Genomic DNA, 288,358 nt, shown 5'->3' with positions numbered 1-288,358 from the left:
CCTCCCCGTCTGCGTTTTTTCCAGCACCTTCCTTTGAACTCATTATGGTCCTCTCCCTTCACCTAGCAGTCTCTCTTCACAATTACGGTGCCTCAAGACATTTGAGGGGGAGCCAGTCTCCCTTTAGAATACATGAGTGCCTTTTTAAAGTGAATAAATATAATTGTTTACTTTGTCAAACAATTAAGGAAAAAGAGCAGGCAAAGTAGGTGAAAGAGCCATGGAAAGAAAGAATAAAGAGCTGTTTTAGGGAAAATCCCGTTGAAAACTTTAGTTGGACAGTGACATTCTTTCATTCATCCATTTTTATGCTGAAAACAGACTTAAGGCATTTTACAATCAAGGATATATGAGGCCGGGTGCGGTGGCTCACGCCTGTAATCCTAGCACTCTGGGAGGCCGAGGCGGGTGGATCGCTCGAGGTCAGGAGTTCGAGACCAGCCTGAGCAAGAGTGAGATCCCGTCTCTACTAAAAATAGAAAGAAATTATATGGACAACTAAAATATATATATATACAAAAAATTAGCTGGGCATGGTGGTGCATGCCTGTAGTCCCAGCTACTCGGGAGGCTGAGGCAGTAGGATTGCTTAAGCCCAGGAGTTTGAGGTTGCTGTGAGCTAGACTGACGCCACGGCACTCACTCTAGCCCAGGCAACAGAGTGAGACTCTGTCTCAAAAAAAAAAAAAAAGGATATATGAACCCTAAAATGTTAAAAGATGGTAAATAAAAGGACAAGAGACAAGATACAAAAGGGGAGCAAACATCCTACCAGAAAGCGTAGGTGAAAGGAAGCTCTAACGAGCAGGAATCCGAGCTCCATGACGCCCCAGTTGGGTGCACAGGGAAAGCTCACAAAGCCACCTGGGGGTCCCAGCCCTGCACGTGCCTCAGGGGCGCAGGGAGGGGCATTTTAAGCACACAGTGAACTGACCCTACTCGGATGTCCCGGATCAGGATCTCTAGGCGTTAGACCCACACAGCCGTCTAATAAAAGGAAACAAAAAATCATCAGGAGAGACAACCTTTTTCTTGGCTCTGAGAGGAATTTATGGCATATGCTTTTTATAAAGGCCACGAGGCAATGAAATGCACCGTATTCAGTAACAGCTAAAGAACATCTTCAGAGACATTTGTCACATGGCTGCTTCTCACACCGACCTTCAGTAAAGGTTGAGGACACGAGGCTACCCTGACAGCCTGTGAAAGAGCGTCCTGCTCTGCAGCCAACGTGTGTTGGCCTGGCATGTGCCCCGGGCCTCTCCTCCCAGGCTTGCGGGAGGAGCAAACGAGTAAGGCCCTGCACACAATGGGTGCCCAGTGAGTGTTAGCAATTGTTACTGTCATCGTTTTCAAAGATCATTAGGATCACTAACAAGAAGCAAACCAAAAACAACCCCTGCGTCTGCCGGGCCTCCCTTGTACCACCTGCCAGCACAAAGTGAGATCCCAGGTGCTCAACATACCTTATTTTACTGTTCTTCCCAACCAGCCTATGAGTAGGTACCATTATTATACCCATTTCACAGATGGGAAAACAGAGGAACAAACATGTTAAATGTTGTCAATGATACATAGCAGAACTGAGCGTCTAACTCTAGGTTGTATGACTCTGAATTACGTGTTCTTAACCACCAGGTTTTATACCTCTGTCAGAAAAGACTTGTTAGTTGGGAGGAGATCCCTATGCTCCAGGCACTCAGAGGAGAAAGATATCCAAGTTACAGTTTTGTTATAAAAAATTAAAGCCTGAGCCACATGGTATCTCATCCCAGAAGGTGCCCGCCATATTCAAAGCAACTTTGAATGGGGTCAAATGCCCAGCATGTGCACTTGTTTTACTCTGACCTTGGCCTAGATTTTGGGAACAGAGTTTTTCACCCACCCACATCCGTGGTGACCCATCAGCTCAGCTAATCTAAAGTCTAAGGGCCATTAAGAGAGAAAGGGAGAGAGAGAATGAAGGAAAGAAAGAGAGAGAAAGCTCAGCTAATTCCTCAGAATCTACCATCAGTAATCTCATCAGCGTTCCCCTGTGTTCAGAACGCGGCCTCTGACATCCTTTGTTGAAATTTGCTCAACTCCTTTGGAAGGGACGTCTCCCCAGGAAGGCATCTCTTTTCAAGTTTCATATCCGAGTGGGGGTGAAGGTTGAGACTGAAGTGCAATGTAGACGCTGAACTCGGCCCAGAGACTGTGGGCCCGCTGCTGTAGCGGCGCGGGGACACGCCGGCCACCAGAGCGGCAGCCCCGGGCCGCGCTGTGGTGCCAGGAGTTGGCTTCTGCGGCTTTTACTCACACTCCCCGCTACCAGTCGGCAGCACGGAGCGTGGAGGTGGCACCGGCGCTCCGGAGACGGCTTCCTGGCGGAGACAGCCTTAAGACCTTAGCAAGGTGAGGTCGGACAGCGTTTGAAACTGCGGGCCTCTGGGCGCCACCGGACACCCTTGGCAGAAACGAGCTGCCTGGGGACGCAGGAAGCTGCCGCTCAAGCAGCTGTTGACGCCAAAGCCAGCTGTCCCCACCCCTCCCCGCTCGAGGGAACCGGGACTCCGGGAAGAAAGGGGCGGCGGGAAAACGCGGAGAGGTGGAATTTAGGAAGGGAGCTTAGGCTAGACCCCGGATGGGCCAGAAAGGGAGAGAAGGGTTAACACGGAGTGTGGCATCGGTTTTAGAAATAACTTTAGGAATTACTGAAAAGCAAAGCTTGAATGCCATCGTGGGTGTGAGGGAACAGCCACAGTCCCTTTCTAATGTCCACTTACAAATATGTTTACTTGAAATGGCTTTACAGCAATAATGTCCTCAGTAGGTCGTAGGTCATGGCTGGAAAGGCTAGCAGGGAAATCTTTCTTTTAAAGTCAACACATTTTCTCTAATCCTAAAATGTTTTGCCTGTCGGGCCCAGGGTCGCCCCAAGGAAGACACCTCCTACACGGGACCCACATGCAAATTCTGCGGTGCAAGTGGTTCCTTGGTGCTTACAGAAAGGCCAGAACTAGAGACCTGGGGGGCCAATGTCAACCGCGAGGACGATCTCAGAGCACGTGGGAAGAAATGACCCCAAGGAGCCGTCCTGGAGCAAGTCTTGTCAAATTATTTTGATAAGACGGTGATTTCAGGAAGGCTTATTTTTCACATGATTATTTATAAATTATACTCTTTTTTCAGATAATAAAAGTACTATCTGCTCTTTGTTTTTTTTAAAAAAAATCACCAAAAGCAATAAATAAAGTAGAAGATCCATCCCCTGATCAATGGAAAACAAAGCCAAACTTTGTAAAATAATTTTAAAGAGATTTACTCTGAGCCAAATTTGAGGACCATGACCCGGAGCCACGCCTAAGAGGCCTTGAGTAAGTGGACTCGCTGTGGCTGGGTTACAGTTTGGTTTTCTACATTTCGGGGAGACAGGGATTACAGGTAAAGTCATAAATCAATACGTGGGAATCATACATTGGTTTGGCCCGAAAAGGTGGGCCATCTCGAAGTTGGGGCGGGGGGGGGAGTAGTGTTTACAGGTTACAGGTGGGTTTTAAGATTCTTTGGCTTGTAATTGGTTAAAGACATGAAGCTTTCTCTCAAGGCTTGGAATGTTTTAACACAGTTGCTGTTTATCAGAGATAAGCCACCAGACATAGATTTGTTGTGTAAATTGGGACCTGTAGGTTTGTCTTGCATAGCTTTAGGCCTGTTAATGGGTTACAAACGATGTCCCCAAGAAGGGAGGGGGGCATGATAAGGCTTGTCTAACCTCTTTTCTACTGGCAGGCAATTTAGTTTTAGGATATTCCTTTGGCCACGAGGGGGTCATTTAGTCAGCCGGTGGGGGTGGGAGCTGTGCCTTAAAATTTTATTTTAGTTCACACCCCCAACCGTGGTCCCAACCCTCAGAGCTGACACCGATAACTGGTGTCTATTCATCCGCATTTTTCTCTGCATATATACTATTTTACGAAAGCAGGATTTATACATAAGTAGCCCAATTCTTAGTGATTCACGTTACTAGAAAGGTGATCTTCAAAACTAAATGAATTTCTGAAGTAATTCCAATTTAACTTTGATGTTCACATATGAATGCCTCATTTTTTTTAAAACTGAGCATTTCACTAGGAGAACTCAATATCGTCATTTTGACAGTCAATATTGCTGTTCTCGTATACCAAAAAATAGCAAGCATGTATTATTAAATAATCTCACAGTTATTTGTATAGTTAACAAAAGTGATCATAATATCAAGCAATGATTGAGTCTACACTAATATCTAGGTACTGTCATAAACATTTTACATCTGTTAACTCTTAAGAACACCCCTGTGAGAAGGGTAGTGATACCCTGTTCCAGGTGGAGAAAAAGAGGCTCAGATAAATTAAGTGATGTTCCCAAGGTCATGCAGCAAGTAACTGTAGCAAGGTCTACATTAAAATCCATTCAAAGCAAAGTTTCATTCTGCTACCAAACATTCAAGTAATCGGGTTATAGCTATGAAAATGTGCAGATAAATAAATCAACATGTTTAAAATTGTTTTGTGATTTGACTATGTATATTACGGAGTTATTACTGGAAGCAATGAGTTTGGAGTCCACCCCCAGGCTCTTACCAACAGTGTGACCTTGAGCAAATCTTTTAACTGAAACACAGCTACAAAGTGAAGATACTATCTATAATAATACTGGGCTTGCAGGGCTAAAGTGAGGATTAAATAAGGCAACGCCTATGAAAATTCTCCTTGTAAGCTGTAAAGAGCTATCTACTCTGATGTTAAGGACATACTTACGTGGCAATTCCAAGTTCTATCACAACAGGTTTTATGACTTCACCTTTATAATTTCATCAGAATAAAACAAATGCAGGATTTTTTTAACTAAATGAAAATAAAAGGCAGCTTTGAGCAGTGTTCAAAGTCAGGGCACACCTCTTGAGATGGTGTCTGCACCTCTCCCTGCTGCCTTCCTAGACTCATTTGCTCTGTTTTCTCCTTGACCCAGGGCACCAGCGTCAAGGGCAGTAGCCTCTCCAATCCGTTATTTTCCAACTATGCTTTTTCCTATTTGATATGAAGTGTTAAATTAATTTTTATTTTATCAACATAATATATGCATATTTTTTAAGTCCAATACTCAATACAAAAAAATGATAATGAACAATAAGCCTCCCACCTAACTCCCACCTATTTGCTGAATATTACCGTTTTCAACTGCTTCAGCGCTTTCTTCCAGTGTTTGATTTCACATTTCAAAATATGTTTATTCTTCAATTTGTTGATTAAGCTATTTTAGTATATTACTGATTTCCTATTATGATGATAAGGATATAGTTTTCATAAACGACTTCTCCTCCTCCACTTTCCTCCACTTATCCTCCAAATAGGGTTACATAATAATTCTTAGTTGTGTGTTCTTGAGCCAGTGTTAACATTAGTATGACTATTGATTATTGCTCACCACTGAGGCAAAGGGCAAACTATCACTACTATTTCCTTTCTTATGAAAAGAAAAAGAAAAAGAAAACAGCAAACGATAGATAAAACCAATGAAACCAAAAACTGGTTCTTTGAGATTAATAAAATCACTATGACTCTAACTAAACTGACCAAGAAGACACAAATTACCAATATCAGAAATGAAAGAGGAAACATCACCACAGATCCTACAAGTAGTAAAAGAACAATAAGGGAGAATATGAACAACTATTAGATAAATTAGATAAGTAGTCACATTCCTTAAAAAATACAGATTACTAAAACTGGTACAAGAAAAATATAAAATATGAATAAGTGTAAATCTATTAAAGAAATTCAATTGTAATTTAAAACCTTTTCACAAATAAAAATCCAGGTCTAGATGGCTTCTCTTGTGAATTCTACGAGATATTTAAGACAGAATTAATACCAATCCTACACAAACATTTTTATAAAATAGTGGTCAAGGAACACTTCCCATCCCATTTTATGGGGCCAGTATTGCCCTGATATTGAAAACGAAGACACTATATAAGAAAATAAAACTATAGCTAATATTCTTCGTGAACATAAAGGCAAAAAGCCTTAACAGAATATTAGTAAAACAAATCAAACAATATTTTTAAAGGATAATGTATCCTGATAAAGTGGGATTTATCACAGGAATTCAAGGTTAGTTTATCATTTGAAGATTAATCAGTATAAATCACCATATTAACAGAATAAAAGAGAAAAACCGTGTGATCATCTCAGTAGATGCAGAAAAGTATTTGGCAAAATTTAATACTCATTCATGATAAAAACTCTTAGCAAAAGTGAACTTTCTCAATATAATAAAAAGAAATCTTAGCCAAGTGGCTAGTGTAGTGGCTCATACCTATAGTCCCAGCTATTTGGGAAGCTAAGACAGGAGGATCACATGAGCCCACAAGTTTGAGGTTTCAATGAGCTAAGATCACACCACTGCACTCTAGTCTGGGCAACAGAGTGAGACTCTGTCTTAAAAAAAAAATCTACAAAAAACCTACAGCTAACATTATTACACTTAATGGTAAAAGACTGAGAACATTTTCCCTAAGATCAGGAACAGGACAAGAATATCCACTCTCAACTACTCCTTATTCAATGTTGTACTGAAAGTCATGGCCAGTCCAATAAAAGTCATACAAATTGGAAAAAAAGGAAAACTGTGTTTATTTATAGACATGATTGTCTATATAAGAAATCATAGGGAAAAATGTTAAAAAGCTACTAGAATTACTACAACTAATAAATTAATTTAGCAAAATTGCAAAATACAGAGTCAATATTTAAAGATTGATAGTATTCACATACAACGGCAACAAACAATTGGAAAATAAATTTTTTAACTTTACATTTATAATATAAAAAACATTAAATACCTGAAATATTTAGGGATAAGCATAACAAAATATAATCAAGATATGTGTGCTGTGGAAACTACAAAACATAGTAGAGAGAAATAAAAAGACAAATAACTAAATGGAGAAATAAACCATATTCATGGATAAGAAGACTTAATAGTGATAGAATGTGAATTGTCTCCAAATTGATCTATAGACTTAACACAGGAATTTTTTGTAGGAATTGACAAACTGACTCTAAAATTCTAAAATTTATATGGAAATTCAAAGCACCTAGAATAGTCCAAACAATTTTGTAAAATAAGAAAAAGTTTGAAGATTTAACATGACTTACTTTTAAATTTTACTAAACTACTACAGTAATCAAGATAATGAGCTAGTGACATAAGGATAGATGGATCACCAGAACAGATTAGGGAGTCTAGAAATAGACTCATTTATAAATGCTCAATTAATTTTCAACAAAAGTAACAAGGTGATTCAATGGCACAAGGGTAGTCTTTTCAAATAAATGATGCTGGAACAATCAGATATTCCTATGGTCCTTATCTCAAACTATATACAAATGTTAACCCACAGGCCTAAATGCAAAAAGGTAAAACTATAAAATGTCTAGGAGAAAATATATGCCACTGTTGTGTAGCAAAGAAATCATATACACAATATAACAAACACTAATGATAAAAAAAGACATTAATAAATGGAATTATATGAAAATTAAAACCACTGTTTTTCTGAAGACAAAGTTTAAAAAAAATAAAGCAAGCCAAAGACTGGGAGAAAATATTTGTAATATGTACATCTGAGAGAAAATCTGTGCCCAGAATATGTAAGAACTGTTAAAATTCAATAATATAAACAATCTAATTTTTAATGGGGAAAGGATTTGAACATATATTCAAAAAACAAGATATAAAAAGTTTACAAGCAAATGAAAAGATGCTCAACAAATTATTCACAGAAATATAAATAAAAACTACAATGAGACATCACAACACACACATTAAATTGACTAAAATTAAAAAGACTGACAGTACCAAGTGTTGTTAAGCAATGGAGCAACTGGAACTCATATGTATTTTGATGGACATGTAAAATGGCACAAATATTTTGAAGAACAGTCTAGTAGTTTCTTTTTTTTTTTTTTTTTTTTTTTTGAGACAGAGTCTCACTCTGTTGCCCAGGCTAGCGTGAGTGCCGTGGCGTCAGCCTAGCTCACAGCAACCTCAAACTCCTGGGCTCAAGGGATCCTCCTGCCTCAGCCTCCCGAGTAGCTGGGACTACAGGCATGCGCCACCATGCCCAGCTAATTTTTTCTATATATATATTTAGCTGTCTGTATAATTTCTTTCTATTTTTAGTAGAGACGGGGTCTCGCTCTTGCTCAGGCTGGTCTCAAACTCCTGAGCTCAAACGATCCGCCCACCTCGGCCTCCCAGAGTGCTAGGATTACAGGCGTGAGCCACCGCGCCCGGCCTTGGCAGTTTCTTATAAAATTAAACATATAGTTATCATATTACCCAGCAATTCCACTCCTATGCATTTACCCAAAGGGAATGAAAACATATGTTCACATAAAGTCATATTCATGAATGTTCATAGCAGCTTTATCCTTAACTGTCCCAAACTGGAAACAATCCACCCAAATTTCCTTCAGCAGATGAATAGATAAACAAACTATGATGCAGTCATACAATAGAACAATACAAAGCAATAAAAAGAAGGAATTGCTGATATATGCACCAAAAGGGATGAATCTCAAGAACTTTATGCTTGAATAAAAGGGGCCAGAAACAAAAGACTACAGTTGTCCCTCAGTTTCCATGGGGGTTGGTTCCAGGACCTCCCTTGGGCAGTAACTTGAGCTAATGCTCAAGTCCCTGATATAAGATGGCATAAGTATGTGTATATTCTCCTATGCACATCCTCCTGTATACTTTAAATCATCTCTAGTTTATAATATCTAGTACAATTGAATGCTATGTAAACAGTGGTTATACTGTATGGTTTAGGGAATGATGAAAGAAAAAAAAGTCTGTACCTGTTCAGTACAAATGCATTCTGTTCCCAGATATTTTCAATCCTGTTGGTAGAATTCACGAATGCAGAACCCATGGATACAGAGGGCTGACTGTATATACTGTATGATTGCATTTATATGAAATTCTAGAAGAAGTAAAACTAATAGTGGTAGAAAGCAGTGGTTTCCAGAGTCTAAGAAGTAAAGGAAGAGGATAATTAATCCTCTTGAAAAGGGATAAAAGAAACTTTCTCAGGTAATTATAAGTATCCTGTATCATAATTGTGGTGGTGGTTACATGACTGTATATTTTCAAAACTAGGTTTTCTCAACCTCGACACTACTGACATTCTGGGCAGGACAGTTCATTCTTGTGAGGAACTATCATGTATGCACACATAGGATGTTCAACAATGTTCCTGGCTTCTACCCACTGATGCCAGGATCACATCCACCCGGCGCCCAAGATGTGACCAACAAAATTATCTCCAGACATTGCCAAATATCTCTAGGAGGAGCGAAATCACTTCTGATTAAGAACCACTAGTTAAAGCTCATTAAATAGGAGACTTGTACAATAGAAATTAGTGAATTTTATCGTACATAAATTATACCTCAATAAAGCCTATTTAAAAATATAAAAAGGCCAGGTGCCATGGCCCCATAATCCCAGCATTTTGGAAGACTAAGGTGGGAGGATCCCTTGAGGCCAGGAGTTCAAGACCAGCCTGGGCAATATAGTAAGACCTAATCTATACAAGAAATTTAAAAATTAGCCAGGTCTGGTGGCATGTGCCTGTAGTCCCACCTATTCAGGAAGCTGAGGCAGGAGGATCGCTTGAGCCAAAGAGTTCGAGGATGCAGTGAACTATGATTGTGCCACTGCACTCCAGCCTGAGGAACAGAGCAAGACCCCATCTCTAAAACAAAATAAAAGTAAAGAAAAGAAAAAGAAATTACAAATAAATAAAATAAAATAAAAATAGAAAACAGTCTGGAACTACATCTCTTATACCCAGGAGACAGGAGTTCACATCTACCCATTAGGCATGACCTCCAGTGTAATCATTTGAGAAGCCCTAGATTTACTGAAATAATTTTTCTGCAGATTTTTAGAAATATTATTCTATTCTTGAATGTCAATTCAGCATTGCTACTGAAAAATCTGATGTGATCTTAATTCTTGATTCTTTGTGACCATTTTTATTCCTCTGAAAATTTTTACCCTTTTTTTTTTTTTTTAGTCATTAAGTTAGGCTCTTATGGGCCCATTCAAACTGGAAAATTAAGTCCTTCCATTCTAGGAAATTTTTATGCATGCTTTAGTTAAAAATATCTCTTGTCTATGTCCTCTATTCTCTTTTCCTAGAACTCCAGAAAAAACACCGGGCCTCCAGAAAACGCCCTCTGACTTTCATCTTATCTTAAAGTTGTCTGTCTTTTTGTCTTTTTGTTCTAAGAGATTGTCTTTATCTTCCAAGTCTTTCTGAAGATTTTATTTCACCTTTCATATCTTTCATTCCAAAGAGTTCTTTCTTGTTCTCAGATTGTTCCTTTTCTCTAAAGACATTATTATAATTCAAATTTTTTTCCTATGATCCCTGCAGGTGTGTCTATTCTAGAGATAGTGCTAGTTTCAGCCTCTCATGTTGAAAGCTGTCCTCAAAGGTGTAGTGATCACCTTCGCTGTTGGTCCATATTTAACTAACTAATAGGAAGGTCTTAAAATTGACTGGTTGTCCTGTAAGCACGAGTAGAACGTTATGAGCGGTGAGCTTCCAAAAATGATAAAGCAGCAGAAAGTTGATTTTTCCTTTAGGAAAATGCCAGTGTCTGAAGGTGTTTTCTCTGGGGACTTACAGTTCCCTAAGGATAAATTTTCCATCCCCTTGAGTAGGAGGAACGTGCCTGACTTCCAGTGCTGTAGGAAGAGGGCAAGGCAAACAGGTTGGTGGGGTCTCGTCATTAATCTTCCAAGCATTCACTTGCTGTAGCTCCTATTCTAAACCCAAATCTCATGTTTGCCTTCCACTGTGTCCTGTGTCCCTGACTCTGAAGCTTCTCAAATCTAGATTTTGAAGAAAATGGTTCTTCCCCTGAAACAGAGCACTGGAGATAAGGCTGTCACCAGTGTGGAAGGGGGCTGCCGTCAAACGCCACGCCCAAATTCGTCATTCCATGGCCCTCTCCCCTTTAGCTCTGTCCCTGGTTTCTACAGAGCAAAAATCTGGGTGAGAGCAGAACATACTGGATCAAGAGTTGCTGTGATTTGGGAAGAACTGTGTAGGGTAATTTATGAGTTGAGTAGAATGTGGTTTTGCAGAATCAAGGGAAAGCTAAGAAGAGAAAAACAAGGGGAGCAATGAGGACAGCCCAAAGAGCCCTGGCACAACGGTGTAGGCAGAGCTCCTTGGGGAGGCCAAGGTGGCTGGAATAAAAGCGGTCACGGAAAGAAAGGAGAATTCCACACCAAGAAAGTGGATTGGCGGATTTGTTTCAAGAGGCTACCAATCTCCAGCACAAGCTCTTTCCTGGAGGTAACCCAGGAACTGAGAAGATGTGCACTGACACTTCGAGAAACCCTTAAGCGAAAGGCGTCACTTTTACGGACATGCGTGTCCGTAGGAGAAGGCTTTGGCTTGGAGCAAGAGCGGCTGTAGCTCAGCACCCGAGGGCCATTCATTCACTGCCCCCCCACCCACCTGAGCTCTTTGGAACCCTCCGGTGCAGAGCTTCAGGAAAAACCAACACCCTTGAAGAAAAGAAGCTTGGGGGCTGACTCAACAAGACAACTGAAGAACACGACCCTCGACCTCTTCAAAAGAGGCCAAGGATAGGCAGGATTGGTAAACTTAAGTTTTCTTATTGGAAGGGATGTTGATAATCCATTTTTTCAAAAGCAAGAAAAGATTAAAAAGAAACAGAAAAATTGAGATAGAGAAGATAGAATCAGGTCAAAATATAAAAATAATTAAATAAATGTATTTGGAAGAAACACACCACTCAAATAATTAACAGATTGAACTTTTTTTTTTTTTTTTTTTTTTTTTGAGACAGAGTCTCACTCTGTTGCCCAGGCTAGAGTGCCGTTGGTGTCAGCCTAGCTCACAGCAACCTCCAACTCCTGGGCTCAAGCGATCCTCATGCCTCAGCCTCCTGAGTAGCTGGGACTACAGGCATGTGCCACCATGCCTGGCTAATTTTTTATATATATTTTTTTAGTTGTCCATATAATTTCTTTCTATTTTTAGTAGAGACGGGGGTCTCGCTTTTGCTCAGGCTGGTCTCAAACTCCTGAGCTCAAACGATCCACCCTCCTCGGCCTCCCAGAGTGCTAGGATTACAGGCATGAGGCACCTCGCCCGGCCTGAACTTTTTTTTTTAAAAAGACAGGTTCTGGCTCTGTCTCCCAGGCTAAAGTGCAGTGACGTCAATGTTCACTGCAACCTCAAACTCCTGGACTCAAGTGAGTCTCCCACCTCAGCCTCCTGAGTAGCTGGGACTGCAGGCATGCACCACCATGTCTGGCTCATTTATTTTAAGAGATGGGGTCTCACTATCATGTCCAAGCTGGTCTCGAACTCCTGGCCTCAAGGGATCCTCCTGCCTCAGCCTCCCAAAGTGCTAGGAGCCACTGCACCTGGCCACACTGAATTTTTTAAGTCCAGGTATGCACTATTTATAGGACACACTCATTAAGCATATAACAACATACAAAGGTTGAAATCAAAAGGATGGAAAATAACATGTTAAGCAAATATGAATCAAAAGATAGCCATGTAGAATATTGGTGTATTAAATGACTAGACTCTAAGACAAACAGCATTGTTAGGGATCCAGAGGTTCATGACAAAATAACAAGTTTTAATTCATCAAGAAGAGAACAACTTTAAACATAACTACATACAATAAAATAGCCTTGAGTATACGAGATAATTTTTTTTTTTTTTTTTTTGGAGACAGAGTCTTGCTTTGTTGCCCGGGCTAGAGTGAGTGCCGTGGCATCAGCCTAGCTCACAGCAACCTCAAACTCCTGGGCTTAAGCAATCCTACTGCCTCAGCCTCCCAAGTAGCTGGGACTACAGGCATGCGCCACCATGCCCAGCTAATTTTTTCTATATATAATTTAGTTTTCCATATAATTTCTTTCTATTTTTAGTAGAGACAGGGTCTCGCTCTTGCTCAGGCTGGTCTCAAACTCCTGATCTCGAGCGATCCACCTGCCTCGGCCTCCCAAAGTGCTAGGATTACAGGTGTGAGCCACCGTGCCCAGCCTATGAGATAAAATTTTTTAGAACTAGGTGAATTTAGCATGGCTTTCTCAGTTACTGCTAGATCAAGACGACAAAAAAAAAAAAAAAAAAAAAAAAATCAGCAAGAATGTTAAAAATATGGGCCGGGCGCGGTGGCTCACGCCTGTAATCCTAGCACTCTGGGAGGCCAAGGTGGGCGGATCGTTTGAGCTCAGGAGTTCGAGACCAGCCTGAGCAAGAGCGAGACCCCATCTCTACTAAAAATAGAAAGAAATTATATGGACAGCTAAAAAATATATATATATAGAAAAAATTAGCCGGGCATGGTGGCGCATGCCTGTAGTCCCAGCTACTTGGGAGGCTGAGGCAGGAGGATTGCTTGAGCCCAGGAGTTTGAGGTTGCTGTGAGCTAGGCTGACGCCACGGCACTCACTCTAGCCTGGGCAACAGAGTGAGACTCTGTCTCAAAAAAAAAAAAAAAAAAAGAATGTTAAAAATATGAACTGCTCAATTTCAGGTTACAACCCATTCAACTAACAGCTAATGGATATATTTAGAGTTCTTCCAAGTATTAGAAAATACACAGCTTTCTCAAGCATACATGGAAAATATGCAAAAATTTGGCCAGGTCCTAGGCCATATAAAAAGTCTCAACAAATTCAAATTTAGGTATACAACAGACTGGGAACTCTGATCACAATGAAAGTAAATTCAAAATTTAAAATATAAATTTGTAAATGGCCATATATTTAGCAAGACTGCTAAATAACACATAGGTTAGAGGGAAAATATCAAAATGAAAGCTTTTTTGTTTGTTTCTTATTTCAGCAAATATTGCCTGACAACAAAATGAAAGTGTTAACATATCTAAAACTGAATTATAATAAAAAACACCATATATCAAAACTTCTGGGATGCAGCCAATGTGGACTTTGAGGGAAATTTATAGCTTAATACTTACATCAGAATAGAATAAAAATCTGAAAATTACTGAGCTAAGTGTTATTCTTAAAATGTGAGGTAAAAACACAATAAACTCAAGGAAATTAGAAGAACTCAGAATGTAAAAATAGAAGCAGAAATCAACAAAGTAGAAAAGAGAAATACAATAGAGAAAAAGCAAATGGCTAAGAGTTGGTTCTTTGCTAAAACTAACAATACAAATAAACTTTTCAATATTTATCAAGATAAGAAGATAAAAGTTACAATAAACACTATTATTAAGGAAGGGGTATATACATGTGAAGTACACATAATAAATAATAAGAGAATATGATCAAAAATAATATGCCACAAATTTTGAAAACTTAGACACATACCTACCAGAAAAATAACTTACTAAAACTGACTCAAGCGACAGCAAAAAGAAATTAAAACTTGAATAGTGCTATAATTGTTAAAGAAACTAGCACAGCAGTTAAAAGTATTCCCACATACACACAAAAGTATCAGGCCCACATGGGTTTACAGGTGAGGTGAAACTCTCAAGGAACAGATCATCCCAAATTGATACAAATTGTTTCGGACAAAAGAAAAAGTGGGATTACTCTCCAACCCATTTTACAAGGGGAGGTGTTGACAGAGAATGGACCGTGAGCAAAAGGAAGAAAAATCCCTGCCCATGGAACTTCCATTCTAAGGTGGGTACAAGAGGGACCCACAATAAATAAGTAAAATGTACAGTATGCTAGATGGTGGTGACTGTTATGGGGAAAAATAAAACAGGGAAGACAGACAGGAAGGTGGTCAAGTAGGCTGGTCAGGGGAGGATGACTTGAGGGAGGTGAGGGGAAGAGACCCAGGCTGCCAGGGGAAAAACAGCGCAGTCAGAGGGAACAGGACTGCCCAAGGCCTGAGGCGGGAGCACGACTGCCATGTTCAGGGGTGAGCTGGAGATCTGTGTGGCTGGGGAGGGCAGGCAACGGGGAGGAGAGTAGAAAATCAGGGGCCAGACCTTGACTTTGACTCCGAAGGCGTCACAGGAGTGGCATGATCTGGCTTCCATTTTCACAGGATCACCCTGGCTATTGTGTTGAAAATACGCTCAAGGGACAAGAGGGAAACAGGTCCCCTAGGAGGCAATTGCAGTGATCTGGGCACGGGACGGTAGTGGTGGCGCCGAACAGGTGGCACAGTGGAGGTGGACAGAGGGGTGGATTCTGGCAAACCTGGAAGATGCTTGTGAATTGGACTGGGGAGAGAAAGACAGAAGGAGTTTTGGGTGATGCCAGGGCTTTGGGCTTGAGCAACTGAAAGGGTGGAGTTTCTGTTGATATGATCCTGCAAACCACAGAAAGAGAGAGAGAGAGAGAGAGAGGGAGGGAGGGTGTGGGAAGAGGGAGAGAGAGACAGAGGCAGGCAGAGAGGCAGGAACTCTCACACACTCCTCTGAGAGAAGCAGGTTCCCCACCACCAGCCCGAAGTCACCATGACACAAGCCCAAATGGCAGTTTGCGGAGACACAGAAGCAGCATCATACGGATGGGCGTGGCATAGAAGCAGGCTCCCAACTTGCAGAAAGTGGAGCAGGGATTGTGCACAATAGCCAGAAAGAAAGGGAGTGGATTTTAATAAAATCCACATTTTAATATTGCTTACCAAGATAGACTTACGGCACCTCAGTGAGGCTGGCAGTGCAGAGGTGATTAGGCTAACCGGCAGGTGGAAAGATTGAGGCTCAGAGAGGTTAAGTGACTGCCCTAAAGTCACACAGCTAGTAAGTGATAGAGCTGGGACTAAGCCCAGGTCTTCTGACCCGCCGTCCAGCGCTCTGCCCATCCTACCGTGTTTCCTGGCTACCTCGTTTCTTCCTCCAAGGTCATTACAGTCTTCTCTCTTATTTGTTTCTTTTTTCAGTTTGTTTTCATAAGCCACTTAATTTAGGGTTGCTTTTATGAGCTGCTGAGTTAACCTCAATAGCTATGATTTCATTGTCAATAAAACAGCTTTATTTCACTCTCAACTCTCTGAACATATTTTGTTCAAAATAATGACCTGAGCAAATGGGAATAAAGAGAACTCCACTTCCGCCCCTGCCCGCCCCCATGTCCTAACATAAATAAGCCCCAGCCACAGAGAGCTGCGGCGTCCCAGAGCCCGTGCATGAGACCGCGCGTCTCTCGACCAGGGGCCGGAACGCCAGGCTCGCCTTTGAGCCGTCCCTGCTCTCTGGAGCTCTGGGTCCCACCACGCCCCGGGGGCAGGGAACCCCCACGAAGCCGAACTTGCGGTGCCCGACTTTATAAAAATAGCCCTTCAGAGGAACGGCTCTCCCATGAAGCTCCTGCCAACTCCCTTCTGGTGGCCTTTTTCCCCCATGCAACGGCCACCTTTTACTGACCGCACCCTGCACAACAGCCGCCCGCCCTGTGCGGGAGCCTCTGCCCTGCAGCCCGCCCAGCCCTCGCGCGTGGCCCGCATTTATACTCAGGCCAGAGCCGGGCGAAAGGCCGCAGCACCTCCGGGAGGGCGCGGGGGCACCGAGTCAACAAGCGTCTCGGGAAGCCGCACCCCGGGGACCCGCTGCTGGTCCCGTCCTCCCTGCGGCTCAGTCCGGCAGGCAACACCCAGCACCTGTTCTCAACAGGGGAGGAGGCCGTGGCTTCTACCACTGCAAAGAATCCCTGCATTGCAGTCACATTGCCATTTCTGTACCGCCGTACGACGTACTAATGCAACCACGCCTTCCAGCGGCGCTGGGGGACAGGCCAGGCGGCATGACTGTGCTCTCCGGCCCTCCGGGGTGGTCCTGCTGCGTCTCAGTCTTCCTCCCAACCCCTGGCCAGTGACGGGCAGCTCACCACCTCCTCAGGCCCCGTTTCCCCGTGGACAGCTCTCCCGGCCAGAGATGCTTCTCTATGAGGCTGCATCCCACCTCCTCAGGCCTCGGCCCGGGCCCCATGAGGGGCTTCTGCCCGCGCATGTCATTCGGACTCAGAAGCTCTCCCCTCCCGCAGCAGCACCTCCGGGTATCAGAAGAGGGGCAGCCGCAGCCCAGCCCCGGGTGCCCCCTGAACCCGGCCACTCCTGATGCCTCCCGGTCCTGAGCTCTGCCCCGCCCGCCCCCTCCTCTCTCATCACCTTTGCGCACTGAGTCATCTCTTCCCCCGAGTTCTGATCCGAGCCCCCAGCCAGTGACTGCCTGCACGTGCCAGGCCCCGAGCTCTTCTGCGGTTTACCTGCATAGACCCCCAGCAGCCCCAGGAGGTGGGGGCTACCCATCTTCCCATTTGACAGCTGACGTCATGGAAAGCTTAAGGCATTCAGGGCAGTTTGGGGATCGAGCAGGGTCAGACAGGTTGAGGGGAGGAGAGGCACCCCAGAGAGAGGGACAAGAACACAGGGCGGTGTCTCAGAATAGCTGCCCTTTGGACAGAAATGTAGGAAAAGGGAAAATGTAGGGGTGGGCTGGATGGAGGGTCTTTTGACAAATCCCCACTGAACCCTTACCAGGCCTTCTGGGGCTCCGGAGAAGGAAGAACAGCCAGCAGGCAACGGGCTGTTTCCACACTGACTCATCCAGCCTTTAACCACACTTCCTTGCAGACCGGCTGGGGGAGAGGGACCACCTGCTGGCAGCCCGGGGAGGTGGTCTCCACCCCAGACAGACAGCCCACCCTGGACACCACCGTGCCAGCCCTCTCTTCTCAGAGGCCAAATTCAGCTCAACCAATTTATTTGCTCCTTCTTGTTTCAAATCTGATGAATGTCAATAAAATCTCAGCCATGAATGGAACAGATGCACACAGACAGTTTTATTATTAAAAGAATGCCTTCCTTGTATTAACATCTCATAATCGAGGGTCAAATATAAGCAATGAGCAGACTCAGAGCCAGCCATCCCTGGCTGACTTGTTGACAAAATAATTCACAGGCAGTTCCCAGGCCCTCCGCCACAGAGCTGTAAACAAGCTCACAGTTGCTGAATGAACCATAACAGACACCAAATAAAACCATTCGTCTTAAAAATCATCTCAGAACCGGGGAGTGCCATCTACAGCAGTCAAATTCAAATGGTCACATAGGAGCACAAAATGCCAAGCATGAAACATCATGTTTCTGTTTTATTTGATTTTCGTCCCTTTTCAGTGAAGTGTCTGGGCATTTCAGTTTGGCCAAGAAGTCTTGGGATGTCAGGAATTGAGCCAGGTAAACCAGTGCCCCAGGAAATGTCTCAAGCCAGCTCTGCTAACATTTGAAAAGTCCCTATAAGTTACTCTCTCTTGCTTTGTATATTACTAAGTGACGACTTTAATTCAATTGTACTCCAGACCACAATATTCACGGAGTTCCATTCACGTCTCCAGGATTCTGTTCCAGGATATTCCTCAAGACACCCGGTATTTTGCCCACTTGATCTCGGTGCATGTACAGGGAAGACTTCTCAGACCACAGGTCCTGATTTGGGATGGTAGAACCTATAGTTAGCATAATTACAGAGTGAGCAAAAATAACTATTGCTTAACCCTGCCCTGAACGAGAGTGCAGTCTGCATCTACAGGACAGGGGAACATGCACAGCTGTTACAACTACAACACAAGAGGAGGTAAGGAGTGATCAGGTCTGGAGAAACAAGTTGCAAAAGGAAGGAAATAATTGCAACTCACAGAAAGCTTCTGTGGAAGAGGTGGCATGTCCCTGGTTAGCTTATAGCACAAGAGGGGTTTCACCAAGTAGGTAGGGGTTGGGAGAAGAAATATCCTTGATGGAGGGGGAAATGGGGACTTGCCTGGTCTATGTGAGCAACAGTTAAGCAGTGCTCTCCTGTGCCTTGGAGCAAGGTCAGACTCCAGGAAGACGGGACTGGGAAAGTGGGCTGGGTCTGATTTTGCAAGACCTGGAAGACCATGAGGCCCAGAGCTAGCTGTGTTTTTCCTCCCCGCTGTGACTCAGCGGACTGCATTCCCCAGCTTCTCCTGCAGTCAAGCTGGCCACGTGACTCAGGGCTGGCCAACAGAATGTAGGAGAAGTGATGTAATGTGCACCACGTCCAGGCATGGCCTGAATTCCACCTCCTCTGGCCACAGCTGGGCCTCCATCCAGGGGCTTCTGCCTGGACACACTCTCTTCTCAGCTGGTTTGGATGGAGACAGCCCTGGCAAGCTTGGAGCACAGAGTGGACATGGCAGGACCTCTACTAACCTCACCCTTGATGGATTGTGTGACACGGAGGACAGCGCCACCTCTCACCCGGCTGCTTCCTTAGGGGCTTTTCCTAAGAGATGCTACAGGCCACTGAGATGTCAGGGTCCGTGTGCGTGATCTCCAGTGATCACTTCTGGCTATGATAGTCTGGCTTTGAGAGCCTAATCCTAGGCAATGCTGCCTTTGGTGCCACCTCTCCTTCTGTTCTGCACTAACCTCCACTTCCTCCTGTTCTAACTACCAATTTCTCAGCTCAGGGTGCTTCTTCCCTGGCCTCCCAAATTCCCGGTGACAGCCCCTTACCTAAGAACATCCTTCCCCAAGATCTACTCTCCAAAAAGACTAAAGTCTCTGTGGTCCATCTCAGCTAAGTACTGGGGAGAAGAGCAAACTCATGAGTAATTCACACCCTGAAAGGAATGACAAGTGCCCTCCAGGAGTGTCATTAACCCCACGAAACATCTAATGGGTGGAAGGTTGTTACAGGCTGAACTGTGACTCACCAAGAGCTCACATGTTGAAGTCCTCACACCCAGTACCTCAGAAAATGACTGTGTTTGGAGACAGGGCCTTGACAAAGGTAATTAAGTTAACACAAGGTCATCAGAACGGACCCTCATCCAATCTGACTGGAGCCTCATGAGAAGAGGAGATGAGGACACGGTCCCACACGAAAGAAAGACCACGTGAGGACACAGGGAGAAGACGGCCGTCTACGTGGCACGGCGAGAGGCCTTGGAAAAAAGCAACCCTGCCGGCACCTTGATCTTGGACTTCCAGCCTCCGAGAAAATTGATTCCTGTTGTTTAACAGGCTGCGGTGTTTGTTGCGGCAGCCGGGCGGACTAATCCCACGGTGAAGGAAGTGAAGTTCCATCTGAGAGGCCTTGTGGGCGCCCCCAAGCCCCAGCGCTCTCCCTCCTCTCTCTCCCCACAGGCCTAGAACGGTGCGAATCTGTCTCCCCTCATCAGAAGAGCTGCACTTTCCCCGTCCAGCAAGTCATTCCACAAGTGGACCAGGGCACCCCACTTAGACTTTCAAGCAAACAGGGTGTACAGATAAGAAATGTTAACCGCCATCTCCCGTGGAAGGATCTTTGTAATTTAGAACTGAGGTTAATGTATCCCAAAACAGGTGAACAAAGTTTAAAAATAAACACAGTCAAGGACTTGCCAGGCCTCATGTGCACGTCCTGGGCCTTACTGAATACAAAACACATTGAGAAGCCAGAATCAGGGTGCAATTCAGACACACCAGCATGACTAGAATATCAAGGAGCTGGCCTTTAGGCACTCAGTTGCAAAGACACTCATCTCTGTGCATAGGGAAATATATGGTTCCAATTCAAAATAAATCTTGTGGACAGGTGCAGTGGCTCACGCCTGTCATCCCAGCACTTTGGGAGGCCAAGGCAGGGGGATCACTTGAGGTTAGGAGTTTGAGACCAGCCTGAGCCACACAGCAAGACCCCATCACTTCGGCCAAATTTTTTAAGATTCTTTTAAATAAAAATATATAAATAAAGTTTGTGAAATTCGTAAGCATCTTGGTGAGATTCCCCCAGATGGTTACCGAGCACTACAGCACAGAAGTTCAGATGTTGAAGGCCCAGGTATGAAATCTTTATACTTGTCCTACTGACCAGGCAGCCGGAGGAGAGCAGAGGCCACGAACGCCAGCCAGATAGGGTCAGCCGTGGGCGGGCCAGACTCTTCCTCGATGGAACCAGCTGCTTATTTAACGCAGGCGAGCGCAACGGTTGCTGTTCGTTTTTCTTTTTAAAGAAAACACTAGTAGGCAGTAGAGAAGGCACACAAGTCAGGCTCAGGACAAAACCGCAGGAGACAACCAAGAACTTCATCTGAGCAGGCCCAGGGGACAGGCGTGGGCAGTGAGGTCTCACAGTGTGGAGCCGCGGGATCCCTGAAACGACCTTTCCTTTTTACAGAGGGGCAGACTGAGGTCCTGGGATGTCAGGTGACTTGGGTTGGCTCACCCGGCTGCTAGGAGAAAGACCCAGACATTGGCAGCTCTCAGCATCGTATATTCTCGTTCTCTGCTACTCTTGCTCCTGGAACTCGCCTTATCACCCTTGGGCCAAACACTGGCACCCAGCAGCTGCCCTCTGACCGCCTGTGCCTGCCACTCCGGCAGTCCCTCAGATCCTTTCCTCCTGCCTGGGATTCTCCTTCCTTCCCCAGCTCAACCTGCGCTGAGCTGAATCACTGGCTGTCAGCCAAGCTCTGCTCCTGGACATTGTCGCAGCCTCCTTGCTCCCTGCTTTCTGGGCCAGACTGGCTCTCTCCTGCTCCCAGAGAGCTCCCAGAATCCCCCCTCCATGCTGCCCCAGTGCCCAAGGCGCAGACCTGGGCTTCCAGCTGCCCAGTGCACAGCTCCTCAGCCACCCGCCCGCACACAGCTGTGCTGGGCACGTTGCTCTGTGCAGGGAGGTGATGGAGCCAGATGCAAAGAGGCAGGACTCCGGAATCCAAAGCCCTGGCTCAGGCCTCGGCTCTGTCGTCTCAGGCTGCGTGACTTCGGGCGAATCTCGTTACTTGGTGACGTCTCCAGCACTGTGTACAGATAATCATCTTTACTGTGCATGTAAGAGGCAGTCTAGCTGAGCAGTCAGGGGCATGGCTCAGAGCCAGCCGGTCTGGATGCTAATCCTGACTCTGTCTCTCACTAGCTGTATAACCCTAATCAAGTTCCTTAACCTCTTTGGCCCTCAGGAGTTTTTTTTTCTGTGCAATGGGGATAATCACAGAACCTGGCCTGTAGTTTTCTATGTAACGGATTTATGACAGTACCTGGAACATAGCAAACACCTTAGAATGTTGGTGCTGGCCAGGCGCGGTGTCTCACGCCTGTAGTCCCAGCACTTTGGGAAGCTGAGGCAGGAGGATCACAGGAGCCCAGGAGATCAAGGCTGCAGTGAGCCATGATTGTGCCACTGCACTCCAGCCTGGCATCAGAGTGAGACCCCATCTCTTGAAAAGAAAAGAAAAAAGAAAATTTTGGTGCCATTATTTACAAACTATAATGTACTATGCAAGAGTTACTCATTTAATTTTAAAATATCAGTTGCTCCCCAGTGTTCCATATCACAGTGGACAGGTCTCCTCTGGCTGCACATGAAGGAAACCAACGCCAATGTCATGATAGAAGAAGGACATTTGGGGACCCATACCATTGGGAAGTCTAGGGATGGCCTAGGCCGCAGGCTTTGTAAAACCTTTGCCTGGAATGGGAAGAGGAGCAGAGAGCGGCAGAGACAGGCAGTAATCTACTCACCAGAAATCCAGCTCTCTGCCCATCTCTGTGTTGGTTAAATTCATCAGAAAGGATTGGTTCCTGCCTAAGTTTGCATTCAAATTGCTCAATTTCTCTTCAAGAAAATAAAATAGGGCACGTGGACAGGGCATGCGGTGTTTTGATCAAATGCAAAGGACTGTGCCATCTGCTTTTCATGGACACGTGCGTTCTGTACCTAGCCCAGTCAGGAGGGCCAGCAAAGCCTCTCCCCTCACACGCACACACGCGTGTGTACACACCTGCACGCAGGCACCCCCCGCCGCGTGTCGGGCAGCCCAGAGTGAGGATCACAAGGTCCTCGAGATGGGGACAGTGACCTAGGAAGAGAGGAGAGAGCCATGAGCATGACAGTGGGATCCAAGGAGCTGCCAGAGAGAGGAGACGCTGAACTCCCAGGGACTCCAGGCCCCTCTGATCACTTGGTAAGTCTATTTATTTAAAGCACAGCTGGTACGTTAATTTCAATTTCTCAGAAAATTGCATCTTCTCTACCCTCGCCCGCACCTCCCACCCCAGCCTCATGCATGGAATAGTTGCGGGCTATTAAGCCAGGTCCACCTTGCGTTCCAGAGGGCACACTTCATTTGTTGGCGAATTAATTCTTGCATGTACTGTGCATAGCAAATTTAAGGCTTTCTCCAAGCCAAGGTGTTATGTCACCTTCAGTTATTTTTGCCTGTGCAAAATCGTATACACCCAGCGCTGAGGCACTCTGAGACCTCCGAGCGACTGCACTGGCTAATCTCGATTTAGGAATTGGGGCAAGAGTCCGTGTGCGGTGGAGGAAGGAGTGGGACCTTTCGGACCAGTTCTTGCTTCCCCCCTGACCAGGGTGGGGGTGACCTCGGGCAAGGCTCTTGGCTGCCTGAGCCCCAGTTTCTTTATCTGTGGAATGGGGGTGATCGCATCCTCCGTGCGGGTTACTGTGCGGATTGGAGAGCATGTCTATGAAGTGTCTTCTGCATGTGGATGATGCTGGAAAAGACTGGATCTGCAAGGCAGGGAAGAGCTTGTGCGGGTGACTCTGAATCTCCAACCAGGCCCACTCCAGTGCCCACCTCCGCTATGGCTTCCTGACCTAGAAGGCCACCCCTCTTCCTTTAGAAATAATAACTATAGCAATAATGGTTGACATTTGAGTGTGAGGCAGTTTTATACAAATTCACCCATTAAATCCCTGCTATAGTTCTATGGTACTGCAATCCCCATTTTACAGATGCGGTAACTGAGGCCCAGAGAAGCTAAGGCACTTGCCCGATGTCACACAGCAAGGATGTGGCCCCAGACTCCACACTCCAGACAGGTGCCACCCGGCATCTCTGAGGAGCTCCTGGGCTTTCTGCCCGAAGGCCTGGTGGGTTTGTCCCCTTGATGAGAGAACTCTGTGCCCAACCCCAGGAGCATGTTGCTCTGCCAGCCTGGACGGTGCCTTCCCGAGGGGCCTGTGCACACGACCACGCCGAGGCCGCAGGGGGCTGCTCTGCTCTGGGGCCGACGTTCCTCCCGCAATGAAAACATAGTTCGACTATGACACCACCGCACTCCAGATCAGCCGGGCGCTCCTCGCCACGTGTCAGGGGAAGAAAACCAGCACAGACATACGGCCAGCTGGGGGACCTGGCTCTCCGCGCCTCTTCTCCCAAATTTATTTCTAAGTCAATGACTAATGGGAAAGCTTAAGAACGAGGGACTTTGTTCGGGAGAGAAGAGTTACTAAAATAAGTCACCGTGGGAGGAGGCAACCGTTTCTGAGGGTGGAAAAAAAGAGTGAGAAAAGGAAAGAAATCCTTTGATTGATTAAAAAAATAAAAAAAGTATCTAACCGATGAAAAAGTGGGGAAAAATGAAGAGTTTTCAATATGAATAGAATTCCACCTTAAATTCCCTTTTTGTTTTGTTTCATTCTTTACCTTTTCTTGCTCCAAAAGCTAGTTTTCTTTCTTATCAAGAATTTCCTTGCACCCTGGTCTCTTCCTTCAAAGAGACTCTGTAACTTCAACTTGCACCAAAGGACGTAAAACACTCTCTGCCTAGCCCTCTTGCTTCTGCAGGCGGCTCCGGCCGCGAGCTGCTGTGTTAGACGCCCCGTGTGCAGACACGTTACCAATCCCGGAGCGTAAGCCATCGTGCTCCCCACCGCGGAAACAAAGCTGGGTGAAGAGACGGTACTACGGGGGTGTAAGATCTGTATTTTGTTGGCAGTGGATTCAAGATTCAGTTCCCAGATTGTATTTTAATAGTCTTGAATTAGCAAAAAGGACTTTCCCTGTCTATAGTAAATAATCAAATCAGCCCAATTCTCCCAGTTATATATATATATATATTTTTAATGCAGAAACCACTTGTATCCACTCCAGGCAACACAGAACCCTCAGGGCTATGTGTGTCTTGCAGTTCACATGACCTTCCCTCCATGCGGCATAAACCAGGTATCAGCACGTTTTGGCCCACCCAGTGCCAATGGGGAGCCAGTCCTCTGCAGCACAGAAATGTCCCCTAGAAACCTCAGGGAGAGGAGCCCAGAAGGTTGCCTCTGACTACCAGCCCATTCGTGAGATTTTTATAAGGAAAATGTAAGGGCAGGTTTTGTGTCTCGTTTTATGTTGAGATTTGCACAATGGAAAACGTGCAAGAAAGGAAGCAGAGAGAGAGCAGAGCTGAGAAAGAAGGAAAGAAAGAAGAAGGAAGGGAAGGAAGGAGGCTGGAGGAGAGGGCAGCCTGGGACCCAGCGTGCCTGGCTTCTCCACGGCACTCCGCCCCCGCCACGGGCTTCCTGTGCCTCGGCCAGCAGCCTCGGGAGGCCTGAGGCGGCGCAGGCAGACCTGCCTGCCACTGCTGGCAGCAAGGTGGTGACCTCTCGCCCTCTGGGGCCGGTGCCGTGGCTGGACCCCTGGTTAGGCGCCCATCCCGACGATGCACCACGCGGACAGGGAGGGGGTAAGAGGAGTCTGGCCCTGACGCCAGCCCTAGACCACATTCCGCTTCCTCACAGCCTCAGAGCCCTGCTCAGCCGCCCCAGGCGTCTCACAAACCACACATTCGCCAGCAGCCACCGTAAGTGCCACCTTGCCCAGGGCCGGCAGGAGGCCTGTGGCTACCTGCACTTACCTCCAGCCACCTTCAAATCATTGTTTGAGGTTGTCCATCACCAGCTGCCTGGCTGGGCCCTTTCGCATCCTTTTCAGTTCTGCAACATGAAACAGCAAGTCGTGCTGGTCCAGATCCTCCCAGATCCTCCCTGGTCCAGCCTCCTCCAGTGGGGCGCACGTGAAGCCAGCTCCGCCCTCACGACCCCACAACCGCATGAGTTGTCGTCTCTCCTGGGAAGGAACATGCGAATTCCCATGTGTTTCCAACTCCTTCACAGGAACCCCTGGCCCCAGCAGGGCTCGGACTAGGGTAAGGCAGGACAGTCCCCGAGGGCACAGCACTCAAGGAGCATCGTCTCAGGGTGGCGTGAGTGCGGAGCCTCACTGAGAGCGAGGACCTCCCAATCGCCCCACGGGACTGAAGTCTCCCTACCCTTCAGGGGCTACTCAAGACCTACCCCTCCACGCGGCCTGCCCTGAGGAACCACCAGTCATTCCTCCGAGAGCCGACGGCCCTTCACTTACAGCAGATGCATGGCTTTTTCCCGAGGTACCCTTGCTTTGTCGCTTTTAATGTGGACACCCCTTATCTCTCCCAGCAGACTGCAAACACCTTCCGGACAGACGCTGCCTTCCGATCCTTGCCCCCTTTCGCATCTGCGGCCGAGGCTGTGGAGTGATGGAGGGGCCGGTGTGGTTACGTCTTTGCCTCTCTGGCAAGCTGCCAACACGATGCCTGTGGCTGCAGATGCTGAATTCCACTGTGCTAATGGTTTGCATTACAGGGAGGAGGATGCTATGAACACAGCATGATAAAAGAATGTTGCAGAGTAGAGGTGCAGCGTATGGTGTCCTCTCCTGCTATCAGGACCAAAGCAATCGCACCTGGCCACTTTGTCCCCCAGTGTCCCCTGTGAGAAATCATAAGGAGAGTGCGTGGCCCTCAAAGGCTTTTCACTTACAAATGCTGTACTTAGGGAGAGCTGTCATCTCAACACACAGCTGCAGCAACTGTTGTGCACAAATTCTGCGGGACGTAGTAATGTTAAGGTTAATTTTCCCTTGTCTTGAAGGCCGTGTAATATCAGGCGTGAGTTGACAAAAGTGTCAGAATCAAGGAAAGAAACAATCCCAGTGCTCTGGAAGCCCCTGAAATTCCATAGGAATGACTTTGCACATCCACCAGCACATCGGAAAACGCAGCTCCAGCTAATTCTGCTGTTTCTGTCAGCTGTAAGGAGGGAGAAAATTCTGTCATTCCTTGTCATGCAGGGAGTTGGCTACAACTCTCCCACCTCTGTGGTCACCTCTCCAAGAGTGACCCCTGGGGGAAGGGAGGAGGAGCCTGAGGCAATCAGTCACCCCTTGGGATTCCCTTGGGGTTTGCATTTGTGCCTAAAGCCATGGCTCTCAAGATTTCTTCTGCATTAGAATCATGAGGGGAGTTTGTAACGGCTGCTGGCTCCTGGTCCCCACCTCCAGAGATGCACCTTCAGTGAGTGGGGTGCAAGATCTCAGAGTCTGCATTTTCAGCCAGCTGCCCGGTGGTTCAGGTGCAGGTGGTGCAGGGCCAGGCTCTGGGAAGCACCGCTGTGCAGACTGAAGGTTGGGTGAGTGGATCAGAGGCCAGCCAGAGGGCCCAGGCAGGGCGGGAAGCAGCAAGTGAGGCTGAGCCACCGGAGCTTAAGGCAGCGGATGCCGCCAGGCAGCAGTTACACCGGGACGCCTCCTGCTGCCTCTCAGGGGGCAGGCCCTAGGACACTGTGGCATGGACCCCTCCACCAGCACTACCAGCTGGCTGATCTGTGGCGTGTAGGACTTGGGCTCTGGGCTTGAGTCCCGACTCTACTTCTCACCAGCCCCCTGACCCAGGCAGGGCACTCAACCTCTCTGCACCTTATTTCTAAAATGGGGTTAATAACATACTTACCTTATGCTGTAGAGTTGCTATGAGGATAAAATGAGATCATCCATATAAAATGCTTAGCACAGGGTCTGGGCACAGAGTAAGGGCTCAGTACATGGTAGCTGTTACCATACAACCCGGCAACCCCACTGCTGGGTGTACATCCAAAGGAGGGGAATTCAGTTTATCGAAAACATGCCTGCACTCCCATGTCTGCTGCAGCGCTGTTCACAGTAGCCAAGCTGTGGGATCAACCTAAGTGTCCATCGACCGATGGCTGGATAAAGAAATTGTGGTACACATACACAACGGAATATTACATAGCCACAAAAAAGAATGAAATCCTGCCATTTGCAATGACATGGGTGGAACTAGAGAGCATTATGCTAAGTGAAATAAGCCAAGCACAGAAAGACAAATCTCGCATGTTCTCACTTATATGTGGGAGCTAAATATTGAAAACAATTGATCTCATGGAGACAGAGAGTAGAAAGATGGTTTCCAGAGGCTGAGAAGGGTAGTGAGGAGTGAGGTGTAAAGTGGGGATGGTTAATCGGTACAAATATGTAGTTAGATAATTAGGTAGAATGAACAATATTTGATAGCACAACAAAGTGACGATAATCAATAATAAGTTAGGGTATAATTTAAAATAAGTAAAATAGTGGAACTGGAATGTCGCTAATGCAAACAAATGATAAATGCCTGAGGTGATGATACCCCAGTTACCCTGATTTGATTAATTCACATTGTATGCCTGTGTCAAAACATCACATGTGCCCTATAAAGATATACAGCTATTATGTAGCCATAATAATTAAAAATTTAAAAAATAAAAAATACATGGTAGCTGTTAATTTTATTAATGTCATTATTATCTCTTCCAGTTATGTATTGCTACATAACAAACTATCCCCAAACTAAGTGGCTTAAAACAACAATGGTGTTTATGTTGCTCCCAAATCTGAAATTTGGACAGATCTCAGCAGGAGCAGCTCCTCTTAACTCCACCAGACATCAGCCAGCGCTGCTGGACGGCTGGGGGCCGAGAACACCTGGCAGGTAGTGGGTGTGGCTGTTGGAGGGGACTCAGCCAGGGCCCAAAATGCTTTCCCCGAGACTTTGCGTGGCTGGCTCCTCGTCATGCAGGCCTCTGCTGAATCAGCGCCTCCTTGAAAAGGCTTTCCTGGAGTCACTTAGACTCTATTGCACAGCGTTTTAAACAGTTCTCAGAATACAATGTATTCCTATCTGATATTTCTGTTTCTCTTGGTGTTTGTTTTCTAGACCTGAACAGAAGCTCCTGAGAGAGCAAAAACCCTCTTTCTTGTTTACAGCTGGATCCTTGATACCTAGAAAGCTGCCTGGCACCCAATGAACGTGTGTTGAATGAGAATATGTTGTCTTGTTACACCTACAACAGCCCTGTGATGGAGATATTCGTGACCTTCATTTTTGGGGGGGGGCGGGGAGGGGAACATCATCAAAGAGGCTAGTTTGTGCAAGGCCAAACAGCTAGTAAGAGTATATGTTTTGGGATCAGATTCTGGAGGACTGCCTCCAGAATCCAATCCTCTGGAACTGAGAACTTAGTTTATAGAAGTGGGGAGGGATTCCTAAAATATCTGTAAGCAGATGAGTTAACTTTTTATACCTAGGGAAGCAGATACATGCTGGCAACTAAGGTTACTAAAGGTGTTAAAAACTATTTTTATCAACAGAGCTGATCGGATTTTAAAAAAAGTTTTCTCTTCTTTTAAAGAAAAACAAAACATTATAATTAACTTAGTGTTATTTCTATTAGAGCCTGTAGCTTGAACACAGACCTTAGTCTTCAGCATGCAGAACTCTAGAAGGGAAGTCTGGCAGGCTTGTTCCATTGGGCCCTGCCCCAAAGTCCCAACCTCTCGGTGTCTTCCCTTAACTTCCTCTTGATGACACATGCGTGAATGAGTTTGCTCACACAAAGCCCGCTAAGCTTTTCAGAGCAAGGGAGTCATGTATTTGTACATGGAATAACTAGGTGTGCTCTTCCCCTCACCCTTCAGAACACACGCTGTTCACAGAGCCCACCCTCAGTCTGTTACCAGGTCCTTGTTGCCTGTGGGCCACGTGGAGTTGCAGAGGGCCTGCAAGGGGTGTTGCTGGCTCTCCCATCGAGGTAGGCTTTTTCAACCTTTTGGCCCCACCTGGAATGTGGCCCAAGAAAGGACAATTTTCTGATATGGTACCAATCTCCTGGAGCAGAAGCTGGGGTCGGGACCACGTCCCCCCAAGTTCAACCTGCACAGCTCTAGGACACCTGCTCCACCAGGGCTCTGAATATGGTCCCTGACCCCTGGCTCCGCTCAGGAAATGGCAGTTGAGCAAAGTAGCCAGGAAGGACCGTTCCAGCTGAGAAGACCAAAGGCAGAAAAACCTTTTGTTTCCATACTGTGATTCTCTAGAAGGTCAACACTCCTCTGAGTATCAGCCACCAATTGGAAAAAGGTATTTTTTGAGACGATTGAGGAAAATCTAAAATGGACTGTATATTAGATGACGTTAGTTTTGTTGGGCGGGACGATGGTGGTGTTATGGCTATATTTTAAAAGTCCTGTCTATTAGAGATGCATATTAGTGTACTACAGGTGAAACGATATGGTGGCTGGGATTTGCTTTAGGTGTGTGTATCTATGGAGAGGGGGTTGACACAACCAGTAAGGCAGAAAGTGGATGGTTGTTGAAATTAGATGATGGATGCAGGGAGATTCTTCATACCAGCCTCTCTACTTCTTAATAAGCTTAACATTTCCTCAATAAAATGGCTTTGGAAAGCCATCATTATTATTTATGAGTTTTGCCTGGTGCTGGGTTTACAGACAACCTGCTCTAGTTGCCCTACAGACCCAGTACCGCAGCGGGTCCTGAGGGTTTACACGGAGGGAACATCAACCAAGATCCTGAAGGTTGTGGACTCTTCTGCACAGTGCTCATAATTAAGTGCTTAAAAATCATTTGTTGTAATGACCACAAGTTTTCCATATAGGTAGACTGTATGGGCTATGCTAATTGAGCTGTCTAATCTCGTCAAGTTTCAACTCTTTGCGGCAATTCTCTCTAAAATTATAGCCCCCTTTTTGGTCATAATAAATAGATCCTACTGACCCTAATTAAAAGTTTGTGGGATGATTCATGGAACTGCCAAGACTTGGGGGCCACAGTGAGGGTCTGTGCTGTGGGTGGGACCCGCAGGGGCCCAGGAAGGCGTAAGCCCAAGAGGCAGTAAAGATAAGAGCTTAGCATGTAGCTGGCGACCAGTGGTGTCTGGCAGCTCTACCTGCAGGGTGCCTTACTAGGGATTACACTTCAGGATTGTTTTTTCTTTTCCAAGGAAGGAGTTGGCAACTGCGTCAGGGTACAGGCATGATAGAAGATCACGACTGTCCTTGTTCTGGAAGACCTGCTTACTGGTCTTCCTTACAAAGATGGGGTAGGTAGGCCACATATGCTAGGCGCTGTGACTGCTTATAAAGCTGTTTTGCCTCTGGAGTGGGGTCTCCAGGCAGGAAAAGGAGAAGGGGCTTCCAGGTCTGGGAGATGAATCTGGCTCCTTCTCAGCCTTGGGAGCTTCTGGGTACCTGAGTGGAGAGCTGATAGTGATCTCAACCTGGGCACTATTGACATTTGCGGCCAGATCATTCTTTGTGGTGGGGCCTGTCCTGTGCCTTGTGGGACATTCAGCAGCATCCCCGGCCTCTGCCCAATAGGCACCAGGAGCAACTCCTGCCTAGTTGTGACAACCAAAAATCAAGGGCCAAGGGTGAGTGCCAGTTTGGTGTGTTTGAGAAGCAGAAAGTGAGGAGGAGAAGTGCACAGAATGTGGTCAGTGAGGTAGGCAAGGCCCAAGCATGAGCTTTGCAGGGCTTCAAGAGTTTGGGTTCATGGTGATGGCAATCCACAGCCTTTAGGTTAACCTTTCAGGATGATCACTTTCCACTTTGGAGGGAAATGATTGGAAGGAGTCAGGGGAGTAGTGGTGGGGCCTGTTAGGAGACTTTTAGAGTAGCCCCTATAGCCACTGTAGAAGACAGTGGCTCCGAGAAGAGCTTGAGCCATGCAGATGGGGAGAAGTGGCCAGATTTGGAACATATTTTCAAAACAAATCTGCCAGGATTTGGTGGGTGAATCCAAGGAGTAAAAGAAAGCAAAATATCAAGAATGATTCCTGTGTTTGAAGTCCCAGGGAGTGGGGAGATGGCAATGCCATTTACTGAGGCAGGGAAGACCAGGGGAGAAGTAGCCATGAGCAGGTAGAGAAACTAGAGTTCTGTTTTGGCCCCATACACCTGAGATGATATACCTCTAAGTGGAGATGTCAAATGGGCAGGTGGATTTAGGATTCTGAAAATCCAGGGGGAAGTCAGGCTATCGGAAGTCTTCAGCATAAAAATGGTAGTGAAAGCTGAGTGCAGATGGGGTCCCATAGGGAGAAAACAGGGAAAAGGGAAGGGGATGCAGAGCTGAGTCTTAGAATATTCCAGCATTTAGAGGTCAGACGTAGGTGGGAGATGCTGAGAAGGAGCAGCTGGTGAGGTAGCAGGAAAACCAGAATGGAATGGTGTGACATGGATGGAACGTAAGCTCCAAGAAATGGTTCCAAAAGGAAGGAGTGGTCGACCATGCCACACGTTGCTGAAAGACAATAAAAAGAGCCCAGCGGAAGAACCACGGGACTCGGCAGGGTGGAGGTCTTCCCTGGCCTTGGTGAGGTCAATTTCAGTGGTACAGGTGCGGAGAGCCGCAAGGGACAGGACTCAGAGAGAAGGAAAAGTGGAAAAGCAAACAGACAACACGGCACCATCTCTCTGGGAGAGCGGAGAAATGAAGTGGTACCTAGACAGGCACGAAGGTCCAAGCAGAGCCAAGGACATGGCGGCACACCCTCGGGAAGAACGCAGGAGAGAGGCAGAAATCGATGATGCTGGACAGAAAGGTGGTCTTTGTAAAAGTTCTCATTGTGTTAATCATTCCTGTATACTTCCTGCCTTTATTTATGCCATTTCTCTCATTTAGCGATTCTCTGGCTTAGAGAGTCTTTATTCCTGTGGTACTAATACAAAGTTACACTTTTTAATAGAAAGGATATCTAATCCTCCATTTGTGAGAAAATGCCCCAAAGGAGAGGCTTAATTGGGTATATGAGATCCTTAAACATGCAAATTCTCGCAGCCTTAAAATTCTTCATTTTGAACGTTCTCTGTGTACACCAGATAACACCTGTCACTCCCGTTTATGACCTCAGCTTCTGACAAGCTGAATTACTCACAAGTCCCCAAAGGCCACATTGTTTCAGGCTGCCGTACCTTGTACCCTCTCACCACCCCTGCCTGCTGTGGCTCTCCAGTGCGTCCAAGTAAGGAACACCCTCTTGTGACGTTCTCTTGGAATCCTCCCTCCCTTGGGTCTGCATCAACCTCTGTAGATTTCTTTTCTTTGTTTTCTTTCTCTAATGGTGGCGTGGTACCCCAGAGAGTGTTTACAAACCAAGGATTACAGCTAAGCCAACTCTGTGAAACTGAGCCTTGTTAAAAATAAGCAATAATGATAAAAAATAATGTGCATGTTTGCAGAAAATACAAGCAATACAGAAAGAAATAAAGAAGAGATCAAAATTCAACTAAGACCACACCCTCAGAAACAGGCATTATTAACACTTTGCACAATATCCTACATAGAAAAGACCTGTCCTCGGACAATAGAATCACTCCTCAACAAATCTGTCTTGGGCTCACTGCAGTGACTCCTGCAGGGGACTTGCCTCATCATCTTTTGTATTCTCACTGCCTACCACAAACACAGGCACCGTAGAGGACCCATATATGTTGGTAAAATTGATGAATATGAGCATATGCAGCTGCAAAACTGCAAAACTGCAAGAATAATGCAGTTCCCTGACATCGCTTACGGATGAAGAAGCAGAGACCGGGAAAGAAAGGTGACTCCCCTATTCTTAAGGGGGAGGGTGGAGCACTGCACATTTCATGGTCTTTGCCCTAAAACAGATCCAAATAAAGGTAGCACTGCAAATCAATTTGGAAAATATATCTTAAAGAAATGTTGCCAAGATAATAGGCCAATAACATAAGGAAAAAAAACAAAAAGTAGAGACTTATTTTGTGCCTTTTGAAACCACATAAAAACTAGAAGGCCATGTAGGTAAACATAGTCTTGAGATAAGAACGGAATAACAATGCTACAGATAGAAAAGGAAGAATCAATTGCTTGACGGCACAAAATGTAAAAGAACCATTAAAAATTGAAAGACAAATGGGAAAATATTTTTTTTTTTTTTTTTTTTGAGACAGAGTCTCACTCTGTTGCCCGGGCTAGAGTGAGTGCCGTGGCGTCAGCCTAGCTCACAGCAACCTCAAACTCCTGGGCTTAAGCGATCCTACTGCCTCAGCCTCCCGAGTAGCTGGGATTACAGGCATGCGCCACCATGCCCGGCTAATTTTTTGTATATATATATTTTAGTTGTCCATATAATTTCTTTCTATTTTTAGTAGAGACGGGGTCTCACTCTTGCTCAGGCTGGTCTTGAACTCCTGACCTCGAGCGATCCACCCGCCTCGGCCTCCCAGAGTGCTAGGATTACAGGCGTGAGCCACCGCGCCCGGCCGGGAAAATATTTTTGAAGAATTAAATCATAGCCTTGATATAGAGTTTTTATGAATTAATAAAATAAAAGCACTAATTGAAAATAAGCAAAGGAAATGAAAAAGGTAATACATATTATATATAACTGTATGTGTAAAAGGACTTAAAATCACTAAGATTTAAGAAAGGCAAATTGAAAGAGGATGTCTTTTTTTGATCTGCACAGTTGGAAAAAGTGTAAAAAGGCTGGGCTCAGGCTCACACCTGTAATCCCAATACTTTGGGAGGCCTAGGCAGGAGGATCACTTGAGGCCAGTAGTTTGAGACCAGCCTGGGCAACAGACCCCATCTCTACAAAACATTTAAAAATAATCCAGGCATGGTGGCATGCACTTGTATTTCCAGCTACTCGGGAGGCTGAGACCGGAAACTCACTTGAGCCCAGAAGTTCTAGGCTGCAGTAAGCTACGATCACGCCACTCCCGCCCAGGCAACAGAGGGAGACGCTGCCTCAAAATAAATAAATAAATAAATACTAGCCATTATTGATGACAATACTAAAAAAGGTAGATGTTCTTTACTGCTGGTGGAATTGTATATGGGAACAACTCTTCTGTGGGTCCACTGGGAAGTATATGTCCAAAGCCTTCAAAAGGCTAGGCCTGCTAGTTTACTCACCATTTCCAAAACTAAGAATTTACCACAAAGAAGCATTTAGAGTTATGTGCAAAGATGTTAACCCATCTCTAGTGATGGGTTATGTTTTTTTCCATTGTACTTTTCATTGTTTTCTAAGTGTTCTAAATTAAATTTGTATCTCTTAGAGAATTAAAAATAAATGAGGACTTTCAGGTAAAGATGGCAGATTGAACTTGGATATTTATCTCCATTTCCTCCCAAAACCAAATTAAAGTAACAGTAAAGTAAATTTTAAGACACAGACCCACCAGGACAAAGAGAATGGAAAAAGAACATTTTGGAAGCTGGAAAGTGAAGGAGGAGAAGTAACTGGCTTAAGCAAACCTGAATCAACAGCATGGACAGCCAAGACGCAGCCCGATGCACACTGCAGACCTTCCGGATGCTCAGGAGTTGGCAGCACCATGTTCCTTTGGAAATGGATAAAAGGATAGGGCTGAAAACAGAAGGTCTGATGGAAAGTCCGTCTGAGAAGCAGTTAATCCCACAAGCTTTCCTTCCAAACTCCACAGAAGGCAGAAGCCTGGAAGGTTTTTCCCACTGGAGAGGTCAAACCAAGCCTCTCTGGGCAAGAGAACACCAGGCAGAAGTGAGGGCAAGGGTACTGTACGGAAGAGAGGGCCCAAGCAGAAGCCTACACACTGAGTATCTGGGTCCCCAGCCTTCCCCTCTCTTGGCTTTCAGAAGGCTGACAGCCAGGCTTGCATTCTCCAGTCTGAAGATTCAAAAATTCTTCTCTTGGGAATTCAACAAGCCCAAGAGAAAAGAGTCATCAGAGGGTTCCCTAACAGCCAAGTTGAATCACTTTACTGTTAATCCCACTGTCAATAAAGCCCTCCACCCACCCGCTACCACCACCGCCACACAGAGAGGGCTTCAGACAGATTTTTGGTGTACCACTCTTAAACTATGAGCAGAGAGGCAAGGATCCCCAGATCACTGAAGAAAGCATTTACCTGATTTCATTGATTCTAAGATCCGTATGTCTGAATGAATATCTCTGAGATCCAGATATACCTTGCAAATAAATGGTATTGTAAAATCATGGTCAGCCAAAAGGCAGTCATCACACAGCTGTGCAACGTAATTTCATAGACTCTGTCTTGTGAGATCAAGAGAGCACTAACATGAAAGGATCTCAGAGTCAATAAAATATGGTAATATGAGGCCGGGCGCGGGTGGCTCACGCCTGTAATCCTAGCACTCTGGGAGGCCGAGGCAAGCAGATTGAGCTCAGGAGTTCAAGACCAGCCTGAGCAAGAGCGAGACCCCGTCTCTACTAAAAACAGAAATAAATTATATGGACAGCTAAAATATATATAGAAAAATTAGCCAGGCATGGTGGCGCATGCCTGCAGTCCCAGCTACTCGGGAGGCTGAGGCAGGAGGATTGCTTGAGCCCAGGAGTTCAAGGTTGCTGTGAGCTAGGCTGATGCCATGGCACTCTAGCCCAGGCAACAAAGCGAGACTCTGTCTCAAAAAAAAAAAAAAAAGAGAGAGAGAGAGAAAAGAAAAAAAAATATGGTAATATGAACCCGGAGACCAAAGCAAACTGGAAAAGCAGATAGAAAGGAGAAAACATCCCCCAAACCATTGTTAATATCTTTAAAGAGGTAATGAAAGACAATGTGTTCTTCTTTTTTTTTTTTAATCTAAGAACAAAAAACATTCAAATAATTCTTGGAAATTAAAATAAAATAAATTACAATAAGTTGGGAAGATTTCTCAGAGAAGAGAGCAAAGAGAAAATAGAGAGGAAAAAAATAAGAAAATTAGAGAATTGTCCACAAGGTTCAAAAAGAGAAAACAAAGAAGTCATCAGCAAAATAATTCAAGAAAAGCCTGCCAGAACTGAAAGACATGAGTTTCTGGATTTAAAAAGGGCCACTAAGTCCCAAAAGAGGAACCTAAATTGATCTACAACAAAGCCGTAGATATTTTGGAATACTAGGGACAAAGAACAGATTCTACAAACTTCAAGAGACAGGGAAAAAAAACAAAACACAGGTTTGATAGAACAAGCCAGAATACAACGGAGCAAAGCCTCCAAATTTCTGAAGTAAAATGTTTTAAAACCTGGAATTTTATCCTCAGCCAAATGGTCAATTAAATGAGAGTAGAGAATAAAGACCTTTTCAGACCTGCAGGGAGAGATGAGTGAAGAACTACCCAGGGAAACGGGGGACGGCACAGCACAGGACAGCAGCTGTGTCACTGGTGTGAGGCCCGCAGTACAGTTTGGGGCAGATCAGAAGATCCAGAAGAGATTCCTTCAAGAAAATGAACGTATTGAGAGATATAACCAACTGGAAGAGTTGGCAGTGAATTAGTTACAAGTATATAGAAAATTAAGCCAATAGAACAGGAAGGCAACTATTAACTCAGTGGAAAACAGAAAGGTGCACACACGTAACGATTGCGTGCTGTGTGACTCAGCGTGCACGGTCACAAGAAACACTGAAAAATAAGCCAACCAAAATTAGAATTTAACTACATTAGGAGAATGGAGAAGATGAATTGTGTTGTAGGGGTAGACGGGTAAAAGAGAACAAAATCCTTATATTTCAGCAAACACTTGCTGTCCAATTTTTTTAAATCAAGAACTATGCCAAAATTTTACACATTTACAAATCTACATATTTTGCAAATACGGAAGTGAACGTCCAAAGAAGCAGGTGAAAGTTGCAGGTGGGCATTTCTGGAAAGTGGGACAGGGAGCTGCTATAATGTTTTACAATCTGCCATAGTGAATTATTTTAATATTTTCACTCAATACATATATACCTTTAACAAAAATAAAAGTTAAATTAGGAAAGAAAAATGAATGAGCATGGGCTTTGGAATCAGATACGGTTTTAAGTCGGCCCTCTGTATCTGTGGGTTCTGCCTCTATGGATTGAACCAACTGCAGATTGAAAATAATAATTAAAAAATTGCATCTGTACTAAAGGTGTGCAAACTTTTCGTCCTTGTCATTATTCCCTAATCAATATAACAACTATTTACATAGCATTTACACTGCGCTAGGTATTATAAGTAATCTAGAGATGATTTATGGGAAGATGTGTGTAGGTTATATGCAAATACTATGCCATTTTATATCAGGGACTTGAGCATCCGTGGATTTTGGTATCTGAGAGGATCCTGAAACCAATTCACCTCGGATACCAAGGGATGACTGTATGTCTCTCACTAGCTGTATAACCACAGCCAGTCACTCTCCAGGCCTCAATTTCCTTAGCTGCAAAATGGGAATTAAAATATTCTTAGGTTTATTTTGATAAGCCATGAGACAATACCTGTAGAGTGGCTGGCACCTATTGGCCACTTTGACATCTCTCTACATCCCTTCACCAACTGGGTCTGATCTCTGCCTTCGAAGAGTTTGGAATTTAAGGAAAGCAAATTTGCAATTATTAGGTGCCTTGGAAATAAACTCATGCTTATTGTTTTTCAGTTTTAAAGAAAAATCATGGTTTAATTTCTTTTTCTTTTCTTTTCTTTCTTCCTTTTTTTTTTTTTTTTTTTTGAGACAGGATCTTGCTCTGTCACCCAGGCTGGAGCACAGTGGCATGGTCATAGCTCACTGCAGCCTTAAATTCTTGGGCTCAAGTAATCCTCCCCCCTCAGCCTCCCAGGTACCTAGGACCGCAGGTACACGCCACTATGCCCTCCTAAATTTTTCTTTAATTTCTTGTAGAAACAGGGTCTCACTATGCTGCCTAGGCTGGCCTCAAGCGATCCTACCGCCTTAGCCTCCCAAAGTGCAGAGACTACAAGCTGTGAGCCACTGCACCTGGCCTTGGTTTAATATCTTGATTTCAAATATTGAGTGCCGCCAAACAGACTGTCATAGTTTTAGTAACTTCACTCATTTTTCGATAATTCCCTAGCCCCACCCTGCCCTGACTCCAGCACCAGCAGTGTGAAAGAAACCCCAATCCCCACACATACCCCATTAACAGAATGGGATTCAAAAGCTCTGTTTGGTTGTAGGTAATCAGAGATAACAGGGAAGTAAAGAGAGATTTTAAAAACCAGTTTTTTCCTCACTGAGGATGTTTTCTAATAGAATCATCAGAAAGGGGGAAATGTATAGAAAAGGAGAGGGCTTTGGAAGAAATATGGACAGTACTACAAAGTGTTTCGGGTTGGGAGCAAATATTCAAGAGATTGCAATTCCAAGCTACCACTGGATAGTGACAAATCCACCGCCGCAGTACCTTACTGTGCAGTTACTATGCACAGACCCCAGGCAGACGCCCCCCTCTATCTGAGGTTCTCCGTCATCCCCGTCCTGAGTCCTGAGAGTGTCAAGTAACCACTGAGCTTCATTGCCAAATGGGATGCGCACTGCTCTGTCCTAACCTTCCGTGACCTGTCAGCAGCAGCTGACGTACTGAACCCCTCCCTCCTTGGAACACTGTCCTACCTTTCTGATGCCTTGTTCCCCTGGTGACCATCCCGTACCATTCCCCCGCTGTAACCAGCCACCCTCACCCTTCTCCTGGCTTAAACAGCTGCGACAGACTCCTCGTGCTGTACCGTTGCCATCCTTGCCTGCCTCTGATCATGCTCCCCTCGGCAGCTAGAGTGGATTATTAAAGACGTAAATCAGATCATCACATCCCCCTTAGTAGGCTCCAGTGGCTTCCTGCTGCAGTTACATCAAAGCCAAAGTCCTCACTAAAGGTGCGACACAATCTGACCCTTCCTCCCCTCTAACTGCACCCCCTGACTGTGCTCAGCTTGCTGGCTGCTCCTTCCAGCTCTTCCGGGTGTCAGCTCACCTGTCCCGTTCTGAAAGAGGCCTCCTGTCGCTCACTCACATCACTCTGCTTATTTCCTTCATGACACCACAAACTGAAATTCCTGTTTATCCACTTATTTCCATGATCATTGTGCAAGATCCCGGAGGGTAGGAACCTCGTCTGTCTTGCTCAGTCTCTGGCTCAGAGTAAGAACTAAATAGATATTATTTTTAATCAATTACTTATTGATTAACTAGGCTGGGCACGCTGGCTCACATCTGTAATCCCAGCATTTGAGAGGCTGAGGTGAGAGGGTCGCTTGAGCCCAGGAGTCCATGGCTGCAGTGAGCTATGATCACGCTACTGCACTCCTGGGTGGCAGAGCAAGATCCTGTCTCAAAAAATAATAATAATAATTAATCCGAGAGAAAAATAACAGCCCAAGAGAGACAGAACAAAATAACCAAAAATAAACACCTTAAAGGAAACAGATAATATAGGCAATAAAAGAGAACTTCAAAACTTTCTAATCAGTATCTCAGGGAAAAGTTATAGTTTATCCATTAAAAAAGAAAAAAGAAGAAACAACACAGATGCTCACCAAAAAAATAAATTAATAAATAAGAAAAAATTTAAAATTCTTGAACTTAGGAAATATAATTGACAAAAAAATTTCAATAGAAGGACTAGAAGCTAAACATTGATCTCGCAGATTATAAATTAAAAATGAAGACATTTAGGGAAAATATCACTTAAAAAGTTAAAGAGACTTAAGAAGATCAATTCAAAAAGCCTAATATCCACCTAATAGATGTTCAACAAAGAGAGAGCAGAGCATATGCAAGACAGAAAATTATTAAATTTTTCCAGAACAAAGGAAAGATGTGATCTCCAAACATCACTGAGTCATGAGAAGGATAGATTGAAATGCACACACACATGCGCGCGCGCACACACACACACACACACACACAAAACCCTAGAGCCACCATCATAAAATTTCAGAATGCCAAATACAAAGTTTCCAGGAAGAAAGAATTAGCTACCTACAAAGGAACTAGAATCACACTGGCATCTTTTATCAGCAACATTCCATGCCATAAGACAACAAAGTATTGCCTTTATGTTTTGAGGACAATTTATTTTAAACATAAAATTTTCTATCTTCCTGAGTTATCAATCAAGAATAAGAACAAAATCTAGACATTAATGTATAAGCAGGGACTCTGATATTTATCAGAAGCGATCTTCTTTGAGAGCATTATTCAAGTACGTATCACAGCAAAACAAGAAAGGAGTGCAAGAAAGTGACAGACACAGTGGTCTTAACCCAGCAGAGAATGAAGAGACACCCCACGATGGCAGCTGTGCAGCAGGCCTGGAAAGCAATAGGTCCAAATTAGAACCTAGAAAAATTAGAAAAATTCAACAAGCTCCAAAATAAGTGTGTCCGTAAAGAAAATGGATTCCCTGCAAGAAATGGTTTAATTTAAAAGTTAGATAATTTTAGTTAGAAGATGGATATATAAAATAATAATAAAGGTAAATAGTTATGATATGCTGTCCCTCTTCCCTTCTCCTAGAAATCACTCTTCCTGCTGGTTGTCGAGAGTTTTCTTTTCCCTCAAATACCTGGGTTTCTGAGCATAGGATCTCATTTCCTTCTATAGTTAGGCAGTCACATTGCATGGTTCTTCGTTGAACAAATGTTTATATATTCATTATATTATATATAATCTCATTATATCTCTGGATATTGGCTTTCAGTTTTTAAGAATCAACCTAGAGGCAAACATAAAGGACATACATGGTTACAGAAGAGAATATGTGCTGTAAACCTAGATGTTGAAATGTCCCAGTACAACGACAGCAGACCAAGGACAGACAGAGCTGGTGCAGTGAAAGGAAAAGTGAGGAACCAGTTTTCTCATCTTACAGCGTGAGAATTCAAGGGAAACTCTAATTGCTAGGTCAAGACATACAAGTTCAAAACATATTTTTTAAAGCCACAGTGATAACCAAGAGAGGAACTAAAAATAAAATGTGACAATCTGAAAGGAAAGGGGAAGAAAGGAACGAAAGATGAATTCTTCATTGTTGCGATGGGGAGATAATAGAGACTGTCTAAAAACTTACAAATCAAGGAACACAGGTAAAATCATAACAGTTTGAATTATGGCAGTAACTACCAGAAGGACCAAAGAGAGGAAAGTTAAAAAGTTGCATCTCTAAGGAGAAAAACAGGCTGAGCTGGCTAGAGAAGGAGGAAGACTTGGACTTTTCATTTATATCCCTCACGCCACCTTAAATAACTCTTGTGCCATTGCCATGAGGAGGTATTAGTTCTTGTAAATAAAAACATATACAAAATTTAACACACAGTTTAAAATGAAGATAATAATTCCCCAGATATGTGTTGAATGCTATCATGGCTGAAGTTCTCCATCAACCAGATGATCTGTAAGATCTCAGATCTAGCATCCAGTGATTCAGTGACCTGGAAAGGCTACAAATGTGACTTCAAGCCAGGCACGGTGGCTCATGCCTATAATCCCAGCACTTTGGGAGGCCAACGGGGTTGAATTACTTGAGGCCAGGAGTTCAAGATCAGCCGCCTGGGCAACATAGCAGGACCCCGTCCCTACCAAAAAAAAAAAAAAAAAATTAGCCAGGTGGTGGTGTGCACCTGTAGTCCCAGCTACTAGGCAGGGGCAGGATCACTTGAACCCAGGTGTCCAAGGTTACAGTGAGCTGTGATCACACCACTGCACTCCAGCCTGGGTGACAGAGCAAGACCTTTCTGGGAGAAAAAAAATTGACTTCAGAAAATGCTGATGCCATTTCTTTTGGAAGCACATTGTCAGTGCTTCTGACCCCAGCCTTAAAAGCAGAGGTAGTTCCCAAAACATTTCTGCTCCCTTCATCTGATTTACACTGTCAGGGAGAGAATCTGTTTTAGAAACAATCCACAAGACGATATTCTCCCTAAGGCCAGCGTTAGCAGAGGTTATCTTTTTATAGGATTTATACTACACTTTTACACACAGTAAGGTATTCCATGTGATACAGTAATACAACAACTCTTCAAGGAGGGCACAGTGTGTACTACCACTCCCACTTACCTTACGAAGAAACTGAGTGCCAGAGATGTAAGTTACCAGCCCAAGAATTCTAAACCACTAACTAATAAAGATCAGAGCTCAAACATATCTGCAACCCCAAGTACTAGTCTCTCCACTAAACTGTCTGCCTCTAGTTAAAAAACCCAATAATCCAAAGACATGCAAATGACCAACAAGTAGATGAAAAGGTGCTCAACATCACTAATCATCAGGGAAATGAAAATCAAAACCACAGTGAGAATACCTCTTCGCATCTGTTAGGCTGCTATCAAAAACACAAGAGACAACAAGTGTCAGGGTGTGGAGAAAAGGAACCCTTGTACACTGTTGGTAGGAAGGTAAATTGTTACAGCTATTATGGAAAAAAGTATGGATTTCCCTTAAAAATTAAGAATAGGACCACCACATGATCCAGAAATCCCAATTCTGGGTATACATCCAAAGGAAATGGAATCAGAATCTTGATACCTGCACGCCTATGTTCACCGCAGCATTATTCACAGTAGCAAAGATATGGAAACAACCCGTGTCCCTCAGCAGATGAATGGATACACAAAATGTGTTATATATGTACAATGGAATATTATTCAGGCTTTAAAAAGAAGGAAATTAAGTCACCATAGTGTCTGCAAAATTAAAAATAAACAAACAAACCAACAGAAGGAAATCCTGCCATTTGCGACAACATGGGTGAACCTGGAGGCCGTTGTGCTAAGTGAAATCAGTCAGGCACAGAAAGACAAATACCCCACGATCTCACTTACATGTAGAGTCTAAAATAGTCAAACTCATAGAAGCAAAGAGTAGAACGGTGTTTGCCACAGGCAGGTGGGAGAGGGAAATGGGGAGATGTCGGACAAAGGGCACAAGCTTATAGCATGATGACTACAGTTAACAATACTGCTTTGTATACCTGAAATGTGCTAAAAGGGTAGATCTTAAGTGTTCTCACCAAAGGAAAAAAAAAGCTCTTTAGAGAATAGAAAAAGAAGGAACACTCCACAGAGTCATTTTATGAGCAATTGCAAGCCTAGTATAAAAACTTAAACAAGGTCAGTACTGGAAAGGAAAATTGAAGTTGATTGCATTCATGAACATAGATGCAAAAATCCTGAGCAAAATGTTAGCAAACTGAATCCAGCAATTTAAAAAAAAGTGAAAAAACATCGTGACCAAGTTGAGTTTATTCCAAGAATGAAAGGTTAGTTCAGCATTAGAACATATATTTAGGTATTAATTTATCTCATTAGTAGTAGAAAATTATATTGTGATCTGAATTGATGTGGGAAGGCATTTGATAAAATTCAAAACAACATTCATGAGTCAAAAAGCAAAAAAACATTCACAAACTCGGAAGAGAAAAGAATATTCTTAACAGGATAAACATTAACACATGCTCTTTAAAACAGGGATAACACAAAGATATACACTACCCCCAGTTCTACTCAGCAGTGCACTGGAATTCTAACCTGTGCACTCAGACAAGAATAAGGAAAAAAATAAAGAATTTTTAAAAAACTTTCATTATGTGCAGATATTATATTCTGCACAGAAAACTTCCAATTACCTATATATTATTAGAATTAATGAAAGAATTTAGTAAGTTTCCTGGGCATAAAATCAACATATGAGTCAACTGCATTTCTACATACCAACAAAAAGAAAAAAAAGGAAATTAGAAAATATGATTCTTAAATATATCATTTACAATAGCAACAACAAAATGAGGTACCAAAGAATAAGCCTAACAAAAGATGTGCAAGACCTTTTGGGGGAAAGTTATAAAACTTGGTGAAAATATCAAATAAGACCTTAATAAACAGAATGATATAATTTTTCCATGAAGATTAAATATCTTATAGATATCAATTCTCCTCTAAATTGTTCTATAGATTCAGTGTAATTCTAAATAAAAATCTCAATAAGATGTTTTATAGAATTTGACAAATTAATTCTATAATGTATAAGGAAGAGCCAACGGCCAAAAACCTCGGGCAAGTAAAAATGTTCTGCCAGGGCTGGGCGTGGTGGCTCCTGCCTGTAATCCTAGCACTCTGGGAAGCTGAAGCAGGAGGGTTGCTTGAGGTCAGGAGTTAGAGACCAGCCTAAGCAAGAGCGAGACCCTGACTCTACTAAAAACAGAAAAATTAGCCAAGTGTAGTGGCCCACGCCTGTAGCTACTCACTCAGAAGGCTGAGGCAGAAGGATCACTTGAGCCCAGGAGTTTGAGTTTGCAGTGAGCTATGATGATGCCACTGCACTCTAGCTTGGGAGACAGAGTGAGACCCTGTCTGAAAAAAAAAAAAAGTGTTGTGCCAGGATTGATATGTTACAAGTAGTTAGGATTTTGTGTTCTTAGTAGAAGGCAAGTAAAACAGAACAATGGAACAAAAAGAGAGCCCAGAAACTGGCCCATACTTAAGTCAAAACATGATCTATGATAGATCCAGTATTGCAGATCAAAAGGGTTATCCATACAGGAAAAAGTGAAAATGGATTTCTGCCCCATACATACCATACATCAAAACTAGTCCCAGGTGGATCAGGGACTAAAACAGGACCAGCAAAACTTTAAAACTTTTATTATTATTTTTTTTTTTTTTTTGAGACAGAGTCTCACTCTGTTGCCCAGGCTAGAGTGAGTGCCGTGGCGTCAGCCTAGCTCACAGCAACCTCAAACTCCTGAGCTCAAGCGATCCTCCTGTCTCAGCCTCCCGAGTAGCTGGGACTACAGGCATGCGCCACCATGCCCGGCTAATTTTTTCTATATATATTTTTAGCTGTCCATATAATTTCTTTCTATTTTTGGTAGAGGTGGGGTCTCGCTCTTGCTCAGGCTGGTCTCGAACTCCTGAGCTCAAACGATCCGCCCACCTCGGCCTCCCAGAGTGCTAGGATTACAGGTGTGAGCCACCGCGCCCGGCCTTAAAACTTTTAGAGAAAATAGAAAAGAATATTCTAATGATCTGTGGGTAGGGAAATAGTTTTAAATCAAGCAAGAAAAATACAAACCATAAAGAAAAAAATTAGTAAAATTGACTAGTAAAGAGGACTTCTGTTTAGTAAAATCACCATTAGAAAGTAAAAAGGTAAGCCTCAATCTGAGAAGATATTTGTAACCTATAACCAGCAAAGAATCATTATCCAGAATCTGCAGAGATTCCCAAAGGAAAAGAAAGAAAAAGACCAGGATGTGTAGAGAAGACAGAGGCAGATCTGTGAAAAGGAAACATGAATGGCCAACATATATGCAAAGACACATTCAACCTCATTAATCATGGGACTGCAAGTTAGAATGACAATAAAATAGCTTTTCAAAAACAGAAACTCAACAAAACCAAGCATTGGCAAGGATGCAGAACCACAAATATTCTCATGCACTGCTGGCAGGATTGTAGATTGGTTCAACCACATTAGAAATTGGGCATTATTTCATGCGGCAGATACCGTGAACTGGTTTGCTCAACTTTTATTGTATTCTAACCTCCTTCTAGTATGCCTGCCTATATTTTAAAGGGCAGAAAATGAAAAACTATTTACAAGACACCCCTCTAGCAAGGGTTCCAGGTGTGACTAAGGTTTGACCCATCAGTGCTCTCCCAGTGAGACTTGGCTGAGTGAAATGGGGAGAGACGCAGGGTGGAAGACATTCGTTTTGCTGGCAGGGATTGTAATGGCGGCTTCCCAAGTTTAAAAGGTGGTTTCAGAGGAGAGGCTTGGTTTTGGAGCCAGAAGGTCTAAGAGTGGCTTCCTGATTTAGCTGAGTGCCCCCTAATTGTGCCTGAGGCAGTGCGGCTTTGGAGCCAGAACTGTATTGGCAGCTTTCCAGTTCAAAACATAGCTTCCTGTTGAAGGGAAAAGTGGTAGCTTTCTTGGTGGCCCAGTCCTTTGGTGTGGCTTTGGGAATCATCACTAGATGTTCTGTCTATAGTCTGTTTCTGCAACCCTTCCGACAATTCTGTAAATCATCAATAACCTACGATAAATCCCTTTCTGCTTTAATGAACTAAGACTTATTCTGTTCTTTGCAACTGTGCTTTGATGGATACACCTAGCAAAGCTGTGCTTGCACATACTATCCGGCCCAGCAATCACATTCCTAGGTACCCTAAAGAAACTCTTGGATGTATAAACCACCAACATGTACAAAGATATTTATTGCAGCATTGTTTGTAATAACAAAAAACTGAAAACAACCCAATGTCTATCAAGAGTAGAATGGATAAATAAGTTATGGTATAATGAAGAGAATACTACACAGATATGAAAATAAATGACCTGTAGTTTACATATCAGCATGGATAAACTGCAAAAATAATATTGAATGAAAATTACAACAGAATATATATAGTATGATTTCATTTATATAAGCTTAAAACTAAATAATATATTATTTGGAGATACACAGATATGTCGTAAAATTGTAAAGAAAATACAAGAAGTGGCTAATACAGAATTCAAGATAATTGCTACCCTTGGTGGGAAGAGATAGGTGTATTATCAGAAAAAGACATACGAGAGGATTCGAGGGCACGTAGTATGTTATGCCAAAGTTGGGAATGCGGGGTGGTATTCATTCAGCTTTACATTTGTGTGACATGCTCTTCTGTATATATAATTTATGTGATAGTTTTAAATGTTAAAGAAAAATAAAAAATGAGAAGGCAAGAAAAAAATGAAGGTGTTAACACAACCAACCACACAATTCAATTCTCTCCTAAAGATATACCAGCACAAAAATGAAATGACAGAGTGTACAGTTATCACCGCAGCATTATTTGAAATAATGAAAGATTGGAAACAATACAAATATCCATAAGTTTGGGACAATGGTACATTCAAGATAATGAAGTAGGACGCATTTGTAAAGTATAAGAAAGAATTCTATCTATTGATATGGTGTGATCTCCAGTGTGCGTTCAGTGAAAAATTCTCGGTGAGTAAAAAGTGAGAATAAGAAACTTTTGTGTTAAAAGAAGGGAACTATAAAAAAATGTTATTAATGTAAAATAATATAATAGTAACACACACATAAATGTCCTTTATTTGCAAAAAGGAACATTAAAAGAATAAATTAGAAACTAATAAAAATGATTACCCATGGGAGAGGGGCAGAACTGAAAGGAAAGGATTGGAAACAAACTTCTCTAAGTATACATATTTATATAATTTAACTTTTCAGTCATGCAAATATTTTTACATACTCAAATAATAAATGTAAGTCCTCAAGAAAAAATAAAGCAAGTCCTGGAATTGAAAACAAAGTAAAATAAATAAAACTAGCCATATTGGAAACAACCAAGGGAACGAATTATTTCAAGGGACTTTGAAACCAACACTTTGACTTTGCTTGGTGACGTACTTCTGCAGAGAAATCTTAAATTTTATTCAACGATTCTATTGCTAGTAAAAGTATTGACATGTTGTTTTGAAGTATATATATATAGATAGATAGATAGGATAATGCAAACAACTAATTAAGGTATTATTAGGAACTGAAATAGCAGGATAGAGAGAAAAGAGATATAAGGATAAAATCGAAGAAGTTATGTAAAATAATGCAATGTTTAATCTGAAGGTTAAAAAGCAATGCAAGTTGTTTTGGTGTGTGTGGTGTGTGTGTGTGCTGAAAAAGATGCAGACAAAATTAAATTTATTCAAGGCTGGGAGGGGTGTAATGTGAAAAAAAACATTTGGCAAACTTAGTAAAAACATTCCTTATGAGCTATATGTGCCACTCCTAAAAATATATTCAACTAATTGCCTACATATAAATAAAGACATACACAATGTTGTTCATTCCATCAATTTTTACAGTGGCCCTAAATTGGAACCAAGATATTCATTAAACATAGAATGGCTAAACAAATTGTGCTATATTCATACAAAAAATTCCACGAATCAAAGAAAATGAATAAACTCACTAAATGCAACAATGTCAATGGATGTCACAAACAAGATTAAGCAAAAGAATTGAAAACCACAAATGTTATATCATAGCACTTTATGTATATTGCAAACTCCATGAATTAGTATTAGAAATCAGAATATCAGATAACATTTTAGGAAGGTGAGTGTTAGGACACATCAGGAATAACCAGGATGAGATAAAGAAAACAGTATTGTTGAATTGTAAAATTGCAAAAAATATCAATATAAACTCATAATCTTTTAAATATATATTTCCTCACTCTGCCCACTGAAAGGGCCTAACTTTTGCCATATGAAAACCCAGCAGCCATGAGCACCCACAAAATACAGGTTCTGGCAACTAAATACCATTTTTCCACTGAAAGGACCCCAAACTCCTGAAAGAATTGCTAATCCAGGTTTGGGTCAAGGAATGTAGAAGATGAGTCTGGGACATCTTGTGGCAGAAACTAAGAAAAGTCTCAAAAATTAATAGCATGTCAAAAGGACCCAGATGCTGGCTTGAAAAAGATCCCACCAGACACATTTGGGAAAATTTTGTATAAAAAAGTATAATGACCATAATTGAGTAAAACATAGCAAATGCATTGTTTTAAATCTGTGAGTCCTTAATGACACACCAAAAGAGAATGACTCAGCTTCTGGTTCTAAAAATTGCAATTAAAGGGAAGGAAATAATGATTTATCTTGTATCTATAGGTAACTGCTAGCTAATACTTGTAGGAGGAATGATAAAATTAGAAAATCACCACTTTTAATTTTCTCATGAAATAACTGAGCCAGGCAAAAATAATCAATGGATGCTAAAAGCCTAAACAACAGTTGAAGAGGGTGAACTAGATTTTCACTCGGTAGCTAAGAATCATCCCGCAGATTACTCTCCAGTCCCAAAGGAGAAAATGTAACTTTACGTGGGAGCGTTCTGGCTGTCACCACCTTAGGCCAGTGACTAAGCACGGCGTCCCCAGCAGCAGAACGCTGCCTCCTGATGTGACACCGCATGCATGCACAGCGTGGCCTGTGCAGTTTCTCACCAAACAGGTTTAATTTCAACCTAATTAAGCCTTTGGTTTTTCATGACTCGCAGATGCAGGAAATGCAGAAGACAGAGGACAAGCCAGGCGCTACTACAAGGAACCCATCTGACAAATCCAGAACATGGGACACTCTTGAGAGAAGTGGCCCAATCACCTCAACAAATCTGTATACTTGGGAGGGAGGGAGGAAAGGAATGGCTGTTTTAGAAAAAGAGGAATGCTCTTGACCGGATTCTGTTTGGAACAACCCAGATATACAAGACATCTTGGGGACAATTGAGGAAATTTTCATATATACTGGAGTATTATTGTTATATAGTTAGGTGTGATATTATTGTGGTTTATAGAATGTCATTTTTAGAGGTGTATGCTTAATTATTTAAAGGTGAAGCTTATTGATGTATGTAACTTAATTTTAAGTGGTTTAAAAAAAGTATATATGTGCAAATATGCATAATGTTTACATATGAAGCAAGTATGACAAAATGTTAAAAATTGTTAAATCTATGTGTGCTCATTGTACTCTTCTTTCTACCTTTCTGTATTATTTGGAATATTTCATAATTATTTGAAAACTTGCATAAAAGACAAAATTTAAAATGAAGGATAAGGATACAAAAAATTACAAAAGTGTTAAATAATGCAACCAACAATTGTTCAATTCAACAAATACTTATTGACACATACATATACACAATATTTTCAAAGTAAAAATAGAATTTGTCCTAGAAAGAGGATTCTCAGTATACGTATACGTGCTAAGTAAAGAAAGCAGGAAAGAGACTAAATTATAGTAACATTAGTTAGAAAATGGCATTGACTCCTAAACAGACCTATTTCACATTCCTGTCACAGAACCATCTCACTCTGGACCCACTGTTGGAAGCCTTGCTAGGTTGTCAGGGACGACTAACCAGATTCCAAGCTTCCTGGAGACGCCTCCCCTCTTGCTAGCAAGCATACACCAAAGGAGATGGTGCTCTGAAGATACTTATTGAAAAGTTCAGAAGTAAATTTCTCACAGGAATTTAGCAATGACAGGTTCTGAAACTCAATTGCACGTAAGGGTTTAAAAGGTTAAAGAATCTCTTCTCCAAGGCAAATTTGTTTCCCCACAAATGGAGTTAAATCTGACCTTTGAAAGACCCCAACTTTCAGAATCACAATAATCAGTATTTCTGGGTTTCATCAATCTGTTGGATAATTGGATGCCTTTAAAGATAATATTTTCCTTATAAAGCAAGGGTAAGAATGTGGTTAGGAGGCTTTTCAAATTGAAATGATCTCTATGGCGTCCTGGGAGGGGAAAGGAGACATCTCACCCCCTACTCAGTTCTTAGGCCCATGGAAACCGGTTCTCCGCCCATCCCCAGCGTGCCTATGCCAAGGAAAACTGCAAGGTAATCCTGAATTCCAAAGTCCTGGCCTCTTCTCACCCCTTATCCCCACCAGGAACTACAGTTTAGTAACACTCCCCGTTGGCCACCCACCCGCTCCCTCCTTCTGGAATCCCTCCCCTTCCATGCACTGAAGCTTCTTCTGTCTCCTTTCTGGCCACCTCCCACCTCCCTCTACTCCCTCCACTTTCCTCCTTGGAGACCACACATAGGCATTTCTCAAGACTCACTCTACTCTCCTCCTTAAAATCTCACCCCTTTCATGTCTTCAACTACCTCCTTTCTACAGGTTTCTCTCCAACCAACGTCAGCCTAGCTCTCCCTTCATTCTTGAGTCCCAGACTCAAATTTCCAACTACCTGCTGGAAATCTGCACTTCCTTGGCCAACAGGTTTTTTCAACTCCTTCTGCTCAAAATTGAAAGCAAGACGATCCCCTGAAAACCCATTTCTTCTGTACTTCTAACTCTTCTGTTCCTTCGTATGAGAAAATCTATTGCAAATTATAACATAATGTCCACGTGGAACACAATGCATATCATCATCACTGAATACACCATCCTCCCAGCACCCCTGGACTCAACTTAAAATCTCCATCCTCCCTGTTTCCCAGTGCTCATTTTACTGGTTTGGAACTCAGGGGGTTGTCTGCAAACACAGGTTCCAGAGCCTCACCCCCAGGTGTGGAAACCGCTGTCAGAGTGAGGGAATGCTTGTGCCACGTCAGACAGTCGCCCTGGCAAGCTGTTTTCCCTCGGCTGTGACTCGTGGCGCCCTTGGGTGCTCAAAGGATGCCGTGGGAAGCGCGTGGTCAACACTGTCAACACTGCTCCCTGCAGAGGTGTGGCCCAGCCAGCGACGTTACATCACAGAGGAGCCCTTTTGTGAGGCAAGGGCCCTGCCTGATGAGGAAACAGCGCGGAGAGGCAGACCAGAGAGGCTCAGCGGAGGGAAGCAGGCGTTGGGTTTAGTGACTCCACTGGTTCCTTGAGGAGAACACCTATTCCTACCTAAGAGCACTCCTGGAAGGCGACGGGTGCGAGCAGCGTCGTGAGGAGACTCATCTCAAGGAACTGAGCAGGTAGGGCTGGAAAAGAAGAAATGGAAGGGGAGAGGAAATCAACCCAGGAACCCACCCCCCGCCTTAACCAAAGCTTCCCTCTCGTGTGCTTCATTGACGGTGCTGCCGTGATTTTGAACAAAAGATGCCACTTGAACAAAGGGTTCTGTGGCTTTAAGAGTTGTAAAAACGACTATTAGAGAGGAGCAGAGGATGGCACAGCAGACGGGACACAGACTGTAGAGGGCCTCGAATTCTAAACTAAGGGGTTCAGATTTTCACCTCAGACCAGCGGGAATCACCAAAATCATCCTTCTGTGGAAGGAACAGAATGGCGAAAGTCACGTTTAACTTGGTTAGTGTTCAGGACGGAGCCCAGAGTTGGAAGATAATATTTAGGCACCAACTGTCAGGTGTTTTATAAGATAACAGCTTGAATCAGAATTTTTAAAGATGTAGGGGAAAAGATGTAAGAGATATTTCAAAAGGAGAAAATTCTGGATTTTGCAACTAATTAAATTTGGGGATAGAAGAAAGGTAGAAATCCAAAATCATCTATAGGCAGATGGTGACTCACAAAGCCCTGATCGCTCTTCCAATACATTCGGTTATCTAAGATAAAACAGATATCCGACATTTCTCCACAGAGATGTCTCAAAGCCACCTAGAACTCCAGATGTCCAAGATTGCACTCATCCTCTTCTCCTCGGGGCTGGTCCTCGCCAAGTTTCCCTAAGGCAGTAGACGGCACCCCCATTTATTCAGCACCCCCGCCAGAGCCCTGGGAGTCACCCTTAATAACTCGCACTGATTCACACCATCATTCCCATTCCATCACCAAGGAAACTATCATGTCAGCTTCCCAAAGCTCTCGCATTCGGTTCATTTCCATCTCTAGAGCATCACATGACCAAGCCACCGTCATCTCTCACCTGAACTGGCCCCTAACATACTCTGGCCCTTCTCTAATCTTGTCTTTACATGTGATGTTCAAAATCAAAATGACTTATTTTATCTACTTTAAAAAGGTTTCAATGCCATCCTATTGATCTTCGAATAAAGACGAAGCCATGGTAGCTGCGAGGCCTTAATCCATTCCTTACCTCTCGCTCCCCCTGGTTTTACACAGTGCGAGTTAGGCTTGAGCTGCTCTTGCACCAGCCTGTGTTCATAGGCAGAACACGCTCCGCCCACCCTGCTGTCTCGAACCTGGTGGCTCCTCCTCTAATTACCAGGATACATGACCCAGCAATCTCTTCCCTCTCTGACCTCCTTGCCTAGTTTAATTCCCTCTGTCGTGGCTCTCGTGAGACCGTGTACCTACAGGCAAGAAAAAACAGAGCTATGAAGGCCTGTTGAGGACAAAACAAGATTTTATTATAAAGCCCCCATTTGCCTGCTAGCTAGGGATATTTTTTCCCTCTTTCGAGGCCTGACGACAAGCACCCTCCTGCAGCTACATGACAGTTAGGCAGCGTAAGTCCCTGAGGTGGGATGTTGGCCCGAGGAGGAGGAGCAGGAATCCTGTGCAGCCCCTTCTGGCGGTGGTCACTACAGCTGCGTGGTCCTGCCGGTCAAGCGTTTCATGTTTCATGTTCATTCCTGCTCTCCGTGGGAGTTTGTAAAGTGAGGAGAATGAGGAGAATCGGAACCTGGGTCTAGAGACTTGTACTAAGAACAAGATAGAGACTAGGAGTGGTCCCGGTCCCTCACTGTAGGATCCACAAGGAAAGATGAAAGCCAACAAACCACCCACCCGCCCTCATCCCATTGGAACACTGCGGCCAAGAGCTCTGCACCCCAGAATCAACTGGAAACCCTTCCATGGGTGGGAACCTGCGGCCTTGGGGCCACATGTGGCCTTCTGGGTTCTTGAGTATGGCCTTTTAACTGAATCCAAATTTTATAGAACAAATCCTTTTAATAAAGGGATTTGATAAAGGGATTTGTTCCGTGAAGTTTGGATTGGGCAGTACCAGCACTGAGTCAGCCAGAAGGCAGGAGAGGGCCACAGAAAGCCTTCCAAGTGCAGCGTCTTACGAGTCAAGCCAGGGAAGTGAGGGCCCATTTATCTCTGTATTCAAATACAGGACCTCACTCAAAGTAGGCCTAAATCAATGTTTGCCTATCATGAATAAATGAACATTGATTAAAACCAAGCTCGTCACAGTCCCCCCCAGATCAGATCCTCCGTCTGCTCCCCAGCCCACCCCCGCTCTCGTTGGGACCCCACGTGTGCCACTGCAGGATAACAGTCCCAACATAAGCTCTGACCGGGCATTTCCCTGCCCGGAGCCTGCGTGGCCGCCACTGCCCACGCCAACGGCCTGCAGCACCAGCTTACGTGGGTGCTTTTCGAGTATGCAGAGACTATGGTCCCACCCGTGATGACTCCCGTGAGTAAAATGGAAAGTGAACTCGTACCTCTTGTGTCCCTGTAAGCATTTCGCGTGCAATATTTTACGGATCCCTTCCACATTCCCCAGGGGTTGTATTCCTGTCACCACTGGAGATGAGAAAGTAAGGCCCTGAGACTGAAGTCATTTGTCCAAGATGGAGTAGTGAGCAAATAGCAGAACTGTAATTCAATGCCAAGTCTGCTGCATTTTTGATTCTCTCACATGACCTGGGCCATCAAAGTCCCTTACCTTGGGCATTCAGGATCTTAAAAAATAAAACTTCTAAAATATGTGCATTTTACTGTATGCAAATAATACCTTAATTAAAAAGATAAGCTGGGCACAATGGCATACCTGTAGTCCCAGCTACTCGAGAGGCTGAGGCAGGAGGATCACTTGAGCCCAGGAGTCCAGGTTCAGCCTGTGCAACATAAGGAGATGCTGTTTCTAAAAAAAAAACAAAAATAACAAAAAAATTTTTTTAAATGTTAAGTGGATCCTCCAAACACTTGTTATTCTCTGGTTCTTTGATGGCAGCTGTCCTGACGGGTGGAGGTAGCATCTCATTCTGGCAGCGTGTTTGTTTCTAACCTTTCTTGTTCACTGGTGTATTCAAAGCTATAAATTTGCCTATAAATTCTATCATGTAGTGTTTTACTCTGTTCTGAGTATTTTTTAAACTGAGTGTTTTTAATAACATGCTATCTAGTTTCTAAACAAGTAGGATTTTATTTTAACCATCTTTTTTTAAATGTTATTTTCACAATGGCACTGTAGCTGGAAAACAATGTCTGAACAGATTGACACTTTGGAGTTTATTGAAGCTTCCTTTATGGCCTAATATGTGGCCTATTGTTGTAAATGTTCTAGGTATATTCAAAAAGAATATCTGTTTTCTGTTTATTTTGGGTGTACATATTTCTGAATTGTATTTTCAGCTCATTCATATTCATATTATTTTTATTTCTTAGAGACGCATATTAAAACATTTCCAACTGCAATTGTTAATTCATGTATTTGTTCCCTATTTATTTATTTAATGTATTTCAAGATTGTATTGTTAGGTATGTGTATGTTTATGACAATTATGTCAATTTTCTACTGTTCATTAAACATTTTTAAGCTGTGAAATATGACACATGCAGAAAGTTTATAAAGTTTATATGTATGTTCAAAGAAATACTTACAACGTAAACACCCACATAATCACTATAAAGTAAAAAAAACAAAATATTGTCAATTATTTTAAGTTAACATTTTAAAAATCTGACTTCTAGGCTACAAAAAAAATTCTAGCCTAGAAAGTGATGGAAAGTAACCCACCTTCTCCACCAAGCCTTCTGCCCACCAGCGTCGTGGGGATTAGGCTGCGTCTCAGCCTGTGTTGACGTTGCCACTCGCTGCACTCAGCCATCCCCACCCCCACCCCCACCGGAGGGCCCTTCGCCACCCCCAGCTGCCTGCCGAAACCTCTCCGTGTTCCAACTGCAGCTAAATGGGGCCTCTGTGGAGTTGGCCTTAGTCCCTCCACAGGGAGCCTCGCCTCCACCCTCCACACTTTAAAAAAGTTACCCTTAAGCCAGATTCGATGCTCTCCTCATATTGTAGTTATTTTCCTTGTCGTCTATTAGATATAGGCTCCTTACAGGCAGGATGAGGGTCTTATCCTCTGGATTTCCCATAGCTTGATTAGGTATAAGGCATAAGGTAAGTGCTCAACCAGTATTTTAAAGAAATGAGTAGAATCTCTCTTTAATAAAGCTATGCTTCATTAATCAAGATAGCTGGCGTTTTTTTTCCCTTTAAAAATGTCTCTTTAGCTAGACATGGTGGCTCACACCTGTAATCCCAGTACTTTGGGAGGCCAAGGCAGGAGGACAGCTTGAAGCCAGGAGTTCAAGACCAGCCTGGGCAACATAGTGACACTCCCTTCCCCCATCTCTACAAAAAATTCAAAAATTAGCCGGGTGTTTTGGTGTATACCTGTAGTCCCAGCTACTGGGGAAGCTGAGGCAGGAGGATCACTGGAGCCCAGGAGTTGAAGGCTGCAGTGAGCTATGATCATACCTGTGAATAGTCACTGCATTGGAGCCTGGGCAGCAGAGTGAGACCCTGTCTCTAAAAAAATAATAACATTAAATTTTCTTAAAATGTCTCTTTATGTTAATTTCTTTTCCATTTTGATTGCTGTTATTTTATTTCAGGCCTTTATCACCTCACACTAAAATAGCTGCAGAAAGAAAGAGAGAGAGGAAGGACGGAAGGAAGGAAGGGGGGGAAGGGACTGTATTCAGCCCTCCCCCCTCCCCCGCACCAGTCCAATTAAATCAGAATTTCTGGAGGAGTCAGGCATCCTTAATTTTCCCATGTGACACCAGGATTGAGACTCTCTGCCTATTTGGTTCCTTTTAATTTGATCAATTTTATCTCTAAACCTCTAATGGAAGGAAGGAAGAAGGAGAAAGGGGAAAAGAGATGGAGGGAAGAAGACAGGAACAAAGGAAGGAAAGAAGGGAGCAGGGGAGGGAGGAGTCCAGTGGCTTTCAAGACCTGTGTGATGGGCCCAGCCGATATAGTTCTTCCCGGAGGTTCCTCTGCCCCAGGGTGGCCCCAGGGTGGCCCCAGGGCCCAGAGACACACAGAGCTCCTGCCCCCTGGACGATTCCCTTCCCCCCACCTCCTACTCACATTCTAACCACACTTCCAGGCCCCTCCCAAGTTTCACCTCCTCCTCTAAGCTTCCCAGACCTCCCTCTCTAAATTGCTGTGGTTGAAATAAACACGAGGACAATAGTTAATAATACTGCATTATATGCTGGAAATTTGCTAAGAGAGTACATTTCAGGTGTTCTCACCACAAAAAAAAAAAAGAGTAACTATGTCAGAAGAGAGATGATAGATATGTTAATTTGCTTGGCTGTAGTAATCATTTCACTATTATATGTGTATTAACACATCACGTTATATACACTTTAAATATATACAATAAAAGAAAAACAAGTACTTCGAGTCAGCACAAAATTCCACACACGGGACTTATCACCACTGTCAGTCCGTTCACTTGGCTCCCTAAGGTCACAAATTCTTAGTGATTTTCAGGGACCACAGCTGAGGATTCCGTGCCCTCCTCTGCCTGCCCAGGCACGTGGATAGGAGACACTATGCTAAATCAATCTTTCTCCAGAAGGGCCTTTCACTCAACCCTCTCCTGTTGCAGATGAGGAAATGATGAAACAGAAAGGCTGAGTGATTTACTGCAGGTCGCACAGCAGATGAGGAAATGATGAAACAGAAAGGCTGAGTGACTTACCGGGGTCGCACACCTAGTGACTCAAATCTACTGCCCCCGTAGCAGCTCTCGTTGTCTGGCTGCTTAGTCACGGCTGTCTGCTCTCCTCCACCCAGACCCCTCCTCAGGAGGGGCAGAAGGCCGTCTCTCACCCGTGGCACTTAGCCTTGTGAGCTACGCCCTTCTCATCGCTAGATGACTCGCCGTGGGCGTTTGGTGGCGCAGCCCAGAGAACAGCGCCGGACCACAGCGCTCAGCACAATTCAGACACTGGAGCGTTTTCTGAAAATCTTCCCCTGAAAAGCCGTTCTTTGTGTGTACGTGTGGGGAACACCTCTGGACTTGTCACCGACATACACACTGAAGGCCACGTTCTCTCCTGGGTGGGAGGGAGGAACCATGGATCTAAACTAGGCAGGGAGAGGCTTCAGGCCGCAGGAGGGCACCCACCGGTGCAGCATAAAAGAAAAAAAAATAATCGTTTATTCAAAGCAGACCCTACCACCGCCAGTTTGGAGTAAAAGCAAGCTCCGTGAACTGGTCTGAAGCCAGGACCGGCAGGGGAGGGTGCTCGGGGTAGAGAGGTTAGTGGGGCCCGGGGAGTTCAGGCCAGGAGTGCGTGGCAGAGAGGAATGAGAATTCTGTGCCCCAGCAATAATGACTCTGTCAAGCCAAGTCTGTCGCAGATGTTGAGGTGATTTCCATTCCCACGGGATGTAGCGACACCAGGAATCCCCCCTGGACTTCTTCCTGGTCCCCAGTGAAGGTAGCAGTGGTAGCAACAGCAAGAGGACTACTGGAAAGACGAAAGTGGCCACAGCCACCCTCCCTCGCCAGCACAGCTGCGGACCCGGGTACTCTCCCGTCCTGTGTCCTGCCACACCGGATCCTCCCTCTCATTTACACACCTGGAACCACTCTGCCAGTCCCCAGGAGGGAGAAGATGAGAGTGGTAGAGCCGGGAACGTTAGAGCTGCAGGTGGCTCCCGTCCGCGAGAAATTGGACGATGGAGCCACGAAAGGCACTCACAAGGCGTTCGCTGCAGGTATCCAGGCTCGAGAAGTAAGTGGGAGGCTTCTTTCCAGTCGTAGCTCCGCCATTTACCAAGTGACCCTGGCACTGTGGACGTGGTTCATCATCCCCCTGTCTGTGAAATGGGGGCTTGAGTAAAACGGCCCCTTGAGAATGGCCTTGACCATTCTCTAGTTTCAAACCCTCGTTTTGCAATCGGGAGGTGAGGGCTGAGATCACAGCTGGGGCAGAACAAGACTGGAAACCTCCTCCCCGAATCCGGTGCTGCTTTGCCCTACCGGGCGTCGCATTCCTTGCACTCAGGATTCCCAGCCTTGGTCTCAACGGCAGTGGCCAGAGGAGGATGCCCGAGCCACACGGCTAGAGGAAAGGCCGGCCCCAGGGCACGGGCTGCTGGGGTAACTTCCAGATGCCGGAAGAGGGCCACACTGCCCCTCTGCCAGGCTCCCACAGAACTGACCAGGAGTCAGATTCCCCCGTGGGGTGACTAAGGCCAACTTGACTTTATCTGTATTATTTGAACTTCATACCATTGAGTAGGCATTCCAGTATTACTTACGTAATTAAAAACTGAGTACAGAGCCCTAAGAATTCTACCATTAGATTCATTTCTTTTGGCTTAAGTATAATAATATTTGGTTGGTACATCACAAATATCCCAGCATTGGAACATCGTACATAACTCCTTGGATAACAGTAACAGCTAACATTTATTGAGAGGACACCATGTACAGGGATTTCGTATGTACCATTTCATTCCATGCTTAGGACAACCTATGAGGTATGTGCGACTGTCACCAGCATCTTACAGATGAGAACACCGAAGGTTGAAGAGGCAGGTGGCTAGTCTGGTCACTCGTGAGGCCTGGAGCCAGTTCTAAAACCCGTGTTTGTTTCACCAGACGGACTGGACAGTCCTGTCCCCATCCCCCATTCTGCCTCTCAGTGGGCAGTTATACCCAGCATCCATACGTCTCTAATTCCATTTCAGAAATCAGGTTTTGACAGAGTAAGGAGGATAAGAGAGACCGTCAGAGTGCCTTGGTTCAGGTCCTAGCTCCACCACTTAATTAACCTGGAGAAGTTAACATCACCTCTGTAAACTGCAATGTTTCATATGTGAAATAATTTTTATGGAATATTGCTCACAGGGTGTTGTGATTTACGTTAGAGAATCCATGTGCAATGCTCAGGGCAATGTTTGATATATGACAAGCTCTCAATAAATATAATTATGGTTCAGGTTGCCAAAGACCACCCCAGCCCCTCTAAGCATTGCTGCTGGTCAGCCCGTGATGGAAGCATCATGGGCTGCTGGGCTGGCAGCTTCTCTGAACATTCCCTGCCTTAAAGGCAGATTCCAGGAAAAGCACATTTTATTCCAAATTAAACTGTGATGTAGGAAACCAGCTGCCATTCATATGGTATGGAGGCATGGATAAGTTGGAGGATGAAGCCAGCCCTTCTGGGTTACATCTCGTGTTTTCCAACCGACCTGGGGTGCTGACTATTACAGAAACCCATGAGCGTTCTGACCGGTTTAGAGAGATCTCAGTTACCCCACTGTACTGACAACGGCAATATTGATGTACGTCTGAGTTAGGGTCCTGCTTAGCTGTATACGACATGAGTTAAAATAGTCTGAAAGCTAAGTGACATTTTTCACTTGTGTGTTTTAAAAGTGAAGAGAAATGATCTTTATTGTTTTATTTTGTTTTGTTCAGATGGGCTCTCACTCCATCACCCTGGCTAGAGTACGGTAGCATTATCATAGCTCACTGAGTCCTCAAACTCCTGGGCTCAAGCCATCCTCCTGCCTCAGCCTCCCGAGTATCTGGGACTATAGGCATGCACTACGACACCCGGATAATTTTTTAATTTTTTTGTGGAGACAGGGTTTCACTCTTGCTCAGGCCTCAGCCTCCCAAAGTGCTAGGATTGCAGGCGTGAGCCACCATACCTAGTCAATCATTTTTTATTTATCCAAAATAAATTCCAAAAGGTATAGACTTTCCAGCACCCCCTCTGCGCAGGCGCGCCAAACCAGCCGGCACTCTGAACACACATCACGCTTTCTCACACCCCTGTGCCTCTGCGCTCGCCCCCCCACCTCAGCATGGTCTCCGAGCACCTCATCACTTCTTCATTTCCAAATCTTTTGTAAAGACGTTGGTTATGTGTTTGTCTTCCTACCAGACTGCAGACCACTTGAGGACAACGAGCACCTCCTTGTCATCTTTATGTCCCCGAGTCTGTTAGAGAAGATAAAAAGAGGAATTGAGATGGTCCTTAAGGTGTGACACAGCCACATTTTCATGACTGCAGATGATAGCCTTCCAACCACCATGATAAATACCAGGCCACTTGGCTTACTTACTCTTTAATATATTGTAATACATCATTATAAATTGCAGGTAACCAAGATATTGACATATATTGTGGTGAAGAAGAGCGAGTTTGACAACTTTAAACATTGTTTTTTATTCTTTGTCATTTTAAATGCATTGCTCCTTTGGATGCACTGCTTAATGATATTTATTGCTTCCCCTGCACAAGCACAAAATGCTGGCTTACTCTCAAATTCAATATAGACCTGGGCAAAGTAGTTAAATGCCATGAGCCTTCGTTCTCTCCGTTTACTGCAGTAAATTCCTCTTGTCTGGATTGTAATTACAGGTGGTAATCAGAGAACACAGAGACCCGAGAAGAATTTTATGGCATTCCAGGTGGGCACAGGCCGGCGCGGGGGAAAAGCAGCAGCTCAGGGAGCCCTACCTGAAGGTTATTCCTGAAGAGAACAATGGTAAGACCTTCCAGCAATTGAACTGGCTCTGATGTGGGAAGGTAGAATTTTTAGAGGGACGTTCTTTATTTTAAATAATGATTTTACTGGTATGTACTCAGAAATTGTTCAACATAAACTTTCCGGTATTCCACAGCCATAATACCGTAGCTGTTCTGACTGTGCCTTTTCTTTTGTAATCTCTCTTCTTTTTCTACTTCTTAAATCTTCTCCCATCTGGCTTCTCCAAATTAATTTTTTTGTAGCCAGAGCTTTCATTTTATTGCAGTGGTTACTTTTGTGTCTCCTATTGCTTTCTTTAATAATTTTTAATGACCTAAGAAATAGTTGGCTGGCTTTCATTTTCCACTTCCTCCACGTCAAACTATAGCACATCCTACACCCTGTGTTTACAAGTGTTGGAGAAGGCAACACTAATTCTTTTTGCCTTATCTGCAGTAAGGGATGCCTGGATTCTTGATAGGTCCAGATAGAATACAAAAGTGGAAGTCATCTGTTCATTCATTTATTTGCTGTATATATTTTTAGGGTGTCTCCCATCAGAAAGGCACAGAGCAAGGTGCTTTGGGGTGTATAACAATGAGTAAGACAAAGACACTGTCTCAAGGAGCTTTCATTCTGCAACCAGAATAAGACATGTGCTCAAATCAATATAACGCAGATACCATGAGACAGGTGCCCCAAGAGAGGGACACAGAGCTATGGAAAGTCAAATGAGGGAAAGATGATATCCCATTGTGAAAGATTTGGTGAAGGTCAAGGTCAGTTCTAGAAATGATGAGTTTAAAAGTCAATGGGGCACTCAAGTGCAAGAATGAGCCGGCAGTGGGGACCTGGGACAGAAATCAAGAAGAAAAGGATGAGTCGGGCAGGACGCAGTGGCTCACGCCTATAATCCTAGCACTCTGGGAGGCCCAGGCAGGAGGATAGTTTGAGCTCAGGAGTTCGAGACCAGCCTGAGCAAGAGCAAGACCCCGTCTCTACTAAAAATAGAAAGAAATTAGCTGGATAACTAAAAATATATAGAAAAAATTAGCCGGGCATGGTGGCACATGCCTGTAGTCCCAGCTACTTGGGAGGCTGAGGCAGAAGGATCACTTGAGCCCAGGAGTTTGAGGTTGCTGTGAGCTAGGCTGACAACATGGCACTCTAGCCTGGGCAACACAATAAGACTTTGTCTCAAAAAAATAAAAAAAGAAAAGAAAAGGATGAGTGAGAGGCAAGGAGTGCAAAGTCACATTTGAAAGAAGTTGTGCTGAGCTCACTCCCCTGTTTGGACCCCTGGGATGCTTTCACTGCCTGAGTTTCCAGAGCCCGGTGCACTGGGGAACTTGACTTCTCAGCAGAGAGACTTCCTGCTGCAGCTGAGGCATCCAGGGCCCACTGTAAGGGGCTTCCACTTAGGCAAAGTTGCATTTCAGCTTTTAAAAGGAAAGAGTTTTTGACTATTTTCATTTTCTTTCTCATTTTTAGGGTAGTATCTGTATAGTTGTTTCTAAATCTTTAAAATCTTCTTTAAAAATCCATATTATCATTACCCAGAGGTAATATAGTTTATAGTACTAAACTCTTCTATTTAATTAATGCAAAATAATATTTGCACATTCTATTTTTTACTTGCATTTTTTTACAAACAAAAATTAGATTTCATATGTAACTTTTGGTATTATTTTCTTTCTCTTTAAATAATATATCATGGTGTTTTTTGACATATACATCTGCATCCTCATTTTGGATTCCTGCAGGCTACTCCAACTTCTTATTGGTAGAAATTCAGATTATTTCCACTTTTATACTACTTTTAGGTAATACTGTGATAAACTTCCTTGTATGTACACTATTATGCATGGATCTGGGTGTTTTTCCTCATTACAAATTTGTAAAAGTGGGATTACAGGGCAGAAGATGTGTTTAACTGTATGAACACATATCGTACTGAGAAAAAAAACTTAATATCAAGTGGTTGAAACTGCGGCCTCATCTCACCCCCCTTTAAGTACTTCTCACCCATCATGTCAGACCTCTTTCCCAGTCATACGTCTATCTGAATCCCCATTCTTGCAAGGCCTGAGCTGCCTATTAGCTAATCACTTTAATCAATAGAATATTCATTCTTTACAGCTTTTAAAGTTATGACTTATTTTTATGAAGAATAAGATGACTTCTAGAACTAAAGGAATGAAACTCTAATGAAGACAACAGACACAAAAGAACTATTGTGGGGTGATCCTTGACTGATAAACTTGAACATAGACTATTGTTAGCCAGGATGCATCATCCTGAGTTAAGATCAGATAATCCACCCATCTGAGATGTGAGATCTTGATCTCTTATGAGCACAATCTCTTCACGGAAATAGTCACCAGGATTTTCATTTCCAAGATCTCTTGCCACTTTCCCCAAAATACTTTCTATTGCCAATACACAGAAAGAAAGTTTTCTCTGCTACCAAAGAAAACTCAGATTTGGACCAAATTCTCCCTACTGTGTTCAACAAAGTCACGAACCCTCGGCTTCTGTGTTCTTTCTGCAGTCCATTTCAATGGGTATAGCAGCTCGGGGTTATGACTCAATAATCATTATTACTAAGTCCATTAAGCTTAACCTCTACTGCGTTATCCACCACAAACATCACAAACCAACCTTGCAAAGAACACATGTGGCCCAGGCACAAAAGCTGGGGAGAGTTTACTGTGGGACTCTGGGACCTTACTTCATGTCTTCACATTTATTGAAGAAAAAAATTTGTTACTTGTAAACATTGAGTCAAATTCTTACAAGTTTCACAAGGTTACAAAACAAAAGAATACAGTCTTGAAAATACAGTCTAGAAATATCTATGAATATACCTAATGTAACTTTTAAAACATAACCAAAATGAATGACTCTTGATTATTTTCTTTCCAATAGTTTGATGTTTGGATTAGCACACTCCCAGTGTGAAATCTGATTTTATCCTCTTATACCTAGGAGGCATTCAATAAATGTTTAATAAAATGAACTAAATTTAATACACTTGGGTCAATATCTTTCATACATTCTTTATGGTATCTTATATTTGGAAAATAATATTAACAACAACCATTTCCATGAATAACATTTTCTTTGTCCATGGAAAATGTAAAGATAATACCAAAGGGAGCTATCTTGAGGTACCTGAGATGAGTTATTAAATTCTAACTTAACCACAACCAACACTACTAATTTGTTTTAAATAACTTGTCCAACTCCTAGAAGAGAAAATGATTTGGGAAGCAGAAGTAGATCAAGAAAATTGATATTAAATGGCAGGGGTAAAAGGATAAACATTTGAAATTCTGGCTTCCTGGAGTGGATAGTCAAAAGCTCTCCTACTGGAAAATAATATCTTGAATTGAAAAGCATTTAGATCATTGTAGATTTCCAACCCAATTAAATTTCTTTCTCCTAGGTCGTCTATTTACTAAAAAGTATGACAGCTGCTAATATTGTCATTTAGGGCCAGGCACAGTGGCTCACACCTGTAATTCTAGCACTTTGGGAGGTCAAGGCAGGAGGATCATTTGAAGCCAGGAGTTCCAGACCAGCCTGAGCAAGAGCGAGACCCTGTGTCAACTAAAAATAGAAAAATTAGCTGCTGCATGCCTGGTAGTCCCAGCTACTTGGGAGGCTGAGACAGGATGATCGCTCAAGCCAACGAGTTTGAGGTTGCTGTGAGCTATGATGATACCACTACACTCTATTTGGGGTGACAGAGGACTCTGTCTCAAAAAAACAAATTTAATTAATTAAAAAATAAGAATATTGTCACTTAATAAACATATTTCTAAAAAAATAAACTATATTTCAACTATTACCCCAGTGTAAATAGAGATTTCTTCTCAAAATGTTAGCTTTGTTTGGGATCTCTGGTTTTCCTTTCCAATTGGTCTGCCTCTTAGGAATTAAAATATACTAATAAGTGGAGGTAGTAACACAAGCTAATAAAGTATGTTCTTCATAATATGTAAATATCTTCTGATGCTGTCAGGATAACAGTACGCAGGAAGAACGGGGAAATGAGAAACCATCATTTCAAATGCCTACAAGTGCTTTTTCAATTAGGAACCATATTCAAGCAGCTACGTTTTTCACCTGGACGCGCTTTGCCACTCTTGTCATTCAAAACTTCCTAACAGGCACTTACATATCACTGCTTTCTGTCTTGCCTGTTCCCTCGGTGACTTTCAAACAGCCACAACACAGCGATGCACGCCCTGTCCTCTTCGCAGCAATTTATTTTAAGAGTTTCAGACACAGATTTTGTCATAAATGGAAAATATTCTATTATTGTTTAATAAAGCAACTTTAGTTTAAAAATGATCATAGACAATGTTCTTCAAACACCAATTAACAATTTAAAAAAAAAAAAACACGTGCTATGGTGACCAACTCATTCTGTTTTACCCAGGACTGTCCCAATCTTAAAACTAAAAGCCCAGAGTCCTGGGAACCCCAGACCCAAACGGAGACAATTGGTCACCATTGCATAAGCAATCTTTGAATGAAAATATCAGAATAGTCTCACCACTTCATTTAATTGAATTAAACAGGCCTTTACTGAACGCCTGCTGTGGTGAGTATAAAGTAGGGTCAGCCCTCAGTGGCCACAGGTTTCATATCCGTGGATTCAACCAACGGGGGATCTAAAATATTTGGGGGAAAAAAACAATAAAAGGCCGGTCCAAGTGCAATGGTGTTTATAACTAATCACAACCAGTTACAGATTCCTTTGTTCCTTCTCCACTCCCACTGCTTCACTTGAATAGCCTGGGAAAAAAACCACAATAAAAAATAATACCACAATAAAAATAATACAAATTAAAAAACAGCACAATATAACAACTATTTACATAGCATTTACATCATATTGGGTATTCTAAGTAATCTAGAGATGATTTAGGATGCGGTGATATGCAAAACTACTCCATTTCATATCAGGGACTTAAACGTTCGCAGATGTATGGCCAATCTGGGCAATTTGAGGAGAGTTTATAAAGAGGCTATTTATGGAGGTGTGGGCTCAGCTAGGGAAGCCAACCAGAGCAGAGAAGTGCCCTGGGCTCGGAGCACCTGAAGAGGCCGGGAGGCTGCCCAACCCCAGTGCACAGCCCAGCAGGAGGAGGCCACCCCTGCTGCCCGCCGCAAACCTGCGCAGTGCCTTCTGCTGGCCCAATCCAAGTGGAAGGCAGAGGAAGGGGACCTACTGATGGAGCCCTCATCTGTCAGCACCCCAAGCCACACAGCAGGGCAGAGAGTGGGTCTGGAGGTTCCCAAGGAAGATGGATGTCTGGCCCCTGCTCTTAGCAATTTAAAATCCAAGGGAGGCCAGGTTCTGTGGCTCACACCTGTAGTCTCAGCACTTTAGGAGGCGGAGGCAGGAGGATCGCTTGAGCCCATCAAGAGTTTGAGGTTGCTGTGAGCTATGATGACGCCACTGCACTCTAGCCTGGGTGACAGAATGAGACCCTGTCTCAAAAAAAAAAAAAAAGGATTTTGAATGAGTTACTCTAAGACTCTGTTCCTTGTAAAATAAAGGAAATAATGGATAACTCATTGATTGTTATAAGGATTAAGTGATATAATTTCCAAAAAATATCTGACACTACGCAGGCTCTAAAATCACAGCCTCCCACTTTCAAACTCTCTACCTTACCCTAAATGTATGCGTACATTTAAATGCATAGTTTTAGCCATGTTATGTTTAATAACTTTACATTTCAGTAACTTAAGAAAAGTATTTTCCATCAAATGTCCTAGAACCTCCAGATGTATCCGCTCGTCTCCACTTCCTGGACAGGGAGCAGCCCCTGGCCAGTGCACAGGACGAGCGCGACAAATGCGACATTCCTGAGCCCGGGGTTTCCCGACACAGGAGTTTTCTCCGTTTCACCCTAGTTGATGTAATCCAAAGCATTAAGTAAGGACGTTCATCCAGAAGGGAGGAGCATTCAGGTGAGGGAGAAGAGTAGGAATCTCACGTATTTACGGAGAGGAAACACAAGGGCTCCTCTTAGACACCATAAGAAGAACTGCTTGTCCCTACGTGGAGCAGATTTGCAGTCCACAGCCCTCCGTGGGCTCCAGCCCGGCTGTTGTGAGGGAAATGTGTTAGCACAGAACACGGAAGAAAACGACCAAATCATCTCTCCTTGCACAATCCTAACGATGTGTTATTTGCTTTTCCAGAGCCTCATGTTTCTCTTCTCCCCACCTCTTTCCAATCCAATCCTACCCCTGCCCCACATTCACCCCCTCCCCCCACCAAAAGAAATTAAGTTTTGCAAGTAGCTCCATTTGCTTCTGTGTCTAGCATAAGCCCTGAGTAGGAGTGGATTCTCTTTCTTGAATTTTCACTGACAAACTGCTTCCAGCTGCCCTCTAGGGTGGGACCCGCCACCACAGTGAAATACTGTGCAATGTTTGCTGAGTGTTCCAGCCGCCACCTGGGGGCTCAATGTACTCAATGAATGCCATTTAGCCAGGCTGGTGGTGAAATGGTGACAAATGGTATGTTGACTTTTTTCCCTGTGTCTGTGGTTTAGGACCAGAGGGTTTCCAGTCTTGCTGGCTCTTTCTTCTGTGTTACCAACCTTTTCCACGTTTAAAGTCTGCCACGGCGCCTCCCCTGGCTATGGCAGCAAGCATGGAGCCATCCACAGGAGCCCTTTGTTGGTTAGATGGGTCACAGTTGGGATTCCATAGTTTGTCCAGGCTTCAGCACTTGCTAATTTTTTTTAAAGGAGTATTTCTTCAACTAAAACAGTTTTTCTTGTTTAGAGTGTTATCACTCCACTCACATGGAATGACCCGGACTGTTACTTCTTTTATCTCTGGTCACACCCAGTAAAATTAGGCTTATTTGAGTATGATTAGCCACAGACTGGTGGCCTCTGAGCCAAACATCCCGCTGGCTCCTGGCTCCGCTGCTCAGGTGGACTTTGCCTCAGGCTCAGCTCCCAGGGCAACTGCCTGTCACCTTCACCATCCTAGAGCCCCTTCCCTGGCCTTGCATGTGTTTCTGAGCCTCAGCTTCCTCCTCTTCACTTCCCTCTCCTTGCACAGACTTCCTCCTCCAACGTGCTTGGTTCTAGAACATTTACAGTTATTACTGCTTCAAAGTCCCGAGCAGACTATTGGATGAAATGGAAAAGACAACAACAGCTGGGCCTGTGAAACCAACTAATTAAACCGTTCAAAGTTACCCACAAAGGACAGTTTTCCCTCCACTCCTGACAAGGAGTCTTGGACTCTAGCTTATTAAAGGGAAACGATCCCAGCTACTCAGAAAACCAAGGCAGGAGGATTACTTGAGCCCAGGCATTCGAGACCAGCCTGGGCAACACAGTGAGAACCCATCTGAAAAAAAGTTGGGGAGAGGAAATCAATGTAATGTCACTAAAGACTTGTGGAGGAATTCTAGCAAGCCCTTGGACAGAAGGCATCGGTGGCCAGGGTAGTTTTCTGTTCCTGGTTGTAAAGAAATCTGAGAGTATTCTCCCTCCAAAAGATGTCACGGGTCCAGGCCCTTTCTGTGCACGCCTCTATATCTGGCTGCTTCAGGACTCAAGGTCAAGTGGCCATTTGAAGTGGAAAAATGATTTTTCTACAATTCAAAGCAAGCTCGGGGTCCATCTTTAGGCAACTTCAACTGTTTGCACAGTTCCGTGCTATTCTACTAATTTAGTACACACTCGCTCATACCCAAGCTGCAGCCTGGTCTCAGTTCTGCTCACCAAGTTCAGTCCTGGTCACACACGTTCCCAAAGCTCTTCCCTCCCTCCCAGGCCCAAGTCTCCCTCTTAGGGTCCAACCAATTCCAGTTAACTTTATTCAATGCCTTCTCTCTGCCTATTCAGTATGGTAGTCAGGTTCATAAGCTCACAAATGACAACACAGAGTTAGCAGGAGGACGACAGAATGGTATAAAATTCCCTCTTCTCCAAACAAAAACCCACCTCTGTAGCATCTCTGTTTCCACCCCTGAAACTCCCCCAAACCAGACTCTCCCTCGTGCTGGCTCATGCCTAGAGCAAAAGGTCCAAAAGAGGCCTTATGGCCTGTTTTTGCTCAGGTCTTCCTCAAGCCTCGTTTGAATCTACTTTCTCTGAAACCTCACTTCGCAAGCATACACACGCATGTACACACATGTGCACACCCCACCCCCAGAATCACCAAGTTGTGCCGGGGGTACAAAACCCACACCCATGTTTCTAGACCTTGTTACCTTCTCAGGCCTATGGCACATCTAAAGTCCAGCCCTCCTGGGATTATCCCCAGCTATTCACTGTTTCAGAGGCGGGATCCTTGTCACAACTAGACACAGATCTGACAAGTCTCCTCACGTGTCCACATTGAAAGGCCAATTCCTTAAGTAATTAGAAATCCACCATCTACCAAAAAAAAGAGTGACCTAATCATATTTTGACTATTAGGATTAAAAGGTAGAGAGAGCAGTGCGGGTCACCTGAAATGTCCCAAAATCCAAAAGCTTTTCTATTCTGAAACCATCAGGAGATTTCCTTCCAGCAAATATATTAAATACATTTTTCTGGGATGATGCTTTGATTGAGATATTACTAGAACAAGTGCCTACAACCACTGGTCGTCCGGGAAATGATAAACGTGAGTGCTGGGTGGTGCAGTGAAACCAACCAGAGGTTAAAAGCCTTTGCTAAAGGTAAACTACAGAATTGATCATAAAGACTTCATTCTGCGTTTTTCTGAGACTCTATAACTAGATAATAGAATTTACATGCTTCCAAGTGAGGAAAGGAAATTCTTTGGGAGACAAAGCTTAACAACTTCAGTACTGGCACCAAATGTCTTCTTGCTCAACAAATCCATTTTAAAATCTTGGTCGTGGGCTAAGCTGGATTCTACTACAGAGGCAAAAAGTGAAACATCAAGGAAACGTGTGCATTACATGTTTCTCCGTAACTGGCAGTCAAATCAGCCAGTGTATTTACAGTGTGTCTGTTCTGGGATGGGGGACAGGGGTTACCCTGCCCCCTCTGCAGCCTCCCCCTCCCTCCGTGATTTCGACAGTATTCTCTGAAACTAGACCCCAAAGTTGGACTTCCTCCCTAACCTGACACAGCTCTTCATGTGGGTAAGGTTAAACACCCCGTTCCCCACCCAACGCTGGTTGCCTTCCTCTGTGCACACTCTGCATCACCATCCCTCTTAATTTTTAGCTCCTAAAAATTTAAATTTGGGGGGAAGGATATTTCCCCCCAAATTGAAATATGGTTATTTGGAGTGATGTGATTACTGGTAACATTGTTATTTTCTTCTTCATTGTGCATTATCAACATTTGGGCATGGAACAAGTACAGGTATTACTTTGCTCATTTCATCACGATGTTCAACATTGAGTATGCTATTCTGGCTGGAGTGTGAATATTCCATTGCTGCTATCTCTTGTGTTTGGAATATGACTGTATTTGTCTTTTTCAGAACCACTTAACACTTTTAACTTCTATAAATCTTGTAGTTAACTAAAGCCTCTAGGTCTTTTTCACATGAAGTGTTCACATAAATCATGGATCTGCCATCCTATTTTCATTTTTACGTGTAGTTAACATACAAATCCTTCTTACAGTATTAAAGGGTGCTAGTGTATTAAACTGCAGCGGCCCCAACCTTTTTGGCACCAGGGACTGGTTTCATGGAAGACAATTTTTCCATGGACAGGGTGGGGAGGAGGTGGAGCTCAGGCGGTGGTGCGAGCTTTGGGGAGCGGCTGTAAACACAGATGAAGCTTCTGAAGCTTCTCTCTGCTCACTGGCCCCTCCCCTCCTGCTGTGCACTTCCCCTTTCCTAAGTTTCATGGAAGGCAATTATTCCAGGGTGGGGTGGGGGTGGAGCTCTGTGGCCCAGGGCTGGGGAACATAGTATTAAAGTACCTAAATAACCCATTGTGCCTTCTGAAGGGGGCCGTCATGGTCTTATTCAAATGCTGAGAATTCCAGGGACTATGTCAGGTGTCCCTGGCTCCCTCTACCTACCATCCTTCCATCCTGACTCCACAAAATATTTTTTGAAATATTACCTCCTGCAAAAATTAATATGTAAGAAAATTCAAGGTACCAGTTAATGTGTGGAAATGGGAGGAAGATGGTAATGTTGTTTTTTGTTTGTTTTTTTGTGTAGAGACAGGAGTCTCACTTGTTGCCCAGACTGGTCTTGAACTCCTGGCCTCAAGTGATTCTCCCACCTTGGCCTCCCAAAGTGCTGGGATTACAGGTGTGTGCCACAGCACCCAACCCAGTGGTAATTTTTTATTTCTTTTGAGTATCAATTACATAGGATTGTTTTATTTATTTATTTATTTATTATTTTATTTATTTATTTTGAGACACAGTCTCACTCTGTTACCCTGGCTACAGTGTAGTGGCATTATCATAGCTCACTACAACCTCAAACTCCTGTGCTTAAACAATCCTCCTGCCTCAGCCTCCGGGGCAGCTGGGCCCCAGGTGCATGCCAGCATGCCCGGACAATTTTTCTATTTTTTGTAGAGATGGGGCCTCATACTTCTTCAGGCTGGTCTCAAACTCCTGGCCTCAGGAAATCCTCCCTCCTCGGCCCCCCAGAGTGCTAGGATTATAGGCATGAACCATGCCTGGCCCATTTTATTTTATATCTTTTTGTATATATGAAGTGTTCCATGATAAAACATTTAAATATCTAGGGTTGATTTAAAGTGGGAAGAGAATTCTCAGTATCCCTTGAATTTTGAGTAAAAAAAAAAAAAAAAAAAAAGGTAATGGGCATTAAGTAAGCAAAATTAACAGGATAAAAAATAGATTTAAGACGGAGAAGGAAAATGAAATGAAAAAAAGAATGAAAGAAAAAAAGAGGCCAGGAAGAGGGGAAGTAATAGTAAGGTGGAAGGAGGCCTTGGGCGGGTGGAGGTGGAGGAGATGGAGGCAGGCGGAGGGTGGGGAAAGCAGTGGCCGTGGCGGTGGCGGTGGCGGTGGAGGTGGAGGAGGTGGAGGTGGAGGTGGGGGAGGCGGAGGTGGGGGAGGCGGAGGGCGGTGGAGGCGGTGGAGGCGGTGGAGGTGGAGGCGGTGGAGGTGGAGGCGGTGGAGGGGGAGGTGGGGGAGGGGGAGGGGGAGGGCGGTGGCGGTGGCGGTGGCGGTGGCGGTGGAGGAGGTGGAGGTGGAGGTGGGGGCGGTGGAGGCTGTGGAGGGAGGCAGGGGTGACTACCTGCAGCACAGAGTGATTGAGTGATGGGGAAACAGGGCAGATGATGGAAAGCCACCTCGGAGCCTCCAAGACGTGTCAGCCAATCTATCCTACTGCTTGGCCATCAGCCCCAGCCACCTAAGGGAGTCGGTCTCCCACTGTTGCTCAGTCTGTGAGGCTCAAAGCCAGGAGGCGCTGACACTGAGGTCCTGCTGATGCATTTGTGGCCCACGTTCTCTCTCAGCTCTGGGTACAGATTGTCTCTGCACTTGAGGTGTCCCCCAGGTGACTCAGCAGACTGTCCTTTCTCCTCCCTCCCAGGGCCTGAGCAGCAGCCTGCCTAACTTGGATCCAGCAGAGCCTGGCGAGCTTCAGGAGAAATGGCAACATCTTTCCACGGAAACCTCCCAGGTAGGCGTGCAGGGACCACCCAGGGCTCTCCGAGCCACCTTGGCACTCCTGACTTCTGGGTAAAAGCAGTGGCCTCTCCTCCCCCACAGCATGGCAAATTAATTCCAGTTGGATTAAAAAGTTACATGTTTTTTAAAATTGTAACCATAAAAATATGTGACTTAGATAAGTAAAGTGAATTGTGTTTTTTAAAAAAAAGACAGAAAGCAAACGGATAAACAATGCAGAAGACCAGTAGAATTGTTTGGTATAGACCATAAAATGGCTTTATGTTTTTTTCAACCCCTGCCACCAAATCTCCAAATTTTGGGTCCCTTCTTTACTCCTTGGGTAGTACAGACAGCTCTTTAGTCAATCAGCTTTAAGAAACAGCTGCATTCTGGTCATTAAGGTTTCACCTTAGGGACTAAGAAGTTCAGTAAGCTGAGGTAAAGATTAATTTTGTATCCATTCAAAAGTTTTTCCCCTCCCTCCACCCCAGGCCCGACTCGCAGCCCCTGTTTTGGAAGGAGGACTCTTTGCTCCTTTTGCATTTTCTCTTCTCTGTCTACTGCTCCCAACCCTTCTGCGGCGGGAGGGAAGGCGGGTGACAGGATTAGGGGGAAAGGTGCTTTCACTCAGGTCGTGCGGCCGTAGTCCTCTCTCTGAGGCTGTCCTCCCGTGTGGGTTCTTCAGGAGCGCTTTGGGGTCTCGCCACTGCTCTGGCGTCTGATGCTCTCCGGGTCATCTCTTCTCAGAGCCCCTCTATCAGGTTCCCGCCCAACCATGACTGTCACAGCCTGGGGCTGCGGGGTAGGGGGCTCCGCACCAACCTCCGCGGGCAGGGCCCCAGCGAGCCGGCCGCGGCTACCTTCTGCCGCGTTCAGCTGGCCCGCAGCGCGTCCTCCATCCTCAGCCCTCCAGGCCGGGAGAGTGCGGGCTGCTCCCGCTGCCTGCCCGCTCCCCGTCCTGCCGGCACGGGCTGCTCCAGCAAGACTTTCGCATTCAGAATTCCCTAGATGAAAAGTAGGGACCAGTTTCTACGTTCACGCACACCTCTAAGCTCGAGAGGAGGCCAGGAGCACGGGTTCACCTCTCTCAGGAACTTTCTCGCTGTTCTGTGTCATGGCAGCCCCAGGATGGACCCGCAGACTCCTGCCTGTCGGCGAGCGGCCAGCAGAGCGGATCGCAGCAGTCTCCGCGCTCGCGGGTAGGTCGCGCTCTCCGCCCGCCCCGGAGCCCCGCCCGGGCTCCGCGTCCCGCTGCGGTGGGCAGGGCCGGCGGGGGAAACTCCCACCCACACCCTCCCTCTGGGTCTTCCCTGTGCTTGCATCCCCTTGACACTCTGGTGAAGCTTACGGACCCATTCTTAGAATAAGGTTTTTAAGTTAATAAAACGTTCAGAATTATAAAGGAAACCAATCATATTGAAATGAGGGTATCAAAATCATTTTAAAATCCCTACTCTAATAATAACTCTCTTTTTTACAAATCACTTTATCAGGATATAATTGACATACAAAAAGCTGTACACATTTAATGTATACAACTTAATGAGTCTGGAGATTAGCACACCCCCTTGAAGCCATCACCGAGATCTGTAGCATAAACAGATCCATCGTCCCCAAAAGTTTCCTCCCACCCTCTTTGTTTCTGTGTTTACTTTATTTGTGTGTGTGATGAGAGCACTTAACATCTAAGCTCTACCCTCTTAGCAAGTTATTTTTGATATGTTATAGCACAACTTATTTATTCCAAATGGACAAAAAGTATCATTTACAGTATCTTAAGATAAATTGCCTTTGAATGGGAGCTTCCTTTCCAGTACTTGGAAGTCTATTACGATGTATCTAGAAAATTTACCACTGTGGAAAATGAAGACTGCTTAAATTGAATAGGGGAAAGGGGGAAGAGCCTGTGGTTTTTGTTTCTGATCAATTGCTCTAACACTGGTTGAGGGAGTTTCCTATTTTCTTTAGACATCATTAGGTGCCGAAGCTCTTGCAGGACAACTTTGATGCTGTATGAATTCTGCCATTTTGCCAGCACTGATATGGCTCTTGGGTCTACCACTCCATTAGAACTATTAACTCCATTCATCTTAATTTTTGTTACTATTCTTACAAAGGTGGAGTGCTTCTGGGTATTTAGATTCACATTCTATTTTAAGGCTATATATTTGGTTTTTGTAAATTGTTCTTGGAGGCCCAATTATCATCCCTGTCCATCTTGTGTTGTCTTTGTCATCTTCTAGACCCCAGCTAACCGTGCCATCTCCTTCTCCTTTCTAGCCTTCTCCGATTCTTCCAACAGCAGAAATTACGAGGGACTTTTATTCCCAAGCCCTTGGTGGCTGCCATCTTGTGTTGCTATCACTCAAAGGCTGGCCCTTTCTTCATCCCCCAACCCATCCCCTGGCCCTCTAAATTATTTTTGTATTTTTGTATGTTTATTATTTTAGAGATAGGGTCTTGTTATGTTGCCCAGACTGGTCTTGAACTCCCGGCCTCAAGCAATCCTCCCACTTCAGCCTCCCAAAGTGCTGGGATTAGAGGCATGAGCTACCACACCTGGCCTTAGCAAGTTTTTAAGTATGCAATAAAGTATTGGTAACGGTAGGCACTATGTTATATGGTAGATCTCTAGAACTTATTAATCTTGTGTAAGTAAAACTTAGTGCCCTTTGACCAACACCTCCCCGCACCCTCCTCCCCCAACCCCTGGCAACCACCCTTCCACTCTCTGCTTCTGTGTGTTTGACTATTTCAGATTCCTCATATAAGTGAGATGATGCCATATCTGTCCTTCTGTTTCTGCTTTATTTCACTTAGATAATGCTTTATTGACACAAGTTGTAACCATAATTTCTAAGTAGTGATGAGTATAAATGATATTTGAGATATCAGCAATAACTGTATGTGATATGAAAACACCTGTGGTTTCTATTGGTGACAAAGTTATAGTTGTTGCTAATACTACCTGAGTTTGTTGCCTACATTCATGCTCAAAGGAAATGCTACATTTTGGCTAGAGGATAGTGAAGATAAGGATGGAATGTTTTTCCCATCCACGTTCATGAATCTCCTGAGTTCTATCCACAACCCTAAGGACACCTGCCCTGGACTAAATTCTCCCACAGCCTTTCTGGCCTCTGCTCATATAGGTCAGGAGGGCACAGAGGAGGTGGCTACAGGGCCGGTTTGGTGGCCTCTTGGTGAGGTTTGCAGGATCACCTAGCAACTTCCTTAGGAGTGGAGAGAAATTAAAGATAATAGTCCTCGGCTTTGGAACAAGCAACTCTGAGGTGACAGAACAAGTCCACTAAATGGCCTATTGTTTTGACTTTTATTTGTGCGTGATCTTCATGACAATATTCTGGAACTGATAACCAAGAAACTGTTAACAGTGACTACCTCTGGGGAGTAGAGATGAACATCGGGAAGAAGAGAGAGGGATTTCTTTTCATGTTAAACTCTTGTACTGTCTAAAAGATTTTTTAATTAAAAAAAACTTGTTTATATGATGAAAAACAAGTTTTAAAGAAAACTTTCTAAAGGAAACTGTATGTGTGACAGGAATTAAAATACACTCAAAACTGCAATTATTAAAATAGTATGATATTGCAAGAGAACAGGGATTAGATGAAATGAATTGGAGTCCAAAATAAATTTATACATGAGGAGTTCAACAAAAAAGGAAAAGAAAAAAAAAGAAACTATATGTGAGTTAACTGATCTGAGGCAAGTAAAGGCTTTCTAAGCATTAAAATAATAGAAGAAATAATGGGAGGAATCGATAGATTTGATTACACAAAAAAAAGGTATGTCACAGATAAAAGTAAAAGAGAAAATTAACAAACCTGAAGAATTATTTGCAACAAAAATTACAGAAAAGGAGCTAATAGACTTATGTTATGAAGCAATCTTATAAGTCGATAAGAAAGCAGTAACATGCTATGAATAGCTGTTTTTGTAATTTTATTTTATTTATTTATTTATTTTTTTGAGACAGAGTCTCCTTTTGTTGCTCAGGCTAGAGTGAGTGCCGTGGCATCAGCCTAGCTCACAGCAACCTCAAACTCCTGGGCTTAAGCGATCCTCCTGCCTCAGCCTCCCTAGTAGCTGGGACTACAGGCATGCACCACCATGCCTGGCTATTTTTTTCTATATATATTTTTAGTTGTCCAGATTTTCTTTCTATTTTTTTAGTAGAGACGGGGTCTCGCTCTTGCTTAGGCTGGTCTCAAACTCCTGACCTCGATCGATCCACCTGTCTCGGCCTCCCAGAGTGCTAGGATTACAATAGTTGTTTTGAACTCTTCTGTACCCTTCTTTCTGCTGTAATTCCACCACATTCATCTCCAGGGCAAAACTGAACCACAAGAGAGAGAGAGAGAGAGAGAATCCTAAATACATAGATCAGATCCCCAGAATCAGTGATGGCCAAGGCCACTTCCTCCCTTCTGTGGTACAAGTTCAGCCGAGGTTTGGTTACTGGGTGCTGATGCTTGAAGCCAGATATGGCTTGGAGGATCCTTGACCAAATGGACCTGAACTTCTATCCTGGAATGAAAATGAGCTAACCTCAGATTCTCCATCCTAGGATGCACCTAGAGATAGGTGATACCCTCCAAAATAAGGGACAAAAAAATTTCTTGAGAAATAAACTATTATGCACATTTGCACCTGGTCTCCTGGAACAGCACTGTGCCACATGGGAAATAGCCTGGGCTTTGGAGACCAAACAAACTTGAATTAAAGTCTTCTGGTTTGCCCATCTATGAAATGGGAATAATGCCTACACCATAGGGTTATTGTGAGGGAGAACCTTACCTCACACCATATACACAAAAAGACTCTAGAAGATTTTTTTGAAAAAAAAAAAAAAACTGCTTCAATAAAACATTTAAACTTTTAGAAATATAGAATAATATCTTTATGATCTTAGAATAGGAAAGGATTTCTTAAATAAAGCCCCAAAAGGACAAATGTTAATATATAAATATTTACATATATATGTAAATTGAACTACATCAAAGTTAAAAATTTCAATACAATAACAGACACCTTAGAAAAAGCAAAAAGACAAATCAAAGCCTAGAAGAAGATATTTGTAATATATAAAAGAAACAAAGCATTAGTATATGGAACATAAAATTCTCTTAAACTTTTTAAAGAATACACAATAGAGAAATGAGCAAATGATATGTACAATAATTCACAGAAGAAATTGCTATGGTCAACAACTATAGGAAAAAATGTACAACTTTACCACAAATATGGAAATGGAAATGCATCCACATTTTACTCCCATAAGATTAAATAAACCTTAAAATTCTGACAAAACCAAGTGTTAGAAAGTATTGTGGGGAACCAAGGATTCAAACGCACTACTAGTGGGAATGTAAATTGATTCAATCACTTTGGAAAACAAGTTGGCATTATCCAATAAAGTAGAAAAACAGGCACAACCTCCAATCCAACAATTCTACTTCTGAAGAAATACTTGCATATGTGTGCAAAGAGACAAATAAAATGTGTACTGTAGCATTGGTTTATAGTAGAGATTAACTGGAACCAACTCAAATGTCTGTCTGTAGAAGGATGGATAAATAAATTACAAAGGAATAATACACACAAGTTAAAATAAATTAACCAGATTTATATGTAACAACATCAAAGAATTATAAAAAATATAATATTGAGTTAAAAAATGCTGCAAATAGTTTTATACAGTATGGTACCGTTTAAATAAAGATTCTTAAATACCCAGAGCAACACTAAGCATTATGTACAGATGCATATCTATATAGTAAAAATATGAAGTATGAAAAGGTGGTCTGGATATATACCAAACTTTGGATGGCAAGAAAGTTGAGAAGGAAACATAGGAGAATTGTTATTGTACTTTTCTGTATTTTTTAAAAACTTTTCCCCAGAAAAGCTATTAAATGTAAAATTACTAAGGAATATATATAACTTTTATTATGTACTTATTAAATTATAGCTATTTTTGAAGTTATTTATCAAGTATAGGTAACTGAAATGTACTTTGTTCCTGTGTCCCAACCACACCCAGCTGGTAGCTTGTCCCGATCCTACACATTCGCTAACAGCAGGCTCAGTGTATTATAGAACAAGATGGAATCAGGGTGGAGCCTCTGGTTAAGCCAGTGGTTCTCAACTGGGGGCAGTTTTCACACCCAGGGGACACTTGGCAATGTCTGGAGACATTTCAGTTGTCACAACTGGGGTGGAGGACATTGCTACTAGACTGTAGAGGGTGGAGGCCAGGGACACTGCTGAACACCTTACAATGCACAGGACAGTCCCTCCACAAAGGATTATCTGATGCCAAATATCAGTAGTGCCGAGGTTGAGAAACCCAATGCAAGCCCATAGAAAATAAAATAAATATCTGTTGGAGTGAATTTAATATACTAAATTTGACTACTTTTCTGATGAGTCCTTTTTCTAAATTATCAGCCAACTGAAACCACCCTTTCTTTCTAACACTGGACACTGGGCTAGACCAGAGAGTGTGGGTGATAGAACTATTCTCACCCAAACCACAGCCTCTACTTCTTCTCTGCATCCACAGCAGGCAAAATGTCACCTGCCCGAGGGGCACATACTCTATAATCACTTTAATTGGACAAAAATTCATGGAGTTTTTTCTAATCTTGAAAATTTATCAGACTTGCATCATAATTCTTTCTAACCCTGGCTATTTCCAAAGCTAAAGGAAGCACAACATAGGTATTTTTTTTCAACCTCCCAGGAATTAGTTCAGCTGATCTGTGCACCAGACCTCAAATCCACACCATTAAATCACCTGCTCCATATTCTTGACATTCAATTGGCCAACTCATGCCTGGAGAGTCTATCAATCATGATTACATTCAGCTTCGTATCAGAGAAACCCAAAATACAGCAGCTTATGTGAGATTGAACTTTATTTCTCTCTCAGTTAAAAGAAATCTAGAGATAGGCAATCCAGGGCTGGTCTGGTAGCTCCATGACATCATCACACTGCTCTGCCATCTCTGTGGCCTTCATTCTCATGGTTTAAGATGGCGGCCGAAGTTCCACCAGAACAGCCACATGTCCATGTTCAAATCAGCAAGATGGAGAAGGGGGAAGGGCATGCCCAATTCCTCTAGGGAATTCCTTGCAACACAACTGCTTTTATCTCATTGGCCAGAATTTAATTACCTGGTCACACCTAATGGTAAAGGAAGCAGGGAAATATACATTTCTAGCTTGGCAGGATTTCTTTATTAAAGGGGAAGATTGGAAGGCAGTTAGTAGTTTCCACTGTAGTCTACTCCTTTGGCTCCCCAAATACCCGTGAATACTTTTCTTCCCCAGTAAAGACCCATGCATTTCCCTCTGCAGGGCAGACAGCCCCAACAACTCACTAGTCAGGGCATCTCACTCAAGCCCAGGATCTCTAGGTGATGTGCAGTCTTCGCGATCACATCCGACGTGGCTCCTCACAGTCTGGTAATTTGTAAACCGAAAAATGTTATCTGCATTTACACACCATATAATTGCTGGAATAGGAGCAGGGTAACCACAATAAAAACTAGCATTGCAAAAAGGGGGGAAGAGAATATGACAGGTATTGCTCCACAGCAATGATCAAATCCTGCTGGATAGGAGTGGCAAAGGCTCTCATGCCAGCAGTGGAGGGCAATCCTGGAGGAATTCTCTTGTCCACTGTCCCCTGAACCTCTGGCTTTGCCCTCTGGGATGTTCTTCCCCATCCACTTCCCTCCATGGCCATATCGGAGCCACAGGCATTGGAAGATAAGACCGTCTTGGAGCGGCATGGTTTCCACAGCCAATTTCTTGCTCATGCAGGCACAGGTTCCTAGGGATTCTTTTGGGAGTTGAATAATCAGAAAGTTTTGCAGGCCAAGCTTGAAGCTTCTGTCCAAAAGTAGTAAGCTTCCATCCAATCTCTTAACTTCCAGTCAGTTCCAAGTGTGAGTTACTACAGCCTAACATTGTGTCCAAAAACACTCCTTAAGCCTGAAGGCACCAATCTTTTATTTACAGCTCTTTAAGTTCTGCCCACGCCTTGGTCTGGCTGCCTTGAGACCATCTAAAACAAAGAAGAAAAAGTTGGGTGGGATGGAAACACCCTTAATTTGATCTTTGCAGCTGGGCTTCTTTCCACTGGCTGGCAGCGAGCGAATGCAGGGAAGATGCTTGGAAAGCCTTGATCCACATCCTTATCATCGCCAAGGCTGGGTGGGCTGGTAGTCACCAGAAGAACTAGTTGGATTTTTCATCCCTGCAAGACTCCCAATTATAGGACTCATAGTCGATTTAGATCGCAGCCAGAGTCTTATCCTCTACAAAGCGATGTTTCCTTCTGTCTCTGTTGGCAGGTGGGATAGCTCCAGACAAGTTCTTATCTTTATCACAGAACTTAGCTAAAAGCCACAAGATGCAACCAATATACACCAAAATTTTACATCTCCAGCCTTTCCCCTAGCTATCCCCTCAGCTTGCATGTCGTTTGCTTTATATGATACAGGAAGTGACAATGTGATTAAATGTTTTACTACAGCATAACAAGCTGTTAATTGTCTAGCTAATGATAACCACCCCATCGCTGCTCCACACCTGACCTTCTCCACAAGCCAATGACACAATGTGATTTTATTACTTTATATCATCAACTCCCAAGTGTTGAATGTCATATTGATTAGTATAAGGTTTAGCTGCATAATACAGAAAAATGCAAAATAATAGTGGTTTAAATGTAGAACAAGGTGACTTGTCAGATGTGTAATGTGACACGAAACACATATTTATTATCACAGTTCCTAGTAATAACTTGTACCTGAGAGCTTATGACTTAGATGAAACACCCATGAGTGAGTGTGGTAAGAGTTCCTTTTTCCTATAGAGCTTGTAAGTCTTTTCTCCAGTTGGAACGGATTTAAGACAACGTTTCTCATAAGGAGAGATCCGGAGATTTTTATGATAATGTCAACTAATTCCTGACCCAGAAGTCAGCAGAGGCCAGCGACAGAGGGGCAGGGAGTGTAACCACTGCCCAGAGGACGAACGTCGTCGGATGGGAGTCGGGAAGGAGAGCCTGGAGGGACTCCACCCATTTGGGCCGTCAGTCCAGAACCTCACTATACAATTGCTAAGTTATAAAAGAGAAAGAGAGATACACATTGAAATAAAAAAAGGAGTCCAGAGTCCTACTGCCATTGATCATTATAAAAACCAACATTTTTGGTCACCATGTGCCAGGAAATATACTAAATTCTTTACATGCCTTAACTAACCTCCAAAAATGTAATGAGGTAGATACTACTATGATCTCCACTTTGCAGACAAAGAAGCTGAGGTTTAAAGCAGTTAAATAATTTACCCAAGGTCAAAGCAAATGGCAGAGCCAAGACTTGAACTTGGGTTTCTCAGAGACCAAAGCTAATCTCTTAACCACTATGGTATATGGTCCATAAGGGCAGATTGTGGGTTTTTGTTTTTTCTTCAAAGGAATGACTCCTAATAGTGTTAACTGTTAGCACTAGACAATCATTCATCACCTGCACCATCAGTCCCGTTTCATTGTGAGGAAGGTTACCCCAACATACATTCATAATTGTTATTTTATTTTATTTTTTTGAGACACAGTCTTGTTGTGTTGCCCTGACTAGAGTGCCATGTCGTCACCCTAGCTCACAGCAACCTCAAACTCCTGGGCTCAAGCGATCCTTCTGCCTCAGCCTCCCGAGTAGCTGGGACTACAGGTGTGCGCCACCATGCCCGGCTATTTTTTTTCTATATATTTCTAGTTGTCCAGCTAATTTCTTTCTAGTTTTCAGTAGAGACAGGGTCTCACTCTTGCTCAGGCTGGTCTCGAACTCCTGAGCTCAAACAATCCTCCCGCCTCAGCCTCCCAGAGTGCTAGGATTATAGGCGTGAGCCACCGCGCCCGGCCCCACAATTGGTATTTTTAAGCCACATATGATGGTCTTCATGAGCAGAAAAGGGGAAAAGGAAGAGGTTAGCATTTAGGAAAATGAGAAATTAGAATGGGTATAATTCGAAGATCTTTTGTTCTTCTATCAGAAAACCCCCTTCCTGCTTTCCCTCCTCTTTCTTTCATCAAATACTGAGTGTCTGCTCTGTGCCAAGTATGGTACTGATGACTGGAAATGTCACCAAGGTCAAAGCCCAGCTCTGCACTCACAGTGCAGAGTCCAATGCTGGTGGGGGCAGCTCAGGTGCTGTGTCCGCACGTGCAGGGTGTGTCACACCTGGTCTCGTGGGGAAATGGGGGTAGAGCACCTTCCTTTCAGTGATGCCCAAGCTGAGACTTAGAAGGATACACAGAAGCTAGCCAAGCCTGGGAGGGTAGGAAGGCAATCCCAGCAGAGAAGACAGTGTGTGGAAAAAGCCCAGAGCAGAGAAAGCACGTGTTCAGGGAACTGCTGTGTATAACTAGGATCTGGCAGCCACTGGCAAGCATGTGACAAAAGTCAGCCTAAAGGCCCTTGCATGCCACACTAACCAGCATGGACTCATCCTAAGGAGATGGAATGTTAGACAACAGTGCAACACATTAGATTTGTGCCTTAGACGCTTCATTCTAGCTGCAGGATAGAGGGCGGTTTGGAAGATGACTTTAATGAAGGCAAGGCAGTCCCAAAACGGTGTTCACCAGACCTGAGGCACAACAGCCGGAGCCCACAGACGTGGAGAGACTGGAATGCTGCCGAGGAGGGGAAGTGACCAGAGTTTGGCGTGAGCTTAAGCAGGATGGGAGAGAGAAGGAGGAGGAGGGGGAGGAGGAGGAAGAGGAGGAGGGGGAGGAGGAGGGGGGAGGGGGAGGTCCAATGCCCAGGTTTCTGACTCGCGAAATCAGGTGGGTGAGTGGGACCAGAAACGGGGAGGAGAGGAGCAGGTTTGGGGACAAGTTCTTGTCAAATAGAGGCTTTAGGAGTCTGGAGTTCACAGGAGAGATCTGGCCTCGAGAAGGAGGTGTGGTGTTGTTGGCATAGAGAGTAATTGGACCCGGAGGAAGGAGAAGATTTTCCTAGAGGAGTGTGTTTGGCCTCCTTCCCTAGGCTGCACGGCACACACTGGCCAGGTCTCCCTGCAGGACTGGCCCCTCACACTGTCTACTCTTTGGGGTCTCGACCCATGCTTGGGAGAATTGCCTGCTCTCCAGCCAAAATTAGTTCTATGTCCTTTTCTCTCAGGGTCTCTCTTCTAGCATTTAATGCACTCCTTAGCATTAAATGATTTAATGCTAAAAATTTGTAGGCATGAATGGATTATGAAACAAAACATTTCTGAATTTTAATTGAAAAGAATTTATAGGATTTGAATCCATAGAATCTCAGAGGTGCTCCTCTCCTTTATGTATGTATTTATTTATGTTGGGCAGGTTGTTCTTACAGGGGTGACCGCCCCTGCCACGATAACTCTCATTTCCTCAACCATATATTTCCCAAAAATCAAGTATTTGTTTTTTTTTTTCTTTGAATGCATAGGTATAAATCACCTTCCCAAGTCCTAATCCTTTTTATCTTAGAGAACGTGTACAAGCATTTAGTACGTTTATTTCTCTATAGTAATGGACAGCTCAGACTGTGGCTACGTTAGCACAGGACACAGACAAAAGAGAATTGAAATGTGTGTCTGTTTCTCACCAATGCGAGGCTCCTGAGTCAGGGACACCTGGCAGTGGGTGGCAGAGAGGAAACAACTGTGAAGTCAAATGCCAACGCCCTAGGAAAGCTTTCCCACAGGAATCATTAGGGGCTCCCTCACCGTGTTCCCATAGCAGTGTGGAATCGTCATGCAGCATCGTAATTCTTTTGTTTACGAGTCTGTCTGTCCTTCTGTACTGTAAATTCCAAGACGAGAAATGTCATCCACCTTTTTACTCCATGCGGCTGTGCCTTAACAGGGTGCTGTATACAGCAGGTGTTTGAGAAACATCTATTGAGCAAATGAGTGAATGAATGAATCCGCAGCGATAGAGGCCATTCACAGGACGTGTCAGCTTCTTGATACCCCAAGTCACACAGGCAGATTTTCCAGGCGATGCAAGATCCCTATCACACCATCTTCCACCTGGGGAAAAGCATAGAGAATATGTACCAATGACACGGGCCATGTGGCAAGCGTCTAATTGGTGGAGTGTGAGAAAGAGAGAATTCTGAGGGAACGAAAATAGAAATGGATCGCAAGAGCTGGAACGGGAGCACAGCAGGAGTACAATGGCACCGGGGGTGCCAGGAAGTCAGGGAAGCCAAAGCCAAACAGACACGGCGACAGATGTGGTTGGATGGAGAGGTTGATGGCAAAGACATGAAAAACAAATTTTAATAAAAGAAAAAATAAAGAAGGGAAGTTTTGGTAAACTAAAACTAAAGAAGGAAGAGAGAAAGGTAAAAAAGGAAAATGAGTAAAAAGCCAAGAAGTCTCTTGGCTTAAAATTACCCATTCCTAAAGGCTTCTACAATTTTATTCCCTCTGCTATTCAAAGCTTTCCTAAAAATTCTTCTCTTCCTAGAAGTCTTTAACAGCAGAGGAGCAAACATCTTAACTCCTATAATAGAACCGTAAGAGTAGGAATCTCAGCGACCGCTGAGCTCCTTCACTTTACACACGAGCTGAGGGCCGGAGGGTGGAAGTCACTTCCTGCAGACACACTGTTAGATCATTTTGGAGCCAGAGCCAAAATCACAGTCTATATTTCCAGAACAGTGTTCATTCCAATAGATTTCTGTTTCCTGCTCCCATTTCTCCAAACAGATGACAGTCTGGGAAACTGAAAAAGAAATGTGGCTTTTTTAAAAGTGAGTCAATAAACATTTCTATGTGAAGAAATAAGCAGTAGGCCTGGAGGCAGGGGCTGTGCTTTGGTTGCTTTTGCACTTGTAGGACCTAGCGCAGAGCCTGGCTCACAGTGGCTCCCAACAGAGTTGTGTTTGGGTGGACGGATGGATGAACTGTACTAGGGCTGCCACCGTTACTCAGTTATGGAGTAGACTGACAATGTTTTCTGCTCTAACGGTATCTGAATCCAGCTTCTATTGCATATGGACAATAATCCCAGGTTGTTTTAAAGAATGTTACATAAATATTGATCCAGTGAGTAAATGAGATTAGCGATGCTCTCAAAAAAGTTATACTCTCATTAGAAACCTGGGACATGGACTTAAGTAGAAATGATTAGCGGTACAGGAAACAATGCATTAAATGCCTGATGACTACATGCACAGCATGGGCTATAGGTAGAGTGATTCTATAATTTATTTTCTAAATTGGGTTCCCTTTGAGAGTTAACAGGGGCCTCATTAATACACCTAGACAATAGGAACCATGTGGGCCATCTGGTCAAGAGAGGGAGTTCAAATGAGAGGGCAGCTTTTCCATGTGCTGGGGAGGCCTCAGGACCTTGGCATGTGCTGTTCATGTGATTTGGAACACTTCTCTTCTGATTCCTATTAGGTAACTGCTACTTAATCTGCATAAAATTAATAAGCACATGAGCCAGGCATGGAGGCTCATGCCTGTAATCCGAGCACTTTGGGAGGCCAAGGCAGGAGGCTTGCTTGACACCAGGAGTTCGAGACCAGTCAGAACAACATAGCAAGAACCCAGCTATACCAAAAATAGAAAAAATAATTAACCAGGTGTGGTGGCACGCACCTGTACTCCCAGCTACTGGGGAGGCTGAGGCAGGAGGATGGCTTGAGCCCGGGAGTTTGAGGTTGCAGTGAGCTATGATGATGCCAGTGCATTCCAGTCTGGGGGACAGAGAGAGACCACATCTCTAAAATAAAATAAAAAAATTAATAAGTATGGTGTATTAAAATAAGTACAAAAAGTATGTGTAAATGTTAAAGGCTAGAAAAAGAATTAAAGGGATTCTGTACATGCTGTAAGTTTGTAGACAGGAGTTTGTTATCTCATAAAAAAAATAAGATATGTCTTTCTAGAGTTTTCAATTCTAGATATTTGGCTTTGAGTAAAATGCCCTTTTTAATGGTTTAATGAAGGTAGCCCAGAATTTATTTTTAAATTCTAGAAATGTTGCTAATAAGGGTAGGTTTATATACTTGCTACACAAAGTGTAGTCCGTGGAGCAGAGTCAGCGTCCCCTGGGACTCTGATAGAAATGCAGACTCTCAGGCCCACCCGGCCCCACAGAGTCGGATCCGCTTTTTAGTGAGACCCTCGGGCGATTAATAGTCGCACGAAAGTTGGAGAAGCAGTGGTCTACACCACATTAATTCTTTCAAAAGTGTAAAATGTATTTAAACATATAAATATACTTTTCCTACCTTGCTCCTATTCCCCTTAATACAATGTATTCAAATTGGCTTCCTTTTGCTTTTAAGCTGTTTAAGTGTCTAGAGCTTTAATGCTGATAATGAGGAGGGCCGCTGTTTACAAAGAGAACAGCAACAATGGGATGAACACCCTATGTGCCCACAAACGGGGCTCCCCATGCAGGGTAATGATGGGAAGCAAGCTCACACTCACCTGATAAGCTGCTCCGTTCTGGGCTAGACCAGCTTTCAACTCTATCCAACCAATTTTATTTTTAAAACTTCTCCCAGGGCCGGGTGCAGTGTCTCACGCCTATAATCCCAGCATTCTGGGAGGCCAAGGCGAGTGGATCGTTTGAGCTCAGGAGTTCGAGACCAGCCTGAGCAAGAGCGAGACCTTGTCTCTACTAAAAACTAGAAAGAAAGTAGCTGGACAACTAAAAATATATAGAAAAAATTAGCCGGGCATGGTGGCGCATGCCTGTAGTCCCAGCTACTCGGGAGGCTGAGGCAGGAGGATCGCTTGAGCCCAGGAGTTTGAGGTTGCTGTGAGCTGGGCTGACACCATGGCACTCTAGCCCAGGCAACAGAGTGAGATTCTGTCTCAAAAAAAAAAAAAAAAAAAAAAAAAAACTTCTCGCACGAGGAGAAAAAAAATGAGAAAAAAAAAAAACCATACTTTGAAATGGAAACTATTCCAGGAAATCTTCACTTTCATGCGTTGTTTACAACGGAACAAAAGGCTTTACCTTTCACAGGTTGAAGGAATGTTAACATGCGATGGGGTCCCCGGTCATCTTCCCAGCGACTGCCGTGCTGGCTGCGGGCAGGTGTGGATTTGGTCACACCACGCGAGCCACAGCCACATGCCAGCCTGCGTCGCGTCTCTATTTTCGCAGGATTAAATAGCTTCTCCAGTCTCCAAGATGTGTTGCTGCACATGTGACCCGATGAATCAATCCCCTGTAGAATGATGCAGCAGTGATGAGTCTGGGGCAATTAGCACGGGGACAGCCGGTCTTTCTGGAAGACTCTTGCCCACGTTAGTATGTGCAGCCTATCCGGGTGCTCTGAGACTCCCACAGAAAGGAGGGAGATCGGGTGCGGCTTCTGGGCAGCCCGTTCCCTTCCTTGCCGTGATGAATGCTGTGAAGCCCAATGACCGGGCTGTGAGTGCCTCCAAATAAAGGTCTTCTGTGGCCCTTTAAAGCTGTAAGTCATTATCATCCTCTCTTTTGCCAGCTGGCTTGACAACTTTAAAAATTTACATTTCTGAACTTGTACTTTAACGGGCTTTCATCATAACTTGGGGAAGGAGAATTAGAATGGGGAAGATTTAAGTGCAGAGTCTGGGCCCAAATGAGGAAAACACTGATGAAGCACCCTCCCGCTGCGGCACCCCCCTAACATAAACGACCACCCAGCCTCCTAGAGTTTCATGTTCCAAAAAGGACAGGTGAGCGCTAAGACAGTCAAGTCTGTTATCCTGAGAGGCCAGACACGAAAAACGGTTCCTACCGAAAATCGTGGAATCTTAGCCCTCAAAGAGATTTTAGCGTCCGCTCCTCCTTTCTTGGCCCTTGTCTACAACATGAGGACTTCCCCTGCCCTCCCTCAGCACCTGGCAGGAGGGACCACGTCAGACAAAATAGGAGTCTATAGTTGAAAACTTTCATGTCTGTAAACAAAAATTATATGTATGATGTTTATTATTATTTTAAATGAGAAAATAGGCTCAAAGGAGTCAAGTGGTGACTAGACGGGAGCTCGCTGAGGGGGGCTCACCCACCGCGTGCTAAACTGGGCTGGGTAATTTTCCTGAGAGAACTTGGTCCTTGCTCTCGGGCTGTCCTTGGCCAGGCGTGTGCCCACCGTGTCAGTACAGCACACCTGCATTCCGCACGCACGCTCAGAGAATACACATGTGGACTCCTTGCTCTCCGGTCCCTTAGCAGAATACTGATTCTTGAGAAATAATGTTTGTGGAGAATTGCCTGAAGGTTATGCAAATTCTCCCTTCTGCTGGATATCCTAAAATTTACCTTTGGATCAAACCTAATTGTCAGAGCCTTGTGTGTTTGGATCACGGGTATTTGCCTCCTTGTAGAACTGACTTGACTGAATTGTGCTTACCTGAAGGGGTGCTTTCAGACCAACTCTAGGAAATGCATTATGATATTTAACACAGGGATTTTATTGGTAGCCCAATCTGATAGATTGCCAGATTCCTTTTTATGAGGACCCACAGGAGAAGTTTCCCTGGATTTGAAGTTTCAGGAGGACCTTGGCTTCTGCTAAACAACTTTTTTTTTTTTTTTTTTTTTTTTTTTGAGACAGAGTCTCACTCTGTTGCCCTGGGTAGAGTGCCATGGCGTCATTGTAGCTCGCTGCAACTTCCAACTCCTGGGCTCAAGTGATCCTCCTGAGTGAGAATCCTCCTCAAGTGATCCTACTCGGCTTCTTGAGTAGCTGGAACTGCAGCTGTGTACCGCCATTCCCAGCTAATTTTTCTACTTTTAGTAGACACAGGTCTCACTCTTACTCAGGCTGGTCTCGAACTCCTGAGCTCAAGAGATCCTCCCGCCTCGGCTTTCCAGAGTGCTAGGATTACAGGCGGGAGCCACTGTGCCCAGCACAACTTTTTATTTTATGAATAATAGTATTAACATCATAACTGGCAGTGCTTTTTTCCTCTTTGCTCTGGCATCTAGGAAACTTAGAGCCAAGTATGTTTAGCATCTTATCTTTGGCTTTTAATTTTCTCACCCCTTTTTTCCCTTTGCAATTTGTTTTATATTTTAATTGCCTATATTTTGTAAGTTAATTTTTTTTAAAATATTGTGATAACTTCATAAATTTCAATTGAATTGAGTCTCTGCCTCATTTGCCAATGAAGCCTCAACTCAAAGTGTATAAGCCAGCTGGGTCTTGGGGAGGATGTTCAGCTCTAATTTTTCAGAGGCATTTATAAGTCATGAATGTAAACCAATCACATTTCCAAGTCCATGAGGGTGGCAGATTTTTATTTCAGAAGACATATTTAGCTCCATAAGACCTCTTCAATTTATAGCCAGACATTCCAGGGTAGGTAAGGTACTTGATCTTTGACATTTAGTTCTTGGACTCACCAACATGTGAAATAGTAAAACCTCATCCAGTTGAACTGTATCATTTAGATTTTTGTGACAATGTGGACAAACAATGGTTGAAGTTTACTCTTTGCTCTCTGAGTATATTAAACAAATGAAGAGCATAAATTATAAGAAGGAATATTTGAATATTAAGGAGCTATTTCCTAACAAGTTTTATTCCTATTTACATATTAAAATGCCATTAGATAATCTCCATAATCTAGCACTGCTCTGACTGGTACTTTAATATGCCTATTACAAACTTTTCCTATTTGTTAAATTAATATCTGATTACTCTAATTTCAAAGAAAGTCTATCCTTGAATGATAAATCTGTATACTTGAAAAATATTCTATAAATTAAATTATTTGCTAATACATATGGCCTTGAAAATCATTCCAAATTCTTGAAATTTAAGTAATAATTTCTGCAACATTTAGAAATGTCTTCTTACTCTTTTCTTGAAATCACCATTCTCTTGAATTCTGTAATATTGCATTCTTTTTCTTCTCATTCCCTCTCTGATAAAGGCTTTGTCTTTTTTTACCCCACTTGCAAGCTAACAAGTCAAAGCCTTTGCCTTGTTGAACCTTTCTTCCTCCTCCTCACACCCCCTAACTGTGGGGATCCCCCAAATTCAGCAGTCTCCCTGCATGCTTGCTAGGATAACTTTAATGCTTCTTAAAGCATCAGCTATCACTCTTCACACGGCTCTCCCGTCCTGAATGTTCACTTGGGTTCCAGCCTGTTACCTTAGGTTGCCTGCTGGATACTTCCACTGATGCCTCAGACTCGTTGTGTCAGCTATTAATGATTACTGGCAACTTGATTTGTTAATGTTACCATAAGACTTAGCAATAACAAGTAAAAATCTCTTTTATGGATGGTATACTATGTGCTACAGCAGGCATTTTAAAAACAAATCTTATTTAATCCTCTGAACCATCTTATAGGTGGGCTTTTCCACCTTCACTTTACCAATTAGGAAATTGAGAATAAGAGAGGTAGAGAAACTTGCCCTGGGCTCACAGCGAGTAGGTTGCAAAAATAAAATTTTGAACTCAAGTCTGTCATGTTAAGCTGCCTCCCAAAAATTATATCTAAAACTAGATTATATTGATTTTCTCCACAAAAAACTTTTCTTTCTTGCCTCCCTGTTTTTGCCTATGCTACCATAATTCTCCTTAATACAGAAGCTTGAAACTTCAGATATTTCTTTGCTTTTTCCCTCGTCCTTATCACTCTTCCTATCAAATCCACCACTAAGTCCTATAATATTGTTTCTTCCTGAGTTTCCTTTCTTCCTTCCTCTACCCTTGCTTCACACCCTCACTCATTGCTGTGTCTAGTAAACCTCTGTCCTCTCTTTCTGTCTTCATGTCCTGTGCACACCCTCCTCCCCTGAATGGCCACTGAGGAGCCGTCCAGGGGTAGCAGTTGCCCTGTCCTGTAGCTGGCCAGAAGCCCTCAGCTGACCACGGTGTTTTAAGTCCTTGGCCGGGCAGTCTCGGCTTTCCACACTTCAACCCCAACCTGCTTTTACCTATTTTATCAGGCACTACAGCCCGGCACATGCACCTCACTCCAGTCTTCTCTCATCACACTCCCTGGAATAGGCATTTGACTTTCTGCCTTCAAAACTTTTGCTCACCCAGTCTTTCCTCTCGAAATAAATATCCTTCTCCTACCTCTTTCCCTTACATTGTCCAACTCAAGTCTCTGAGTTGGCTCTGTGGTTTTTACCTTCCTCTAAAGTTCACCTACTCTATTTATTATTTGCATTACTCATTTAGCACAATTATACATTGCCTTGTGTTGTAATTAAAATTCGTGTGTGTGTGTGTGTGTGTGTGTGTGTATTTTGCCTCGTTGGTCAGATTTTAAATCCTAGAGGGTAAGGATAGATTTCAAACATTTTCTACATCCTTTAGATATCTGGAATGAGTTATCATGTAACTCATTCTACAAACAATTTAGTATTCAAAGAAAGCAAATTACTTTCATAGAGGCAACAGGGTATAATGAAAAGAATATAGGTTTTGGAATTAAGAAAATCTGAATTCCAGTGCAATCAGCTATGTGAATTCAGTCAATTTCAAATTTTTAATAACATGGGGTTACTTTTGTCACCATATAGCTTACTGTAATGTTCATAGTTTGTTGTGAGAGCATTTAGCCCAATACCTGGCATCCATGTGTATTGAAAAATAAAACTCTTATGGTTATTTGATAACCAAAGAGTGTCACTGTGTTTCTAAGATCTGTGTGAGCATAAATGATTGGTTTGAGCCACCATTGTATCCATAACTGATTAACATGAATAAATGTGTAGAATATAAGCACTATTTTTAAGAGTTTATAGCATATTTCTATGTTTAGAAATATAAATTTAATGTTTAAATGGTTCTCATCTAAACCAATGGTTCCCAAACACAGGTCTGCAAAAAAGCGAGAAAAACACTATTATAATAACTTTTTTGGTGAAACTATATAATATGATTTAAAGATTATTCTGTATTTTACCATTATGACTCTCCTCCTTTTTGTGTAAGTGAAAATTCCTTTGTTTTATGAAACAATGGTGATAATAGATGGTAGAGGATCATGGTTGCTGTTTTTGTTGTTACTTTAATGACTTTTCTTAAATAAAACAAAGTTAGCAAACTGATAATGATTTCCACAGTAGTTTTGAAAATGTTATAGATCCATTGCCCCAAGTGCTTGGAAATCCTAATCTAACTCAAGCTCTTTGTTTTAGAGTTGAGAATTATTTGATTTACAGAGATTAAATTGTTTGTCCAACATCACATAACTCTCTACTGCAGACTCAATGTGAGAATTCAACTCTATATTAACTCTCAATGCAGAATACGCCTCATTTTATAAGTGAAAAACTGTCTTTTCTATCATACAAATGAAAAGAAGAATCTGGCCTGGCCAAGTGGCTCACACCTGTAATCCTAGCACACTGGGAGGCCAAGGCCGGCGGATTGCTTGAGCTCTGGAGTTTGAGACCAGAGTGAGCAAGAGCGAGACCCGGTCTCTACTAAAAATAGAAAAAGTGGCACATGGCTGTAGTCCCAGCTACTCAGGAGGCTGAGGCTGAGCCCAAGAGTTTGAGGTGGCAATGAGCTAGATGACACCACTGCACTCTAACTGGGTGACAGAGTGAGACTCTGTTTCAAAAAAAAAGAAGAATCTATTTTCCATATGACTTTTGAAGAAAAGGCATTGTACAAATTTTATTCATCAATAGTAAACTTATGAAAATCCTCTGAAAGGATGGCTTTATCACTAAATGGAAGAAACTGGATTATAAACTACACCTCTTTAAAGGGTTTTTAAAAAGTTTTCTAAATTTTTTAATTTCATTTTTTTTCTATTTGTTTTCAAATAAAATTAAGTTTTCATTAAAAATATCTTGGCCAGGCGCGGTGGCTCACGCCTATAATCCTAGCACTCTGGGAGGCCGAGGCGGGTGGATCGCTTGAGGTCAGGAGTTCGAGACCAGCCTGAGCAAGAGCGAGACCCCATCTCTACTAAAAATAGAAAGACATTATATGGACAACTAAAAATCTATATAGAAAAAATTAGCCGGGCATAGTGGCGCATGCCTGTAGTCCCAGCTACTCGGGAGGCTGAGGCAGTAGGATCGCTTAAGCCGAGGAGTCTGAGGTTGCTGTGAGCTAAGCTGACGCCACGGCACTCACTCTAGCCTGGGCAACAAAGTGAGACTCTGTCTCAACAAAAAAAAAAAAAAAAAAAAAAATCTTTCTGTGCATAAAAAACCTCTGGAAAATACAGAAATAAAGGAAGAAGGAATAAATACTGTATAATTCCAGAGAATATCACTGTTGATACTTTATCATAGTTCCCATTAGATATTTTTCTATGTATATTTTTGCATAGTTGAAATTATACTACATGTCTTTATATTTCCTGATTCTTCATTTACATATTTATTTTAATTTTTTAAAAATAAGTAATACAGTCCCATATTTTAAAGCTCAGAAAGAACAAACAGGTATAGAGTGAACAGGCTCCTTCTGATCTGCTGCCTCAGTCACCTAGTTTTCCTCCCTAACCAAAATTAATATTTGTAGTTGTTAAAAATTTTCATATGTGTATCCTTCCAGAGATATTTTATGCATTGTATTCAGGTTCTTTAGCTTAATATTAAAATATATGCATTTCCTCATCTTATTTAAAATCTTATTAACATCATTTTTAAGGCCTACATAATAATTTATTATGTAGATATACCATAATTTACTTAGTCATGGTTACATATTAGACATTAAAATTGTCTCCAATTTTTTTATTTTTAGCAACTTTGCAGATCCTAGTGCTTAAACTAAAGAGCCCATTGATCTTTTTATTTTAGAAATTGTAGGACTTTTACAATAACTTTCCTTGAAGAGATTAGTTTCATTTTATCCCTATTCTCAAAAACAAGTTTCTTGTGCTGAAGCTAGTCTGTCAACCTGGGGCTGAAATAGTCTTTTATCCCCATGAACTGACCTCAACTGGATACAGTCACATCCTCTTAAACTCAAGAAGGAACATCCCTCTGCCCAGTGTTCCATTAAACATTTATTGTAGCAATGCACCAGTCCAGAGTGGATAGCATTTTAACCTCATCATCATTGCAGACTGCTGTATCCTGGGAACTCATAGGTTTTAAAGCACTATTGTCTAAGACTCCCTTTGGAGCTCTCTCTAAAGCAGAGAGTAGTGATGCATTCAAACATATACAAGGACAAAGACACAGAAAACAGCAAGGCAATACAAAAAAAAAAAAAAAAAGATGATCCAAATAGAAAACATACCCAAGAGTAAACACATGCTTATGCTGCTTTCAGAGGATTGTGCACTGTTGATGGGCTTTGGGCTGAATGTAAAGACATTGGTTCTTTATAGATTGGTCAGAAAAAAAGTTTTGCCTCACGTAGAGGAATATTTGTGGAGTTGGCAATGAACAGAGAAAAGAGGAAGTCTGAGCGAAGTAGGGGCGAGGCCGTCTGTTTCTGGCCTGGAGGAGGTATATGTGAAACTGAGCTATTCAGAGTGAGAAATCTGGATCTGAGCTACGGGGAAATTGCCATAAAGGGACCAAAAAGAAGCCTGACAGGAAAGGAAAATACCTGTTTGAAAGGTTTGTAGTAAAGAGGGAGAAATATGAGCTTAATGTAGTTGGAACTGTCAAAGATTAAGCCTAACTTCAAGACAAACAGATAAATCAGCGAGGCTTTACTTCATGCTTTTTTCTGGGATTCTCTCCCAACCAACCTGACTCCCAGTCCTATCCCAACCCCAATAAATAAAGTCTATTGTCCTTGCCCCATTCTTTGATGTAGAAATTTAACATGTTCTGGGTTTAATGTAAAGTGTTATGCAACTTCAGGATCCAACCCATCCTTCTGACTACATTTCCAACTGTGTTGTAATATTAAAGCAAGACTCTCTCTTATAGAAATGTTCAAGGTAACTGTGGCAAAATTGTTTATTGCTCCCAACCATTTAATACACTTCATAAAAACTCTTTCTACAACCTGACAGCTAATTTGAGACAAGCTCAAGGGGTAGATGAAGACCTAGATATCTCAAGAGATAATTCAATGTAGGAATATAAGGTACCATGAGAGGGTCAGTTACAAAAATATTTTTGGTGCAAATGCACTTTCCCATGATTGTTAAAGGTGACTTCTTATGCGGTGGTATTTGAGTACCCACAGACCACTTACTCTAACTAGCAAAATAAGCAGTATTTGGAATATATCTATGATCTTGGTCCCATTCTTTAGTCATTCTCAACCTATTTCCTTTCTGGGAAATGGGAATAATAATATCTATTTTATAGAATTGTTGTAAAGGTTAAATTGGGTTTCCAATAATGGCACACTAAACAAGTCAGACTAAATTTCCTGCTGAGGAAAACTAAAAAAGCTGGGGAAAATAAACATTTTTAAGAATCTGATTCAAGGTACTGGAGACTAATAGGAGACTGAAAAATACTGAGCTAGGATGGGGAAGCTTCAAGGCCCAGGAAGGTGAGCCTAGAGTTGTGATATGCTTTTCCCCTGAGAGCAAGGCCAAAAGGTTGAGAGACCAAAAGATTGAATTGTGGTTTGGAAGGTCACAAAGGACCAAGGTGACACGGATTGGTATTCAGGGCCCATCAAGGGATGGGAGCCTCATGAATGAACTTCCCCTCATACTGGATTTAAACTCTGAAGGACCTTAGGGAAAAGGTAATTCAGAAGTACATGTTTCTAGAGACTACAGCTTTTGAATTATTTCAATCTATGAAATTGGTTTTGGTGACCTTTAAGTGTTTGAGCACCTAGATGGCTAGCATAAACAAACATAAATCCTCTTTAGAGACAGATAACATCATCTCAGACCTCAAACATTTCTACAATTTTGCAAATACAATATCTGGCACATAATAAAAAATAACCAGACACACAATGAGTAAAATATCATGAATTAAAATCAATAGAAATAGCAGATAATAGAAACAGACCCTCAGAGGCTGCCAATATTAGAGTTTGAGACACTGACTTCAAAATAACCACATTATTAAGGTCAAGGACATAAAAACGTCAAACAAGATTGAGAATTTCAACCAAGAACAACAATAACAACAAAGAAATCAAATGGGTATTCTGGGTCAAAAAGCACAATGAGAAAAAAGTTTAAGAGCACATCAGACAGAATTGAAGGGAGAATTAGTAAACTGAAAGATAGATCAAAAGAAAGTAACCAGAATGAAATGGAAAAACAAAAGAAAAGAAAAATCAGAAAAGATAATAAGACACATAGGACACCAGTGAAAAGCTCTAACTTACATTCTTTGGGACTCCAGAAGACAAGAAGAGACTGAGCTAGCAGCAGTACCAAGAGATAATGGTGACATAATTTTTCAAACTGATAAAAGACATCAATAATTCCTATGAACCCCAAGCAGGATAAAAACACAAATACCTAGACACCTAATACTGCTGAAACCAAAGACAAAAAGAAAATCTTAAAAATAGGAAGAGAAGAAAGACAGATTACCTTCAAAGGAGCAAAAATATAGCATATTTTTCAGGAAAGTAGAAGACAATAAAATATGTTAAAATTATCAAGAGAAAATAAGAAAATTGCCAACCTGCAGTTCTATACCAAGTGATATAGCCTTCCATAAAAAGGTGAAATAAGACCTTTTCAAACAAACAAAAATTAGATAATTCATCATCAGCAACCTATACTAAAGCAAATATTAGTTGATCTTCAAGCAGAAGGAAAATGATTCCAGACTTGGAGATACAGTAAAAGATGATGGACAATATAATATGTAAATATGTCTGTGAATCTAAAGAAATATTGACTGCATAAAGCAATAATTACAATGATTTTGGGCATTTAAAATGAAGAATTAAAATACAAAATAACAATAAGGATGGGATATGGAATAAATGGTGCTGGGATATTGGTCAGTAGGACCTAGAATAAATGGTCTAAAGTGTTCTAAGATTCTCATGTTGTCCAGAAAAAGGATAAAAGTATTGATGTTACACTTAGTTAAGAGACAGTCACACTTAATTTCTAGGTTACAACTATATATATTGTAAAAGAATATGTGACTTTCAAGGTAATGAGAAAAAAATGGAATAATTTTTTTAAAAGTTCTTGATTATTCATGTAAAGCTGGAGGCCAAAAAATAAAAAAATAAGTAAAAGTTCTTAGCATGAAACAAATCAATGAAGATACGATGAATTCAAAATACTGAATAATGTGGTATAATCAAAACTATACATATCAGTAATTACCTTAAATGTAAGTGGACTAAAGGCCCCAATTAAAAGACAAAGATTATCAGACTGAATTAAAAAATAAAATTTCTAACTGTAAGAGACATATGTAAAACTTAAAGACCCAGAAGGGTTAAAAATACACACTTAGAGAAAGATTTATCTATCACACAAACACAAATCAAAAGAAATCTAATTGTAGGTATCTTAATATCAAAATAGATTTAAAGTAAGAAAATTATTGTTGCCTCTATAATGATAGAATGCTTACTTTCCCAGGTTGATATAACAGTTTTAAACTTGCATGTACCTAATAACATAGCTTAAAAATATATAAAGCAAAAACAAAATAAACTGAAAAGACACAGACAAATTCACAATCATACTGAAAGATTTTAACACACCTGTCCCAGTAACCAATAGAGGATTTGAATAACATAAACAGTAAAATTGAATGTGGGTGAGATAGCAAGAGAGAGAGAGAATACTGCACATAACAACTGAAAAAAAAATACAGTCTTTTGAATTACCACATAAAATATTTGTAAAACTTGCGTGTATTTGTGACATTGTCTTAACAAATTTCAAAGGACTGAAATTCTACAGATTACGTTCTTTGACCACAATGTCATTAAGCCAGAAATCAGATAAAAAAATAACTATAAAATTACTATATTTTGAAATGAAGAAATATATTTCTAGTAACTCATGGCTTGAAGAAGAAACCACAATGGAAATAAGCACATATTTTGAACTAAATAGGAATGAAAATACAAAATAATAAGGCATATGGGCTTAAATGCATGCATTTGAAAAGAAGAAAGAGTAAAGGTCAATGAACAAAGTTATCTTAAGAAATTAGAAAAAGAATAACAAATAAAACTCATAAAACAAAGGAAATAATAATGGTAGAAGCATAATGAAATAAAATAGACACATAATACAAAGAATCAGAAAAGTCGAAAGTTGGTATTTTCAAAAGACTAATAAATTAACACACCCCTGGCAAGACTGATAAAGTAACCAAACCTACTTTTAAGAGTGAAGAATTATACATATTTTCAAGTATCATATCTTGATCACACATACTTTCAAGAATGAAATATGAGACATTACTACAGATCCTACAAATATAAAATTTTGTGAACAATTTTATATTATTAATTTTGAAAATTTAGATGAAATGGACAAATTGACACAGAAGAAATAGAATACCTAAATATACCTTTATTAAAAAAATTTGGGCTAGGCACAGTGGCTCATGCCTCCTAGCACTTTGGGAGGCTGACTCCGGAGGATCACTTGAGGCCAAGAGTTCAAGACCCGCCTGAGCAACATAGTGAGACCCTGTCTCTACAAAAAATAGAACAATTAGCCAGGCATGGTGGTATGTACCCATACTCCCAGCTACTTGGGAGGCTGAGGCAGGAGGATCACTGGAGCCCGGGAGTTTGAGGTTTCAGTGAGCTGTGATGATGGCCCTGCACTCTAGCCCAGGCAATGGAGAATGACTCTGTCTCAAAAAAAAAAAAAAAAAAAAAAGAATTTGAATATATAATTTAAAACCTTCCAACAGGAATGCTTCAGGACCAGGTGGCTTTTCAAGCAAATGCATACAGATATTTAAGGAAGAAATAATGGGTTTCATATACAAACAACAAATTGGAAAAGAGGAAGGACATGACAACTTCTTTTATGAGATCTACATAACCTTGATATTAAAACCTGATAAGAAAGGAAAATTTCAGGCCAATCTTCCTCAGAAGCATATATTCAAAATCTTAAACACATCAGCATACCAAATCTACTAATTTATAAAAATGATAATGCATTCAAGCAGAAGTAACACATGTAAAAAAATGATAACGTATCAGAATTTTATTTGGCTTTTTCCAGAAAAAGAAATTTGGTTTAAAATTAAAAATAATACGTCAACATGTTTACAAAATGAAGAAATAAAATCATATGATTATTTTACCAAATGATAATATTCAATATCCATTCGTGATTTAATAAAAAATATTTAGAAAACTCTGGCAAGAAAGGAGTCACCTTAATCTGATTAAAGATGTCCATAAATTTCCTTTGGCAAAAAAAAAATATTGTTCCTCATGGTGAAAGCTTTCCCTTTGTAATAAAATCAAGACAAGATGTCCACTTTATTCAATGCTGCATTGGAGGTCCTAAATGCAGTGTCCTTCATTCTAGAGGCATGCAAAGCAGGATTACCAAAATTTTATTTTGAAATAATTTGATATCTAAACAAAACAAAAATGTATCAGATTTAATGCAATAGTGCAATAATTCCCTAATTGCTCTGTTCCAACCACTTGTTCTTCATAAAGCCAAGCTTTTTAAAAATCCAGATCAGATTATTACTTAAGAGACCCATGACATGGTCATAACCTACCAGACCCGCCTGCTTCTTCCTCCCATCTTGTATCTCCTTCCTTTCTCTGCATTCCAGTCTCACCAGCTTCCTTCAGAGTCTCAAAGGTGTTGAGCTCCTTCCGCATCTAGGCCTCTGTATAAGCTCTTTCCCCAGCCTGGGACTATCTCCACCACCCTTTTCCCCTAGCTCCTTCTTCAGATTTTGGCTCACTTATTTAGGGATGACCTAATCAAAAACTAAAAGAGCCCTAGTAGCAATGACCACACCTAGTACCCAGGTCTTGCTTTCTAATATGATTTTTCAATAAAAGGAACCAGAATTCCTTGGAAAAATGGCTGATTCTAGGACTGGAGCAGAAAATATACAAGATGAGCCTGGAGCATCTTATAGTATCAGAAAGTAAGAAAGGGCTCAAAATATATACTCCCTAATGGTAGGAGTATGTCACAGGGGCACAAGAGCCAACTGAAAGAACTTTCAGTGGTCAAAGCTGAAACAATCTGAGCAATAAGACACAAATAACGTGTGGATTATAATCCAAATTATAAAATAAAAATTCTTGAGTCTATACTGGTATAAATAAGTGATTAATAAACTGGTAAGTGGAGGAGAAGAGACAAATCTCCTATGCAGAAGAATTCCAAATACTTTTTGTATTTGGATACTCTGCTCTCAAGGAGGGGAAGGAAGCACAGGTCCTCACTTAAGTGTGGGCTGCCCAGACTGACTCCCTTCCAAAGAGTACATACAGTGTGGGAAGGGGTGGGGCGGCGGGTGTAGGAAAGTACGTTTGCAGTGCAGAAACTTGACAAGCACTATCTTAGCCAGGTGATCAAGGTCAACGTCAACAGTGATAAGTCAAGTTGTCAGTATACACCTTTGATAGGATGTGATGAGAATAGCACTTTACCTCTGTGGTCTTGCTCCCCTAAACACAAAACCCCAGTTTAATCATGAGACAAACATCAAACGAATTCCAGTTGTGGGTATTCTGCAAACATTCTGCATAATAACTGACTAGTACTCTTCAAAACTATCAAGGTCATCAAAAACAAGAAAAGGCTGAGCAACTGTCATAGCCAAAAGAGACTAGGGAGATAGGAGAACTAGATGTGATGTGGTGTCCTGAATGGGACCCTTATACAGGAAAAAAAAAAAAAATTAGGTAAAAACTAAGGAAATCTGCATAAAGTATGGATTTTGGGTAATGCTAATGTATCAATATTGTACCACATGTACCAGACTAATAAAAGCTGTGAATAATAGGGGAAACTGGGTGCAGGGTATACAGAAACTCTCTGTACTATCTTTGTAATTTTTCTGTAAATCTAAATCTGTTAAAATAGGAAAAAGTTTATGAAAAACATTAACAACTAAATAAGCCCTAAATTCTGAACAGAATATGGTATACTCCCTACCTTCTATAAATTATTCAAAAGCCTGCCAAGTATTGGCCTGAATATGGAAATCTTCTTCTTAAGCTAGGGAGTGAGTACACAGGCCTTTGTTCAGTCATTCTTTATACCTTTTTAAATGTCTAATGTTTCATTTTTTTAAATGTTAAACTGTAAAGCAATTGTATGAGAGTCAAAATGTTGACTTGCCACATGATGGCTACTTATATGCTTTTTTTTTGAGATATCAAATTATTTGAAAATAATTTTTCAATGATTCTGCTCTGCAGATGCCCAAGCATGTCCAATGTGGCCAGGGGGTGCTGGGCACTGGCTTTGGAGAAGCAACAACCAGACTCATCTCCAGGTGGTCTGGGCTCACAGGTTCCTGCCATTTTCCTTGATTGGTAATTAAGACTTTCCCCCCTGACAATTTAATGTTTATCTATCCCAATGGATTGTTAGCTGCCTGGAGCAGGGATGATTGTACATACATTGATTAGGCAAAGGGCCTGGCACACAGTAAGTGGTCAATAAATATTTATTGAATGAATGAATGACTTAATGATTCAAAGCACAGGCACTACAGTTACCCAGACCTGGCTATGAATTTTAGTTTCCCCACTCACTAGGAAGGGGGTCAATAATAGCGCCTATTCCAAAAGGTGATTTGTGGATGAATGTGCTTACTTAGGGTTCTTTGCAAATGTTAGCTATGATTTTTATTAGGTGCTTGTTGAATTAAAGAGCTTAATATTTGTAAAGTGCTTAGAATAGTTCCTGGAGCAGGCTAAATGCTTCTTGTTTGTGTGTGTGTGTGTGTTTTTAAATGTTGCTGTTGATGAAATTAAACTTTATTAATTTTGTTCAGTCTGTTAGGAATATTCTGTGGAAATTCTTCCACATTCCTTTGGGGGAAAAAAGATCTAAAATATGTACTATAAATTCTGATTAGCTCAAAATATATCACTCTAGGATATGTGTGATTCAGAAAGGCACCCTGTCTGAAAACCTTTGTAGTATTTATGGAGAGGTGATGTGTACTACAAAAAAGAGATCATGAAACCATTTAAGAAAATGGTTTCAGAGCACTTCAGCAATATCATTTTTTTCTTTTTTTTTTTTGACACAGTCTCACTCTGTTGTCCCGGCTAGAGTACAGTGGTGTCATCATAGCTCACTGCAACCTCAAACTCCTGGGCATAAGCAATCCTTCTGCCTCAGCCTCCCAAATAGCTGGGACTACAGACACGACACTATACCCGGCTAATTTTTTCTATTTTTGGTAGAGACAGACTCTCACTCTTGCTAAGGCTGATCTCAAACTCCTGATCTCAAGCTATTCTCCTACCTTGGCCTCCCAGAATGCTAGGATTACAGGTGTGAGCCACCATGCCTGGCCCGGCAATATCATTTATATATAATAATCCAACTTTATAAGAGTTTACTATACATTTTCCTAAACATTGGCTTTCAACATTTTTGACCTAGCTCAAAACATAAGAAACACATTTTACATTATAATTTAGTGCACAATAATATATGTGTATGTATGTGTGTATATACATGCATAAATATTTGTGTATATGTATAATGGGAAAAAATTTTTGCTATACAATGGTCGTCCTTAGTGAAGTGACAGATGCACTGTGATTGATACTTTTTCCAAGTCCATTCCATTCTGTCTTACTTTAAAAATGCTAGTCAAGATCTACTTAAATGATTTAATGATCCACTAATGGTTTGAAACTTATAACTTGATAAAATATATATATACACACATATAAATAAATATACTGCTCTAAACTAGTGTTTCTCAAATGTTAGCATGCATCAGAATAATGTAGAACACTTGTCAAACTACTGGGTTCCAGTAGGTGGGTGGGTAGAGAATTTGCACTTCTAAGTTCCAAGGTGACGCTGTTGCTACTGGTCTGGGTTCTACCCTTTGAGATAGTCATAGTGATTGAAAAAAATCAAGCCCCACTAAACGCTTCCGCATGTTTGTCTGGTCCCCAGTTTACTTTCAAACTCATTTACTCTTTCCTTTAGAGTCAACGCCCACCTGCTCTGGTGCTGGGTACCCCTGCTATTGGTGGGCCTGATGTTCCTATTAATGTTTTCTTTACCAGCCAAAATGTCCATACTCATTTCCTTCCTAGCGCTCTCTCTCTTTCTCTCCCTCTTTCTCTCTCAAGGGTCAAAAGGTAAAGAGGTTATTGGGATAGTCTTGCTTGAGTGACAAATATAATTAATCATCACAATAATTCAAGGGAAAGTTGCTGTTTTTTCCAAGATCCAAAATGAGTTGGTTACTGCCCTGGCATAAAGTTAACCAAACAGTCTTGGGAATACCTTGCGGCTATTTACTCTTTATCACTTTTGGTCTTTTCTCTTTCTAGAATTGGGGTAAGGTACAAAATTATCAATAAACTTCCTTGCCCTTCATCAATTACTTCAATCAAAAGAAGGTTCAACAAATACATAACACCAAGGATTCTTTTGGTAGGACCACCACTAGCTAAATAGAAAAAGGAACCACAGGTGAACCCTAAATCTAGTTGAGAAAGAAAATAATCCTTAATTGTAAATTGATGAGCTTTGGGCAGTGGTGGTACCTCAGCCTAAGAGGAAATTGTGCAATCAAATGTTAAGAGGTCTACAGACTTGACATTGCTAGGGCAAAGAGATTAATAAATGGTGGTATCTGGCCAAGAAGCAGTAGTGCGGGAGCCGGCCCCTGGTGTCCATAGGAAAGAGAGAGATGATACCTACCTGGGACCCAGGCAGAGGGAGGCGGGGGACAGGCTACCAGTTGAAATGGGAAAACTAACTATTTGGCCAGGGAAGGAAGCAGCGACTGAAACCAGGAATCAGACGTTATTGGTTGGCCACAAAAGAAAAGGATACTGGTATCTAATTTAAGCTTTCAGGGAAGGAAGAACTGGTTGGCTCCAGTTCAGACAAGGCCCCCAGAATCTGAATTCATCTTATGGCTCGTTCTCTATGCTCCTGTCTTTTGCTTCTCAGGTTTAAAATGTTCTTACTTTCTTTTGAGTAGGTGATTAAGACGGGAATTCCACCAAGCCTTATAGGGTGGGTGCTCTATAACAAGGCTGGTATTGAGTTTCCCTTTAGCCACAGTGCGTTTAAACAAACAAACTTGGGTCGCTTCTTCATAGAAAACACAAATAAATTTCGGGCTTTAAAGGAGGTAGCCAAGACAGATTATGCTTTTGGAGTACAAAACTGTTGAAGGGGTGATTATCAGCAGTTTTTCACAGCCATTCAACGTTAAAGCGCCTTTGGCTCTGAGAGTGGTGGTAGCTTGATTTTGGCTTCTTTTGTTTTTCCAGTCCCATCCCCCTCTCCTCTTGGGAGCCTTGGGATTCAAATGTAGATGAAATGCAGATTCTTGGGAGAATGGAAGATGGGACGGGTTTGGCTGCTGAGAGGGAAAAGGGGAGGACCTCAAATTTAAGATTTCAGTCATTGTTCTTCGGAGATGGGAAATGGCTGCGATTCCTGATCTGAAGAGTCCACTCTTGGGTGGTTCTGGCTGTGGATTCTCAGTGGTTTGGGTGTACAGGAGCTGGAAAAGGAGTAAACTGGGTTATGTTCATCTCCACTAGCTGGCTCAGGTCAGGTAAGAATTGAAGTTTATTACCGGTAGACATGTATTTTTATCACATGCACCCTCTCTCCATTTTTATCACGTGCACCATTTTACACTATCTCTCTTGTTGATCACTTCTATAATGTTTTAAAATTTATGTATCTTACTAGTATGTACTATTGTGCTGTATGTATTTTTGGTACAATCTTCCTGACGTGTTTAGGGGATGTAATTTCACTTTTATTCTCAATCCACTGAGAAAGTACTTTCACAGCCCCCACACACGTGGTCTTGGAAACTACTGCAAAACTTCACTATTTCACAAAAGGTGGAATAAATTCAAAGCCATTAAATGATCTCGTACATATTTACTTCTGCTGTGAAAACTGATAAAATGTTTATATTAAAAAAAAGTGAGGGAGGAAAGCAAGTTTGCTTGAAAGTAAGGCAAAGTGAACTAATGAGGTTAGAACAATGTATATAAGCAAAATGGCACTCAATAAACCAGTGGGTGTTTTGGATGGAGGGCAGAGGAGATGAAAAAAATTGACAATTGAAAACTTGCTTGACTCCTCAGTCACTGGTTGGGTACTTTAGTTCCCGTCTCCTCTGCTGGTGGAAACCAACTAATTGTTGGAAAGGGCGGTAGTTGGAGCAGATTTTTGGAAAATGGCTTGCTCTTGCTTTGTTACAGAGACTACCTGTGGTTATTTTTTTAATGTTGTTGACTAACCATAGCAGCACAAATAATCCAGATTATCGGGATTAAAGGTCTATGTAAATTGACATTTTTTAGTTACTTTTTTAAGACTGTAATTCTTTCCCCTTTTGTTTCCATAATGGGAAGAATCACCTTACTCTATGAGTGTATGTATATACACATACATATATATGTACATATATCTCTAATATACTAGCTCAATGTCTAAATATGGTTGTTGTGGATGTTTTTCTACCCTTTCTTCCCCTCTCTCCTTGGCAACTGGTGGTACTGGAGACCCTTTAGAGACAATATATTTAACATTACAGTATCACTAAGCACAAAGCAGAACAAGTTCTGTTCTGAAGGTGGAAATAATTAGGGTGATGGTCATGGGGAAAAAGAAGAAATGTTTATATCTGTATTCGACTATTGGTGTATATAGGTTTATATGTGAGATGTATCTGTTCATTTCTATCGAGGATCCCTTTTTCCTTTTTTATAGTTTATTTTGCTTGTGTGATTTTTAACCATCACCTTCAAGTATTTGAGTACTTGCTGTAGTGCGCGCCAATTGCTTTGGGACTTTGCAAATATATAAAGCCCTGGTCCTTGCCTTCAAGGAACTTACAACTTATGTGGATGAATTGGTATGCCTGGAGAGAAGACAATAATCAAATAGAGAATGATGGAAATGCTAAGTGAGAGGAAAGGGGCGCCATTTGGAGGAGGAGATGGGATTTGGCTGGGCCATCTGGGAAAAAGAGGCAGAGCTTGAGGCGCCTTGACAGGTAGATGAGGTGGAGACTTTCGGGATTCTTGTCCAGGCATTTGATAATGGGAATTGGATATGTAGGTATCGGGCTTTCTTGTGGACAGTGAAATTCCCATTCGTTGAGTAACACTTCATTTTTAGGTAGAGAATAGTGCTAGGGGCCAGAGAGTCAACTTTGAAGATGAGGTCTGATTGAAGCGTGAGTGCTTCGGGAGCCCCCGGAAAGGGAGTAACTAATTTTGCCCTGGAAGTCAGGCTATGCTTTTGAGATGACGCCAGAGCTGAGAGTTTTAGGCTCATAAGGAGGGATCGCAGGTAGAAGCACCTGCGTGAAGAGAATGGCGATTAGACCCAGTGTCTCAAGGGCCAGTGTTGTGCTTGTTCCTGGGCATGGGGAGGGCAGGAAACTCGGCGGGGTCTGTGCAAAGCCCTGTGGTTGTTAAAATACCGTTCGGTGCACAGACGAACAGGGTTTTAGGAAGAAAACTGGTGGGAGGAGCCTGGTGGCTGGGAGGTCAGTTAGGAACTAGGGCTAGACAGAGCAGCAAGAAATGGGGCGATCAGAGAGGATGCATTGGGAGAAATGTAGGAACTGGTGAAGGCTTCCCGATGTAGGGCCTGGGGGAGAAAGTGAAAATGGCTCTGCAGTGCCCCGTGGAGAAGTTCCGCTGTGTGCGGCAGGAGGGTTTGGAGTCGCCACTGTTTGGGGGAGCGGGGCCAGAAAGCCCCTTCTTTGCGTGCCCATGGCGAAAGTCCGGTGCCCGGCAGCAAACCGTGCGGGCCAGGCCACTTTGCCCGTCTCCCTGCGAAGTGGCGGCAGGGCCAGCCCGCCGCTGCTCCGAGCGTGGGGGCCTGTCGCGCAGTCCACACCGTTCCCCCAGAACCACATTGACAGCTCCGTTCCATTAGAACCCAGACCTCCCGGAGTCCAGATTCCAGCACCCCCAGCTCCGCTTCGGAAGAGGTGGGCGCTCCAAGAGGAACCCGGAGGCCTGGAGCGGGGGAAGCTGCGGGCCGAGCGAGGCAGCCGCGCCCTCGCGCCGCCCTCTGCCGCGCCGACGCCCGCCCCCGGCCCCCACCGCGGCCTGCCGCGGAGCGAGCGCGCCCGCCCGAGCGCGCCGGGCCACCCCGCGGGGCGCGCGGTCCGGGCTCCGGGTCTTGGCGGCGGCCGCGGGGGAGTCGGGCACGTGGTAGGGAGGGGGCTCCACCTGGCCATGCCGCCGGCCTCTGCGGGCTGGCCCGGCCGGACGGGCGGGCGCGGGCGGCCGCTCTGCGCTGTACTGAGGCGGGACGTGTGAGGCGGCGCGGCCGCTCGTCGGGGCGATGAGCTCCAGACATGGGCCGGCCCGCCTGCGAGCTCCCCGCCCAGTTTCGGGCCCGCCGATGCCTGCTTCAGTGGGCACCGCCGCCCGCCGCCGCGTTCCTCGAGGCCCGGGTCCAGCTCGTTCAGCTCAGGGCCGGCGAGCGCCCACGTCTAGGCGGGCCAGTGGGCGGTGCCCCGGCGGGGCCCGACCCCGCGAGCAGGACTTGGAGAAGTCAGAGCCCCGCCCCCGGCCCGTCGCCCCGCCCACACCCCACCAGCCCCGCCCCCAGCCCCGCTGCTCCTCCCCTTCCTGCTGGCTAGCCGGGGCCGCCCGCCGGCCGCCCGCCTCGGCCCGGAGCGCAGCCCGTTGCTCCCCTCGGCCGCCCCGCCCTGCCGCCTCCCCGGCCCTCCCGCGCGGGCGGCCCGAAAACCCGGAGCGCGGGAGCGCGGCTCCGCCGGGCCGGGCGGCCGCACTGGGCATGCTCAGTAGCCGGGGCAGGTTTTTCGGTCGCAAGTAGGAAGCTTTTTGCACTACACCGGAGAGGGGAGCCGCGGACTCAGCCGCGCCGCCCGCCCAGCCCGCCCGGCCCGCGCCGGGCGCGATGAGCCGAAGCCCGAGCCGGCCCTCCGGGCAGTGAGCGGGGCGCGAGGGCGCGTTGCGCAGCTGCTCCTGCGCACAACCCCGCCGCCGCCGCCGCTGCCGCCGCCGCCGCCGGCCCGCACTGGCCGCGGAGTGTGAGAGGCTCGTCCGCGCACCGCGCCCGGCGCCGGCAGCGGGAGCAGGAAGCGCAGGCCACGCAGGACCCAACTGAAACAAAGTGTCGGCCGCCCAGCGCCCGCGCCCGCCCCGACCCTGCCCCTCCCGCCCGCAACTCCGCCGCCCACCATGGCTTCCGAGGAGCTGTACGAGGTACCTCCCCTCCCCCCGGCCCCAGGGCTGCCCCCGCGCCGTCCCTGCCCGGCCCCGCCGCGTCCAGCCCGACGGCCCGGCCCCGCCGCCGGCGCCCGCCGCGCCCCTCCCCCCGCAGCGCTGTTTGCTGGACGGGAAATGTGCGCGGGGCCGAGCCTCGCTGCTCGGGGGCCGCGGCCGGGGGCCTCGGAGTTGTCGGGCGGGGGTGGTCCCGGCCGCGGGGAAGTAGCGCTGACACAAGTGACTTGCTCGGACGGAGCTCAGAGTGCTCTCGGCGTGGGTGGTGGGAGCGAAGCCCCCGTTACCGCTCTGCGGGGACTGTGGGCGGTGCGGGGGGAGGTGTTTTTCCTGACCATTTAATAAGGCGTTGGGAGAGGGTTTTGCCTGTGGTGGGATGAGAGGCGGGACGAGGGGACCGGTGCAACTGGCTCTCAACTCTGCTGTTAGCCAAAGCGATGCAAAATATCGCACTGAAAATGCTAAACGTTGACCACATGCTTTAATTAGGTTAGCATTGTGGCCAGAGCCAGGAAATTTAAATTTAACGCTGATACACCGTCATTCATTTGCGCCGCAGCGTTGCAAATAAGAAAGTGTATAACCAGCACTGTAAGGGCGTTGGATTTGCCAGCTCCAACTTCAAGTTTGAGAGTTATCAATTTGGATCTTTAGGCATATTTTGTATGTCTCCATGAAACTTCTTGACGTAAAAGTTGACTTCCTGGGAGTACAGAAGTTTGGAAGGCTTTCTGTTCTTTTGGAGAAACGATTCTCCTGTTTCACGTATGTTTATAAGTACATTTTCATAAGAGACATAAAACTTGTGGATACTCTGTAGACTCACCTTTATGATGTGTTTAGGGACCTGAGTGGTTAGGGACTTAGTAATAAGTAAGCATCTGTAACAAGTAGAGCCCCACTGCCCTGGGTGATCCTTTGGAGTTGTCTTTTCTTCTGGGTGTATTATTGCTGTTGGCATAGAATGGAGCTTTGTTGCCAACCATGATAGTCTGGTAGCAACTTTTTGTTGCTTTTGAAAAGTGAGTGTTTGCAAAAGTTCTCAGGAGGCTGCCTTTTGTAGAACTAATGGTAAGATTTTGGCTTCTCCTTCCTTACATTGTATGTGGTCACCGGACCTTAGCTGGCACTGAAATTGTTCCATTCTTTTCAACATTTCACACATTAGCTGTGCCCTACTGTATTCAAGATGCTATCTTAGGTCATTCTGGGATGTAAAAGGAAAAAAAATCTCCCTGTTCTCAAGGAGCTTCCCTTCTAGAGGAAAAGTGGTGTGTGTGGGAAGGCCCAGAAGTAGAGGCTAGGATGCATGAGGTCGTCCCAGCTGTCAGTGGGAAAGTACAGAGCACAAGGGCATCAGGGGTTTTAGTTTCTACATTAGATCGTTCTTTAATAACTGTCTTGAGTATCCACCTTTGCATTTGTTTTTGTGATCATAAATACGTAATCAGTTCCATCAGTGTTTGGACGAGAGTAGCACCTTATACGTAAGTTGTATCCTATGTGTATAAAAATGATTCTGAAGACCACATTTACCACTGGTGCACTTATGAATTAAATTTAGTTCTTTCTGTGTTTATTCTATGTTTTCAGGTTTTCTACTCACTTTTCCTGGTACAAGTCATTTATAAGTAACATTTTATGCTAAGTGTGTGTTCATATAGCATGTTTATTAAATGCCCCTGCCATGCGAAGGTTCCATGGGGAGATATGGAAATATGAGAATGGTTAATGTTCTCAAAGAGCTTCTGTTGGGGAGGAGATAAGTACATTGTGAAGAAATGATACACCTTCATAATTGAACTGTTGATTATGGCTTTTATTTTAGTTTTGAAAAAGTATAATAGAAGCATAGTTATAATAAATGTAAATATGTGTGGTAAACATGTAGTGATCAGTATGTTTCAGGGTGAGTTTTCTAACTTCTCCTTTACTTACAACACTGACTATATTGTAATTAAAAGTTGACATTTGAAAGTTTTGCATAATAGTTGAGAGTCTGGATTTGGAGTCAGTCAACCTAGTTGTTGAATTCCAACTCTGTCACCTTAGCCTTGAAAGCTCAGTTTTCTCATCTGTGAAATAAGGATCAATGCTTCCCTCAGAACTGGGAAGTTTAAATGAGAAATATGTAAAGGATACCTTGCAATTCCCATAGCAAGCATTCAGTAAGTGATTATTATTATTATATGGTAACTGACCTAAAATGCCTCCCTGAGGCCTGGTTTTGTTTCTAAAGATTCAGAGCTGTAGTGTTTTCACCAAGGCAGTATTTTGGGGCAGAAATGATATGCAGGTGTAAATAGCCACTACGGTCTGACAAGGTTGGGAAGAACACTGAGGTGCTTTTGTGCTCAGGTCAGGGGCCTTGTTTTGTCCAGTTATGCCTAACTTGAAATAAAAGTTTCACGTTTGGCCTCAGGCTCCCCAAATCTAGAGGGATGTATTGACAAGGAACTGCTAAGTCTTGCTTCTTTGAACTAACCACGGTATGGTAGGAGGCCAGGTCTGCAGTAGCTACCTGAACGTGAACTCGGGTGAGTTACCTAATTGCTAAGCCTTTGTTTTCTCACCTAAAAGGAAGTATGTCCGACACTTAGCATGGAGTCTGGTGTATGGTAATAGGTCCTTAGTAAATGTTTAAATGGCTATTGAAACTACGTTTTGTGAATCAAAAATAAGGGAACAGATCCTAGAAAAGATGGGTGGAGCGTCAGCCTTCCAAAATTCGAAGAGCTATTACCTGAAAGAGAATCTTGTGCCCTGCATTTCTAGCAACTAGGATTTGGGGAAAACAGATTTTTTAATTCAGCATAGATTAGAACTTTATAGCTTTCATGAGACCAACCATCCTTTACATCACATCTCTTATGTAAAGGGCCAGAGAATAAATACTTTAGGCTTTGTGGGTCATGTGGTCTCTGTTGAAGCTACTCAGTCCTGTTGTTGTGGTGCCAAAGCAGCCATAGACAATTCCTGGATGAATGAGCGCCATGTTCCAGTGAAACTGTTTATGGGCAATAAAATTAGAACTTCATTTTATTTTTATGTATCATGAAATACTCCTTTTTTGTTTTTGTTTTTTTCAGTCGCTTAAATATATAAGAACTGTTCCTAACTTGTGGGTTCCACAGACACAGGCAGGGGGCTGGTTTTGGCCTGTAGATTGTGGTTTGCTAACCTCTGCTTTAGGTAATCAAAGTCATAGTCTGTTTGGGGACTGAAGTTTATACTAGGGTTGGGGGAAGGTGGAGATTAGAGGGCAGAGTTGTGAAGTGCCTTCTAACTCCAATCCCTAGACTTAGAGCTAGAAGCCACTCTTCCCTTGTACATAAATCTATGTGACTTGTAAAGTAACTGTCTCTCTTGAACTTTCTCATCAGTAAAGTGGGGATGATGATAAGAATTAAATCGCATTATCATGTCAAAGCAGTCTGTAGTTGATAAAATGCTCTACCCAAGTGTTAAGTGATTACAGTATTCTATAAAATGTCTGTATCTTCTTCCATTCTGAGAGAGAGAGAGAGAGAGAGAAACCCACTCAACTCTCAAACCTTGAAACCACCAAGCCTGTTTTCCTTCTTTGAGATTTGGGATTCCACAGTATCTAGTAAATTGATTATATCGCTAAAGAAAACTGTGAGATCAAGAGGACCTTAATTTATCTAGCAGTGAAGTAACCACTTTGTTCACCTGGGACCAAATAAGGAATGTACACTGTAATAAAATGGAAGACGCATTCTCTTTGTTTGTCTTAATAATTCCTTTTTTCCTCAGTGGATGTGGAGTTTTCCCCCTGAGAACTATTATTATAGCTAATTTAAATTTCAGTAAGCTCTCAGTGATGCAGTCTTGACCTTCTGAGAAGATATTTATCCAACACATGCATGTTTTGCTTAATCAAAAATGGAAATAAGCTTTTAAGAATGAAATTGTACCTTGTTTGTAAAAAAGAAATTTTAAAGTTGATTAATTTGGAAGGATAATCAGGATTTGGGGGAAAGGTAAGTCTTTTGAATCTTTCTCCTTACTTTGGATTCCGATTGCTTCTTTCTCATATGCACCACAAGGGTTTTACATACATTAACCAAAAACATGGTCATAAATAAAATCAAAGTATGTAGCGCAAATGGAAGTCACAAAGACCAGGAAAACCTCCGTGGATGTTGGTTAGGCTACCTGGCTCTAAAAAAGTTGGCATCACCAAAATAAGAAAAAATGAGCTTTTGACTTCTTGAGCTGATTGTGAGGCAGTGAGGTCAAATGTGTGTGTGTGTGTTTTGAAAATAAATAGACTTACCGTGCGAATTGCTGAAAATATTCATTTGCCCAAACAATAATGTGGAGATATTTTATGTGCTATTCCTTTTAATTTTCTTGCAATCCCTCTGTACCAGCATAAGTGTTTTTCTGTTCTTGCTGTGGTATCTAAGAATCATGGGCTTTTTTTCTCATGCTCTGTAATGATTTTAACCACAGAGCATATTTTCATGATATGTAGGCGACACTTTCTTTGCTGTGTTCTGGTTCACAGTTCGAATCTGAATAAAACCAACCCCCAAATGAATTAAATTTTTTGTAAATAAGGAATGATAGTTTTTATATTGTATGTGCTTGCACGTGGAACATCTTGGGATCCTTTTACAATACGGATTCTTGGACTCAAACCATGACACTATAATTTTCAATGTTTGGATGGAGACAGGAATCTTAGATTTCAAGAAGCTGCTTCTTTAGATTCCTGGTAGATTTAGGAGCCTTTGGAAACCATCTTCTTTGTTTCAGACCCTTAGGCTACAGGTGGTGGTTGGGAGGGGTGCATCTGCCTAGCTGCAGAAGGGCTCTGAGTGGACCAGGCTGGTCCTTTCTGCAGGCTCCATGACCATTGCAGGTTATTGACTGAGTCATTTCAGGAAGGGAGTATTGAAAACACAGGGTAGTTAGCTAAGGGTGTTGTAATTTCTGTTTTCTGTCTTCATTGCATGACATGTTTGTCCACTAGGGTGTAAGTGCTTTAAAGCAAGGGATCATTTTCTGGTCATTATTTTTCACAGTTCAAAATATTGCAATAGTTGTGTAATTGCTGAATGACTGTAATGGAAGAGTGAATTGTAGGAATGACTCTCCATTCCTGACCCTTTACCTCTAGGTTCCCCCTCCCCCAGACATGCCACTGCTGTTCCTTTCACACTCACCTACTTACATGGTGTCAGCTCCAAGACGGAGAGAACTTCTGACTTCACTGTTTCCCACACCAACTTAATCCTCTTCAGCTTTTTAAGCTGGGCAAGGCCTTGGAGTCTGTGTTTTCCAGGGAGTCTGGTAAAGGCCTATTGCATTTGTATAAAAATTGGTACAAGTACATATGAGTGTTTTTCTGGGGAAGAAGATCAAGAGCTTTCGTCTGATTCCCAGAGGGATCTAGCACCCACAACAAATATTAAAACTGCTCTTGAGAACTTTGAACTAAGATTTGACTTTGCTGCCCTTCATCAACCACTTTGACATTATTTTTGTCGAACTCATTTCTGTAATGACCTACGGTAAAACTGTATTAAAATCTCAGTGGTTGGGTTTGGAATTTGTGTGCTATTTTTAGTCTTTAAGTGGCTATTCTTGAAATTATATGTACAGAAAGTCTACAGGTAGTCAATATAAGGACACTTTGACAATGCAAGGATGTTAGAATCTTTGAACCTTCATCCAGCCCTGAACTCACATGCTGCTGTTTTCCAGTGTTTTGTTATTGTCCATGACAAAACCTTGACAAAATGGAACATTACTATTTCATACAATGTTTGTTTAGATTTACCCATATCTTTATCAGTTTCTTTGATCTTCAGTTTTCTATCTCAAAACTTCCGTCTGGGATTATTTTTTATCCCTTAGAGATTTCTACAGTGAAGGACTGTGGATGGAAAAGTTTCTAGTTTTTTATCTGGAAATGTCTTTATTTGGCCTTCATTTTTGAAAGATAAAATTGTATTAATACTTCACATAAAACTAGTTAATTGATTATTTTCTTTCAGCTTTTTAAAGACACTATCCCATTGGCTTCTGCCTTCTGAATTATTCTTGGGGAGGTTGTCATCAGTGTAGATGTCGCTACTTTATGGGAAATCTGTCTTGTGTCTCTGGTTGCTCTTGAGATCATCCCTTTGACTTTGGTGTTCTCTGCTTTTACTGCAGTGTATTTTCTGTGACTTTCTTTTTATTAATAAGCTTGTTGTTTAATAAGCTTGTGGATTTTTGCCTTATCAGTTCTAAAATGTTCTAGGCCAATTTATCTTCAAATACTGTTTCTCCTGTGTATTTTTTCTGGAATTCCATGTAGGCATGTATTAGATTTTCTCATTCTTTCCTCCCTGTCTCTTATCCTCTCATTTCCATCTCATTGTTTTCTTTTTGTGTGTTGTATTATAGGTATTTCCTTGGACGTAACCTCTAGTTTACAAATGAGCTGTATTTAATCTGTGATTTAATTCTTCCATTGAGTTTTTAACTCCAACAATTTTTTTTTTTTTTTTTTTTTTTTTTTTTTGTTGAGACAGAGTCTCACTTTGTTGCCCAGGCTAGAGTGAGTGCCGTGGCATCAGCTTAGCTCACAGCAACCTCAGACTCCTCGGCTTAAGCGATCCTACTGCCTCAGCCTCCCGAGTAGCTGGGACTACAGGCATGCGCCACCATGCCCGGCTAATTTTTTCTATATAGATTTTTAGTTGTCCATATAATGTCTTTCTATTTTTAGTAGAGACGGGGTCTCACTCAGGCTGGTCTCGAACTCCTGACCTTGAGCGATCCACCCGCCTCGGCCTCCCAGAGTGCTAGGATTACAGGCGTGAGCCACCACGCCCGGCCTAACTCCAACAATTTTATTTTTATTTATTTATTTATTTATTTTTTTTTTGAGACAGAGTGTCACTCTGTTGCCTGGGCTAGAGTACCATGGCGTCAGCCTAGCTCACAGCAACCTCAAACTCCTGGGCTCAAGCAATCCTCCTGCCTCAGCCTCCTGAGTAGCTGGAACTACAGGCATGTGCCACCATGCCCCGCTAATTTTTCTATATATATTTTTAGCTGTCCATATAATTTCTTTCTATTTTTAGTAGAGACGGAGTCTCCCTCTTGCTCAGGCTGGTCTCGAACTTCTGAGCTCAAACAATCCGCCCGCCTTGGCCTCCCAGAGTGCTAGGATTACAGGTGTGAGCCACCACGCCCGGCCAAAAATTATGTTTTATATTTCTAAATATTCTGGGGTATTTTTCCCACCAAAACTGCAGCTCATTTTTTTAGTCTTTGGTGTTTATCCGCTTTTATGATTGAGTCATTCATTATGGTTGGGTTGGAGGGCGAGGCACTTGAGATATTTTTCTTGTTTCCTGCAAGCCCAGTAAAGAGTTAAGAGTTATGGCTGGGTGTGGTGGCTCACACCTGTAATCCTAGCACTCTGGGAGGCTGAGGCGTGAGGATCACTGGAGGTCAGGAGTTTGAGACCAGCCTGAGCAAAAGCGAGACCCTGTCTCTACTAAAAACAGAAAAATTAGCCAGCCATCCCAACGCATGCCTGTAGTCCCAGCTACTCAGGAGACTGAAGCAGGAGGATCACTTGAGCCCAGCAGTTTGAGGCTGCAGTGAGCTGTGATGATGCCACTGCACTCCAACCAGGACAACAGAGTGAGACTCTTGTCAAGAAAAACCAACCAAACAACAAAAGAATTAAAAGTTTTATTTTGTTGAAGATCTAGTTATTTTATAGTGGAAGAGCCCTTTGGAGCCTTGGTTGCTTTTTTGGCCAGAATCTGAAGAAACCTTACTGATTTGGAATTTGTGGTATCATGAGCCAACACTTGATATTTACTTAATGGTATGGAAAATGCAAATAAAGTAGATTTCAAGGGGACTTTACGAAAATAGATATAATAGTTACAACACAGTTGCGTCTGAAGCAGAATGTTCAGCACCTTTGTTCTGCCTGCTTTGCTGTGCAGTCATGCACTGTATAATGACAGTCAGTGATGCACTGCGCATGTATGACAGTGGTCCCGTGATAAATACTGTGTTTTTACTGTATCTTTTCTATGTTTAGATACACAAATACTTACCACTGTGTTACAGTCGCCCACAGTATTCAGTACGGTAACATACTGGACAGGTTTGTAGCCTAGGAGCAGTAGGCTGGCCCACATGCATAGTGGGCTGTACCGTCTAGGTTTGTGTAAGTACATTCTGATATTCACATAAGGGTGAAATCACCCAGCAACGCATTTTTCAGAATGCATCCCCATCGTTAAGCAGCTCGTGACTGTATAAACATACTTCCTCTAGCTTTTCTTTCCCTGAGGTTGGCCTGTTCAGTTGCTCTGAGCTAGTGAGGGCAGAGCTGTTGGCTTGCCTTGTCCACACCTATACAGCCCACTCCTTCCTCTGCACCTGTGAGTTGCCATTTTTCTGGTCAGTGGTGGATCCTCCAGCTTGCTGGCTGCAGAGTCAGTCCTCATTCAGAACCTTGTTCTTTCCCAGCAGGGATCCTCCCCTTCAAATTCTGTGTAACCAAGTTACCTTTCGTTTTGCACTATAATGATGAATTTGCACTTACACGTTACTTTCTCTGGGTATGAAATAACATCATGTGTACTTTCTTCTGGGATGGTTGGCTACATGTCTGTCTTTTGGAGTATGGTAGTGCCCAGTGTGAAGACGTGAATGTGGTGGACAGTCAATAGTGGCTGAATTTTAGCTAAAATACAAATATTGTGGTGACTGGAGTTAGGTTGTTTGAAATTCTATCATATTTGTGAAAATTGTGCATTTAGGTATCTTGTTTGAAAAAATTTCTACATGGTGTTTTGGAGGGAAAATAGAATTCTTAATTTGATACAAATAATTTGGGGGAGGATTGTATTCCTAGAAAGAGTATTTGAAACATTAGTATTAATATGGGTTTGTGTTTAGCTCATTGGTAAAAAGTGCATTTGTGTGGGGGATGTTATCTAACAATAGTATTCTCTCGTTTTCGAGCTTCAGTATATTTGGAAAATGTCTTGTCATCCTATTTCCATTTGTGATGGGCTCTGCTATGAAGTTTTGTAGAGGTTGGTAGTTTCTAGCATTTGTTGATAAAACCCAACAATGTTGGTTGCACATCATGAGTATTCCTTGGTTCAAACGGACTGGTTTTTCATCAGTAGTTTACTGTTCAGGATTTCAGAGCATCAGGTAGTTGCATGCAGAAACATTTCTTATTGTAGCATGTAACTAATGTGGACACTTCAGCTGTTTAGCATATCTGAGAACCAGAACAAAAAGTCATCTTACCTTGTAGAAAGGTGTCACTCCCCCTGCACACTGGGGGTCTGGGTCTCTTTTGGAGACCGTTGACCTTTATTTTAGGCATAATACGCCTGGATTTAACTGGCTTCCTTAGCATGTTGGTAGGGAAGAAGGATCTGCCAGAGGCACTGTGAGATGATGTTAATGTTTGCTCATGAAGTTAGCCAGAGAGTGTAGCTGGTGATGATGCACCAGGCCCTGGGAAAGAGAGGCTCATGCCAGTCCTGAGCTCCCAGAGCACGTGAAGGGCATGCTCATGAAAAGGAAAGGTGTATGTTGACAAGAGCTATCACAAAATTACGTTGACTTTTATGGTACACTTTGCCACAATGTCCACTCAGTTCTTTCGAGGCAGAGGAGAATGAGCAGGTATCCCCGTCAGGAGATGGAGGTGGGAATGGGGAGCAGTGGCCTCCACGAGCCTGACCAGCGTTAGAAATCTCATGTTATCCCCAAACCTTTGGGATGTTAACTATGTACTCCATAGAATTTTGGGGTTTGATATTAATTTTAGGGGAGTTCTTTGTCTTAAGAAAAAAGATGGGGGTCTTGCTGCATTGCCCAAGTTGGCCTCAAAACTCGTGGGCTCAAATGACCGTATCTGCCTCGGCCTCCTGCGTACCACCATGCCCAGCTGATATTAAAAATACTTACCAGTTAACTCTTCTCCATAGATCCTGAGGCAGTTTGATGTTTTAGGAAGGTGAGCCATGGGTTAGTGGCTTCTTGTATCCCTTGTTCTCCTGCTATGCATGTGTACTCTGGTTTCAGAAGCAGGGACTGCACTGTGTTATCTTCCATAGTGATGCCAAGTAAAGGAAGTATTAGCTAATTTGGTGACATGTAGATGAGAAGATCTGAATTAAGTAGTCTTAACAATTTTTTAAAAAGCCTGTTTTAGTACTTTTTTTTTTTTTAACCAATAAAGTTTAAAGGTATTTGTTTTCTGTCTAAAATCATCTTATTCCTGTGTGTTCAAGAGAAGGTACACTAGCTGTTTTTATCTCAAGTCTGCCTGCTGATTCTCTGTACTTAAAGAGCGATCGTGTTGTTGCTGGAGTCGGTCATAGGAGCGTTTGTAGAGCCCCTGTTGGAATGGGGGCCGGTCAGCTTCATAACTCCTCCATACCCATGGGCTAGACTGAAGTCCCCATAGAAAGCTCCTTGTCTTCCAGGGAGTTTCCATCCTTCATCTCCTCTCCCCCTCCTGAGTTCTCTTGTCCCCATGTCCAACTCTGGTCCCTCCAACCTGATTTTCATCCCTCTGCCAGGTCCCCTTTGAGTAGAGGCTCCATTGGTCCGGTCCTGCCTCTCGACTCTGGCTTCTGCACTTGTTTGTGGCCTTGCAACGCGCTGGCCTGGGAAGTAGGAGATTGGTTGCCCGCATTTGCTTACCTAGCTTGTTATCTGTGCAGTCCAGAGGGAAATTCCCTACCTTACATTACACCTCAGGCACCTGGGGTGGAGTGTAGCCAGCTCTCCACCAGCAGGACTGGTTCCGGAACTGTCTTAGTCGTCTGCCTCCCCTAGTATGCAGATGAGCTTTTGAGCTTAAAGCAAGAGGTAAATGATTATTTTATCACTTTTAAGGATGGAAAGAGGTAGGGTGTGTGTGTGTGGGGGGGGGTGCTAACTAGACTATGATTTGTTGTGCCTTTCTTTCAGAGAGTGTACATGTATGAGTAAAATTTCCTCCAGAACTCTTTGGCACACAATCCTTCAACACCACGAATTTCTGCTCACAAATGAGCTTTTTGAGAATGTCTTGATTAAATTGACAGATACATATCTAAATGTGTATTGCTCAGGGCGACAATCCTTCCTAAGTAGCTTCAGGTTGGTGCTACTTAAAAATGATGAGTTTGCAATGATGATGTAGTTAAGTTTAAAAGATCATGAAAATGAGATCCTGTTGAAGTGTTATGTGTACACGTTGGCAGGAGGAAGTTGAGTGCTGAGACCAGACACATTCAGTTTGCCCAGGAAGCTGGTCAAAATCAACAACAGACTGTGGTCCCGAGCTGGGTGACTTTACAGCAGCGCCACCCCTCGCTGTTGGTGGAAAGTTGGCCCAGGAGAGAAGACCAAAACCATGAAGTGGAGGTGAGGAAGGGTTGTCTGAGACTCAAGTCTCTTATAGGCATTCCACTGAAAGGAAAGCGAAAACCTCAGGGTCCTAGTCTTGGGGCTCTCCATGGCTAAAATCTTTGGCAGTGGAGGAACATGCCTTGGGATTTGGTGAACCATTTAGGAAGCTTTTTCAGTAGTGGAACAGGTCTCTCGCTTTGAAGAAAAGTGCTTCCCTTAGAGTTTGAAAAGGAAACATTGGAGCAAGTAAGGACATCATGTGCCCTGGGCCCCAAAGGTGGGTCAGGAACTCTCAAAAGCCTGGAACGCCATCCAGTCCCTGAACAGTCACTGTGCTGAGTGACTGGGGTGGGGACTGAAAGCAGGAGGGAAATCCCATCCTTCCTCTCTGTGGCTCACCACCATCCAGCACTCAGAAGTGGGGAAGTGTACTGTCTAAGCATGGCCTGCGTTTCCCTGGAGTCTCCGCTCTGCCTGCCTAACAGCACCTTTCCACCCATTAGGACCCCATTGACTCTGTGTGCCCTCCTTTCCTGGGACGAGGGGTGTTGCATTTTCTCAGTTGCACCTGGTGGGCTGGCCTCCTTTGGGCCCTCCCTACGGTGAAGCAATGTGAGCTAGGGCCCCCCTGTCCTGTGACCATGTGGGGCCTCCCCCAGCCGGAGTGGAGGGCCATGCGCTGCTTCTCCCGTCTTTACCCTTTGTTCCAGGAATGCCATGTGGTACTGAAACATCTGAGGCATCTGGAGAAGCTCCTGGTTTTCAGTTGCATTTCTCTCGTTAGTGGCACCCGGGGGCAAAGGGACTATCCAGGGAACGGATGCCAGCTATGCTCCCAGTGGGCCCGCTCCACAGTCTGTCCCCAGTGTTGGCAGCCTTCCCTCCAGGCACCTCTCCCAGGGGGCAGGAACTCTGGTGACTCAAACCAAAGCACCTACTGCCTAAGGACCAGGAGGGCTCTGTGGAGTACAGTGTGTGTCAGAAGCTCCTGTCACTGAGAATTGTTGTAGGATCCAGTTACCTGAGCTCTTGCCTCAGAGTCATTCCCAAATCATGTTGTTCTGTTTTCTCTGGCTCACTTGGCCCGTCTGACACTGGGTCAGCATGGCGTGTGGCCGTCTTTCCTGCTACACCCTGTGTGCCTGCCCCGCCACACTACATCACGCAGTGTGGAATCACTCCAGCCAGAAAAGTTTAGTTTTCTGTTCTTAATGGAAAAAATCAGGTGAACAATAAAACCCTTCCGTCTTTCTAAAACAAACCAACTTTGAACAAGACTAAGCTGCTCTTTACTTGTGGCTCCCCCTCCGCTGCATAGATTGTTTGTCCTTAGGGGAAAATGGGTTTCTCACCCCTGCTGTACGTCATTGTCAGTTTAGGACCTGTCATTCAGTCAGGTTTGCCTGTCTCTTGTGTGTAGACATTGATCATGATACAACAGAGCAATAAATATAGGAAAATTTACTCTTCTCCCTAGTTATCTATTTTGGATGTATACTGTATTAACAAAAAGCTATTTATTCTTTCAGTAAGCACCCTGTGTTTGTTAAAAGTGGTATTTGAAAGACTTCTTGAAGAGAGTTTATAAATAATACTGATGAAACCTTTTAAATGTGAAGATAGCTTAAGTTTTTTGGAAATCTTTTTACTTAACAAAATTTTAATGAGCAGTTGACAATAATGTGACCTTTTGCATGCTATATGAAAGCTTGTCAGAGTTCAGGAGGTGTTACTGCTGTGGTTTAGGGTTTACTGTTTTTTTGTTTTTTTTTTAAAGACAGCATCTCACTCTGTCACCCAGGTAGAGTGCAGTGGCACCATCATAGCTGACTGCATCCTCAAACTCCTGGGCTCAAGCCATCCTCCTGCCTCAGCCTCCCAAGTAGCTGGGACTACAGGCACACACCACCACGCCTGGCTAATTTTTTCAGTTTTTTGTGGAGACAAGGTCTGTCTGTGTTGCTCAGGCTGATCTTGAACTCCTGGCCTCAAGTAATTCTCCCACCTCAGCCTCCCAAAGTCCTAGTATTACAGGTGTGAGCCACTGTGTTGGGCTAGGGCTTACTTTAAGGTGTTAGAGATGTTATTTTTCTCTCAGACACATACTGATACCTTAACAAGAACAACAACAACAAAAACCTCATTTTTCTTTGTATCAAGACTAGAGTTATGAGTATTTCTTAAACTCTTTGTAGTGTAAATTGTCAGTGATGGTAGTTACAAAAGACAAACAGTATCCTAATCTGCCGTTTTTCTTCTGTGGTCACCAGTTTGAGGTCATTAAGCAGAACGCAGAGCAGAGGAGACTAAAGTCTACTGCAGTTTATTGAAGCAGAATAGGAAGGCTCAACTAGTTACCTGTAATTTCAAAGGCAGCCAGTAGGTTTCCTGTGCACAGCACCATGGAAATATCTTTTGTGGACCTCAAAATGAGTGACTAATTTTAGGGTAGAAAATTAATAAGCTTTGTACAAGATTAAGCAAATTTGCAAGGAGAATGAACTTAATGTAGCATCAGGGATGGCAGTTTTTGATTGTCATCAAAGATTTCAAATTATGCAGATATGTTTAATGAAGCTGATGAAAACAGAGAAAAGATCAGGGATTGGATTTGTCCAAATAAGTTAACTGAAAATTTTGTCCGAAGAACATCAGCAAGTACTCACTTTGGAAAAGAATTGTAAAGTTTGTACAAAGAGGATGAGTACAAATGATGATTTGATAACTGTTATGAGGTTTTTATTTTTTATTCTTCCAGTACAAACATTGAAGGACTCATGTACAGCAACAAGCATTAACATGAAGAATCAAGAAAGCACCAATGCCAAATAAATCATCATGTGATCTTTGTCACCAATAACATTGTTCATTGTATCATATAATTGATTCCTTAGGTCTAAGAGATTTAGTATGTGGAAATTAGGAAGATTTGAGAATCAGAGAGGCAGAGGGAACAAACCTGGGGCCTGGTGATTTTTTTTTTTTTTTTTTTAATTTAGATACTTCGTTTTGTGTGTGAGAAACGACTTTTGATTTAGAACACATCATCGACTTCACTCACTAGACTTACGGTTCTGCATTTCTTTAGTCCATTCTGAAATCCATGTCTCCTTTAGGGAGTGAAGATTTGGCACCACAAAGGATATTCAATAAACTGTGTTAGAATGGGAGAAAATACTTGCAAGCCACACATCTGATAAAGGGTTAATAATTAGAATTTACAAAGAACTCAAGTAATCAGCAAGGAAAAAAACCACCTTATCAAAAAGTGGGCAAAAGATATGAACAGAAGCTTCTCAAAAGAAGAAAGACGAATGGCCGATAAACATATGAAAAAATGCTCAACATCACTAATCATCAGGGAAATGCAAATTAAAACCACAATGAGATATCACCTTACCCCAATTAGAATGGTTTTTATTAGAAAGTCCAAGAACAATAGATGCTGGCATGGATGCAGAGAGAAAGGAGCGCTTTTACACTGTTGGTGGGATTGCAAATTAGTACAACCTCTATGCAAAACAATATGGAGATTCCTCAAAGAACTAAAAGTAGACCTACCACTATTGGGTGTTTACTCAAAGAAAGAGAAGACTTTTCATCAAAGAGACATCTGTACCTGAATGTTTATTGCAGCACAATTCACAATTGCAAAGATGTAGAATCAACCGAAGTGTCCATCAATTAATGAGTGGATTAATAAAATGTGGTATATGTATACCATGGAGTATTACTCAGCCATAAAAAGATGAAGTGATACCCTTTGCAACAATATGGATGGAACTGGAGACCATTTTCCTAACTGAAGTATCTCAAGAATGGAAAAACAGACACCACATGTACTCACTATTAAATTGGAACTAACAGAAGAGCACACATGTGCACAGAGGGAAGTAAAACTCAGCGGAGAGTAACCAGAGCGGAGGGGAATAAGCCAACCTGATGGGTAATATGAAAACTATGTAGGTGATGGGCATACTGATAGATGGGACTCAGGCATTACAAAAACAATCCAGGTAACCTAAAACATTTTTACCCCGTTAATATTTTGAAATTAAAAAAAAAAAAAAAAAAACTACCCGAGGGCAGTCCTAAAAAAGGAGAAAGTTCTGAGACTGTATTGTGAGCAGCCTCTTTGAACTAAGAGTTTGGCCTCGGCTTGAAGTGGCTGACATTCAGTTGCAGGCAGGCCTTTCGAATTTCCAGAATTTACAGTCTCATCACCTTAGTGTACTTTGTATGTAAAGGCCTTATGTATGTTTATTGAGCAAAGAAGATGAAAATCAAAGAAGAAAAAAAAAAGAATCCCATGCGCTACCACCCTAGTCTGTGACAAACCTCAGAGGATCTTCATTCCAGACATCTCTGCATAGATACAGATAGAACAGCGGATATATACAGATAGTTATTTCATAAAAACAGAATCATATACATGCTGTTTAGCAGAAAACAAATAGAAGTTAACCTGGAGGAACTGTAGAATTTTATGTGAAAAACACTCCATATCATTGGCTCACTTTTCTGTTGCTCTTTTCTTACTGGTTGGTTGGAGATCTTTGTATGTAATGGATGCTAATCTTTGTTATATACATTGGAAATATCTTCTGATATGTAGCTTTGTTCTCTATTATTAAGCTTTGTAAAGTCAGTAATGTAGTTACATGTGTCACTTGCCAAGTAATGAAATTTGACATTTTAATGCAGTCAAATTTTTCTCTCATTTTGTTTCTTGTTTAAGAAATTCTTCCTACCTCAGGATCATTGTCTTCTGTATTTTCATGTAAATATTTTGCTTTTTACAGTATGAACTTTCATTTGTCTACAGTTTGTCTTTATGTGTAGCCTAAGATGGGGGTCTAATTTATTTTTTAAATGTGAATAATTCATTGTCACCATTTATTAAATATACCATCTCTCCCCCACTTTCTTGCCACCTCTGTTATGGATGTTTTCATCCATGTGTGGGACAGTTTCTTCTGTTCAGTTGGTTTTTGTGTTTTCTTGATTCGTATCACATTGTCTTAATTAGCATGGCTTTATAAGTCTTAGAAACTTGCCTTACCATGTATCTTCCTCTTTTTTTTAAATTTCAGCTTATTATGGGGGTACAAAAGTTTAGGTTATGTATATTGCCCATGCCCCCATCTCTTGTTTTTGTTTTTTTTTTTCTGACAGATTTCTCCGCTCTTCTTGGTGATGTGCTCTCCCACCTATACACTGGGATCATCTTATTGAATTACATAAGAAACCCTGTTGGGTTGGGGTTGATACTGTATTGCGGTCATGGATTAATCTGTGGCACTGGAGTCATAGGAGTGGATATAACCTATAAAGCTCCTGCCCACGAGAAACTTTTATTCTAGTGGTGGCAGCAGTCTAATTGCAGTTCTAGTGGCTTGGGGTGGTGATGTTATTTTCATGTAAAATGAGCATGGAGAGCTTCACTGATGAGGTGACATTTGGGACTGAGGTTGGAGTGAGGGCCAGCAGAAGGCCATTGTGTCTGGAGACTGAAAGAATAGCAGATGAGGTTAGGGGTATGGGGTATGTGTAGGCCCTGTGGATGTGCTAAGTACTTTGAATTTTATTTGTAGTAAGATGGAAGCCATGGAGGAATGATGCAATGAAATAAAAAATTTTGAAAGGTTATTTTGCCTGCTGTATGGAAAACTGTAGGGAGACAGATTAGGAGGCTGGCAGATTATCCAGGCAAAAGATGGTGGTTTGAAACCTGGCTGGTAGTATTGGGGAGGTAGTGATTGCATTTCAGGTGTGTGTGTGTGTGTGTGTGTGTGTGTGTAATTGTTATTATGACTTTGAGACAGAGTCTTACTCTTGTTGCTTGGGATAGAGTGCAGTGTCGTCATCACAGCTCACTGCAACCTCAAACTCCTGGGCTCAAGCAATCTTCCTGCCTCAGCCTCCCGAGTACTGCCTAGCTGGGACAACAGGCGCACACCCCACCACACCTGGCTAATTAATTTTTTTTTTAAATAGAGATTGGGTTTCACTCTTGCTCACAAGCTGATCTCTCCACCTCCTGAGCTCAGGTGATCCTCCCTCCTCAGCCTCCCAGAGTGCTAGGATTACAGACGTGAGCCCCCATGCCTGGCCATTTCAGGTGTATTTTGAAGGTAGAGCTGAGCAGGATTTACTTATGGATTGGATATTGAATGTGAGGGAATGGAAAGAATTCAGGGTTTTTAGGTTTGAGTAGCTAGGATGGATGTGCCGTTTATTGAGATGATGGGAGTTACTGCTTAGGGCACAGCTTTGGTTTTATTGCCAGGGAGGGCTGGTGGGTGCACATTAGGAGTTGGATTTTAGACGTGTCAAGGTTGAGATGCTTTTCAGACATCCAGGGGAAGTGTTGGGCAGCAATAAAGTATATAATATTATTAGGGTTTAGGACAGGAGACAATTTTAGCAGTTACCAGTGTATATAGTTGGTTTTTAAATCCATGAGCTCATTTAATCATCCAAGGAGTAATTGTAAGTGAAAAAGAAATGTGGAGACTAAATCCTGGGGCCCCTCTAGCTCTGAGATGTGGCCAGAGAAGTAGGAGAACAAGGAGATAAGTGGGTCCTCAGAAGCCAGGTGAAGACAGTGTCTGGGAGGGAATGAGCTGCTGTGTTTGGTGCTGTGGAGGACTGAGATGGCTGTAAGATTGGTCAGCACGGAGGCTACTTGGCAGCAGCTCTTTTGGGGGAGTATTGGGGACTGGAGCCTGGCAGGGGTCCACGAGAGAAGGGAAAAGAGGATTTGGAGGTGGTGTTTATAGGCAGCTCTCAGAAGAGTTTTGTGGAAAGGAAAGCAGGAGTGCAGGGGTTTGTTTGCTGTGAAGTAGGAGAGATCATAGTAGTTGTGTGATGATGGGATGGAGCTAACAGGAAGGGGAGAGATTCAGGAGTGAGAGAGAGAGTGCACTGGGAGAGCGGCTGGAATACTTTCCCTGAGATGGTGAGGAGGGATTGGATACAAGAGCATGGGGCGCATGTTCCTTTACTCAGATATGTCTCTTATGTTACGAACTTTTTGAAAGTTTTGCACAGGCTTTCTTAGATTTATTCCTAGAAACTGTGGTTTTTTGTGAGTCTTATTAATGGAATTGCAGTTGGTTTATACCAATGCATAGAAAGGCTGTTCATGTATGCCTGATTTTATATCTAGCAAACTTGTTAAACTATTCTGTTTGAAAATTTGTAGATTCTTTTTGATTTATATGTAGGTAGTAGTATCTTATACAAATAGGAATAAATATTTTTTCCAAACTCATACGGTACCTCATTCCTTTTATTGAATTGGCTAGGACCATCCAGTACAATGCTGAATATAACTTGTAACAATAGGCATTCTTGTTCTATTTCTAATTCTAAAAGGGAATGGTTCTGTAAAATTTTATTATTAAGTAAAAGCTGTAGATACTTGCTAGATATTCTTTTAATCTGTTTAAAGTTTTCTAGCTTGTGAAGAATTTTTAGTCATGGTTATGGAATTGTATTCAATGTATTTCCTGCATTTATTGAAGATTGTTATTTTATCCCGTTTCTTTTTAATTTTTTAAAGAAGTATATCAGTATATTTTCTGATGTTGAGCCATCCTTACATTTCTGGGATAAACCCTATTTAGTCACATGTATTATTTTATGTACATTGCTAAATTTTTTTCTATTCGTTATTATAATTGGCCACATGAAAGAGAGATAACCAACTTAATAGTTTTTCCACTCTGTTTTTAGAATTTATGGAAATTCTGTTTTTTTTGAGATTTTTGTCTTGCCTATAAAATCATCTGGACTTTTTGTCTTTTAGGATAGGAGATGAGCTATTTGATTATTAATTAAAGAATTAGATTTTATTGATTTATTAAATCAGTTATGGCCTAAAATATTTCATATTAACAGATTCTTAAGATATTTAAACATCTAAAAAAAAGAAAGTTGGACTAGATGAGCAGCAAAAGAAAAATATATATTGGATCTATGATTCAGTATGCTTCATGCTTTTTGTATGTCTTTTTTTAAAAAATAGATATTTTCTCTAATTCTGTTTATTTAAAGAATCAGTTTTTGGCTTTATTCTTTCCATTGTATCTTTGTCTTCTATGTCATTTCTTCCTCTTCATTTCTTTCCGCCTTCTTTAGGTTGTTTGGTTCTTTTCCTAGATTACTTAGTTGAGCACTTAGCTCATATTATTCTTTAATGGAGGCTACACAATTATCCTCTAAGTGTAACTTTTGCTGCATTTTATAAGTTGATTTCACTTTTTTTTAGTCCTGAGCATTTTTTTCTTTCCATTTGTTCAAAGCATATTCACTTCTTTTTTTGATTAGGATATTTATTCATATATCTTAAAAGCCAAAAAGTATAAAAAATGACAACCACAGGATTTTTGTTTTTGAGAACATTTAATTTCTAAGGTGAACATTTTTTTCTTTACAGTTAGAATTCACAGTTCTAATTGAGTTGCAACATGGTCAGAGAATGGTCTTTCTAAATATTTGAAATTCATGGAAGTTTCCTTTTGTGATCTTGTAAAAAGTTTTATTTTGAAATTAGAGTGTTCCGTATTTGTTTTGCTTAGGGTTTAAATATATACATATACATCAAACTTGTTTACTTTATTAAATATTGACTATACCCTTTTTTTCTTGCCTGATTTTTTTTTAATTAACTGACACAGGCGAGTTTGTTTTCTAAGATTATAGATTTGTCAATAAATGTTTTGTATATTTTGAGCCTAGGCCTTAGATGTATGTAAATTCATGATCATTCCTTAAGGTATAGTGCCCTGTGTTTAATTCATTTTCCCTTAAAATTTATTTTTATATGTTGCTATAATAACTAGTTTTGGATAGTATTTGCTAGTCGTATCTTTTTCCTTCCCTTTTTGTTTGAAAAAGTTTGGTTTTGTTTAGAACTGTCTCTTGGAAGCAGCATATAGCCAGATTTAAAAACTTCAGTGTAGTAACTTACAAGTTTATTGTGTTTAATTTTGTTACTGTTACTGAAATATTTGGGATTTTTGGTGTTTGATGTTTATTATTCTTGGCTTATATTTTTTCTTTTCAGCTGGTGGTTTGATTTTTCTATATGTATCTGCTATTCTTTTGCCTTTTTGAAAGATATAGATTTGTATCTATTTTGAGTCTGACCTTATGGTTGCCATTATTTTCTTTGAATTCTGCTTATCTGTTGTTTTGGGTTTTTTTTTTCTTTTTTTCTTTCTTTTTTTTTTGAGACAGAATCTCTCTCTGTTGCCGGGGCTAGAGTGCCGTGGCGTCAGCCTAGCTCACAGCAACCTCAAACTCCTGGGCTCAAATGATCCTCCTGCCTCAGCCTCCCGAGTAGCTGGGACTACAGGCATATGCCACTATGCCTGGCTAATTTTTTCTATATATATTTTTAGCTGTCCATATAATTTCTTTCTATTTTTAGTAGAGACAGGGGTCTCGCTCTTGCTCAGGCTGGTCTCGAACTCCTGACCTCGAGCAATCCTCCCATCTCGGTCTTCCAGAGTGCTAGGATTATAGACGTGAGCCACCGTGCCCAGCCTGTTATTCTTAATAATCAAATTTGTCAGTAATTTTTCCTGGAATGTGACAAGGATATCAGTATTCTTCACCTTTTGAGTGTATGGTCTCTCTAATCTTATGCTCATCCAGAATTTTTTTATTCTTTCAGTGTTTAAAAAATGGGATATATATATATTATGTAACAATTAAATCTATTTAATATCTTCCTTGAAGACACAGAAATTCACTCATCAACTCTTCATTGACATCTCTAACCTCTAAACAAACAAAAAATCTCCAACCTCACCCCCCACTAGATTAAGATAATTATCTAGCATTTATTTTATCCTTAAAATAGACCAATTTTTTAAAAAAATCACAAGTTTTAAGTCCTCATATTACATTTGTGTACCTATTGTTTCTTTTACTTCTCTTCTGTGGGCTGATTTTTCTTTTTGAATTACATATTTTTGTTTCCTTTCTTTTGAGGTAACAATTCACATACCATAAAATTCCTCCTTTTAAAGTATACAGTTCATTGGTTTTTAGTATGTTCACAGTTGTACAGCCGTCACCGCTATCTAATTCCAGGACATTTTCATCCAAGCTCAGTAACTGTCAATCCCTACCCCCACTCTCTAACCCTGGTAACCGATAATCTACTTTTTGTCTCTAGAAGTTTGTTTATCCTGAACATTTCATATAATTGGAATCATACAGTATGTGGCATTGTGTGTCTGGTGTCTTTCACTTAGCAGAATATTTCCAAGGTTTATCTGTGATGTAGAATGTATTGGTAATTCATTCCTTTTTAGGGCTGAATAATACTCCATTTTGTGGATATACTACATTTTGTTTATCCATTCATCAGTTGGTAGATATTTGAGTTGTTTCTACTTTTTGTCTATTATGAATAATGCTTCTATGAACATTGACACAGAAGTTTTTGTGTGGACATGTTTTCAGTTTTCTCGAGTATGTATATACTGAGGAGGGGGACATCTTTTAATAGGGAGGATTTGAGGATAGTAAATTGGTATTTGGATATCTAAAGATAATTTCACTATTGTCACTATTAACGACTTTTTAGCTGGGTATAAATGTATTGATTTACAATTTTTATTTGTCTTATAGCTGATGAAAAAATCTGTCCCTCTTTTCTATAAGTCATTAGAGTTTCTGATAGTTTCAGATTTCTTACCATTGATTACTTTTATTATAGCGGGTCTCAAGAGGTGGATAGGATAAACTTTTGCTATGAATATGAGTAATCTGAGGATGTTAACATATCTTTTCATATATGTTAATGCTTTGAGGAATTGTGTCTGTGTTCATAAGGTATATAGATCTGTAATTTTCTCTTGTTTTATGTCAGAGTCCACCTGCCCTCATAAAAGGAGTTAGGAAGCATTCTCTCCTCTTATTTTCTGAAATTGGTATGTGTTAGATTGGTTTTGATTCTTTCATCAATGATTAGTAGAATTTATCAGTGAAACCAACTGAGACTGAGATTTTCTTTGTGATAAGTTTTTAAATTATGAATTCATTGCCTTTAATAGACATAAGCTATGCAGACTTTATATTTCTTCTTGAGTCAGTTTTGGTGTAAGTTGTGTCTTTAAAGGAATTTATTTTTAATTTCCTTTGTGATTTCTTCTTTGACATATGGGTTGTTTAGAATTAGGTCAATTTTCAGGTACTTGAGGTTTTTCTATGTTTTATTGTTGATTTTTAATTCCATTGCAGTCAAAGAACATTTCCTGTAAGATTTCAGTCTTTTGGAATCTATTCAGACTTGTTTTATGGCCTGGTATATGGTTGGTCTTGGTGAATGTTTTGTGTGTACTTGAAAAGATTGTATTTAATGTAATTCTTCAATTGTTAATAGAGCATTTCATAAATATCACCTAAGTTAAGGTTGATACAGCCGCATAGATTTCCCATATCTGGACTTTCTTGTCCAGTTTTATCAATTACTGAGAAGTGTGTTAGAATCTCCAACTATGTGCATTTGTTTGTTTCTCCCTTTGTTTTTGTTTCACTTAATTTTGAAGCTCTGTCGTTAGATGGCTGTATCTTTACAATACGGGTATATCTTCCTATTCTGTTGAATTTTAAATATCACTGTGATTGTCTCTTTGTTTCTAGTAATACTCTCTCTGTTTTTGTTTGTTTTGTTGTAAGGACAAGCTTTATTGAGCCCCTGCGCCCTAGTTGTTTCTCCTGCACAGCTTTGGTTCCCCGAGATGTCTGGTTGGGCGGGCAGCTGTGAGACCCCCTTCGCGCCGGCGGGGGCACCTCCGCGGAGGGCGGGGTGTGTGGGCAGTGGCCACCTCCGTTCGTGGCTGCACCCGCGCTCGAAGTCGGCAGTCCCTCTTTGCCATGTTTGTAGGGGTTGTCAGTTTGGCCACTTCTAGCCACCACACCCGCTACAGCTGTGTGGGCTGAGGCCAGGCGGCAGCTCATGCGGGTCGTCTTGGTGTCGGGATCCTGGCAGATGGTGGCGCAATTCCCTCGGGCTGGAGCGTCACGGGACCAGCACGGGATCCTGGCAGATGGTGGCGCAGTTCCCTCGGGCTGGAGCGTCACGGGACCAGCACGGGATCCTGGCAGATGGTGGCGCAGTTCCCTCGGGCTGGAGCGTCACGGGACCAGCATGTGACCCACCTCAGGCGCGCCAGCCGGGAGCAGGCTGCAGGCAGAGCTGGGCTCTCTTGCCGCTACGCTCACGCCACGTCGGGACTGGCTTTGCTCCTTGAACGGCTCCATCCGCTTCTAAAACCGGTAGGGATCCCAGAAGATAGTCTTGGCGCCCCGAGGTGTGGATTATGCCCTTCTTCATTGGCCCTGATGTGGCCATCCCGCTGGAGAAGCCCACATTGCGTGCGGCCCCCTTGCCGTGCTTCCCCCGTGCGCAAACACAGAGCACGGCCACGTGGCTCACCGCAGCGTCTGGGTAGCCGGACAGTAGCTAGCCCGGATTCCCGGGACGCCACCTTCTCTGTGGGACCCCCGCCCTCTCTGTGGCTGGCTGGCGGCTGATGGGGGCTGACGGGCCAGCGTTCTCTGGGGAGTGTCTGCAGGGTGGGGGAGGGGGGTGCTGTGTAGGGGGGAGAGGTGGCACGTGGGGTGGGGTGGGCCCCGGGCTGGGGATGGTGCCTAGACCTTGACCCGCGTCTAGGCCCAGGCCGTGAGCACGACCTACCTGCTTTATCCAGCCTGTTACTTTTTTTTTTTTTTTTGAGGCAGGGTCTCGCTCTGTCACCTAGGCTAGAGTGCAATGGCGCCATGATAGCTAACTACAACCTCAAACTCCTGGGCTCAAGCGATCCTCCGGCCCAGTCTATTACTTTCGGTTTGTTTCTGTCTTCATACTTAAAGTGCTTCGTTAGGCCCAGAGCAGTGGCTCAGGCCCGTAATCCTAGCACTTTGGGAGGCTGACTGGAGGGAGGATGAGGCCAGGACAGGTTCCAGACCAGCCTGGGCAACATAGTGAGACCCCATCTGTACAAAAAAATAAAACATTAATGGGGGCCACCTGGGCAACATAGTGAGACCCCGTCTGTACAAAAAAATAAAACATTAATGGGGGCCGCCTGGGCAACATAGTGAGACCCCATCTGTACAAAAAAATAAAACATTGATGGGGGCCGATGGCACAGTCTGGTAGTCCCAGCTACTTGGGAAACAGGTAGGAGGATCGGTTGAACTTGGGAGTTCCAAGTTACTGTGATTGGGCCACTACACTTAAGCCTCAGCAACAGAGTGAGGAGACCTGTCTCTATTTACATATAAATAAAGTGCTTCTTTAGAAACTAGAACATAGTTGGTTCTTGCTTTAAAAAAAAAAAAAATCCAGTCTGACAATCTCTGCTTTTTAATTGAAATGTTTAGTGCATTTACATTTAAAGTAATTATTAATACGGTTGTATTTAGGTCTATCATTTGTGGTTTTTTGTTTTTTTTAGGGAGGGAGTTTTTGTTCCTCCTTTTTTGCTTTTTTTTTTTTTTTAAACATGTTAATCACATTTATTATTCCATTTTAATTCTTCTGTTGGTTTTCTAGATTTTTCTCTTTACTTTTTCTTTTGTGGCTGCTCTACGGGTTGCAATATGCATCTTAGTTTTATCCGAATCTACTGAGCATTAATATTGAATTGCTTTTGATGAAACAAGTTTTTAAATAACATATTTTTATTTCCCCCATTATCTTTAGCATTATTGTCATATGTCTTAAATTTATATACTTTGTAAGCCGATCAGTAGTGTTGTGGTTTTTGCTTTAAGCTGTTATCGTCTATAGAAACTAAAATAAGAAATTATATATTATGTATACCGACATAATTCCCATTTCTGGCTCTCTTATTTCTTCCTGTAGATCCAAGTTGCCATGTAGTATAATTTCCATTTGGACTACAGAATTTTCTTTAGCGTTTGTAGTACAGATCTGCCAGTGACAAATAGTTTATTTGGAAATGCCCTTATTTTACTTTTATTTTTAACAGATACTTTTGCCAGATACTAGAATTTTTGGTTCTCAGGGTTTTTTCTCCCCATCTTCAGTAATTTGAATATGTGGTCCCAGTGTCTTCAGACTTCCATAGTTTAAAATAAATTTGTTTTTGTTCTTATCATTCTTGATATTGTTTTCCCATTTATGACATGTCATTTTTCTCTGGCTGATTTCAAGATTTTATCTTTGGCTTTCAGCAGTTTGACTAAGATGTGTCTAGGAGTAGTTTTGTGTTATTTTGTTTGAGATTCATTGAGCTTTTGGGGAATTTTTCAGATGTTATGTCTTCAGGTGTTTTTTCTCCTTTTCTCCTCTGAGAGTCCAATTAGTGCTGTCACACATGGATATGAAGTCTACTCACACATGGATATGAAGTCTACTTATTTTTCATCCATCTCTTTCTCTTCCTAGTCTTCAGATTATTCTTTATTCACATTCCTTAAAGATGACAGAAGAAAGCACCAATCTGTTGCTTAGCCAATCTAGTGAGTTTATTTTAGTAAATATTTTGTTTATATTTAGAATTTTTATTTTCTAGTTTCATTTTTCTCTGTTATGATTGCCTTATCTGTTCACTCATTGATACCATGTTTTCCTTCAATTTTTTGAGCAAAACTGTTTCAAATTCTTTGAAATATAGTTGCTTTGAAGTCTGTTAAATCTAACATCCAGGCTCACTTGGAATTAGTTTCTATTGACTATCTTTTTACCTGCATATGGGACACGCTTTCTGTTTTTTTCTTGTCTAGCTGAAAATTGGACATATTCTGTATTGACTCCGAACTCTTTTATGTTCTGAGGATTATTGGTTTTTTATTGTAGCAGACAGTTAAATTGCTTGGAGTCACACTGCGAACTTTGTTTTTCCTGTGATATGCAGTTGCTTGTATGTCTGCTCTGTCTTTCCACTGATGTTTTCTTAGTCTGGCCTGTATATCCCCTGTGCCTGCAAAATTTGGAAGTCAGCTAGGGATCTGGGTAGAGATAGACTTAATCTCCCTGTGACTTTCTTTCTTCTGGGGATTCCCTTAGTTTCTAGCTGCTATGCCAGCTTTGAGCTCTACACTCTGACATTTCAAGCTCTGTGCCACCCTCGCTGAGCACAGTTGGGAAAGAGCATCAAATTCACAGATTTGGCTCCATGTTACTCTTTTAAAAAAAGATTTCTTTCTGATTTCCAGCTGCTTTTTCACCATGCTGCTTGGGGTTTCCTCAGCACATATGTAGTATGTAGTTCAGCTGTCAGGTAGGGATTTCAGCATTTTATAATCTGAATTTGGGTGTCACTTCTACAATTCTAGTGCTGTCAGAATGCTTTAGATTTCTAGCTGTTCCCCCAACTCTGAACTCTCATATCTGGCACCTTTAGCTGGTAAGGCTCTGGCTTGTCCTGCCACCAATTTTTGCAGCCATAGCTATGGGGCTTGGGCAATGCCTTAAGCCAAGAAGCACAAACTCAATATTCTTACCCATTCTGATTGTAGTTTTTGAGATTTAACTTTTTCCCTGGCTTTTGTAAACACTGTTTTTAGATAGTTTTTTAAATTTAATTATCATAAATGTTATCTGTGACTGTTCACATGACCTCTTCATTCTTCCTGCCATTACAGAAAGTTGACTTTTTTAGTTTTGAAATACTAGGGTACGGCTTACCTGTTTCATGAGCACGTTTTTCTCTCGTGCATTCATTGCTTTTAAGGTCATTGTTCTGTTTCTTTTCCTTTTTTTTTCTTGAGATAAGTTTTATGAGATTCAACTGTAATCCTTTTTCTATTGTAGTCTGTGCACTGTCATAAGGAGAGGTCAGAGGGGTTTTTTGAAGCCATAGCTCCAGAGCTCCCTCTTCTGTCATCTCATTAGTGTTTGGAAATATGGCCTGGGGCCCTCTGTTGTCCCATCTTTCCCCTTCCGTCTGGACTGTCTTTTTCCATCGCCCCTGCTGTCTGTCGCTCTCCTGCTCCCTTCTGCTTCTGTTCCCAGCACTTTCCCTTAGTACAAGGGCACTCTCGCTGGCTAGTTTCAGGAGCTCTTCAGCCTTAGACTTAGACTGCTCAGTCCCTTCTGACCTGACCATGACCACTTGGCCCGCCTACAAACAGCAGTGTGCAGAAACCCCTCCTGTTCTTGCCCCTATTCTAGCTTTGGCTTGCTGTGTTCCCAGTGTGTTCCGATTGACAGTGTTGGATTCTTCTGCTTCCATCCCTGGGACACCCTGTTGCTTCCTTTGTTTCCTCCTGCACAGATCCTGATATATCTGGGTCTTGTAGCTTTTGCTGATTTGTCCCTTCTTAGTAGCATTTTGTGGGCTGTAGGATACCTAGTTTTCTTTTGCTGTTATCTGAAGATTTTTGAGTTTATGGGAAATCAGGGAGGTTTATGCACCTCTTCTGCTGTCCCCATTCTCCTGTAGTTTCTCCTGTCTTGAGGTGAGACAGGTTTTATCCTGCTTTGAAGGCTGGAATGTGGGTGAAAATTCTGTCAGGATTCTCACGCCACCTCTTCTCTGTAACCAAGATTGATGACAGTAGGCAGGTTTCCTATGGTCTCTGTTCCCTGGTCACCCTTTTACTTTAGCCTGGGACTTTACCTGTCTGTGTGGGCTCTGATCTGACTTCCCACCTGTCTCACCCAGGCCTGTGGCATTTTCTTCCTGACCTCCAGATCACCAGGCATCAGCATGTGCCCTTGGAGTATTACCTAGCTTCAGACTTTGCTTCTTTTTCTTGATTTTTTTTTTTATTTTCATCTTTATATACCTGAAGATTTCCCTTCTTGCTACTTTGTGAATGATGCAGTTTTCAAAGTATTTAAGATATATTATCCAACTCTGTGTGTGTTTATTGTACCAGAAGGAACCACATTGGTGGAAATGAAATTTTCTTTTTTTCATATTACCTGCTTGATCCACTATTTAGACATGGTAACTTTTTTTTTTTTTTTTTTTTTTTTTAAGAGACAGGGGGATCTTGTTATGTTGCCCATGCTGGACTCAAACTCCTAGGTTCAGGAGATCCTTGGTGGAAATGAAAATTGTATTTCTTTTTCTTGAAAGTTGTCTCTTCTATGAGTTGCTCTCTTAAACCTTTTTGACTTTTGAAATACCTTTGTTTTCTGTGTATATTCTAACACTTTGCTATCTTCTCCTTAAGAACTAGTATAAGGCCCATAATTTTTGTGAAACTTGGGTTTTCAGTCACTTACAGACTAACCAGTGTAGACAGAAGGGAGAGAAGCAGTGTAACACTTCTGTTACCAGGCCTAGGAAGGCCCAGGCCACTCCCACATTTCATAGGTCCACAGACTCTTACAGCAAGAAAGGTCCTTGTCTAGTCAACCCACCTCCAGTTTTACACAGGAGGATGAGGGCACAGAGACCAAGAGAAGGTAATTATTAAGTCATGATGAAATGCAAGACTCTGCCTAAGAACTTAACTCACATGTTCCTCACATCACTGCCAGACAGGTATTAGTCACCCCCTTCAGAGCTTAAGAGAATAAGTCTTTGGTAGTGTTGAAATAGAATGGCAGTGCAGATCTCAAAATAGGGGTTTACCTTTGTCACCACATGGTTGTGTCTCCTGGCCAGTGGTCTGAGAGCCAGAGCCCTGTCTCCTCCCTGCCAGTGGGAAATGATGGCTCAGTGGCTTGTCTCCCTTGATCATTCTCACCTCACTGCTGTCAGTGACAAAGCGGCCCTCCCTCTGATGTGTCTAGACCATGACGTCGTCTCAAACTTGACGAGCATGCAAACTGCTGCTGGAAGGAAAGAGATGCTTAGGCATCTCTCCAGGTACATTCTCCCATGACCAGCAGTAAAAATTCCTAGTCCTTTGAGAAAATGTCTTTCAGTAGCAAATTAACTCACAAGAAGAGTAATTATACATAATAACTAGATTTTTTTTTTAGTTCAACACAAATGAAAACAAAAAATTGGAAAATTCTATTGAACTGTCAGCCTATTTAGCATACATATCTGTCCCATTTCTAAACTTTTATCTGTGTGTTCCAGGTTATATTTGTTTCGAATATGATAAAAGAAAGAGGAGAAATTGTTCATAGTAACTTCATAGTTAAAAATGGTGTTAACTAGAATAAAGGTTTGAATCAAATTTGTAAACTAGACAAAAGAAAAAGAAAACCCTAGACTGGAAGTCACTTTTGAATAGTAATAATGTATATAAACTAATATTGATCTCAAGACACTAAAAACAATTAATGTGCTAATCAGTTAGTGAATTAGCCTTTTTCTCTAAACTTATGCGTCAATTTTGCTTTACTTTTAGAAATTTTTAGAACCAAATAAACATGTTAACTCATTAATCTAGAAAGCTTCCATAGAAAACATATAGCATATGGTCGATTAAAGGAGAAAGAAATGTTAGGGCTTGTATCAGGCAGGATACAATCAGGAGTCAGAAGCTGCACTGGTAAGTTGAATGGGGGAAGTTTAAAGAGTTGCGGAATAGTGGAATGTGGCTAACTGCTAAAAGGGATGTATTAGTCAGGGTTCTCCAGAGAAACAGAACCAGTCAGATACATATAGATACATAGAAAGCAGTTTATTATGGGAATTGGTTCACATGATTATGGAGGCTGAGAAGTCCCATGGTCTGCCATCTGCAAGCTGAGCAGAGCCAGGAAAGTAGTGATGTAGTTCCAGTCCAAGCCTGAAGGCCTGAGAACCAGGAGCACCGCTGTCTGAGGGGGCAGGAGAAGATAGATGTGCCAGCTCAAGAAGAGAGAAGGGAATTCACTTTCCTCTGCCGTTTTGTTTTATTTAGGCCCTCAACAGATTGGGTGATACCCAGCCCACACTGGTGAGGGTGATCTTCTTTACTCAGTCTACTGGTTCAAGTGCTGTTCTCTTCCAGAAACACCCTCATAGACACACCAAGAAATAATGTTTTACTAGCCCTCCATCTGGGCATCCCTTAGGCTAGCCAAGTTGGCATGTGAAATTAACGGTCACAAGAGGGTAAAAAGACTACTGTGTTCAGAGTGGTGAATACAGAAAGCAGCTGACAAAGAAGGCCAAGGAACTTAGAAGAAGACAGCCTGCTCACTGCAGATTCACCTCGGAGGAGGTAGATGGACAGGGTGGCCCATCCACAAAGGCCGCTGAAGTGAATGGTAGGGGCTCTGCATGCCGCCCAGCTGGCTGTACCACCTGGAAAACTGCACCCTGGAGAAGAAGGAAGGATACTTCCTTGCAGTGTTCCTCCAGCACCCTCTGTTGGCAAAGCCTGGCATGAAGTCAGCTGGTGAGGGAGAAATGCTTGTTGTGCCCAATATCTATCTCAGAGCAGGGTGAGGAGAGATGTTTGGATCTGAGGTACTGTAGGGTTGTACCTCCTCTGTGTTGCTCCCAGAGTAATCTTTCCAAAACATAAAATTCATCCTAGTATCCCCCTGCCAAAGTACCTTCATGGCTCTCAACATTAAAAAAAAAAAATTATTTCAACTTTTTATTTTGGAATAATTTTAGACTTACAGAAAAGTTCCCAAAATGATAGAGTTCTTAAATATTCCTCCTTTCAGCTTCCTGAATTTTAACACCTTCCATAACCATAGTGCCGTTATCAAAACCAGGAGATTTTCAGGACGTGCTCTACAGACTTTATTCAAATTTTGCCAGTTTCCCATAATGCCTTTTTTCTGTTGCAGGATCCAGCATTGCATTTAGTTGTCCTGTCTCTTTAGCATCCTTCGTTCTGTGGCAGTTCCTCCATCTTTCCTTTGATGATCTTGACACTTTTGAAGAGTGTTTATAAGTTATTTTGTAGAATGCCCCTAAATTCAGGTTTTCTATTAAATTACATTTTTGGCAAGAATTCCATAGGAATGATGTTGTGTCCTGTGTGTTAGTCTCCTTGGCAGCCATAACAAAATATAAAGACTAAGTGGATTAAGCAACAGAAATTTGTTTTCTCACAGTGCTGGAGGCTGCAAGTCCAAGATCAAGGTGTTGGCAGGGTTAATTTCTTCTGAGGGCTTTCTTTGCTTGGAGGGCTTGCAGATGGCTGTGTCCTCATGTATCTTTCCTCTGTGCGTGCATGCCCCCTGGCGTCTGTGTGTGTCCAGTCATATTGGATTAGGGCTCACCCACAACATCTCATAGTAACTTAATTACCTCTTTAAAGACTTGTCTCCAAATACTGTCACATTCTGTGGTTATGAATGTTAGGGCTTTAACATGCATTTTCAGGGGGACACAATTTAGCCCATAACACCTTCTCAGTGTGTCCCATTAGGAGGAGGGTATATGATGTCTTATTACTGATGACGTTAACCTTACAGTGTCCTAGTCAAAATACTGTTTTCCAAAGTTGCTTTTCCTATCCACCTCCTTTAGGGTGGTTATTTTATTCATTTGTAATACAATTTAGGTTCTTTTGTTACTGCTTGTGTTCCATTCCCCTCCCCTCCTCCACACACACACATACACACACACACACACACACACACACACGCTGTTTGCTTGTAATTGTGTATTTTTGGGTATGTGGAACATTACTGCCCCTTTTGAAGAGTGGGAGCTGTACACAAAGGTGTACTCAGAAAAGCTCTCTCCCCCCACCTCTCTGCCTCCCCATTCCCATTCTGCCTTGCTAACCACTCCTTTTCCTGCACCCCCGGTGGGTGACCATTCTCTTTAGTTTCTGGTTTGTCTTTCAGGTATATCTTGTACAAATCAGTAGGTACATGTATATTTCCTTATATTTTCTTTCTTACAAGTATACTGAATATCATGGTATAAGATACTCTTAGCACTTTGCTTTTTTCACTTTGCAGTATATCTTGGAAATCACTTGAAATCGGCTCTTAGAGATCATCCTCGTTTTTAAAAATAGCTGCTCTATTGCATGGATGTGCCAGTTTATTCAGCCACTCCTATATATGGCTTTAAGGATGTTTCCATTAGTGAATAAACTACGTATGTTTAGTTTTATACTGTTGAGGGCCTGTCTTCAGGATAATTTCCTAGGAATGGGATTGCTGGGTCAAAAGTTAAGTGCATGTGTAACTTTGTTAGCTGTTGCCAAATTCTCCTTAAGAAGGGTGAACCCAGTTTGCCTTCTTATCAGGATGTGAGAGTGCCTGCTTGCCCAGCGTCACCTGCAGGATGTATTGTCACAATTTTCCCTGATTTAATAGGTAAGAAATGTTATCTCAGTGTTTTTAGCTTGGAATTTCTCTAATAGTTACAATAATTTTTTTCATGTGTTTGATGTCTATTTTTTATATGTTGTGAGTATGAATTTCTTATTTCTGTATTTTTCTTATTTTCTATCAGATTTTAGTCTTCTGTCCTTCAAGTTTTAAGAATGCTTGTATGATAGGGATATTAGCCCTTGGTGATATTTATTGCACATATTTTCTCAGTTGACTTTTGACTTTGATTATGGTATATGTGTTTATTTTTGCCTTAATAACTCTCTCTTGCCTACAGGATAATGCCCTAATACGTAGTTCTTCAAATGTGCAATTGCTTACACTTTGCTGTTCCTTGTTTGCAGTGTACTTTTAACACCTAGTCAGCCAGATTCAGCTTAGGAGTCAGTTCCCAAATGATTTCTTAACTAGAATGAGTTTAAAGAACGAAGTTATATTCTGCCCTCTCAGAGGGCACTGCTTTTAAAAGTCATTTGATCCTCATGGTACCCATTTGACGACTCCCTGTGATTATGTGACTAGTACCAGTTATCTAAGTCAGAGTTTCTTTCAGATTTAATCAGTTGCCATGTCTGTATGGAATGATTCACCACTGGACTGTTGTTTGAGACTTTTTCCCTCATTACTATATTATGATTTTGTGAATCTATTTCCACCAAAATCTTTTTTGTCCCAGTATGTAATAAAAAAATTTATAAGTCTCAATGTTGTCTTGAGTGGTGTCCATTCAGACTGCTATAACAAAACACCATAAACTGGGTAGGTGACTTATTAACAACATAAATTTATTACTCGAGTTCTGGAGGCTTAGAAGTCCAGGATCAGGGCATCAGCAGATTTGGTGTCTGGTGAGGGCTTGCCCTCTGATTCGTAGATGGCACCTCCTCACTGTGTCCTCACATGGTGGAAAGGAAGAGCCAGCTCTCTGGAGGCTCTTTTATTTTTATTTTATTTTTTTTTTTAGAGACAGGGTCTTGTACTGTCACCCAGGCTGGAGTGCAGTGGCATGGTGATAGCTCACTGTAGCCTCAAACTCCTGGGCTCAAGTGATCCCTCTGCCTCAGCCTCCCAAGTAGCTGGGACTGTAGGCACACACCACCATTCCTGGCTAATTAAATTTTTTTTTTGTAGAGACAAGGTCTCACTAGGCTGGTCTCAAACTCCTGGCCTCAAGCAGTTGTCCCCACTCAGCCTCCGAAAGTGCTGAGTTTACAGGTGTGAGCCACCATATTTGGCCTCTGGAGTCTCTTTTACAAGAGCCAAATTTGATTCATGAGAGTGGAGCCTCATGACCTAATCATTTCCCAAATGCCACACCTTTTGGTACCATCACATTGGGGAATAGGTCTCAAAAACGAATTTTGCAGAGACATAAACATTCAGATCATACCAAATGGCCATTTATGTACATTTAGTTATTGCAGGCAACTCCTTCAATAAATAGTGAAATAGCCAGTCAGTGCATATCATCTTCTGTCATATGAGCCATTGAGAGGTCAATCTCCAGGGAGCTGACGAAGCTTCAGTTTTGGGTTTGACAAGACGGTTTTTTTTGGAGACAGAGTCACACTCTGTTGCCCAGGCTGGAGTACACTGCTGTCATCGTAGCTCACTGCAACCTCAAACTGCTGGGCTCAAGCAATTCTCCTACCTCAGCCTCCTGAGTAGCTGGGACTGCAGGCGCATGCCACCACATTGGGCTAATTTTTCTATTTTTTGTAGAGAAGGGGTCTTGTTCTTGTTCAAGCTGGTCTTGAATTCTTGGCCTCAAGCAGTCCTCCTGCCTGGGCCTCCCAGAGTGCTAGGATTACAGGCATGTGCCACTGTGTCCAGCCTCAGACTTTTTTCCCCTTTGTATTTACATATCTGTTTCATTTTCTCATCTAGTGTAGGCTGGGACCTTTCATAACAGTTTTGAGTAGTGTTATAGTAGATTGTAACATAGTAACATTGCTGTTGTTATATTCCAATGTTTCTCCATTATAAAGTATGAGTGTTCCCAAAAATGTCTTCTTGTAGATTTTTTTTTACCCAGATTTTTTGGTGATGAAGTCTTTGTTACTTTTAAAAATCGTGTGTGGTTTTGATTTGATGGTGTGCTTTGCAGAGTCCATTGATATTCTTAGGGTTTCTCCTGTATTTAATGATGGCAGTGATGGATTTTCTAGTACTGAATTATCTTGTTAATTCTGGGGACACACTCTACTTGGTCACCATTTATTCTTTTACTACTGATGGTTCATTTTCCTAAATGATTTGTTTAGGAACTTTAAGTCTCTGCTATACGTGAGATTGACCCATACATTTTTTTTGTGTGCATTTGCTGTTTTGGTTTTGTTTTATCCAGTTGCTACTAGAATCTAATTATTTGTTTCTTGATATTTTGAAAGCATTTGCCTGATGTTTCTATCTCAGGCTTTTAAATAGAATTGTTGGCACTATTTGTTAAGTATTTTTTATTTTTAATAACAGTGAACTTTTGGTGCTTCTGGGTAGGTAGCATTCCAATTATTTTCATTTCCACATTTAGTTAAAATTATTTTTAGCAAACTTTGGGGAACAAAACATTTCCTTAAACTATTGGGGTAAGTTTTCTTAAACTTTTATATTTAGTAAATTATTTTAGAGTTGAAATCATGAGGAAGAGAAAAAGAACCTTTAAGTAATTGGCTTCAACCTATTAAAAAGTGAAACTGAACAGAGATTTACTGTGCCATGGAGCACATACAAAGAGATCAAAGGAACTTAGCTTAGAATGGAGGAAGGGCACTATGAGGATTTAATAATATAAAAGTAGAGTTGACAGGCAACTTTAGGATTGAGAACAGATCCTACAGATGTGCCATGTGGGATTCATGGCAGCTTATTGTGGAGTTCAGGTGGAATCCATTCAGAGAAATGGGAGAGGATGAACAGAGCTAGCCAGAAAAATGGTGACATGGTAGCACATCTCTTAGTTCCATGCTTCATGGACATTCGCCATTTTTCCTTCCTTGTGACTTTCAATTTGCCTTTGCTTCAATCCCAAAGTCAGATTTTTAAGCCTGTTGGTAGGAACTCAAGTTTGATAGTACGTTCCTAGATGTTAGTAATAACAAATAATTATAGATGGAAAAGGGGAATATCTGTTTTCTCACCCTCCCTCCATCCTGACCTTCCAAAGCATGCGTGCATGTATGTGTATGTATTTTGTATACGTTTGTGCATGTATATATTATGTATCACACAGATAGACTGTAAAATATTGACTAGAAGTTCACATAAATACAGCTATATGGCCTTTTAGAATATAGAAATATTTTTGTTTATTGTTACATAGTTAGCACATAACCCACACTAATCAGGAGCCTCATGGTTTTTATTCCTTAGTATGTTTATACTATATTTCAGCCATTTCTCTGTTGACTTTTTGGGTTATTTAAAGTGTTTCAAATATAATAGATTTACTGGGTCAAAAAATACACACAGTAAAAAATTATCTGTCTCGCCAGATTGTCTCCCAAATAGTCTTACTTGTTCATAGTCACAGATTGAGTGCCTGTCTTCCTGTATGTGTTATCAATGCTAGTTATCATCAGTCTTAAATTTTTGCTAATCTAACAGACAGAAGTTAGTGATTATAATAGTGAGATTTAACATATTTTTTCACTTTTTTGTCATGTAATTTTTTCCCTTTTCCAAGGAATGCCCATGTTAATGTTCTCCTTATCAATCAGTTGGTACTCTTCACATTATATTGTATATGAGTCCTGTGTCACTGTGTTTTCTCCTAATTTGCTGCCAGTCTTAACTTTTAAAAATATTAATATATATCCTTTGCTCTACAGAATGTTTTTCTTTTGATACTTAACTCTTTTTTCTTTATGGTGAGTGGTTTTTGTATCTTGGTTAAAAATTCTTTCCTATGGCAACATTATAATCACCCTTCTATGTTTTCTTTGAATATTTTTATAGTTTTGTTTTCTTTTCTATTCTCCTATTGGAGAGTGTTATTGTTTACATTTGGGAACATAGGGATTGAGCTTTAAACTTTTTCCATATGAAGTAGCTAATGTTCTCAATACTTTATTGAATTTCCTGTTTGAAAATGCTACTAATTAGCCTATACTAAATTTGTATATATTTCTGAAGTTTCCATTCAGCTTCATTGAACAATTGAGCTGTTCTGCAGAGTTTTAATTACTCTAGTTGTGGAGTATATTTTGATAATGTAGCATGCAAGTCTCTCACCTTTGTTCTTTTTTGGTCAAAATTCTCTTGGGTATTTTTGTGTAGGTAAGTTGATTTTAAGAGTTTTATTTTGGATTTTGCAAGCAGTAAAGGCGTTGCATTTTATATTCTACAAAGACAGAAATACGAAATCCCACAAAAATTAATACTACCAACGTTTACTCTTTTTTTTTTTTTTTTTTTTTGAGACAGAGTCTCGCTTTGTTGCCCGGGCTAGAGTGCTGTGGCGTCAGCCTAGCTCACAGCAACTTAAAACTCCTGGGCTCAAGCAATCCTACTGCCTCAGCCTCCCGAGTAGCTGGGACTACAGGCGTGCGCCACCGTGCTCGGCTCATTTTTTCTATATATGCTTTTAGTTGGCCAGATAATTTCTTTCTATTTTTAGTAGAGATGGGGTCTCGCTCTTGCTCAGGCTGGTCTCGAACTCCTGACCTCGAGTGATCCACCCGCCTCGGCCTCCCAGAGTGCTAGGATTACAGGCGTGAGCCACCGCGCCCGGCCAATGTTTACTCTTATTTCCCACATGTTCCCATATTGTTCTAAGTACTTTGCAAATATTGTTACAGAAGAATCAATTATACTTTCTTAGCCAGCAAAAAAATTAGTCTGATTGCATGACTGTAGTGGGGGAACAATAACAAGCCAACAACCACTTGTTTTCGTTGAGATGGTATAGATTGTGTGTAGTACAGATTTGAGGTAGACTGGGGTTCCAGCCTCGCCCCCTCCAGGCACACCCCAACTCTCATATACCCATATTGAACATGATTGACAGTATGTATTTGTGTCCTGCTTTTTACAAATTGTGAGCATTTTCCCACATTATTAGAACACTTTTATAAATGTAACTAATAAATGTATTCTACCTGTCATTGTTTCAGAATCTACAGGCATTTTACTTTATGTTTTAAATTTCATTTTTCTTTTGTAATTGTGGTATGTGGGAAAGAGTATGTCACCTGTGAGTTATGGAGCATCACTATAAGAGGACCAGGTGACTTCAGCTAGCGCCTTTCTAGTACTCATTTGTTGAACTGTATGCTCTTTCCCTGTTGGCCTTTGATTACAGGTACACAGTTACAGTAATACTGTGACTTACTCTCTGACTGCCCTTTTCCTTTTAGGAGAGGATTTTAAAAAATACAGTGAAATTACTGGATCAGAAGCCATGAACAGTTGAGGCTTTTGTGAGAGCTACCTGTTCACTCCCACCTGCAGTACCTGAGCAGGCCATCTGAGCACTCCCTTACCAGTATTGAGTGTTATATAGCAAATAGAATAAAACACTTAGCTCATTTGATAGAAAAACGTTATCTTTTAATTTGCATTTCTTAGATTACTAGAAGCTAAGTGGTTTTGAAATTTTTGTTAGCCTTCTGTAGTTAGAGTTTTAAAAATTGCATTGTATTAATTCCTTAAAGAACCTTTTATGGCAGATATATTTCTCAATTTATTTTCTTTATACTTCTGTGGTTTTTATTTATCTGTTTTACTTTTTTATTTTTTCCTTACTCTAACCCTAATATCTGTATTTTATTTTAAAAATGTAGGCATGTCCATTTGTCTTTCTGTTTGTAATTTGTACTTAAGCAGTTCATTCCCAAATTTAAGGTTAGCATTTTAATCATTTTAAGCTTTTAAATTTATAATTTACCTACCTGAAATTAGTTTGGTCCAATGTTGCATCTTGTGAGTCTAAATCTCATAGTCAGTCAATATTTCCAGTAGTATTTATGACACACTTCCGTGTGTACTAGGATATGTTTGCGGCTGATTTGCTGTGTCAGAATTAGATGGAGTCATCTCTGTATTTTTATTTCTTGGTACAAAATGTTCCTCTAAAGAAACTTTGAAAGTACATCTTTTTCATATTAAAAATATTTATTTGAATATAGGTAATTCCTGTTTTGTGGTTACTACTACAGTTACATTTTCTCAGCCTTTATGTCCTTAAGTAAGATAGTGGCTAACTATTAAAATTTAAAATAGAAAACACCAAGAAGGGAAGTGGGTAGTACAAATGATATTGATAAACATTTCTAAGAAAGATTATTTGTTTCTAGGAAAGTGAAATACTTTTGAAACCTCTCAAAGGCACATCTGATACTGCCCCTGGTGTTCTATTGTGATTTATATGTGGTGGGCTGAACTAGTCTGCAGTCTTTGCCCTTAGTTGATTGTGTAGGCTGTGGGGGTGTTAAAATTTCTTTCTCCAGTATAAATCTAAGGTTGGAGATGTTTTCATTAGATGCCTAGAGTTTACTGACCTTGGGGCCGTAATTTGTCTTCCAGGTACGGTGGACTTGTCTCTTTTGGGAGCCCTGTTTTCCCACTCATTCTCTGCTTACCCTGTTTTGTCTGGCAGCTTTTACCACCAATTTAATTTTCCTTCTTCAGCAGGGGGCACAGTTGCATTTGGTAGTAAAAATGCTAAATGGAGAAGGTATGAAAGCCAACTCTTAGCACCGTCACTTAGCATTAAAATCGTCAGTTTAAAAATCATGTTAAATTGAGTGTAATTATATTACTAGGCCACTGGAGACAGAGAGGCTCAAGGGCTTTTTTTTTTTTTTTTACAGTTGTGTTTTCTTTTTCCAGGGATAGATCCCCTCCTGCCTTTAAGTCCACAGGTCTGTTGTGAAACTTAATGCAGGTGCTGTGTAACCACCACGGTCTCTGTGAAGTGGGAATGCTTCCCTGTGTCCCCCACAGCGGTGCATGTTGGGAGTTGAGTGTTGTCCATAAATCTAAGTCTCTTTATACCTTGATAATGAAAGTGCTACCTGGCTTTATTTTCTTTTTAGGTTTTCTGTGTGTGTGCGCAGCTCTTTAGCATTTTTTTTGTGAATAGGGATGTTATTTGTGTGCATTGGATTTAATGTTTTATAATAAATCTCACTTGTCTTTTAAGAGTGGGATGCTTTGTTCATAGCCAATTAATAGAAGTGAAGAATTACTACTTATGTGTTAATCATTCTGTATCAAGCTTCCTTTGTTAAAATGTTTCCCAGCTTAAGCAGTGCCAGTGCTCAAGCAGAAGATGTGATCTTCTCACAGTCGTCCCCCATTGGACGAGTGGGTAACGGGTTTGCCCAGACTCGAAAATTTGACATGTTTACCAAATAGTGTTGGCCTCTGCCCTTTTTCTTCTCGGTCTATTGATAACCTCTGTGTACTGCGAACTTACTATTGTTTGGGCCCAGCTTCTTGCGTTAGGGGTATCATCTTGACAATATCTTGAGGCTTGAGGTATCTGCAATTTGCATTTAAGAACTTCAGGGTCAGGAAGGTTTCTATTGATGTGGTTTCCTCCTTGATCTCTCCTCTTGCCTCCTAGTCTGGTATCAGGTGTTTATAGTAGTGATTTTCAAAGAATGGAGGTGGATCAAATTCCCCCCTAGGGGACATTTGGCCACATCTGCAGAAATTTTTTGATTGTTACAACCAGGTTGGGTAAGGGGTGTCCTCCTGGCATCTCATGGGTAGATGCCAGGGATGCTGCTGAACATCCCACAATGCACAGGACGGCCCCAAATGCAGATAGTGCTAAAGTTAAGAAACCCTGTTTTACGGGAATGTACCATGTATTAGTGGTGGAGTGGAAGGTCTGGTGGTGACTTCAGCAGGACGAGAGGCATTAAGGGAGGTTGAGTAGGGAGGGAGCCGGAGGAGAAGAGCTGTCCTAGATGGGTGGTGGGGGATTGTAGACTGATCCCTGATCCATCTCCCTTCTGTGTTCTCTGTGGTGGTTGGTCCTATGGCCACATACACGAGAGAGCTCTTGGAACCACAGATACCTGTGTAGAGAGCTAGATTTTTCCCTAAAAGTACATAAACACTTTCAACAGGTAGGTAAAATTTTGTTTTCAGCAATTGTAGCATTTCCCTGTTGTTTCACGGTGCTAAATACACGTCTGTGTCTTGAAAAGTGATTACAAAAAATACCCAGTTCACTCTTTGTAGGGTCAAACAGAAGATGTTAAAGGGAAAGTTTCCCCAATGGTTGGCTTTATAGCCGGGCTTTTTTGCCTCCCCAAAGCATGCATACCATATTACATGCCAGGCGCACTGGGCATTTAGTTTGTGACTCAACGTTCTAAACCCAGTCTGTACTATAGGAAAGAAAGAGAGGCTTTTGTGGTACTCAGATTCTGCTGTTTTCTTACCTCTTTCTGGCAGTATCAGGCTTTTCAGGGTCTTGAGGTTTGATACCTCCGGGGAGGTGTCCCATTGAGGGAGTTGAGAAATTGGACATTTCCCTTAGGGGAGAGGACCACAGTCCTCTTTTAAGTAGTGTGTGCCTTATGTTCTCCCTCATCTGAATGTATTTAAGAAAAGGCTATGTAGACAGGGAAACTTTCAGGAGCATATAAAGGAAAATTAGATCAAATTAATTTCCTGGTGAGTGCACTGAGAAGTGATTGTAAATCATACCCACAAGATGACTGAGATACCTTAATTGCATGGATGGAAACAGTTCCCCAAAACACTTATGAAAATAAGAGTAGAGTAGATACTTAAGATACAGTGGCAGGCCTAGAATATCCTGAAACATTGGAATAATGAAACATCTCGAAATCTGTTAAAAAAAGAAAAATCCAGAGTTACCCTGTGAGCCTTGCCTCACATCCAGAACGTGATGTCCATAATCTGTGGTTCTTGGCACAGAATAAATAGATATTCAGTATTATTAGCAGCAAGAGCAGCTTATTTTCTAACCTGGCTTTGAATGTATTCATCTTACTAATGATGTAATATAGAGTCTCCTTTACCTTATCACTGTTAATCTCTTTCTTGCCCTTTCATCTTAGTGGTTCTAGTGCTGTCCTTATCACTGTTAATCTCTTTCTTGCCCTTTCATCTTAGTGGTTCTAGTGCCTTCCTTATCACTGTTAATCTCTTTCTTGCCTTTTCATCTTAGTGGTTCTAGTGCCTTTGTGGTCCAAGTGAAAGTCCAGATATACAAATTGTAAATCAAAGGGGAGGTGATTATCATTATCATATGGAAATTCAAGGAGGATTATAAAAGTCTTCCTTAGGTTTCCATGTGTTCTTAATTTTTGTGGTTTACAAAATGTGAAGCATACTCCTTTGAGATTATATGTAGATTAAAATTTGCATCTATACTGTACATTTGAGATAATTAATAGCAGCCATATCATAACTCCCCAAATTTTAGTTGTTGTTGGTGGTGGTTGCAATAACGTGTGTACCACCCATATTGTTACTTTTTTCTTTAAATAAGTCAGCTTACTTTTTAAAGTTTTCTTTTAAAGGTAAACTTTATCACTGCCATAAACGAAATGTCATTTAGCTGAAATAGAAGTATGAAAAGCATAAACAAAACTACAATATTAATTTTGGAAAAAATGTTAATAATACTATTTATTGAGTAATAGTTTTGTGTTAACCAGCCTGAGGACCAATTCACATGTGTACAGTTGGAAAGTGCAAAAGATCTTAACCATTTTCTTAATTTTGGTTGAATACTAATAATTTCTAATACAGGCAATGAAAGTGACTTTGGTTTTCAGGAGCCACCTGAAGCCATTCTTCAGAATTGATCTGAATGTGTCAAATTATGAGGGTAGTAACAGTGGGATAGGTGGTCCCGGAGCCACTCATTGCTTCCATCTGGTATGGAACATGAAACCCTTATTATATATCTTTCCAGTTCTGTTCATAATGTGCACAATATTTTCAGTGAGTTTTTCAGATTAATTTTCGTCTTGTTCATGCAGACAAGAGCTCCACATACCGTTACCCAGCTATGACCCCAAAGTTTGACTTCTGTGCTCACAAGGGAGTTCTTCTCTTCTTGCATGTGGAATACCACTTTCTAAGGATAAAGTCAGATGCATTAAGTGAGCACAAATACCTTTGCAGAATATGCTGATTCCTGAAGCCTGCCCAATCATGCCTGTTCCCTGACATGGACGTTTCTGTTCTTCATAAGTTGGCACCACCCATCTCTTTAGAAAGTAGAGGGGAAAAGTGCAGGATTCAACAGCTTTTCTTTTTTTTTTTTTTTTTTGAGACAGAGTCTCACTCTGTTGCCCAGGCTAGAGTGAGTGCCGTGGCGTCAGCCTAGCTCACAGCAACCTCAAACTCCTGGGCTTAAGCGATCCTACTGCCTCAGCCTCCCGAGTAGCTGGGACTACAGGCATGCGCCACCATGCCCGGCTAATTTTTTGTATATATATATTTTAGTTGTCCATATAATTTCTTTCTATTTTTAGTAGAGACGGGGTCTCGCTCTTGCTCAGGCTGGTCTTGAACTCCTGACCTCGAGCGATCCACCCGCCTCGGCCTCCCAGAGTGCTAGGATTACAGGCGTGAGCCACCGCGCCCGGCCTCAACAGCTTTTCTTAACAAATTTGAACATTAGAATTTGCTTCTATATATAAACAGGGAGGAGATTTCATTCATTAACAATAACATTCATATTTCTATGATGACTTTTACCTTTAAGACTCTTTTTAATTACTTAATTGATCTTATTCATGTCCTCAACAGAAGGTGCAAATTCAGAGAACAGTCCCAATTCCATTTCCCAATTATGTATACTTGTACATAATATAAACACTAAAATACTGCCAAATTTTAGGAGTGACTTTTGGCCTATCACTGGTAAGAGTGCATTGTTACGTGTGGAAATTCAGTGTTCAGGAATCTTGCTTGGCATTCAGGCATACTATCGATACTATTTACAGTTCTTTTTTCTTGTTGTAAAATATATGTAAACTAAAGTTTGCCATTACAACCATTTTAAGCGTATAATTCAATGATATTAATCATAATGTATCATTGTATCCCCAAAACTTTTTAATCACCCCAAACAGAAACTCTGCAACCAATTACATAACAACTCCCCATTCTCTTCCTCCAGTCCCTGGAAATTTCTATTGTACTTTCTGTCTCAGTGAATTTCCTATTCTAGATACTTGATATAAGTGGAATCATATAATGTTTGTCCTTTTGTGTCTAGCTTCTTTTATTTAGCACATTTTCAAGGTTCATCCATGTTGTAGCATATATCAGAACTTTATTCCTTTTTATGACTGAATAATATTCTATCATATGATTATACCACATTTTATTTATCTATTCATCTTAGTGTACATGTGGGTTGTTTCCATATTTTGGCTATTCTTAATGCTGCAGTGAACATTGACATAGAAATATATGTTTGAGTCCCTATTTCCAATAATTTTTGGATATATGTCGAGGAGTGGATCATATGGGTCATATGGTGGATCATTGTTGGATTATAGTACGGTAATTCTCTGCTTAACTTTTTGAGGAACTGCCAAGCTGTTTTACACAGTGTGTACGCCATTTTATATTCCCACCAGCACCATTCATCAGCACTTATTTTCCATTTTTAAATTACGGTCATCCTGATAGGTTTAAAGTGGTATTTCATTGTGGTTTTGATTTGCATTTTCCTAATGACTAATGATGTTGAGCATCTTTTAATATGCTTAATTTCTGCTTATTCTTCCTTGGAAAAATGTCTAGTCCTTTGTCCATTTTCCATTGGGCTGTTTGTCTTTGTTGTTGAGTTCTTTACATATTCTAGTTATTAAACTCTTACCAGATGTATGAATTGCAAATATCTTCTATTCTGTGTGTTGTCTTTTCACTTGCTTGATCATGGCCTTTGGAACACACAGTTGTTATCTATTTTTTTTTCTTTTGTTGTCTATGCTTTTGGTATCATCTGAGGATCTATTGTGAAATCCAGTGTCATGAAGGCTTATGCTTATGTTTTCTTCTAAGACTTTTATGATTTCAGCGCTTGTGATAAGATCATTGAACAGTTTTGAGTTGAATTTTGTGTGTGGTATGAGGTAGGGTTCCAACTTCATTGCTTTACATGTGGAGATCCGGTTGTCTCAGCACCATTTGTTAAAGAGACTGTTCTTTCCCCATTGAATGAACTTTGGCACTCTCGTCAAATACCACTTGGTTATAGATGTGTAGGTTTATATCTGGAGTCTCAATTCTATTCTGCTGATATTGGTGTCTACCCTTATGCCAATACCATAATCTTTTGATTACTATGGTTTTGTAGTAATTTTTGAAGTTGGGAAAGATGAGTCTTCCAACTTGGTTCTTCTTTTCCAAGTTCTTCTTTTTCAAGATTGTTTTGACTCCCTGGGACCCTTTGTGATTCCATATGAATTCTGCAAAAAAGGCTGTTGGAATGTTGATAGGGAATGTATTGAATCCGTAGATCACTTTGGTTAGTATTCATTGGTGGTATATAGAAGCACTGTTTTTTTGTGTGTTGATCTTGTATCCTGCAGCTTTGCTGAATTTGTTCATTATTAGCTCTAGTAGCATTTTTGTGGATTCTTTGGGATTTCCTCCATATAGGATACTGTCATCTGTGAATGAATAGTGATAGTTTTACTTTCTTTTCCAATTTGGATGCCTTTTATTTCTTGTCTAATTGCTCTGGCTATAATTTCCATTACAATATTGGAACAGCAGTGGTGAAAGCAGTCATCCTTATTTTGTTCCTGGACACTTCAGTCTTTCACCATTGCATATGTTAGCCGTGGATTTTTCATAAATGCCTGTTATGTTGAAGAAGTTTTCTTCTATTCCTAGTTTATTGAATGTTTTTATCATGAAAGGGTGTTGGATTTTAGCAGTGCCTTTTCCACATTGATTGACACAATCATGTGTTTTTTTTCTTTCATTGTATTAACATAATTTATTACACCGAGCCACCCTTGCATTCTTGGAATAAATCCCATTTGGTCATAGTGTATAATCCTTTTCATGCCCTGCTGGATTTGGTTTGCTAGTATGGTCATTTCTCATTATCCGCAGATTCTATATTTTCAAATTTGCCTGCTTGCTAACATTTATTTGTAACCCAAAAATGAATATTGCAGCGTGTTTGTCATCATTTACAGACATGTTTAGAGTGGCAAAAAAAATTCAGTCACCTGACACACAACCTTCCTAGCTGAGATTGACCACAGCAACACACTGCCTTATTGTAGTTCTCATATAGAGACCACCAGAGGTTGGAAGTGGTGTGGGCAGTGCAACATAGTACAAGAACCCTTGGCCTTAGAGCCAGTTGATGGAGTTTAAATCCCAATTCTGGCACCTGTTGATGGGGTGGCCTCAGGCAATCCCATTAAAACTTATGAGTCTTGTTTTTCTTTTGTAAAATTAATAGAATCTACCAGGATGAGATGTTTCTAGGATTTTAGATTATAATCTGTGTGAGATATATGTGTGTTTCTGTTTGTGTGCATTTACTATAGGAGCAGTGGTTTAGTATTCACTAACTCAGTGTTTGTGGCAACTTTATAAAATACAACTACTGAAAATACTGAAAATTGACTACTTTGTTGAGGATTTTTGCATATATATTCATAAGGAATATTGGTATATACTTTTTTTTTCTTGGAACATCTTTATCTGGCTTTGGCAGCAGAATGATGTAGGCCTCGTAGAATGAGTGTTCCCTCTTCTGTTTTTTGGAAGAGTTTGAGAAGGTTCAATGCTAATTCTCCTTTAAATGTTTGGTAGAATTCACCAATGAAACCACCTGGTCCTTGACTTTTCTGTGTTGGAAGATTTTGATTACTGATTCATTCTCTTTACTTATTAGAGGTTTGTTGAGATTTTTCTGTTTCTTCTTGAGCAAGTTTAGGTAATTTGTGTGTTTCTAGGACTTTGTCCATTTAATCTAGGTTATCCAATTTGTTCGCATACAATTCTTCCTAGTATTCCCTCAAAATAATTTTCATTTCTGTAAGGTGGTAGTAATGTCTCCATTTGCATTTCTGATTTTAGTTATTTGTGTCTTTACTCTTTTTTTGTTAGTCCAGCTAATGGTTTGTTAATTTTCGTTGAGCTTTTCAAAGAACCAACTCTTGGTTTTACTGATGTTTCTTTTTTTTTTTTTTACTAGTCTCAATTTTATCTCCACTCTAATCTTTATTATTTTCATCCTTCTGCTGCCTTTGAGTTTAGTTTGTACATTTTCTAGTTCCTCAAGGTATAAAGTTAGGCTATTGATTTGAGATTTTTCTTCTTTTTAAATGTAAGGTTTATAGCTATAAGTTTGCTCTGAGCACTGCCTTCACTGAATCTCATACCTTCTCTATGTTGCGATTTTGTTTTCATTTATCTCTAAGTATATTCTTCCTTCCCTTGTGATATCTTTTTTGATCCATTGGTTGGTTGTTCAAGAATATGTTTTAATTTCCACATACTTGTGAATTTTTCAGTTTTCCTTTTGTTATTGATTTCTAGCTTCATTCCAGAAGATACTTGATGTGATTTCAATCTTCTAAATTTGAGAGTTGTTTTGAGGTAATATTTGGTCTGTCCTGGAAAATGATCCACGCACATTTAAGAAGGTCTATTCTGCTGTTAGGTTGAGTGTTCTATATATGTCTGTTAGGTCTAGCTGGTTTATAGTGTTGTTCAAATCCTCTGTTTCCTTATTGATTTTCTTTCTAGAGTTACATACTTTATTGAAAGTGGTATGTTGATGTCTCCTATTATTGTAAAACTGTCCTTTTATCTTCAGTTTTGTCAGTGTTTGCTTACTGTGTTTTGGAGCCCTGTTGTTTGGTGCATGTTTATAGCAGTTATATTTTCTTAACAAATTGGCCTTTGTATTAATAGCCTTTGTCTCTTGTAACAGTTTTTAACTTAAAGTCTATTTTGTCTGATATTTTGGTTACTGTTTACATGTAATATCTTTTTTCAACTTTTCACTTTCAGCCTTTCTGTGTTTTTAAATCTAAAGTGAGTGTCTTGTGGACAACATATAGTTGAATCATGTTTTTAAATTCATCTCGCTAGTCTCTACTTTTTGCTGAAAAAGTTTCATTTACATTTAAAATAATTATTGAAAAAGAAACACTTCTTCTAATTTATTTTCTACCTAATACTTCTTTTGTCTTTCATTTCTTTAATTACTGCCTTATGTAACTAATGTTTTTTTTTGTAGTGGATTGTTTTGATTTCCTTCTCATTTCCTTTTGTATATATATTTTGTAGATTTTTTTTGTGGCTGTCATGAGAATTACATTTAACATCCTCAGTTTATAACAGTGTAGTTTGAATTGATAGCAACTTCAATAGGATATAAATGTCTGTCTCTATATAGTTCCATTTGCTCCCTTTATGTTGTCACAAATTTTATCTTTTTACATTGCATACCCGATAACATGGATTTATAATTAATTTTTTATGCATTTGACTTTTAAGTCATGTATGAAATAAAAAGTGGCTTTACAACCCCAAAATATAGTAATACTGGCTTTTATATTTGCTCATATATTACCATTACCAGAGAGCTTCATTTCTTTTTCAGCTTTGAGTTACTGTCTAGCATGCTTTTACTTGGAAGTATTGCCTTTAGCATTTCTTGCAGGGCAGGTATAGTGATAATGAACTTGCTTAGCTTTTATTTATCTGTGAATGTCTTACTTCCTCCTTAAGTTTGAAGGTCAATTTGCTGGGTATAGAACTCCTGATTGACAGGTTTTGTTTTGTTTGTTTCATCCCATTGCTTTCTAGTCTCCATGGTTTCTGATGAGAAATCAGCCGTTAATCTTACCTAAGGATAACTTGTATGTCTTGAGGCACCTCTCTTGCTGCTTTCAGCATTTTCTTTTTGTCTTTTGCTTCTAGTAGTTTGATTATGATGTGTCTCGAGTGCGGGTCTTTTTCGGTTTATTCTGTTTGGAGTTCTCTGACTTTCTTTGATTAGTAAACTCATGTATTTCCTCAGATTTAGAAGGTTTTGACTATTATTTTTTTTAAGTAATTCTTTTTGCCCCTCTTTCTCTTCTCCTTCTGGGTGTCCCATAATTTGTTGTTTGGCTTCCCACTTATGGTGTCCCACTTAGGCTTTGTGTCCCACTTTTCATTTTTTTTTTTACTTTCTACTACTCAGACTCAATAATTCTAATTGTTCTATCTTCAGGTTTGTTGATTCACTTTTTCTACTTGGTCAGCTCTGTTGTTGAACCCCTCCAGTGGGTTTTTCATTTCACTTATTCTACTTTTCAGTTCCAGAATGTTTATGTGATTCCTTTGTAAAATTTCTATTTCTTTGTTTTGTTTATGGATAATTCTCCTGATTTCCTTTAGTCTTTTGTGCATGTTTTCCTTTAGCTTTTTGAGTATATTTATGACAGATGTTTGAAATTCTTTTGTCTAGTAAGTCTGATGTCTGGGCTTCCTCATGGCTTGTTTCTATTAATTTATTCCTTTAAATGGACTATACTTTCCTGATATATAATAATAATCATATATATATTTATATATATATAAATCTTATGATTCTTCTTCCCCCTCCTCCCTCTCTTTTTTCTTCCCAGCCAGCAGATTCCAGTGTCTTGTGACTTCTTCTGTTGTTGTTGAAAACTGGACGTTTGAATGTTAAAGTATGATAATTCTGGAAATTACAAATTCTCTCTTCCTTGTGTTTTGCTGTTTTGTGTTTTTTTTTTTTTTATTTTTTTATTGTTGAAGGCTGTGGTACTCTGTTTAGTGACATCTCCACACAATTTTTGCAACGACTTCCTTGTGTTAGTCACTGAGTCTCTGTTCCTTAGCTTATGTTCCACTAATGTTTTCACAGAGACTTCCTTGGATGCCTGGAGTTAAGCAAACAAGCTCCCCCCTTCTAGTTTTTGCATATTGACTCTGTGATGTGGCATTTCTTCCACACTTAGCCAGGCCGATGCTGAGCCTGGGGATCAGCCTGCGATGAAAGCTGAGGGTCTTGTCAGGTATTTTCTGAGCATGTGTCTTGCCTTGGGCATGTGCATGGCTCTCTGTGTTCCCCCATATACCCACATGATTTTTAGTGTCATGATTGTCCAGAGAAATTCTCCCTCAGCTATCCTTGGGGCCTGTGGAGTCTACTGTATGTCTTACCCTTGATCTTTTACCCCAGGTGCCTGTGAGTGTTAGTTCACCTTGCAGTGTTAATGAGCAATGCCTCCACTTTTCTGGCCTAAGGGCCTAAGTTCAGGTGTCATGCCACTGTCCTGTAGGTAGCCCCTAGTCAGGTTAGATCATACACGATAATTCATGAATAAGGTCTGCTCTCTGCTTCCTCCAGAACCAGGAACCAGGGACTTCCACTGGGAATACAGGCTACCAGACCAGGACAAGAACAAGTAAAAATACCACAAAACTTTCCTACCATTTTAAAGTTGCTGTCTTTTTGAATCAGTGTTCACTTGTTTGCTGTAATCTTGTGACTTGTTTCCAGACTTCTGACAATGTTGGTCTTGTCTCTGCTCTTTTTCAATGTTTCTGTCAGGAGGAATGAGAAGTCGAGATTCCCTGCTCTGCCAGTTACCTGCCCCGTCTGTACTTCTGAGTGGTTGTGGTGGAGGGTCAGTGAAGATTTAAACATCCAAGGCATGCATAAGCACTGTCCCTACAGCTCAGGGTCTGCATACCCCTTTGAACATTAGTGCTAGCTTATGGTTTTTATAATATATTAATACATTTAATATATAGTGTTAGTAAAACTAAGTGTTCATCCTTGTGCCACCTAAAAATCTTGTACATCACCAGAAAGACGTATATCATGCTTTGGGAAATACTTCCCTACCATAAATACAGATCTCAAATGGCCTTGACAATGTTGCCTTCCCAGCCCAAGCTGTGTTATAGATCAGGCCGATCTGTTGTATACATTGTCACAACCACATTTAGTTGTGGGCGCTCTGCAACTCAGGAATGGTTCTGAAGCTTTTTTTTTTTTAATTGGTGATTTTTGATCTGGGGACTTTTAAATCAGTGTTACTCATAACACTTAGGTTTCCAAGTCAACCACAAATGCTACCTATAATAATTAATACATAACATTCAGAAAAGAGTTCCATAGAACCAAAAGTGGGTTTTAATTTTTTATTTTATACATGTGCTTTCAGAGTTCCATCACCCTAGAGGAGGTGAGATTTTAAACCAGTGTGATAAATTCTCTGTTTGCTTCAGTTTCCTCTTAAGATTCCATTCTTCCCCCTCCCTAATGGGTCCTGAGAATTGGGCCTTCTACTCCCCTTCCAGTAATACCATTTGCCTTTGTGTGTCCACTGTGATGCATGGCTCTCACTGTGTCCCTCCTCTCCTGTTCCTATAGTCAGCATGTAGTCCTTCTGAAGTCTTTTAAAAGACTGCTCATGAAAATATTTCTTAAATCTGTTAGCAATAGGGGAAGAATGAGAATCTAACCCTATTTCTATGTACACTGCCATGCAACAGGGAGAAAAATAAGTTGCATATAAGTGTTGTGCAGTTGAAAGAAAGCAGCAAAGAACTATACTTGGTGAATCTGGGAAATGGTTTGGCCCTTGGTGTTCTGGTCTGTAGTGTGGCTGAGACATAGAGAAAATACTAGCACTGAATGTGGGTAAGAAGATAACAGACAGCAGAAGGGGAATGAATACGTTTCTGGTTCTGGTGCCTTGCTGGAGATGGTCATATGACTTACAAACCTTGTCCTGGATATACAGTAAGAGAATTGAGGATAAGAACGCTTGGTAGAACAAAATGGGATTTGTCCGTTGTGTTGCTCCTGGGATGGAGTGGTAGATGTGGGTTTGGTGCCTGCGTTGCTCCTACATTGCCTGGCAGAAGTCTCTTCCACCAGAATAAGGGCAGGAATGGTGTCTGTCTTGTTCATCTGTGTGTCCCCAGTGTCTTGCACAGTGCCTTGTACATTACAGATACTCTCTTGCTGAATGAATAAGGGTCCAGATAAAGGTAGGTCAGCCATTCTTGGAGGCATGGACCTGAGTTAAGGGGGTGTTATATGTTCAGGGATATGAGTTGGCAATTAGTTTTATTTTGCCAATTTGACTGTGTACACATTCCTCACAGGGTGTTTTAACTAGAGTGACCATGTAATTTATTCAGATGGATGCATGTAAAAGCAAAAGGAGGACTAAAAATTTTTATATAATCTTCTGAAATATTTTTTGACCAGTAGATTTACTTGATTTATATAAAATTGTTCTGTTCAAAGAGTTTCTCAAATATTCTAAAGAGGTAAACTTCTGTGCATTAAAAGGATACAGAAAATAGGTGGTATTGCTGGTTGACTTTCAGATTTAATGACATGGTAAAGTGAGAACTCTGTTCACTGCATGTGTGTCTTTCATATTACTAAATGAGATTGTGGCAGAAGCAAGGTACAAAAATTAGAGGTATATTAAACCCAAACTGGTTTATTTTAATGCAGTGATAAATACATAACACTTAATGAAACATGAACAAATAAAGGCAAAACCAGATTGGACATTGAGACAGCAGGCATAAGCCAAGGCTATCTAGGCAAACCAAGACATGTGATGATTTTATTTAAATCCATAAAATTTAGCTTTTCTGTAATTTGGATAATTCTTCTCTTTCACAATTTTGTCAGCAAAGTAGTCCCCTATTAGGTTCCTGCAGCAATCTCAGGGCCACTTAGCTTACTCTCCCCATTCCACACACGATGTTGACACAACCTGCTGTATGAACCAATGAGACCCAATCTTGCAATCATGTCTGCCTCCTGCTTAGGAGCCAGCATGGACTGCCCAGGAGTGCCACTCATGGCCCTTCAGCTAGTGTGTGCACCAGAGTCATCTGCGTGTGAAGGTCAGTCTTGGAATAGCACCAACACATGGGAAGTTAAACCTCTGTCTGTCTCATTTACTTCACCACCTACCATTTCCCCTCCAGTCTCATGGTCCACCCAACTCCTGTAGGTCCCCAGTGTCCTCTTGAGTGGACTTGTTTGTCTTTTCTCCATATTTTTTCCATCAGCTAAGAGGGCTGTTACTGTACATCTTTCTGTGGAAATTACATTTATTGCTATTTAATTCCGTTTCTTTCGAGACTGAGCATGTTGTGATAGCACAGTCTGGGTCTCAACATCATTTCTTTTTTTTTTTTTGAGACAGAGTCTCACTCTGTTGCCCAGGCTAGAGTGAGTGCCGTGGCGTCAGCCTAGCTCACAGCAACCTCAGACTCCTGAGCTCAAGCGATCCTCCTGTCTCAGCCTCCCGAGTAGCTGGGACTACAGGCATGCGCCACCATGCCCGGCTAATTTTTTCTATATATATTTTTTTAGCTGTCCATATAATTTCTTTCTATTTTTAGTAGAGATGGGGTCTCGCTCTTGCTCAGGCTGGTCTCGAACTCCTGAGCTCCAACGATCCGCCCACCTCGGCCTCCCAGAGTGCTAGGATTACAGGCGTGAGCCACCGCGCCCGGCCTCAACATCATTTCTGTATTCTCAACCTAACACCTGAAACTCATGTTGACTTGCTGATTGATGTATGAATTTTATAAAATTCAAGGTTAACAATCTTTGCAGTGTTTCTCTTGTCATGAACTAAAAATTCAGTGAATTAAAGCTGGATTTGTGTAGTCACTTCATTTAGGTCATTGTATATATCAAGTTCTGTCTTTACAACTTCAGTTTTGGCTGGATGCTGTGGTTCACACCTGTAATCCTAGCAACTTGGGAAGCTGAGGTAGGAGGCCAGAAGATCGAGACCAGCCTGAGCATGAGCAAGAGCAAGACCCTCTCCAAAATAAAAATAAAAAGAAGAAAAATTAGCTAGGCATGGTGGCGGCGGCAAGTGAGTGCCTGTAGTCCCAGCTGCTCGGTGGGGGTGGTGGGGGCTGAGGCAGGAGGATCTCTTGAGCACAGGAGTTTGAGGTTGCAGTGAGCTATTATGATGATGCCATGGCACTCTAGCCTGGGTGACAGAAACCCTGTCTCAAAAAAAAAAAACCAAAAAAAACTGAACAACTTAAGTTTTTACCAGAATCAACCAGTGTGGTAATTTTAAATTTCAAGCTTTAAAAATTGTGCTTTAGAACAGATGAAAAACACCCCCTAAACATTAACAACTTCTGCTGTATTTTAAATTAAAATAGCAACAGTATCTTTCTGCCACCAGGACAGGGCTCAACAATTGAAGATGGAAGATACTGGAAGCCTCCAGCTCTCTGGGGATAGTTAGAAACTATTGACAGGAGTTCTCTAGTTGATTCCACATGTCAAGATTGCCATAAGATTGGTTAGAAGAAAAGATCTGCTTTCCTGAGGGTTCCTGCCTCGCCTTTAACATGTCCCACATTTGAAATTAAGAATTTGTGGAAGTCTGGTTAATGACCAGTGTTGAAACTGGAAAATTCTTGGTCTTTTGCCTATAAATATTGACATTCAATAAAATTTAGCTATAGTTACTTATAGTTTTATGAAATTAGGTCGGCTTCCTCCAGAAACACGTGAGCTGTATAAGGCAGGGTTTTGGGGGGGAAGGGGGAAGGAGGGTCTCCTCTACACAAGCTCTGGAACAGTGTCTGATACATAGTAATGTCAGACAGTATTTGTTGAATGAATGAGTGAACTTACAGCAAAACTCCAGTACGGCAGATTGATTCTTTTGTGCTTCAATTTTTTTTCCTATGACAGATTTTTATGGAAATTGGAGAGTTTTGTGAAGATTTTTAGAAAGTTGTCAGAATTACTGGATATCTTTTCCCAAACAATCAATTTGGAAACAATTGCTAGTACCTTAAACTTACTATTGCAGTGTTGAAAATGTTCCCTTTTTGACAAATGTGTAAATGAGTTAGGTATGTGGGAACACTGCAGTTTCTTGTTTAGAATGACAACAATGAAGATCTTGCAGGCAGGAAAGAATCTGTGTTACATCACCACAGACCTGAAAGTTCAATTCAGTGAAAAGGCAAAATATTTTGATCAGGAGAAAAATTCTTCCTAGGGAGTATTAGCACAGTATATTTTTAGTTACATGGCTATTTATAGCTGCCTGATGGCTTGTGTGTTGGTCTTTGTTTGGCTTTTAGGATGTGCTAAGCATTGGGGGTCTTAGGGGTGGGGAATCTTTTCATGTTGGAAGGCCCATTAATTTAGCTGTAATCAAAAAAGAAACTTCAGTTAGATACACTTAAAAATGCACATTATTTTGTAAAAAATCTAACTTCTATATACTTAATAATTTAAAAAAATGAAAAGTATATGTTAATTTTAAAGTTAACCTTTTAATGACTTTGTTGTGTCTGCTTTTGTTGGAAACATTTGAACATTTGGTTGCAGCATAGAAGTATGCAGTTTCAGTTGATCCTCTAGATAGGTGTCTGTCATTTGTGACCCTAAGAGCGTCTTGATTTGGGTTAGGTAGGAGAATGTAGATTCACAGTAATAAGTGGTTGAAAAGCAAGAAAGCATTTTTTAGGCATGTTGCCGAAGGCATGGGTATTCTATTATATTTTTTCGTATTGCAGTTGGATCTTTTTTAGCATCAATGAGTTTAAAATGTCATCTACTGAGAGCTCAGTTCCATCTGTAGTTTTTTAGGTGCCTTGGTGATATCAACTAGGTGAGGCTGAAATGCTAATTTGAGTGTGATGTCATGATTCTCAAAGTCAGTGAACCTTTCGTTGAGTTCTCCGATTAATAGGTCTGTAAAAGCTGCATATTGTTCAGATGATTCGCATGTATCATCCTGCTCATCAGTAATCTTTGCTAACTGGAGAAAATGTTAAAACTAAATTTCCTTTTGAAGAAGTGTTTTGAAAAAAGATACCTTTTATCGAAATGCTTGGATTTTTTGCCATATATCATGTATAGATTTAATTTTACCTTGCAAAGAAATATTCAAGTTGTTTTGATTTGACATTATATCACATAGAACTGCTGCATTCCTATAGAAATCTTCCAATAATGGAATCAGCCCAAATGCCTATCAGTTCATGAGTGGATTAACAAAATGTGGCATATTTATATATACCATGGAATACTACTCAGCCACAAAGAAGGATGACTTAATGTCTTTTGCAACAATTTGGATGGAACTAGAGACCATTATCTAAGTGAAGCATCTAAAGAATGGAAAAACAAACACCACATGTACTCAGTATTAAATTGGAACTAATGGATGAGCACACATAGGCATAGAGGAAGTGAATCTCAAAGGAAATCAAATGGGGGAGGAGGGGATGGGCGAAAACCTACCTGACCGGTATAATGAACACTGGGTGATGAGCACACTTTTAACCATGACTAGAGCATTACAAAAGTAATCCAAGTAACCAAAAACATTTGTACCCCCACAGTACTTTAAAATAAAAAAATAAGTCACAATACTGATTCTGTTTTTCATAAAATTTAACTATCTGTCTTGCAGAGACAAAATTTTGGCTAACACCTGTCCCTGCGATAGCCATTGCACTTTACAATGATATGGCAAATCCACACTGAATACCTACCTCATCATTCAACTTCAGCATGTTACAAAACTGACCATGCTGTGTTGCATTTTCACAACTATAGATAACAATACTTGTTGCAAAGTGTCACTTAAAATAGTAGCTTTAGCAAAGAGATTTTGCTTATGCAAAATACAATGAAAAGAAATGAGAGCATCTTGATCTGTTAATACTTTTTTAAATCTGTGCAATAAACCCTTCCTCTTTTTCTGTCATGGAAGGTGCACCATCTATATATACACTCACTAAATTTACCAAATTCAGTACAATTTCATGACATTTATCTTGAAAGTTGTTGAAGATATCCATTCTGTTCTGTTCGCAAGAGTGTCCAAAGCGAGTAACCCTTTGTAGGAAAGGGTTATGCTTCTGTTATGCCCCGAATGAAATATAAAACCCGTTTCAAGTAGTATCAGTTGATTCATCCAAAACAATTGAGTATATATTTTCCCTTTGAAGTATTGCATGAAGTAGTTCTATTAAGTTGAAGGCTAATTCATGCTGCTGATCAGTTGTGGCTACGGTCCCCAACCCCTGGGCCACAGACTGATATCATCCGTGGTTGGTTAGGAACTGAGCCACACAGCAGGAGGCAAGTCAGCCACTTCCCCATTGCTGGTGTCACCACATAAGCTCCAGGTCCTGTCAGATCAGCGGCGGCATTAGATTCTCATAGGAGCACAGACCCTCCTGTAAGCTGTGCAGGCCACGGATCTAGCGTGTGTGCTCCTCATGAGAATCTACTGCCTGATGATCTGAGGTGGAGCAGAGGTGGTGATGCTAGTGCTGGGGAGCGGCTGCAAATACAGATCATCATTAGCAGAGAAGTTTAACTGCACAATAAATGTAATGTGCTTGAATCATCCTGAAACCTCTCCCTCCCACCAATCTGTGGAAAATTGTCTTTCATGAAACCAGTCCCTGGTGCCAAAAAGGTTGGGGACCACTGAGTTATGGTTCTCCTTGACAGAGGAAGTTGTTTGGATGACACTTTGAAACGTTATCAGGGTCTAAGCATCCTACAACTTCGACAACTTGCACGATTTCTACATCACTGAATGGCTTCCTTTTTTCCCCCTGAATATATTAGCTACTTTGTAAGTTACTTCAGTGGCATTATTTCCAGGTCTTAAACTGTTGCTTGAAAGAATTATCTTTGCTTTTGCTTTTCATCTTTTAACTTCTGTGATACAACCTTTCATTCCTCTCCCTCTAATTTAAAATATCTGTGATCCCTCTGAGTCTTACAGTGCTGATGATCATTGAATTTCTTTAATGTTGATATTGCAGTATCACAAAGCAAGCAAATCATCTTATCTTTAGCAGAAACAAGATAATATTGCAATTCCCAACCCTGATTTAAAAATCTGTTTTCTTCCTTCCGTGTTCTCTTGGTCTTCTTTGACATGATGGGCTGTTAAGCAGACAGAATTAAAAAATACTGTTGAGCTGCACAACGATTCATAAATCCCACTTTATACAGAAACACAGTGCACCACTGTCAAAAGCTGATAACAGACTGGCGTACTTGACCCCCATAAACTCTTGCCAACTAGCTTCATGGGATAGTGGCACCAGTCAGGGAGGGGAGGATAGAACTAAATCATGAGTGTAGCAGCTGTCAGTTTAGCCCTTATGGTTTACTAATTTTCTAATTGAGCTTGTTAATCTGGGAGGATTATTTCATAGAAACTTATTCTTTGGTATTTTAAATATTCATTTAAAAAAGATGAACAAAAATGTATTAATAAATACAAAAGGCTTTGTTCTGAAAACTTGGATTCAGTGAAAAGGCCGCAGGTTCCCCACCAGTGATCTTAGACCCCAGTGGCACAGAAGACAGCTCCAGCTGGCTGCCCTGAGGCCTCTCCGTGAAGCCTGGTAAGGACACCTGCTGGCTGGGTTGGCGTGCTCCTTTGTGAAGGTGGTAGAGGTCCTTGTATTTATAGGGTATTTGAAGCTTATCTTGTTCACTTCGTTTATGGTACTTGAGTAATTTTCCTAAACATTGCTCTTTGTATAACAGCAAAGATTAAAAAGATAGTACTTTAATATGTTAGGCCCCACTTGTCATTAATGTGTTCTGTAGAGCTGATATGTTTTTGTTGATCAAATTTTAATTATGTTTAGTTTAGAAGAGTGGTCTTAATTAAGAGTATTCTCATTATTGAGGGCATCTAGATGAAACTCTTTTTGTCTTAGTCCATAGTCTCACCTTTAAATTCCCAAAGGCAGGAATCAGTGTTTCTTAAAATCAACATGTGTAAAGCACCATTTTAGGAAAAGTGAGATAAGGAAGAAACATCTTGAAAGGGGGCTTCATAATGGTATTGAAGCCTGTTAAAAATGTGGAGTGAAAAGCCAATTATGGAAACAGATAATACTGACTTTGGTAAAATGAGTCTTTATGAAAGCCTACATTAGTGATTATCTGCCAAGTACAAGTGCTTTTTGAGGTTAAGAGAATTATAAACAGGAAACAACAGACACAGTGATCAATACTGAGCAGCATGATATTTATGTAGTATGTTCTTTTCAAAGATTCCTAACAATCTTTAAGCATTCTGTATGATACGTTACTAGTTTATTTGGGAAGTTATTAAAATAAGTGTTCTTATTTTCTTTCTCTGGTGCTTTTGCACATAAACTTCACTGTTCAAAAAATATTGTCCACTTTATTTTTTTAAATTTTTTACATAAAATTTCCCCCCAATTATAAAATTGGTCGTGCCAGGAAAAAAGGGCCCCCCAGTTTAAGCATGTTAGGTAAGTCTTGTTTATTGTGCACCTGTTAAGTGCCAGGTACTTAAAAGTTCAAGGGACACAGCAAGAAACAAAATAGATGAATTCCTGCCCTCATGAAGCTCACATGTAGACCACAAACAAGATACAGGAGAAAATGGAGTGTGTTAGATGGTGAGGTGGTGTGAAGTGCTCAGGAGAGAACAAGAGGCAGGGAACAGGGCCAGGACTTGGGGTGAGGGGTTGGGGATGAAGGGGCAGAACGGATTAGTTGGGTGACTTTAGGGTTGTCATTTAACTCTAGAACCTGTTTTCTTGTGAATAAATTGGTAAAACTAATACATGTTCAGCCTGCTTCACAGGGGGTTTTGTGGAAAGGAATGTTGTTAGTAAAAAGTGCATGTAAAGATAACTGTTAGCTTTTATCTAGTTATTTGCTTATTGAATCTTCATGGTAATGCTTCAAGCTGAGTGCTAGCATCACAATGCATTCCTTGATTAATTCAGCAAATAGTTATTGAGTGTCTGTGTGCTAGGCACTAGGGATATAGCTAGGTTTTAGATAGACAAAAATCTCTGCTCCCATTTTAGTTGAGCTGCAGTTGATGAGATGTGGTTTTTATAGCTTTCACTATTGGCTGTAGACTATACTTTATTTTAAAAGTTCAGGTTGATGACCCTTTGTTAATTAGCTGGAAAAGTTTATGTTTTAGTAAAAAAGTTTTTATTTTAGTAAAGCTTGTGATAGGAAATTCAATGTGGTTTTATTTTCCTGTTACTTAGTCTTGGGACCATTTAAAATAGTAATTTTGTTCATTCTATAAGTATCTTAATTTTAAGTGTTCCTTTCCTTATAAGAATTCTACTATATCCCTGAAATTTATAATGGTGCTCAGTAAGAACACTGAATATAATAAATTTTGTGATGTAGATCAAGATATAGAAACGAAATATGGCATTTGATAATCGAAAGCATTTAGTTAGATTGTGAAAGCCCTACGCTAGAATTCAGCTATGTTGATGAAATACGGGTGAATGAGGTGTAAATCATTCTCCCTTTGGGAGAGGGGAGGATCACAATAATTTGGATACTTAAACAGTTTTTTAGGAGTTAAACTATTTGAAAATTGTATAATTTGCTTTGTTAGCCAATGCTGAGTTCTTAATTGAACTAACAAGCAGAAAATCCAGGAGTGCTGCTCCATTTTTTTAAAAAAGCCTTTGATTATCAGGGGGAAAATACTTGGTATCAAGGCAGTGTGGCAGTGACTAGTTAAAAATGAGCACTAGGGTCTATGGCCGGTTAAGACCGACTAGGATTTGTGATTTAATCTTATGGCCCTAACGATTTGGGGTGGCTGGCACTGTCCCCTGATTGACTCAAAATCCTGACATTCAGTTTTGAGGTGATAACTCAGTGGGTTATAATGACAGCACTTAGATGAGTGGGCAGGTTCTTACAGGTTGACCTAGTTGTTCCCTTTCAAAGCCAGAGAACAACTTATTAGGAAGTAGTAATCTGGGCCCACCACTTTTCAAGCTCTGTTGCTAGCTCTGTAATCTTAGGCAGGTTGCCTTTAGTTTTCCATCTATAAAACGGATATAACAATGGGGTGGTCAGAATCAAATGAGTTGATCCATGTTAAAAACTTAACCCAGTATCTGGCACGTAGATACATTAGGTGCTTGATGATTATTATGTGTCATTATTGATTAAGCTGAAGGATCTTGACAGAAGCATAAACATTTAACTGTATTGGAGAGTCTCTGCTTGGGAATGTTTAACTCTCCCTGTAGGTTGTGAGTGAGCTTTTGATGTCCTCACTGTGGCAGGCAACATCTGTGACAGCTGCTCTCTTGTGAGTGTAGGAAGCTGGGGTCTGGGGTTGTCTCTTGATTAAGGAGTCTTTCAGAAGGTAGGAACAAAGAGGTAATTCGCCTGCCTCCTCCCCCTCTTGGGAGAGAATTTTCAAGTGGGCACCAGGATGGAGCTGGGAAAGAATTCCTGTTGAACTCCTCTCTGCCTCAGCTGATGGTGGGTTGCAGCCACCTGATACCAGAAAGCACTGATAGTGACTGTGCATACATTCAGGCTTTCTCAGCCTTACATCATTAGAAGCATGTGGCTGTCGTTCTTCATATTTAAATGTGAGAGACTAACAAACAAATTTGCAGAATGAACTGGGGCTGGGAGTGCTGAAACTACCAGCCTGCAGTTGAAATGAGATGGGGTTCAAACAGGCTGTGGAGATAAGGTACTAATTGAAACAGTATGGCCTTTTTTACCCTTTTCTGCTTCAGTCCCCTACTTGGATTTATTTATTTTTACATTGACTTTTTGAAGTTACCAGGCCAGTTTCTTGTTGAGTGTCTCACATTCTGGATCCATCTGATTATATCCTGATAGTGTGTGTGCTTTATTTCCCTGTCCCTTGCACTTCCTGTAGGGAAATGCCTTACCCTTTTCTCTTAGCAGGTAACGTGGGGTGACACTTTGGCACCAGGCATAAGTCCCCTTTCCCACTAATACTTCATTCAGTATGTGGATTTTGCATCTGCTGATCATCCTTGCTGAGTCTTCAGTGAGTGTTGTGATCTGATGATTTTCTAGTTCTGTCATGTCTTCCATATTTAGTAGGTAAAATTATTTTTTAAAGAAGAGCTTTTTCTCATCAACTGGGAAAAACTATAGTTTCTCCTAAAAAGGCTGGGCTAATTCCCTTTTTTTTTAAACAGATTATCAAAGTTTAGATTTGGTATAAAAGTTACCTTCATTGATGATAAATGAAAATTTAAAAATTTTTTGTATGTAACATTGTAAGCTTAAGATTTTCAATGATTCAAATACATTCATTCCTTTTGTTTGGATTGTCCAGTTTTTAGCCAGTGGGAACTTTTTCTTGTGGGTTTCTTTGTTCTTTTTTCATCTGCCTGCACTCCCTTGTTAGTTTTCAAGGCCTTCCTTGCTTTTTGGCACAATAAGATGGCCCTGGTTCACCTTGTCCTTCCCCATATAGTTTTGGATGATACACAAGTATCTGTTATCTGTAAGTATATTGTTATCTGTAAGTATGTCAGCTACTGGTTTGTACTTTAAAAGAATTACCACATTCAACCCCAAGGAAGGGTACTTTTATTTTCCCCTGTAAAATGAGGATACCGAAGTTCAGAGAGGTTAAGAAAGGGTAACAGAACGTCTCCAGAGCTACGCTGCTGCATGGCAGAGCCTGCACCTGAATCCAGGCCTTCCAGAACCTTCAAAGCCCTTGTTACTAATCACAGTCATACAGACTTCTCCCTGTTGTCATCATCCTCGTCCTCCTCCCCCTCCTCCCCTTCCTCCCCCTCCTCCCCTCCCCCCTCCCCCCTCCCCCCTCCCTTTTTTAGTACCAAGGATAGCTCTTAAAGTATCTCTTAAATCTGTTCTCTTCAGTTTCACTGCCTTTTTGCTTCAGGTGCTGATTCCTCTTCTAGATTATCACATTGAGTTTCTGCCTCCTGCCTTTCTCCTTCCAATATCCACATTCCTGCCAAGGGGATCTTTCTTTAAAAAACAGAAAGACAGCTGCCCCCTTTGTGTATAGGATAGATCCAGCCTCCCGTGTGGCATGCTGGCTCTGCTCGCTTGTCCTGAGCCTGCCCCTGCTTCACACCACCCCCACCCCCCACATGCTGGAACCTGTATGTGCAGAATAGCACAGTGTACACCTCCGACTCCATCTCATGCTTGCTCCTGGGCCTTTGCTTAGCTCATTTCTTCTTCCTGGAATCTTCCTCCCACTTTTTAAAATTCTATTTTTGCAAAACTCAGCACAGATGGGCTTCTCCTGGGAACATGTTGTCCTGATTCTCCACGCAGAGGTGAGCCCCCCCAACTCCTAGACAGACCCTGTCTAGTGTGCACACACTGTGCACATACCCTGAGGGTGCAGTCCACCGTGCACACACAGCCTCCTCCAGCAGGCCATGAGAAGGCAAAGCTGTCTGACCCATCTTTGTAGCCCAGTTCTTCTAGTCAACAGATAAGGTTTTAATTGTTACTCCCCCCCCCCCCCCGCCCCCCGACATATTTGAGTAGAACAGTGTCTGGCTCTCCTCAATGGAATTGTCACTTGGACTCATTTAATCTCAGTGATGCTGTCTTGCCATCGTTGCTTGGATCTTCAAGATGTTTTTTTTAATCCCAGTTTTCCTAAAAGCTCAGCATCCCCAGTTCCATCATCCTGTTTATGTGGTGTTATACAAGTTGATACTTAGCCATGTATTTACTCCACCAGATCACAAAGTTTGAACTTGAGGGTTCTTCCCAGTACAAAGAACTGGGCACTCAGTAGGCTCCTAGAGAATCCTTTTGGTTGACGAAGTGATGCAGGCCCTCACCCGGGAGCTCCATGTGTAAGCCCTCCTTTTGGAAGTGTTTAGAGAGAGGACAAAGATGCCAGATCTTCTGCTATGGCAAGTGTTTTCACCTGGGGAAATGCTAAGCCACCTGGAATAAAATAACAGTGTCATGACGCCATGTGAGTAGAAAAGTGGCTCCAAGACTGGCAGGTAGAAAGCACATCCCATTGAGGGCAAATGTACCTAACGGGTAAGTTCGGGCCTGTCGGTGGCAGCACAAGGGAGGCTCAGTTCCAAGAGACTGTCAACCCCGAGACAAAACTGCTTCCCTGAGAGTGCAGCAGGGAGTGTACCCGAAGCACTCCACACTGATTTAGGTTTGGCCTGTACTCCTTTGGTCACTCGCCTTAAAAGTTTAAAGTGTTAGCTTAGATTAATGGAAGAGAAGTCTAATGAGGCCCTGACAACCGTCACCTAAGACTCATGTTGAGAGTTAGGGCTACGGTCGAATTCAACCAAATCTGGTTGCAATTATGAAATACATGGATAGAGTAAATATAAGTTTGAGCTTATTTATCAAGTGCTGGAATTCTAGACATAATCTGTATCTAGACAAGGTTGCTTTAGGATAAAATGAAAGAACAAATATTTTATGGATAATAAGCTTAGGATGTTAGATTGACTATATAGACAGATTGAAAGATGGCTTGTATAAATTAATAGATCCATAATAGATCCTCAAGAGAGAACCAGTGAAAGCCCAACATCTAGCCCTTTGAAATAAAGTGAAAGAGATTTGACCTTTTTTTCTACATATATCCTCTTACCAGCGATTGGACCTATTTAAGCCATGGGTCCCTTCCAGAAACTGCTAAAAAGCATGTACTCCCAACTAGAAAGTTGTGCGTGTGCACCCAGAATTTTTCACGTAGCTTTTTTTCCCCTTGACAGAAGGACCAGGGAAATCACAAACCCTTCTGAAAGTTGTTTGTGGATCCTTTATCCCAAAAAGTTTTATTGACCACAACCCACAGTTGAAAGTATATTTTAAATCACAACCTGTACATAAGTATATAAAATGAAAAATTTCACAAAACACTAACCTTACTATGTGCAATGCACTGTTCTGGTTCGTTTTATGAGAGGTCATCATTTGGAATGATTTTATGACACACTAATGGGTCTCTACCTGCAGTTGGAAAATGTAGCTCTCAGTGTGCAGTGGCCAGATTTTAGAAGCCTTGCCCTGTCCTGGTCAAGCTCAGTATTGGAGTGTTTCGTGTTCAGACAAAATTCTTATGCTCATTGTGCAATTTGTTGCTAAGCAGAACAGGTTGGGTCTGGCTAAATGCTTACCTCAAGCAGTTAGGAAAAAAGAATTGCTATTTGATTTGTGGCAGATTAAAAGTGCTGAGATCTGACCCGTATGGTTCATATAGATTAAGGGATCACACACGCTCAGCAATGTGCCTCCTTTGTGGCCGTGGCACAGATGTAAAGAGCATCAGTGTACAGCAGTGAATAAAACAAAAGCTCCGGTCTTCTAGTAGAGGAGACAGGCAACACACGAGATGATAAAATGCGTAATGTGTCAGATGTGATAAACACTAAGGACACAAATTAAAGCAGGGAGTGGGTATGAAGTGTTGGGAGAAGGTTTCAGATGTCTGGTAAGATAGTTGGGGTGTTAGCCTCGTTGAGAAAGTGACCTTTGAGTAAAGGCCCGAAAGAAGTGAGGGAGTCAGCCAGAGACGTAATTGAGGAAGGGACTTTGTGGGAGAGGCAACAGGAGGTCCAGAGGCCCTGAGTGGGAGAGAGCCCAGTGGTGTCTGGAGGTGGGGGAAGGGGCTAAGGGGACAGAGGGGCTGCCTGGGGCTGGTCTCAACATTGCAGTGCACTATGTGATCTGACACGTGTGTCCACAGGACTCTTTGGTTGTGTGAGGACCCGGGCTGTGGTGGTTGTGGTGTGGCCTGGATGATGGCAGCGGAAGAGCAGGAAATGCTTGAATTCTGGAAAGACCAAGCCTGGGTGGTAGAGAAAGGAGAGAGCCAGGACAACCCCAGAGGGCACTCAGGTGGGGAGACTGCTGGTGGAGTAGTTTGCGGCCTGGGAGGCATCAGGAATTTGTGATGACTTTCACACCTGATTGGAAACGTCAAGGAGATATTAGGATCTTTAATTTATAATTTTCACACAATTCCTCGTTATAGTTTGAAAGAGAAACCCTAACCTACTTCTGGCACGCATAGTCATGATATTTTTGTCCATGGCTGTCTCCTCGTTTTTAATGTGGGGCTGAATTCCTGGCAGTTCCTTTCTTAACCAACCAGAAGAAGTCTACTGAGTTGAGAGAAAAATCAGCTTAGGAGAAAGGCACCTTTTCTCCATCCTTCAGTGATCATGTATGGTTCAGTATTATAGTTTGTATCCTTTTCCAATTAGAAAAATACAGGTTTTTAAAAATTATAAAAATTGGCCTTTTCAATTGATAAAATATACATAATACAAATTTACTATTTTATTTATTTTTCATTGTACAGTTCAGTGGAATTAATTACGTGCATATTGATGTGCAACCATCACCACCAAATATCTCCAGAACTTTAAAAAACCAAAGTTATCTCAGAATTATCCAAGTTTATTATGAAAAATTTTTATATAAAAATATAAAAATATTTTCTCAAATAAGACTAAATATTTAATTTAAAAGCTATTGCAAATGGTGCTTTAGGGAGGACTTCTCTGCATGGGGCTAAACTTGATGAAGATTCTTGAAAAGTAAGTCCAAGGGATTCTTACTGGACTCTACCTTTTTCCAGTAACTCTCCCTTTAGCACACTTAGGGTCTTCTCTCTGTAGCTCTTTTGGCCCTTGAAGTCCTTTCAAAATGGGATTGTTTAGAACATTTTTGTTGCCTGCTTGATACCTCTAGATTGGTAAACCCCAAGGGATGACCGTATGCTCACAATTTCACCTGTCTATTGATCCCTTCTGTGTTTCTTTTATAAAATCTGTTGTTTGACCCAAGAATCATCTTTCTGGCCATTCCCTCCTCAGAATATCCTCTTAAATTAAGGCTTGTCCCAAGTCTCCCATCTTATGTGACAGAGAATTATCTGATGTTTGCTGCTTCTCCTTGAACCCTTTCTGAAGAAATTAAGTCAGCTTTTGTTCATACTTATTTCTTATTATGCCTGTTTTGAAGAAAGACCAACTCTCTGCCAAAATACCGTGATGTAGAGACGTGGGTTTGCCGAGTCGGATTGTATCCATTCAGTTTACAGGTTTTCCCCTCACACGTCTGCTTACCACATTGACCGATGCCTACGTATTGCACTAGCTGGAGGCTCTCTGCCCTGTTGCCTTATTTTCCTTGCCCTTCAAAATTGTTCTTATTTCTGAATGCAAGAATTTCAGCTTCATTTGTTCACTTTCTTTCATTTCCTATTATCTCAGAATATGCTTCTTATCCAAAGTGAGGCTTTCATTTCTCCTTCCCTCAAATAATAATGAAAATGGTTTTTTTTTTGTATTTAAAAAAAACGTATCTAGAAAAATTCAAGCGGTAAAGAGGATGTGAAAACTCAAGTATACAATCTGAGAGTCTGTACTAAAACAATTTGATTTATTTATCATCTTCATTATCTCCTTATTCATATGTAATAATGGCTAACATAAATGCAGTCTTAGTAGATGCCAGGCATCAAAAGGTTTGATACTCAAACACATCAGTTACTTTACACAGCAACCCTCCGAGGGTCCGTACTATTATCAGCTACTCAGATGACCAGACTGGAGCTTAGAGAGCCTAAGGAACCTGCCCCAGGCCATAGTGCCTGAGCCTGGCAGGTGTGAGCTCTGTGCCCAGCCAACCTCTGTCTGTGTCATCCTGCCTCCTCCGCCCGCCACCCAGACACAACTGTTGTTGGTGTAAGTATACACAGCATGCATATTTTCTTATGACCTGCCTTTTGTTGTTGTTTTTTTAAATCAAGGATATGTTAGAAATCTGTCAATATCTACGCACAGACGTCAAATTTAAGGTCATTGACATGAAGATAGAGTATGGACTTTTGAATTAGACTGCCTAGGTTCGAATCCTGGCTCTTCCAATTACTGCTCCCTAGACAAAGTTAGTTAACTTCTCTGAGTCTCAGTTCCTCCTCTGTAAGAAGGAGAAGACAGATATGATTTATCTCTTAGGGTTTGCAAGAATTAAACGAGTTAACAGATGGAGAAAGCTTAAAGCAGTGGTTGCTAAATAAGCACTGGGCAAAGTTGATTACCTCTGTTAAATGTAAGTCATCTGCTATGCCCTTTGCTCATTTTGAGCTTATTCATGACTGATTCATTTGTTAGAGTATGTACTTTTTGAGTGGTACTAGAGTCATTTTGCATGTATTTTAACTGATTTGTTATTTTTTAAAATGTTCATGGTAAGTCTTTTTGTTGGTTTGGTCTGGTGGCTGGAACTTTCCTTAGTGATTTCTAATACTGTCAGTGAGTCACACAATGGAAGATGTATTTTGTTGAACAAACCTATGCTTGGATTACAACAGACAGGGAAATTTTATTTCCAGTGTGAGCCTGATTCTATGAGCTGCGTGCCTCTACTTACAGTCTTTTTTTCCAGTAAAGATCACCACAGACGCTTGCTGTCATGTAGTGCACTGGTGCCCTGGGAGCAGCACCTAACGTTTCACGCTTCATTTCTCCTCCTCACCCTGAGTTGGTTACTGTTGCTTTACAGATGAGGAAGTGGTTGGGGTTATGTCCCTGCCGTGGCCGCTGGCAGAGCCGACGGTGATCTCCAGAGGTCCACACACACATTCCCTCTGGAGGGAAAGCTGAAGGGTGGCTGCCTTGTCTGTGGCTGTTACAGAACAGGGCATTTTTACTGTGGATTTTGCCATTAGATAATTAGATTATTTTGATTAACATTAGTTGTACATATCTACCTTTTAGGGACCCTCTACCTTATTTAGGAGGTAACTTTGTATTTTAGATGTCCCCATTTTCAGAGCCCTCTTTAAAGTTTAAGTGAGGTGTTTGGTAAGTCGAGGGGAACCTGGCTGCCAGCACCACCCCGCTGCACCCCTCTGTCTCCTCGCAGCATTTCCCCGTCAGCACCTCGTACTGATGCAGGTAAACGGAGCTCTGAAGGGCCCTCTCACGGCTGGACTGATCGGATGACTATTGTAGACAAACACGGTTTATAAGGATCTTAGGAACAAGTTTATATTTCCTGTCTTTTTCTTTTGAACTACAGGTTTATACTTCTTGTCTTTTTTTCTTTTGAACTATGACTTTGGTGTTGTGTTGCATGTGTGTAATACATGTGATTATTGCCACTACTTCTTGCCAACCATATCCTCCTCCCTCCCTCCCTCCCAACTACTGTGTCAGAGCTCCTGATAGTGTAACACGCAGGTGTTACCATATGTCCGGTGAGTTTCTAGTTAGGGAGCTAATTTCCAGGAATCACAACAGTATAGAAAGTGAAATTAATTCACTAACAGCAGTTATTTATTTCTCTGATACAGAGACCTAAAATATAGAGCAATTCAAACACATAAATGTCAGTGAAAAACGTAATGCCGTGAGCAAAATATTAGGGAAGCATATCTGTGTTCTTTCTAGTTATATCTATTTATGGCTTACACAGTGATGCCACGGCTGCCATCCTCTGGGATAATCACCCAGACCTGAAAGTCACTAAGGTATTAATGCAAATGGGGTTGGTTCAGAGCCAGTCTGCTGGCTGGGGAGGGGATGGCCCCAGGACTCACTGAAGGTTGGTGTGGCACCCATCCCTAAGTGGCTTTTGTGGTCACTTGAGTAACAGAGCTGGAGATGTTGCCCAGGCTGTTGCCATGTGTGAGCTCTACTTCCCTGCATCCAATTCCAAGAGGACCAGTAAACTAGGGCCCACCTTTCTCGAGAAGTAGGAGGAAGAGACTTGTAGGATAGGAAGTGGAAACCTACATCTTAAGATACAAGCCATGCTTTGCACAATGTAATGTCTAAGACAGTGTTTTTGTTAGTAGAGCCATTGCTATATTATGTTGAAAATATTTTAATTTTATAGGATTGCTTTTTAAAGAGAATAGATAGAAAAGATGTGCTTCTTGATGCTCTTGGAAGCTGTCACGAGTCCAGTCTTTTTCTCTTGTGCTGTACTATATCCGTCTCTTTAAATATGCTCAGCGCATAGCGACTCCCCACCTATTGTTTGTCCCTTCCAATTTTACTTCTCCATTCAGCAAACCTTCAGATGCATGGCTCTGATTAACTTGTAAAGACCCATGACCATCACTATCAAATCCAGCATCCAACACAAAGTGTACATTTCCTATTAAATCACAACAGTCTTCCTTATAAATTTATAACCCTCGTCATAAACAGGGCTAGAAAGTAAGAGAGTTCTCCCTCCTGTTCCCAACCACAGTCTTCGGGACCCAGAAACAAAAAGACCTGTTAGTGTGCTAGGTAGCCTGTGAGTTGCTGTGCAGGCAGGTCTCTGTGTGCCTGGTTTTAACAGTGTTAAAACAACAAACGACATGCTCTGGGATAAAAAGTAAAAAGTCCTCATTCCCTGTGATTACCCCTGAGTGCCTGGTATAGTCTGTAGATAGTAGCTTTAAAAGAAATGTTTCTTTGAAAGAAAGAAATGCAAAGTCCTGCTATTTCATTGGAGGTGTTTTTGTTCTTTTCTGAGGGGATGGGCTGTGTTTACTCTGACCCTGGTTTAAGCTATAAAGTAGGCTTTAAGGCCACGAACAAGATACCACCTCTGCCTGGTGATAGCTTACCCTGACAACTTAAGACATTCTTTTATAGAGAGTGTCATTTTTACTTGAGCCATATAAACTTAAATTCATAGTAATAAATATTATGATATTTATTTAAAACAGTATTTATCTAATCTGTGAAAGAGTTGTAAACATGATCTAATAAAGATCTCAAAGTTTTCTACCATTGGAGGCAGTTCAATTAGTATTAATAAATTTGAATATCTATTGTAGTTATCAGTGTGCTAGGTGTACGAAGTTTCCACATAACGTACTTTAGGGCAGCGATTTGTTTGCTCACCCTTAGTTTGTAGTTCCTACACTATTTCCTTACATATAGCTTCCAAAGGGAGATCCTATGGCAATAATTTTTTAACACATCTTTGGCAACTCTTTGCAGTTTAACTTGGTGCTATAGACCTGGCAGTCTTTTCCAGCTAGTTGGTGTCTGCCGATTTGAGCAAGAAATGTGTTTTCGGGTGGACTGCTTTGTTAAGAACATCTCTTCCCCACTTCATGGCAAAAATAGAAAAAGTAGAGTCTGTGATTCCATGTCTTTATGGAATAAGAAGGGTTGTTTTACACTTACAAAGAATGATACTTCCAAGGGAATTAATAGCTAACTAGATATTACTCAAAATTTGTATCTGGTGGCACTCTTCTGTAAGTGATCCTGGCTTTGATGCTGGTTCCTATTGCAAAGTGATATTTCTCACGAGCATGAGGTTATGAAAGTTGTTCCTAGAAAGTCATTTTGTTCCACAAACATACCAAATTAATCAGGAAAATTAATGTCTATTTACAAATTTTTATAGATATGTAAGACAAATATTTAATGGAGAAGCTGATCTCACATTGGCTTAGTTTTTAATGCCTGCATTGGAATAAACCCATCCATCCTCTTGCCTCATGTGGGACCCAAGACCTGCCTCAAGCATGAAAAGTTCTAATTTAAGCAAAACATCTGTTTTTGAGGAGAGAAGAAAGGGCCTGATGAGAAGATACTGGAAAAGATAATGGTTAGGAAGTTACCATTATTGATAAACGAAAAAATTCAGTTTGAAGCACAGTAAGCCCCAAGCAAGTTGACTTCAGACCTAGATATATTATTAGACACTACAAAACATCAGAGGTAAAGTAGAAGGTGTTGAAAGCACTGAGGGAGAGAGATCACCTAAGAAGGACCCACAGGGACACTGACTGCAGGTTTCCACAGCAATCTTAGAAGCAAGAAGATGGAGCTGAGAACATTGTTGCCAACCTAGAATACTTTACTAATGTAAAATGTCATTCAAAGAACAAAATGAAATGGACACTTTCAAACAAGCACTGAAAATTTTACTACTGGTAAGTACTTGCTAAAAAGATCATCAAAGGATAATCTTCAAAATGGAGGAAATTGAACTCAGGTGTGAGGTGTAAGGAATGACTGGTAAACAAAGATATTGGAGGTGGCAGGTACATCAAAACACTACACATTCATTGTTTAAAACGGTAATATTAATGCTGATAAAATTGGGGAAAATTTTATTAACTAAAATTTGTAGCAACAACAAGCAGATAGATGATCAAGAGTAATGTTTTCTCTTGTCCTTTTATTATTTGAGAAGGAGGAAATACCGTTAGATTTAAAAAAAACAGATAAGCATGCTGAAGATTTAAGTGTAACCACTAAAATGTACAAATTATAGGAAGGCATGGGGAAAAAAACTAGAAAAAGCAAGAGTAAACAGAATGAAATGGTCAAAATAAATACAGATAAAATATATTTGTAATCACAGATCAAAAAGAATTATATGCCAGATAAAAATCAGAGATGATCAGATTGGGTAAAATACAATTTTTAAGGCAAAAAGAGAACAAAGGTGGTCATTATATAGTGAGGAAAAGAAAATTCTCCATGAAGATAAAGAGATTTTAAACTTGTTTGCCTTTGTTAACATAGCTTCAAAGTAGGCAAGGCAAAACTGACATAATTGTAGATCTGCAGTCAGTGGGAATTGCTGAACGACTTCTCTGTGAGTAACTAGTGATTGATCAGAGAGAAATTACAAAGATAAGATGATTTGAATAGCTACAGTTTTGTTTGAGCTAGTGGACATAAGGAGCCCTACCTTTAATAAGGAGGTAAATTCTTTTAAAATACAAGAGACACATTCAAAATTTGTCCATACACTAAGCCACAAAGAACATATCAACAGATACCAAATTTATATCATGCAGTGTTCTTGGATGGCAATTTATTGAATTAGAAACAATTTCTAAGTTTCATGTATTTTTGAAATGTGAATTCAAAATAACTTACAGGTCAATAAAGAAATGATAATGGAATTAAGAGAACACCTAAAAATGAGTGGTTGTCAAAATTTTTGGAATCAGTTAAGTATTCAAGTAAGAAAAACCAGGAGAGTGCAATAAAGTTAAAGAAAAGGATGATAAAGAATAGAAAACCCCACAAACAAGGAGTGCAGTTGGAATGATACAAATTCCAAAGTTCATTCTTTAAAAAGACACAAAATATGAGTTTGTCAAGGGCAAGAAAGAAGATTAAAATAAACATTAGGAATGAAAAGGAGGTCCCATTTACAGCTACAAGTATTTTTTAAAAGTGAGACTACAAACTGCATTCCAACAAGTGCAAGAATTTAGAGTATCCTTGTTAGTATAATGGTGAGTAAAAATATTTAAGTATTTTTTTAAATACCAAAAAAAAATTTTTTTAAAAGTTACAGTAAGTCCTCACTTAATGTTATTGATAGGTTCTTGAAAACTGTGACTTTAAGCAAAACAACATGTAATGAAACCAATTTGTTTTTTCTCATCAGTGTTATAACAAATCGACACTGAAGGAAACATTATTCAAGGACCTGCTGTATATCATTTTACTTCAAGTTCCAGTTTCCAGAAGCCTATCGACAACATTAATGAGGACTTACTGTAAAATACTTAGAATACAAGCTATTTTCTAGAAATATCTAGATTTACCTAGACTGGCTTAGGAAGAATAAGAAACCATTAAAGAAACTACTCAGTTAACAGTCTGTACCCTCCCATCCTGCACCATTCCCTCATGCCAGGCTCAGAGAGTTCATGAATGTGCCAGAAATTCAAATGAATGATTATCTAAATTTTATGTCAGTATTTCCAGAGAAAAGAAAAAGAGGGACTAGATTGATCCTCTGATTTTGTTTTTTTTTTTTCATTTTCAAACTATCATAAAAAGTTGCAAATCCATACTACAAATAGGATAGTATAATAAATACTATGAATAAAGCAATCAGTAACCTATCATCAATCACTTAGCATTAACAATTAGAATATTGTCATTTATGTTTCATCTCTAACTCCTCACAGATGCCTTTTTTGTTTTACTTGTTGTTTCTCAGTTTTTTTTTTTAAAGCAAATCCAAGCCTTGCTAAACTCATTTATGAATTCCCATAGTTATTTTTTTCTAGATCTCCTTAATTTTTTTCCTGCACAGTGGATCACACCATCTGTGAATAAAGATAATTTTATTTGTTTCTAATCTATATGTCTTGTCTTTTTGTGTTACCCAGTACAGTGGAATGGGAATGCTAAGGATGAACATCTTTGCTTCATTTCTGGGATTTCTGGGGAGGTATGTTCAGTCTTTCCCATAAATATGATGTTAGCTGTAGGTTTTTTGTAGATTTCCTTATCAAGTTGAGAACATTACCTTTTATTTCTAATTTGTTGAGAGTTTTAGTCATAAATGGGTGTTGGATTTTGTCACGTGCTTTGTCTGTTGAGATGATTGTGTGGTTTTTGTCCTACATTCCAATAATGTGGTGTATTACATTAATTTATTCTCAGATGTGAAATCAACCCTGAATTCTTGGGATAAACAGTACTTGGTCATGGTATACAATCCTTTTTATATGTTGCTGTATTTGGTTTGGGATTTTTGTGTGTATGAGGAATATTGTTGTGTAGGATTTTTTGTAAAAAAAGACTTTTGCTGTAAATATATACAGATTTTGTTTCTTCTGTAGTCAGTTGTGGTAATTTATATTTTCTTGAATTTTTCCATTTTGTCTAAATTTCCTAATTTGTTTCTTTGTAATCCTTTCATTTCTGCTAGGTAGATAGTGATGTCTGTGTTCATTTCTGATATTGGTAATTTTTTGCCTTCTCGCCTGTTCTCTTTTTTGGTCAGTCCAACTAAGGGTACATCAGTTTTGTTGATCTTTTCAAAGAACTATCTTTTGCTGTTTTGTTGCTGCTATTGAATAGATTTGTGCTTGGATCTTCATTATTTCCTTTCTTCTGCTTGCTTTGGGCTTAATATGCTCTTCTGTTTTTTATTTTTTAAAGTTGAAAGCCTAGATTATTGGCCTTTTTATTTTTTATGACATAGATGTTTACAACTATGAAATTTCCCCTAAGCACTACATTGGCTGCATCCCATAAATTTTGAAGAGCTGCTTTCATTTTCATTCAGTTCTAAACACTTTCCTATGTCCCCTGTATGATCTTTTTTGGCTCAGGTCTTTTTTTTTTTTTCTTAAAGAAGTGTATTGTTTAATTTCCAAACTTTCTAAATTTTGGAGAATTCCCAAAATTTTTAATTTCTAATTTAATTCCATATGGTCAGTAAACACAGTTTTCTCTTGTCCCTAACTTTTGATAGTTTGACATTATCTGTCTAGGTAAGGGACTTTTTCTTTGTCTGGAGTTCTTTAAGATTTATTGAGACTTATTTTATGGCCCAGAATTCGGTCTAGTGTGGTAACATGTTCTGAATGCACTTGAAAAGAATGTGTATTCTGTTGTTAGATGGAGTGTTCTGTAAATGTGAGATAGCATGAGTTGATGAACAGTGTTCAAGTCTTCTATATCACCGCTGATTTTCTGTTTGGTTCTATCGGTTATTGATAGTGATAACTTAATATCAGTTATTGATATTCTAATATCCCACAATAAATATAGAATTATATATTTCTCCTGTCAGTTTTTGCTTCATGTGTTTTGAAGCTCTTTAGGTATACATATAATTCATAGTTATTATATCTTTCTGAAATATTGACTCTTTTAATTTTATGTTCCTCTTCTTCTATGGTAGTATTTCTTGTCTAAACATATTTTTTGTTTGTTTTCTTTTTGAGACAAGATCTCGCTTTGTCACCCTGGCTGGAGTGCAATGGCGAGGTCATAGGTCACTGCAGCCCCATACTCCTAGGCTCAAGCCATCCTCCCACCTCAGCCCCACTGAGTAGCTGGGACTACAGGCGTGTGCCACTGAAACCTACTAATTTTTTTATGTTTTGTAGAGACAAGGTCTTGCTATGTTGCCCAGGCTGGCCTCAAACACCTGGCCTTAAGCGATCCTCTCTGTTTGGCCTCCCAAAGTGCTGAGATTACAGGCATGAGCCACCGCACCCAGCTAGCTAAAAGTCTTTTGTCTGATATGAATACAGTCACTTTCTTATGGTTACTGATTGCATGGTATATTTTTTCCATCCTTTTACTTTTAACCTTTTTATCTTCGAATCCAAAGTGTGTCTCTTGCAGACAGCAATATGGTTGCATTTTAAAATTGATAATTTCTGCTTTTTGTTAGGAGTGGTTGATTCTCACATTTAATTATTGATATGGTTGGATTTAGTTTGTCAATTCGCTATTTGTTTTCTCTTTCTCTCATCATTTTTGTTTCTGTTTTTCCTTTTTTGCCTCGTATGTTAAATGGGTTTTTTGGGGAGGGGATACTATATCATATTAATTTGTCTTTTAAAACTTAATCTTTGAATTATTTTCTTAATGATTGCTCTCAGGATTCTGATATGCACTTTAAATTACCACAATCCACTTCAAGTTAATGCTACCTTTATTCTGGTCAGTCTATCAACTTTACTCCAACATATCTCCATTTTCTCCCCCCTTTTGCTATTTTAGTAGTGCATATCTAATGTGTTAAATGTGTATGGTGTTGTCATTTTTGCTTTATACAATGCTGTGCCCTTTAAAGAAACTAAGAGAAGAAAGAAACAATATTCAAATAGGCTTTCATATTAACTCACATATTTATCATTTCCAGTGCTTTCCCTTCCTCCTGGGCTTTTGCATTACTGTCTGGAGTCCTTTCAGCCTGTAGGACTCCCTTTCATGCTTTTCATCAGGCATCTGCTGGCCATGGATTTTCTCAGTATTATTTATTTGGGAATGTCTTTATTTTGCCTTCATTTTTGAAGGAGAGTTGTGCTGAATGTAGAATCTATTGCTTTCCTTTTGGTGCTTTGAATATGTCATTCTCCTGCTTTGCAACTCTTATTGTTTCTGATGAAAAGTCAGCCGTTAATTGCATACATTGTTCCTCTTTGCATTATGAATTGTTATTTTCCTTGCTGAGTTTAAGATTTTCTTTGTCTTTAGCCTCCAACAGATTAACTAATGTATGTCTAAGAATCTCTTTGTGTTTATATTATTTGAGCTTTGTTGAGCTTCTTGGATTTATTATATAAGTCATTTCTTTTCACCATACTTGGGATATCTTTAGCCATTATTTCTTGAACCCTTTCCTTCTCCTTCTGGTACTCCCATTACATGTATGTCTGCAGTCCTGCGCCTCACTCTCTGAGGTTTGTTTTTCTTGACTCTTTCTTCTCTCTGTCTTCAGCTTGGATACATTCTATTGATCTCTCAAAAATTCCCTATTCATTCTTCGCCATCTCAAATGTACTATTGAGTCCATCCAGTGAATTTCTTTTTTACAAGTTACTGGATTTTTCAACTGTAGAATTTTTATTTTGATAGATTCTGTTTCTTTGTTGATATTTCCTATTTCAGTCATTGTCATCATGTTTTTCTTTAGTCCTTTAAACATGGCTTTTTTAGTCTTTTGAACACGTTTATAATAGTTGATGTGAAATCTTTTCCTGCTAAAGCCAAATTCTGAGCAAAATCAGTTTCCATTGACTGTTTTTATTCAGGTTTGGCTTATGCTTTTCCTAGTATTTTTGTTTCAGAGTTTTAAATTTTTTTTCTGAGTTTTCTTGGTTTTGGGGAGTGTGTTTGTGTGTACTTTATGTCACTTGCTTGGATGTAATCTGAGGAATCTTGTCACCTCTGCAATGTGTGAGCACTGATTTTTCTGCTCAGCTGCCCTTTTACCCCCAGTTCTCATCTTTACTTTTTGGCCTGACTTTCTAGGGATCACCCTTGTATCTCGTTGGTTTGTGAGCCAAGTTTTGCTCGGAGGTTGTGGACAAACATCTTGAACTTGAAGGTTTCATCCCTCTGCTTTTGGATTTGTGTTTGGTTTGGGTAGTGCGTTCAAAGTTCAGGTGGCTTTCAAGGTTACCCTAGATTTTTCTCCCTGCTGGGCCCCTCATTTTACCACTGTGTGTGCACAGAGGCCCCCAGACAGCCAGGGGCATGTGGAATGTTTATCAGATGCCTCAATGGCTGTCTCATTTCCAGGATCTCTCTTTAAATTTCTGCCTGTTCTTCTAATTAGTCACTGCCGACTCCTATTGTTCATACTCAGCATTCAGCAGTTTTTTATAAATACATGCTTCTCATGACTACAGTTTGTCTTTGTTGGCTTTCCAGAAATGATTATTTTTGACAATTTTGCCAAGTTTTATAGTTTTGTTTCCAGTGGAAAGGATTTGTCAGCCTCTTCACTCCTCCATAGCTGGAAGTCCCACTCTTCCAGGTCCTATTTGACCTATTAAGAACACCTGACATGATTGATTGTCTTCTCTTTTAAACACCTGGATTTTGGGCTGCCACTTTCTTGGTTTCCAGAACCCCACCATACTCCTTATTCCTTCCGTATGGTTCCTGTTGGATCTCCTGTTCTTTCTATTTTCTAAATGTTTAAGTGCTCAGTCCTCAAACTGCTTCCTTTTTTCTTTGTCCATACGTACTTTCTTCACGATCTTATGGATTTAATGACTTTTAATGCCAACAAATTGAAAATTTCTATCTTTAGCTTGAATTTCAGATGCGTGAGTCAAATGGCCTAATCTCTGCCTCCTCTTAAAGTACTTAAAACACATAATGAGATATCTTGGGGATGGGACCCAAGTCTAAACATGAAATTCATTTATGTTTCACATATACCTTATACACAGCCTGAAAGTAATTTTAGCCAACAATTTTCTTTCTTTCTTTCTTTCTTTTTTTTTTTTTTGAGACTGGGTCTCACTCTGTGTCCCAGGCTAGAGTGTAGTGGCTTCATCATAGTTCACTGCAACCTCAAACTCCTGGGCACAAGGGATCCTCCTGCCTCAGCCTCCCGAGTAGTTGGGACTATAGGCGTGTGCCACCATACCCGGCAAATTTTTCTTATTTTTTTGGTTGAGATGGGGTCTCTCTCTTGCTTAGGCTGGTCTCGAATTCCTGACTTCAAGTAATCCTCCCACCTCAGCCTACCTAAGTTCTAGCATTACAAGTATGAGCCACAGTGCCCGACCTACAATAATTTTAAATAATTTTGTGCATGAAACAAAGTTTTGACTATGACCCATCATATGAGGTCAGGTGTGGAATTTTCCATTTGTGGAGTCATTTGCTCAAAAAGTTTTGGATTTTGGAGCATTTTGTATTTCTTATTTTCAGATTTGGGATACAAAGCCTGTATTATATCCTCAGAAAAAAGCAAGAGACCTCATGTGTCAGAGGGCCTCGATAAATATTGATGGAATGAAGGACATTGACTGTGGTAGACAAAACTGGACTTTAGAATCTTACCTGATTCAGGGCCTCCAACCAGACTGGAGGGAGTTAGCAGCAGAACCTCTTGGCAGATTTCCAAGCAAGTTTGTCAGACTTTGAGCCTGCAGACATTGGCTACCACTTCCACAATTCTCTCTGGCTTGTTGGTGTTTTGTGTAAAAATTCTATTTGGCTGTGTCTCCCATAGATGGGCTTTGGAGGAAATATAAAGGAATGCTTTCTCACAAAAACCCTTGGCACCCCTGGTCTAGCTCACTCCCATCTCCAATACTCATGTCATGGCTGAAGGAACGTAAATTCCCATTGCTCTTCTGCACTGACCCTCAGCATTCTTCATTGGCATTGTGACAGTTTTGCTGTTAGGAGCCTGCATTGTGATGTTGGAAGACGCTTTGGCCTCCATAACATCATCTGAGATCTTTGTGCAGGAGCTGAGATTTTGGTTTCTGGCCAAAGCAATTATATTCTGGTTCCTAAATGCTTTATTTGTTTGTCATTGGTCTGAGTATATATGTGCAAGTGTATCCATGTGTGGTTTGAATAGTCTTTTGTGAGCTGTAGAACAGCTTTGCTGCATTTCACCCTGGAGTGGGTTTTACTCCTGGTGGATATACTCAGTCCTGTTAGCCCAGGATTTAGTTTTGCAGCACAAAGGTGGCCTCTCCGTGAGTCATTGTCAAACAGCATCAGTGAAATCTGTCCCTAGCATTACTTTGACCAAGAGTCTACTAGATGCCTGATATATTCTACTTAGTTTAATTTAAATATGGTATGTCTTGGCATTTGGCTTTTTTGGTGGAACATTAGATTTAAAAATGAATACTTTGGCAAGGTTTTTATAATTTAAGATGTGCGAAGGCTTACCTGTAGCACTGTAGTTTCTAACTTCGTTTTTTTTGTTATGAAAATAGAAGTAGACAGAAAATTCTCAACCTCAGAAATCCTGGTTTATCTATTTTTAGTTCCTGAACAGTTTCATCTTTGTGTCTATCCATTTAATAAAGCCAAACAGTAAAGCATAGCAGCAATGATTCAGATTCAGAACAGGAATTTCTTTATGATTTCTTCAAGCTTTCCATTTAGCCTTTTTGGTTTGTGTTGTCAGAAATAACAAATGCTTTATTCTCTTTTGAGGTATCTGAAGAATAATACAGTTGTTTTGAAAAATGTTTTTATAGTTTTTCTTTCTCAGTTGCAGCAGCTGTGTGGGAAAAGTTCTGATTCACCCTATTTCTACAATACACTAATACAGATTTGATTCAGTTTGTGATTTCTTTGTCAGTATGCTAGAGGCAAGTGGTTTTGTTTGTACCAGACACCATTATACACTTACTGAGAACAAAATACCAGACATAGGACTTACTGGTAAAATTCGTGAATGGCTTAACCTTTAAAAAAAATTTAATCCGTTTTTATTTGGGTAAGCCATATAAGAAAAAAATGGGTAGATATGATAATGGGTATTATGACTTTTAGTAGAAGGTATCCATTTAATCTTCATACATATAGAATTCTTCATCTTACATGGCGGGGTGAGAAGATAACAATATTTATAGTCTCCATATATTTTCTTACATATACACCGAGAGACATTTAATTGCTGTAGTGTCGTGTCCTTACAGGAGGGGAATAATGGGGATAATGATGATACTTATCTGTGCATTTTTCATGGGGTAGATGGAAATCCACATTTGCTAATAACCTAAATGATAGCATTTCTCCTTTGTTTTTAGTTAGAAAGTTAACTTACTATTTTACACTTTGGAAAACATGACTATCGAAAATTCCTTTGCCTTAATTCTACCAACCTGCTTTAAGAATAAATGGATGTAATAATATAGCATTCTATCATTATTGAAGGAATTCAAAGATGAAATTTAGGGTAGCTGTGGTGACATGCTTTACTGTGAACTAGGCTCTGAAAGCCTGGTTTGAAATCACTGGACAGGGACATTCCACAGGGAAGCAGTCACATGCTCAACAGCCTCGCACATTGCACTTCCTCTCACTGGCTGGCTCATTCTGCTCCCCTGTTCTACCTGTTTGTGCCGCGTCACGCATGTCTTTTGAGCGCTCATTCATTTATTTCCTTGGGCTTATTCTTTAGCTTAATTCCTGAATAATAGAGTAAGATTGTTTTAAACCCATTTGATGCTCATTGTTCAGTTGTCCCCTGTAAAATTCTTCAGCTCACACACCTTCAGCAGTTTAAGGAGGGAGTTTCTTCACACGCTCGTAAGCCTTACAGACAGAAAATGATACCTCGCTTTGGTGAGGTTAGATTTTATTCACATGTTTATGGGGGGGGATTGTATTTTCTTTTATGAATTACTTATTCAGAATTCGTTGCATACTCTTTGTGTTGGCCTTACTGATTTGAAAGAGATTTTTATTCAATAAGATTAATAGCCTCGTATTCATAGTTTGTCAGTTTTATTTTTTTATTATTATTATTCTTTTTTACACACGCACATGTTTTAAGTGTTTCTGTTTAGCCTTGGCATCAGGTTAGCAAGGCCTTCCCTGCCACTGGCACAGGAGGAGCTAGCGCGCTGTGCTCCTCCAGGGAAGCTCTGTGAGGAGCCCCACGGGCCTCCAAAAGCCCAGCAGCAGTTTTAGATGTTACTGGCCAGAACTATCTCTTTATTCCATGATTGATTCCAGACTATGACCTGCCTAGGTTCCTTTCTGCCTAGATCTTAAATGTACAGCTGCATGAGTTTTGGCAAATGTGTACCTGTGTAACCACCATCTTGATAGAGATATGGAATATTTCCATCACCTTGTAAAGTCTCTTTGTGTCCCCAACACAGCCCCGTGGACAACCACTGTTCTCATTTCTCTTCCCACAAGTGGGTTTTGTCTCTTCTAGGACTTCATTCAAATGCAGTCATATAGTATGTGCTTGTCCGTATCTCGTTTTATGGCTGAGCACGGTGATTTTTAGACTCATCCGTGTTGTTGCACGACTGTTAAGAGTATACCTCCATTTGTTTACTCATTTGGCTGTTGATGGATACCTGGGCTGATTCCGCTTCTGGCAGTTACGAGTGAAGCTGCTAGGAACATTCTTGTGTAGGTCTTTTTGTGTACGTATGTTCTTATTTCTCTTGGGTAAAGTAACTAGGAGTAGATTTGCTGGGGCAGATGTATATTTAAGGAGCTGCCACACTGTTTTCCAGAGGAGTTGTGCCATTTTTACTCTCTAAAGCAGTATGAGAGTTCTGTTGTCCTGCATACTCAGCAACATTGAATATTATCATTTTAATTTTAGCCATTCTAATAAGTCTTGATTTTAGGCACTGTGAGACATGAAGAACTTTGGTCTTCTCTTTCAAGATTGTTTTGGCTATTCTAGGTTCTTTACTTTGATGTGTAAATTTTAGAGTTATTAATTATTTGTCAATTTGTATTAAAAAAGCCCTTGGGGTCTTGTGATTACGATTGTGTTATAGCTATATATCAACTTGGGAAAAATTACGAATAATAGAGTCTGCCAGTTTATAGCATGTCTCTCAGTTTATAGATATTTTAAAATTTCCCTCAGCCATGCTTTGCCATTTTTCAGTTTGTCTTTGTTGTTGGTAAATTCATTCCTAATATTTTGCTTTTTGATTATTTTGTGAATGGAAATTTTAAAATTTCATTTTCTAATTATTTACTACTGCTGTATGAAAATTCACTTGATTTTTAAAATTTTGAGATCAGATCCTTTGACTTTACTAAATTCACTTATTTTTCAGTCAATTTTTTGTAGATTCTTTTATTTTCTGAGATTTTGAAATCAAGAATATTGAATTTTCCATTTTTCCCCAAATTTTTTAATTATGAAAAATTTTAAATATACAGCTAAGCTGAAAGAAAGACTGTTGCAGTAAGCGTGCATATACCCACTGCACAGACTCTCATTTCACTGTTTATCCCGCTCTCCATCTATCAGTCCACCTTATTTGTTGACACATTTCGAAGTGGATGTAGATATTAGTGTTCTTACCCCTCAAAAACTTCAACATGCATTTCATTAACTAGAATTCCATGTTTCTTTATAGTTTTGTCTTTTGATATAAAATTTTCTAACAATACGTTTACACAGAGCTTAAATATTGAAACTAGTTGCTGAATTTAACAAATGCATACACCTGTGTAACTCATAAGCTTATCAATTTAGAAAGGTATCATTCACCCCAGAAAGGTCATTCATGCCCCTTCCCACTCAACTCTGCACCCACCTTTGTTGTTTGTTTTTATTGTTTTCTGTACAGTCTTTTTGCTTGTTATAGAATTTTCATTTAAATGGAATCATGCAATAAGTATTCTTTTGCAAATACATACCACAGTCTGATCAATCACATGTTGTTGGAAACTGGGACTGTTTCTAGTTAGGGACACTTATGAACAGAGCTTCTATAAATATTTTTTGTACAAGTCCTTTTGCTGACATGTTTTCATTCCTTTTGGGTAAGTAATTAGGATTGGAATTGCTGGGTCATAGGGTAGGTATTTGTTTAGTTTTATAAAATACTGGCAGACCTTTTGCCAAAGTGGGTGCACTTTTTAAAATGCTACCAATAATGTGTGAATATTTCAGTTGCTAAAAATGCTTTTAAAATTTAATTGACAAGTAAAATGTTCATCACCTTTTAATGTGTTTACTGGCCATTCATATATCTTCTTTTGGGAAGTATGTGTTCAAAACTTTTGCCCACTTCTTAATAATATTAATATTTGGTATTAATTTTTATTATTGAATTCTGGAAATTCTTTATAAGTCTTGGGTACCAGGGGTTATTGGGATAGAATGAATGTATTTTGCATGTGGGAAGGGTATGAATTTTGGGGGGCCAGGGACAAAATGCTGTGATCTGAATGTTTATGCCTCCCCCAGAATTTGTATGTTGAAACTTAATCTCCAGCGCAGTGGTGTTAGGGGGTGAGGCATCTGGGAGGTGGTTAGGTCATGAGGGATCTGCCAGGGGATTAATGCCTTTATAAAAATAAGAGGCCCAAGAAAGCTTGTGCATCCTTCCACCATGTGAGAATGCATAGAAGGTGCCATCTATGAGGAACAGGCCCTCACCAGACATCAAATTGCCTGGCACCATGATCTTGGACTTCACAGTCTTCAGAGCAGCAAATTTCTGTTGTTGGTAAATTACCCAGGCTAAGGTATTTAGCAGCCCAAATAAACTGAGACAGAAGTTGGGACAGTACTGAGAGTGGGTATTTCGTGGATATTATCTTCCTCTCTACAGCTTGTTTATACATTTTCTCAACATTTGTTTTTGATGAGAAGTTTTAAAATTTTTGATGAAGTCTGGTTTATCAGTTTTCTTCCTTTCATCATTAGTGCTTTTTGTGACCTAAGTAACCTTTGTCTTCTGCCAAGTCACAAAGATGATGATCTGTGCTTTGATCTAAAAGTTTTACCTTTCACATTTAGGTATATAATAAATCTAGAATTAACTTCTCTATATGATATAATTAAGGTTTGTGGTTTACTTTTTAACATATGGATAGCCAGTATTCCGGTACCATTTATTAAACAGACTCCACCAAATGGATTGCACGGGGACTTTTGTAACCAAAAATCAAGTCAATCATATGGCCATATAAATAGGAGTCTATTTTTGGGCACTCTCTTATTTTATTGATCTTTTTGTAGATCCTCACACAAGTATTACACTGTCTTGGAATCTGTTGCTTTATGATAGTAAGTCTTGAAGTAAGATTGTCTGAGTCCTCTAATTAGTTCTTTTTCAAGATTGCTTTGGGTTGCTTTTCAAGTTTGTTGCCTTTCCATGTAAATGTTAAAATCATCTTGTTAATTTCCACATAAAGGTTTCCTGGGGTTATTGTTGGGAATGTGTTGTGTCAGTAGATGTGTTCAGGAAAATTTACATCTTAATATTTGCTCTTCTAATTCATGAACATGGAATACCACTACATTCATTTAAGTCTTTAATTTCTCTCAGCAATGTTTTATTACATCTATTGAAATATCATGTGGCCATATGTCTTCCCCCCCACCTCTCCCACCCTCTTCCCCTCCCCTTCCCCTCCCCTTCCCCCTTCCCTCTCCCCTCCCCTCTTTTTTTTTTTTTTAAGACAGTCTTGCTCTGTGCCTAGGCAGGAGTGCAGTAGCATGAACATAGGTCATTGCAGCCTTGAATTACTGGGCTTCAAGCCATCCTCCTGCCTCAGCCTCCTGAATAGCCAGGACTGCAGGCATGTGCCACCACACCTGGCTAATATTTCTAATTTTTTGCAGAGATGGGATCTTGCTGTGTTACCCAGGCTGGTCTCGAACTCCTGGCCTCAAGCAATTCTCCTGCCTCAGCCTCCTAAAGTGTGGGATTACAGGTGTGAGCCACTGCACCTGACTGGGTTTCTTCTTTTCTTCTCATAATATGGTAGATTTATTGATTTTTGTAGTATTAAACTAACCTTGCATTTCTGGGATAAACCATGTTTGATCATAATATGCTTTTTTATCTCTTTGCATTTACTTTGCTGATATTTTAATGTGGATTTTTATATCTATATTCATGGGAGGTTCATAATTTGTTTTATATCTATATTCATGGGAGGTTCATAATTTGTTTTTATCCAGCTCTTTATTTCAGAATTATGTTGGCCTCATAAAACAAAGTAGGAAATATTCTCATTTATTTTCTAAAATGATTTCTATAAAGTTAGTGTTTTTTTTTTTTTTTTTTTTTTTTTTTTTTTTCTTTAAATGTTTCATAGAGTTCACCAGAGAAGTCATTTGGGGCTTGGGGCATGTGTTTGGGGGCGGGGAGGTTTTTAGAAACTATGCCTGCACGCGCGTGCACACGCGCACACACACACACACACACACACATTCATACTTTTGTTTCATCTTGTTGTCAGTTTGATAATTTGTATTTTTCAAGGAATATGTCCACTTCATCTAATTCGATTTTATTGGCATAGTGTTCATAATATTTTTGTTATTATTGTAGTATCTGTAGGACCTGTAGTGTTATCCTCTTTCATTTCAATATGGATAATATATGTTGTCTCTTATTTCATGACCATTCTGCCTAGGTATATCAATTTTGATCATACTTCAAAGAAATATCTTTTAACTTTTTAATTGTTATTTTTATTGCTGTTCTAATTTATCTCTGTTCCTAATTATTTTCTTCTTTCTACTGCTTTGGGTCAAATTCTATTTTTATAGTTTTCAAAATAGAAACCTAGGTAATTGATTCTTCTAAATTAATTACTTAAAGCCATATAGTTCTCTCTAAACACTGTTTTTATTAATAGCTGGATCCCAAAAAATATTTTCTATTTTTTTCATCAAAAGTGATTTCTTCTTTGACTCATGATTCCTTTAGAAAAAATTATTAATATCTGGATTTCTAGATATGGTACTGTTATTGGTGTCTAATTCCCCCACACTCAGAGAAAATAATCTGTAAGATATTCAAGTTTTAAATTTTTTATTGAGATATATTTATTTTATGGCTTAACTAGTGGTGTATCATTGTGTGGTCTATCATTGTGATATTGGTCTATGATAGTGGTCTATCACTGTGAATATTCCAAGTGCATTTATTCTACTGTTGTTGGATATAGTATTTTATAAATATTAATTAGGTTAAGTTGAGTAAAAGTGTGTTAAACTCTTTAATGAATTATTGATCTTTTATCAATTACTGAAAAAAGGGGTGTTAAAATTGCCAGCTGAGATTATGGATTACTCTCCTTCTCCCTTTAGTTGTGTCAGTTTTTCTTCATATATCTTTGAAGCTCTTTTATTAAATGAATACGTGTTTAGGATTTTTACAGCATCTTGATGAATTGTTCCTCTTAAAAAGAAATGTCCTCTTTGTGTCTAGTGTTGGTTTTTTGAGGTTTACTTTGGTAAACACCAGCTTTTATTTTATTTTTTTTTTTTTTGAGACAGAGTCTCACTCTGTTGCCCAGGCTAGAGTGAGTGCCGTGGCGTCAGCCTAGCTCACAGCAACCTCAAACTCCTGAGCTCAAGCGATCCTCCTGTCTCAGCCTCCCGAGTAGCTGGGACTACAGGCATGCGCCACCATGCCCGGCTAATTTTTTCTATATATATTTTTAGCTGTCCATATAATTTCTTTCTATTTTTAGTAGAGATGGGGTCTCGCTCTTGCTCAGACTGGTCTCGAACTCCTGAGCTCAAGTGATCCGCCCACCTCGGCCTCCCAGAGTGCTAGGATTACAGGCGTGAGCCACCGCGCCCGGCCAACACCAGCTTTTAAATTTAATTTATGAAAAATCTGTTGACATCTAAGAATAGTTAATTATGTTCCCATTTCTTTTTGTTGTCTTAATAGACTATATAGAGCAATTTTAGGTTCTCAGCAAAATTGGGGTGAAAAATAAAGAGATTTCCCATATACCTCCTGCCTGCACACATAACAGTCTCTCCCATTATCAGTGTCCCCCACCAGAGGGGGACATTTGTTAACAATTGATGATGTACCTACATTGACACATTGTTGTCACCCAAAGTCCATAGTTTACTTTAGGGTGCATTCTTGCTGTACAGGTTTGGACAAATGTGTAATGACATGTATCAATCATTGTAGTATCATATAGAATAGTATGACTGCCCTAAAAATCTTCTGTGCTCTGCCAGTTTGTTCCTTTTGCCCCTCTAACTCTTAGCAATCACAGATCTTTTTACTGTTTCCATAGTTTCGCCTTTTCCAGAATGTCGTGTAGTGTAAATCTTACAGTATGTAGACCTTTTCAGGCTGGCTTCTTTTAGTTAGCAGTATATACTTGAGCTTCCTCTATGTCTTTTTGTGGCTTGATAGTTCATTTCTTTTTGGTGCTGAATAATATTTCCATTGTCTGGTTGTTCCACAGTTTACTTATCCATTCATATACTAAAGGCCATCTTGTCTACTTCTCAAGGTTTGGCTATTGTGAATAAAGCTGCTATAAATAACCATGTTGCAGGCTTTTTAAAATAAGTTTTCAACTCATTTGGATAAATACCAAGGAGCATGATTGCTGAATCGTATGGTACGAGTATGTTTAGTTTTGTAAGAAACTGTCAAACTGTCGTCCAAAATGGCTGTACCATCTTGCATTCCTACCAATGGTGCATAAGAGTTGCTGTTTCTCCACAACCTCATCAGCATTCAGTATGTCAGTGTTCTGGATTTTGGTTATTCAAATAGGTGTGCGATAGTATCTCAGTGTTGATTTTTAATTTGCATTTTCCTGATGACATATTATGTGGCACATTCCTATTTCTTTGCCATCTGTATATCTTTGGTGAAATGTCTTTTGCCCATTTTTCAATCAGGTAGTTTGTTTTCTTACTGTTGAGTTTTAAGAGATCTTTGTATGTTTTGGATAACAGTCCCTTATCAGATATGTCTTTTGCAAATGTTTTCTCCTAGTCTGTGGATTGTCTTCTCATTCTCTTGTAACACCATCTTTTAAATTATTATTTACATAGTATTTTTTAAATTACTTTATTTCTGACCTATTTGTGTGTATTTATGCTGCTTCACTTATAGATAGCATATACTTGCATCCTCATTTTTTAAATGTATTTTGACAATTTCTGCCTTTGAAGTGAAACACTTATTCCATCAACAGTTAATATAATTGTTGATGGGATTTGATTTAGGTCTAGTATTTCATTGATTTTTTTTTTTCTAGTTGTTTCTTCTGGGTTTTATTCCTCTGTTCCTCCTTTCTGCGGTTAACAACATTTTTCAAATTTGACTTCATTTTAATTTTCTAATGGCTTTAGTTTTACCTGTTTATATTATTGTGGTTTGTTTTTTTGTTTGTTTGTTTGTTTTTAGTGATTGTTGTAGAGCAGTGATTCTGAGTAATCACATGCCTCGTTAGGAACACGAACTATCAGGCTGCATCTCAGGTCTCAAGTTCTGTGGATGAGGCCTCGCATTTCATGGTTTGACAAAGGTGTCAGATGATAAAATCAGTTATACCACCTTATATAAACCACAAGAACTTCATAACAGTATAATTCAATTGACTTCTCTTGTTTGTGCTGTTGTTATGTATTTTATATTTACATGTGATAAACCTCAAAATACTGTGTTTGGAATTTTACGTTTAATGCTATACTGTCTTGCAAAATTAAAAGAAAAAATGAATAGTTGTTTATATTTATTCACATATTTATTATTTCCGGTTCTCTTTGTTCCTATATATGTGAGGTTCCATCTTGTGCCCTTTTACTTCATCCTAAATCATTTTCTTTAGCATTTCTTATAATAGAAATTGTTGGGAGACAATTCTCCATAGGTCTTCTGCATTTCTGCACCATTTGCTAGGAGAGCACTGGCTGTTTTTCTTCTAGAACAGCAATCCCCAAAGTTTTTGGCACCAGGGACCGGTTTCGTGGAAGACAGTTTTTCCATGGACCAGGGGTGTGCAGAGGATGGTTTTGGGATGATTTAAGCACATTACATTTATTGTGCAGTCAAACCTCTCTGCTAATGACAATCTGTATTGGCAGCCGCTCCCCAGGGCTAGCATCACAGCCTCAGCTCCACCTCCGATCATCAGGCATTAGATTCCCATAAGGAGCCACAACCTAGATCCCTTGAATGCACAGTTTACAGTAGGGTTCGTGTTCCTATGAGAATCTAATGTCCTTGCTGATCTGACAGGAGGCGGAGTTTATGCTGTGATGCCAGCGATGGGAGTGGCTGTAAGTACAGATTAAGCTTTGCTTAGTTACCAGCTGCTCTCCTCCTGCTGTGTGGCCTGTTTCCTAATAGACTGTGGGTTGGTACCGTTCTGTGGCCCAGGGGTTGGGGACTGCAGTTCTAGATTGTCCTTTCAAGGATGTTTGTAGAGAAGACAAAAAATAGTTCTCCTGCTAGAGGTTGAGGCAGGCATGTTCACTGTCTATCATACCATAAAAGATTTGACTTTTTAACCTCAAAGTTCCTCTCCCATGATCTAACCCATTGTGTGCGTAGATGTTATGTTACCCTGTGGGAGTTGGGGCCCAGCACATCGGAGCAGGAAAATGCTGGTACTCTGGCTACTGCATTTGTTCCTGGTTCACTTCTGTCTATGTTCGGGAGTCTTTGGCTTCTGCCAGCATCCTTGAAACTGTGGCAAGCTCACTTGTTAGCTTGTTTAGGGTAAAATCGTAGACTTGTCATGGTCTTATAGGTGGGATATGAGGAAGAGAAGCTGACAAGGATATGGTTTTTCTCAGAAAGGAGAATGGGTTGGTGGATGAGATTTTAGGAAAATCCATGGGATTGGTAGCTGACACTTTGACCAGATTATCAACTTGGTGATAAATGGTCCTCCACTTTATTGCCTGGTAATGAGGAGAAATGGGGAGATGATTGCAGAGTAACTGCTGGGAAGTAGGTTTCTAAACAAAGTTGCCCAAATAATGCCCTGGTATGTTGCTAACTCTTCTCTGGGTGGAGAACATCCTCACCCTTCTGGTGGGCACATGGTTTTGACCCTTTCAGACAATTAAAGGAGGGAAATTCATGACTACTAGGAGCAGAAAGCAGGCAAATTGTTAGGATTTTGGCTGCTTCTCTTGGGAGAAGAGGAAGTGGGCCTTGTTAAGGCAGGACAGTAACACTGTGGCCTGTGGCCTGGCTCCCCCAGCACGCTTGGACACCCAGCTGCTGGCCCATTGGAAGATGACGGTAAAAGGCTCAGCGATTTTTGTAGATGATATCCTCTTGGTTGGCATGTCAGAAGCCTCAGTTCCAAAGCCTTGATTGTGGGTATCATCACCAGCAAAGAAGGATGGCTGATACACTGCAACAAAATCAAGAGCCCTCCTTGCCATGTAGAGGATTTTAGGACTATGTAGGCAGACTCACAATGGTCAGTCCCTTTGGCACTCAAAATAGCTGCTGTCTCTAGTCCATATGAAAAAAGGGAGGCCCAGCCCCTTGTTGGACTCTGGGTGTTAGAAACAGCGTGTTCCTCGTTGGAGCATTCTGCTGGGCAGTGTATGTAGGTTGGCTTGCAAATCAGCATCCTTTGAATGGGGACCAGTCTAACAGGTTGTGCTGGAGCTGTCCAGCATCTTCAGGTGCACCCTTTTGCAAGGCAGCTGGCTATGATTAGCTGTTATCTTGATATTAGGCTTTTATTGAAATTGAATGCGTAGCTCGTGTAGGTCTTGTGACTTTTGGGCCTGATAGTCTTGTTTTGGAATGGTCAGTTTGGAATAAGGGACTAACATAGTAGGAACGGCACATTGTACCTCAGTTAAGTGGAAGTGCCGTGTTGAAGATCGAGTTGGCCTGGCCCCAGTGGCGTCTTGTGAAAAAGCGTCAGCTGTTCTTCCAGGGCCGCGGGGGGGGAAATCTATACTCCTGCTCCTTCACCCTAAGCGGAATTGCTGGCTCTGTGGGGCCCTTCGTCCACAGTTCCCTTGAAATGCTTCGCCTGGTTCACTGATGGTTTGGTTAAACTGAAAGCTGGTGATTTCTACTTAGCTGCTGCTGTTCAGCCTCATCACTAGCTCTGCTCCTTGGGTAGAGTTCGAGGCAGTTCTCATGGCTTCCCTTGTTGTCAGATTTGTACGGACACTTGGGCTCTTTCCAGCTTTGGTCTGCCACTAAGAAAACTACAGACTGATAGATTGAAGACACTACTCTTTTGAGCTGTTGAGCTGTTTGGGGTCACTCATGTAGATGCCCCTGGCAAGGGCCTGTTCTCGGATGAGTCCAGCTGGAATCAAGCTGCTGACTGAGCCTGCACCATCCAGATTGACACCCTTACTGCCTGGATTCACCATCATAGACACTGCAGCACATCCACTGTCCTACACCAGGCTCAAAGTGCGGGATTTCATGTTTCAGTGCTGAGACTGCCGCTGAGCGTCAGACTTGTGACTCCTGCCAAAAGTTTACTCAGTTGCTTTATGGCGTGGGAGCCATACCACACGGGCTGTTGTCCCTACCTGTCCCCAGGCAGGTTGACTGTGTTGGACCTCAGAGACTTCCTTAGTGCTATTAGGGGTGCCTCCCCACTGTTGACACTTTTTCTGTTGCATTTTCTGTCTGCCCAGCCAATTCCGGCCACACCGTGGTGGCCCCCGAATCTAATCTGTGTCATGTTTTCAGCTTCCCAGACCATTTTCAGTCTGACTATGGGACACCATTATACAAGTGCCACCCAGTGGTTAAGGTATTCATTGGCCCTTCTATGTTCCTTACCGTCGACAGGCATATGGATTACTGAATGTTGGAAGAAGCCTCCTCAAAAATCCATCCAAAAAGTTCTCTGACTCTGCCTCCCACCTCCTCCTCGTGAGGCAGTTGGTCGCTGAATGCAGCTATCCCCAGGGAAGGATCATTTTCTCTGGGCTGCTTCATGGGTCATAATTAGGACAAAAGTTGTGGGGAGTTATATGTGCCTATTTTGAAAATTCTGGGTTCCACCCAGATCATTCCTGAGTATTCACCTCTCTACCCCTCAACCCCAGGCTGCTCCCATTGCCTCTGGGTAACACCCTGGCCAAATGGGGGCTCAGGGAATTCCAAGTTAATTCTGCTCCAGCCACCTGGATTCTCCCTCCCTAGATCCTAAGGACAATGACCACCTAGTTTGGGTCTGCTGCTCACTAAGTTCCCTTCAGGGCCCACAATGGCCAAAGTGGAGGACTTAATGGATCTGCACAAGCTACTTGAAATTTCCCTCATCCTTCTTAATGCCTGGCCTTTCCTCATAGAAGGGCTGAGTATGAGTAGGGTATCATTGGTAAGCAGACAAAAGATAGCTACTAGGAGAAATGCCAATTTGTGCTGGTGGAAGGAGCACAGCAATGTTGGTACCTAGGGAAGGAGAGCTTACACTTTGGGAGGTACTGGAATGGGGAACATTAATGATCCTTGTCTTTCAGAACCACCCCTAGAGCCTTCCTCAGGAAAGAAAAAGCCCTGATGCAGTTCTCACAAAGTTTTGCAAAGGACTTACATGTACCTTTTGGATCTGCCATCCCTGGCTAGACTGCTCTGATGATGATTTGATGTATTCCTCTGACACATCCTGAGAAGTCTTTCAGAAGCAGCAGAGGATGGCCCCAGTTCCCACACCTGCCATACAAAGCACCTACCATGCAAACGCCTGTTAACACCTCCAGATGTCGCCCCACCCCCACTCACGGCCATCACTCAGCCATCCCATGGTGTGGATGAGTGCCACCTGGCTGGTTGGCTAGACAAACAGGACAGGTTGGACTGACAACTCTTAGGCAGTTCCTCCAAAAACAAAGGCAAGACTCAATAATTTGAACTGAACTGTATACCTTAAAAGCTGAAGCCAGCTAGAAATCTATGTTGAAGACACTGTCAACCTGTGCCTCATAACGTAGAGTCTACTGGGGGAACCCTTGTGATTGTAAAGCACATTCCAGGACCAACATGTGCAGCACTAGGACTGTACTTGTGTGAAGGCCAGTAATTGTCTCCCTCCCCAAAACATGGTTACTTGCACCTCAGGGGTGATCATTAAAGATCTTTAAATGTTTAAGGAAAAAGCAGCAGGAAATCATGTAGCCCTCCTAGGACAGTGGAGAACTTTGCAAAATGAGGCTACCATTGAGTACATGGGGCAACTCCCCAGTGGGATCATTGACTCACTGTGTATGCCTGCTACAGGCAGTTTACCCTACCATGAGAGCCATAGACAAGGTGGTTAGGAAATTTGTCCCCGACTTTCCCTGCAGTAGTCAATGAAAACACCTTGGCCTAGAAAGATATTCAGGTCAGCCTTGACTGACTGGCCAGGGTTTAATGGATAATAGAATTGCTCTAGATTTCTTCCTTTGGGCCAAGATGGAGTCTATGCAATTGCTGATGCATACTGTTGTATCTGTATTAATGGCCTCAACCAAGAGGATGTCTATTCTGAAACTTCAGGAGAAAGCTCCCTGGCTTATTTGTTTAGCTGTCTTGGCCCAGGACACTGGGAAGTGAGATTAAGGTCAGTATTGCAGGTTGACTCATCCTGATGCTTATAATCCTGTTGATAGTAGTTTTACTTAAATGTTGTATGAGACACATTGAAGGGATTTGGTTCCAGCTTCTGTTGATCAGATTGATCAGGGTAGCTGATGGAGTGGATACTTAGAGGGAGATTTGCCAAGAGCCAAAACAATGTAGAAACAAGGAGTGGATGTTGTTTGGAGACGGTTCTCCAGGAATCTCTTCCATTTCTGTATGTCTTTCGAAAAGAGACACTGAGTGCATTTTTTCTGGACTTTCAATAGTGTCTATGTAGCAAGCAGTCTTGGAGACAAAGATAGCATCTCCCTTCAGATCATAGCGTAGGTTTGTTTATATCTTTGTATGATGGAGATGGAGCAAGCATGCTAACTGCCCATTATAAAGACGTTGGTTTCCCAAGCCCAGGATTCCTCTCCTGTGATGCAGCCTACTGTTGGAGCAGTTGTCACCTGACCCTCTTTGTATGCCCTGTGGGAACTGGTGCTCAGTGACTGGTACAATCAAGTGCTGAAAGGCTGACAACTGCTATTGCTGTGAGTAACAAAGTACAGTAGTCCCCTGTTATCTGCGGTTTTGCTTTCTGTGGTTTCAGTACCCACAGTCAACTGTGCTTTGAAAATATTAAATGGAAAATTCCAGATATAAACAATTTATAAGTTTTAAATTGCATGCTGTTCTGAGTAGTGTGATGCAGTCTTGTGCCATCCTACTTCATCCTACCCAAGATGTGAATCATCTCTGTCTAGCCTCTTGGTTACTTAGCCATCTGGGTTATCAGATCGAAAAAACAGTATTTATAGAGTTCTGTACTATGCAGTTGCAGATATCCACTGGGAGTCTTGGAATGTATCCCCTGAACCCTATGGATGAGGGAGGACTACTGTACCTTTTTTCTGTTGAGGACTCTCTCATCTTCTGCCAGCATCCATGAAAATGTCTGAAGCTAACTTGGTAATTTGCAAATAGGTAAAATATTTCAGCTTTTTTGAGATTAACTCATATACCAAACAGTTCACCCATTTAAATTATAGAATTCAATGGCTGTTAGTATATACAATTTTGTATCCTTCACCTAAAAATCTAAAAATGTCAGTTTTAGAACATTTTCATCACCTCAAAAAGAAACACAATATCCATTAGCTATCATCTCCCTATTCATCCCCGTTACCTTCCTCCCTAGCCCTAAGCCACCACTAATCTATTTTCTGTCTCTATAAAATTGCCTGTTGTGGACATTTCTTATAAATAGAATCATATAATATTTGCCTTTTCAGGACTGGCTCCTTTTATGTAGCATAATGGTTTTAAGTTTCATCCATGTTGTAGCACGTATCAGGACTTCATTCCTGTTTTATGGCTACATTTTGTTTATCCTTTCCTCAATTAACGGACATCTGGATTCCCCCTTTTTAGCTATTATGAATAATGATGCTGTGAACATTCATGTACAAGTTTTGATGGGGAGTAGTTTTCTTTCTCTTGGGTATATACCTATGAGTGGAATTGCTGGGTCAGATGGTAATTCCATGTTTAACTGTTGGGGGAACTGCCAGACTGTTTTCGAAAGTGTCTGCACCCTTTTACATCCCCACAAGCAGTATATGAGAGTTCCCATTCCCTCACATCCCCACCAATATTTGTATTTTTCATTATAGTCATCCCACTGCCTGTGAAGTGTTCTCTCATTGTGGTTGTAATATGTTGTAAAATGTGTGGTTGTAAAAATGTGTGGTTCACATTTCCCTGATGGCCAGTGATGTTGAACATTGTTTCTTGTGCTTATTGGTCATTTGTCTTCGGAGAAACGTCTGTTCAGATCCTGTGCCATTGTTAAATTGGATTATTTATTATTATTCCCTTCCCTTCTTTTTTGAGAAAGAATCTCACTCTGTCGCCCCCACTAGAGTGCAGTGGTGTGATCATGGCTAGAGTTCAGTGGTGTCATCATAGCTTGCTGCAACCTCAAACTCCTGGGCACAGGCGATCCTCCCTCCTCAGTCTCCCTAGTAGCTGGGACTCCAGGCATGAGCTACCATGCCCAGCTAATTTTTGGCAGAGACAGGGTCTTGCTCTTGCTCAGGCTGGTCTCGAACTCCTGAGCTCAAGTGATCCTCCCGCCTCGGCCTCCCAGAGTGCTAGGATTACAGGCGTGAGCCACCGTAACTGGCCCTTGTCTTGTTTTTCTGATCTTAGGGGGAAAGCTTTCAGTCTTTCACTAGTGAGTATGATGTTATTTTTGTTTTTCATAGGTGCCTTTTATCAAGTTGAGGAAGTTCCCTCTATTCCTGGTTTGAGGTTGTTTGTTTTTTTTTTTATCATGAATAGCTGTTGGAATTTTTTCAGGTGGTTTTTCTGCATCTGTTTAGATACATGATTTTTCCCCCTTTATTGTATTGATGTGGTATATTAACATTAATTGATTTTCCAGATGTTAAGCCAACCTTATATTGCTGGATTCAATTTGCCAGTGTTCTGTTGAGGATTGTTCATAAGAGATACTGGTCTTTTGGGTTTTTTTCTTGTGATGTCTTTTGTTTTGGAATCAGAGTAATGATGGCCTCATAGAATGACTTGTGAAGTGTTCTCTTTCTCTCTTCTAATTATTGGAAGAGTTTATGAAGACATGGTATTAATTATTTACAAATTTGTTAAAATTCACCAGTGGAGCTATCTAGTCCTGTGTTTTTCTTTATGGAAAGTTTTTTTGATTACCAGTTCAGTCTTTTTATTTGTTATATATCTATTTAGATTTTTTTTTGACTCAGTTTGAGTAGTTTGTGTCTTATTAAGAATTTGTTCATTCATCTGAGTTGTTCAAATCATCGGCACACAGTTGCTCATAGTATTATAATTCTTTTTATTTGCATATGGTTGGCCGTAATGTTCACTCTTTCATTCCTGATTTTAGTAATTTGAGTGTTCTGTTTTTCTTAATCAGAATAACTAAAGGTTTGCCAATTCTGTTGATCTTTTCAAAGAAACTTTTGGTTTGTTGCTTTTAAAATGCTCTTTTTCTATTCTTTAACTTCTAATTCTTACTCTTTCTTTACTTCTGCTTACTTTGTCTTTAGTTTCTTCTTTTCCTAGTGTCTTAAGGTCAAGGGTTAGGTTATCGATTTGAGATCTTTCTTCGTTTTAATATAGGTGCTTACAGCTATACATTTCCCTCTTGTCACTGCTTTTGCAGCATCCCTATTAGAGCAACATGAATTCTGCTAAAATTGAAGCAAAAACAAACATCAAATTTATGCTGTATTGATTGTCCTTAGGATTCTTAAAAAACAAATTATGCTTAAGCTTGGTTGGAAGAATGGCGAAATCATTGATTCTTTACAAAAAATTTATGGGGAGATGCCCCAAAGAAATCAGCAATTTGCAAATGGGTAACTTGTTTTAAGAAGGGATGAGATGATGTTGAAAATTAAGCCCACAGTGGCAGACCATCCACATCAATTTTCAAGGAAAAGATTCATCTTGTTGGGCCCTAATTGAAGAGAACCAATGATTAGCAGCAGAAACAGTAGCCAACATCATAAACATCTCAATTGGTTCAGCTTACACAATTCTAACTGAAAAATTAAAGTTGAGCAAACTTTGGACTGGATGGGTGCCAAAACTGTTCTACCTAGATCAGCTGCAGACAAGAGCAGAGCTTTCAATGGCAATTTTAAACAAGTGCAATCAAGATCCTAAAGCATTTCTTCAAGGAATTATAACAGGATATGAAATGTGGCTTTACCAGTATGATCCTGTAGACAAATCATAACCAAAGCAATGGCTACTAATAGGTGGGAGTGGTCCAGTCAAAGCAGAACAGACTGGTCAAGAGCAAAGGTAATGGCAACAGTGTTTTGGGGATACTCATGGCATTTTGCTTGTTGACTTTCTGGAGGGCCAAACAGCAATAACATCTGCTTGTTATGAGAGTGTTTTGAGAAAGTTAACCATAGCTTTAGCATATAAACACTTGGGAAAGCTTCCCCAGACAATCCTCTCCACCACAGCAGTGCTTCCACTCATTCCTCTCATCAAACAAGGGCAGTTTTGTAAGAATTTCCATGAGAAATCATTAGGCATCTACCTTTACTGTCCTAATTTGGCTTCTATGGCTTCTTTTGTTCCCTAATTTTAAAAAATCTGTTAAGGGCACCCATTTTTCTTCAGTTAATATGAAAAAGACTGCATTGACTTGGTTAAATTCCCACCATCCTCATTTCTTTAGGTTTAGACTAAATGGCTGATATCATCACTTACAAAAGTTTCTTGAACTTGATGGAGCTTATATTGAGAAATAAAGTGTATACTTTTTATTTTTGTCTTTTAATTCTATTTTTCCACAAACTTTTTGAAGGCACTTCATACTTTGTATGATTGCAATACTTTTGAGTTTATTGAGGCTTGTTTTAAGATTTAGTGTATGGCCTATGCTGGGGAATGTCCTGTGTGTGCTCGAGAAGATTGTATATTCTGCTAACACTTTGTTCCATAGCTGCCAGTTAGGTTTAGTTTCTATACGGTATTGTTCCGGTCGTCTTTCTCCTTGTTGATCTTCTGCCTGTTTGCTGTATCCAGTATTGAACTTGGGGATTGAAGTCTCCCTCTATTATTGTTGAATTGCCATTTCTCCTTTCACTTCTGTCAGTTTGAGCTTCATGCATTGTGTTGCTCTATTATTAGGTTTATATATATATGTGTACTTAAAACTGTTATATATGACATTTCTATATGTTATAGGTGCAGCAGTGTAGTTGTATATAATGTTTTATGCAGTTGCTGTTTAAATCAATCAAGAAAAGAATGAAGAAAGAATATACATTTTTACTATCTTTTAGAATTACTTGATAGTCCTCTTTATTTTTCATGTAGATTCAAATTTCCATCTGATTTACCTACATTTAGTCTGAAGAACTTCCTTTAGTATTTCTCGTAAGGCAGGTCTGCTAGCAACAAAATCTCTCCTTTGTCTACCTAGGAATCCCTGCTTTGTTTTCATTTTGGAGGATGGGGGAGAGTCAGATGTTTTTTAAGAGCAGTGTTTGGTTCACAGCAAAATTGAGTGGAAAGTATAGGCAGTGCCTGTATAGCTCCAAATCTCTCCACCACGTGTCAATGCACAGCCTCCCCTGGTGTCAACGTCCTGCACTGAAGTTGTACATTTATTGCAATTGGTGCACCTATGTTGACACATCATTTTTGCCCATAGTTTACATTAGGGCTCACTCTTGGTGTTGTGCATTCTTTGGGTTTTGACAAATGTATAATGACATGTACATTGTCCACCCTTATAGTATCATACAGAACAGGTTCACTGCCCTAAAAAACCTTCTGTGCTTCACCTATTCATCCCTTCTTCTCCTATAATCTTAGCAACCACTGATCTTTTAACTGTTCTCCATAGTTTTGCCTTTTATAGAATGTTACATAGTTGGAATCATGTAACATGTAGCTTTTTCTGTTTTCATTTTTGAAAGACAGATTTGCTAGATGGAAGATACTTAGTTAACAGGTTTTTAATTTTTTTAATTTTAGCAACCTTGAATATGTCATCCCACTGCTTTCTGCCTTCATTATTCCTTATGAAAAGTTAGCTGTTAATGTTGTTAAAATCCCCTTGTACACAGGAATTGTTTTTTTCTTGCTGTTTCCACATTTTTTTTTCTTTTAGCATTTTAACTATGGTGTGTCTGTTTGTAGATCTCTTTGCATTTATCCTGTTAGGAGTTTGTAGAGTTTCCTAGATGTGTAGGTTATCGTTTTCCAATAAATATAGGATGTTTTCAGCCATGATATTTTTGTATTTTTTTCTGCTCCTTTATCATCCATTACACATTGGTGTGCAGAAATGCATCTTGTATTTTTCTGTGGTTCTGTATCATTTTCCAGAGTACCCTTAGGCTTGAAGTTCTGTACATTCTGTCTCAAAGTCAGTTATTTTGGGGAACGTTTATCTTTTCTTATGGACTGCGTCTCCCCTGGACAAAATCTCTGAACCACTACTCTGGGTGCTAGGCAAAGTGGTAGCCTTTGGTCTTTTCAGCTTGCCTGTGCCAACATGAAACCTCCCCCCAAGAGTCAGTCAGAACCCTGGTGTTCTTGATGTGCTGCCCCTGGAGTAGAATCTCCTTATGCGTAAGGGTTGGATTTCACCATTTTTCTTAAGCTTTGAGTGAAGAAGAGAAGTGCTGGTGGCCTGCCGCTCCTGTTGAGATACATAAGCTTTGTTTGAGAACCGAAGGGAGAGGGAGCCCATGCACCCACCTGAAGTAAGCTCCTGTTGCTCTAAGCTGGAGCATGGGGGAGGAAGGAGCTGAGTCATGGCTCAAAAGTCACAACCTAAGTTCTTGCTGAGTGTTAGTAGATTTTCTTGAATACATGTTTTGTCATTTGCTCTATCCCCTTCGGACAATTTACAGAGATTTTAATTTTCCTTTTCATGGTTTTCACCAGCTCTGCTTGTTTGGTTGGGAGTGTGTCCGCAGAGCTCCTTACGCTGCCACACAGAAACAGAACTCTACCTTTGCTTTTGAGACATTTTTCTTTCAGACATAGAATTCTAAGTTGAAAGGGGTTTTTTCCCTTCAGTGCTTTAAAGATGTATTCCCTTGTCTACTGGCCTCCATTGTTGTGGCCCCGTAGGTGATGTCCTCTTCTGCCATTCCCTACCTGCCAACGGGTTTATGTTTTCCTGGTCTTTGTCTTTTTTTAAGCTTACCTCTGATGTTCATTGGTATAGTTTATGCTGAACACCTGTTTTCCTTCTGAGAATCTGGAATTTTGGTACACACTGGGCGGAGGGTACCTAAGGGACCAGCCCAAAATAAATGACTGGACAATGAGTCTCTGGTGAACTTCCCTGGCAGACATCATTTCACACCTGTTGTCACAACTTGTGCTTGGAGGAGTGAAGTGTGTCTCATGTGACTTCCCTGGAGAGGACCCTTGCAAGCTTATGCCTGGCTTCCCCTGGACTTCACCCCATGCACCTTTTCTTTTTTCTGGTTTTACTTAGTATCCTTCTCCTATCATAAGTCATAACCATGAGTGGGACAGTGTGCTGGACAATGTCCTCTGAGTCCTTCTAGTTAATCATCGAACCTGGGGGTAGTCTTGGGAACCCCCAACACACCATTGCTGCTTTCCACTGGTGTGCTGTCATTCAGGGGTGTGCCCAGGATTTGAAGAGGTTGATAGGTTGTTTTGGGTGCCCTCCTGTTTGTGATCTTTCTGAATTTCTAGCCACTCTATCAACTCCCAGCTTTACAGTTGACACCTGAAGCTTGTAGGACTACGCTTTCTGCCTGAGTTATTGTCAGGCCTGTGCAGCAGACTTGGGAATGCTCCTGGCAGAAGCTGGTGTGGTTCCCTGTCTCGAGGGTCTGATCCCCTTTGGTTTCTGCCTGCCTTTGGTTTCTTTTCAGTGTCTTCAAATGTTTGTATTATTCCTCCATTTCTGGCAATGGAACCATCTGTCTTTTTAAAATCATTAAAAACTATTCTTAGAAGTTAAGATAACTTTTCTTGTTCTTAATACTTAACATTTCAGGTGGCCGGTGAACGATGTATCATTCTCACCTAAGGAGCATTTTAAAGGTCACCAGAATTCTTTGCTATAAGCTGAGTTTGTATTTATTCTTTTTCTCTTCAGTGATGCTTTGTTGTTCCAAATTATCCAGCCAGTGGTGTGAGACCCAAACCTGAAAAAAGTTTTCGGCCTTGCTTGTGGTTTCCAATCTGTCCTGGCGGCCTACTCACACTGTTCTGGGAGGAATCAGAGCAAGTATTGACGACCAGCACTGCTGCTGGCACAGTTATTAATTATGCGACATGCCAAACTTTGCCTACTGGGATTATTTTGAAACTTTGGTCTTTTTCTTGTAAGCCAGTATTTTTACATGCCTTGCCCTGATTTGTATTTTAACTGGAATGATAGCAGAGTTACTCTTTCTTTCTTCTTAATCTGAGCTCTTTAACAGTTTGGGTTTCTCCATGGATTTTTGTTCATGTGTTGGTGAATCTTTGGTCTGTCCTTACCTTTCTGTCTTTTGCAACCCTGAACACATTTCAGCACATTCCTGGGCCTAGGGGATGTTAGAGTGTACTTCAAGGCTGGTAAATCAAGCAGATGGGTTAGGAATTTGGAATGATCCTTCTGGATTAATTTCATTGCCTTGCAAACCACCAGGGAACTTTGTGATGTTAAGGAAAGCCATGTTTTATTGAGTTTTAGAAGTAAATCCTAACAAAAAGAACTTTGGTCAGCTTACTATGTAAAGACAAAGAAGGCTATTATGATTTGGATTTGCCAATTAAAATTTTACTCCATGTGTGATTATGGGTAACATTAGTGCAAAACAAGAGTGCCAAGGTGATTTGGGTGAGATTTCTTCATGTCTTTCTTCCTTTATTTTTGTCTTGGTTTTTAAAAATCTTGGTTTAACTTATTTGCAGTTCTATACTTTACATTATCTGTAAAGAGTTTGTTTTGTATGAAATTCCTTGCATTGAAATTCTGTAACTAGAAGGATACTTGCACATAGGTGGATATGGTGGGCTGGGGGCAGGGGGGACTCAAGGGAAAGGGACTGAAAAGCTGAAGAAAGATGTATTTATATGTTTGTCTTGTGATTAAGATTTTCCTTCACCACCACCATAAAAGTGCTCAGGAAATAATTTTAGGTTTACTATTCCAATAACAATTTCTTGAATCCAGGCAATGCCATTTTGTGGGAGATTAATGTATTTTAGCCGTCAGACTAGATTAGTCAACAAGACTTTCACTTTTCAAAGGGGTAGGGACATTTGTCCTTCAGCTGGGGGGATCTCTTGTCCCCGGTTGAGTCTGAAGTCGGTATTTGGCACCTGGTGGTTTGTGTTGGACTAAAGCTGCTACCTTATGTCTCGTCTGTGTGACTGTTTTGTAGATCTCCCACTTCAGAGTCATGTTTGTCAGACATGTGTCTGTCAGCTTGCGGACCGTTTCCATCCCAAGAACTAGCGGAGCAGCATGCCTGCGCCTGGATGTCTTATCACTCTTGCACAGTCGGATGCAGGGGTAGCAAACTGTGGCCGCTTGCCGGAAAAGAATAGTTTTCACATTTTTAAATAGTTGAAAAATATCAAAAGAATTGTATTTTATGGTGCATGAAAATTACAAAATTCAAATTTTAGTGTCCATAATAGAGGATTTTTTTGGGTTGTTTAATGCCACCTGATTCATTGAAGTATTATCTGTGGCTGTTTCCTTGCTACAGTAGCAGGGTTGAGTGGTTGGGGAGACTGAATGGCCCATAAGCCTAAAATGTTTACTCTTTGGCCCTTTACATAAAGTTTACCAACTCCTGGTCTAATGGGTCCCCTGTGACTGCCATCTTCCAGTGTCTAAAAATGTCTGGCCAGTGCGTGTACACAACCCAGCACACGCACCCACCTAGAGCTACTAAACTAGTGTTGCGTTCCTCGTCTTAGTGTCCGAGGAGGGGCAGGATGGGGGCCTGACAGCCAAAGGGCTCCGGGGATGTTGGCCCTGGGGCCAGTGATGCACAGCTTCGAGGGGAGGGGACCCCTGCTTCAGCTTTAAGGAAATGGAGGAAAGCAAAAGGGGGTGCTGTAGTTTAGTATACGGTACGCTTCTGGAATTGAAACTGACATAGAGGGAGGAAGGGCATTAAACATAGCTTTCCCATGTGACATAATCCCTTTACACCTTGCCTTTAAAACTTTTAAACTTCCTGTCATAAAATTGATTTGTGTGGAAATTTCCAGAAACATGTATTTTACTTACACTGAAATACTTACACCCTTATACACAACTATTCACAAGTGAAGGAGCAGGGAAAAGATACCACTTTTCAAGCTCTCCTGTGGACTGTGTGGGTTCACATATGCTGATCTGACATTACTTATTGACTCTGTGGAGATCTGCTAGACGTGTAATGTGCCTTGTTCGATGAGACAAGGCTTTTCTATTCCTAATCCTTTTTTCATGGAAGCAATATGTGCATTTAATTTTAGGCTGTTCTATAGTTAAGGAATTTAATTTTCTATATCTCAGGAAGATATATTGGAGTGTTTTTTTGAGATGTGGGGGAATCATGGGGGTGAGGTACTCTCCCATTCTCTGCAATTGTCTACAGTTTTACTTGTTATCCTCTGTTGTTTTGGGGTGTTTGGCAACTAGGGACACCGTTAGGCTGTCTGACCTGGCCTGTAACTGCTAGAAATGTCCCGATGTGCTCGATGACTGAGGGGCTTAGACCTTTGTGTTCTTAAAGAGCTGCTCTGTGGCTGCTGGCCTCTGCCCACAAGATGTGTGTCCTCCGGGTGGCAGGCCGATGGCTTTTATATTAACTGCAGATGTAACAACAGTCTAGACATTTTTCCAGCAACACGGGGGCATTATGGCAGATGTTTTCTTGTTCGTGTTGAGACGTAGATCTCTCTTCTGTTTACACTTGGGATGTTAAGGTTGTAGAATTTGTCATAGTAACAATAACATGCTTAAGGACAAGATTGTGAATTAATAAATGTGATTAAGAATATATTGATAGTCAAATTCAAAGATTAACAGCGTCTTCCTTTAAAGATGTCAGCGTAAAGTTAATTAAAACCAAGATTTGAAGGTAAATGACCTGACCATTCTAGACCATTTATTACAATAAAACATTGTGTTTGGGTTCTGAGTGCTTCAGAATGATACCTGTGAGACAGATCATATGTTTCTTCAGCGAGCCAGTTCCACACCACAGAAGGTTCTCAGTCCCTCATAGCTTGTGTTGGTCACCCTGCCGGGCTACTGCTTGGATGTCTGCTGCTGAGGATGACCAGGCACGAAGCTGCAGGTGACCGGCCCTACTCCAGTCATATTGTGAAAAGCAGCTCAGGTGGGCAGGCTGCAGTGTAGAAGTAACAGCAGAGCCCCTCTGAACCACAGAAGTGTAAGTTACCTACGGTACATCCACACATTCTCAGCATAAAATTTTAGCATTTTGTATGACTTAATTTCAAGGAAATTGCTCAAATCCCAAGGATTCTATTACTATTTTATTTTCAGATGATTGGGGTTGGGGAGGAAAAGATCATTTTTATTATCTGTCATGGTATTTTATTATTTTTGATATTTCCTTATTACACTTTTACACTTGTACCTTTTCCAAATAAGTTTTGATTTTTTTAAAAACTAAAACTGTTTTCTTTTCTTCTGTAAACAGGTTGAAAGGATTGTTGACAAAAGGAAAAACAAAAAAGGGAAGACAGAGTACTTGGTTCGGTGGAAAGGCTATGACAGCGAGGACGACACGTGGGAGCCCGAGCAGCACCTGGTGAACTGTGAGGAATACATCCACGATTTCAACAGGCGCCACACCGAAAAGCAGAAAGAAAGCACATTAACCAGGACAAACAGGACCTCTCCAAACAATGCTAGGAAACAAATTTCCAGATCCACCAACAGCAGCTTTTCTAAGACCTCTCCTAAGTCGCTAGTGATTGGCAAAGACCTCGAGTCCAAAAACAGCCAGTTGTTTGCTGCCAGCCAGAAGTTCAGGAAAAACACAGCACCATCTCTCTCGAGCAGGAAGAATATGGACCTAGCAAAGTCAGGTATCAAGATACTTGTGCCTAAGAGCCCCATTAAGAGCAGGACCACGGTGGACGGCTTTCAGAACGAGAGCCCCGAGAAACTGGACCCCGTCGAGCAGGGCCAGGAAGACACAGTGGCACCGGAGGTGGCAGCGGAGAAGCCAGTCGGAGCTCTGTTGGGCCCCGGTGCGGAGCGGGCCAGGATGGGGAGCAGGCCCCGGATACACCCACTAGTGCCTCAGGTGCCAGGCCCTGTGACTACAGCCATGGCCACGGGCTTAGCCGTGAACGGGAAAGGTGAGTGTCCGGGTGAGCTGCCCGGGAGGCAGTGTCTCTGTCAACGGCCATGGGCTGTCACTCAGCACGCTTGTGATGATCCCCAGGAGGTATGGGTCCTACTCTAGAGAGCAGGCCTCGAGCTAATGTGAGTCTGGGCAATTCTCACAGATGTCTACTGGAGCCTTTGAGAGATTTTGCCAGTTTCTCCTTTCTTCACTTGAAGCCTTTGGCATTTCTCTCTTAAATCAGCACTAGCTGTCTCTGTTTAATTCACCATCCACAAACTCTGCCACCACTTTGACTTGCTTTAGACAATATAGGTTACGGCTGTTAATTTCTTTATAGCACATTTCTTTCTGCAGCTGTCTGTCTACCTTTCTCCATCTCTTAGGCCCTGAATCTCGTGTTAAGCATCCGCCTGCATTTCCTGAGTATGGCCAGCATTGATTCAGAAGTGCTGGTCCTTGTTTTGCTCACCCATTTGGGTAACCAGAAATGCCTTTCAGTGAGGGTGTCTACCCCAGTGGGGCCTTGGCGAGCATGGCTTGTTTCTCTGTGATGACAAACTGTTCAGACGCCATCGCTCCTCTTGCCGGGCTAGGAATCCGCACACCACATGGCATTTCCTATTTCACTGTCACACCTGCCCCTGCTCCTGGCTTCTGCAGCTGTCTTGGTTGTGCCATGACCTGCTGGTCTCCCAAGACAGCACACCTGGGAACCCACAGAGAGGGCTGCCTTCTCCTCGCTCGCCACGCCTCGCTGGCCCCCAGATCTTAAAGATTTCTACTGCTTATTTCTCTCATCCAAGCCTCACTTTAGGCCCAGGCACCTTCCTATCTCCCGTAGCTTTCTAATAGGTCTCCCTGCTTACTGCCTGTCGAAAGCTTCCATCCATTTGCATAATTCTTGGCCGGGGGTGGAGATGCCCCCCACCGCCGTGGGTAGCAGGTGTGATCTGTGTGTCTGAGCTGCACGCTCGTCCTCATCCGCCTCGTGGACTCCAGCTCTCCTGCCGGCCCTTCTCTCTCATTGCCCTCTGTGTTGCGGTCTTGGAGTTGCCTGTTTGCCTGTGTGTCTCCCCTCAACGCAAGCTCAGTGGAATAGTGTAAACAAAATAAAATGGTGTGGGTTTGTTTGAAGAACTATTTTCCTCTAAAGAGAGGTGTTCGCCTAAGACATTATTCAGCTGTCTTGCTGTGGTACGTTCAGCAAGCTTTCATCTTGGCTTATGCCCTCCTCTAGCGATGAAGCGGGATATAAACTGAAATCTGGGGTTTCCCTTTGGGTTGGAATTGCCGTCTTTCCATTGTTTGTCAGATAGGTGCTTCACCCAGATGCCACGACATCCTGCTACAGTGTTGCCTCCACCTGACGTGTGGGAACTTGTTCACAGATTTGACTTGCCGTATCGCTGACCTGCTGAAAATTCAGTTTTCTCTTACTTGTACCTGAAGGATCATAGAGGGTCAGAGGTAGAAAGGACTTTATAAATCATGTAATAGCATGCTCTGTTTTACAGTTAGGGAAGTTAAGTCCAGAGAGAAGGTGATGTTTGTGGAAGAACGGAGGCGAGAAAGGGAATCACAGCATGTGTCTCAATTCCTGTCCAGTCTTCCTTCCATCACTGCTTGCTGCCTCCACTAGACAGTTAAACATAACTGTCTTTACTGATGGCTTTGGGCCAGGCACTGTGCTACAGCCTCTGGTGTTACAAAGACTGGGGCAGAGGCTGGCAGTCTGTAGCCGGGGGCCTAACCCAGCCCCCAGTTTCGTATGGTCTCAAGCTTAGAATGGTTTTTATATTTTCTAATGTTTGAAAACAATCAAGAGGAATGTTTACAAAATTAAAATTTCTCCGTCCATACATAAAATTTAATTGGAACACAGCTACCTTCATTCATTTACGTTTTGTCTATGGCTGTTTTTCAGCTATAGGGGCAGAGTTGGGTCATTGTGACAGATATTATATAGCCCGCAAAGCCAAAAAAAATTAACTGCCTGGCTCTTTGCAGAAGTTTTCGGATCTCTGCTCTTAAGAAGCCATAGTCCTGCTTTTTTGTTGTTGTTGTTGTTGTTTTAATTAAGGGAACATAAAAGTCTTTAGGAGATCTTGGGCCACCTTTTGTTGTCCACAAAAGTTGTGTATATATATATTTTTATGGGAGAACCCCTGATTTTCAAAATGTTGACCCAACACGGTTAAGCACTCCAGTCCTTTGCTGGGAACCCACAAGTCCAGCTTTGGTTGGTCACCACTTCCAAAGTGGTCTTTCTCCTGTTCCCGCCTGTGTTAGATCTTCCAGAGTGAACTGCAGCAGCCTTCTCTCATTTCCACGTTCGGCTGTTACCGTGAGAAACACTCCCAGCAAAGCCTTCATTCCTTTCTGTTTCATGTGTAAGGTGGTTAATGGCTTCTCTTTAAGTAAGGGTCTGGTGACTTCCTTTTCTGAAACATGGCTTTGGTTAAACCAAAAAGGATGTGTAGGCATAGAATCTTAAATTACTTTGTTTTGTGGAGTTGCTGTAGATTGCGGTGGGAGTGACACTGTATTTCCAGTGCCCTTATGGTCATCTTTATCTAAAGCCACCGTGATCGCTTTACCCTCTGGCTCACTTCTGCCTGGGTATTAGTCAGATACAGCCCTAAGTCCTATATGCTGCTGAGAATGTAATCTTGACCCAGAGGAAAAATAGGAGCCGCCCAGCAATGTTTTTAGGACAGTGGTGAGTGACATCCCCTAGGGCCTTGATCTAAATCAGGCTTACAGATTAACAAGGAAAGGACAGGCACCTCCTCCCACCAAGGCCTCTGTTGGAGGATCCTTTCTGGAGGAAACGTGGTGGCAGAAGCAGATGGTGTCTGGGCCACCTGCAGATGCAGGAGGATTAGTGCCATTGCTGCCCTGCTCTCTGTGAGGAGAGATGCTTTTGTTCCCTTCACTGGAATGTAAGCTCCAAGAAGGGATTTTGTTCTAAATCTTCTGTGCGCAGAATGGTGCCTACCACATGGTTGGTGCTCTGCAAGTATTTGTAGATGGGATGATTCCAGTAGAATGGGGGCTCATTGAAGATAAGGATTTCAAGAGTCTTTTCTGGCCCCTGTGGCTGGCTCAGAGTAAATGAGAGGGAGAGCAGGAGAGAAGAAATGCTGTTGAAATGACAAGGTCTATGGGCCAGAAACACAGACATCGTGGAAAGCCACTCATTTGCCCTTAGGGTACTCTTTCCTGAACGAAAAGAAGTAATACTGAAGCTCTGTTAGATTGTTGTGCCACACTCATACGTTTGTAAAGCAGTTATTTTTACTTTCCAGATTAATTGTAGAGCTACATGAGAACACTGATTTTTTTTTCCCCCCCTGAATCTAATTGAAGCAGATACTGGTGGAGTGATAGTGAAATGAACCATCTCCTGTTCAAAACAGTAATCATGTGTATTGGAGGGATATTTTTGCCACTGAAAACAGAATATTTGTTAACCCCCAAGGAGTGAATGTTTTGGGAGCATTTTCACACACACTCGATTTCTTTTATAGAATGACCATATGTGTGTTTGTTTTTTAATTTAAATATGAAACAAAGGTTTAAAAGATGAATATATTGCTTCACTCAGAAATGTGAGAAGATTTTAAAATTTAGGTGATGTAGCCGTCTCTCTACTCTTTACCAGTGTTAATGATTTCTTGCTCTTTTAATTGCTCAATGAATGAATCCTACAAAAGAAGTAGTTGCTTTTACAATTGGATTATCATGACTTTGTTCTTTCATGAATTCCAATATGTAATTCATCATCATTCCATAAGTATGAGATTTGAGAAAATGCTATTAGCAAACTTTTAAAAAATTGGTGTAAACTTGACAAAGTTTACGTGAAGTTTACATGTTATCATGTAGGGTTGGCTTCTGGATTTTAAGTCAAAGCCAACAGATTTAGTAGGAAAATGACTGAGGAAATATTTTAGCACGCCTTCCATCCCACGAACATTTCAACCAAAGGAAGGTCCCAGGAGAAAGCATCCAGGACAGCTCGGCTGCTCCTGAGCAGCTGGAGTGCGATTTCCTCTCAGTAAGGATATGGAACAGATGATCCATCTCCCTTTTCTCTGTGCTTGTCGGGGAAGCTGAAGTACCAAGTCCCCAGCTCAGCTCTAGAAAGAGGCCCCCTGACCCTCTCGGGCTATTTGTTATTTAGTCACTGGAATTGGAACTTTACTGCAGGGAAGGTTAAGAAGTCAGGAAACCAGTGCCCAGAGGCAGTAGCTGTTCAGTGTGGCCACAACTGGAAACATCCACTTGAAAAGAGGTGAGGATGAAATCTGGTTATAGCAAACAAGCAATTTGGTAAGTGTGTATGAGGCTTTGATAAAAAGATTTGAATTTGAGACTGACAAGCACTTGTTGGCACCTCCTATACAACAGGCTCCATGCCAGAGGCTTCCACCTGTATGATCTTGCCCGTCCCTCACAAGAACAAACCCACTTACTCGTAGAAAGGTTCCAGAAGCTAAAAATAGAACCAGAGGGGGGCAGACCTTTGAGGCAGCCAGAGGTGTGACTTCCCGCCCTATCCTAAGTATTTGATAGGTGTCTTCAGGTAGAATGATGTGATTGCCCAGCAGCAGATGTGTTCCCCTGCTCCTCAAGACCTCAGTGGTCCTCACACCTGAGTGTGCTTAAGAATTCTAGTGCAGAGTTGTAGACACAAAGCCCAGGGAGAGGATGCTCTCATCCAGCAGGAGTCAGTCTGTTTGAAAAATTTTGTTACCCCCAGGAATCTTTAAAAATATACAAACCATCCTAATCTGAAAAGACCAGGAGAAAAACCCATACAAACCATTACCATTTCATTTAAAAATGTGCAGTTATTTGCCCATCATTGACGTAGAGCCGAGGCCTTTTAAAAGGCACTTGCCTTTGCCACTTGTTTGAGGAGCCAAGGCCTTTTCTTTGAGTATGGGTCCATTGGTTGGAGTCTTCTTTTGTGGACGGTAATATATCATTTACTATTCCCAGTTTGCATTTCTTTAAAGTGGAGCAAGAACTTAGATACTTGTAAATCTGTCTGAGGGCACCGTCCTAGCCTTTTTGATTTTTCTCATTTTCTCACACCTGGTCTGACAGTAATTTTTAGTCTAGAGCCTTTCCAAATCATTTGATGTAGTTTTCATTGCCATATCTTAAGCTCAGGTGTGAGGACCACTGAGGTCTGGAGGAGCAGGGGAACGCATTTGCTGCTGGGCAATCACGTCATTCTGCCTGAAGATACCCATCAAATACTTAGGATAGGGCGGGGAAGTCACACCTCTGGTTGCCTCAAAGGTCTGCCCCCCTCTGGTTTGATTTTTAGCTTCTGGAACCTTTCTATGTGTAAGTGGGTTTATTCTTGTGAGGGATAAGTGAGATCACATTATAATCATATCTCCTATTTTATGGTAGAATGAATTAAATATAATTTCAGCTAGCCTGAGAAGCGTAGGAGAAGGAAAAATGTTTCCTCCATCCCCTTATGTTTGTGGCTGGGGCATGCAAATTACACTGACAAAATACATATTGGCAGGAGAAAAAAGCATACACATTTAATTGATGTTTTTAATTGAGTGCCGGAGGGCTCCACAGAAAAGAGGAAACCCCCAATGAAGTGGTTAGGCTTGAGAGCTTATATACCATTTTAACAAAGAATGATGAATTGTGGAGAAGTCGCTAGACAAAGGACAAGGGTGTTTTGAGGCATCTAGAGGCTAGTAAAATACGGGAGGTAAATCTATGGGGAAACTGAAGATAAAGGCTAGTTTAGTAAGGTTTGTTGCAGGCTCATCTTGGTTCCCTCTCTGATGATAAGCTTGTCCTTTTCATGATCTGCAAAGGGAGGATGCCTTTACCAGTGGAAATTTATGCCCTGCTTTTAGCCAGAAATGGGGAGGTGGGGGGGCAGAGAGTTCTTCCTACATCTGTTGCTTCTCAGTTGCCTTCAGCTCAGAACAATCCATATGTCAAAGGGGCTTATTTTGGGGTTGCATATTCTGACCCCCATCAGATGTTTAGGGAATAAACCCAGGCCGCTCTTGACCAGTATATATCCCGACAGGAGGAGCCGGGTGTGGGCTCTGTGGAGTGCCCTGCCTGGCCGCTGACCACTCACTGTGCATAGGGAATTGGGGGTTCCCAGGTGCTTCCCTCCTACTGTACTTCAAGTGTTTGATATTTTCAGGGATGGCTGGGACTCCAGGCAGTGTTTGCCCAACGAGTCAACTTCAGAGTCTTCCTTCTAGCCTAGAAGCTGACTCAGGACATGATTATGACTGTCGAGTTTTCTCTTTTCATTTCACCTTTTTTTTTTCCTGTATCACTGGTTCTCAGAATATCACGCCCAGACCAGCAGCATTGGAACATGTTAGAAATGCAGATTCTTGGGCCCCACTCCAACCTTCTGAGTTGTAATTTCAAACTGGAGTCCAGCAATCTGTCTGGCAGACCCTCTGGTGGTTCTGGTGCTTGCCTCAGTTTATTGTCCCCTATTACAAGTTTGTGGTTTTATAGAGGAAGATAGGAAATAAAATATACTACTAAATTCTTATGTTTATGGAAGAATCTATTTTATTTTTTTTAATTCTTTTTTTTTTTTTTTTTTTTTTTTAGAGATAGAGTCTCGCTCTGTTGCCTAAGCTAGAGTGTAGTGGCATAATCACAGCTCACAGCAACCTCAAACTCCTGGGCTCAAGCAATCCTCCCACCTCAGCCTGCAGAGTAGCTGGGACTACGGGCATGTGCCACCATGCCCGGCTAATTTTTTTTTTTTGTTGTTTTTTGTAGAGACAGAGTTTCCCTATGTTGGCCAGGCTGATCTCCAACTCCTGGCCTCAAGCGATCCTCCGACCTTGGCCTCCCACAGTGCTAAGATTACAGGCGTGGGCTACCTCGCCCAGCCGAAAATCTATTGTAGATTTTTGTGGTTGTATATATTTAGTTTCTATTCTGTTTTGAGACTGTTTATCTTTAGCATTTCTTGATTTAAAATTGTCTTTAGGCTTTTATAGTTTGTTTTTAATAAATATTTAAATAAACATTATAAAAAATTAAAATAGCTACCTCCTCTTTCTACTCTCCAGAGATAAACACCATTAATAGTTTTTTCTTTTAGAAGTTGTATAAATATATCCAGCATACACATTTTTTAAATACATCAATGTAATTATACTTGTCATATGGTTCTATAATTTGTGGTTAGCTTTGGTTTTTGAATTTTTTAAAATTTTGACACATTTTGGACATTTTTTCATGTCCACACAAACAGCTCTACTGTATTCTTGTAAAAGATTTGTGGTTATTTATGATGTGCATATATCATACATGATATTAGGGATTCTGTGTTAGTGTTTCTCAGCAGGGGGCGCTCCAGCATTTGAGCCTGGGCACTTCCCTAGTTGGCATCCCTGGCCCTGCCCTTAAGATGCTAGGAATGGCCTCAGGCCTCGTGATGAGTCACAGTGCCCTTTGTTCCCAGACACCCACATCTCACATCCCACAAGGGGCCTATAGTCTGGGTGCATCCGTTAGATGAGAACCACAGCTACAGACATTGAGAGTTTTCCCCCCTGTAAATGAATGTTTTAATGATGTTACAACTGCAAAAATGTTAACACACATCCTATTTTAAACAGAATTAATAAATACCTTTTTTTTTTCCAGAATGTTATGGGGGTACAAATGTTTTGTTTACATGAATTGCTTTTGTAGGTTGAGTCTAAGTTGTATGTGTGTCCATCACCCAGATCGTGCACACTGTCCCCATTAGAAACCCCCTAAATTTTTATACAACTAATTTAGAAGTACTCTGAGCAAAATATGAAAGTTCACTATTATCTCCCCTCATCTGAACACTGAATTCCCCAGAGAGAGCATTAATAATTTGATATATGTCATTTCTATGTCGTCATCTATGTCTTTTCCCATCTATTTATACGTTTTTATATATGAGACAATATTATATAAATTGTACTGGCATTTGCTTTTTTCATTTAACATGTCTTAGAGAACTTTCTATTTTAAGACTTATAAGTCATTTCTTTTAAAGTTTTAATCTTCACATCAGTATGATTTCAAACTTAGGAAGAAGTTGGCAGACTAGTACAAGAAACACCCATGTGCTACTCTTTACCTGGATTCACCAATTGTTTACATTTTGCCTCGTTTACTTTCTCTTTCCTCTCCTCGCTCTTCCTCCCCCATGTGTACATACTTAAACACACACACACATACATGTGCATATAGTTTTTTTCCGGAACCATTTGAGTTAGTTGGAAACTTGCTATCGTAAATGATAACAAAATGCAAGGGCTATAATTGATTTAAGATTTTGATGGATGTTGCCAAATTGCCCACTAAAAAAGCTATCAAGATTGTGAGTGCCCATTTGCCTGGGTTTTTGGGGGGTTGTGTTTTTTTGTTTTGTTTGTTTTGAGACAGAGTCTCCCTCTGTTGCCCTGGCTAGAGTGTAGTGGTGTCACCCCAGCTCACTGCAACCTGAAACTCCTGGGCTCAAGGAGTCCTCCTGCCTCAGCCTCCCAAGCAGCTGGGACTGCAGGCGCGAGCCACCACTCCAGGCTAATTTTTTCTGTTTTCTAGTACAGACTGGGTCTCACTCTTGCTTAGGCTGGTCTTGAACTCCTGACCTCAAGCTGTCCTCCCACCTCAGTCTCCCAGAGTGCTAGGATTATAGGCCTGAGCCACCTTGCCTGGCCCCATTTACGTATTCTTAACCAATATTTTAATCTATTTTTCAATATCTGCCAGATGAGAAGGTAGAAAGTAGTATCTCACTGTTTTAATTTTAAAAGAAGAAAACTTTTTTCACAGGTTAATTGACCATTTGCATTTATTCTTCATTTAATTCCCTTTATATATCTCTTGCCTATTTTTCTTTTGAGTGGTGTAAGTTTTTCAAAATGTGAAGATTTCATGAATGTGTATGTCCTGTTCTTCTCTGCATGCTTGAGCTGTGGTGTGCATACTCCTAAAGGGAGCGCCCCGCAAATGGTCAGTGTCTCAGTGGTCCTCCTGGCCCATGCATGGACTCATTCTTCATAGCAGGGGTGAGATTGGGTAGGGTTCTCTTGTCTCTGCCTTAAGGGACTAGAAAGCCTCAAATTAATTCGCATTAACTTTATGGTTCCTGCTCAGTTTTGAATATACCAAAGTATATTTCATTAATTTGGAGTTTCATAAAGTATAATTTAAAAGAAATCTGGAATCCTTAGGTCAGATGTTACAAAAGGAATATTTCTAACTATAGTTCTTTCTCCTTTTAAATTTTATAATTAACTGGTACCAGAAGAGGGGACATCACCTTTTCAGGTTAAATTCCATTTTTATTTAATATTTGCTCTTGTTGCTGCATGTGCTAGCGGGAGCTGAACACCTGTTACAAGTCCCACTCGCACCTTCTGTACTCCCATATTTGTTGTTTTTGTTGCAACAGGGTACTGGTCTTGTAGAATATTCCTCTAATGGCATCCTGTATCTTAAGGTTGAAAGCACCTATGTATATACAGGGTACAGTTTATCTGGTCTCACTTCTGAGCATGCTGTTCTGTTGCCTTTGTTCTAAGTTCCTCCAACATTCTTCTTCCTCTTTCAGAGAATCCTTAGTTTATAAATGAGACCAGTCATGAAAGAGAAAGTGATTTGATGACAGTGACTAGCAGATTTGGTGGGAAAATAGGGTCCACCTTAGAACCTACTCCTAACTTTCATTTAGCTCTTTCTACTGTGTGACACTGATGACAAGTGATTTTTTTATAAGCATAATTCACACTACTGATAGGTACTATATTAGTTAAGCCTTTTGCTTCTGTCTCGAGTGAAACTAAACTCACATTGGCTTAAACAGTCCAACAAAAAACGTAGTAGCTCACGCCTGTAATCCTAGGACTCTGGGAGGCACAGGTGGGAGGACTGCCTGAGGTCAGGAGTTCACAACCAGCCTGAGCAAGAGCAAGACCCCGTCTCTACTAAAAATAGAAAAAATTAGTTGGACATAGTGGCTCACGCCTATAGTCCCAGCTACTGGGGAGGCAGAGACAGGAGGATCGCTTGAGCCCAAGAGTTTGAGGCTGCAGTGAGCTATGATGACACCGTATCACTCTAGCCAGGGTGATAGAGCGAGACTCTGTCTAAAAAAAAATAAAAAGGAAAATGGCATCTGTTGGCTCATGTAACCAAGATCCAGACACAGCTGGATCTGTGGCTAGAAAAGTTGCCTACTCCCATCTCTGGGCTCTGTTTGCTTCCCTCAGGCCTGCCCTGCCCATGTGGAAGCAAGGAGCTGTCAGCAGCTCTGGGCTGGCATCCTGATCTCTTAGCAAACCAGACAGAAAAGGATCTTCTCTTCCTCACAAGTTCCAAGTGGTGAGATCACTCCCTCTAAACTCTCTAACCTAGAAGCGAGGGATAGGGTGATTGATTCCCAAGGGAAAACCAGGCCTAATAACAATAGCATGGAAGTAGGTGCTGAGCAGGCCTGAACAATAGGTGTCAGCAGTCTTGATATAGTTAACATCGCCAGGTACATTTAAAATATAATACTACTTTCCTTAAGTTAGAGAATGTCATGAGTGTTAAGTGTTAATCACTCGAATAATAGTTCGAGTTAACGACATTTGGGTGGTCCACTCAGCACCAGCCGTCCTCCCAGACAGCGCCCCCCCTCACCACGCTGCTCACCATGAGGTCGGGCTGTGTGTCCGTCTTTTCACTGCCTGTTTTTGATTAGGTGTTCTTCCTCCTTTTCTAGTCCTATCTTTGGGTGGCTAGGCACTGCACTTAGGCCCTTCCTAATGTGATACGTGACCTTCTAAGTCAGTCGCATTCATTACAAACGAAGAAAGGCCGCTCAGCATATCAGGAAGCCTTTGAAGGAAGATGCTGGGGAGTCAGGTTCTCCAAGGTGAAGTCTTAACTGCAGTGACTTGGACACCTGGATTGGATGCATGAGAAACAATTCCTTAGAGGAATCTCTAAAAAAGGAACAGCTGATGTTTTGAAAAGATTGATATAAAGATTCAGAATGGATCAACAAATTCATGAAAACTTTAGATGATAGAATGGAAAAACATCGTGTAAACATCTTAATAATGGTCTTTAGAATCTCCTGCGTTGTCTGCTCTAATTATTTACACAAAGTAGGTGCTTAATTAACATTTGTGTGTGCATGAATGAGTTGAAGGGATTTTTATCACTTCTGTCATTACTGTTTATCTTCTAAAAAGAGTGAAAAAGATGATTTGTTGGAGTAGTTGGGAAAAATTACCAAGGCAGTGAAAGGCAGGGCGAGATTTGGGCTTATGTGCAAGTAATCAAATGATGATAAGTGGGTCTTCGAGCAGAAAAACTGAAGAAACATCTGTAGGTTAGTGGTACAGAACATCTTTTAAAAACATCAATGAATAATGTTGCTGTGTGTGACTGCATCCAGGAAGCAACTTGGTAAGTGATAAGGAGAGCCCTCGCCCGGAGTCATTCTCTTCTGGAGGACGCAGTCTCTCCAGAGCAAGCTCCAGACCCACAGAGCCGCGCAGTGCCTTGGGCTCTGGGTCATTTGAGACAGAAGTGACCCCAGCATCTGGTTCCATGGGTCCCCTTGTCACCCTAAGCTGAAGCCTCTTGTGCAGCTTCTCCCTCACTTTCCCCATTGAGCTAACTTTGCCCTCTTATCTGCTCCTAACCTAGTGATGTTCACAGCTGTGTCTTCATCTGATTCCCCGAGCGCCCAGCCCTCCTGCCCTCAGGCAGAGCCCAGTGCCCCTTGGGCAGTGCTCCTGCAAAGACCCTTCCTTGTGAGGCCTGTGCGCCTGGCTCTGTCCCCTCCTGTTACTGTTTGACTGACCAGACTCCTGGTCCTTTTCCAGTGTGAGCTTTTGAGTCACAGCCTTCAGTCCACCCCAGGCCAGCTGTAACCTCATAGGACCCAGCCTTCTAAGGGAAGCGAGCGACTTCAACCTCATCCGTGTAGCTACAGTTCACGGACACCTGCACTGAGCAAGGCCCAGGGTTCCGCTTGTCCTGGGTCGTCACAGCCAGCACTGCACCCGAAGGCCTGGTTTACTGATGAGAAACCCCAGCCTGCAAGAGGGGAAGGAACCTGCCCAAGATCACACGCCCGAAGCCCAGAGCTGCACTTCAGGCCCATTGCTGCCCATTGCTGCCCCTCTGTCCTCCTCTCCGAAGTGACTCAGTTTCTATTTCACAGAGAAGGACAGGTTCCAAGGTGCAGAGTCCCTCCATCCAGTCCCTGGCCCGCCCCGTATTTCCTCAGCCTCTCAGGTTTCCGTAGTTCCATCAGCCTCTTTTCATCAAGGTTTTTCTGTTTTTAAACAAAAGTTTGTTTCTACCCTGTTTCTCACTTTTCCTTTGGTCCACACCTGCCAGCTCCTCCCCTGCCGCTCACCCCCGGGGTGATCACCCCTGGCTGGCCCCACGGTGCTGGGTGCCAGGTCCTGGGCTCCAGCACTCCCAGCCATGGTGCATGTGGATCACCACGTCTTTGCAGGGTTTTAGTTTTCTTTAAAACATTTTTAATTGTAGTAACAAACACATAACATTAAATTTACCATCCTAAACATTTTTAAGCATACAGTTCAGTGGTGTTACATGTATTCACACGTTGTTGTACACAGATCTCTGGAACCTTTTCAGCTTTAGGAAGCTGAAGCTCTATACTCATTAAATACCAATGTCCCCTCCCCCTGTTTCTACTTTCTGTCTCTGAGTTAACTCCTGCAGGAACCTCATATAATTGGAATCATGCAGTATTTGTCCTCTTGTGACAGGCTTACTTCACTTAGCGTAATGTCCTCCAGGTTCACCCATATAGTAGCATGTGGCAGGATTTCCTTCCTTTTGAAAGCTGAATAATGTTTCTGTATATACATCCCATCTTGTTTATGCAGTCATCTGTCAGTGGACACTTGAGTTGCTTCCACCTCTTGGCTATTGTGAATAGCACTGCTATTAGCATGGGTGTACAGCTGTCTGTTTAAATCCCTGCTTTCAGTTCTTCTGGTTAAATACCTGGGAGTGGGACTGCTGGATCATATGGTAGTTGTTTATAAGCTTTCGATGAACCTCTGTAATGTTTTCCATAGCATGTGCACCATTTTACGTTTTCACTGACAGTGCCGAAGGTTTCAGTTTCTCCACATCCTCACCAGCACTTACTTTTTCATCTTTGTTTTTAAAATACTTGTTTCCAGAACACTTAATTCTCATTTCGTTCACATTCTACCTCTCTGGCCGTTTCTTCTCATTTGGCTCTGTGAGCTGTTCTCTGCCGCCCCAAGACACTGCTTGCCACGGCCCTCATGTGCACAAGGTGCCTGACGGTGGCCAGGGACCATCCATGTGGACCCCTACAACCTTGTTTCCCAAAGCACTTAGGGGGGCTTCTTCCAAATCAGATGACTCAGCAAGCCTGTGCTCCCGTCCCTGTGTCCCTGCTGTCCCTGTGCCTGTCCTTTTAGGTAAAGTTAATACGTTCCTCTTCACAGCCGCGTCGCCGACACACAAGGGAATTTCTTGAGAGTAAGAACCAAGACATTTCATCTTTGTTTTTCTACCACCTGCCACGTGGTAGGTGGCCACTAAACGTGTTGAGTAGGTGAAAGCATTTTCTTCTTTGATGGTTCATCTTGAATGTCTTTTCATAATTACTATTTTATTGGAAACTACTACATTGTTTTATCAGGGCAAAATCTAGTTAAAGCATTCAACTTCAGCACATGGAATTATGAAAGAAGACGCCCATCTAACTGTAGAAGGAATACAGCTGCTTGCCGCTGTCCGGGTGCTAGCAGGGAGGAAGGCTCCTGCTCACTCCACAGAGCCTCTGGTCCTGGGGGCGCCCTTGGCTCTCCCCATTTGTGCCGCTTTGAGGGCTTTGGCCCCTGCAGCTGGGATCTGTGGTACTTGATGCCTTTTCCTTGGCCTCAGCACAGTTGTTGGCTCCTGAATATCTTCTCTTTCATGACTTGTGAGTCCCTGAAACAGTTTTTCCTCAGGTTTAAACGCATTTTTAAAACCTTGCTTTTGGTTTCTGATTCAGTATGTTGCATGCCATATACTTGACAGCCAGCCACCTCTGCGTGGAGGGGTTCTGGAAGCTCCCTGCCTATTCATCATGTATACAGTGAACATTTGCCACGTGCTGGGCTCTGTGCTAGATGTTGAGAAGTCAGAGCTCAGAGAGCCCCAGACTTCTACACACCCATAGCCTGGCAGGATGGGATTGAAGAGAGAGCCCTTGTTTCTGATGGTAGGAGTCTATTTGAATGGCACTGTAGGTGACAGAGTTGTGCCACACCTACCCCCAGCCCAGAGGCCAGGCCGCGCCAGTGTTGAGAGTTAAGCTTGCAGTTTTGGGCCACATTCTGTAAGGCAAGAGCAGAGTACCAGACTGTTATTAAGGTTATAATAAACTGATCCTGGTCAGACCTGTCCTCCTTGTGAAGTGGTGCCATCCAATGACATATAAATGGCCTCTATACCACAGTAATTGCCCCAGTGTAGTAAATACCCATCTCCCCTAATGATAAGCATCTGATGTAATTGCCTCCCCGTCTGGGACATAGGATCCGTGGAGGCATTCAAAATAGGAAATATTAAGAAAACATTTTGGACAGTACCTCCAAAGTATTTGGTACTCCAGGTTATTTTCTGAACTATGTATTTGGTCTTCAAAGCAAGTGGGTTTGTTACTCTTCCATTCACCATGCCACCTCCCTGCCCCTCTTTTGGGAAGGTGACACCTTCTAATCAGATTTATGTATGATGACATCTGGTCTGCCCTCCCTGCTTCATTATTTAGGAGTTGTTTGTGCTTAAACAATGTTTTTTAATGGGAACGTACTAAGTTCTCAAGTACACCTTAAAATAACCCGCTTTCCACCCAGTTACTTCAGTCATAGTCATCTTTAATTTCTGCCTGCAGTTTACAGTCTCATTTATGTCTCTGTGGCAAGGGGAGGGAGCATGTTGCCAGGTGAAAAGATGTAAGTGACTTTGCACCTCATCACACAACTGCAGGTTGTACATGGGATCATACTGGCCGCTTAGACTGCAGCGGTGTCTCCCCCTCACCTCCCACCCCCAGCTGAGTAATAACTGTCACCAAGTCCGAACACTGACATGGAGGCGTTTAATCCCCAGCAGACCTCTGCAGCCCCTGTCAGCGGGTGTCCCTCACGGTGAGCCCATTCTCCGCAGCAGTGTTAGGGGGCGGCCACCGCCCAGGGCTCCTCCCCCAGCGTGGTCTGAACTTCAGAAGTCAGGGAAGTCCAGGGTGGATAAGCAGATAGTGAACCCAGTGCCTTGGTTACCAAAGCAATTGTGTATCACTGTCTTACTGAACCTGGGTTTACGTAATTAAGATGTGGACTAGATTGAGTCTGTGTGTGGTTTTCTGTCTTCTCCAACCTCCCCCCCCCAAACCTGATAAGAATGTTAAATATTAAGCCCATTCAGGAGTCCTTGGTGGTTGAAGGGACTCTGTTCTTTGATTTTTGTTGGGGTTGATCTGAGCCTGCGGACCTGATGTGCTTTGTGGGTGCTGGCTTCTCCCAGGCGACTAACCTGGACTGTCTCCTAAACTGCTCAACTGATTTTGAGAAACGTCTTCTGTCCCCAAGGAGGGCCATATTTCAGTGCCGAAGTGCTTAATACTGTGGGGGTATATGTAGAGGTGATCTGTGAGAAAGGATGAACTGCTGATTTTGAAGTAATAAAAGGCAAAGGCAGCCATAAAATTTGTTTTTGAGAATTACAAAGAAGCCATTGACTCCGTCTGGATCAGAGTGGAGACCACATCACGGCGTGAAGCCCCTCCCTTGCCCAGTGTCAGTTCAGCTCTCTCGCCTCCGTTCCGCAGGAGCTTGTCCGCTGCTGTCTGTGATCACTGTGGGAATCGCTGTGTCTCTAATGCGGTTGGAGCCCTGAAAGAAACTAACTTGGTCCCAGTAAAGTCTTAAAATCTACTAGTAAGATGACATGGTCTGTGAGGAGGAGTGTCTATCATTTTAGTTAAGTATCACGTTGGTAATTGGGGGAGGGTTTTGCATTTTATCTGGTAAGGGAAACTGCCTCTCCCGTGGATGGGTAATGTGACTTTTATTGAATGTGACACACCTTATTACCTGAAGCTCTCAATTTGGGTGGACATTGTTTTTCGTCTTGCTAATGTAGTTTTCAATTCTGTATTCCATGTTCGCATTGTAATTGTAGCATTTTCTTTGAATGACACTTTCGGCAAAGCTCAGTAGCTATTTCCCATACTTGGCATTACCTCTAAAGGTGAAGTGACGTGGACTTTGTGGGACTCCTATGAAAGCATAATGTGAACGTTATCAGGGCGGTACGTGCAGGAGATCACGCTGTGTGGTCACTGTGTTGTCAGCGTTCCGATTGTGCTCTGCCAGCCCAGCCAGCTCTTTGTGTCTGTTTTGTGACGGTGCAGGTGTAAGGATTTCGGGAGGAAGGACACGGCCACACAGTCAGATCAGCCTGGAACATGTGATGTCTTCTACAGGGTGTCACTTTGGATACAGTTTTTTCCTAATTCTGTGACTTGAACCAATATTTTATGGACTTTAAAGGGAAAGTGGAAAATAAGTTCTCCCCTTTCCTTCATAAAGTTGACTTACATGCTTTGGTTTTCCAAATAAACCTTACTTGATGGGACTGGAGTTCTAAGACTGTGACAAGCTATTTCTGACAGTTTCCAAAATTGCCACAGCTTTGTAACAACCAAGAGGAAGAGTGCTGTAAGAATAGTCTCAATATGAGTTGTGATTTGGTTTGGTTTTATTTGAGGAAAGGGGGGTTGCCCTAGTAAATTTGCTACTTGCAAAGTACTCCACATGCTATTTTCTGGTAATGTGTTCTCAATAAGTGGTCCAAACCAATTTTTTTCCATTATATTATCACCATCTACAGAAATTCACCACTTAGAAGGACTGCATAGCGTACAATCTAATTTGTGCATTTTCCGGTTTTCACAAGGGATTTTCTAATATGAATTTAATAAGCAGTTATACACTGGATTGTCTTGATTATATAGTAAGGGTAATGCTGTGACAGCCCAGAGTGGCACTGTACCACAATCTTCAGTGTTGCACATGTTAACTGCTTAACAAGTCCACATAAGAAACTGTGGCTACTCCAAGCTCGAGTGAGTTGAGGGGGTGTACCCCAATAGCTGGATTACTGTAGGGGCAGGATGTCACTGAAGTGTCCTGCTGCAAAAAGCAGGGAGATGGTGGAAAACACAGAACATGCCACTGTAGTTTTAGCATGCATTTCCTTGATTTATGAAAGAAAAGCTGACTTTGTTCTATTACAGTTTTGAAGTAGTCTTGGATGCTCACAACTGACCTCAAAACTAGATTTTGAAATGACTGTATCTTCTATATTATATTTATGAAACATAGCAAGTTGTGGCTTTCAAGTTTTTGCCTTATGTTTTGAGTCTGTTATGCTGAGGTCAGCTTTCTGTCTTGGATTTGGAGTAGCTTTTGTTCTCACCTGTAAAATGGTATGTTTGTTAGATGCTCTCTCTGGATCCTTTTCTTTTTAGCACGTCTAGAATGTCTTTGTTGAGGTGAACAGTCAGTTCCATGGCCTGGCTCTCCTTGAGCTACGTGTTCCCTGCCTCCCCACATGGTGTCCGAGAGTAAAGAGGCACATACAAGCCCCTCCCTGCTGTCAGTGCGCTCGTGGTCAGTCATTCTTCAATGGCGGTGGTGTGTTGACCCCTGAAAAGCCAAACACGAGGAGCCCCCTTGAGAAAATCCTGGCACCCCAGTTGGAGAAACATTGTGTTACAAGTCCCTGTGATTCTCAGTCCTGGCTTCTCGTTGTAAATGCCTGGCCCCCTGGCAGAGATGGATGTGGTCCCTCCTCGGTGGTGGTCCTGCTGGTTCAGAATCATCACTGTAGATGATCCTTGGCAACACCCTGATTAACCTGATGGAAAAGGGCGGGAGCAGGCTGTCCAGTCCTGTGGGTGATCAGCAGGGTGCCAGCGCAGGCGTGACAAAATGATGTAATTAGCTTCGTTGACTTGCGGTAGATGGTGTGTCCTTGGAGACTAGTTTGAGAAGCACTGATCCAGACTGAAGCTAGATGTTTGTTTTAGAAATTTGCTTACGGAAGTATTTAATTTCACTCAAGTTTTCTTAGCCTTTTAGTTTTTCAGGTTAAGCTAGCTGCGTAGTGAAAATACCTTGTCAGAATCCCCCTGGGGCAGCTTGTATCCTCAGCTCTCCAAGGTTCTAGCGTCTGTCTTCTTCGCATAAAAGTTTCTACTACTTTTAAATAGTACTTACGAGATAATGCCTGACCTGTGTACTTACCACTATCTTTCCCCATTTTCTGCCCTCCATCCTTCTGAAATGAACTTTTTATTCCGGTCCAGGCAAGCACTAGCTCACACAGGTCCTTTGACATTTCTGACCCACTGTGGATCCTCCAGCCTGCAGCTTTTTACATCCACGTGTGGATGTGCTGGGCCTCTAGTTAATGCTGTGGTGCTTATTAACTGGAGGTCACCTGTTGCCACACATGGTCACATTCTGCCTGTGTCAAGATGCTCCATTCTTTGCTGGGTTCTGCTTACCTGGCTGATCCACAGAGGGTCCTATGCTTAGACTGGACATGGGATTTTAAAATCCCCATGCCATGCACAGAAGTGGAAGGTTGAGTATGCATGAGCAACCGATTACAGTTCTAGACACACCACTCCTCGGGGCCTCAAGTCATGAGATGGGGCTTTCTGTATTTCCTCTGAAACCATTTATTCTGTTGCTTCATGAGAATAAGAGAAATTGTTTTAAGGAACCCATCCAGAAAGAGAGCGGAAGCAAGTATATTAGAGGAAGAGATGTATTTATTTATTATGTCGTTACTTAAGCCCTTAAACTTACTGTAAATGCCAAAGTAGTTACTGACCCCCTCCACGTCGGAGGTGTTGTGTTCCAGGCTTTCCCACCTTGGTAAGTGCGCCCTCCACCTATCTAGCAGCTCAAGCCAAAAGCCATGTCTTCCCCTCTCCGCATCCTTACCACCCAGTCTGTCACCAGGCCCACTTCATGCCACAGCCTCTCACCATTGCCACCTCCTGTTCAAGCAGTTGACATCTTTCATTACTGCCTTTTTCAACCCATTTTTCACTTAGCTTTGCTGTCCTGCTGAAGGCTCTTTCTTAACTTTCTGATGTACTTGAGGTAAAATTAAAACTTCTTACTGTGGTCTACACAACCTTTCAGGGCTGGCCTTCTGTTGCTTACTCTGCTTCCAACGCACTGGGCTTCCTTCACTTTCTGGAAGTGGCCGATTTCTGTCCTTCCTCGTGGTTTTGCACATGCACTCCTGTTTTTTTTTAACCCGGTTAACTCCTCATCCTCTCCACAACTCTTCCCCCACCATAAATTGACCACCTCTGTTCTGCGACTTTATAGCATTCATCCATGGTTCTGGTTGCATACATAGTGTTTATTTTGGGGTTAGATATCCATATATATTTATTCAGCCTCACAATAATCAACACCTGGAACGATGCCAGACAGCGATTACCTGCTCGGGTTTGTTAAATGGTGATTCTGATAGTCATGTCTTTCTCTTCCTGCCAGATTAAGTTCCTTGAGGGCAGTCTCTGTTCCTGGCCAGAGGTGCTCATACATGAATGAGTGCTCTGCATTTAAGGACCATTTACCTTTGTACTTCTTCCTGCGTCCTTCCTTCTAGTGGATTTGTTCAGCACAGTGCATACTATGTGCCAAGTATCATGAGATCCCCCTGGTAACACACCTATGGCCGTGTGACTAGTCTGACCACCAAGAGCCAGTACTTGCCAGGATGGGAGAAGCCAGTTACACAAGAGCTGTAACATAAGGTGGCGTGTAAATGCCCCTGGGCAACTAAAGGGAATGTATTCCAAAGGTTCAAGGAGAGCATGTGTAGTTGAGATCTACAGAAACTTTACTAAGAGGGTAAAAGGTGTGTTTGTGGGCCTGGAAGGATTAGTTGGATTTTGTTAAGAGACAATGTTGGGAGAGATGGTCTGGAGAGAAGGCAGGAGCAAAGGTCCAAAGGGTTACAAACCTTACTTGGAAAAGGATTTAAGGCAGTTTACAGTTTGGAAGTACAGGGTTTTGGTGTTTTTTTCCAGGTGAAGACATTGAGGCAAATTGAAACTAAAAACGTAATAAAGCCAAGAGTATGGTTAGTCCAGAAAATGTGTATCATGACATTGGAGATTGCAAGTGGCCCTCACGTTTGGCTTTAAGCTGTCTAGTGGCATATCCTCAGAGTGAACTGCTGAGCAGATGCACAGTGATCACTCACAGACACACACACAGTAGTTGCTTAGTAAGAGAATAACTATGCACAGTGATAAGACCTGCAGGAAGATTTTGCCCTGGATCATCAGTGGGAAAAGTTCTCCCTGATTTAGTGAACAAAACATATCCACACCACCTTCTTCACAATAAATATGGTATCCGTGGGGCTGTTTCTTAAAGGGGAGTTTATGCCATAGAGCATGGTGTTTCTGTATCCCTCCAAAGCTATAAATAAAATGTTAGAAAAGAACCCATAATTTTTAAAATCTGTTTAAGTGACTTCCCAGTTGAGTTGACTTGCTGTTATATATAGGGTGGTTAGTTTTAAACCTGTAAGTGTTAAAGGACGTCTAGTATCAAATAATTTCAAAAAGTAAAAACATGACTTATAAATACAGAATGAATGCATGTCAAATATTCATTTAACTCAATAAAGGAATCAAAAGGATGGTAAAGTTGATTCAAAGACAATTCCAGGGACTGACTGTATAGGCACTGAGGCAATGCCTGAATAGTTGCAAGGACAGAGACAAAACCAGTTAATGTCTTGCAAGGTGATAGAACTAATCTTTGGTGGTGTCTTTTCTCCTGGACAGGTGTCATTTCAATCTCTAAGCAATGCTATTAATTTATTATCACTATCAGTTTTATAAAGTTAGCACCTACCGTTACGGGGCTATAAAATATTCTAACCAGTGCTAAATAGTAAGTTGGATGAAGATTCATTGGCCCTGAAGAATGAGGTAATCCTTGGTGGGCATGTCTCACAATGCTCCAGCGTGACATTGAAATGACACGTGGTCATCCTTTCACCTGTTTCTAATTGGAGATTCCCCCCACCCCCACCCCGATCATTAGAAAAACTGTTGACTTTGGTTTTAATAAATTTGATCTGACCCATTCTTTCTGGGAGTAATTGGATAGCATAGCCACTTCTCATTTGTGTGGACAACCCAGGTCACCGTCATCTGCACATGGCCTGGAGCTGTTTTCTGCAGCGGCTGCTTGTGAGAGGAGTAGCATCCTGCTCATGAAAGGAAGGCACCAAGGTGCTTAAAATTGTTGATCAGCAGGAACGGAAGGCTGTAGGGCTTTGTGGCCAGGGACGGAAGGTTGGATTTTTCTCAGATGGTGAAGGAGTTAGTTGGAGTGAAAACATGACATGAGCTCATTGACATTTGACTGTCTGCCTTAGTCTAATTTCTGATGCTTATAACAGAATAGCTGAAATGGGTGATTTATAAAGAAAAGGAATTTATTTCTTACAGTTATGGAAGCTGAGAAGTGCAAGGTCGAGGGGCCGCATCTGGTGAGGGTCTTCTTGCTGGTGGGGACTTTCTACAGAGTCCCAAGGTGGCCAGGGCATCACATGGTGAGAGGGCTGAGCTGCTGGCTCAGGTCTTGCTTCGTCTTAGAAAGCCACCAGCCCCACTTCTGTGATAACCCATTAATCCACAAATGAGTGGATTAATCTGTTCATCAGGGCAGAGCCCTCATGACCCAGTCACCTCATAGTACTGCCACACTGTGGATTAAATTTAACATGAGTTTGAGAGAGGACATTTATTGAAACCATAGCAATTGCTGACTTCTTAGGGGAGTGACTTACAGTTGAGGTAGAGAAACAGAAGTCATCAGAGGCTTTCACCAAGTCCAAGGGCCATTGACAGTGGTGCTTTGAAGATAGAGACTAGTATCGTCAAGCCGTCTTAAAAGAAAGATTGGTTTCCCTGGCATCAAAGCTGACTTGCAAAAACCTTATTATGTCTTAAGAGTTTTCTTCCCAATGCTAACATTTCTCTGAATAAAGGAAAGAAAATCTCTTGAATGTGGCTAATTTCATTGACACTCTTCCTTACTATTTAATTAATTTTTTTTTTTTTTAATTTCAGAGGTGATAAGTTCAGGGCCTCTATTGAAAGCAAAAAGTGTAGTGGTGGCAATGGAATCACCAAAACTAACAACTTAGAGAATGGTGGCTTGTAGTAACTTAAAACTCTTAATTTATAAAGTGATTATGGGACTGGGGGAGTGTTGGTAGTTCTGACGTTTTAACAGAGAACAAAAAGTCTGGTCACACAACCAGCAAACAAATTTACATTTTAAAAATAGTTCTCGGCCTTAAAATATTTCCAGTAGACATTTATCTCCTTCCAGTCTTCCAGGGAATTCTCTCTCTACACTTCCGTACTAGGAAGACTATGCCGGACATAAGAGGACCATCTAGTCTAAGGGATCCACACACCTTTTCTGTAAAGAGCCAGGGAGTAAATATTTTAGGCTTTCAGGCCAGTCTCAACTCTTCCATTGAAGCATGAAGCAGCCGTACTACACAACATGTAAACAAATGAGCGTGGCCGTGGTCCAGTAAAACTTTTACAAAAACAGGAACCCGCTCACATATGGCCTGGCCAGGGAGCCCTAGTTGGCCGACCCAAGTTCTTACCTATTTTTCACCTTTGGAAATATAACTTGATATCAAAGAACCAGGGCACTCACCTTTAGCAATCTTGAAAATATCCCAAAGCCCCCTTCTGTATTTTCACAACAATCTTTCATCTGTATAAACAGGATGTGTTTTTTGTGTTTTGATGGCTTTAAACACTTTATAAATTAAAATTAAATGGCTTTTTCGGCCTTTTTCTCCTTCCTTTTTGTTTTAAACTTATTAATGTGGAGCACACATAAGAAAGTGCACAGCCCGGTGATTACCACAAAGGGGTCACCCATGTAATGACCACCTAAACCAAGCCATAGGGTATTACTAATATCCAGAAGCATCTCCTGACCCTCTCCTAAGCCCTGCCTCTTCCCAAAAGTATCCCAGCTCCTGATTTCCAACACAATAGATTAGTTTTGCCTTAATGATCTTTTAATGAATAGTTCTTAGTTCTTAATTTTAAAGTACTCCAACTTATCAATGTTTTCTTTTTCTTTTGATGGTGTTTAAAAAATCATTGTCTAGGCCCCAAACCATGACATTATTCTCTCATGTTATCGTCTGGAAGCTTTCATATTTAGAGCTGTGATCCCCCTTGGGAGGGGTGTGTGTGATGTGTGTATGATATGTGAGGGCGACACTCAGGTTTTATGCCACTTTCACCACTGCTGCGCTGCCACCTTTGGCATAAACCCAGGGTCAGTCTGTTTTGGATTCTTTTCTGGTCTGTTACTTCCTCTTATGTCAATTCCACATTGTCGTAATTATTGTATCTCTAAGTCTTAGCAGATTTCATAGAGAAAGTATTCCTACTTGTTTTTCTTCAGGAGTGCCTTGGCTACCCTTGACCCTTTGCATATACTTACATGCCGTCAAGTCAGCTTATCGGTTTCCACCCGGGGTCGGGGACTGACCGGAATTTTGACAGGGACTACATTCATTCTTAGGAATAATTGGCATCTTTACAATTAGTGAATGTATTTTATCATTTTTTGGGTAGAGGCCTTGCATGTCTTTTGATTGATTCTGTGGTATTTTTCAATGTTATTTTTGATGATATCATTTAAATTTTGTTTTTATTTTATGTTTATTGGTATCCATGTTCTAATCTCAGAAAAAAGCCTTTCAGTATTTCACCATTAAGAATAATGTTTGCTCTAGGGTTTTTAATACTATATATTAGGCATCTCAATTATTTGTCACCATAATAATGCTGTGTAACAATTTCCAAAATCTCAATGGCATGTACCATTCACTGTTCACACATCCAAGGTGGTTGGGTAGGCAGCTCTGATCTTGACTGGGCTTCCTTACACCTCTGAGTTTGGCTGGCTGGCTGGCTGGTATTGAATGGCCTCAGCTGGAACAGCTTGGGTGACTAAGGTCAGTTCTGTGTGTCTTTCTCCCTGTAGCAGGTGAATCTGGTCGTATTATCATAGTAATGGAAAAGGTAAGAGAGCAAGCTCTGCTTGGAAGATAATGCCAGAAATTCAGCTGATTTCCAAATATTGATCTTACACAACTTTATAAGTTGATGAATTAATTTGTTCTAATATTAATAGTAATGTGTATATGTGTGGATTCCAAAGGATTTTCTATATTCCAGATCAATGTTGTCTACAAGTAGATAGTTTTACTACTTCTTTTCCCATCTTTTATTTGATTTTCTTGCTTAATTGCCCTTGCTACAATCTCTAGTACAATGTTTAATAGATGTGATGAGAGTGAACAGCCTTGACTTGTCTGCGATCTTAGGGGAAAAAACTTTTAGTGTTTTGCCAGTAAGTATGATCTCAGCTCTGGGTTTTTCATAGAAACTCTCTATTAGGTAGAGGACATTCCTTTCTATTTCAAGTTTGTTGAGTGCTTTTATCATGAAAGGGATTGGGGTATTATCAAATGCTTTTTCTGCATATATTAAGATGATTATGCAGTTTTTGGCCTCTATTCTTCTGGTTTATTGATTTATTTTTCTATATTGAACCAACCTTACATTCCTGAGTTAAACCCATTTGGGTCGTGGTTTCTAATGGTTTTTATATGCTGCTTGATCAATTTGCTGATATTTTGTTAAGGATTTTTGAATCTTCATTCATAAGAGGTATTGCTCTGTAGTTCTGGTGGTGTCTGTGTCTGGTTTTGGTATCAAGGTATTACTGGCCTCATAGAATGAGTGTGGGATTCTTTTTCTTCTGTGTTTTAAAAAGTTTGTGAAGAATTCATATTCTTCTTTAAATGTTTTGTAAAATTCACCAGTGAAACTGGTCCTGGGCTTTTCTTTGTGGGAAGTTTTTTGATTACTAGTTTAAATCTCTTATTATATGTCTATTCAAATTTCCTATTTCTTCTGGAGTCAGTTTTAGTAGTTTGTATCTTTCTAGGAATTTGTCCATTTCATCTATGTTATCTATTTTGTTGACATGCAGTTGTTCATAGTATTCCTTGTAATCCTTTTATTTCTGTAAAGGTTAGCGGTATTGTCCCCCATTTCACTTCTGATTCCAGTAATTAGAATCTTCTCTCTGCTGTTCTTGGTCAGTCTATTTAAAGGTTTGCCAATTTAGCTGATCTTTTCAAAGAACCAATTTTTGAGTTTTTTTATTTTTGCTATTTTTCTGGTCTCTGTTTCATTAATTTCTGCCATCATCCTTATTGCTCTTTCCTTTTGTTTTGGACTTAGGTTGCCCTTCTAATACAGGTGTTTCCCAGATTCTTTGGTTACTGATTTCTGATTTTATTCCCCTGTGTTCAGAGATCATACTTTGTATGATTTCAGCCCTTTTAAATTTAGTCAGACTTGTTTTGTGGCCTAGCATATTCTCTGTCATGGAGTTTCTTCCATGTGCACTTTGGGAGTAGATTGCTCTATGTTATGTGTTAGCTCTTGTTGGTTTATACTGCCATTCAGGTTTTCATTTTCCCTTTTGATCTTCTGTCTGGTTCTGTTCGTTCTGTATAGTTCAGTATCCATATTAAAAATGGGATATTGAATTCTTCCACTATTATTACTTTTTGAATTGTCTGTTTCTCTTTTCAATTCTATCTGGTTTTGCTTCATTTTAGGGTTCTGTGGCTACTTGCACATAAACTTTTAGTTGTTATGTCTTCTTAATTTGCCTTTTTATGATCATATAATAAAATGTCCTTTTCTCCTCTAGTAACAACTTTTGTCTTATATTTTGTTTTATACTAGTATAGCCATTCCAGTTCTCTTTTGATTGTTTGCATGGTCTTTTTCCATTCTTTTCATTTTAAAACTACTTGTGTCTTTGAATCTAAAGTGTATCTATCTCTTATAGACAGTGTAGAGTTGGATCATGTTTTTTTCATTCCTTCTGCCAGTCTCTGCCTTCTAAATGGAGTATTTAATTCATTCAGTATAATTACTGGTAAAGTAGGATGTACATCTGCCATTTTGCTGTTTGTTTTCTATGTATCTCATGCCTTCCCCACCACCCCACCTTTCCTTCATTACTGCTTTCTTTTGTGTTCAGTAGGTACACTGTAGCGCTGCGGTCGCCAGCTTCTGGGCTGGCGCTGCCCAGGCTGTCCAGTCTGCAGCCTGTTAGGAAAACAGGGCCTCGCATCACCGCCTGAGCTCCGCCTCCCCCACACCTTCCCACCCCTGTGAAAAAATTGTCTTTCATGAAACCGATCCCTGGTGCCAAAAAGGTTGGAGACCACTGCTCTAGTGTATTGTTTTAATTCTTTTTATGTTTCCTGTACTGTATATTTTTAGCTGTTTTTTCATAGGTTGCCCTGGGAATTAGAGTTAACATGTTAATTTATTAAAATCTAGTTCAGATTAATATCAGTTTAAGTTCAATAGTATAGAAAAGCTTTGCTCCTGTATAGGTCCATTCTCCCTCCCTCCTTTGTGCTGTTACTGTCATACAAATTATGTGCCCATCAACACAGATTTATAATTATTGCTTTACTTAGTTGTCTTTTAAATCAGATAGGGGAAAGAATTACAAACCAAAATATATTTATCCTGTATTTTACGATTACCTGTGTGGTTGCCTTTACCAGTGCTCTTTATTTCTTCATGTGGATCTAAGTCAGTCTCTAGTGTCCTTTCACTTTAGACCAAAGGACTCCCTTTAGTTTTTTATTGTAGAGCAGCAGATCATCACAATGAATTCTCTCAGTTTTTGTGTGTCTGGGAATGTCTTAATTTCACCTTGGTTATTGAAGGATAGTATATTAGGGTTCTCCAGAGAAACAGAATCAAATGGAGAGAAAGAGAGATATGAGAGCAGATTTATTAGGGAAATTGACTTATACAATTATGGAGTCTGAGAACTGCCACAGTAGGTTGCCTGCACGCTGAGAACCAGGGAAGCCAGGAGCATGGCTCAGTCCAAGTCTGAAGGCCCGAGAACTTGGGGGGCTGCTGGTGCAAGTCTCAGTGTCCAAAGGCCAGAGAACCTGGAGTTCTGATGTCCAAGCAAGAACAGGAGAAGGATGGTGCCCCTCCTCCAGGAGAGGGAGAGAATTTACCTTTCTTTAGCCTTTTTCTTTTTTATTCCTGTCTGGGTCCCCAGCCAAATGGATAGTGCCCGCCCACATTGGGTGACAGCAGATCGCCCTTACTCATTCCACCGGGTCAAATGCCAGTCTCCTCCAGAAACACCCTCACAGGCACTCTCAGAAGTAATGTTTTTTCACCTACTTGGGTATCCGTTAATCCAGTGAAGTTGACACCTAAAATTAACCATCACAGATAGTTATACTAGCTATAGAACTCTTGGTTGACAGTCTTTTTCTTTCAGCACTTTAAATATACCATCACACATTTTGTCCTCCATGGTTTCAGTTTCTTTGAGAAATCCACTATTAATCATAATCTTATCAAGGAGCTTTGAACATGGTGAGTCACTTTTCTCTTACTGCTTTCAAGATTCCGTCATATCTTTGGCTTCTGACAATTTGATTATGAGGTGTCTAAGTGGGGATCTCTTTGATTTTATATTGCTTAGAGTTCTTTGACTCCAAGTTCTTTGAGCTCCTTGAATGTGTAGATTAATGTTTTTTTCATTAAATTTTGGAAGTTTGGGGGCCATTATTTCTTCAAATATTCTTTCTTTGGTTCTTTTCACATGGTTTCCTTTAGTTTTTGAACATATTTAAGATAGCTGATATAAAATCTTTGTCTGTTAAGTTCATCTGGGCTTCCTCAGTGCCAGTTTCTATTGACTGTCGTGTCCCCCCCCCCCCCCCCCGCCGTGTATGAACTATACTTACTTGTTTCCTGGCATTTCTTGTAATTTTTTTTTTTGTTGTAAACCAGACATTTTAAAATAATGTGGCAACTAATGGGGCAGATTCTCTCCCTCCCCGCAGTTTGTTTCTGCAGCTTGTTGTAGTTGTCTGCATGTGTAAAGGCTTTTCGGAACTAATTCTGTCAAGACTGTATCCTTTGTCATGTGTGGCCACTTTGTCAATGTGTTCAGTTAGCTTACTAGTCTAATGATTGAACAGAGATTTCCTTAAACATCTGGAACCAGAAAGTCTCCCAGTCTTTGCCAGCCACATGACCCTTTGTTGGGACACACCTTCAGCACTCAGCCAGGCACTTTACCATTCTGCCTGTGCTTTCTGCTTGCACAGAGCATCAGATTTGCTCAGAGGTGAGAGCTTAGGTTTTTGTCACGACTTTCCTGAGCATATGCAAGCCTTGTGCATGTATGTGGCCATCAGATTCCTAGTAATGTGTTGAAATTTTTTTCAAAGCTGCCTGTGTACATCTCATTCACATCTTTTCCTTTTAAGCTTTTTGGTTTGCCTGTTATTATTTGCTCCAACAGCTATCCATTGCTTTAGGCAACTGCAGTTTTTAGCAGATGTCTGTGATTGTTTTCCGCCAACATCTTGGGTGTGGGACAGGGCCTGTTTATGCTGAGTGAGCTCCAAAGCAAATCAAATACAGACATCCTTGAGAATGGATCTCCACGGAACCACCAGTCAGCTCAAATGACAATACTCTGGAAACGAGGCTTTGAAGGAACTCTGACCCATTCTGCCCCTCCAGAGGTTGTCAGAGTGCTGGTTTTCACTACGACTGCAGGCAGTTGGTTTTCAGGGCTGCCATGGAGTTGATGTAGGGTGGGTGGGAATAGCACAAGTTAAAAGAGTCAGCCAATTTTCCTGAATAAATGCTACTGGATTGCTACAAGCCTTAGGTTAATTTCCAGAGACCTGAAAAGGTTGATTTTGACAATTTTTCCCAGTGTTCTCATTGCTTTTATGGGAAGGAGAATTTCTAATACCATTTTTTATAATGCCACTCCTATTCAAATTTTATATTTCTAAATATATCCATTTTGAAAAATTGTATATATCTAGGAATTTTATCTTAATTTGTTCATATAATGTTTATAATACCCTTGTGTTTCTGGAAGTTTTTTGGTTTTTGGTTTTTTGCTGTGGTGTATTGCTCTGTTGCCTGGGCTGGAGTGCAGTGGCATGATCATAGCTCAGTGCAACCTCAAACTCCTGGGCTCAAGTGATCCTCCTGCGTCAGCCTCCCAAAGTGCTAGGATTACAGGCGTGAGCACACACTCTATCCTTGTCTCTCTAATGTCTATGTAGATTCTATAATTATGTCTACTTTTGTTATTCCTGAGACTGGTTATTCTTTTCCTTATTTTGCCATTTTATCAATCCTGTCCAAGGGCTTATCAATTTTGTTAGGTTTTTCAAAGAAGCCTTTTGTCATTTTGATCTTATTTTGTTATTTTGTTTAATTAGTTTCTGCTCTCTTATTTCCTCCATTCTATTTTCTATCAATTTAATTTACTGGTTTTCTAATTGATCGGTTTTAGATTTTTGGTTTTTAGCCTTCTTAAAATATATGCATTTAAGACTCAGTTTCCCACTTAGCAGAGCTTTGGTTGCATCACACATGTTTTGATATGCATCTTTTTTAAATTTGATTTTTTATAAACGTTCTAATTTTCTATATAATTTTCTATGTAGTTTACATAGATATCTACTGCCTAATTTCTAAACATTTGGGAGCCTTATGCATTCCATAATTATTAGATACAGTGTTCTTTATATCATTAGTTAGCACAAGTATAATTGTATTTGTTCAAATCTTTCATGTCCTTATGATAGCAGTGGTTTCTGTCTCAGCCCTTCTTTTGGGAGTGGGGTGGTCTGAAAAAGTTTTAATTTTGCCTTCATTTTTGAAATATTTTACTGGATGTAGAATTCTTAGTTGATAGTTGTTTTCATTCATTATTTTAAAGATGTCACTCCATCTTCTGGATTGTATTGTTTTTGACAAGAAATCTGTCATTAGTCTTTGTTCCTCTCCATATAATGCTTGTCATGTGGTGCCCTTGTAGACTTTCTCTTTCTCTTTGGTTTTTAGAAATTTGAAAGTGATTTATATAGGAGTGGGTATTTATGACTTTAAAATTCTGGCTAGAGTTCTGTTTCTTGGATCTGTGATTAGATGATCTGGTTTTTTGTTGTTTTTTGTTTTGTTTTTAGTTTTAATTGTTGACCTATCTTCAAGTTCACTGAATCTTTCCTCAGCATTGTGGAGTCTCCTGGTGATCCTGTTGAAGGAATTCTTCATCTTTGATACCTTGTTTTTTGTTTCGAGCTTTAACATTTGACTCTTTCTCATAGTTTCTGTGTCTTTGATGGAATTCCCATTTCTTTGTGTAGGTTGTCCACCTTTTCCAGTAGATCCTATAATGTCTGTCGTAGTTATTTTAATGTCCCTGTAGGATAGACTATTACCTTGGTCATCTTGGAGTTCTGTTCTGAGTTCTGATTCTGTGGATTGCTTTATTTCTCAACAATGAATTGTATTTTTTTTCTTAATCTTTGTGTATTTCCTTATATTTGTTTGAATGTTGGACATCTTATATAGAGCAGGAGAGACTGAGATATGTAATATTTATGCCTAGAAATGGGCATGACTTCTGAGACAGCTAGTGTGGAGGACTGAGTCATTCCAGTCAGGAGTTGAGCTCTTTTGGGGTTTTGATTTTGCTGTGATTGCCTTCAGAACACCACAGACTGTGAATTCCTCTAAAGATGCTTTGTGCTTAGGGTGAGGGTTTGGGGTTGCTGGAAGGTTTTTCTTGGTGTTTGTGATGTGCTATCCGCTTTCAGCTGTCCCCATGTGCCCGGAGTCACACAGGACTTCTCTCTCTACACTCTTGCCCCTCCCCTAGGGGCGGACTGCTTTTGATTTTTACTTGAATCTTGCTAGGCTAGGGTAGTAGGAGCAGGGCGGTTCTTTGCTGTTCTGATCTCAGGCCCGGTATTCCTCAGCCTTGGGAGTGGAGCTTTCTCAAGATTGGGTCAGCAGGGTTTGCTGCCCTTCCCCCAGAAGCCAGCGACAGAGGGCTGGGCTGGAGGGCGGGGCTCCATGCCTTGCCCAGGAGGGTGGCAGGTCCCTTCCTCTGCTCCTGAAGCTCCGAAGGAGGTTGTTTCTGGTCTCCTGCCTTGCCCCCAGACTTCCTCGTGAGGGAACTGCTATGCTGCTGTGCCAGCCAACAGTCAGCCTTTAGCAGTTCTTTAGAATTTCAGCTAATTTCTTACCTTTGTCTCCCTCTACTGTTCTGCCACAGTTGAGGCAGTCCACATGCCCCTGCTTTCCTGGGGGGGAGGGGGGGGCTTGTCTGTCTTTGGATTCCAGGCTGTGTTTGGTTGCCTTGCAACCTCAACTCTCCTATAAGTTCAAGAAAAGTTGTATTTGGTAGTTTATTCAGCTTAACCAACTTTTTAGCTGTGCATAGATCTGTTCTTCATTCTGAGCTGTTGATCTGTTTTCCCCATTTGACTTTTCTTTGCAGTAGAACACGGGGTTTGCAGAATGGGTTTTGAGACTGGAGCAGGTTCCAAAGTGGTTTCTTAGAGCAGGTCCACAGATGGCATTATCCTTGATGAGCAAGAGCTGGATCTGATTTGGTGTTTACAGCCCCAGCCTCGTGGCCTACAATACTCTCCTTACGTGGTCAGCTCACAGTCAGGCAGAGAAGTATGTTGGTACAGCAGTAAAAGCCTGGCACAGTACCACAGTCTCCACGTGTGGGAAGAGGGCGAAGAGTAGGTTGTCCTCATAGCTGGGAGACTAAGAAATGGATCACTGGGTTAGAGTGGGCTCAAGGAAGTGATAGAACCAGCTCTGAATTGAGGAAGTCTGGCTCAAACCTTTGCCTTATTCATGGTGCTCTGCATGTCATTTGCATGTGAGAACACACCTCCCTGTTCTGTGTACCATGCTTGGTTCCTCACAGATCCTGGATAGCTCTCTGTGTCATTAGGCACAAGTACACAGTGTCTTTTAATTACAACAGACACCCTCCTGTTCAGACACATTGCAGAGAATGTCCCTTTTGATCAAATCCCAATGAAAATCCATGATTATTTTTTCTGCAGGATAAATTTCTAGATTTGGATTTCTCAAAAGTCTATTGTTTTATTTCATTTAATGTTTTTGATACAAGTTGTCAAACCATCCTCCAAAACACATTTTACCACTCTGCTCTCTAGCCAGCGAACACATTTTATATGGCCTTGGTATTAGGGAGCTTGTTGTTTTATATGTTTGATAAACTTGTGTGTTTCTTTTGATGTTAGATGATTAACTTGATTGCTCCAAACCGTCAAGTTTGGAGTGGCCATCTTTTTGGTATAAACTGTGTACTTCTAGACTTCTCTTAGGAGATGATACTACATACCAAATTTTTAAAACTTTGAGGATATTCTTTATATAAAATCTATGTTCCTATGAATAAATTTACTTCAGGTAGTCATGAGATGAAAAAAATCTTGACTGAAAAGAACTAAAAATGAAGACAGAGTGAATGTCACAAATACTGAGAACAGTTCTTGAAAAGTTCCTTGTGAGTTAAATGAAGACCTTGTTCACATGGTCTGAAAATTACTTGAAAGGCCATCATTGGATTGCCAATAGTGTGGCCCGATCGCGGGGGCAGTTTCTGTCCCCCAGGCCTGCCTTCTCCCTTTTAGGGATTCTGACCGATGGCTTTTACACCGAGGTGGCTCATTCCAGGAAAGCAGCTGAGCCTGTGAGCACAGAGGCATCTCTCTGTTCCTCACAGCAGCCCGTTTCTTTCTGAAATAACATCACATATTTTCGTTTTCTTATGGTGCTTCATAAATTCAGGGGAGTCTGTTGATCACTGTCTGCTGGGCAGGCCCCTGAGTGGAGGTTGGGGCGTCACACCCGAGGGGTTGGCCCTGAGGCTGATGGGAACCCCGGGGTGCGCTGCCCACCCGAACGGTTTGTTTTTGAGGTCCCAAGCGAGATTTTTAGTTAGGGAAGGAAAAACAGCTCCGTGTACAGGGGAAATGCTAGGAAAACAATTGCTTCTCCTGTACTTCGGGGGTTCTGTTGAGTTGGTAAGCTGACTATCATGTAGAGTCCTTTGTTTTTGTTGTTACTTGTCCTTCTGGTTTTGGGGTAGCTGAGTGTATTGGCTTCTTACTTCTTTTAAAGAACCTCAGGAGAAACTTCTCTTGAGTCTTAGAAGTACCAGATTGTCTCCTTAAGTCACAGGTTTGTTTTTAATCTTAGAATCTTTTTAATGGGCTTTCTAGCCTTGTTCTGGCCTCTAGAAATGCCAGAACTAAGTATGTGGCCAGCTTTTAGGAGCTGACTACATGACTGACTTTTTTCTGTGGTGACATCATCTCTGGCTTTGTGTTTTTGGGGGTTAGTTGTGTTTTCAGTAGGCTTTGTCTTTGTAGTTTTAGAGGGCACTGAGGGTCTATACCATACGCTAATACAAAACTAGTCAAAATTACTGCAAACGTTATTCTAGTTAAACTGTTTCTGATTTGGAGATGAGGCGAAGAGTAGAAGGAAGAAGTAAATCGTACAGTCTTGTGGTGTACTCTGTTGTTTGAATACTCAAAAATTGATAGAAATGGTGGCACTTGGAAGAGATTAAAAGTATAGCTGAGAAATTTTCATTCTTAGCCTATTGCTATTGGCATTGCAGGTAGAAGGCTGAATTAGACTTCACTGTGAATATTAGCAAGCATTTTGAACCTTTCCTAACTCTAGGTAATGATATACTTCCAAATGAAGTGTTTGAAGTTTTGCCCTCTGTGAGGTGTCTTTGCGCTAAGGGTAGAAAATTGGCACTAGAACATTTTAGCTTAAAGTATACTAGATGCAATAACTATAGATTGCGAGTTAATTTTCTTTGGAGTAGAAGTTTGATTATAGCTACTCTACATGTAAAATTTAACCCTAACCAAGATAATTCTTCCTTTCATATCCAGGAGTTGAAAATAATGGCCATGCACTGTTAATGAAATAGGAAAATTAAATTGTAATTGATTAGTTATCTAATGAAAGCAATAGTTGGAAAAGCTAGTTCTAAAAGTCAAGACAAACGTTGAAGAAAACGTGTTGAGAATTTGATTCTCTGTCACATAAAGTAGAATCATTTTTTCAGGAAATAAAATGTTTGTAGATGTGACCAATAATAAGATCCCACTGCTAGAGAATTATACTATGTAGATAGCTATTGTTATCATTCTTACGGTTTCATTTGTCTTTTTTTGTTAATCCTTCTTTACTCTGTACTAAAGGGAAGGTCTGATGATTTTTTGTTCTTTTTTTGGTACTTTAAAGTGACATGGTAGCATACAGATTATGGGGGGGGGCATTCTCTCCAATATTCGACTTATTTTCAAAGCTATTAATGAGGAAATAAACTAAGTTTAAAGTATCACCTGTCTTGTTGAATTTAGTTTAGGAATTTATCCTGATATGCTTTGATAGACTGGTGGGATTTATATTGCTTAGTAATTTTTCATTTTTTGTTTTAATTTGTCAAAAGTAAAACTAAACCCAATAGCTTGAATTTGCATCTGTAATTAAAGATTGATCACGCTTGAATAAAGTTTTCCATTAACTTCTTCAAATAATACAGTTCACTTTTGTGTTCTTAACTTAAAATGTTGGTTGTAGCGATAGCTTTGGAACTATTTTATTGCTGCATATGTTTTTGAAGAACTGAGTAAAAATGAGTGCTTAGATTTCTTTGGGCTGCTAAAGACTTCATTACTTTTGTAGATTTAGGGCTCCAAATCCCCCTCAGGATTAATGTTCTCCAAGGAGCTTGGCACAACTCAAAATGAAGATTAAAATTAACAGAGGGTTTTTCCCACACCTAATCATCTGTCCCATACAGACCTTTATGCCACAGAAACTTAAAACATGAGCAAGGACACTTGGTCATCTCTAGTTGAACCCTGAACTTGATTGTAGAGTTTTGTATAGTTTATGGTGATATTGTTAATTGGAGTATTTTGTTCTGGAAGATTTCTCTTCTTCAAGTTCTTAGGAATTTATCCTGATATGCTTTGGTAGACTGGTGGGATTTATATTGCTTACTAATTTTTTATTTTTTGTTTTAGTTTATCAAAAGTAAAACTAAACTTAATAGCTTGAATTTGCATCTGTAATTAAAGATTGATCACTAATCAATTCATTCAGCAAATTCTGAGTATCTTTAAGAGCCAGGCTTGTGTACAGAACCAAAAGCACAGCTTGATGAAGCCTGGACCCTACCCTTGGGGACACGTGTGGCGTATGTGTGTGCATTAAAACTGCAAGACCGTGATTCCAGGCAATGATAAGAGACACAAAAAACGTTACCAAAGGTTTTGTCTCCAAGATAGCCTCAAAATCGGCCACGGATTCGTGTGCAATTTATCTTTAATTCTATAGGTTAAGTTTCCTTTATCTAAAATGCTTGAGATTTCAGATTTTTTCAGATTTTGGAATGTTTGCATTATACTTACTGTTGAGCACCTCAACTTGAAAATCTGAAATGCTCCAATGAGCATTTCCTTTGAACATAATATTGGTGCTCAAAGACTTTCACATTTTGGAGCATTTTGAATTTCAGATTTTCAGATTAGAGATGCTCAACTTACAGTAACCTCTCTTCAACATTTAAAGGGTTATACACTCTTGTATTGCCTGCTTCTCCATCCCAGGAAAACCAAAGTGAAGACATTTAACAAGGAAATGGAAGTAATCACAGCCCATAATTTGAATATTTTCTAAAAGTATGATTATAATTACTAATTAAACACAATATAGATAATTTAGGAGAATATTAAAAATAACTTCAAAAATTACAGAATTACCATATGATCTAGCAATTCTATTGCTAGCTATATACCCAAAGAATTGAAAACAGAGTCTCGAAGAGATATATTTGTACACCAGTGTTAACAGCATGTTTAATAATAGCCAAAAGATGGAAGCGACCCAAGTGTCCATGGACAGAGGAACAGCTAAATAAAATGTGGTGTGGAATCTTATTCAGCCTTAAAAAGGAGGGACATTCTGACATGCTATAACATGGACGAACCTTGGAGACACTATGCTAAGTGAAGTAAGCCAGTCGCAGAGGACAAATACTGTGTGATACCATTTATGTGAGGTACCTAGAGGAGACAAATTCATAGACACAAAAAGGAGAATAGTGCTTACCAGGGGCTGGGGGAAGGGAGGAGGGGAGTTAATGTTTAATGGGTACAGAGTTTCAGGAAGATAAAAAGTTCTGGAGATGGATGGTGGTGATGGTGGCACAACAATGTCAATATACTTAATGCCACTGAACTATATACTTATACACGACATAAAATTTACCATTTTATATCAGAATAAAAAGTGCTCTAGATTCTGTTTGCTAACATTTTACTTAGGACTTTTGCAAATATATGTATGTATACACACATACATGTATATTATGGTGCCACTGGACTGTAATTATCCTAAGGACCAAGTCCACAGAGTGAGCCGGGGCTCTGCCGGCAGACCGCAGGGGCGGCCAGCAGACCGCAGGGCGTGCCCTGCAGGCAGTAGAGTGAGCTGCAGGAGCAGAGCCTTTCCTGGAACAGCTGACGCCCCCAGCAGCTCTGAGCAGTAAGAGGGATAAAATCAAGAGTGGTTAAAATTAAAGTGAATTGTCAAAGCTTGTTTATTAATCAAATTTGTTAGTTTTTAAATTTTTTGGGTATATTTTTTAAAAATCGTGCTAGCATGAGACGTTCCTGAGCCGTTCCTCTGAAAAATGGTGGTCTTCAGTCCTGCTGTGGGCACAGCTAGTAGGGAACAGTTACAGCTTTAGCGTAGGTGGACAGGTAGAAGTACAGGACTTAGAGACTAGGTGTGTTTTAAGCACAGAGGAGGCATCCACACATGCACCTAGAGTGTCTCCTCCCAGGCTCTCCCTCCACAGGATGAGGAATGCCGGTGACTGAGCACAGCCTCATCTTTCTGCCCAGGTAACCAGACTCGCAGCCTGGTGGCCCAGCCTTCTCCCCGCTTGTGAAAAGCCATTTTCCCTGCCGTTCCCCCAGGTTAATACCAGAAATAACAAGAGGACTCTAGTTTGGAGACCTTAAAATTTAAAAAGCAATTTTATAAAATTTGTGTTGGGAGTTAAACAGCCCTTGATTTTTTTTTTTTTTTTTTTTTTTTAATTGGTTCAGACCACATTTTCTGGGCCCTGGAAGATCTGTCCAATTACTCTCTTCCTAGGCTCAGCGTTTAGTTGTCCCTGGCTGGTGGGTGAGCTGTAGATCCCCTCACCCCCTCTCCACTGCCTCCATCATTGCTCCTGTTCTGTTTAACTTGACATTTAACCCTTAAAAGGCTGCTGTAGGCTGTTCTGTTCATTTTATCCTGTCTTTCTGTGATAAACCTATATATGGCTTCCTCCACATCTTTTTTTTTTTTTTTTTTTTTTTTTGAGACAGAGTCTCGCTCTGTTGCCCGGACTACAGTGCTGTGGCGTCAGCCTAGCTCACAGCAACCTCAAACTCCTAGACTCAAGCAATCCTACTGCCTCAGCCTCCCAAGTAGCTGGGACTACAGGTATGCGCCAGAATGCCCAGCTAATTTTTTTGTATATTTTTTTTAGCTGTCCATATAATTTCTTTCTATTTTTAGTAGAGACGGGGTCTCGCTCTTGCTCAGGCTGGTCTCGAACTCCTGAACTCAAACAATCCGCCCACCTCGGCCTCCCCGAGTGCTAGGATTACAGGCGTGAGCCACCGCACCCGGCCCACATCTTTGTTAATGGCATAGTACCCTGATGTGCCATATTCTATTTCTTGCCAATTATATTCAACAAATACTGAGCGCCTACTGTATGCAAAGCTCTTGGAAGCCAGTTAAAATTAGCTCCATGAAGGCTTCACTAACATTGCCTAGAATGTTCCTGGCCTTTTTGAAGCAGTTTCTTGTCATTAATCACTCCTTTTCCCCATCATTTTCCTTTTGCTAGCTTGCTTTTCATGAGTACATCTCTTTACCTCCACAGCAAGCAGCTGATCATGATGGAGAATGTGTTTGTGTAGCCTCATGGGCCTGAATGTGACCTGCGCTGGGTGCCCCCTCACCTACGTGGTGACCCCGGGCAGGCAAAGGGTTAAGCACTCCTAGCTTGGGGATTTCATCCTGTAAAGTGGGGATTGAGTGAGGTGCCTGGTACATGAGCCAGTAAGGATGGGCCCATAGGTGTTGGTTGCCCACCCTTTGCCTCGGTGCGTCTGTGTCTCTGACCTCTAGTGATCACCTTGCTCTGAGAAACCAGTATGATTGATCACTGGGATTTCCCCTCTTGCTTTTGGCAAAGAATTAAGTTGGAAAGAGTTATCAACGAATGGGTAGTTCTTTCCGAGGGAAGATGAGTAATCAGAATGTGAAAATTTTACTTTCCTGAATGATATTAATTGTGAAAAATTATACATACAACCAAAATAAGAACCAATCGTTACACTATTTCCACATTAGAAGATAATTCATTGTGAAATCGTGTGCATGTTTCCTTGGATATGGTTTTTAATGAGGAAAGCAGTATAATTTTGATGCTGTCAACCAGTGAATGCTTCAAAACTCCCTGCTAGTTTCCAGATCCTGAGCAGACTTGCTCCCCTTTTATTATATAATATTAATATTTCATTGTTATTTTATTGCGTTGCTACTCTAATCTCAATCTTCCGACCTGAACTTTTCGTTTTGAGTTACCTCGAATATCCTCTTTCATACCTCAGATATGCCACATCAGTGATAGACACCACACACGTGGACTCTGAAACAGTGGTCCCTGCCTTGGGGCATCCCAGCATCACTGGGTGAGGGGCTGGGCTCTACCCCACGACCCATCAGGTGGCTGCAAGTGTGGCCCAAGGACCACCTTTTTTTCCTCTTATTTTACTTGACACATAATAATTGTACATATTTATGGGGTACAGTGTAATTTTTTGATACATAGGCACAATGTGTAATGATCAAATTAGGGTAATTAGCAAATACATCACATCAGACGTTTGTCATTTGTGTTGGGAACATTCAAACTTGCTCTTCTCGCTATTTGAAAAATATACAATAAATTGTTGCTAATTGTAGTCCCCTACAATGCTGTAGAGCACTAGAACTTACTCCTCTTATCTATCTAGCTGTAATTTTGTATCTGTTAACCAACCTTTGGCTCTCCCTCTCCCCCCACTTTGCACTATTCTACTCTATACTTACATGAGCACAACTTTTTTAGCTCCCACATACACGTGAGAACATCCAGTATGTATCTTTCTGTGCCTGCCTTATTTCATTTAATATCTTCCAGGCTCATTCTTGTTGCTGCGAATGATAGGATTTTGTTTTTTCTTAAGGCTGAATAATATTGTGTACATAGACCACATTTTCTTTATCTGTTCATCCACTGATGGACACTTAGGTTGATTCCATATCTCGACTATTATGAATAATGCTGCATTGAATGTGGGAGAGCAGATGTCTCTTCAACATACTGATTTCTCTTTCTTTGGGTATATACCTAGTAGTGGGATTGCTGGATCATATGGTAGTTCTTTTGTCAGTTTTTTGAGGAAACTCCATACTGTTTTCCATAATGGCTGTACTAATTTACATTCCCACCAACATTGTATATGCGTTCCCCGTTCTCCAAGGAGCACTTTTGAAAAAGCCCCCCGATGATTCCATTGCACAGTCCAGGTGAGAACCCCTGCTGTAGGTGGCAGCACATTGCAATTGCCATAACTCTCTTGGTTCATGATGCTGCGGTGGTTTAATCAGGCTGGTCTTATTTAGGTTTTGGGAAATTATAATTAATTAACTATCTAGAGTTGATTCAAAGTCATATAGTCTCATTAATTGATACTTTTTGTCTCAAAATAGTATTTTTATCCTCATTGCTTTTTGCACTTAAGATTTTTAGATTGGTTGTCTTTGAAAAATTAACTTCCTAGACAGAATCATTTTAGTTCAAAAAGCGTGGCTTATATTCTTCTGTTGATTTTGCAGGGGGGTGTGGGGGCAGACAGAGTCTAGCTCTGTCACCCTGGGTAGAGTACAGTGGCATCATCATAGCTCACTGCAACCTCAAACTCCTGGGCTTAAGCGATCCTTCTACCTCAGCCTTCTGAGTAGCTGGGACTACAGGCGTGCGCCAGGACTTCCACCTAATTTTTCGATTTTTAGTATAGATGGGGTCTCGCCCCTGCTCAGGCTGGTCTCGAACTCCTGAGCGCTGAAGCGATCCTCCCGCCTTGGCTTCCCAGAGTGCTAGGATTAGAGGTGTGAGCCATGGCGCCTGCCCCTTCTGTTGATTTTCAGAATGTTCTCTATGGACTGTCAGGTGTTGAACATCCTCATTTCACAATTTTTCATTCATGTCCCTTGAGTATAGTTGTAGCATACCCAAGTTATTTAGCAGTTTCAAGGAATTATTTTTATGCTTCATGGATTAAAATGGCATTTATGCCTCCTTTGTTCTCAGGTTTTCTTTTGCTCTTTAAAGAGCATTATTGCCAAGTGGGGAGGGGAACTGAGGTCACCAGTGACCCATGTCTTGCTCTCCCCTCTGTACCACCTGCCTCCCAGGGTGAGCCAGGGATGGGGATGAGATGACACTATTGAGGAAGCCCAGGCATGAGATCGGGTCAGCTTTATTCGTTTATCAAATGTACCCTAAGTGTCTGGTGCTGAGCTGGGGTCCAGGTAGAGAGATGTGCTCCCCCTCAGGGCCCAGACAGGTTGGGGCCCTGGGGCTGCCAGGGTCACCCCTTATGGGGGCCATCCTGGAAGCGCAGCTGGAGCTGTCCCACAGGCGAGCGCGGCATGCAGAGTGGCTCGGCAGCACCGGGGCAGAGCTCTGGGGCTTCTGCAGTGTGACCTGAAGTAAGAGGCGCATCAGGGCACTGCTCTGCCACAGTCTCTAGTTTCTCCTAGTCTGTTCTGTTTTAAATAAATAAATACCAAGTGGTAGCCACAAAACTGATTTTATATCCCAGATTTTAAAAGGTACTTTTGTATAGAGTAGGAGAGATGCCATCCGGGGAACAAGAACGCCATACCGACCCGTCATGCACCCCTAGACAAAGAGCCCCAGAGTCGACAGTCAGACAAGTGTCGGGTAGTCACGCTGAAATGACTAGAAGAAAAGGACCTTCTAATCCTGACCCAGTGTGGAAAAGGATTGCTATAGTCGCTGGCCCAGGAAAGAGACTGCTCAGGCATTTGTTTTTTAGAGTGACGGTGGCAGTTTTACTGGGCCTGGCAAGTGGCTGGTCTGGCAAAACATTGTTGTTTCTTGCAGACGTATGGGAGGAAGCCCAGTGCTGGTCACCAAGGACAGCCTGGCCTTCCCTCCGTTCATGGGCTATGTCTGCTGTCATTGGGGAAGGGCTTTATGTGTGTCCAGAGGCAAAGCGCCTGATGCGTGGAACACACAGTTTGGGGAAAGGGGGTGGGTGCAGGGCAGTCATCGTGCCTGTGGCCAAGCTTGGGAATAATGCAGGCCAGGCCACATGTGTTCATGCTGCAGATTTGGACAGGCTCATTCCTAAAAATAAGGTTTCTTGTGTTTCAATTTAGTGACATTAAATTTGTATGAAAGGCTCAATGTCTTAAGTGGCTATCTTAACCACTGGGTTTTTCCTAATACAGTGTTCAAAAATAAAGTACCACCAAGTCCAGCATTCAAGAGCTACAATGGTGGCACAAAAATGAGCTTGCCCTTGGTGTCTGAATCCCAAGTCCAGAGCTGCAGGTGGTCTTCAGGCACATCCAACCAGAGATTGGGGAGCTTCTCTGCTGGGGTAATGCTGAGGGGCCACCAGGGAGGTTCTGGGTGGACTGGACGTCATGGGGTGCAAGTGGGAGTAGATTTTAAAGACCATGTGTACCCTGCTTCCGCTCCTCCTGCAGGGTGATGGGCGGGGACAGGATTCCCCCTAATTGGTTGGAAGAAAGATCTATCTGTGGCCAGTCACTTGGCCTGAAGGGCTAGGGGAGGAATTCCCTCAGTCCCTCTAGGTTTCATGGGTTTGAGGTACCATAGCTGCCCTAAAACTCAGGCCACCTATGGAGATTAGATGGTGGATGCTGCTCTTTTAAACAGAGAGGATATAATTAACCTGCAAGTGAGCCTGATACTCTTCAGGACAGATTTGTGAGCAGAGACAAAGATTCTGGAGTGACCTGCTATCCATCACTGGTGGGTGGAACTGAGGAAAATTGAGTAGGCCAGAGAACCACCAAGGACAAAGGAAAGCTTGCAGAATGATACTCTTCTCTCTCCAGTTGTAGAGTCTTCATTCTGCCTCAGGAAGCGTCAGGAGCCTGTGCTGTGGAGATCCACTCTGTTCCCAGCTCCTTACCTGCGTGGTGCTTCCCCATTTAAGGTGGAACAGCAGTGTCCGGGTGCTTTGCAGTGGGGTTTGGGTGGAGCCCCTGTTGAGCCCCTCCTGGAAGGATTTGGCTGATGAAGAACAAAGCATTTTCTGAACATGGTGGTTGGTAGTAAGCATTTCCCTCCTCAATCTGCGTTGAGCCGGGCTGGTTGGTTTGTATGGCGTCTTGAAGCCCAACATTAGTTAGATGATTTTATTGTTAGGGCCAGGTCTAAAACATGGCTGTGAATAAATTCTTTCTTGAATTAAGCAAAAAAGGACTTTGTGAGCAGTGGAAAGAAAACTTAGAGTCAATTCTGCTGTCGTGTGATATATGTATTCCTAAAAGTAACCACACTATTCAAAATTATGCAATAAAAACTACAGGGCTTATGGGGGAAATGGGGTTAGGGGTACAACATTCAAAAACCTTGTCATTGAAACTAAAAAATGAGATACGAACTGAATAGAAACAGTAGCACAATTTCACACGTTAAATGGTTAAGAAAAACAAATACTGCAATAGATATGGTACTTTATCTTGAAAAAGCCCAGCTTACAGAAGTGGGTGTTGGAAGGGTTGTAGCTTGTGGCGTATTGTGAAGCTGTGGAAGGAGTATTATCTGAACTCACGTGGAAAGCTCTCACACCTGATGTGAATGGGCGGCTGCTTGAGCTGTGTGCAAATGTGTGTTTGTGTATTCCTGCCCAGCCAGGTTCAGCCGGATACGGTTGTACCTTCACCAGCTTTCTCCAGACAATTGCACATAAACACATGTGAAACTCACAATACCCTGAAATTGTTCCTAATGTATCATTTGTACTGGAACAAAACATTATAGCAATATCAATGGTATATTAATGTCTTTCTTGAAAATTGAAGGAGTTGGAGCACAGGGACTTGTGCAGTTATTTGTAATGAAGTCCTTTAGCACATTATGGAGGAAAGGGGTACTAGAGTTTAAAGCTTACCTTTACTTCCATGTTCGTGCAAATTTTTTTCCCTTGAATGAATTACGTTTGCAGATTATATAATCTGAATAAAATTGTAGGATTATGTATAGTTAAATAGGATGAGGTTCTATAGGTGTGAATAACTCTATTTTGAAATAGTGAACTTCATAAAGGAGGCTTACTAATTCTGTATACACTGTAGTCCTTGCTCTCTAACTTCAGACTAAAGAAAATAATAGTAGCCATGAATATCCAAGATGGTTAAAAATAGTTTTTGAACTCTTTTTGTCATAGAGACCCATTGTGCCTAGACAACATATTAAAACAATCTTAAACTAAAATTTAGTCAGAGAAATACCAGTAATCTTTACATAATGAAAATAATATCGCAGACACTTTCATCTGAATTTGGATGCTATAATATGATTGCAAGTGGTTTCCTGACTATTAATGATATACTGTAGAAATTTATAAGATACCAAGAATATAAGAATTACCCCATATCTCTGTCACCAAGAAAGAGCCATTATTAACATTTCTATAGTTTATATTCCTAATAAACTCATATGAAAACATTGTTTATCTGTCTACTCATCCACACACCCCTTTTGTTATCTTTCATTTTCATTTCTTTCGTGTATGATTTTAATTTTGGTGGTGGGTGGTGGAAGAACACAGGCTCAGGAATCATATCTGCAGATACAACACACCTTTCAAATGTGCCGTATGGATTTAAATTGGATTATTTATGATAAGAGCACAACATATCTAAGGTGTGTTGAAATGGTAGCTGCTGTGATGTACTTACAGACGTATGTTTTTTAAAAATCTTCATAAACATAAAGCTACATAATACCATGTCAGGTACATGTGTGTACCTTACTATTAGACACAAATTAAATTTAGGGCTCTTGACAGTTTTTCCATTTTAAAGTAAAGCTGTTTGAATACTTTTTGTATATAAAAACATGTCCTCATAGAATTTCTTTCGTTTTTTAGGAGTAGAATTATAAGGGCAGAGGTTGATTAGCACATCTTCAAAAATCGCTTTCTAGAAATGTACCAATTTATGTATGTGTGCCCTTCACCAGCCCTGACTTAATTGCCATATTTTAAAAGTTTTTCATAATCTGAAGATAGAAAGGATTGTTGCATTTTTTTCACTTGTGACGTCAGTGTTTTGGTATTCTGTCATTTGAATTTTCTGTGAACATCCTTCGGGGCAGTGTATACGTGTGTGTTTTCTGTTCTGTTCTTTACATTCAAATCAATTTATATGAGGCCAGGTGTGGTGGCTCAGACCTGTAATCCCAGCATTTTGGGAGGCCAAGGTGGGAGGATTCACTGAAGCCAGGAGTTCAAGGCTGCAGTGAGCCATAATTGTGCCACTGCATTCCAGCCTGGGCAACAGAGTGAGACCCTATTACCAAAAAAAAAAAAAAAAAAAATTATATTACTTCTTTAATGATAAAAAATATTAGCCTTTCATCTGTGTTTTTGATTTTTATGTATTTGAATTTTCCTTTAACTTTTATCATTTTTTTCCTTTTCTATCTAGAAACTACATATGTATGAATATATATTTTTTCATTCTGTATATTCTCTTATGCTTTTAATAAATGTTTTTTTTAAAGAAAACTTCCTTTTTTTCATTATTATTTATTGAATGGTTCATACCAGTTTATATTGGTTTGTAGTGCATGTGTTGTCATCATAGGAGCTATTTTTAAAGTACTTCTAGCTCATCATTTTTCCCTGCACTAGAACTATGCTCCTTGTGTATTTTTATCATATATAACTAATTAGGTATATTTCACTCATTCTTTCTTAGCTTGTCTTCCTGCTAAGTTTTGAACACTGAGATTTTAATAAGAAGTCTACTAGAATTAAAATTTGGAAAGATAGATAGCTCTGTAGTATTTGGTTTTCTCCAGAATCATGGCATTTTCTTCCAATTTTTTGTCTTTTATGTTCCTTAGTAAAATTTGATGTTTTCTACTTATTCATTCTGTATATTTCTTGAATATTAAATTTATTCCTAATTTTTGTTACTGTAGATGAGGTGTTTTTAATGTGTATTTATTTTCTAAATACTTCATAGAATGTAGAAAAGCTTTTGTTTAGTGTGTTTTTATGATTCTTGCCCACTAAGATATTTCACAATTATCTTTAAGTGCCCTTTGGCATAAGCTGTCGACTATTAATAAAGTAAAATTACACTGCCATGAATAATAAGTAAAATTGATCTGTGGTTTTATTTTGTGTCATCTGTGTCAAGTTCTGACATCAGTTATCTTTGCATAATGAATTGGATAATTGTCTTTCTTTTCTGTGTGCTCTGAAGCTGTTTGTTACTTGTACAGTGAGCTGTTCCCTAACCTGGCTAGCCCCAAAATGGTTTTAAGAGTAATTCTTTAATAACTTTATTTTTATTTTTCCTTGGTTATTTTTCTTTTTCTTTCTGCTGCATCAGAGATCAGTCCTGATAACTCATATTTTTCCAGAGAGTAGTCATTTTTTTGAAGATATTTTAATATATTTGCATAGTATATACAAAGCAGTTTTTAGTCATATTTGTTAGGTTGGTACGAAAGCAGGGGATTTTTTTTCTGTGACCAGGCCAAACAGCTACTACTTTCTATTTTTAGTTAATTACATTTGCTAAACAGTCTATGCAGGTTCATTTTTACCCATTTATTTACCAGTCTGATGCTGTTCTTTCATTTGTATATATCCAGGTTTCTAGCTGATAATCTTTTTTCTTCAGCCTGAAGAAAGCATCCTTTAACATTTCTTATATACAGGTCTGCTGGTGACCAGTTCTCTCAGCTTTTGTCTGGAAATGTTTTTGTTTCTAGTCTGTTCTTAAAGGACATTTATGCTGTATATGTGCTATATGTATAGGTTTACTTTTTTTTATCCTTGCTCTTCAGAGGTACCATTTTCTTCTGTCTTGTATATTTTCTGAAGATAAGTATGCAATTTTTCTCCTGTTCTATCTGTAATCCTTTTTTTCCTCCAGGTTTGCAGCAGATTATAATATGCCTTAGTTTGGGTTTGTGTGTATTTGTTTATCCTGATAGGTGTTTGTTAAACTTCCTAGATTTGTAGGCTTCTGGTTTTTGTCAAATATGGAAAACTTTCAGCCATTATTTCTACAAATATTTTACTTACGCACACACATGCCCCTTCTGAGATTCAAATTACACACATGCTAGACTGGGCGCTCAGGCTCTGCTCATCATTTCTTCTGCCTCTTCTCTCTCCGCGCTGCATTTTGATATAGAGTATATTGCTATGTCTTCAAGTTCTTTAATCTTTTCTTTTGTACTATCTAATCTGTTAAATCCAATGAAATTTTTTATTTCTAATCTTCCATTTTTATATTATGTTCATGTTGTCATTTAAATTCTTGAGCCTATTGTGGTTATTTATAACAGTTTTGAAAATGTTCTTTTCTGGCAATTCCATCATGTCTCATTTTTAGTTCTCTTTCTATTGACTGATTCAGTCTTGGTCATCTGTCCTATTTTCCTGCTTTGCTAGTCTAGGAATTTTTGGTTAGTTGCTGAAAGTCATTACTTTTACATTTCGGGGTGCTGGATTTTGTTAAAAGTGTTAGATTTGTTCTAGCAGGAAATTATTACTTGAATATCAGTTTGATCCCTTCAAGGTTTATTTTTAAGCTTTATTAGTACAATTCTAAGTATCCTTCATTCTAGAGTTAGATTTGTTCTACTAATACGTGCCTGCTCTGGGGTCTTTACTGAATGCCCCGTTTATTCTATGAGGTCTCTCCACTCTGGCTGGTGGGGACTCCCAGCCCTATGTGAACACTGAGAATTAGTCAGTTTACAGGTCTCCAGTGATTGTTCTTGCCTCAAAAGTTGTTCCCTGCCCAGCCTTGTGGAATTTCTCCCTCCTGTGCATGCTCAGATTGTCATTCAACAAAGGCTCAAGGGAGTCCCCAGGCAGTTCTGGGCCTTTCTCTGTAGCTCCTTCTTTTCCATAGCCTGCATGACAAATTATAGCTGGCAAGGCCTCCCTGAGTCTTGTGTTCCAATTCAGCATTTTTGCTGGCTGTGTCTTCCCCCGTCCCCTCATCCCCCCCAGGGTGGAGATTGCCTCTGGCAGAAAGCGGGTGGGTCACTGGGCTCACTTGTCTCCCTTCCCTCTGGGAACGCAGTCCTGCACTGCCTGTTGTCCAGTGCCTGAAAACAGCTGTTTCGTGTGTTTTGTTCCGTTTACTAGTTATCAGTGGCACGTGAGGAAGTACAGACACTGTTCCTCTCTCAAGGTCACAAGTCATTTTTAGAGAAACTTATACTTTCTAAAGCATTTTTAACATACATGTTTGAGGGTATCTTTTTTTGCTCTTAAACATATTAAAAGAAAACCAGTTATTAATAGAGGCACTAAAATAGATTTCTTTCCTAGTCAAATTTTATGTTAATAAATCCTAGGAAAGTGTTCGTAGTCCTTGAATCCAAATCCTTTAAGAACTATCAGTTCACGGAGGCAACTTTTCCTCATTCCTTTTCATGACAGTGTAGTGAGTCACACTAAATTTTCTCACAGTTTATATTGTGGGGAGTATTTTTCCCTGAATCTCAGTGTTCGCCTTTTGTTTAGTCATTAGTGGTTGGTTCTGCTCTCAAGTGTAGAGCTTACTGTCCCTGGCTTGGCTTCAGGTAATGATCTGTTTGGTGTTTGGCAGGCCACTACTCATCTCTAAAGTGAGGGGTCTGGACTAATGAGACTTTAAAGTCCCTTCCATTTGTTTATTCAGTAAATATTTACTGAGCATGGTGAGTACTGGGGACACATTGGTGAATGAGACAAACAAGAACCCTGCAGTTACTCCTATAAATAAAAATGTAACAAGAAAGAAATAACTTTGAGGGATGCCTGAAGAAAACAAACCAGGGTAATGTGCAGTGACAGTGGGGAGGGGCCCACATTAGATGGGGTGGTCCAGGAAGGCTTGTCTGAGGAGCTAAGTGTGAGCCATCCAGATGAATGAAAGAAATGCCATTTCAATTCTAGGACACAGGCCTTCTAGGCACCAGGAAGAGCACGTGCAAGGGTCCTGAGGTGGGCACATACCTGGGGGCTTTAAGAACACCGTTGTCTTGAATGAGGGGCATAAATGATGCAGGGGTGGGGGTGCAGGACAAGGCTCAGTGCTGGCAAAGTCTGTGACTCCGAGGCTCCATCCTGCTGGGATGCTTCTCTACCTAAAACTGTTAGGTGCTACATGCTATCCACGGATGGATAACATGAAGGAATCACATTGGAGTGGGCATGGCAGTTGAGGATACTAGCAAGATCACAGAGTCAAAATCAGCAAGGACCTCAGTGGCGCTAGTGAGCTAACGTGGTTTTAGCGAGGAGGCTGGAGGCCAGCTGCAGTGGTCTTGGTCAGCATGAGCCAAAAAATCCATTTTTAAATTTGTAGAACCACGGATAGCTCCATAGGAACTATCACTTACGGAAATGTTTCACTAAGAAAATATTGAGCTTTTTCTGAAGCTCACATAAAAAGGCTACATGGACCCCATAGCCTAGAAATCCTGCTTCCGTGGAAGGAAGCTGCCAGTAAAACTGCTTGGAGAGTTTAAGGAATGTGTGACTTTTAAATAGAGAAAGAAAAGGCGCTGTGGAAAGCAAGAGCAATTCAAGGGTGGAAGGGGCTGACCCCCGAAGCCAGCCGGCTTTGTCCTGTTGGAAAGCAGCTATAACAAAATACCATAGACTGAGTGGCTTATAAACAACAGAAACTTACTTCTCACAGTTCTGGAGCCCAGTAAGTCCAAGATCAAGGTGCCAGCCAATGTGCTGTCTGGTAAGGGCCCTCTTCCTGGTTCTAGCCCAATCCTCCCATGGTGGAGGGGAAAGAGGTCTCTCCAGGGATCTTTTATCAGGGCACTGATCCCATTCATGAGGGCTCCACCTCCATGACCTAATCACTGAAGGTCCCACCTCCTTAGACCATCAGATTGGGTGTTAGGATTTCGGCAGGTGGATTTGGGGAGGACATAAACATTCAGACCATAGCAACAAGGTCTTCCCTGTGTTGCTGGGATGATTCTTCTTGTGCTTTGGTATAGCACCAATTAAAATCCAGTTCCAGCTGAAGAACTCTCAAAGACCCAGCAGCTCTCACTTGACGTTATTAGCACACTGGCGTGTGCAGTGTGAAGAAATCCCCTCTCCTGAGAAAGCCCAGTCTCCAACCTGTTTCCTCATCTGTCTCTTGTCACGTCATTCCACCACTGTGTCCTTGTGGAATCTTTAGGCAGAGAAGCCATCGTTGTGAGCTACCACCTAAGTGTTAGAGTCTTGTCACCTGCAATTGTATCTCTGTGTTCCTTAAGTTTCTTTAAACAGCATTTTAACAAATTCCTGATTTGAATATATATGTTATTTATTTATTTATTTATTTATCAATTTCTATCTGCCTTCTTTTGTACCCTGTGGTCTGGCTTCTGCCCTCAGTGCTGTAGTGAAACAGCTTGCCCACGTTTATTAATGGCCTCTGGTCTCCCCTGCCCCTTCTCCATTCTCCTCCGCCTCTCTGCAGCGTATGCCTCTGTAGACACATCCTCGTTGCTATGGCATTCTGGCCTTCCTTTTAGGACACCTTCCTGCATCCAGCTACCTCCTGGCCCTCCCCACCTAGCCACAGCAGGTTCACTTGCCTGCTCTTCCCTCTGGAGCTCTTACCTGTCAGCTCAACCGTCATCTCTGGGCACCAACCCCCAAGCACATATGTCAAACACTGACTTCCCCGCTCCCCCTTTTGGGCCCTGGGCTCTGTGCACCTTCACCTGAATGCTCACCATGGAGGAAGCCAAGCGTCCCCCCTCTCCTCCTCCCTCAGCTGCCTCTAGCTCCCCTGTGGGTGCCCCTCCCTCCTGCTCACCCAGGCTCGAAGTTCAGAATCCCCAGGATCCTCTTCTCTGTGTTCAGAGGTTATCTGGCCATGTTAACTCTAGCTCTGAATTTAAGTTGGTTGAGGACCGATGGACAGAGGGAGAAGTGTAGACAGCAGAGTAGACAGGTTAGGCTGTCCTGGGCAGGGGACGAGGGCGGTAGCTGAGAGGGGAAGAGCAGGTCAGAGAGGGTTTCTGAAGGTAAAAGAGATTGGGGGATGTTTTAAAACAAAGGGTAGGGAAGGATCTGGTAGGAGAGAAGACGAAGGTTAAAAGAAAGAGAAGGATCTTTCCCAGGTTCCTCAGAAGGATTTAGCAACACCCTGTCTGACTGTTGACATCTTACCAAACGCTCTTTCAGTTAGAAATACTCCTGGCTGCAAGTCCTTTAGGAACTTGTCCTACAGATTTGCCAACGTTGGAATGATCACAGGGATACATTATAGCAGTGTTTGTCCTGTCAACAGATCATTGAATAGTAGTGTTTATTCCAATGTGAATTAGAAAAACACGTTATAGTACATCCATACAGTGTGCTGCTGTGTAGCCTTGGAAAAGAATAGGAAACTGTGTCCTTCTAGAGAAAGGGAATTCTAAGATATTATCAAATGAATAAAAGCAAGATAGAACAATGTTGTTGTATCTTACATATGTACAAGCAAGACATAATGTGTATAATAAGCTATAACAACACACTGTGTTTTTTAAAAGGAGGGGGTGAAGAAGAAAGATATTCATATTTTCTTGTACGTACATAAAGACTCTGGAGGGACCCCTGAAACACTGTGGCCGATTAGCGGGGGCTGGACCTGAGCAAATAGGGGAAGTGGACGGGGGGCTTTAACCATGTCTCTCTTTATAGTTTTAGATTCTTGAACCATATGCATATATTATAACCTCTTTAAAATTTTCTAAAAATTGAATTTTTTTTAAACTTTAAAAAGATTAAAATGAATAGCATTACTTCCACCAATTCAATAAAAGCCAAGTTGTTTTACCAGAGAGAGTATCTGGCTACTCTGAAGTGTCCATTCATGAGTCTTTCTGGTTTTCTGAGTAAGGTTTGGCTTATTCTCTGTCACTTCAGAGGAATTATTTCTGATTTGTAATTATTCCTGTTATTCCTCTCAGAGAACTTCTACCATTGCTAATATTATTAGTGAAGCCAGAAACAGTTTTCTTACATGTGTGTCCCTTTTTCCCCCATCCAAAGGCTCTGTACTTTCATTGCCACCTTAGGTGATGTTTCGACAATTCATATAGATAGGAGGATAATTATTTGCCTTAATACTTGAATTCTTACCCTGATACATCTTACATCTTTACTCCAGTAAAGTGTTAAATGAAACCCTTGACTTTGTCATAATAAAAAATACTAAGTTCAGGAGACCTTAAGGCTGATGGGAGCAGCTGTGCGGGCGGGAGGGGAGCGCCGTTGCAGCTGCCTACAGCTCCGTCTGAAAACGTCGTGAACTGGGCCTAGTGCACGGACCTGCTGGTAGTCACCTCCAGGGCAGCTTCAGGAAGAGGCCCTGGGCATCTCGGGTGCCCCGCAGCGGGGCGGTGGTCTCAAGTGGTGGCTGCAGATCTGCAGAGACACGTCAGTCTTGAAGTTTCAAAAGAAGTTTTGACTAGACAGCAGGTGGCCTCGACTCTAGTAAGATTTTTCCTTTTTTTCTTTCAACGTCTCAAACCTGGAACAGGTGCTCTCCATGAGACCCATTCTCCTTCAATTCCATCCTTCAGAAGTCTCAAAATTTGTAGCTTCTTTTCAGTGAGTACCTTTCCATCTGTATTTTTTAAGTAAGATCAGTCATCAGACTTCGAAGGAAAACAAATGACTGTAGATGTTCTAAAGGTTCTAATTAATAACAAACGTCCTTCCATTAATAACTTAAGTCCTGGGTTTGTAACGAGCATTTTTACTTAATTCAGAGATGACACTGGGGAGTGAACTGGTGGTAGGACAGCACAGACCACTCTGGTTTCAAACTCTTGGCAGGTACATCTCCGTTCATGGATGCATTAACCGCCAATGGAACAACCAACATACAGACATCTGTTACAGGAGTGACAGCCGGGAAAAGGAAATTTATTGACGACAGAAGAGACCAGCCTTTTGACAAGCGGTTGCGTTTCAGTGTGAGGCAAACAGAAAGTGCCTACAGATACAGAGATATTGTCGTCAGGAAGCAGGATGGCTTCACCCACATCTTGTTATCCACAAAATCATCAGAGAATAACTCTCTAAATCCAGAGGTGAGAGACACTCCTTGGGCTGATTTGTGCTTCATGCTTCTCCACGCCCGTGTTCCAGGCCGCTTTGCTGAATTGGCGCTCCTCTTTGTGCTCTCTCTAAACCTCCCTCCGGCCGTGTCCCAGTGCCCTCCAGAAGGTAGGGCGCAGAGGGAAGCTGGCGCTTTGCTCCTCATCACACTTGGGACTGAGGTGTAGTCGGCACAGCAGGCGTGTGCCGAGTGTCCATCCCTGTTCTCCTTGGGTGTGGGCTGTGATGGGAACCAGGGCTCTGAACAGGGAGGTGGTGGCTGTGCCTTTGTCCTCGTTCACCCCCCAGGCCGGAAGTTCTTCATCTGGAGGGCACAGGGGCTCAGGGAGCCCGCGCCTCCCTGAAGTCACATGGAAATGTGTGTGCACACATGCTTTGCTTTCGCTTTCATCAGAGTCTTAGAGGGTTCTGTGTTAGACAGAATTAAAATGCCCTGGGTCCCAGTCCCATCAGAACACTTGTCATCATTCCTAGTCTTCAGAACTTGCAGCAGAACGCACTGCTGCAGGGCTTTCAGCACGTGCTCAGAGCTGAGCGCTCAAGGACCGGGAGGCTGGCGGTTGCCAAGGTTCGAAAAGGAATTTTATAAAGTATCTAGAATTGGGAGTATCAGAACCTGCCCTGTAGTTTACCAAAATGTTAAGTTCTAGTATTGGTTTGTTTTCCATTGTGAGCAGCTAGGTCAGGTTTTTTCCAGGCAAGAAGACCAAAGTACATACAGAAAGTCGGTGTGTCTGGCAAGGAAGGATCACATAAGAAATCAGTTCAAAGCTGGGTCTTGGTACATTTTTAGACTGCAGAGTCCCTTTGTTGGTTATTTTAAATGCTTCTTAGAGACCATTTTAAATCATTTTTGTGCCCTTCTAAAATATCCTTTCCATGCTAATGTGTTTGTACTTAATAATGCACTTGTGTACCAAAGTATTTAAGTTTCTGTCCCAAGTGTGGCAGGCTAGGTTTTTATATAAAAACAAAACAAAAAAAAAAAAAAATGGAACTAGTTTCTTTCAACTGGTTTGAATATGCCACCTGCTGTCCAAACTGGAGAAATGCCCAGTGATGTGAATGTAACTTGGCTTATCTACCAAGAGCCGCAGTGACTATAGCAATATTAAGGGAACGTAGATTCACGTCTTTCTAATTATACTCTACTTATAATTAGTTATGTGGTTATGTTTATACTGTCCCCAGCAACCCAATCTCTGGTTACAGAAAATAAGAAATTTGCAAAATAATTAAAATTATGATACACGTAGGCAACTCTTATCAGGCCACGAATGCCTTTCTTTTATAGGTCCATATTATCTAGTAATTAAATGCTTTTATGGTTCTATACCCAAAATACTCTTTGCCACTTTAACTTCTGGTGATTTTCAGGTAATGAAGGAAGTCCAGAGCGCCCTGACCACGGCGGCTGCCGACGACAGCAAGCTGGTTCTGCTCAGCGCCGTCGGCAGCGTTTTCTGTTGTGGGCTTGACTTTATTTATTTTATACGACGTTTGACAGATGACAGAAAAAGAGAAAGCACTAAAATGGCAGAAGCTATCAGGTATGTAAAAATGGTGTGTTTTTAATGTTGGTTTGGGTGTGCCAATCCACAGAGAACATGCCCAAACAAGCCTTGAGAATAAAATGTACGTCTTCCACTGAGAGACACTAGTAGCAAGATTAATTAGATCATGTCTTGTCTTTGGGCCTGGCATGAATTACTGCTTGCCTTGGGCAAAAAACTGACTTAAAGGCTGGCTTAAGCCCAGCAAGTGCTGAAGGAGTGTTCTAATGATTAAAGTATGCAATAATGTATAGCAACAGTTTCCATTATTTGTGCTCTGAGTGTGTTCTGTCCTCAGCCCTTAAATAAAGATGGATTCTCTTCCAAATAATGACTTACCATTTGCTTGACTCTAAAATAAATTGTCTAGGCTTTATGACAAGCTAGTTCCATAACATCACGTGGAAAGATTTTTTTTAGTACAAGCAGTGTAAATTCTTGTTCAAGTTCATCCTAGGTTTCAGCTAGACAGCAAACTAGATAATACAAAGTGAAGAAATGAAAGTCCCCCTTTTTCTCTTAACATCCACAAGATATCCACTGTTAATTTGCATGTCTTCCCCAACATTTTTCTAAACATTTTGGTTTGTATTTTTAGTTGGGGTTTTTTGGGTTTTTTTTTTCCTTCAGCAACAGGGTCTTACTGTGTTGCCCAGGCTGGAGTGCAGTGGCTATTCACAGACATGATCGTGGCACACATACTGCAGGCTCAAGCTTCTGGGCTCAAGACTGGCAAATAGACCAGGCAGCGCGGTGGCTCATGCTTGTAATCCTAGCACTCTGGGAGGCCAAGGCGAGAGGATCGCTCAAGATCAGGAGTTCGAGACCAGCCTGAGCAAGAGTGAGACCCCCGTCTCTACTAAAAAATAGAAAGAAATTAGCTGGACAACTAAAAATTTATAGAAAAAATTAGCCGGGCATAGTGGCACATGCCTGTGGTCCCAGTGACTTGGGAGGCTGAAGCAGAAGGATCGCTTGAGCCCAGGAGTTTGAGGTTGCTGTGAGCTAGGCTGACGCCACGGCACTCCAGCCTGGACAAAAGAGCGAGGCTCTGTCTCAAAAAAAAAAAAGATTGGCTAATAGAAATTGCATACATGATGTTTTGAAATATGTATACACTGTGGAATGTCTAAATCCAGCTAATTAACATATGTAATACCTCACATTTATCATTTTTGTGTGTGGTGAGAACACTTAAAATCTACTACCTTAGTAATTTTCAAGTTTAAATACATCGTTATTAACTGTAGTCACCGTGATACACAATAGATCTCTTGATCTACGCATTTTCAAATATATGTTTCACACACACATGAGTAATATAGATTATGTTTAGTTCTGTTGAATTAATGTAATTGTACTTTTTTGCTTTGCAGCTTTTTTCATGTAACAGTATGACTTTGAGATATTTCAGTTTCCTCGGTTATTGGATTTTCCACAGCTGTATCATACCAGTACAAAAAGCTTTCCCTAGAACCACCCTAATTCTGCTATGAACATATCCCCTCATTTATCATACTAATCACTATACTGTATGATTGAAAGTGTCTTATTTTTCAGAGATGAATTTTATTTAAAATGAATGAAACCCAGTCACCAACCAGAAAGACTGTTGTACTTCCGTACCCACCTTCCTAAGTGACCCCCAAAACCCTTTGTGTCTGCCTTTTTAATTTATAGCAGAATGAAAAATTAAAGAGAAGGCAGACTTACAAAATGACAGTAAAGTGGCTTGGATCTTTCCCCAAATCCCCCAGATATCTGGAGTGTGGAAGTCGAGCTTCTTTTGGTAGATCCTGGGCTCCTGCTGGCTGAGAACCCGAGCACTGCCTTTGGGGCACTGGGCTTTCTGGTCCCCTAAACCATTCTAGAGGTGCACAGCAGGATGGGTAGGGGCACTTTTTTCTGTTTGGGTGGGTCTCGGGTGGGGCATCTCCCTTTGGCAGATTATCCCACGCTGACTCTGATGGGCAATAGACTGCAGAGGAGTCCTAGAACCTACGCCTTGGCCTTTCATAACATATTTAATCATTTTCAAAATTAATATATTTCTTATATGATATACACATGTATTTAGGTGATTTCTATTCCTTAATCTTTTGAGCATTACCATTTTTTAGGCTATAATATATATTTTTTTTTCCAGAAATAATTTGAAATTTTATAAGCTGATCTTATTAAGTACTATTTTCTGGTCTCCCAAATAATTTCAAATGTGTGGCCCACTAGATGGGACCCCATCTTGTTATTTGATTTAAGATTAAACTTCTCGATCGATGTGCAGGATTCCTTGCCAGATTAGCAGCACCTCCAAGACACCTGGTAGATGTCTGCATCATTAGACCACCCGGTCAGGATGAATCACATGAATTTAATTTTCATTTCTTAAATACAAACCATTTGCCCCACATGGTCATTTTGTGTTATGTATTTCCCATGAGATCACACTGAATTTACACATAATACTGTTCTTTGGGTACCTCTGCTGCAATAAGAACATAGGATTTGTCAGCACTACCTTCTGGGTCCTGGCTCCGTGTTCCCCTGTGGACTTTCCCTTGAGCTCCCCTCGTAAATCTTGCTGGTGCCTCACCCTGGCAGCCCACTCCCCCCAGTGTTGGATCACCCTGGACGGTGGATACGGCCAGTGGTGTTGGAATTAGTAAAAGCAGAGAGAGAGACCAAGACATTCAAGTAGAGATCTCATGTGTTGAACTTTTGAGTAACTTTAGAAGTTTATTTTCATCAGCTGATGAAAATTCTCCACAAAAAGCTGAATTGATATTCTAGTAAAAGCGCCAAATCCTGCTGTAGGGAAACCTGCTTGTTCTTTACATGACTGTATTCTTGTCAATGTGAATTTTTGTTAATATACTCTGGCAGGATCAGAAAAATAATTAGTTACACCGGATTCACTTAACCTTTCCTCTCACTCATTTGCATTTAAATTAATTTTTATGTGGATAAAATTGGCTTATATACAAAAGCTCTTCCTATGTATAATTTTGTTTCTCTGGTGTCTCAGAATTATTTAAAACTTTGAGGCAAAGGACTTCATTGTAATAAGTTTCCAGAAGAAAAGTGGGAAAGAGGAAAATGAAGTCAAACATTAGGTTGTCAGGTATCTGGGGCAGCTAATTTTGTGATCAGAATTAGTGGTGATGATGAATTTGCAGATTAACTGTAATGAAAATATTCACTACTTTAGTGATTAAAACCAAAATTCTTATGAATCAGTTTACAACATTAGGCTTTTGAAGCCTGTTGAAACTAGTAGCTGCCACTTAGTGTCTGGAGGACAAGGAGCCGCCTGTCCCCAGAAGCAGGTGTCTTCTCCCCTGACGGGGTGGGGGAATGAGTGGCCCCTGGAGGCCAGAGGATTCCAGCAAGCAGACATCCCGGGGAACCTGACCTCCTCCGAGGAAGGGAGCACTCGGCTGAGAAAAGGCAGCCACTGGCTACTCCTTGTTGCCTCATTTTCCCCAGACAGTTCCTAGACCATCAGCTCATGTGACTTTCTAACTATTTGATGCCTTGTGAATTACTCAGTGTTCTTCAAGAGAAGAATTTTGTTTAATTTTAAGGTATTTTTAAAGTAATTTTATCTCTCTCCTTCCCTGCCATAGCCAGCATAGCCTTGAACTTAATGCACAAACAATTCCAAGGAAACAAATTTAAATTCAGTATGTTGCATTGCACATATTTCAATGTTCATGTGTTTTGATTTTAAGTTTAAAAATTACATTTGCTTGAGGTCCAGCAAAAGCAGGGCCTGAAGGCAATTCCCACTTTCCCACCTCCGATAGCCCGTGGCTTGATTTGCAGTTCCCTTGGCTAGGCTTTTATGGCCCTGGGAAGTTTCTCCTAGACAGAAAAGCGTTTCTTTGAAGGTTTGGTTTGGTTTTGTATTTTATAGAGATGGGGTCTTGCTCTTGCTGAGACTGGTCTTGAACTCCTGACCTCAAGCGATCCTCCCACCTTGGCTTCCCAGAGTGCTAGGATTACAGGCATGAGCCACTGCGCCCGGCCTGTGTTTTGTTTTTTTAAATAAAATGAGTTTCTGTGCAGCAGGCCATGTTCATTTTTGGTATCTTTGGGCTCATCTTTCAGAATGGCCAGTTCCTGTCCTCTTAAAAGGGAAGGTGGTCTTTGCCTGGTTCATTTATGCCCCTCCCAGAGAAAACCACCAGCTTCCACTGAAGTCGTCATAGTTATCATTCCGGGCACAAATAAAATTTCAGTTCCAGAAAATTTCTCCAACCTGTTGAAATCTAAGTTTTGATTTTTTCAATGTCTATTTTAGAAGCTCTTTCATACAAACATATTGGGAGAAGGGGCAACTCTGTATGAAGTAATTAATTCCTTGTACTATTTCTCTGTTATTATTACCCTGATTTTGATCATGCCCTTCATATTAATCTGTCACCCAGTCCATGGTTTCCAGGTGTCAGGCCTGGGGCAGTTTCTGCTTTGCCCCCTGTTCATAGGAGCAGGTGAGAACCAGGGAGACCTATTTAGGAAATGTTTCTGCTCTGTATCATGGAGACAATGAAGTATTACCTTTTCAAGAGTCCTCAGTAACTGGGCCTAGGAAATGTACTTCCACCTTGTGTCATTGACCCCAAATCCTCAAAAGGCAGCACAACGGAAGTAGCTTCATGTGGTTTTTCTAGGCTCATTTCAAGAGCCTACTTAAAAGGTTGTCTGACTCTTTGTATCATTAAAGCCCAGTGTGATCTTTCTCACGATTCCTCAGGCTCTCTCATTTAGAAAGACTTAGTGCTACTCGTTCATTTGAGTGAGTCGATTCTTGCTTAATGCAAAGATCCTGCAAACTTTGGGGACTTTGCTGGGCCAGGCTGAGGTCAGCCTAGCTGGCTTGAGAGGTACTAAACTCTCAGCCCCCCCCTCCCCTGTTCTTCACATGCACACATTCCCCTTCTCACGTCCCCAACCTGTCTCCTGCAAAACAATCTAGGACTCCTCCTGTCAGTATCTAGGGAGCTGAAGGGGGAAATGTCTGAGATGCTGAGTCCTGGTTTTCAGAGGACCCTGAACAGATAGCTCTAGCTTTTAAACTGCTGAACCGTAGAGAGCATCTAGATTGTTACTTTCAGTACTGAAGATGGAGATCAGGTTTAGAATCCAGCAAGTGGAAAGCTAGCTCTATTCATTCTGTAATTCTGATCCAGAACTCAGACAGCATTAAAGGGATTGTCTTTTGTTTATTTTGATGTGTGTTTATGTTTTTCTCCACCATGTGAAATCATGGCAAGAAACAACCTCTGAACATAAAGTCAGCTTCCAGTGTGGGGAAGATGGACATTTCCAGTGCATTGTGTTAGGTTGGCTTAGGGTGGGAACCCAGAAAGTATGTATAGGACGTAATACTTAGATAGTGATCATAAAGAACTTTAGACCCCCTTGCTGTGCCAGTGGCAACAGAAGGTTGAGTGGCAGAATAGCATTGCGATTAAGTGATTGATTCTTGGGCCAGGTTTCCTTGTCATGTAACATAAGAAAGAAGAAAGAGAGAGATGTATAGAGAGAAAGAGAGAGTAGCTACAACACATGGGGGAGGAAAGAAATGTCAGGCCATTTGCCATCGTGGTGACAGAAATTGTATGAGACTTAGTGTTTTGAGACTTGGGAGGAGGCACCCCAGAGGGTTAGTTTTAGGAGGAGTAGACTGAGAGTTTCCCACATTCCTGGAAAGAGTAAGGGTGACCCATTCTAGGTGTCCCTAGAATGAAGGAATGGCATGGGAGTGATGAGTGAGCGACAAGTGCAAGTGACAAGTCGGACCAGGCCTCCCTGTGTCTGGTGAAGGGCCCAGGGGCCGGGGGTCCTCCGGCTTGCTAGTAGGGCTTTGGAGTCAAGATGAGTTCAAAACGAGAATGAGAACAAGCTTATGAGCTCCCCACTCTCCAGGAACAAGATATCTCGGTGTAGATTTTGGAGGTCAGCAAGGAAGATCTGGGTCCCGTCCAGTGTCTGCCTCTCAGCTTGGCTCAGGGAGGGTCAGGTGGACAATTACCTCATATTGGCTGAGCTAGAATGCCCTGCCTACACTCCAGGGTCAGAGACAAGTTAGAGAGGGACCCCTGCATGGCTCAGGACTTCTCCCAGCCACCTCATCAGAGACAAGGGAGGTTAGTGGCTCAAGGGGACATAATCAACCCAGGAGACTGGTTCCTCTCAACTTAGTCAAAGATCCGTGAAAACCTTACTGGTGACCCAGGGACTCAGAGGAAGGCAGGATTCGGGAATAGACCCAGGACGAGCTGCCTCCCGAATTGCAAGCCTTGCTTGCTAAAGTCCTGGAGGTCGTGTCCACCTGGTGTGCCCTCCGGGTTTTGGCACCAAATGTTAGGTTCTGAGCCAAGAGAGAGATACACGAAGCCTCATGTGTGGCAAAATGCTGTTTATTTTGAGCAGATGAGTGGAGGCCAAAAGGGCGTCCATACCAAGGGAGGGGAGAGGCTTGAGTTTTATACAGGGTTTTTCCAGTGTTTCGAAATAACACCTGCAGAGCTAGGAGAGAGAGGGTACCTTCGTCCTTATCAGGGGGGATAGAAATGCCAGCATCACTGCAGCAGTCTGTGGTCAAAATTAGATTTACAACCTACGGACTCTCCAGACTCCTGCGGCTTTTGTTTTACAAGCTTTATGATCACTATCTAAATATTATGTCCTACACGTACTTTTCAGATTCTCACCCTAAGCCAGCCTAGCACAGTGTGGTGCCAGCCTACCCTAAATTGAACAGCAGCCTATACTTTTCCAGCCTGATCCTAAAACAAATCCAGAAATATTATGGGCTTGGTTTAATAAAACTCAGCATCCTCCCCAAAGGCTGCCCCAGTTCTTCTCTCGCTGTCCTCTGAGCTCCTGCTGAGGCCGTACCCACAGCGGAGCACAGGGCGGTGCGCAGGTGTGTGCCTTGTGGCACTTGCTCTTGTTTGCCAGTTTCGTGTCTTAAGCCAGCCTGGGAGACTCTTACCTCCGCCTCCCCCAGGCCATTCAGTCTACTTCATATAAACTCAGCAAGTAGTCGTTTCCAAATAATCAGTGAGCTGCCTAAAGCCATAGACAAGGCCAGATCCCAGGGTTTCTGGCCCCTGATCCCCGTGCAGTCAGCACCAGGCAGTCTGCAGTGCCCATGCCACATTTTCCCTGGGACAGCCTCTCGGTCGGTCGTATGAAGCCCAGAATGTTTACTGGGCTCCTCTTCACGGGAAGGCCGGTTGAGGAGCAAGTTGTGTTGCTCATAGAGCCCAAGAGCCACCTGCAAATGCAAGAACAGCCTGTGGCTGCCTGTCCCCAGAGCCTTTGCACCGGTACCATAGTGCAGCCACCTCCTGCCTGGGGTCCCAGCTGTCACCAAGCATTTACAACACACAGCGAAGAAGTCCAGGGCCCACAACTGCTGGGGGAAGGCCTTAAATAAATCTCAGCTCTTGGTGATTTCTGTACAGTTTACATCTTGGTAAATTGAATTCCATAATAGACTTTTCCTTTGCTCAGATATGCAATGTTTTGAGTAATTCCCCATTTATTTTTCATTTTAGAAACTTCGTGAATACTTTCATTCAGTTTAAGAAGCCTATTATTGTAGCAGTAAATGGCCCGGCCATTGGACTAGGAGCATCCATATTGCCTCTTTGTGATGTGGTCTGGGCTAACGAAAAGGCTTGGTTTCAAACACCCTATACTACCTTCGGACAGAGTCCAGATGGCTGTTCTACCGTTATGTTTCCCAAGATTATGGGAGGAGCATCTGTGAGTACCTTTTTAAAAAAAAAAAAAAAAAAATCATTCTAGAAAACTTTCTGAAGAAATCTAGTTTGGTTATTGTTTTTCTAAAGATAAACAGTGTGTCATTCTGTGGGGACTTTCCATCTTATAATTTGGATTGTGGTTCGTAGAATGTTATTGACACTGTTTTGCATCATTCCCTGGAGAACAAATTTATTCACTAAGGACCCTGCAACTTTCCGTAATTAACAGTATATCCACTGTTCGTGAATACCCAGTTTGTAACCCAAACAACAGAGTTTGCACTTGAAAAGTTCTTTCCCTAGTAACCTAGAAGCTGCACTTTTAAAAGAAAGCAAGTTTAAAAGGAAACAAAGTTGCATAGGATTAGAGAGTTGTTGTCCAACTTAATTAACTGTTTAAGCTGATCCATTCATGGTAACAGTTTGCATCTGTATTGGAGCTTGTGCTTTATCAAGCGTGTATGCAGGTGTCATTCCTTAGCCCTTGACACAGGGCAGGAGGTGGTACTGTGGGTCAGGTTCTCCAGAAGCAGACACTAAGATGGGTTTGGCACATGGGGGGATTATCAGTGGTCAGCACCTGTGGGAGGTCAGGCAGGATGCAGGACTAGACAGAGGCAGAAGTCAGCAGAGCTTCAGCCACCCCCCAGGGAGCTCTGCAGCACACATGGCCTGCCCCAGTTGCCCCGCAGTGGACCAGAGTAGCTGGTTCTTTTACGTCCATTGTCCTTGGGTGTGGAATGCGCAGGAAGGGTGTTGTGCCTGTGGACAGGCGGCTGTCTGCAGCTGAGGGTGTCCCTGAAGGAGCCAGAGGCCGTCTGCTACCAGCGCCACCTGCAGCCAGGCAGTAAGTCTTCCTGGAGGGACCATGGCAACACAGCCTCCTGCCTACATAGCCCTGTGCCGCTCGGATCTACCTCTTCATGCAGAGTTAGGGGGCAGGTCCTCTGGGTTCCAAGAGCTATCTTCTTGGAGGGAGATTAAACAGTAATAAGTGTTTCAGTTAGTTAGGAACCACCTGGATGATAAAATTAGTGGGTAAAAGTATGATGAGACAAAGGATATTTCCGTCCTCTCATCACCTGCAGTGGGGAAAATAGTGATTTTTACAGTGGTGAAGCCCGGCAGGCACCACCTTGAGTGGTCAGAGTTCACCGGAAATAAGACCTGTCACCCCATACACCCTGACACGTTGCACTGAGGGAGACACAGCATCCATGGCGGCGTGGACCTCCTGCTGAATGGGCGTCACCTCGGTCTCATCACGGGAATGTCAGCTAAACCCAGACTGTGGGACACTCTGCACATACTGAGCAGCACTCCTCCAAGGTGTTGCAGTTGGAGAAGATAACGGAAAGACTGCAGAACCATCACAGCCTGGAGACCAAGGGGACAGGACAGCTCAGGCAGTGTGGGTCCTCGTGGGAAAGGGCACAAGTGGGAGAGCCAGTGAAATGTGTATAGGTTTGTAGTTGAGTTCATAGTATGGTGTCAGTGTAACGTGTTAACCTGGGAGGGTGGGGTGGAGGGGTTATGGGACCTCCGTACTGCTTTTGTCTTTTTTCCATGCATCTAAACGTATTCTGGAAACAGAAAGTTTAAAATAAAGGAATGAACGTAAAAGAGGAGGAGGAGGAGGAAGGGTAATAGGCTAGACTGCGATCCCTCGGCCACTCCTGGTCCCAGAGCCTCCCCTCGGCCCCGCCTCCCTGTCCAGATCCCCGAGGGTTCTGAGGCTGGTCACCAGGCCCTGCTCAGGCCAGAATCGCTGCTCTTGTCCACTTACTACCACAGCTGAGCAAGGGAGGCCCAAGAGGCACCTGCTTCCGTCCTATTTCCCAGGCACATGTGTCCTTCCAGGGCACCACATAAAGGTCGTCGGTGGGCCGTGGGCACTGCAGGTCAGAAGGTGGTGCCCGTCCCACAGTGCGCCCCGCCACACTGGTGTGTCTCAGGTCACGCCGGCACTCCGCCAGGCCGGCAGCTTCTGCAGGTGCCATGTGTGACTCAGCCAGAGGGCCCCCTGGTCCTGGGCCCTCTCCCGCAAGTTCTTTGCTGTGAGGTTGGTCTTCTGCAGGCGTGGCACTCCGCACGGAGGACCAGACCCTCCATAGCCTCAGAGAGTGGTGCTGCCTGAGGGCCAGCAGGCAGGACAGGCGAGGCAGACCCAGGGGAAGTGTTCGTCCCTGTTGGAACAGTCACCTTGCCACCAGGGGCCAATGGGCCTGTGTCCTCAGGAACGAAGCCATGCTGGTGGCTCAGCTGGGCATTCAGCAGTGACAGTAGCCACATCAGCCCTGATGGGTCACAGTCTGTGCTGCTGAGCTACATTCCTCACACTGCAGCCACTTGGTTCATGTGTCCGTCCTGCTGGCACAGGTGGCCAGCACCACCTGTCTCACATAGTCGGTTCCCCTCCGTGGGGGAGGCTCTCTGGTGGACACGAATGTGACACGGCAGTCCGCACCCTTTCCCATTCACCCACCTGTCTGCATGCCTCTGTCCCAGCCCTGTCCCCGGTCCTCTAGGCCCCTGACCAGCCGTCCAGGACACCACTGCCAGGGGTCAGTATCATTCTAACCTGATCCACTTCCTCTACACCAGGTGGATGACCAGGTGTGTCCCCCATTGAGGGCATTTTCCTCACCACTGTCTTTTTCTGCCACTGTTGGGTGAGGCTCCGGTGAAGTTGCCATCCCTGCTTTGGCCTGCACACCCACACAGCGAGCCAACCCACGCACAGACCACGCTTGGCCACGGGGAGTCCCCCACATGGCTGCACGTGGGCGGCTCTGCTGTGCCTTCTGTGTATCTGCCGCTGGCCCTTCCTGACCTCATGCCTGCGGGGCAGAAGGAACTCAACTCATGGCAAGCATTTCCCATGCGTGGTCACTTGGGGACCCGGGACCAGGCGCTCTCTCTCTCCCAGGGCCCAGTCAACTCTCCAGGCACGTCCTTCCCTGCTGGGGAAAGCCCAGCCTGGCTCCAGGGCTGTGCTGCCCTCCTCGCTCTGGCACTGGCCACAAGCCTCATGTGGCATCCTGTCCCACCGTCCAGAGTAGGCCATGCCAGTCCTGGCCTGTCAGCTTCACCCAACTGGGTCCCCGCTGTCTCAGTGCTTCTAGGAGCCATCCCAGGAGCAAGGTCACCCCATCTCCTGGGGAACCTACCAGGGGGTTAAATCACACTCTCGGGAGAGCTCCCGAATCAGTGAACTCTCCTGTCCAACTCTACGGTCGGGTTCTGGGCTAGGTGCCGTTAGAATTCAGGCCCACAAGGCTTCTCACAGCTCCCACCAGCACTCCTGGCTGGGCCATGCAGCTCCTTTGGAGGAGGAGGAGGAGGAGGAGGAGAGTTACGGGCCTGATTCCAGGAGAAGGGATGGGGCGGGTCTTAGGGGGAGCAACAGCATCTTGCAGAGAGAGAGAGAGAGAGACCCTGCATGACCTTCAAGCAAGGTGGCAATACTTGTTTTTAATAGGGATGGGTGGGCTATTTCTGTAGGCTCAGAGGAGGCTGGGCCTCCAAGTTTTGGGCATTCATCCAAAAGCCCCCACACTAAGTTTTAGGACGCCCTCCTCCTCCCACCACTGCAGCCTAAAGACCTTCCTCCGGTAGGTGTTTAACATTGTCTGAACTTGGTGGCACACACTGCAGCCAGGTCTCGGCTCGCTCTGCTTTCTTGCTGCCTGGTGCCTCTTTGCCTGTATCAGTGGCAACAGGCAGTTCCTGCTCCGTCACCTGTGAGAGTGCCAGCACGTGGGCAGCCGCCTGTGCTGGGTGCTGTGGGTGCTTCCCCTGGCCCATGCGCTGGTCCCTGCTGCCGTCCAGCTGGGGAGCCGCCCAGCACCAAAATGGCTCTCCTCACCACCTTTCTCTTCATTCCCACCTGGCACGAGGTGGTTTTTCTGGAAGCTGAGACGGATTTGGGGAAGGAGGACTTGGTGAGTTAGGTGTCAGCATCCATGGAAGGGCAAGGAGGAAGCATGATTGGACAGAGGGTGACAGACATAACCCATGGGGGCTCTGGAGCCTGCGTGGCCTCCAGCGGTTCCAGGTGCCCCTCCGCACTCGGCATGGGGTGCAACAGCCCTGGGAAGGGCCCATCCGTGGGGAGGCCCTGGGGAGCTCTCGGGGGCCTCTGACAGCACTCCCAGCAGCTGGGCAGTTTGTCTGGCCAGGGCATCTGGGCGGCACATCTGTGCTCCTCCCGAGTGGTGCTCGGTCTCTTACAGACGGAGGGATGTGGGGGGTGCATCTGAGTTGTTGGTCTTGTCCCTTCCACCGTGCTGCACACACTTGTCACTACCCGATTCCCATGGTAAAAAGTCATTATCAGTAAAACTACTTTCAGTTCATTTTGAGTGATGACTGTTTCCTCCCACTTCCTTCCTATTCTGTCAGCAGAGACTCATCCTCATCAGTAGGATCATGTTAGACTCATTTTGAGTTATCTCAGAGGAGGTCGAAGTCTGGTTCTGTCCTTTCCAGTTGTACGTAGTGAGGGGAAGGCACATCTGGGGAAGTAGTAAACAAGCACACATTTTGGGCAAAGTCATTTTGGAAGCGGAGCCCTTAGGCCAGATGCCGCTCAGGGGTGCAGGTCTTAGCGGGCACGTGCCAGGGAGATCCGTGATGGGCCGAAGTGTGGCAGAATGGGTGGCTGGAGCGCCTGCCCTCCGTCAGCTGTGTCCCTCTCCGCTCCCCAGAGCTTGGCGGATCTTTAGTGTCTGCTTCCCCCTGGGATCTTCTGCTGCCACGGGAGCAGCTGCCCTCAACTGGGGCAGTGTCCACCCACCCTCGGGGGTCCTATTATGAGGATAAACAGAACATGCAGATAAAACAAGCTGTGCAGGCTCTCCTGTTGTTAGCGCGTCCGCCGTGGGGGGAGAGAGCCCTGACATCAAGCTGCAGGTGCAGGGGATGATGTCTGGGGGCATTTTTGGTTGTCACAACTGAGGAGATGCCAGTCGGCAGAAGCCGGGGTGCTGCTGCTCAGCACCCTACAAAACGCCAGCCAGCCCCACATGCGGAGCAGACAGTCAGTCGCGCAGGGTGAGAGACGCTCTGGAGCGAGAGCAGAGAGCTCACACGTCCCGCAGCGTGAAGCCTCTCCTTTCTGAGCAGAGTATTTGACAAAAGCTCTGTACGGAAAGTGAATAGATGCTATTGTGACAACTCTTGTTCAAAGTGACTATGAAAAGTCGCTCCTTTCATAAGCTTTTTGTGTATTTGAGCTTTTCGGCAGCCTGAGGCGAGACTCGAGCAAGTTTGGTTTTCCCTGCTGGGTGTGTGCAAAACTCTGCCAGGTGGATAAGCCAAAGGGATCATATTAGGATAAAAAGAACGTGCGGGTAAAACGGGCCGTGCAGCCCTCTTTTCCTACAGCGTCCGCCGTGGGGGAGCGAGCGCTGGCACCACGCGGCGGGTGCAGGCTGCGCAGGTGGCCTGGGAGTCTCTTGTGCGGTTCAGCACTCACGGGGTGCCTGCTACGTGCCACGCACTCTGCAAAGTCACAGGCCTGGCTTAGGGGCCACTGCTGTGAGCCTGTGGGCTCGGCAGTGTTTGAGGCACTGCGGTTGGCACCTGAAGGAACCTCAGCCGATGGGAGCGCAGAAGTTGGTGCCGTGTGGCACCTGGCCGCTCTTGGGGACCTGCTTGGGTGCGGGGCTGGAGAAGCGCCCAGCCAATGGCTGTTGTCCTTACCCTGAGTTCACCCATGAAAGCTCCTCCCGGGAAGAGACTGGCCCGAGGGAGTGAGTGGCACAGCGTGTGCCACAGCGGCCCCGTGAGGCCTGCAGCTCCCCGTTTCCTCACCGCACCTCTTACCGTGATCCTGACTGCGCTGAAGGACCTCTCTCTTCGCTTTCTCTGGCATTTCTCATTTGTCTGGGTGGCTACACAGGAACTTCTTAAAAAACAGCTGGACAGTCTTGCCCACTTTGGGTGCGGCAGGTTGTCTGCAGTTGTCTCTGTGCGGTCTGCCACCCCGGACGAGTGGCAGCCGCTCAAGGTCCCAGCGACCGCATGGTTGTGGATCCGGTACTTGGTAACACTTTGGAGCCTCTCAGACTGCTGAAAGCTGCATGTGTGAGCACATGCGCACTCAGATTGAGGATAGTTAATCCTGCCAATCTCACCAAGGGAATGTTTTTCTTCAGTTTTGTGTTGGTGACTGTAGTTTAGACCAGTTTGCTGCCTGGGTCTACGTGAGAAAACATTAACAACCTCGAATCAGTCCTGTCCTTCCTGCCCTTGGCGAATGCAGGACTGCCCCTACTTGTCCTGCGCATCCAAAACCTTCTGGAATAGAGAAAACTGAGAGGAGGGAGGGAAGGACTCCAGCCAGGCTCCAGAGTTGAGTGCGGAGGACAGGTCTGGAGGGGCGCGGCCGGGGTCGTTGGCATCCCCTGCCCGGGCTGAGGCTCTGTGGTTCAGGTCGCTCTTGAGAACACACTCATGCTTTGCCTAATGACGGGTTGGGGTGCTGTCTGCACCGGATGTTGAGAATGAAGGAAACGGGATCTAGAAAAGGGACCTCGGTTACCACAGAGCATTTCCCCGCCGCGTCGTTGCGTCAGGAACCCCTGTTCTGTCTACCCTGTCTCGCTGCATTTGAATCTGCCTTTAGAAGAACTGTTAGTATCCTAACAGCTAACCCGGTATCCATTCTTTATTTGTGGGTTCTCTTCTCACTGAGAAGGGGCTCTTCAGTTCAGGGGTTTTGAAGAACATCTCCAAATTCCTCAAAACACCCAGGACTTTGTCCGAGCCTTAGCTCAAATAACAGATTCCACACTGGGTGATAATTAAGCACCTTGCAAGCCCTTCTTGCGAGGGGCCCGTCCCCAGCCCTGCTTTCCAGTCTCCGCCTGTGTTGAAAGAGCAGCGAATGAGCCGGCATGTGCCTTGCTGACTCTGACCCTGTGCTAGTGTCCCTGAGCCGCCAGCACCCGCACGGGGGAAGGCAGTGTGCGGGAACTGTCAGCCGACAGGCAGACTAGTGACTTGGGGCCTTTCCTTAAGATTTTGCCTGTCTTGGAGAAGGAAGCCACCTACCAAAAGTGTATTCTGCCCAAGCCCCAGAAGCTCAGTCAGGTCTTCTTCAAGACCATCCGCGTCAGGAAGGTTAACCAGGCAAGACGAAGCCGGACGGGCAGCGGTCGCCGCAGGCTGGTGTGGAGTTGGTCAGGCAGATCCTTCTCACCGTACCTCAGCACCGCCGAGCCCGTCCTGGGGATCATGTCCAGTCCACGCGCATTGTGTGAGACCGTAAAAATGATCTAGAATCCAGGACAAAGTTAAAATCCATTTCGTATATATACACATTTTTTAAGCAAAAACAAATGTTAGCTTTCTCCATTAAGTCATGTGAAGTGACTATAATCAGACTCTTAAGCAGACTACAGAAATTATGGACACACTCAGGTCCTCAGTAGTTTCTTCTTTTAATATCCAGGTGATACAGTGTGGCCTCCCGGGTGCACTCCAGCAGACACAGTCACTTCCGTGAGAACGTTTTCTCTGTACGTGGGGAACAAGTCACTGCTGTCCCCTCCCAGATACAGAAAGTATTTTGAAGTAGTTCTGCGCCTGGTTCAGATCCTTAAAATTACAAATTCCCCAACCTTGCTTGTGCCTTATTTCCCCAGGGTGTTTTGTGCGTTATGTGAGTTTGCGAGTGGGAAGGGCAGGAAGGCAGGTGAGGAGAGGAGGTTCTGCTGGTACCTTTTCAAATGAGATGAGCGGCAGATAGACCTTTTCTAATTTAGATCTCTTTGTTCAGTCCCTGTGATTCTGCATTACATCATAAAATAAGCCCTTCACGTTCTGTGTTTAGAAACTCACCTGCCCTGTGTGCTACTTTCCCACCTGCACAGTTGATTGCGCCTCGCACGGGGCCTGCCCGCTGGCCCTAGCAGGTGTGCGCGTTGTCCCTGCCAGGGCCGGTGTTCTCACACGCCTGTCCTCGGTCTGGATTTTTGAGGGGTGAGTTTTCAGGCCGGGTCGTCCCTGCCTGCCTCCCCTGGCATTTCACACCACGTCCACTCTTCTTCCTTGCAGGCAAATGAAATGTTGCTCAGCGGGCGGAAGCTGACCGCACAGGAGGCGTGTGGCAAGGGCCTGGTCTCCCAGGTGTTCTGGCCCGGGACCTTCACCCAGGAAGTCATGGTTCGAATTAAGGAGCTTGCCTCATGTAATCCAGTTGTACGTCTGACCGGTTCTGTTACACATACTGCTTTTTTAAAAATAGAACACTTTCCTTCAGAGAGCTCCCCGCTCTGACAGTGTTTCTGAGCTCTGCCCGTCCGCCCCAACAGCGCCACCTCACGTGAAATATTGCCAGGAGCTGCGCCTGGCGTCTTTGCCCCAGATGCTCTGCCTGTCGTCCCTTTTCAGATACCCGGAATTAAGGGAAGGGACTTCAGTGTGAAATTTAGTGACTTCAGCTGTCCCATTATGAACGTCTACACCAACATTGATATGATTCTTTACCGTTTCCCAAGCCTTTTCATATAATCACACGATTGGATCCCCACCACCACAGTGGGCCTAAGTTTTTGTTTAATAATATGCTGAAGAATAATCTTCTAACAAGATTGCATTTAGCAAATTGCAGGGTGAAATGTTGCTTAATATTAGCTGACACAACTCCCATGCAAACTGTTGGAGCCCTATGAACAACAACATTAACATTAAATTTTGTTTAGAAGATCCCCTTGGCGGGCGCTCCGGGAGTATCGGGGAGCATCGAGGGCCGCCGGGGCAGCCGCAGTGCGGGTCGGGGCCGGCCTCGCGCTGAGGAGGGCCAGCTCGCGGGCAGCCCCTGCTCTCTTTTGAAATGGCTTAACAGCCACTTTAAAGTTGAGAATTTACCCCCCATCTAGTGTGAAATATGCTTTTATTCATAAACTAGGCCTGATGTATATTGTGAAAAACTGTCTGGTAACCTTTTTGACAGGTCATTTCTCAAGTTTGAGAATGGCCTCATAAATCGGGAGGAGGAACAGAGCAGGGTCTCCAGACGTCACCTTGGTAACCGCCTGCTTGTCGCACGCAGGTGCTCGAGGAATCCAAAGCCCTTGTGCGCTGCAACATGAAGATGGAGCTGGAACAGGCCAACGAGAGGGAGTGCGAAGTGCTCAAGAAAATCTGGGGCTCTGCCCAAGGGATGGACTCCATGTTGAAGTACTTGCAGAGGAAGATCGACGAGTTCTGATGGTCAGGCTGCCTCCTGATGACAGTGGAATTGGCTCCAAGTTGCCCTCACCCGTCCTCAGCCTGAAACAAGTTCACCCGTTGCTCACGCTTGGAAGCAGGACTAGAAACATCCAAGCTATTTATTATCAAGGAGTTTTTAAGTACTGTAACTTTAAAATAAATAACTACAAAGCTTCTTTGTCCAAACGTCATTGTTTTATACTTACATACACACAAGTATAAAAGTATAATGTGAGCACTAGACTGCTCTTGGAGGCTCTCGTTTTTATTTTCTTTGGCTAGTACTGTATAAAAGACAGAGCTGTGTTTTATTGGTTTTGGATGACAGGAAAGTCTGGAATAATGTTTGTTTTCCTCATTTTTTTCCTCCTAGAACACAGAATCTAAAGGGGTATTAGCCAGCCTCACCATCCCTGCCCCAGATAGAGATACAGAAAAATTTGAGACGTTGCCTTTGTCTCCAAGAAGGTACAAATACCTCAGAGATGGAAAATTCTAAATCAAAAGTAAGACTTTTCTTTTAGGATACATACTTCTGATAAAAGTCCACTGATGAGCATACCCCCAAACCAAACAAATGCTTAGGATTCATGCTGAGATATCGATTGATTTTTCCTTTTTTTAAATATGTCCGGTTCTTACCCAGTTAACATGAAGAAACCACTGTCTCTCTAGAAGAAAGCTTGTTTTGCAGTATTAGTGAATCACTGAATAGCTTAAGTATGAATATCTAAGTTATAAGTTAGGCCTAGTGGGTTTTAAATAGTTTTTCTGACCCTTTTGAAAAATAACTACATAAGTGCTTCTTGTTGCTGGGTGAGAAATACTACTTTATATACAGTTTTGGTTTTCTATTTGCAGATATGATTGATGTATTACACCAAAATAAAGTATTTTTATGTTTATAAAGTATAATTTTTAGGTTCACTTAGAATATATTTTATTTAATAAGTTAAAATTCTTTTGGCACACTATTAAATGAGAAACTCCTTTCAAGAAAAAAGAACTACCTTATATTTGACATTTAATGTTCTTGGTCTCTGCTCTGTCTACACAATACGCTGAGTACAGCACGGTATCCAAGATGCCCTGTGTGAGTAGACACGTGCGTTCCTTTCAGGAGTGGGTACTGATTCCAGACCGCAGAGGCCTGTTCCTAGTTAGGCTTCTGAGCTTGCAATCACATTGAATGTATGAAGAGCGAAATAAAATCAAAACCTTATTTTTGTACAGTTTTGAAGTTTATACTTAGAACTGACCACCTCCCCGGCCATGTGGAGAGCTGTACAGTGTGTAAATCTGCCTTTACCTTGGATTGATTGGTACAGTATTTTTGCATCTGTGGGACCTACTTTTTTGTTCAGTAGTTTGAACTATATATAAACTGTACAATCTGTAAAGTTTTTATAGAATAAATATTCAGCTGTGAAAACTGGTTAAATAAACTAATATTTCTTAACACATTTGAAAGTTTCTTTGATTAATTCTTGTGGGGTGTTTTCTCTCATCTGTTTTGTGAAGTGTATGTATGTGTGTTAAACATGTGTACGGTTTAGTCAGGTGGACGCCTGCGTAACTATCACCCAGGTGGGACGGAGAATATAACTAATGTCCTCCCAAGTCACAGCAACCTTGCCTCTCACCCAGGGGACCATTTCCTGAATTTTATGTCAATCTACTTCTCTTTCAAAGAAATTATTCCTAAAATATATTACTTAGTTCTACCTATTTTCAGCCTTTATATCATATCACAAATAAGCTGTGATTTACTTCTTTAATTCAGTATTATATAAG

The 288,358-nt window shown here is 41.9% G+C and overlaps 2 protein-coding genes across 5 annotated transcripts; one reads left to right on the top strand and one right to left on the bottom strand.

The window, feature by feature from the left end:
* Nucleotides 1-74,392: 74,392 nt before the first annotated feature.
* Nucleotides 74,393-75,694, bottom strand: LOC138398813 (ubiquitin-conjugating enzyme E2 variant 1-like). Its single transcript, XM_069493273.1, is given in 4 exon segments — nucleotides 74,393-74,596; nucleotides 75,285-75,405; nucleotides 75,533-75,649; nucleotides 75,651-75,694. Coding segments are annotated over 4 exon segments (486 nt in total).
* A 33,580-nt stretch (nucleotides 75,695-109,274) lies between these two features.
* On the top strand, nucleotides 109,275-288,027 carry CDYL (chromodomain Y like). Of its 4 annotated transcripts, XM_069493753.1 has the most exons (8): nucleotides 109,561-109,678; nucleotides 214,636-215,302; nucleotides 216,233-216,235; nucleotides 267,724-267,980; nucleotides 269,386-269,558; nucleotides 277,133-277,343; nucleotides 285,407-285,550; nucleotides 286,404-287,380. In XM_069493753.1, exons 1-8 carry the CDS (start codon nucleotides 109,655-109,657, stop codon nucleotides 286,560-286,562), a joined length of 1,638 nt encoding a protein of 545 aa, XP_069349854.1. In that variant the 5' UTR covers nucleotides 109,561-109,654; the 3' UTR covers nucleotides 286,563-287,380. The 4 variants fall into 4 exon arrangements, with proteins under 4 accessions (XP_069349855.1, XP_069349853.1, XP_069349856.1 ...); XM_069493754.1 differs by lacking the exon at nucleotides 216,233-216,235 and having other exon boundaries at nucleotides 109,275-109,678; nucleotides 267,790-267,980; nucleotides 286,404-288,027; XM_069493752.1 differs by lacking the exon at nucleotides 216,233-216,235 and having other exon boundaries at nucleotides 109,275-109,678; nucleotides 286,404-288,027.
* The last annotated feature ends 331 nt before the right edge of the window (nucleotides 288,028-288,358 follow it).

Source organism: Eulemur rufifrons, chromosome 18 (assembly GCF_041146395.1).
Source record: "Eulemur rufifrons isolate Redbay chromosome 18, OSU_ERuf_1, whole genome shotgun sequence".
NCBI lineage: Eukaryota > Metazoa > Chordata > Mammalia > Primates > Lemuridae > Eulemur > Eulemur rufifrons.
Note: the sequence above shows the minus strand (reverse complement) of the source record. Positions and strands in the feature narration are given on the sequence as shown.

Bases quoted from the DNA above. Each gene is read 5' to 3' on its own strand.
- CDYL (XM_069493753.1), top strand. From the start codon at position 109,655: ATGGCTTCCGAGGAGCTGTACGAG. The intron at 109,679-214,635 runs GTACCTCCCCTC...TTCTGTAAACAG, and splicing joins CTTCCGAGGAGCTGTACGAG to GTTGAAAGGATTGTTGACAA. The intron at 269,559-277,132 runs GTATGTAAAAAT...TTTTCATTTTAG, and splicing joins AAAATGGCAGAAGCTATCAG to AAACTTCGTGAATACTTTCA.